Genomic DNA, 288,358 nt, shown 5'->3' on the forward strand with positions numbered 1-288,358 from the left:
CTTTTCACATGCGGTTTTTTCTTTATGTGGATATAGCACAAACAGTGGTGGATAATTCTTCGTGCAATGTAAACAGTTGAAACGGTCACACTGGCAAACTCGGATGTTGGTTTTGTTATGTCCTAAAACCTGGTTAATTCGAAGTCGTTGGGACGCAGAAATTGTACTTAGAATTACGTTATTTCTACCTGCCAATTCGTACTTCACAAATGGCACCTCTTGCCGTATCAAAATATTGTAAGATCTGTTACTGCATGCAATTAATATTGATTTAAAGTTTAAACCTATCAAATGCTACGGAAAATAATTATTTCCAAAGTGTATCCAACAAGGTGCATTTACGGTATAAATAACTTGCTGTAAAACATAACCCCATGCAACAAAAGAAAAACGTGAAATCTCATTAATACATTCCTCATTCATACGTTTTCCTGCTTAGCTTGTAAATTTCAAGTCCCGACGTCCATCGTATCAAATCTGTATTAAAAAATCCTTCGCTTAACAAGTCATGATTTTTCGCCTTTACTGCTTAGTGCAACCATATTCTCCAGACCTGAAAATGTTCTTTGTCATCCCCTTGTGTGTGGAATGAGATTTCCAACAGAGATAACAGCCCTCGCCGCGGGTCGGTCGGGGAAAGTTGCACGGCTAGGAGCGCTGAACTCAGTCTTAAGCGTTTTTTTCCCAAAGCTATCCTTTTGACATACGTGGCTCATGGATGGGAGTTATCAGAAATTATGCGTCACGGAAGTTACCGCCGCAAAATGTGTTACGGGAGTGTAACTCTTGCAGCCGTTGCTGGGTGGTCATGACAGAGACATTCCTATGATCATTTGATTTTCTCAAAAGGGAGAAGTGGCTTATATTTTGTTATGTTCTTTCGTCTGTGGAAAGGTCTTTGTTGTTGAGATTGTTGAATAACCCAGTGCGCTTCATTGTGCTTGTAGCCTATTTTTCATTCCAATCAGAAGTTAATGTATTTATTCAAAATAATTCTTTCCAACTTCAAAAACTTTCCTTTGCACACTTTTTCTTCAGTTTCTAGTTTGCTTATACACATTTTCAATTTCGTTTTGGTTGCCCACAATAGTGTTCAAAGTAGGTGCTAGTTTTAACGTTCGCACCAACTCTACGCGCTTAAGATGTCAATTCCTGTCTGCTTCTTGAAGCGTTTTTTTTACACCATAAGTGAGCAGTTTCAAGACCCTTTTTTATCCATAGCTAGGCTATCACAAGACATACAGAATATACCACGCTACTGAACTTCCCACGATTATTATGTTGGTCCGTAAGTATGCTGTCGCGCGACAAATAATCACTTCTTTTTACCACTCTACACAATAAATTGAAGGTAAACAGGCAAACAAAAATACAAACCGACAGCTGGCATGTTCATTCATCGGTGAGTATTGCCGTTATTTTGTGTTCAAGATGGCGCTTTAAAGTCGCGAATGGCGAGTATAACCTCGCGAGAAATTCATGCTTGATCAAAGTGACCAGAGAAGTGTTTAATTACCCACTGGTCAGAAACGTATGGCTTCAACTAACAATTCCTTATACAATTGTTTTAGGAAGAAAGTGATATGCTATAATATGTTCAGTAGGTGCTATAGATACTTCTATGAGCTATGGGCAAAAGAATCTTGTATCTGTTTTTTTGTAGTTTTTCACATCTTTTAATAGTCTTGGTACTTTTAACAGACTCCAGTGGTGAATTATTGATATGTTCTTGACTTTTTCACACTTTTTAGTACTCTCCTTTATCTCTTGAAACACACGATGTAAAATGTACTTGTATGTAAAGTGATACCACTCCCTGTTGGATAGTTTTAATGGCATATTCGATAGTACGTTTTCCCGGTTAACACAATTTTTTCGTAGTCCCCTGCAGAAACGTACTAACGAGGTTTCACTTCAAAGACGAAGTCTGTGCTAGCTCCTCTCTGCAAATACGTGATTCATTGCATTACTGTACTGCATTTTTAGATGCCTTGTATTTGCACGGGAAGTACCGAGCCCTTGAAAAAATCGTGGCTTATCAAACTTACCTATGACTAGGGGAGGGAGTCTTTCGCTTCCAACACAGTACAGTGACCCCATCTTCATTTGGGCCAGGCATAAATAGCAAACCTGATGCAGTTTTGTTGGCATTTACAATATTATTCGTACTGTGTAAATTGTTTATAATTATGAGCCACACTTCGTCGGCATTGCCAGTGTTCGCGGAATCTGCTTCTTCACACGCTGCCTGTTACGAGATACTGTGGCGTTCCTTAAAACTCTAAACAAAATAATTAGGATTCATTCAAACTTCCAGGTATGAAACAAACTGTCAACACACGGAAGTAAAAGTGCGGAAAGCCACCCCTGAACATCCTGGAAGATTTGTTCTATCATGACATGGAGAAATTTTAATTTAGAGTGTTTTTTTTTTCCCACGGTATCTTAAGTGACAGCCCACCGTATCCGAATGCTGACCCCTCTGAACTCTTGGTTCAGCCGGTGGAGTATTCCTTAAAGACTTTCCATGGCTGAATGTCAAGGGGTCACGTGTATGGGACTAGGTCTCGAGTTACAACACTGGATGTGATTCAGTGAGGGCCGCTCCTCTGGAGTACAGGTGCCTTGTGCAGCTGCTCCTAATCGTGCATAATGGATTCCAGTGGCATTTCCTCCATTGTGGGAACCATCACCCTGCCTGATGGGGCTCAATAGCCGTTGGCCCCTTAGGGAGTCGGGTTATTTCCCGTCATCCAACACTCAGCGTTGGCAGTTTTAAAGCTGGGTGTTAGACCAGCAAACCTTCCTTTCTCATTCCGGACTTGGGACCAGACAGTGACGGACAAATAAGATAAAATTGAATACAAAACTCAAGAAGAAACCTCCGCTTTACCCTTACACAAAACAAACCAACAGGCATATTTTCAACAGGGATGTCTGAATTGGTTTTCAGTTCAAATATGACATGTGGAAGCAGTTTTCTTCCATCTGCGGTTCATTAAGCTATAGCGGTACACACAATATACAAAAATAGGTGAGGCAGGAGCGTTTTGCTAACATTGACACAAAACCCACACCCCCAATTTGTGCCTCAAAACTTTTAAAAAATGTAAGATAAGTTACTCCGAAATCAGAGTCTGCCCTTTTATTAATGTAAGGTATAGTTTTGTATGAGGTGTTATTTTTCAACCTTCGTTAGCAGAAAGAATGAGGATTAGGTATGTTCTTTTACTTACTATAATATAGTTGATAAATGATGGATTCTTTGAAGTATTCCGTTAATCTGCATTTCTAACGAGTTACAGATAAGAGGTATAGAACTAAATGAGGCCACAACACTAGTTGCAAATCCAGGATTGTTGTGACGTTTAGTAAATTCACAGAGGCTTGCAGACTGAATGGTAAAAGGCATAAGTCAATGATTATGTATGTAGGACTTTCTACTTCAAGGAATTAATGTTGGTGTTTTTATTAGTCCATATATAAAATCACATAACCTGTAGTTCTGTAGAAGCTGCTGGAGTTTTCAAGCTTAGTTCACAGAAAGAATGAGGATTTGGGAGGATTTCTTTTACGTGTTATTGATGGTGAATTATGAAGGATTCTATTGTCAGTATATCACAAATTTCCAAATGAACCTACTGAACATGTGACAACAAATAGCAAAAATTACTCAAACATAGGCCTATTAATCACATGTTGACACAGTTCAATTTTTCTCACTGTATATGCAAAAAAAATTGCTAATCATATTTATTACAAATCACACAAGATGCAGAAGCCATCAGCAGCCATACTTTTTGAGAATTCATCCTTATTGGAGACGATGTATTGTTATTCCAATACGCTTGTGATGTTACAATATTTTCATAACCTAAAAGCTAAATTTAAGTATGGTCTAATTATGGAGACACACTGGCCCATTTTGAGTTTTGGGTAGTGCTGTAAGATTGCACATGGAAATTTCAGCCTGATTCAAACCTTGGAAGTATACTGCCACCAAGTACGATTGCAAATGATGCTCTTACCATAGGAAATTGAATGTGATCCCTAATCCTATTAATGAAGGAATATGGTAAGCTGGCTTACAACAATAGACAATGCAGAAATACTGTCTGAATAGTTCACTAAACTTAAATTGTGAGGAACTGACAGAACTCCTTAACTTAGGCACTCACTTCACCAGAAAACAACCTCTCTTCACTTTCGAAGACTTGTACAAAGCACGGGATCAGATGTAAAATTACTAAGCGCCAGACCACACCTTCAGAGATCTGGAAATATGCAGGAAGATCAGCAAGAGTCGTCCTTGTCAAGTGTGCATACGGAAACACTAGAAGACAGCCATCAGCCACCCATCACATGAAACAGCCAAAAAGGAACTACAATACCAGAGGGGTTTCAGAACTGGAGGGGCTGTCAAATGGATTACAATAGAAGAAACAGATCTGGTGATGACATTAATGGACTTCAAAAAAGTATTAATTACATACACTGGGATTATCTACTACAGGGCCTCTGAAACGCCCGAAATCTCACGCGTGCAGAGCGAGGCGCAAGAGCTCCGTGCACTGTGCATCGGTGCCGCTCGGAATGGCTCAGATCAACGCTTCGTCTCTGGGCTACTCGGCTAAACTCAGCCCGGATTTGGAGCGCTACGGCGCAAGTGGTGCAGAGGGAGACAGGCGGAGCGAGCGAGAGAGGCGTGAGGAAAGAGGGAGTAAGCGCTATTGCTCCAAATCGAGGAGTGGGGGGTCTGCACTCTGGTCAACCAAGCCAAGTCGTCTCTTGCAGCGTGTACAGTGCATGCACCCTGAGAGGCCCTGATCTACTACAAATTTTAAGACACCCTCGACTACACAAGTTAATAAATATGGTATAATTGGCCACCAACAAACCCTAAATCACAAGTGAAATTCTCAGTTTAAATATTGGCACCATTAGACACCAAATGGTAGTAATGGGCAGTCCTGGACAGGTTCTAGAGATTTCCTCGGACTAGCGCAGGCACCGTTTCAGGAGACCTTTCCCTGCAGTTTCGTGGACCTAAAGGTAGCAGCAGAATGTTGTTTGTGTATAGAGTATGCAAATAACCAACCGTGGGCTTTCGGTTCTACAGAGGTCTATTTGGACGCAATAGAGTTCTGGGATTCTATGCAGCGGTAGTTACACGAATGAGTCGGCTAAATACAGAAACGGACGGCTACTGTAGGAGCACCTACCGGGATACCAGAGCCAAGCAAGAACTAGATTGGGCAAGCGTACCTTGCTGCATATGTAACCACCATTGCACATAAGTGGAAGGTATAATCTAAAATGCCTGAATGTGCTCCAGTTCATTGGGTGGGTGTAGATCAATATCTGACCAGACAGTCAATATCATAACGCCCATGTCTTGGTGCTACCACTTTTCGATGGTAAGTTTAGTGACCGTCAAGCCTCCAGCGTTTTGAGCTACAGCCAATGACCAACGTAGAAGCCTGTCGTGTTTTCAAGGCTGCTTCACAAGCTACTACCCTGACCTCTTGTCACTGCCAATACTTAACACCTGATCGCTGGAGATGGTAACCTAAGGTTTAGGAAATTAAAGTCGGGCTTTGTGGGCTTTCCTATGGTCCCGGTTCAATTTTCATAATCGACACCCTCGTACTGTTAATTTCCCTGGCCTGGGGACTGGGTGTTTGACTTCTTCGCCATTCATTTTATACTCATTAGGTCACCACCAAGCCTACACAGCAACCATCTTGGCTGTGCTCGTCCTGTCACTTGCGGCTCGAAAAAGCTCTGTAGATGTTTTAGAGGTCCACGTTCTGATGTTCTTAAGCCAGGATATTCTTCGGCCAACACTTCTTTAGCTGGAATTGCAGGATGTTCTGAAGGAGATTGCATCTGCTGTTGTTCCGCATGATGTGTCCCTGTACTGGATCTTTCTTGCTTTCATGGTGGTCAATACTTCTTTCTCTCTTTCCATTCTTCGCAGAATCTCGACATTTGTGACATGCAATGTCCATGGAATTCTTAAAATTCTTCTATATAACATCTCGAAAGTCTCCAAGCGTTTACCCAATGATTCTGTCAGAGTCCATGTTTCAACACCATAGAAGAGAGTGGCGAACCGATAGCAGCGTAGAAGTCTGATCTTCATCGACATTTCTAACCCGTGATTTTTCAACAATTGCTCATCTTATTGAAAACAGCCCTGGCTTTTCCAATTCAGGTCTTCACCTCATTAGAAAAATCCCATTGGTCATTTATGGTGGTACCAAGATACGTGTATTTATGGACTTGTTCAATGTTGTTCTGGCCTATCTTAAGATGACATGCAAGAACCTTGTTTTTACTGATTATCATTGTTTTCGTTTTTTGAGTGTTGACATCTAGACCCTATTCAGAGCTCTTTTGTGTAAGTCGACAAGGTACTGTCCTCGCTATCAGAAAAGACGACTGTGTCGTCGGCATATCGGATGTTGATATACTTGCCGTTTAAGAGCATTCCCATCTCCACTTCATCAAGAGCTTCCTTAAAGATGTGTTCTGAATAGATGTTGAAAATCAGTGGGGATAACATACAACCCTGCTTTACACCTCGTAGAATGTCTATGTCCTCCGTATTTTTTTCTCTGTCCAACCTCACAGAAGCCGACTGGTCCCAATGTAAGTTTACTATTATACGCAGGTCCTTGTCATCCAAACCGATGCTTTTTAAGATTTCTACGATCTGGTGTTTTACTCTGTCGAAAGCCTTCTGGTAATCAATAAAACAGGCATAAATGTCACAATTCACGTCTCTGCACCTTTGAAACAACACCTGGATACAAAACAATGCTTCACAGATCTGGTATATTCTTCGGTGAATGATCCTCAGAAATATCTTTAGTAAGTGACTCACTAAGGCTGCTGGTCCTGTACTCGCCACATGTTTTAGTTCTAGGTTTTTTGGGCAATGTAATATAGTAAGTGACTCACTAAGGCTGCTGGTCCTGTACTCGCCACATGTTTTAGCTCCAGGTTTTTTGGGCAATGTAATAAATTCAGATTTAAGCCAATTCCGTGGAATGCAACCAGAGTCGTAGATGTTGAATAATTATTTATAAATTTCATTTTCCGTATTGACAGATTCAAAGTACTAGTTTAATCTATTTAAAATAAATTGTGTATTGATTGGTGGAAAAACACTTTTCCTATCTATACGATGTTGAATAATGCAGTCAACCATTTTAAATTATCTCCACAGAGAAGCTTTAGATTTTCGGAATTTACATTGTCAGGGCCAGGTGATTTACCGTCTGTCATTCCATTTATCTCAGTTTGTACTCCTTCCATCAGAATTGTAGGTCCTGTTTCAGTTTACTTCAGGAGGTTCAGGACGATTGTCATAAAATAGTTGTTCTATGTATGTTTTCCATGTGTGTTTAGCTCCTCTTGTCCAACGATTATTTTCCCTTCACTATTCACCAACCTGTTCCTTGTTCTTGATTTGTATTTCCCAGTCACCTCTCTGACTTTTTCGGTGAACATTGAAACTGTCATCCTTCAGTTGTAATACACAGATGCCATGCACCATCATCATAAAAGAAAAAATTTGAATTTTACAGTGGTTGTACCCATCGTTCACTGGTTTATTAGCTTCCTCGGGAGATAATGGTGATGTTCGACCCATGATGACACGTTCGTTCCAACCAACAAAAGAGGACATTAAACCTGAAAGATTGCATTTCATTTTAGCATATCTACCTATAGAAAGAAAGCATTATTGCTCTTATAGCAGCCCTGCAATGTTTTCCTGCAAGGATGTAGAAGTATACAGGAGTGAAATACCAGCACTCTGTTATCTAATAAAGTCAGCAGTATGAAGTGAGGAAGTATACATGAGTAACGCATGGTTGATAGCAGTGGCAATCTGATGGACCAAAGCCTAAACGCACCTATCTCCCAGGTCCCTGCACCTATCCGATTAACAGCAGTAAGCCGCTTGAGGTGAGTCGAGGGGAGAGGGGACAAGAGTGGGCTGCAATATCAGTCTCCAATGCCTTGCTCTCAGAAATGCTTGTGACGTTTTTTCTCACTGCTTAAGTTTTATAAATGGAACAATGTGTCAGATGTTTACATTATAATGTGCTTTAGACTTCCATCGTTCTCATTTGAAGTTTGAGCTTCACCGATAGCTTTTGTAGCCCTCGGTATACACTACTGCTTACTGTTAACGCATTGACTTCCGTAGGCGCCTTAAGATAAAAAACGCGCTACGGTTTGTAGTTCCTTCATAGGTGAACGTTCCGACCTTCATTAACATATGTCAAAACAGTAATTCCTGCCTTGAACCATCCAGCAAAATTTATTTTTCCCCGGCACAGTCCAAGCCCACTCTCTTGCCTCTAGTGTTGTTGTGTTAGTGCAACTAGCAAAACACAGTATAGCGAGCAGTAAGTTTATATCTGTTGAAGTGATTTATAATGATGATTATGGTGATGAACTCATCCCAGATTTAGATAGTGAAAGTGATGAGGACGAAACAACAGTGCGCGATAATATTGAAATACCGGACAGTGTTCCTCTGACACCTCTCCGAGCTATTCTCCCTTTACCCGAGTTTTTATAAATGTAGGCGTGTGTTTGTGAGCAGACAAACTTATATGCACAGCAGTTTATCAGTAGCACACAGCGTCCATTCATTAAATATTCAATCTATCAAACTTGGAAACCTGCGTCAATGATCGAAATGAAACAGTTTATCGGTTTGGTGTTAGTTAATCTATATATATAAAATAACTTGTCCTGACTGACACTGATTCATCATCGCCGAACCAAAACTACTGGATATAACGAAATGAAATTTTGGAGATATATTCAAATTAAGATGTAGGTGCTCGCTAAGAGAGGAATTTTGGCTATTCCTTCGCTAAAGGGGTGAAATTTCAAAATGAGTGTATCTATATCTTAAAACTTTAAAAGTTTACAGATGTAAAAATTGGTATTTAGAATCTTCTTTAAAAATAAGGAAATACGTATTTTTTTGTTTTCAGAAAATCCCAATAGGAGGGGTGAAAAAGGGTGAAAAAATGGTTGAATGCCTTTAATCAGGATACCGGTACTTATATCTCAGAAACTGAAAATATTACAGACCTGAAAATTGGTACTTTTGATCCCTTTTAAAAATAAAGAAACATGTATTTTTTTGTTTTTGGAAAATCCAATTAATGGGATGGTGAAAAGGGGGTGAATTTTTAAAATGAGTGCATCTATATCACAAAACATTTAAAGTTTACAGATATAAAAATTGGTATTTAGAATCTTCATTAAAAATAAAGAAACACGTATTTTTTTGTTTTCGGAAAATCCCAATAGGAGGGGTGAAAAAGGGTTTGAATGCCTTTAATGAGGATACTTATATCTCGGAAACTGAAGATATTACAGACCTGAAAATTGGTTTTTGGGATCTTAAAAAAAAGAAGCATGTATTTTTGGTTTTGGAAAATCCAATTAATGGGAACTGAAAAGGGGGGTGAATTTTTAAAATAAGTGTATCTATATATCAACTTTAAAAGTTTACAGATGTAAAAATTGGTATTTAGAATGTCCTTTAAAAATAAAGACACGCATATTTTTTGTTTTCGGAAAATCCCAATACGAAGGGTGGAAAAGGGTGAAAAAGTGGTTGAATGCCTTTAATGAGGCTACTTATATTTCAGAACCTGAAAATTGGTATTTGGAATCTACTTTAAAAATAAAGAAAGTATTTTTTCGTTTCTGGAAAATCCAAATAATGGGGGTGAATTTTTAAAATGAGTGTGTTTACACTTAAAACTTTAAACGTTTACAGATGTAAAAATGGGTATTAAGAATCTCCTTTAAAAATAAAGGAACACGTAATTTTTGTTTTCTGTAAATCCCAATGGGAGGGGTGTAAAAGGGTGAATAACGGGTTGAATGCCTTTAATGAGGATACATATATCTCAGAAACTGAAGATATTACAGAACTGAAAATTTGTATAAGGGATCTCCTTTAAAAATAAACACATATTTTTTTGTTTTTGGAAAATCTAATTAATGGTGGTTAAACAAGAGTGACAAATTGGGGTAAATTTTTTGAAAGACTATATCTACAGAATATCTGAGAAACATAAAATGTTACAGACGTAAAAAGCGGGTATTTGGAATCTCCTGTAAATGTAAAGAAACACAGGTGATTTGTTTTTGGAAACTCCACTTAAGGGGAACTCACAAGGGATGAAATTTTAAAATGAGAATTTCTACAGTATATCTCAAAAAACTTAACATGTTACTGAAGTGAAAAATATTTTTTTTATCTCTATTAAATATAAAGAAACTTGTATTTTTAGTTTTCGGAAATACCACTTGGGTTGAGGGAGGGGAGCTTAAAGTGACTGAAAATGGTGTTGAATTCTTTTAATTAGGCTACTGATATATCAAAAATGAAGATGTTAAGACGTGAAATTTGATATTTGGAATCTGCTTTAAAATTAATGAAACGCACATTCTGTGAAAATCCAATGAAGAGGGGGGGGTGAAATAATTGAAAAGTTAATTGACTTAATTGTATGAGAATACATACATCTAATAAAAACTAAAGTTGTTACAGACGTGAAAATTGGTATTTGGATCTCCTTTAAAAACAAAGGAAAACGCGTTTTGTGGGGGAAATCATCTTGGGGGGGCGGGTGTGAAAAGGAGTTGAATTTCTTTCATGATGACACATAAATCAAAAACTGAAGATGTTAGAGTCGTGATAATTGGTATTTAGAAGATCCTTTACTATTAAAGAAACAAGTATTTTTTGCCGGAAAATTCACTTAAGGGGGGGGGGGGTGTGTGTGTGAGTGTGAATGTAAGTGAAAAAAAGTGAATTATTTTTATAGGAATACTTATATTTCAAAACCGAAGGTAACACACGTGAACATTTGTATTTGGAATCTCCTCTAAACATAAAGAAACACGCCTTCTTAATTTTTTTTGGGGGTGGGGGTGTAAATCAACTTAACCGCGGTGGGGCGAAAACGGAGGTGTGACCAGTTGATTTTACTGTACCTAATGTACTTATAAGGAGCCTCCGTGGCTCAGGCAACAGCGCGCTGGCCTCTCACCACTGGGTTTCATGGTTCAAATCCCGGTCACTCAATGTGATATTTGTGCTGGACAAAGCGGAGGCGGAATAGGTTTTTCTCCGGGTAATTCTGTTTTCCCTGTCATCATTCATTCCAGCGACACTGTCCAATATTTCATTTCATTTGTCATTCATCGATCATTGCCCCAGAGGAGTGCTTCGGTAGCTGGCACAATTCCTATTGTCGCCGCTAGATGGGGCTTTATTCATTCCATTCCTGACCCTGTCGAATGACTGGAAACAGGCTGTAGATTTTCGATGCATTTATTCTGGTCATAAACCGAACATTTTTAATCTTTCCTGGGTTCGTTTTCAACAGCCATCTTTTCCTTCGGAGAAGTTCTTAGATTACAGTAGATTCTCCTGGCATATAAATAAATTTTTTTGCAACTATGGGGTCCTTAGCTGAGTCCTGTCATTGCTTCCACTTGTCAGTTTCCTCTACCCTATCCGACCTCCCTTGGTCAACTTGTTCTTTTCCAACCGTAAACCTTCCAATACGTCAACAAATGCAACTCCCACCACAATTCCTTCTCCTACGCCCTCTACTCGCCCTCCTCACGCCACGCCAGTGCCCAACACTGCCCACAGCCCCTTCTCTTTCCCCTCTACAAGCTAAGCTAGTATCCAATACCCAGCCCAGAATTCCCTCCCCTACGCCCCGTACTTCCTACTTGCCTTCGTCACGTTACACCAATGCCCATAGCCCCTTCTTCTCCACCTGCTCGCCCTCCACCACACCCGCCTCATAACACAAGAAGTAAAAACATGATGACAAATATTTTCAGTACTGCAACAAAGAGTGAAACAAGGGGGTAAGTGATATTCCTGCTTCAATGTACTCATAACAACATTTACAAACTATTACGATCATAATAATCTTTTGTTACAGTGATATGACTTGGATAATTCAGTTTTTCATAATATTCACAGCACCTTACCTCAGCAGCTATCCTTTTTCCCACATCCTTCAGCCCCGCCTTAATACCCCCTCCCCCCTCTCCTTCCTTTTCACTTGAATTTCACAACAGTTAGTCTGAAGCACACACAACAATAGGCCACACACCTCAAGCTGTATTGAGAGGTAAGTCTCATATAACCTATGCCATCTAACTAACACATTCTCTCATTCGATTCATTAATTTAATTTTATCTCATTTATTCAGGTTAACTTCATGGGCACTACAATGAATTGCAAATTTTATACCAGACACAATGTATCTGTTTGAAGCACATCTTCATGTGCCGTCCTGACAATGTCCAACAACATTTCAGCATGATTTAACAAATACCACGAGAGCATCTTATTATATTACTTTGATTGATAATGAAACAACATCTAACAGTTCTCTGTCAGCTAGTCGTTATTTACAGCGGTGTCCAGTGACTTGCATATATATATAAATATATATCCCCTGCGAACCATGTGACCTTGCCGCAGTGGGGAGGCTTGCGGGTCCCAATGAAACAGATAGCCGAGCCGCAGGTGCAACCATATCGGATGGGTATCTGTTGACCAGACTAAGAAATGGTTCATTGAAAGGGGGATAGCAGCCTATCGGAAGTTGCAAGGGCGGCAGTCTGGATGATTGACTGATATGGCCTTGTAATAATACTCAACATGGCTTAGCTGTGTTGATACTGCTACACGGCTGAAAGCAACGGGAAACTACAGCCGTAACTAACTCCCGTGGACATGCAGCTCTCTCTGTATGAATGATGTACTGATGATGGCTTCCTCCCGGGTAAAATATTCCGGAGGTAAACTAGTCCCCCATTCGGATCTCCGGGTGGGGACTACACGAGAGGGGGCAATCATCAGGAGGATGGATACTGACATTTTGCGAGTCGGAGCGTGGAATGTTGGAAGTTTGAATCATTGTGGTAGATTAGAGAATCTGAAAAGGGAGATGGATAGACTAAAGTTAGATGTAGTTGGTATAAGCGAAGTACGTTGGCAGGAAGAATAGGATTTCTGGTCAGGTGACTACCGAATTATCAACTCAAAATCAAACAGAGGAAATGCAGGAGTTGGTTTAATAATGAATAAGTAAATAGCTCAGCGGGTAAGCTACTACGACCAGCATAGTGAAAGAATTCTTGTCGTTAAGATAGACACCAAACCAATGCCCACCACAATAGTGCAGGTCTATATGCCTACTAGCTCAGCAGATGATGAGGAAATCGAAAGAATACATGAAGAGATAGAAGATTTAATACAATATGTAAAAGGTGACGAGAATCTAATTGTGTGACGGGAGACTGGAAGGCAGTGGTAGGCCAAGGAAGAGAAGGTAATACAGTAGGAGAATTTGGATTGGGACAAAGGAACAAAAGAGGAAGTCGCCTGGTTGAATTCTGCACTGATCATAATTTAGTCCTTGCCAATACTTGGTTCAAACACCACAAACGACGGCTTTATATGTGGACGAGACCTGGAGACACTGGAAGGTATCAAATAGACTTCATTATGATTAGGCAGAAATTCAGAAACCAGGTGTTGGATTGCAAAACTTTCCCAGGAGCAGACATGGACTCTGACCACAACTTGTTGGTCATGAAATGCCATCTGATGTTGAAGAAATTGAAGAATGGAAAGAATGCAAAAAAAAATGGGATCTAGACAAGTTGAAAGAAAAGAGTGTGAGGGATTGTTTCAAGGAACATGTTGCAAAAGGACTAAATGAAAAGGCTGAAGGAAGCACAATAGAGGAAGAGTGGATTGTCATGAAAAAGGAAGTCAGCAGGGCTGCTGAAGAAATGTTAGGAAGGAAGAAAAGATCAACTAAGAATCAGTGGATAACTCAGGAGATACTAGACATGATTGATGAACGACGAAAATACAAGAGTGCTAGAAATGAAGAAGGCAGAAAAGAATACAAGCGATTAAAGAATGAAGTGGACAGAAAGTGCAAGGTAGCTAAGGAAGACTGGCTGAAAGAGAAGTGCAAGGATGTCGAAGGTTGTATGGTCCTAGGAAAGATAGATGCTGCATACAGGAAAATCAAGGAAACCTTTGGAGAAAGGAAATCTAGGTGTATGAATATTAAGAGCTTACATGGAAAGCCACTTCTAGGGAAAGAAGACAAAGGAGAAAGATGGCAGGAGCATATCCAACAGTTGTATCAAGGTAACGATGTAGATAATTTGGTTCTGGAACAAGAAGAGGCTGTTGATGCTGATGAAATGGGAGACCCAATTTTGAGGTCAGAGTTTGACAGAGCTGTGAGCGACCTAAATAGGAACAAGGCACCTGGAATTGATGACATTCCCTCTGAATTACTGACTTCCTTAGGAGAAACCAGCTTGGCAAGGTTATTCCATTTAGTGTGTAAGATGTGTGAGATAGGAGAAGTCCCACCTGATTTTCGGCAGAATGTTGTTATACCTATTCCCAAGGAAGCCGGTGCTGACAGGTGTGAAAACTACTGCACCATTAGTTTAGTATCTCATGGCTGCAAAATTTTAACACATATTGTTTACAGAAGAATGGAAAAACAAGTTGAAGCTGAGTTGGGAGAAGATTAGTTTGGCTTCAGAAGAAATGTAGGAACACGTGAAGCAATCCTGGCTTTACGTCTGATCTTAGAGGATCGAATCAAGAAGGACAAGCCCACGTACATGGCATTCATAGATCTAGAAAAGGCATTTGATAATGTTGATTGGACCAAGCTATTTGAGATTCTGAAGGTGATTGGGATCATATACCGAGAACGAAGAATTATCTACGATCTGTATAAAAATCAGTCTGCAGTTATAAGAATCGAGGGCTTTGAAAAAGAAGCAGCAATCCGGAAAGGAGTGAGGCAAGGCTGCAGTTTGTCGCCCCTCCTTTTCAATGTTTACATAGAAAAGAGAAATTTGGAAAGGGAATCACAATCCAAGGAGAGGAAATCAAAACATTGAGATTTGCCGATGATATTGTTATTTTATCTGAGACTGCAGAAGATCTCGAGAAGCTGCTAAATGGTATGAAGTCTTGGGTAAGAAGTACAAGATGAAAATAAAGAAGTCCAAAACAAGAGTAATGGAGTGCAGTCGAACGAAGCCAGGTGATGCAGGAAATATTAAATTAGGAGATGAAGTCTTAAAGGAAGTAGATGAATATTGTTACTTGGGTAGTAAAAGAACTAACGATGGCAGAAGTAAGGAGGACATAAAATGCAGATTAGCACAAGCAAGGAAGAGCTTTCTTAACAAAAGAAATTTGCTCACTTCAAACATTGATATAGGAATTAGAAAGATGTTTTTGAAGACTTTCATGTGGAGCGTGGCATTGTTTGGAAGTGAAACATGGACGATAACTAGCTCAGAAAGAAAGAGAATAGAAGCTTTTGAAATGTGGTTTTACAGAAGAATGCTGAAGGTGAGATGGATAGATCGAATCACAAATGAAGAGATACTGAATCGATTTGGCTAAATTTGACGAGAAGAAGAGATAGAATGATAGGACACATCTTAAGACATCCAGGACTTGTTCAGTTGGTTTTTGAAGTAAGTGTAGGTGGTAAGAACGGTAGGGGTAGACCAAGGTATGAATATGGCAAGCAGATGTAGGATGCAGTAGTTATGCAGAAATGAAAAGGTTAGCACAGGGTAGGGTGGCATGGAGGGCTGCATCAAACCAGTCTATGGACTGATGACTCAAACAACACATCAAAGGACCCAAATGGCCGACTTACAGACTCAAACCATGCAGCAGGATCCAATCGTGCCAATCACAGTGGAAGAAATATGGAATGCATTTCAAAGATGTAAACAAGGAAAAGTGCCAGTTCCGGACAACCTCACAAATGATCTTCTAAAATAATCAGTTTCTCTAACTAGTCATATGGACAGCAATATTCAATGAATGCATCGTACAGAGGAAAATCCCTAGGAGATGGAGGGAATCTACTATCCAGGTGCTATATAAAGGAAAAGGGCCAAAGGACTCACCAGATTCTTATCGTGGGATAGTCCTCGAATGTGCTCCTTTTAAAGTATTTACCAAGTTAATATTAGATTGCATCCTACCACAAGCCATGATGTACACCAGAAGAACAATATGGATTTACTGCCGGTAGATCAACAATCCAAGCAATTGAGAGGGTACTTAGCATAATATATGGGATGCTACAAGCATAACTAGAGGCTTCGTTTATGCTATCTTCGTGGACTATACTATAGCGTTTGATTGAGTTAACAGAACAATTCTATTTAGGAAACTATCTTTTATCTTAGGACCAGAGAATCCACTTTTGCACTTATTGGAAGATATACTAAGTTCTAACTGGCTTACGGTTAGTGATAAAGTAGGCCGGTCTGGACTTATAACCCAGAAGTAATGGCGTCCTCCGAGGGAACCCTCTCAGCCCAATGCTTTTTAATCTGTTGACTCACGATGTCGTCAGTGAGGTGGCCTTGGAAGATATTGCAAAGTTCCTGTACGCTGATGAAATGATATTGCTATCAAAAAACAGAAATTCCCTGCAATAAGGACTCGATAAGCTAAACGAATGGTCTCTGAGAAATGATCTAGGGATAAATACCAGCAAAACAAAAGTTATGAAATTTAGGCGAGGAGGAAATATCTCCACAGAAGATGTCTTTGAGTGCAGCAATAACAAACTAGAGCTGGTAAACTCGTACCGTTATCTAGGCTTAACTTTGCAAGTAACTGGGAAGACGTTTACTAAACACATAGAGGAACGATGCACTGCAGCGATCAAATCCATATTTGAAATAAAGAGCATTGAGAAACTATCAGTAAGAACCGCCCTCATTCTCTTTAACATTAAGATAGCACCAATAGCCTGTTATGCTATCGGCAAAATACGGACGCACCTCACTATGGCCAACCTGAGGAGACTGGAAGCTGTGAAAGCCACCTACTTGAAAAGAGCATTACGGCTACACAGAACAGTTCGGACACGGTTAGTGTACAAACTGGTAGACACAGACTTTTTCATCAGGGAGATAATGTTAAGTAATAATCTAGAATCCACCCCAGCATATGAGGCCCACATCGAACAAAGACAGCAAAAGCTTGCAGCAATAGATCCAGACTTCTACAAAACTCCAGGAATGAACACAGATTATGGAAAGAGCCCAACTTTGAACTCCGACATGTCTTCATGCGGACTGCAGCGCATGGCTTTCACCACAGAATTTGTCACCAACGAGGTTACCATCATGCTTCAACCCATTGTTCCTGTATGCTCTGCGGCTTTTATTGTCCACAGTACCACTTGATTGATTGTAAGGAGAGGATAAATTCCCTGAATTTCTATGTAAACAATGATAACTTTCAAGGGTCTTTATAACCATTCTTTGTTAAAAGTACACAGTGTGTTCAATAAATCTGTATATATTGCTAACACCACTCAAATAGATTTGGTGATGAACTACAGGATCAACATTTACCAGTTCCCATTTACAATTGAATTAGTAATGATAAGCAGTATTTGAAACTAACAGTTCTGTGTATATTAATACATGAAAGAGTCTCGATGATGAGCATACTTAAAATGTTAGAACCTAGTTATTTTCAAATTTACTCATAATTTCATCCCATTTTTTAATGTCAATTTGTATATATTTGTTTCATTTGTTTAGTTATTCAATGTTTTACATTAAGTCTGAAGATGGCCAGCCCCGGTCGAAACTAGTCCCTAATTAATGTAATTTAGAATATTGCATATTATAGTATTGAAAGATGGACCATTACTATATTAATTTAATAATTATATTGTAATAATCGCCAACACCACCACACTAGCCTGAGAGTTGTGCTGTGCATTTACAACACATTAATTCATCAACCTTAAACCAGTGTTCTCCCCAGAAATTTTTGTCAGCCGGCTGGCAGGAATGAGTAGCCTGGCAGGGATTACTACGTAAAAAATGAATTTCAATTTAGTTCTCACAGGGCATTCATTTATCAGACAGGTTAATGCCCGGCTGGTGGCCATGATCGTTACGGCATTGAAGGCTAAATGGTCTCATGCTAAGGTTAGCCAGTTTGAGTCCCGTTGGTACAAAAATCTTCACCATCAGAATGTTAGCTGGCAGGGTAAGAGAGATGGTGGTATACAATTTCTAATCACTAGATTGCGTGCCAAAAGCCTGGATTAAATTCCAAACCTTTCCGCAGTGCTCATATGGAGTGACAGCATATGACACTGTTGATTGTGATTCGTCTGTCGGATGCAGACGTTAAGCCTTGAGCAGACCCCTTGGTGCTATTCGACAGGAGTAGGCTGTGCCGGCACCGGGTTTCACCCTCTCCCTTTCTACTATCTTGTATCACATCATTCATTTCAACTCATTAACTCCTCTGCTGAGGTTGACGTCAGGAACGGCATCCAGTCATAAAAACCCGCCACGACAGATTCATCTCAAGTCATACCCAACCCCATAGACAAACGGAACAAGGGTTGAAGAAACAAACAATATCAGACAGTTAAACATTAACAAAATTGAAGTATAGTATTTTAGTGTTATCGTGATGAATACAAGAACAAGTGTGCGGACATCTCGAGTTGGAGCACGCCCTGCCAGGCTGCGCTAGATTGGGCAAGCGCCACAGTACCGATCAGCTGGTCTTAGGAATGATGCCAGAGGAAACGTATTACTCCATAACTGGTAAGTATATACACTGTCTTTTAAACAACAGTGAGAGATTACAATTATAATACTATGGTAGGGCCTTCACCACATGTTGCAGAAAGGATAGGTTATTGGAGTGTACATATACAGATAACACATAACTCCCAGCATATTAAAACCAACACCCATGAACATTTTAAAGGTAATGCTCTACTTACAAACTCAATTTATCAGTTACTGGACTTTGGAAAGCTTCATGAAGATTTGGCGGATGTTTGAGATTGTAAATCTCACACTATTTCCTTCATACTGAAGAAAAATTGGCACTTCAGATGGTGATAAATAAGTCTTATATTCGTCATGGTAATAATTTACTGGTTTTCAGGGTCCCAATGTCCCAGATTTCATCAAAATTGAAAACATATGCCAGTTTTTGGTTCATACAATGGGACGTTATAAAATATATTTTCCTTCTTGCTAAGGTGTTTGTTATCTCTATAATAAAATGCCTGTGTATTTCTAACCGGCTTCTCCAGCAAATTAATTCTCGATTTTGATGAGTTGAGACTGGATCTAGCTCGAATTAAATTTCCATTAGCATTTTTTAGGCGCCTTTTGAGTGAAAATATTTTCAGTTCGGCATCAGTAAGTACACTAGAATGATCCTAATTTTGATCAACATTAGAGTGACCTTTTAATTCCCCATTTGCTGCTGCACTCCCATCTTCAATCTTCTTTCTTCTTTTCCCGATGGTGTCTAGGTTCCTTTTCCTGTTGGGATTTTCTCTGCACTTAATCTCATTTGAAAGGTATTTCAACAAATTAGGGAAAATGTGAGACACTGCTCCTGGGCGTAATTTCCATTTCATAGGAGAGAAATCCGTTTTTTCACCATTCACTATAAAATTATCTGATTTTACTATCAAATCATCAGAGAAATGAACATGACAAATTTTGCTATTACGTGAACCGAGTATCCTTCCGTGGCCCATTTTTCAAATTGATTTCTATCCTTCTGTGGTGAAAAGAATCGCATATGATGAGCAACTCTACAAAACACTGAACTATTAAATTAATCAAGTCACATAAGATAAACACAGTTTAGGAACTGTTCTCTGAAATGTTTCGCACAGTAATATCTCCTGAACTTTGCCGGAACTACTGGAGCACATCGTGACCACAAACTACCGTGCTATAATGGCTGAGTCCTCACACTTGATCTTATATTCGTAATGGTGTTATTTTCACGAACAAGACATGACAGAGCATTTTGAACTTCTAGTGTTCTACTGCTCCTTCATATCATATATTATTATTAATTTTTTTTTTGCTAGGGGCTTTACGTCGCACCGACACAGATAGGTCTTATGGCGACGATGGGATAGGAAAGGCCTAGGAGTTGGAAGGAAGCGGCCGTGGCCTTAATTAAGGTACAGCCCCAGCATTTGCCTGGTGTGAAAATGGGAAACCACGGAAAACCATTTTCAGGGCTGCCGATAGTGGGATTCGAACCTACTATCTCCCGGATGCAAGCTCACAGCTGCATATCATATAACACACTGTGTCATACTGGTTTGTGACGTCATGCAAAATCGAGTGCTCGGATGCGATTTCACACTATCCGGACATTGCTCACGCACGACACTTCGTGGTACTCAACCTAAACATTAAAACTCCAATGCAACTGATGCAATTATGCTGACAGTAATGAAGATTTATGTAACTAGCACACATCTGGGTTATGTTAGCCGGGATGTCTAAAAACATCAGGGCGGTGTCCTGGGTGAACACTGTTAAAATAATATTTCATGCAGAGTAGCTGGAAGACGACTGAGACATGGAACAGTGTGTTCGCAGTCCAACAGGAAATCTGACCAAGTACCCTGCTACATTTTGAACCCTCATTATTTCATCTTCTGTTGGTTAGAGATGAAACTCACTAAACGACATTTTCATGGGCCTGAGATAAATTTACTTTCTACTAACATAATTCAACCTGAAATGCAGTTGGCGATTTCTTCTAAAATGGGATGGAGCCTTCCAATGCACTTGATAACCTCATGTGACAAAAAATGTTTTTTCTCTCTGAAACCACAAAACTCATCTTCAGCCAAAAGTGCATATAGTGACTTTTACCTCTAAACCAGAGGTGTTGATGTTGAGCATTTAGTGATGGAGGCACATCATATAAGTGGGTAGGCAAGCGTTGGTGTGCTTCAACAATACCGACATGGTTATACCGAAGGCCTATGATGGTCAATTAATGTTATGCAAGTATTAAGGGGATAGTTTTTCTTTTCAGTGAACATAAATCCAGGTCATTTTGAATATAACTTGTCATAAGAAATAAGTTATTTTTGTTTTGCTTACCGAATACAATAAAGAATTCACTGGCACCTCAATACTATGATATCCTTTGCATTGAATTGCAATTTTCATTAATGTATTTTGAGAGGGGTAAGACACATCCCTAGTATAAAAATATGTGAAGCGAATAACTCTGGCTTGTTGCTTGAGGTTAAATGACCTGATAAATTAATCAAAAATCCAATTACGCTTACCATTCATAACATAATATTAGATTTATTTTATTTATTTAGCGAATGATGAATACAATATTATATACAGTATGTACAACAACCATCTCAAGTTCATAACTAAAGTTTGTCTGGTTCCATGGCTAAATGGTTAGCGTGCTGGCCTTTGGTCACGGGGGTTCTGGGTTCAATTCCCGGGAGGGTCGGGAATTTTAACCATCATTTGTTAATTTCGCTGGCACGGGGGCTGGGTGTATGTGTTATCTTCATCATCATTTCATCCTCATCACGCCGCGCAGGTCGCCTACTGGCATCAAATCAAAAGACGTGCACCTGGCGAGCCAAACACGTCTTCAGACACTCCCGGCACTAGAAGCCATACGCCATTTCATTTCAACTGAAGTTCCATATCAAATGTTGAGAGCCAGAAAAGAGCTTCGCTTGAGACACACTGTAAGTCGTCTATAGATCCTCTATAAGCATGCAAAGGACACTCAAATGCAATGTAACCCACTGTCTGCTCCTCTTCTCCGCAGTCGCATTGCGGTGATGTCTTCCATCCCCACTTGAAGAGACTGATTCCACATCTACCTTGGCCGGTCCTAGTTCGGTTTAGGGTCCTTGACTGCCGTCTGGGAAGGAAAAATCTATCTGGGCACTTGCAGGGGTTCTTAATGATGTGATTATGTGGTAACAAGGATTGCTATTGCCATTGCTCTTTCCAGGCGTCCGATACATTAAAGGACGTGTCCTGTAGATTCATTGCAGTTCGCCAAGGATATCTGGATTTCAGTCCTTTAGCTGGAGAAGCTGATATGTCAGAACGAATAGGGAGGTGAGGATTGTTTTCTCTTTTCTTCCATAATTTAAGCAGTGACTATGATCTGCTGAGGGATGGAGGTGGTATATGGATTTGAGCATTAGCACCCCAGGATGTACCCGTCAGCTTTTGAAGTATGTTGTTCCTGGTCTAGATCTTGGCTGACACATTACAGAAGTGATTCTTGCAGGTCAAGGACCTGTCCACGTTGACTTCCAGGTATTTTGGGTTGCTACAATGCTGTAGATTCTATCCTCTGAATGGTATGGTTGGTTTGTACCCAGCACTTCTATTCCACAAGTGGAAGGTAGACACAACAGTTTTCTGTGGGTTTGGTCTAAGGTTGTTCTGACGAAAGTAACTGTCTAGAATCTTTAAGTCCGATGTAAGCATCGACTCAGACTCATTAGTTAGATTATTTGAATACATACTGTATACTGTATCTACTTGTATTTACAGTGCTGATGTACTTGAATAGTAATAAAAATAATGGGGTATGGCCTCAGTAGAAGCCTGATGCGGGTCTATCAGGCGACCTGTATGTCTGTGAAAATAAGGGCCCTACCTAGGATGATTTCTGATGCTGAGTACGCCACACACACCCAGCCCCCGAGCTATTGGAATTAACCAATTAAGAATAAAATCCCCGACCCGGCTGGGAATCAAACCTGGGATCCACTGGACCAAAGGCCAGCACGCTAACCATTTAGCCATGGAGGCGGACTACTTGAATAGTAAATATGTGTCTTCAGTAGTGAAGAAACTAACTCGCTACTTATAACCAATGGACGTCTGATAAGTTTCAGATACTATTTTGAAAAACCTAATGAACAGGGGAAGTCAGATGGCAACACAGCACTGCAAAATCAAGCATTAAACTTGTTGAGGTACACTATGTGATCAAAAGTATCCGGACACCCCCAAAACATACATTTTTCATCTTAGGTGCATTGTGCTGCCACCTACTGCCAGGTACTCCATAGCAGCAACCTCAGTAGTCATTCGACATTCTGAGAGAGCAGAATGGGGCGCTCCGCGGATCTCACGGACTTTGAACGTAGTCAGGTGATTGGGTGTCACTTGTGTCAGAAATGTGTACGCGAGATTTCCACACTCTTAAACATCCCTAGGTCCACTGTTTCTGATGTGATAGTGAAGTGGAAACGTGAAGGGAGAAGTACAGGACGAAAGCGTACAGGCTGACCTCGTCTTTTGACTGACAGAGACCGCCGACAGTTGAAGGGGGTCGTCAAGTGTAATAGGCAGGCATCTATCCAGACCATCACCCAGGAATTCCAAACTGCATCAGGATCCACTGCAAGTACTATGACAGTTCGGCGGGAGGTGAGAGAACTTGGATTTCATGGTCGAGCGGCTGCCCATAAGCCACACATCACGCAGATCAATGCTAAACGATGCCTCGCTTGGTGTGAGGAGTGTAAATATTGGACGATTGAACAGGGGAAAAACATTGTGTGGAGTTACGAATCACAGTACACAATGTGGCGATCCAATGGCAGGGTGTGGGTATGGCGAATGCCCGGTGAACGTCATCTGCCAGCGTGTGTAGTAGTAAAATTCGGAGGCGGTGGTGTTATGGTGTGGTTGTGCTTTTCATGGAGGGGCTTGCACCGCTTCTTGTTTTACGTGGCACTATCACAGCACGGGCCTATATTGATGTATGAAGCACCTTCTTGCTTTCCACTGTTGAAGAGCACTTTGGGGATGGCGATTACATCTTTCAACACCATCGAGCATCTGTTCATAATGCACAGCCTGTGGCGGGGTGGTTACACAACAATAACATCCCTGTAATGGACTGGCCTGCACAGAGTCCCGACCTGAATCCTATAGAACACCTTTGGGATGTTTTGGAACGCCGACTTTGTGCCAGGCCTCACCGACCGACATCGCTACCTCTTCTCAGTGCAGCGTTCCATGAAGAATGGGCTGCCATTCCCCAAGCAACCTTCCAGCACCTGATTGAACGTATGCCTGCGAGAGTGGAAGCTGTCATCAAGGCTAAGGTTGGGCCAACACCATATTGAATTCCAGCATTACCGATGGAGGGCGCCATGAACTTGTACGTCATGTACAGCCAGATGTCCGGATACTTTTGGTCACATAGTGTATGTAAATATATTACACTTTACTTAATGAATAACAAGAATTTTACTTCTAAGTGGATATTATGCCATTCCTATCCAAGAAATTGTAAATCCTAGCTAGCAGGTTTCTACCCCGTATATTTGTTCACTGCAACACAAAATTTTTAACGTGTCAATTTTCTTTGAATGTGAAAATATAGGAAAGTAAAACCATGATTATTAATATCGAGCACACTATAAATCAAACATGAATATTTTTAAAATTATCTTTTTTCCTTGCGATTATAGTGGTTTAAGAAAACCCTACTCCAATCAACATTTCATCCAAGGTCTGAGGAGAGATTCGTTTTTTAAAATTAACAATACCACAGGAAACTACCCCACTCCTCATTTCCCTAGTACGCCTCTTCAGTGATGCCTAGGCCGTCTATGACAGCTGATGGCGGAGTTGTTGAGGATCCAACCAGCCTTAGGGCTGAGGACTGAACATACACATACACACAGCTAGTTGTATAATCCGCCCTGCCAATATTTATTATAAAAGCCCTTTATACACTTAATACTTGTAAATGTTTTGAAAGATCCACTTTCTTAATCAGCGAGCTTCACATATGAAATGAAAACCTACAACCTATTTTCCAGTCAGTGACCAGGTCAGGGATGGAATGAATAAAGCCTCCATCTTGTTGCGAGGATAGGAAGTGTGCCGGCTGCCGAAGCCTGTTGCACTCCTCTGGGGCAATGATTAATAACTGATAGATGAAATGAAATAATAGCGGACAGTGTTGCTGGATTGAAAGATGACAGGCAAAACCGGAGTACCCAGAGAAAAACCTGTCCCGCCTCCGCTTTGTCCAACACAAATATCACGTGGAGTGACCGGGATTTGAACGACCGAACCCAGCGGTGAGAGGCCGACGCACTGCCGTCTGAGTCACGAAGGCTTCATAGCGAGCTTCACATACATAAAATCAAAATTTCTCTATTTTAAGATTATCTTAATCTAACTTATGTTAACACACATAAATACTTAGAATTTGAATATAGAACACTGTTGTTGTATTAATTACACATTAAAGGGATCGGGGGGGAGGCGGCACGCACTCGGCTGCATGGACTGAAAGGTGCCATATGCTGCGCTGGAATGTATCGGTTCCCCTTTGAACAGAACAGCTCTGTGTTACCTATGAGTTGTATCACTATCGGAGGAACACCATGGTTCGCTTTACCAGTGATTATTACCATTATGAGGGGCCAGTCACCTGGAATTTGGACCCCTTTTTATAACAAGCATCATCTCAAAAAAGAAGGCATTGTGATTTGGATCTACTCATTGTTTTGGATTCATTGTCATTTTGTCATCATTATTCGTTTTGTATTTTAGTTAGTGGATACATTTTGAAGTTTTAATTATCGTTTCGTTTCGTTGCACCTCGTACAATTAGGGGCCGATGACCTACCTTTCAACAACAAATATCATCTTTTTTTTTTTTTTTTCTTTTTTTTTTTTTTACAAGCAAATGGACCACTAAGGATCACGCTTCAACTTCATTTCTTTCTCTTCGTGCGGAGTTTTCTCTGTGTCCAACACTCCTTCATGCGTTCGCTGGCCTGCTTCCGTTGTTCATCTGTCCAGGCTCTTCCAGTCTTCCTAGTTCTTCCTGCGGCTTGAACACCTCCCAAATTCTTCAGTGTGTTCCTAAACGTATTCCTTTCTAACAGCTGGTCTTGCAAGATGCTTAACCTTTCCATATCCTTCTTCGTTTCCTTAATCCATGCTGTAGTGGTCTTTTTTCTCCAGAAGTAATCAAATATCTCTTTGGTAAGTCTGTTTGCGTTCATTCTGTACAGATTAATAACTGATAGATGAAATGAAATAATAGCGGACAGTGTTGCTGGATTGAAAGATGACAGGCAAAACCGGAGTACCCAGAGAAAAACCTGTCCCGCCTCCTTCATGGTCTCTGAGATTCTTTCCACCTTCTGGTAAACTTCTTTGTTACTTCGAAGTTTCCATCCGCTTTCAGTTGGACAGCTCCCATAATTTTTCTGAGGATTCTTCTTTCCAGGACGTCTAGCTTCTCCAGCTTGTAGTTCATGGACAGGCATTCACTCGCATACAGGCATTCTGTTTTGACAACGGTGTTGTAATGTTTTAATTTGGAATTCCAAGATAAGCACTTCTTATTGTAGATGTTTTTTGTCAAGCCATATGCTCTCTCTCATATTATTATACTAATAATAAATGCCAAATTTCAGGAGTTGTGCTTTCTTTTAAACTCAGTTTGGTGTCATTCTATGAGAAAACTAGACCATCATTTAAGATTTTAGAGGCACAATTTTTTATTTCCTTAGCTTTCATCCTTTTAATTCACATACACAGTGTATTGAAAATGTAAAATCTCCTATTTTTTCTATGATATAAACACACAATTATTTTTATGTGGATTTTATGTCAATTACTGGTATATGTGGATTTAACTTTTTTCTCATTCTTTATTGTTGAAAAAGCCCGTGTTGCAACAATAGTTGATGTTTTCCATCAAGGTTTGTTCATTCAAAAACACCTAAAACTGTATTTTCATGAGGAGTAAATTTCAACATTTTCTGAAATTCCCACTTTTTGGACTGTGATTCAGTGGTGGTTCGTGTAAGAAGGGCTTTTGGGCGGCGCCCCACCGCCTTTTAAAAATAATTTTACACTGACTGACAGAGCAAATGCAACACCAAGAAGGAGTGATCAGAACTTTATGCCAATTGCAGGGTAGACTGACGTCACTGAGGTATGCTCATGATGTGAAATGCGCCGCTGTGCTGCGCACGTAGCAAACGATAAATGGGACACGGCGTTGGTGAATGACCCACTTCGTACCGTGATTTCTCAGCCGACAGTCATTGTAGAACGTGTTGTCGTGTGCCACAGGACACGTGTATAGCTAAGAATGCCAGGCCGCCATCAACGGAGGCATTTCCAGCAGACAGACGACTTTACGAGGGGTATGGTGATCGGGCTGAGAAGGGCAGGTTGGTCGCTTCGTCAAATCGCAGCCGATACCCATAGGGATGTGTCCACGGTGCAGCGCCTGTGGCGAAGATGGTTGGCGCACGGACATGTGGCATGTGCGAGGGGTCCAGGCGCAGCCCGAGTGACGTCAGCACGCGAGGATCGGCGCATCTGCCGCCAAGCGGTGGCAGCCCCGCACGCCACGTCAACCGCCATTCTTCAGCATGTGCAAGACACCCTGGCTGTTCCAATATCGACCAGAACAATTTCCCGTCGATTGGTTGAAGGAGGCCTGCACTCCCGGCGTCCGCTCAGAAGACTACCATTGACTCCACAGCATAGACGTGCACGCCTGGCATGGTGCCGGGCTAGAGCGACTTGGATGAGGGAATGGAGGAACGTCGTGTTCTCCGATGAGTCACGCTTCTGTTCTGTCAGTGATAGTCACCGCAGACGAGTGTGGCGTCGGCGTGGAGAAAGGTCAAATCCGGCAGTAACTGTGGAGCGCCCTACCGCTAGACAACGCGGCATCATGGTTTGGGGCGCTATTGCGTATGATTCCACGTCACCTCTAGTGCGTATTCAAGGCACGTTAAATACCCACCGCTACGTGCAGCATGTGCTGCGGCCGGTGGCACTCCCGTACCTTCAGGGGCTGCCCAATGCTCTGTTTCAGCAGGATAATGCCCGCCCACACACTGCTCGCATCTCCCAACAGGCTCTACGAGGTGTACAGATGCTTCCGTGGCCAGCGTACTCTCCGGATCTCTCACCAATCGAACACGTGTGGGATCTCATTGGACGCCGTTTGCAAACTCTGCCCCAGCCTCGTACGGACGACCAACTGTGGCAAATGGTTGACAGAGAATGGAGAACCATCCCTCAGGACACCATCCGCACTCTTATTGACTCTGTACCTCGACGTGTTTCTGCGTGCATCGCCGCTCGCGGTGGTCCTACATCTTACTGAGTCGATGCCGTGCGCATTGTGTAACCTGCATATCGGTTTGAAATAAACATCAATTATTCGTCCGTGCCGTCTCTGTTTTTTCCCCAACTTTCATCCCTTTCGAACCACTCCTTCTTGGTGTTGCATTTGCTCTGTCAGTCAGTGTATTTCACTCTGTAATTGATTATATAAAGAGATGGAGAAGTGTACCGAAGTTGAACTTATGTCATGTGTTATTCAGTTATACAATGTTATCTTTATTATTTTGTCTGTAAACATTTTGCTTTCCTATTTCCAAGGAAATGGCAAAAGCTTTCAGACCGTGGCTGCTGTCCAGCAAGGACGATGTTTTCTCTTTAGTCTTAAGGCACTCGGACTGTGGCAGGAGAACCCTCAGTAGGTCCCTAGAGTTAGCAAGTGTCTGTGGTGTGGAAGGAGCCTGGAAGGGCAATATGGACTTGTCAGGGGAAGGAACAGTGCAGGCGGGTGTAAGCACTGAACAGCAGAACCCTCAGTCGGTCCCTAGAGTTAGCTAGTGTGCGGGGTGCGGGAGGAGCCTGGAAGTACAATATGGACTTGTCAGGGGAAGGAACAGTGCAGGCGCATGTATGGTCTGTCCGGCAGAGCCCTCAGTTCGTTCCTAGAGTTAGCAAGTGTACGGGGTGTGGGAGGAGTCTGCAATTACAATATGGACTTGCGAGGGGCAGAAGAGTGCAGGCGCATGGATGGTCTGTCCTGCAGAGCCCTCATTTGGTTCCTCGAGGTAGCAAGTGTGCAGGGTGCGGGGGGAACCTGGAAGTATGATACGGACTTGTCAGGAGAAGGAACAGCGTGGTGGGTGTAAGTGCTGAATGGCGGAGTCCTCAGTTGGCTGTTAATTATTTAATTAATTAAATAATGTTGTAGTGCAAGGAGATTTCTATTCGGCCAGTGCTTTACGTCGCACCGACACAGATATGTTTTATGGCAACGATTGGATAGTGGCGGATTAGGAGTGGGAAGGAAGTACAGCCCCAGCATTTGCCTTGTGTAAAGAGAGAAACTAGGAAAGCTATCTTCAGGACTGCCGACAGTGGGGTTCGAACCCACTATCTCCTGAATGCAAGCTGATAGCTACGTTACCCAAACCACGCAACCACTTGCTCGGTTGGAGTGTGAGTTAGAGCACCCCCACACTAATTGTCATAACCTGGCACCCCTGCAGTGACATGTAATAACTTCTGCGTAGTAATGGAATGGCTGCTGCACAGCTTTGTCTCTCCACTCACCCTACTGCTCAGTAGTTGCACACGTTGACCGGGCATGCTGACGTGATGCACACCTGGACCTCTCTGCTATAGAGTAATAAATGTTGCAGGATTGTGAGCAACTGCAACAACAACAACCACCTCTTTGAGGTCGTGAGACAGACAGCAGACAGAGATGTAATTGTTAATAGGGTTGTTCACTTTCCTCTGAAATTTATAAATTAGGTTACTACTATGCTCGAGGATATATTTCAATTTTCCATTTGTAAGCTCATCTCCGTGTTCCATATGTGATCAGAATGCTTCTCAAGTCACTGTTAGACCGATGTCTGGCTTTTTATGTGGAAAGGGGCAGTGATATTTGTTTCCCTGTTTTCTTTCTCTCACTTAATACCTGGATTCTCCTACTAGCCCAGGGATACGAGTAGAGGATTCGATCACGGGATACCGACCGCTTTTCAATCCCGTAGTTTTTGGGATTAAGTTTTCTGGATCCTGGGATTTTCAGTATTGACATAATTTTAAAAATTTGTGAAACAGACTGCGTGAAGCTAAAGTTTCAGAGCGTTGATTCTTGTTACTTAACTTGTATAATTGTCATTAAAACTTCATAACAGTATTGAATATTTTCTGCAGTTGATAATTGTCTCGTTGCAACAGGAATCAACACAACTAGCCAGATCTCAAAAGTTTTTTATTTTATTCTTATTTTTAAACAATTTTAAAAGATGTTCACTAGATGAGTTTCGGCAATAAAATGTTAGACTGAAGAAGATTTTAAACAAAAAAGTGTTAGCTTAAGGCATAGTTTTATTGTTGTGTGACTTTTAAAATGTTATAAGATTATCAATTAGTTTTATAGGAGTAATCTTGAACCAAAAGAATTGTTTTATGATCTTATACAATCTTAGATTAATGATAGTTTGGCTGATGATGCTCACGATAAAGGAGCGAAACATGTACCATAAAAATATCATAATATATATGTAAGTTTGTAATATATTTTTATTGTATTGAAAAGGTGGCAATTGGCAAAACTAAAGGAATTGTATCACAAGTAGATCTTCAATACGGACAAGGAAAATGAAGTTTATAACCTGCAAAATAAGTGGTATGTTCCGAGCTGTCAGTGGAGAGATGGCGTGGGAGGACATCAGTAGACGAATAAGTTTGGATGGTGTCTTTAAAAGTAGGAAAGATCACAATATGAAGATAAAGTTGGAATTCAAGAGGACAAATTGGGGCAAATATTCATTTATAGGAAGGGGAGTTAGGGATTGGAATAACTTACCAAGGGAGATGTTCAATAAATTTCCAATTTCTTTGCAGTCATTTAAGAAAAGGCTAGGAAAACAACAGATAGGGAATCTGCCACCTGGGCGACTGTCCTAAATGCAGATCAGTAGTGCTTGATTGATTGATTTAGTTAGTGTCAATACAAAATTTAATATGAAATGTATTACATGCAATTATAATCATCAGGGTAATAATAATTCCTGGCCTATTTTTTTTCTTCTTCAAATAATTGGGGTCAGCATAGGAAGTGGATTCAACCTAGGTTTTACAGCAGGATGTCCTTCCTGATGCTATATTAACACAAACCCTGAGTCCCCGAACAAGAGAAATTAACCACTTAGGCCTACAGGTACAATCCTCGGCCGTGCCGAAAATCGAACCCGAGGCCCTCTGAAACGATAGCAAGTACACTGACTATTCAGGCAAGGCTTTAGACAATAATAATAATAAAGGCTGAAATAATTCATCTTCAGAAATGTATTTCACTGCCAATCGTTATAATAATAATAATAATAATAATAATAATAATAATAATAATAATAATAATAATAATAATAATAATAATAATAATAATAAAGGCTGAAATAATTTGTCTTTGAATTTAAAAAAATCCCTTTGTTATGATCACGCCGTTGACTTTAAGACATTCCTCCATCTACCTATAAGGGCACGGAGTGTCTTTGGAATACATTACTGAATATCGTGGTGGTGGTTTCATAATAATATGAAAATAAAGTTGGAATTCAAGAGGAAGAAACTGCCACCTGAATGACGCTCCTCAATGCAGATAATTGATTAATTGTCTTAAGAGGAAATACCACTGGGTAATCATCCCCTCTTAACACCAAATTTATTGAGCTTATCTCATTTATTTTTGGGGTTGCTGGAGCCACCCAGGCTCGTTTCGGTTTTGGTTGGGGTCAGAAGAGAACAAGAATTGACCAAGGGAGGCCGAATAGGAAAGATTACAGCGAGGAGACTGGCGTAACAATGCCAGACTGCTAGGGCTCCGTGGTTACCTCCACGCTTCGAAGTCGAGAGTTCTTGCGGCCATTTTAGTCGCTTCTTACAACAGGTAAGGGATGTTATGGCAGTATATTACCAACTCCACCGGCAGCGGGTTCGTGACAATCTCTTCAGGAAAGGAGAAATGGAGGGAAAGGAATGAACTATGTTAATATTTCACAGCAGGTTAGAATAATTATTCTTGAACTGGAACACCATCTAAAAAGTAGTAATGAAATAAAAATAATATGTTTGCAAGTAATATTTCTTCCTTGTTTTTTAATTAAGCATTCGCTTAACTTTTATTAATACTGAAATAAACTTTATTAATAGCGACCCTAATGATAGCGCATCCCGTGAGCTTCCATTTCGAGATGAGATGCCGTCAAAGATGCCGTGATTGGTCATCACAGAACTCCAATCTCATATCACCCACTCCAAGAGTGCTTTCACGTAGTTAGGATTCACGTAAATTTGTTCAATATCTGCAAAATCCGTTTTTTGACAAACGCATGCCTTTCAGTTATTCCACTCGAATACGCTATTTTACACATCTGAAAAAAAAAAATCTGCATTTCTGGTTTCTAAGGTTCAATTTCTTTCTTGATATTCGAGTAATATGTACTGTACATGATCGCGATCATATGTAAATTCTTTGACTAGTTCGGAGCTTTGGTACTCTTCCTCCGAAGCCTTGAAATAAATGTTTTGATTAGGAAATACGATATTTGCATTCACTTCGTTCCAGTTAGACTCGAACATTGTCAGTCGGCATTGTTTTAAAATATTTATTGTTGTTTTTAGATTACCATGGCAGAAAACAAAGTTGGAAACGGTGAGGTGCAAGGTGAAAATAAAGAAGAAAGGTAAGTCTATTTACGAGGCAATCGTCTTTGCTTGTGTATTGAATGTAGCAAGCTTGGTTGTTTGGGCGAAACTGTCACAATTAGAGCTTTTCTCTTCATACTGCGGATATCTTCGTAATTTTTTGAATTTTATCTCATTTATAAAATTAGATATTAATTTCGTTATGTACTATTCTTTCTTGATGTGCATATCATTACATATTTGTTCTGCCGCATTCGTGGATCGTTAGATGTTTACTTCTTATCGCGGGATTATTTGGATGCCGTTATGTACTTAGTAAAAACACAGCATCTTATGCAGGAATCCTATGGCTTATGGAACGAAACGGAATGTATTAGGTTCATTAACGTAAGAGTATTCTCAGGTATATTAGATTTAATATTATTTTAGTGAGTGAAAAAGTAATGGGGATATTGTGATCAAAGGCTATTGACTTTTCCTACTTAATAAATTGTTATTCTGGCCGTATTTATATTTTTTTCTTTGCGAATGAGGATCCGAATTGTTTAAATATTAGATATAATCTCGTAGGCGTATTAGCTTAAATAGTAAGCAATTGTTTGGGTGGTTTTCACGAAATAAAGGAGTGTTCTACTTAATGGTGTGGCACTAAAACTTGAACTGAGCAATAACACTGTGTAAGATAGTGACTGAAACATTTAATACATGAATTCGTAGCCTACATTACAATACAACCATAGGCAACCTCTAATACATCAGTTTTAAGAAATGCAACTTATTTACAACAAAGGAAAATCAATGCAATGTTATTTTGTATCTCTATCATGATACTATAGTGGAAGAGTACAGATTTTACAGGCAAACTGTATATGTCAATCTTGGGTGGGTGATAGTGTATAAACTTGTTCTGTTTGTGCAGGGTCCATCCACTAGATCTCGGACAGTCACTTAACCCGCGGTTACTCGCATGGTGAGCGCGGCGCTCACCTTCGTTGTATATTGCTTCTTGTGGGAATGTTACAAAACCTCCACCTTTGAAAGTCCCTGTACCTTTGTAACAGATTTTTATGAAGGGGATGTGTCAGTCATTTTCATTATCTTTGAAAATAAACACCCGCAATTCATTATTAGGCACGGCAGTGTATGTTTGGTGAGCGGTGCGCTCAGTAGCGAGGAACTGTGCTACTTATATTTCGCTTGTTGTAATAAGTCAGGGTTTGTTTTATGCTTGTGTTTAATGTGAAACGTTTATACTGTGGCTGTTGTTAGACAATATTTACAAGTTATTGTGGTATACAGTGATCAGATACTTTTGTGGTTGTGTGAAACGTAGGAGGAAAGGTTTTGAACGTCGAGACTGATGGTAATGAAACAGATGAGGTTTACGGAAGTGATCATAACTCTGCTTCAGAGTGTCTGCAAGTTCTGAGGAAGGAGAGAAACTTTAATTTCAGTATACATAGATTGTTTTACGGCCGGATGCCCTTCCTGACGCCAACCTCAGTTGCAGAGCTAATAAAAATGAAATAAATGATGGTGAATGAATTTGGCTAAATAGTTGGAAGGAATCGGCTGTAGTCTATGAATAGAAACTGCCCTGGTATCTGCCTGGAAGCGTAAACAGAAAACCATTCTCAGGACATCTAAAGGTGGGGATCGAACTCACGTGTCCCCCGAATGTAGAGCTTGCCTCCATAGCCACTCCACTCGGCCGTGTTCCTAAATAAAAAACTATCTCAAATTGACATATTAAAAGTACCTCCATCTTTATATGGACATATTATAGCCTTCAAACGTAAAGGTGAGCGCTGCGCTCACCAGCAAGTAATGGGGCACATAAAGACCTAGCGAGTAATGCTGGGTTAATAATTCCTTTATGGACCACCACTTAATACGGTTTAAGGTGTAAGCTGGATCTAAGTTGGTCTTCCACATGTGTAGGTTTATGAACTATTTGCCAGTTCTGTTTTGGTTGGTCCATAGCTCGATGCCCATGAGCTTTGAAGCCTTTCCAGGTTATTACCAAAATCTTCCCAAGACTTTATTTTGGATGCAGCAACTATTTGTTTTACTCTGTTTCTTTCATCTATGTACAATTCCCTGTCTGCATCAGCCCTTGTTTGGAGCCATTTCTGATAAGCCTTCTTTTTACGGTCGATAGATTTACTGGCACGTAAAAGAACTCATGTGGGACTAAATTCCGGCGCCTCGGCGTCTCCCAAAACCGTAAAGGAGTAGTTAGTGGGACGTAAAACAAATAACATTATTATTATTATTCTTTTTACGTTTACAAGCTGCTCTCTCTTCATTCCACCAAGATGTTCGCTTTTTCTCATCTTTACACACAGTTGTTCCTAGGCATTCATTTGCTTTTTCCACTACAGCAACCCTGTAGGCCGCCCATTCTCTTTCTATATCCTGAACCTGCTTACTGTCCACTGTTCGGAACTTCCTACTAATTATATCCACGTACTTCTGCCTAATTTCCTTGCCCTGGAGATTTTCTACCCTTATTCGTTTACAGACAGATTTCACTATCTCTATCCTAGGCCTAGAGATACTTAGTTCACTACAGATCAGATAGGGGTCTGCTTCATCGAAAAATCCCCGAAAAACCCGTACATTCCTAACAGATTTCTTGAATTCGAAGTCGGTTAAGATATAGACCCTAGCCTATTATACATCTCGTACCCCTAGCCTCCCATGTGTAGCGGTGAATAGCCTTATGCTTGAAGAATGTATTTGTAACTGCCAAACCCATACTAGCATAAAGGTCCAGCAAACTCTTCCAATTCCCATTAGCTTCCATATCTTCCCCACATTTACCAGTCGCCCTTTCGTATCCTTCAGTTCTATTTCCAACTCTCGCATTGAAATCGCCCATTAGAACTGTCCTATCCTTGCTGTTGACCCTGACTATGATGTCACTCTATGCTTCATGAAACTTGTCAATTTCATCCTCATCTGCACCCTCACATGGTGAATACACTGAGACAATTCTCGTCCTAATTCGTCCAACTGCCAAATCTACCCACATCGTTCGCTCGTTTACGTGCCTAACAGAAACTATGTGGTGTGCAATAGTATTCCTGATGAACAGTTCTACTCAGTACTCTGCCCTTCCCTTTTTAACACCCGTCAAGTACACTTTATTATCTCCTATCTCTTCCTTGTTATCTCCCCTTACCCGATCTTGTCCTTGTTGAATTATTCATTGACATGTTATTTAAAATGTGGTACATGTTTTGCCTTTGTGTTGTAGGCATCATCAGCCATAATTTGACCTTAAAATAAATTCAGGCACCTGATTGACTTATGAACTAATGCTAAAATAAGACTATATGATAAAGAACCTTGAAAGGTCTTGAGTAAGAAATTAACATGTGGTAAAAAAAACAACACGTTACATTGGTGGCTTTAAAAGGCTTGTACTATGAGTAAAGTGAATAATGCAACGGTTAATTATGAACTAGTGATTAAAGTGAATATGTAATAATGTTGTTTAGCAAGTGGTTTAAAACTGAGAAGCATTCCGATTTATCAAATCACTAGTCGTATTTTTAAAACGTGATGATAAACATTAACAATTTAAAATATCGTTGAATGATAGTCATATGACTGTAGAATGAACATTTGTTTACATAAGATAAATGTCATTAGCATATGGAAGACTATATTTCACTTTAATGATGATGTGTTAGCTGGTAGCTCCTAGTTGATATTTAAAACTGATGTTGGACTCCTTTGGACCAGCTCATTTGATGTGATATTTTGGCCTTAATACAAATTACAGGTTTTGTTGACATGCTGGTTGAAAGGGGCGATGCTAAAGTTGTGTGTGGCTAAGCATGTTGATTGTTGATTCAAAGGTGGAGTCTGTGAATTAGAACGAGAAACGTGGTGTTAACGTTAGAAAAGGGGGGCTTACACTACCATTTAAATACGTGGAGAACATGCGCACTTACCTTTTGGCTTTCAGCGAGATTAAGTTGTATTATAATCTGTGGGCAGTTGGCAACTATGGAGTTCTTAGTGCATGTGTTATAGTTGTAGGATCCCCTTGGAGGGGGTTGCACTCGCAAAGGCGTAGCTATGGGCTTACTTGTGCTTGAATGGGAGCTGTTAGTGCTGGGGGGGAAGAGAAGAGTGTATTACTGTGCGTGTTATAGTGGTGAGGTCTCGTTGGAGGGAGTTGTGCTTGCGGAGATGCTGCAGTGGGCCTATTGGTTGTGTTTGAAGGGGAGCTGCTAGCAGTTAGAGAAAAATAGGGATGTGTATTAAGTATAGGAATGGTGGGAGTGCCTACCGATTAAAGATTGAAAATTTTGAAAAATTTACTAGTGATTATTGTAAAAGTATTGCGATCTGTTCATATGATCTTTTTTATCAATGGCATCGTTTAAGTTCTTATCTTTATTGAACTTCTGGTCAAGAAATATGAATATGTTTTCATACTCTAGTCGTGAGTTTACCTTTCACGATTCTTTTTAAGATGTTATAAATCCTGTTCTCGTAATATACCAATGGATGTCTGGGAAGCGCACCTTCGTGTAATTCTTCAGGAGAGGGACACGCGGCCAATCAATTTTCATGTCGACCCAACAGTTATCCTGAATGACTCAGAGAGATTTACGCTTAAAGAAATAGAAGAAACTGTTAAAAGCCTAAAAAATGGGAAAGCATGTGGTCCAGATAACATTTATAATGAACATTTGAAAGGGATATTCCCAGTGTTGAAAGAATCCATCTGCCAGTTATTGAATGAATGTTTACAACAGGGTAGGGTACCAGACAGCTGGGCTAAGTCCACAATAAAAATGATGTACAAGGGCAAAGGTGATACAGGAGACCCTAATTCGTACAGAGGAATTGCTCTGGAATGCACTCTCTTAAAGACACTTGACTCGGTATGTAAGCGCCTCACAATATTAATAGACAAGCTCCCAGATTACCAGTTTGGCTTCAGAAGAAGATCAACCATTCAAGCAATTGATTGTCTACAACAGTATATTAATGAAGCTCTCGCAATTCCAAAGGGAAAACTTCATGCAATCTTTATTGATTATTCTATACTCCGTACGGCTATACTTCTAAATTGACGTTTTAGCAGATTTTGGCTCTGTCTGGTGGTTATGCGCTGAAGCATAGAAATCCAACCAATCCCAAGCTGCCATTCATATCGATTTGTATAGGCAGAGCACAATCTCGAAACTTTGTTGCCAACTCTAATATTTACATTCGCCACGTGGTTAACCTATCTCGCTCAGCGTGTATGGTATTCGGTACGGTTCGCGATCTTTTGCATTTTCCTTCAATATTTAGTGTGTTTTTCATATTGTTGGAGAGTTCCAGTGAGTCTGAGATCAGTAGTGTGTTCCCTTTGTAGGCCATAACCTCCTTTCTGTGCCAGCCATTAGCCGTTAGTGATGTGTTATTTCCTCATTCTCTTTTATTGTTAATAATATATTCTCTTTTAGTGCCAGATATTGTTAGAAAGTGTAGTTCTTGTGAATTTGTTTTCAATCCATATTCATTCGTTTTTCTGAGTACTGTATTACAATTTAAAAGGGCTGTTTACCGCGGTCATATTGCATCAGCTGTTCTCGCAGGCGTAGCACGCTGGCAACAGAGGGAAGGCGATGCTCATTTGTTTTGCGAAACTTCAATTTAGAAGTAAGGCCGTGCGGAGTATAAGGCTTTTGATACGATCAATAGAGTTATCGTATTAGAGAAGTTGCGAAACATCATCGGGCCTAGTTGTTATCTACTTCCATCAAGAATCTCCTTACAGATAACTGGGTAGAGATTAGTGATGGCATCACCATCCGATACTTCAAACCATTGGCGTCCTTCAAGGTGACCCACTAAGCCCATTGCTTTTCATTGCCGCCACAGCTGACATCGTACAAAGAATAGATTCAGAAAATGTCAATATTCTCATGTATGCAGATGACATGGTTCTGACGTCAACTTCTCAGTTAGATTTGCAGACTACTTTTAATAAAGTTACGAAATGGGCAGAAGAGAACTAGCTGAGGTTAAATGAAAATAAAACTGTCTCTCTGACCTTCAGAAAAGGAGGAAAATGGGGAACATTCTTAATCAATGACCAACAGCTAAAGTCAGTCACAAATTTTAAGTACCTAGGAGTCACTTTTCAAACACCGGGGAACGTGTTCTCTTTACATGTAAAAGACCGACTAAATGCTGCCATAAAATCCTTAACGACATCAGATCTTTGAGCCATCTCTCACTTTCATGTGCCATAGAGTTATTTCATCTTAAGGTTAGTCCTGTAGCCACCTATGGATTAGAAGATATATGGATATATCTTGGAAAGAGGCAACTATATAGTATAGAGAAGGTGAAAGCATTCTATTTAAAGAAAGTACTTTGCCTGTCAAAGTACACTCCTTCATGCCTCGTATACCAACTGTCGAGCGAATTATTCTTTGTGGAAGAGCTGCGTTTGAAACTACTGCTCCCGGCCACCCCAGCGTATAAGGAACTCCTACAAGAGCTTCAACAAAAGAGAGACATCATATGGCGGGACTTTTACCAGTGTGATGCGATGATCAACTGTCGTATCCCGGCCAACAGGTGAGACGCCGAGCGGTGAGTGGAATCACCTGATGGCTAACAACAGTACTAAAAACGAAAGGGATATAAGATGGTAATTTATAGGCGTTAGGTAAGTTGGTTGTTAAGAGTTGAAACTCATATGATTTCCTATATATGTGCGTGTATTGACAGATGATGTACAGAGAATATACACGTACAGTTGAAGTCGGTCACGTATTGTGACGTACTGGAACTAGCCTTCCTCAGAACGGCTACTCCAAGTAAATGCAAGTGGACTCTAAAGCATTAGAGTACCACTGAAATGCTAAGCGATGTTAAAAACAGAGTATCGTGGAGTCTCACAGAGATTCCTCAAGCTTTAAGTTGCCAACTACGATAAAACCCAGAAGAACTAGGACTTAAGTCGAGAATCAAAGTATGAATGGTGAACACCAAGTGTTAGCAACGCCGTTCAACCTGATCTACTATGAAATATTCTAAGTAGCGAGACTGCTTGGAGAATTGATCACAACTCTCTAACGTGAGCGGAAGGCAAGGCTCCCAAAGCGAAGACTAATGCAATAAGACGCTTGTTCCTTCAATTACATACGTATTTAAAGGGACTAGCAATATGATATGAGGGTCTCCCCTCCTCTCAGATAAAGCCTTACTGGCTTACTATTGGTGCTACCACCTCCCCCATGTATCTCAAATCCCACACTATGCACGTGGCAATATTTATTAACATGAACTTGACTTCTCGCCCTTAAACCTATGCTCATAAAATAACTGCCCCATTTCTAATACTTGTCATCATAATCATAAACATGACACTGCGTCCCGTTTCACTTAATTGGGTCGCCCATTAATTTTAAGTATGGTATCCTTCAAACTACCCCCATTTTCTTGCCATCTCCAGACGACAGGACGTGACTTTTTAGATTTGTCCGTATCGACTTCCTCGTGAGACCTCTTGACCTCACACAACTCTGTTTTTAACTGTCATTCTATATCACCCCCAACACATGGCTGCTCCGACAGCAAGGCCAATGGATTGAGTTACCAAAATAATCACTATGTATTACTTATGTGCTGCTACTTGATGAAGGTTCGTGTCCCTGGACATGACACAACCGCAACTGGACTCAGGAAGGCTATGAGTTGAGACACGTTGTGACCAGACTCTCAGTCCATGGGTTTCACCAACGCCTGTGTATTAAAGCGAGCTTTCATGAGCCAAGTCCGGACTGTAGGTGCAAAAGATGCGGCGAACTTTGTGAACGCTATCACGTACTTAAGTGTAAACTGAGAATAGAATCCTTAACAAAATTCTGCACAGATGACTGCTCATAAGAATTTTTTCCATGCACATTTGTGCGCAATAAAACATTTATTGATCCTGTTCTATAGTAGTGAATTTATGATAGATAGATAGATAGATAAAGCCTTTATTTTCTGTGGCGAAGTTAGGGCTCTTGGCCCTTTCTTACACTTAACCACACAAAAAGACAAAGACACCTCCGTACAGGCCATGAAGGCCCTTGGAGGATTGGAAGGTCAAGGCTTCCACCATTGTTAACCTCGGCACGTGATGGGGTAGAGTGGTTAGCTCTACGCCCGGCCGCCTTTGTCCCCAGGAATTAACCTGGTACTCATTTTTGGTGTAGGCTGAGTGAACCGCGGGGCCATATGCACCTCCGGAAGAGGAAATCTTGTTTCTTAAATTTTACGACTTCCTGATGGGGATTCGAACCCACGTCTTTCCGGGTGAACCGAGCACGCCTTTACCGCCTCAGCCAGGCAGCCCCTACTTAACCACACACATATTGTTATTATTCCATACAATGACATTGATTAACTTAAAATACCAAGAACTACAAATAACACTAATTTTTTAGACAGAAATATGAATATATACACGCAAAGAAGATAGAAAAAGTAACTGCCTGTGTCCATCATGTGATTGGCCATTGCAGAAAATTTATTGTGTTTCTGAGCATTGTAATGTTCAGCAAGCATATCATTGAAAAACTTCAGCCGGTCTGGCCAACATGTGAAGAATTACATGTAAAGAATTTAAATCTCTATATACCTGATCAAGAATAATGGTTATCTGTAGCGTTAATTGAGTTATGATTAAAAAATAAATTATGATTAGTGGGTTTTGTTGTTGTTGTATATGCTATTTTTACATCATGTTTCTGTAGGGAATTGGTAAGAGCAGTAATTCTTTAAATTTCTTAGATATTAAAATCACGCGAGTCTTACACAAATTCGACTTTGAAATATACAGAAAGCCCACATTCACCCCAACGACCATAAAAAATTAATGATTACACCATACGGTAGGTATCTCAGGGTAATTGTTAAATATTTAAAAAAAAAATTGTATATATATTTTCAACGTGGATCCAAATATAAGAGAAATACGATTACTCACGTGTCAGTTCAAAATGCATTTGATGGACATCTTCACCAATATCCAAATGTAACGATGCTTATTCAAAATGTAATTGCTTTTGTAAATCGTATAACTTTAAATAATCATCATTGAGCAGGATATTTAATTTAACTTCGCCTTGGCATGAAAATAAATAATGAATAAATTAACAAATATTTACTAATTTGCATGGGTAGGAATCATTTAAATTAATTATATGGTTTTTAAATGATAATGTCTTTCATTATAATTATAATTTATTTTCTTTATCACGATAACGAAAATCTTTGCATTTTCTTCAAGTTTTCTTAAGTTAGACATATGCAGGATAAGAACAGTTTCTCCCTATGTAGCTTTCAATGGCTACAGTTTATTTAAATTTAACTAATTATTATGTAACAGTATTGCATTAATATCAATGCTGCGTGGAAAATGAATAATCGTGTCATAAATTATTGGGGTAGCTGAATTGAATAACTATTCCAACATATAACTTCCTGAAATTCAGTTAATATCAAGTATAGGGAATACTATAGATGAAAATCCCAAGTTTATCATTGTTTATTCAACCTTTCCTTCGTATCACCGTATAATATCGCATATTCCTATTCACTTATTTCACCTGATATATCCGACGAAACACATTTAGATATTAATCTTATTTAACTCATATTAATGCACAATTCATCCCATCTTTCAACAAATTCAACCTGCGGATCAATATGTATTCTGTCAATATCAGATACGTCTTTCATATATGATTTTATATCTGTTTTTAACCTCAATTGCTTCAATTATGGCAATAAACAATATACCTCCATATAAATAAAACTCTGGCATACGTAACATTACCTACAACATCCTATTCTCAAAATATCTCCTCTTGGTTATGGCATGATTTATATTAACGGACTGTTGTTATTGAAAATTCACTATTATTTCATACAGTCACTTCCCTACTTTGATATAGCTTTAACTTTTATGAAGACCACCTAACAACCTTTATAAATATGTCACACTGTAAGATTACTCGCAAGAAAGTATCATATATTGAACATATCTAGAAGATATTATGACGCATCACATTCTAATCCAAGAATACGCAATCTACATTGCCTGAAAAAGCTACAAAAATGATTATCACATACTGTAAAACTTAATCTCATTCTGCATTTTGCTTGTCGGGATTTGGGATGGTTGGTCTCATACATCAACTGCCTCTATGGTGTACACGGATCGGTCATCTGGAATCTGCTTCTCAGCAGTCAACTTGTCTGCCGGTGAATGTCAGCTGGGTTTCTCCGGTAGTCAACCCCATCTTGCAGTTTACAGGTCCGTCATGATGTTCTCTTGAGCATTACAAGAATATAAATTCAAAGAAGAATAAATTAGTGCATGTATATTTCCAAATGCAAAGCCTTCTTATATTAGTAGTGCTGTTGAACAGACTAAAATATGTCGATTTTGGTTTTATGTAGCTTTTGTCCATATACTCTGCTATATGAATGCTTTCTTTAAGATTTGTCTGCTAATGAAATCCCTTTTGTCTTGCGAACTAGGTTTATTCAGTGCCTTCTTCTTTCTTCTCTGCAAAGTTCAATGCCGTACTTCGTATTTACGAAATTCGCTGGGTCTTAAAAGAAAGTTATACGTGTTTATACTATTAATATCTGGACTTTCTTCTTCTCGATGCCGCTTCTTTTCTTGAAGTAGTGCGTGCTGAATTGCTTGAGAGTTTGCAGATCGATTCTCTTGTTATTAATGTTGTCTTTTGACAATTTGAATGTTACATTTGTCTTGTTCACGGCCACTATGATTGCGATTTGTATCGCAAAACTTGATTTTTTCTAACATTATTGACTTCTAGTGCGTACTGATTAATTTTGTTCATGGTAATTGTGTGTATTTTAACTCCGTGTATTCACAAACTGAACAAAGGAACGGCACAGTATATAGGGCATTAAAAACCCCTATGTCATCTAATTATCTTAAAAAAAGGCAATTCATAAAAGAAATAAACAAATTCAACGGATTTAATGCGGACATGATTAATAAAATCGCCAACAAACCAAAATTGAAACTAGCTACAAATTTATCCCCATTAAAACCCAATAAACCTAAATACGCTAAATTCATGCTCACCAACCATAGCATTCATCCAATTACCAATTCCGTAAAGAAACACGATGTAAAAATAGCATATACAACAAAAAACACCAATTGTAATTTATGTTTTAATCACAGGCTAACTCAATTAGCGCTACAGATAACCATTATTCTGGATCAGGTATATTCTGATTAAAATGCTTTACATGTAATTCTTAGTATGTTGGCCAGACTGGCTGCAGTTTTTCAACCAGATATGCTGAACATTACAATGCTCAGAACCACAATAAATTCTCTGCAATGGCCAACCACATGAGGGACACAGAGCATAAATTCACTACCATAGAACAGGATTTATACATCTTACAGAGAATCGAGAAAGGTAAACTTATGACCGAGTATGAAAACATATTCATATTTCTTGACCAGCAGTTCAATAAAGATAGGAACTTCAACGATGTCATTGATAAAAAAAAAGTTCTCTATACGAACAAATCGCAATACTTTTACAAAAATCAGTTCCCCTCACTAGTAAATTTTTTGTAATTTTCGACCTTAAATCAGCAAGCACTTCCACCATTCCTATACTAAATACACTTCCTTCTTTTTTCCCTACCGCTAGCAGCTCCCCTTCAAACACAACCATAGGCCCATAGCCACACCTCCGTGAACACAACTCCCTCCAACGGGATTTCACCGCTATAACATGCGCAGTAATACACTCCTCTTTTCCCCCCGCACCGCTGGCAGCTCCCCTTCAAGCACAGCAAGCAAGCCCATAGCCACGCCTTAATAAGTGTAACCCCCTCCAACGGGATCCTACAACTATAACGCGCAGTAAGAGCTCCATAGTTGCCAACAGCCCATAGGTCATAATACAAGTTAATCTCACTGAAAGCCAAGAGGTAAGTGCGCACGTTCTCCATGTAAATTTTAATAGTAGTGTAAGCCTCCTTTTTTCTGATGTTAACACCACGCTTCTGGTTCTAATTCACAGACTTCACCTTTGAATCATTAATCAACATGCTTAGCCACACACAACTTTAGCATCGCCCCTTTCGACCAGCTTGTCAACAAAACCTGTAATTTGTATTAACGCCAAAATATCACATCAAATGAGATGGTCCAAAGGAGTCCAATATCAGTTTTAAATATCAACTAGGAGCTACCAGCTAACACATAAACCGAGCTCGATAGCTCGATAAGTTTAGTGACCGTCAAGCCTCCAGCGTTTTGAGCTACAGCCAATGACCAACGTAGAAGCCCGTCGTGTTTTCAAGGCTGCTTCACAAGCTACTACCCTGACCTCTTGTCACTGCCAATACTTAACACCTGATCGCTGGAGATGGTAGCCTAAGGTTTAGGAAATTAAAGTCGGGCTTTGTGGGCTTTCCTATGCTCCCGGTTCAATTTTCATAATCGACACCCTCGTACTGTTAATTCCCTTGGCCTGGGGACTGGGTGTTTATGACTTCTTCGCCATTCATTTTATCCTCATTAGGTCACCACCAAGCCTACACAGCAACCATCTTGGCTGTGCTCGTTCCGTCACTTGCGGCTCGAAAAAGCTCTGTAGATGTTTTAGAGGTCCACGTTCTGATGTTCTTAAGCCAGGATATTCTTCTTCGGCCAACGCTTCTTTTACCTGGAATTGCAGGATGTTCTGAAGGAGATTGCATCTGCTATTGTTCCGCATGATGTGTCCCAGCTACTGGATCTTTCTTGCTTTCATGGTGACCGAGCTCGATAGCTGTAGTCGCTTAAGTGCGGCCAGTATCCAGTATTCGGGAGATAGTAGGTTTGAACCCCACTGTCGGCAGCCCTGAAAATGGTTTTCCGTGGTTTCCCATTTTCACACCAGGCAATTGCTGGGGCTGTACCTTAATTAAGGCCACGGCCGTTTCCTTCCCACTCCTAGCCCTTTCCTGTCCCATCGTCGCCATAAGACCTATCTGTGTCGGTGCGACGTAAAGCAACTAGCTAACACACAATAATTAAAGTGAAATATATTATACCATATGCTAATGACATTTTGTTTTATGTGAACAAATGTTCATTCTTCGGTCATATGGCTATCATTCAACTATATTTTAAATTGTTAATGTTTATCATCATGTTTTAAAAATACATTTGATTTGATAATTCGGAATGTTTCTCCATTTTAAACCACTTGCTAATCAACATTACTACATATTTACTTTAATCACTAGTTCATAATCAACTGTTGCATTATTCACTTTACTCATAGTTACAAGCCTTTTAAAGCCACCAATGTAGTGGGTTTTTTTTTTTACCACATGTTAATCTCTTACTCAAGACCTTTCAAGGTTCTTCATAATATAGTCTTATTTTAGCATTAGTTCATAAGTCAATCAGGTGCCTGATTTTATTTTAAGGTCAAATTATGGCTGATGATACCTACAACATTAACACATTCAGTTCCTACTTCTGAGCCGGACACTTGAATGCCTGGACCAGCCATTTTCATGCCCGGCCCTCTTGACGTGCAACACTTAATACAATTTACAATTTCTCCTAAACTATAAATGTTAGAAAAATGATACTTTGTGCTTACCTCTAGTAAATATTTAGGGTGTGATATCTGGTGTCACAGGTTTCAAAATACGTCTAATTTTATACAGCCTATCTGTATTTTCGGCATAATGATTACTGTCACAGAGGTGCCAACTGTTGAAGTGGATTATCAGTAATCACCCTCCGCACCCCAGAGAATTTTCGAGACAAGTCCAAAGGATGCTCTTCCCTTTTCAATAATGACACCACCTTTGCCCTTCCCGACAGTAATCTGTTTTAAAGTATATCATATTACACAACATTTGCATACTACCTCTTAATTCAGAGATAAAACATCCCTTGCAACTCGTTTCGCACCCAGCAGCTGCTTTTCAAGGTAGGTTTTCTTCAAGCATCCTTCACCTTCTGATCACATTTTAGTCTCTTGAACCATAAGCGATTCCAGTGTAGATGTCCTTAATGTAGGTCTCAATTCTTTCTATCAACTGTCCGGTACACTTAATATAGAAATACATTACTTAAGGATTTATAGCAGAGAGCGTATGGGTAGCAAAAGGAAGTGACGACAGAATAAGTATCGTTGTCTCACAAGCACTGAAACGAGGAGAATTTAGCAGAAATGCTGAAGGATTTAACATTTTTCCTTTTCTTTTCTCCGTAGAAAATGATTTTCGTGTGAATGTCAGCTTTTCCGTAATAATTTCCCCTTTGACCGTAATGCCGTAATCCTGAGGTGAAATCCGTAATAGTTGGTACCTCTGCTGTCACCGAAGTGAAGAAATGAAAGAATATCAAGGAAGCGTATTCGGAACATTGCATAAAGAAGTATCCGAGTATGAAAATCAGGGTCTTCGGCCCAATACATTTTTATATCAAGATTTTGGACTAATCGGTTCCCTCGATTGCATGATCGAATTATTTGTGAAACGCCGGGGCACCGCACTTATCACTTGACTCGCGTATAGATTAGTCGGCTCACACACATACTGAAAAAATTCTTCATTCATGAAAATACTCACGTAACTCTATATATCCTGCTTATTTTGTATTTGAACGTTTATACCTGAATTCTCTGTAAATGGTGGAACGGGTGGACAATAACTAGGATGATAATGTAACAGGCACTTCACTTTCTTAGTGAGGATGCAGATTTCAATACCATAGGTTAAGATTGGTATCCGAGATGAAGTTCCTTTGGTCAACAATTCAAAAAACCAAACTGGACAAGTTGAGAATGATGTGATTAGGAAGGAAGCTGGGATTGTTACATTGGATCAGCATGTCCAGATTGGGGTGGTTTGGTCATGTAATGAGGATGGAGCCAACAAGGACAGCATATGTTAACTTGGAGCGACATGTGGCAGGGAAACGGATGGTGGGAAGACCAAGAACCCACTGGATGGACAACGTAAAGATGGACATTGCAGATCGGGGAAAAACACTGGAGGACGTCATTAACAACAGAACGTATCTCAATAAGACAGAATGGAAGAGGCTCGCCAACAGTACCCGGGAAACTGGAACTGTAAAATGATGATGATGATGAATAACGAATTATTTTATAATTTTAACCAACTGATTGATACATTAAATACAGACATTAAGATCTTGTAATTGTTACATTTTTCATTGACATGTTATTTAAAATATGGTACATTTTTCACCTTAACTCATTGCGGACCGTGGATGGCGTAAGACGTTTAAACTTGCTCCTATGCTGTGGGCCGTGGACGGCGTAAGATGTTTAATGTTCCGCGCGAAGCAATGCTGTTTATATTAGTCATCTATGCATTCTTACACCTTAGTCAGTGTTACTGGTTGTAGCAGGAAGTTGGTTGATCCTCGCGTTGAGTGGGCTCATGTTTATCTTAACTGTTTTAGCGGGAATGTCTCAGCACTTCCTCGTGCGTCAAGACGGTACTCGAGATTCCAGTGCAGTGCGTGTCGTTCTTACCGAGTGTAGTATAATGGCTTATAAAACAAAGTTTCTTACGGAAAGATTGGTATGAAGTAATTGAACATCACCAGCTTTGATTTTGTTGGTACTTTGGGATCCCAGATGAGTGGTCGTACTTGCTGGTAAAAGTGAGAGCTCTTCTGCACTAGTGTATCTCGAGATGTTCCACTATCGTGGTATGTAAACCTTTCCACACTTTCTAGTGGATGGTTTCCCATCATGATGTTTGCTGGTTGTTCTTCTCTGTTTATTTCCATCACTTCTGTTTTGAGTTCGCTTATTTCTTGATCCTGGAACTTAACCGTCCATTCATTGAGTCTCGACTGTACTTGTTCCTCAGTTTCTCCCCAGATCATATCATCAGCAAAGGCCATTGCATTTAGTTCACCAGAGGTTTTCTTGATGTTCTTTATTATGTCATCCATGATGGTGATAAACACTAATGGGGATAGTGCACTCTTTTGTTGGACTCCACTTTCGGTCTTGAACCAGGATGAATGTCCATCACCCAACCGCACACAGCTGGTACAGTTCTCATACAGCATCTGAACTTTCCTCATCAGTCCGTCTGGCACATTCCTTTTTCTTAGGCATTCCCATATCTTCTCTCTTGCAATGCTGTCATATTTGTTATTATATAAATCAATTTAGTCTTCGAAAGGCCTATTTTCATACTGTACTCATTGCATCTATTTTCAGGTTCCAAGATATTAGACTGTAGGCTTTCGGCACAATCTGCCATTAAGACCAAGTTGTCAGCATAGACCAGACTGCTAACTACATTTCTACTTAATTGAATCCCTCCCTGCCACTTCGAGGATGGTTGCCTAGTTGTACTTCCTCTTTAAACAATAATCACCACCACCAAATCCCTGCCACTTTATATCTTTCAGCAGATGATCCATGTAAACTACGAACAACAAAGCTGAAAGATTACAGCCTTGTCTAACCCCTGTAAGTACCCTGAACCAAGAACTCATTCTACCATCAGTTCTCCCTGCAGCTCAATTGTCAACATAAATGCCTTTGATTGATTTTAATAATCTGTGCTTAATCCCATAGTCCTCAGTATGGTGATCATATTTTCTTTCGGTACCCTGTCATATGCTTTCTCTAGATCTACGAAACATAAACACAACTGTCTATTCCTCTCGTAGCATTTTTCAATTACCTGGCGCATACTGAACATCTGATCCTGACAGCCCCTCTGTGGTCTGAAACCACACTGGTTTTCATCCAACTTCCTCTGAACCACTAGTCGCACCCTCCCTTCCAAGATGCCAGTTAATATTTTGCCTGGTATACTAATCAACGAGATACCTTGATAGTTGTTGCAATCCTTCCTGTTCCCTTGCTTATCTCTCTCTACAGTCGTTTCATTCATGACTCGTGACCTAAGGACTTTGTTGTTTCTTTTATAAGCTGATACCATTCTGTACGTACTTGCATTTTCCGGACAGTAACTCTCAATGGTAAGTCCATGATATCTCTTACTTGATCAACCCATCTTTTTGCGACCCGTCCCCATAGCCTTCTGCCAGAAACTTTTCCTTGCACAATTACTTTTTTCAGGTTGTCATCCTCCCTTCTCTTAATGTGACCAAAGAATTGCAGGATTCTCTGGTACACAACTTGACATAGACTTTCTTGTATTCCAATTTCCTGGATGACAGAATAATTTGTTCGCCAGGCTGTCCATGGTATTCACAGCATCCTTCTCCAACACCACATTTCAAAGCCGTTGATTCGGTTCCTGTCTTTAGCTTTTATGGTCCAAGTTTCGCATCCATACAGGTAGATTGAGATCACAAGCGAATGGACTAATCTGTTCTTCGTATTCATATATATTGCTGTATTTGGCCAGATTTTCTGTAAATTTGCCATATCTGTATGTCAGAGAATGATGTGACGTTTGATTCCTTTTTTGCAGCTACTTTTATCTTCGATTATTGAACCAAGATAACGAAACTGACAAACTTTTTGGAGATTGTTCAGGTGCTGTGGCAGCTGAATCTGTGCACTTTTGTCGACAATCATTTGTTTTGTCTTGCTCCAATTAATTTCCATGCCAAGATCGTAACTTTCCTGTTGTACACAATCCATTATCTCGACAAACTCGTGTACACTGCTTGCTACAAGTGCGGTGTCGTCTGCAAAACGGAGGTTATTTATTCTCTTCCCACCAATCAAAAATCTTCCTTCCCAACTGTCGAGGGCATGCCTCATGATATATTCACCATAGATGTTTAACAGTTGAGGTGATAAGATGCATCCCTGTCTCACACCTTCGGAGACTTTGAAACTTGATGATAGATCACTATCAACTCTGGCGAAGTTGTTATCGTATAAGCCTTTTATAAGTGAAATGAGATGAGGTCGAATTCCCATTTCCTGTAGAACACATCACAACTTTGGCCACAAATCACAATCAAATTCTTTTTGGTAGTCAGTGAAGCACAGAAACAAATGAATGTTGTATTCATGTACCTTTTCAACCAACTGACGGATATTTGGAATCTGTTCTTTAGTTCCTCTTCCCTTGACAAAGCCAGCCTGTTCTGACGGGAGCTGATATCTAATGTAAGGTTTCAAACGTTCATTTATGATATGCAGTAATATTTTACTTGCATGCGATATTAGTGAGATGGTTCGATAATTCCCGCAGTTCTTTGTTGATCCCTTCTTGTGAAGTGGAATGAAGATGGAAATGAACCTGTCTTGTGGCTGGCCATACACCGCTGTCCCATATCTTGTTACAGATGAAGTGCATTAAACGCAGTAACGGCTGGCTCTAAAGGGCAGAGGAACACGTGGCCCTAAGGAACTATTATTGATGGTTTAAAACTATGTTAATGCATTCAGTTTTAGTACTAGCCGCAGCATGCAGCTAGTTGGGAATGTTTTCATCTGATGCGTATTTCACTTCCTTTAACTTACTGGCCGGTCATGCTGATCCTCTGCCCTTCTCTGTACACACTTCGCAGGGTAAGTTTGGTTCACGCCTGCGTAGAACCTACTACTACTACTACTTAACACGCAGAGAATGGGAGATTTGGTCACTTGACGAAGCCAGCCCCTGCTAACGGAAATCCACGAAGGCTTATTGATTCAAGTCCAATATGTGTTTCAAATGCAAGTGTTGCAAATCTGTCGTCTGAGAAGCGTGCTCTGCCAGCTAATAAAATTATTCAATATCCTATCCCATAATATTTAATGTGGTGTAGTGATAATTGGATCTGTCGTATATCGTGTGTGGTACAGCAGCTCATTTAAAATGAGAAGTGGGGCATTATAAGGGTGCCAATATCAATGTAAATTCCAGCAAGGGTTGTATAGAGGACAGGAATGCTTGTGTGGCTGGGAGTCAAATACCTAACAAGTATTTCTGTTTTCCATGCATGTTATTCGAACTACTTGGGTGAAAGCTGGAGTAACAGATCTCAAACACTTGAAAGAAAAAATTAAAAACACAAAAATTCCTTACAGCATATTAATTAATGCATGGAATAAGTTTAGGAATATGGTGAATCAACTGGATTCTGCTTATCGCCAAACATAACGATCAGGTTAAGATAAACAGAGTATGCTTTTGCATACCTGCCAACTTTCCCGATTTAGGCGGGTGACTCTCGATTTTCGACAGTTTTTCCCGCTTCCCTATCATTCTATTATTTCTCTCAATTTAGCTTATTTTTTGGTGAACTTCAAACATTTGTTTTCAAATCCTGCCATTTCAGCTTTTTTACGCCAGTGGCCGGAAGTCCTTCACTCATTGGCTGCTTTCAAATGAAATATCGACGTTTATTAATGCGATAAATGTGCGCGAATGTGCGATGTTTATTGAAACCTGTATATCGCAACGCGCATATCGATTGTTAATCTCTCGTTCTCGCGTGCTATGTTCGTGTTCGTTCACGTCAGTCTAGTCGATTCCATCCTTTTGGTCGATTCTAGAGACTAGTTGCTAGATATTGAGTCTTTCTTAGTAATTTAGTGACAGAGTTTTGTCTGTACATTGCTCAGAATTTCAAAAGAATGATATTTCCGTACCGGTCATGACCATAGTAACAAGGGGAAATGAACGTTTTAATATTCCATAATTTCTGTGTGTATGTATGTATGTATGTATGTATGCACGCTCATCACGAGAAAACGGCTGAAGAGAATTTAGAGAAAATCGGTATATAATGTTGGGGAATAAGTCACTACAATCTAGGCCATAATTTTATTCACGCTGAGTGAAATGATAGTTTAGGGGAAGACCTAGAATTTAATTCTACCGGGCAAGTTGGCTGTGCAGTTAGGAGCGCGCAGCTGTGAGCTTGCATCTGGGAGATAGTGGGTTCGAACCCCACTGTCGGCAGCTCTGAAGATGGTTTTCCGTGGTTTTCCATTTTCACACCAGGCAAATGCTGGGGCTGTACCTTAAGGCCACGGCCGCTTCCTTCCCACTCCTAGCCCTTTCCTATCCCATCGTCGCCATAAGACCTATCAATATAAATGGTCCGTTATTGGACATTATAAATTTTCCAGCTAACTCATTCCTGGTTGCCAGCGTTTCGCCCCCGTGTGCTAGGCTGGGCTCATCAGTTGGTACCTAGCACACCTACCAAGACGATGGCTACTGCATACCGCGGAGGCCACGGCGTAGGCTAATTGTAGCCACCGGCAGTGCCAATGCACTATGAGAGACTTTGTCTGATTATCAAAATTTGATGCCTGCTTGGCCTTCAGATGATATAGATGTTGATTCCCATAGGGAATCTAAAATATTTGTTCCGCATGAGTAAATTTATAATACCAATATAAATGGTCCTTTATTGGACATTATAAATTTTCCAGCTAACTCATTCCTGGTTGCCAGCGTTTCGCCCCCGTGTGCTAGGCTGGGCTCATCAGTTGCTACCTAGCACACCTACCAAGACGCTGTCTAGTGCATACCGTGGAGGCCACTGCGTAGGCTAATTGTAGCCACCGGCAGTGCCAATGCACTATGAGAGATTTTGTCTCATCAAAAATCTGTGTCAGTGCGACGTAAAGCAACTAGCAAAAAAATAAAAATAAATTCTCAAATATTTGTTATTATTGGCCCTGTCGATAAATACTACATAACTAAAGTTATATATTATTAAATTTCCTATCATTTTTGTCCTACACATTTTTACCGTACCGGCTATGGTAACAGATATATTCATGAATTAAGATTTTTTTGCTAAGTCCATATCAGCGCCGAGGTACCTGAAAATGGGTGAACAGAATTTCATGTAAAGTCGGGGAATAAGGAACTACAGTCTACGCTATAAATAACTTTATTCACTCTGTTCGAAATGGTAGTTTAGGGGAAGGTGCCAAAAATTAAATTTTTAATTACCTGTCTTACTGGTCATATTGAAAAGTACTACATAACAAAAGTTATAGAGAATACAATTTCCGGTTATTTATATCTTGTTCAGTTTTGTAAGAGACAATTATCATGATTGATCCGTATTGAAACTGACTTAAGCAAATTATCACAAAAATAATTTATTCTATTATCACCACCTATACGTGCTACATGGATGAAATCTACATAATACTATATACACTGGTCAGGGACTTGTTTTGTCCCTTGTTAAGGGCATCATCAGCCTGTAGGTAACTTTAAGGTCAAATATCTGAAACATTATCTATTCATACATGGATTACAATGAAAAATATGTTGCACAATAATACATGTATGAATAGATAATGTTTAACATTTGACCTTAAGGTTACCTACAGGCTGATGATGCCTTTAACAAAGGGCAAAACATGTCTCTGAGAGGTGTGTATATTATTATGTAGATTTCATCCACCTAGCATGTGGCTTGTAATGAATAGGTGGTGATCATCGAAAAAAATATTTTTGTTATTATTTGCTTATTCAGTTTTATTGTACCGACTTTAATGATATTGGTGGGAATGGTGATTAAGAACGAGAAAAAAGTCATGAAGGCACGATCGCTTGAATAATAACACTAGAGGGAGACATGAAAGAAAGGATGACTCGCTTTACATTAGGTGTTCTAATATAACAGATTCGGAAGAAATCTAAATATGAAGGCCTCCAATATAGAAAGCTCATAAAATTGATCAACAATAACATTACATTGACCCTTGTTTGTTGTGATGTTCTTTGTACTCTGCTGCCATTTATCTCCGATAGATGGGATTACTATTGCATATCGAGTATAATAGCTTGCCTGAATATTAGCAGAAAGTAGCTGGGGGTTGCGGAGTTAGATCTCTCTCTTCTTTAGTGTGCCATTCCTCTGGTTCATAAATTTTCTGATACTACTGGTACGTAACACACTGGATCATCATAGTATTCCAGCTATTCGATCCCTAATCTGAGGTAGTGATTTGAATGAGCGGTGTGCACACTTAAACGGAATAATTACACAGAAGTGATCGTGGCTGTCTGCAGCCTGGTCATTCTAGCTCTGAAACTTTAAACTGTTAGATCGACACCGTAGTACTTCTCGCTAAAAGTGAGAAAATGTGCCGTTTTCATTTTATCAAATATTTCATATGACAGCATTGCTTTTAATCGTGAGATTCATACTGGCATTGTAATGATCTATTTTGACTTCAGTTGGGAAAACTATAAGGACAGTCTCTCTGAGAATTCCGTAGCGAAGCACGGGTACGTCAGCTAATTGTTTGATCCAAATAGCATTTCGCTTCGCTTAATCGCGCGGGCGCTTGATGCAATATGCTGTATTAATCTATGCATTTGCTAAGTAATGGCATCTAAGTGCATGACTGATTCACACATGTGGAGCATTAGTTCATACTATTTTCGGCAGGCTCATCGGAGACCGATCATCTCACTTGCATACTTTCTGTGAGGGAATAGAGATGTAAGTAAGTAATTTGTCTTTATTCGTGGCGAAGTTAGGGTTCAAGGCCCTCTCTTACACTTGACCACAATATTTAAAATAATTAACATACATATAATATTTAAATACAACAAATCTTTTTAAAATAATATAGTACTAATAGAAAATGTGGAGATTATAATAAAAAAATTACAGAATATACAACATGACAATCTAAATGTACATGATTATAAATATAAAACTAACACTAGTGATAATAAGAGATTCTAATTTTTATGAAAATATGCTCATTCACGCACTCATTCACACTACACACATCGAAAAGTCAGCTAGAAGTATTCAGAAAGTGATTTTGGCAATCCATCTTATATCTCCTACGAGAACGCAAATCCCTAATGGTAGCAGGTAGGGTATTCCACAGCCTCGCGGCAGTGACTACAAAGGAGCGGTTGTAGGTCCTGGAGTGACAAAGAGATATTGTTAAACAGGAGCGAGATCGTGTATCGTGATTATGATAGGAGGAGAGGTAATTAAATTTTGATGAGAGATAATTCGGTACACCTGTGTTTAGAACTCCATGCAGAAGGGACACCATGTGGAGACTGTGACATTCATGAACACGAAGCCATGACAACTTTAACGTGAAATGTGAGAACCATATCGCAACTTAAATATGAATCGAATACAGGTGTTTAAACTCCGTTCAAGCATCTTATTATTGTCTTGAGATATGTCCGTAAGTACAGTGTCGCAGTAGTCTAGAATTGGTAAGATTAGGGATTTTACCAGTTGTCTTTTAAGATGTTTTGGAAATATAGTAGAGTAGCGTTTGAGAGGAAAAAGGGATTTCTGCACTTTACGGCATGTATTTGTCACTTGTTCAGTCCAATTTAGTGTCTCAGTCATTATAACGCCTAAGTTTCTTACTGATGTACAATAGGGCATGACAATATTATTTAAAATAATTGGGGGTACATGTCTACTTTTTAACAAGTTAAGGTTTCTTTTGGTATCAAATATAATAGCCCGAGTTCTGTTGGGATTTATTAACAAGCTGTTATTTTTTGCATAGTCATTCAGTCGTCGTAAGTCAGAATTTACTCTCAATGGCTACATCTATGTCTTGTGGATATGAGTGATAAGAAATTTGAAGATCATCTACGTAGATATGGTACTTGCTATATTTCAATGTGTCCCCTATGTCGCTCACACTAACAACAAATAAAAGTGGGCCCAATACTGACCCCTGCGGGACACCTATTGGCTTGTTGTGCCATCCAGAGTACATTGTTCCCACTGAGACTCGTTGCCGACGGTCAGTGAGGTAGGAGCTAAAGAATTTAAGAGATGTCATATTAAAATTGAGACTACGGAGTTTCAGCAGTAGTAACCCAGGGCCTTGTAGCTTTGTATAGCAACAGTCAGGCTTTGAGGCAATAAGTGTTATATCATAGTACTGTATTGCGCAAGACATGTAGAATAAGCAGTTTTGACCAGTTGTATCTCCTGATTTTTCCTGATTTTCTTATCAAAATCTCCTGATTTTTGGTTTTGTAAAGTTGGCAGATATGCATTTGTTTACTTATGTGTATTGAGTAAGAACGCAAATTTGTAAAAAAGCAATGCCCTTCTCCCTCAGCAGCTGCTACTGATTAAACATACTCCTCCCATTTCATTAACATTTCTCCAGTGATGCCATCACTTCCTGATGCTTTATGATTCTTCAGGTGTTTAATTGCATCTTCTACTTCTCTCCTCAGTATTGAAGGCTCTGGTTCGGAGTTAGATTGATTTGGAATGTACTATTGCAAACATTCCTGGTAATCATATCTGCATATAGATTTTCACATTATCTTTTCCACCTTTCAATGGCCAGTTGTTTCTCTCTAATGCGGGTGCTATCTTCATCTTCCAGAACCCATGAACGGGGCTTGAAGTCGCTTATAGATGCAATTACTGCCTTTGTCCAATCCGAAGGTACCTTACCAACACTCCATGCTAATCTTATTACTCTGTGAAGCCATTTCATCCCTGTCTTCCCACTATATTTCACAATTTCAGGTCTAATTTCATCTATTCCTGTTGCTTTATGACAATGGAGTTTATTTACCATCCCTTCCACTTCCTCAAGCGTAATTTCACCAACGTCACTTTCCTCCTCCCATGAACTCGGTTGTTTGCGACACCACCATAAAGATTTCTTTTCACGTTGAAAAGATTTTCAAAATATTCCCTCCACCTGTCCACTGATTCCCTGGGATCTCTTAGGAGTTCACCTGAATTACCCAAAACACTGTTCATTTCCTTTTTCTCTCCCTTCCTAGGATTCTCTATTACCGCCCAGAAAGGTTTCCCTGCTGCTTGACCTAGCCTTTCCAGGTTATTACTAAAATCTTCCCATGACTTCTTTTTGGTTTCAGCAACTATTTGTTTCGTTCTGTTTCTTTCGTCTATGTACAATTCCCTGTCTGCATCAGCCCTTGTTTGGAGCCATTTCCAATAAATCATCTTTTTTTGTTTACAAGCTGCTCTCTCTTCATTCCACCAAGATGTTCGCTTTTTCCTATCTTTACACACAGTTGTTCCTAGGCATTCCCTTGCTTTTTTCACTAGAGCATCCCTGTATGCCACCCATTCTCTTTCTATATCCTGAACCTTCATACTGTCCCCTCTTCGGAATTTCTCACTAATCATATCCATGTACTTTTGTCCAATTTCCTCGTGCTGGAGATTTTCTACCCTTATTTGTTTGCAGACAGATTTCACTATCTCTATCCTAGGCTTAGAGATACTTAGTTCACTACAGATCAAATAGTTGTCTCTCTCATTGAAAAATCCATGAAAAACCCGTACATTCCTAACAGATTTCCTGAATTCGAAGTTGGTTAAGATACATCCTACTACGGATCTGGTACTCCTACCCTCCCATGTGTAGAGGTGAATAGCCTTATGCTTGAAGAATGTATTTGTAACTGCTAAACCCATACTAGCACAGAAGTACAGGAAATGCTTCCCATTTCTCCCCACATTTACCAATCACCCCTTCATATCCTTGTTCTATTTCCAACTCTCGCATTGAAATCGCCCATTAGAACTATCCTATCCTTGCTGTTCACCCAGAGTGTGATGTCACGCAATGCTTCATAAAACTTGTCAACTCATTCTCATCTGCACCCTCACATGGTGAATACACTGAGACAATTGTCCTAATTCCTCCAACTGACAAATCTACCCATATCATTCGCTCATTTACGTGCCTAACAGAAACTGTTGCGTGCGATAGTATTCCTGATGAACAGTTCTACTCAATACTCTGCCCTTCCCTTTTTAACACCCGTCAAGTACGCTTTTTAATCTCCTACCTCTTCCTCGTTATCTCCCCTAACCCGAATATCACTTACTCCTAGCACATCCAGATGCACCCTCTTTGCTAACTCAGCCATTTCTACTTTCCTTCTCCCATAAGCCCCATTAATATTGATAGTACCGGGCGAGTTGGCCGTGCGCTTAGAGCGCGCGGCTTTGAGCTTGCATCCGGGAGATAGTAGGTTCGAATCCCACTATCGGCAGCCCTGAAAAGGTTTTCCGTGGTTTCCCATTTTCACACCAGGCAAATGCTGGGGCTGTACCTTAATTAAGGCCACGGCCGCTTCCTTCCAACTCCTAGGCCTTTCCTATCCCATCGTCGCCATAAGACCTATCTGTGTCGGTGCGAAGTAAAGCCCCTAGCAGAGGAATATTGATAGCTCCCTATTGAATTCCATTTTGTTCGCAAAGTTGTTTCCAAGGAGTCCCTCGCCTGTCAAATGGGGGTGGGACTCCGTTACTCCCGTACCTCTGAGGCTTACTTGAAATGTTCTGAGCCCTGAAAATTCGTGAAGCAGGATGCTACCCTAATTACACACAGTCCGAGTTAGGATCTCACCTCTAATGGGGGGCCATGACTCAGAATATGTCCAAGATGCCCGCTCCCATTCCATAGCAGCTGGTATCCCGACTCTCAGGACAACTTACTAGGCCACTCAGCCGTTGTCCGTGGTTCATGAACTAGGACATGACTACAGTAACCCACACCATTAACCATCTCAGACTATGATTTCCTGCCTTTCAAGACTGCCAATGGTAGGGTTATTCTCCCCCTATTATTTTAATGCTATGGGTTTCCAGTACGCTTTAATTGTACTTAATATTTCAGTATTGTTTTCATGTTTTGTAATTTGTTACCAACAGTTGTTGGACAGAAATATTGAAGTTAAATTTAGCAAGTAGTTCACACCGAACTGCATTTATTGCACTTGTTTCCTTGTGCTGCTTATCCGGTAACTGTGACTTTGGAAACATAATTGTACAGTATGTTCCTTTAAAATGGAGATAAAACCGGACTGGAATTCCACGTTCTCTTCGGGCATGTTGAGCATTTAAAGATAAAAATTTCATTGTTCCGTATTGAAAGTATTAACGTTAAAATTGAACAATTGAAAAAGAGGTTCAACCTATTCAATACATAAGAGAAAGAAATGTAATAGTAATTAGAATTGGGACCGGTTTCGACCATAGTCCAGGTCATCGTCAGCCGATCAAAATATAAAAAACATGAAAAACAATGCATATGAAAAAGAAAAAGATAAAGTGAACTCTGGATCGGTATAAGAGGCAATATAAAATGATGATGGGGGTAGAAACTGTGAGTCACTTAAAAGAAAACAGTGCGTAATTTTATGAATGGTGGTACGGCACACGCAATGATAGGTAAAGTCTCACAATGTTTATGAAAAGCGGAGAACGGTCAAATGGGTTAGTTTTTACACACCGTCAGGCACAAAGTCATAACACTATCGAACAATATATGAAGATTTATCAATATGTTGAAGTCGAAGACGAATAGATTTATAGAAGCAAACTGCCAGTTCCTGGTGATCAGCATGGCACACTCAGTCATGCGTTGTAGTCTTGAACACCAAAGTAGAATGGAGAATATCCTGAAGATCCAGTATTTGCCTCGGTTGCGGGAAATTAAGTATGTATAGATACATACAACGCAATTCGGTATAATTCAATGAGTAATTGTGTTACTGCTGAATTCTTGGAAAACAGTTGACTTGAAAAAACAATTGTAAAGAGCGCAAATATCAGAAAAACAAATGAAAACATATATGCACAGTGCACTATTTTTAAAATGAAAAAATTCAGGTCATGATTGAAGTAGTCAAAGTCGGCGCAAGACAAGAGTTCTCCTCATTCAAATTTTAACTCTTATCTTGCGCCGACTTTGACTAAAAGCACTAAAGAGAACTGAAACGCACATATTGATTTAGATCCTACAGTCCTATGCGTGTTTTGACAGCTCGCAACATGGTAGTTGTAGTTGGCATTTACTTTGGCAACCAGTACACACCTCCTGTTTAAGCCAATCCCAGGTACTCATGCCCTCTCCCTTTCTTTAACCTCCCTGTCATAAAGCTCCCTGAGGCGGTCAGTCAGAGTTCCATGTTGCCAATTCATGGGCCTTGGTTAACTGGCTGCTTTTGAGTGATAACATCATTATATGTTTTATATGTTGCTGAAATCAGCAAGTTTTGTGTTTAATAAGGGTATCGTTATCATTTAGTATAGTGCAATATTTAACTTAATCCTTACTTATTGATCTACAACAGGCTCCAAACAGTTCAAAGCGGTGCTAAACAATGAGCGCAACCAAGAATTCATTTGCTCAATTAAGAGGGAAGCATAAAGGGGGCAGGGCATTGTTATTTGTGGTCAAGCTCACTATATGGTGTGTGCTTTACAGAAATACAAGGGTTGGAGTAAAAGTCATGGCAACTATTTTTTTTTTTCTTGAAGATACCAGTCCGGTTGGAAAATGTGACATATACAAACGAAAGGACAAGGTGTTATCTACATGTGTGGACAATGAACAACACTGAAATATCGTAACACACTAATTTATTACGGTAGTATACAGGGCAATATGGCCTTCCCGGTGCAAAAGAATGACAACACAGTAGACATAAAGTTGACATGACAAACCTGGGCCTAAAGACCCTCAAAGTAGTCTCCTGCTACTGACACCACACACTGCCAATGATGTGGGAGGCGCTTGAATACCATCTGCCTCAGCATTTGCGCACCATGTGTGAATCGTGTCACCTGTTGGCACACAGCATTAGCAATGTCCGCTCTTGTTGCAAACCGCCTACCACGTGGTGGTTCGTTACTCTTTCAAATGAGATCAAAGTCACAGGGCAAAATGTCAGGTTAGTACGATGGGTGCTCCAATTCTCCCCATCCCCACCATCGCAGTGGCTGCCCTACACACTCTGCTTTATGTGGTTTTGCATTGTCGTGCAGGATTATTGCACCGTCCGCAAGATCCGGACGTTTCTTTCGAATGCCACTTTGAACCTGTCGCACCAGGACGTCCCTGTAGTACTGTGCGGTCACTGTTCTGCCATGTGGAACAAAGTGGCAAATAATGACACCCCTGACGTCATATGCGACAATCACCATCAATTTGACTGGGGAAGGATTCTGACGGACCTTCTGCCTCCTTGGTGATCCGGCATGTCGCCACTCCGCGGTCTGACGTTTCAGTTCTGGTACATATACCCTGGCCCAAAATTCACCGATGGCGATTATTCATGACAAGAATTGATCGCCGTCCTGTTGCCAGCGTGCAAGGTGGTCGGAGCATATTGCATAGCGCACCCACCTTCGAACTTGCGCCAGTGCATGCGGTACCCACCGCGATGCGATTTTGCTCAGTTGCAGCTCATTGCGTAATATCCTGTGGACGTTGTGTTCCTCGATGCCACTTGCCCTCTCTAACTCCAGTACCGTCCATCGTCTGTCTTCGTCCAGGAGCTGCTCGATGATGGCACGTGCCACGTCGGTCCCCACCCTGACAGGTCGTCCCGACCATTGCTCATCACTGGTTGACACACGTCCTTGCTGAAACTTTCCTACCCACCGTGCTATTGTACGGTTTGGTAGGGCATTATTCCCAAGGGCTTCCACTAATTCACTCTGACATTCCATCGCATTCCTCCCTCGGAGAACGGCTATTTTGATGTAAGCGCGCTGCTCAACACGGGTTACTTCCATCTCGCACGACTGATTTCACAGCCCTTGCTGCGCTACTACCAGCTATCACAGAGCCATGTCGTGATCTGCACACACACTATGCCTGCAGAACTTCCACACGACACATATACATTTGTGATCCGTTCACATATCTAAAAGGAAAAAAATAGTTGCCGTGACTTTTGCCCCAATTCTCGTATTTTGAGGCTGAAAGGGAAAAATAGAGGCCTACTGATAGATGTGTGTTAAGTTGTAGAACAAACAGCAGCTGCTTTAAAGATAGTCAAGCTATCATAATTAGAATAGGGGGTTTGACTGGTGGGGGGGGGGGGGGTGAGGGAAAAAAAAGGTGTCATGAGTAGTGATGGGACATTCGATTCATTTGATTCTGTTCACGTTACTGAATTGATACAGTGATCCGATTCGCGGCACGTTAGTCACCGCTCCTACTGCATCTGTGTAAGACAGCAGCAACATCATTCAGTGCTCGCAGCTGCCATCTGGTCTTCATACTATGAACTCCCTTAGAAAAAAAAATGCTAGTCACTCTAATACATCGAAGGTTTCTGGCGACGCAGGATGGGAAAGGTCTAGGATTAGGAAGGTAGCAGCCATGGCCTTAATTAAGGTACAGTCCCAGCATTTCCTGGTGTGAAAATGGGGAAATTACGGAAAACCATCTTTTTTTTTTTTTGTATTGGCTTTACGTCGCACCGACGCAGATATGTCTTATGGCGGCGATGGGATAGGAAAGAGCTAGGACTGGGAAGGAAGCGGCCGTGGCCTTAATTAAGGTATGGCCCCAGCATTTGCCTGGTGTGAAAATGGGAAACCACGGAAAACCATCTTCAGGGCTGCCGACAGTGTGGTTCGAACCTACTATCTCCCGAATACTGGATACTGGCCGCACTTAAGCGACTGCAGCTATCGAGCTCGGTAAACCATCTTAACGGCTGCCGACGGTGGGATTCAAACCCACCATCCCCAGAATGCAAGCGCATGGCTACGCGATACTAACCGCACGTCCAACTTGCTCAGTCATTTTTGAAAATATGTATTTTTCTATCAGCTGAGGATTTTTTAAAATCGTCATAGTTTTTATAGGCTACCCGAGATGTACAGTAGGTCACTGGTTTTCTGATTCAACATACTGTTGGTTAATTTGTTGCGTCAGTCGGCTCACTTACTGTCCACATATGATTGAAGTCTTGTGCAACGATGTGAGATATGAACTGAGAGAATACTGAGCCATTCTTCCCAATATAAAACAGGTACTTTTGAGTGGTCATGAGCATGACTCATAGTCGTAGGGCAGGCTAGAGTTGAGTTTAATTGTCAAATGTCAACTAAGTTATAATACTAAGATTCATTAAACTAATGAATAGTATAACCTAATAGCCTACCTACTTACTAGCTACTTCAGAATTATGTTTTGACTACCTTTTTAACACTGCAAAGAAATCCATCTGTTATTTATACCTCCCTGTAAGAAGAGGACAGTGATTGCAAGTGGGTATTATTTTCAAATAAGCTGAGCTCGAGAGTCCATTATAGCATAGGATTCTTTCAGTGTACCATGGCTACTGTATGTCTCGCTTCAGCGGAAGCTCAGCTCTCTGCCAGTGTCCAGTGTGGTGATAAGGAGCCATGTGTCTTGTGTCTTCTGGGCCGTGCTCATTCACGATTCTTTTGGTGTGCTATGGCTCACTGTATGTCTCGCTGCAGCGGAAGCTCGGCACTCCGCCAGTGTCCAGTGTTGCAAGTGACTAATCTCATGTTTTATTCCGTATTGAAATGTGTTATTTGTAATAACAAAGTTTTTATTCTAATCCACCTGTTCAATACATTATAATGTTGTCACATATAAAATATCTTCATTAATTGACAAGTTATTTGTGGGACATGTTTCGCTCCCTTACAGAGCATCATCAGCCAGGTCTGAATCTCGAAGAATGGTTATGTTCATAAACAATGACTCCAGAACTATTGAAATGTTTTTTCACAAACTTAAATCTACTCTATTAGAATATCATAAAATACATAAACTTTGATCATGCTTTAATAACATGGGCTTAGGAGATATACATTAAAATTGTGGTAGAATGAGTAGTTCTGAAATACTTAAAACAAGTTACATGTCTATAACATATTAGAAAGACTTGAAATTCAATTTTAAGAACTAAATTTGAAAATTTCTTTGCAATGAGGTCTGGTGACAGTTTTATATCCCTTAATGATAAGAGTCTATAAAGATTCAAATATCTCGTCGATTTGATAATTGTACTTGTAACAGGACGGTGGCGCCAATGCTACCTCTAGTGTATTATTTACTAACTCTATGCCAGTTACTGAAAACTAAGTCGTATGATAGAGTAATGTTGCCTGCCTTACTGCATGGCAGTTCAAAGCCATCAATACAAGTATGTCCCAGCTGTAGAATGTACAATGTTCACATGTGTTTGACTTTGAGCAGTTCATTCTTTAGCAAAGGTATAAGTCTATTTCTTCCTTTTTCTTTTCAGAAAACTGTTCGTTGGTGGTTTAAGCTGGGACACCACTGAACGTAAGTATACCTTAATGTTTTATTACAGAGCTAGCAGTATTGCACTGCTGCACAGGTTACTCTTAACCAGCAACCCAGTGAATAATATATCTTCCTGTTTCCTTTTGTTGCTGGCACCCGACCCTGTCTGAGGACAAGATGCAACTTTGTTTTTCCCCTCCATTCATTACACCTTTCATTATAACTATATATATTATTCAACTTTTAAACCTTAGTATTTTTCTTTTTTCATGTCTTTTGCTTCCAAGTACGTTAGTTTACTAATATGTCCAACACTTCGTTACATAAGATGAGCCACATTTTGGCTTATTTCCTTTCTTTCTTTCATTCAATATTTTACATCCCTTAAATTTCATTAATATTTCCTACATTTTTCTAATTTTTTTCCCCCTTTTATATCAACATTAGATGAGAATTCATTCCACCATTTTAATACAAAGAATGTAAAATTTTTAACTTAATATCTTCAAGTGCCTTTTCACTTTCATTCTTTAAAGTCATTAATCTCCATAGATACCTTCAAAATTTTTTACATTGTTTTCTTTATACACAACTATATAGAATTTCCTTTCCACTGAAATAATATATTTGTTCAACTCACATTTTACTAAGGCAATACTTTGCATACATGCTGAATTCTACATCTCATCGAGATAATGAATGATTTTAAAGTGTATCTGCGCTTCGCAGTGATAAGAAGAATATCATAAGACTTCTTCTCCTCTACCACAACAGCACTATGCATATATGCCCATTTCCACATCTCATCAAGACTGTGAATTTTATCTACGTTCTTGAATACTATGAAGAATATTTTAAGACTTCTTCTCGTATATTCCTACAGCTAAGTGAACTATTATTATTATTAGCGTATGGTAACATACACAAAACAATACAAAGATTAAATATACAGCACAAAATATTATATACATAATTACAAGATATACACATAACATTGAAAACAATCATGCAAGCAAAAGGGTTCAAAGAGTTAGATCTAAGTTCTCTAGCCATTGTATGGCCTCAGAAGAAGCCACCACAAAGTCCTGGCTGGATCCAGCGAATGCCCTTCCAATGCATTTGGTGACAATATGGTTGATAGTCTGCTTAACTGCACCACAACCGGGCGAGTTGGCCGTGCGCGTAGAGGCGCGCAGCTGTGAGCTTACATCCGGGAGGTAGTAGGTTCGAATCCCACTATCGGCAGCCCTGAAGATGGTTTTCCGTGGTTTCCCATTTTCACACCGCAAATGCTGGGGCTGTACCTTAATTAAGGCCACGGCCGCTTCCTTCCAACTCCTAGGCCTTTCCTATCCCATTGTCGCCATAAGACCTATCTGTGTCGGTGCGACGTAAAGCCCCTAGCAAAAAAAAAAAAAAAACTGCACCACAGTCGCAGGCTGGAGATGATCTCATTCCCCATTTAAACAACATTGATCCACATCTCCCGTGGTTAGTATGTACTCTGTTGAGGGCTACCCATGTCTTGCGAGGCAAATCAAAGCCAGCTGGAAGATTCTTATAATTGAACAGTGTCTGCCATTGAATCGGAGCTACACTGTTCCACTCTTGTTGCCAATCAGTTTTTGGATTGAAATCCCTCCTAACAAGTTCCTCTGCTGTTCGAATAGGAGGAGATTTTGATTTTAGGCGGCTGAATCTGACGTTAACATCTTCATGGATAGGGAGATCAGGATTGGTTAATATCTTGTATTCTCTAACCAAGTTATTCAATCTTCTAATTCTAGGAGGTTCTATGTGACTGTGCACTGGCAACCAGAAAAGAGAGATTTTACTGTGCCACTTATGACGCGCATTGTTTCATTCAGGACCGTGTCCACCTTTTTAGCATGAGAGCTGTTGATCCAAACTGAAGAACAGTACTCAGCTGTGGAAAGCACCAGCACCATAGCTGAAGTACGCAAAGTAGATGCAGAAGCTCCCCATGTGGAGCCAGCAAGTTTGTGGATGATGATGTTGCGTGATCTTAATTTGGCTGCTAGGTTGTTTAGATGTTTCCTGTATGATAGTGTTCGGTCGAGAGCAACTCCAAGATATTTGGGAGCTAAGTGAACTAATTTCTTACAACAAATGTGTTTTTGGGAAATTCTATAAACAGTTTTTCATAGTGTCAAACTTAAAGGTTTTAAAACCATCTTTAAATCAACTCTGTTTCAAATACTTTGTTCTACATGCGATATGGCTGAAGATGGCCTTTAAATAGGTCGAAACTAGTCCCATTAAATGTTTATTTAATAAACACTAATTTGTATCAAAAAGGTGAAATACCTCGCTTATTATTTTATTTAGTTTAAGATGCAACTTGCTACATATTTCTTATTGCTTGCAATAGTGGGTGCCATTTTTAGTAGGTTAATAGGCCTAATTTCTTTTAAATATTGTTTAAAACATTTTAAGTTAAAGCCTACTAACATAAATTACTGGATAGGTCCTTATATAACCAAGGGTCCAGTACGGAGCAAGCCGTGTCCTTTGTGTTAACAAATATGGATCGTAATTGATTTAATTGGTTGCAATGCACAGTTTTGCAAGTTGTGGTTAAGAAATTTTAACTTTTTTTTTTTTTTTCTATGAGCATTAGCTTGATTTGTCACATTTTAGAAAGGTTAAGTGTAAGGTATGTAATGCGCAAATAATTTGTCAATATTGGAAAATATATAAATGAGAAGTTCTTCAGTCTTTTGAAACAAATTCAGGATAAAATACATTTAGAAAATTGCTGAAAAAATGGTATCTGTTATTAAATGTCTTATTTTTAGAGTAAAGGCTTCCCCTATTTTAAAATGTTTAAAAAGTACTGGAAAATGTAGGGGAAGAAATATTGCAGGCCCCATGTTTTCTGAAGGATGTTAGAGTTCACGATGAGTATATGTGGATTATCACTCAGTTTTTATTTGATAAAGTGAATAAATTGGTGTTTTGAAAGTGTTTGTGGCTTGTGCTGTCTCTTTTGTACTGTGACAGTTGTGTATCACATGGTCAGTAAGAAACAATCACTTGTACTCCTTGAGCAACTGGTCTCCAGGCCAGTGGTTCCCAATCTCAGTTCACGCCGCTCTTGCTAAATATGGATATTCTTGTCCCAGATGAAAGCATGCCCAATAATTACGGCTTCTTGTTCTTCGTGAGTTAAATAAGCCTAGCATCAAATAAATGCATTATTGATCTAAATCAACTAACCATAATTTGTGCCACAGTTGAACCTGTTTATTTCAGCCCATTTCCTCAAAATCTTGGAATCAAACTGACCACTGCCATTCTCATTTTCGTCTCCACATTCAGTTTTCACTTGATGTTTACTCTTTAGACTATGAACGCCAAAACACAGCTTGGCACAGATAAGGCATCATAATTGGAATTGAAATTTGCTGATCTTTATTTGCATAGGAATCTTAATCTGTTATTGTTATAGAATCAAAGTTCAAATAATTCTCATCATATGTAGTCTGTTGTTCTAGTTGATGGATTCTTCTTACCTAGTGTTTGAAGATTTCCCATTAAATGGGACAGGTAAGAGAGCGGGGATTTTCTATTGCCCCTGGCAGACTGCTAGAGGGAGGGCGAAAATAAACCGCCATGAGGGGATAGAGAATGATAGATCCTTGAAGTAGTTCAAAGAGCAGTTAATTCGCAATATACCTCCGAAAGTCTTTTATTATGATGGGCAGTGCGAGTTCACTCTACGAACTAGACAAAAGCACCCACATCATCAAATAGCTGTAAAACACAAATGTGAGAGTGGCTGCAGGGAAAAAAATCAGTTTGATGAGAGCAAGGTTAAGCTTAAATTATTAATCTCATGCAACAGCTGTATAATCACAATTCGGAGTGTACGAAATAGATAAAATTGCAGAAGAAATCGGGACATAGGACAATTTATCTTTGTGCCATTGTGAATTAAACCCTATCGAGCATATATGGGCACAAGTAAGAGGCATTTTATTGAAAAAGAATACAAATTTTACCATGGGGCAAGTTACAAATATTTCAAGATGCAGTACATTGAATTACTGAGCAAGGGAGAAAAACAGGTTTTCTACTGAGGAGACTGCCCAACCCACCAAATCACTGATCACCTCATCATAAACTTAGCTTCTGATTCTGATCAGGATACTGCGAGTAAAGATGATAAGTGATGCACACCTGTCCAATTTGTTGTAGCAGTGTGAATAAGGTAATGTAAATCTGTTCATCTACTAGCTGCCATTTGACAGATTCAGCTTGTTAGATTTTGCACTTTTTTTACATTGCTTTGAAAAAAATGCTATTCGTGTTCCTCTGTGAGGAGGCTGTGGCACCCTCTGGGAATGAATTCCTGCTCTAGGATTTAAGACAACGCTTCTTGGAGATACATTTGTAAATATTCCATTAAATAGCCTCATATTAAGTTAATTTCATTGTTTGAATGATACTTTGCATTTTTCGTAGATGTGGGAAGTCTCTTATTCAGGATGCTCTGAGTGTAGTCATGTAGCAACTGATCTCATCATATATTTTTATAATTAGTGCCAGGTCCGCTGCAGATAAGAATCTGATATTGGTAGCTAAATCACGCTAAAGACAGGAGACGAAACACTGTAGGTGCTAATATTCTTCTTCGAGGTATTTTGATTGCACTTCAATAAATTTTGAAGTATTATATACTGTATGTACATTGAAAGATTTAATACTGTATTTGTAATTGTTTATGTCCGGCTCATGGCTAGCTGGTTAGCGTGCTGGCTCTTGTTCCAGAGGGCCCCAGGTTCGATTCCTGGCTGGGTTGGGGATTTTAACCTTTATTGGTCAATTCCGATGGCTCGGGGTCTTGGTGTGTGTGACGTCTTCAGCATTGGGATTCATTATAGGTAGGGGGGACCCATCCTCATAGATGCGCAGGTCGCCTAAAGACCTGCACCAGGCCTCGTAGGAGGCCACACGCCATTATTATTTGTAATTTTTTATGATCAGTTCTTTCAGTTTAGTTACTGATGTAAGATAGTTCTGTATTTATTATATTTCATTGTCTGTCGTAATTTTCTTTAGTCACATCCATGCTCTGCACAGTAGAAACTAAGGGAAGGATTGAACAAGAAGAGGAAATTGATATGCGGCCTGTTGAAAGTTTTGAGGCTTGTGTTATATGGTGCAGAGACATGGAAAGAGGATGAAGGAAGTGTTAGAGATGTGGCTATGGGGAAGTATGGAGGGAATTAAATGAGGAGACAGGGTAAGAAATGAAAAGGTCTTGCAGAGAGTGGAAGAATGACCTATTTTACAAAATATTATAAAAAGGAATGGGATTGTGCATTGCTTTAGATATATATTTTTTAAACTCTTTGGGCAGGGAATTTTTGCGGTTGTCTGGAACCTATGGATTGAAGATTTTTGTTTTTGCGTAAAATTTTGAAAGCTCTCCAGTTTATGTAGAATAAAATATTTTATAGATTTCACTTGTTTTATACTTAATCATTTAGATTGATGTTTTCACAGCCTGTATAAATATACTTTATAACTTATTGGTTTTTGCTGCATGAAAGAGATAAAACTTAGTGAAATTTTAAGTTTCACAAAGACTTTGCTGTGCATCCTCAGAAGATAAATTTGCCTTTCTTCGAGCAAGGTCTTCGTTAAACATAAGTTTAATGTGTGAGTAAATTAATTTTATTCTGTTACACACACACACACACACACAAAAAGAACCCTTCCCTACTCTATATTAAGATGGCTGTTATCTGAAGGAAACCAGCCAAGATAATAAAAGCTCTATTATCGTTGCATCTAGAAAAAACGTTATGCGATCTACCAAGCGCCAGAGAATGTTTTCCGCAGTGCCTTTGTGCTGCTGCGTGAGGTAGCATCTGCAGTTTAGTTGGCAAAAGGGTGTCAGATGTCACGCTCATGCACTGACGGGTCAAGGTCAGCGGGATAGCAGTGCAAGGGAGGCCACACGTGTGTGCTATGGGCTGTCGAAATCGTCAGTGTGTATTGCAGTAAGCGAGCATTCAGATAGATTATTGGAATAGTGCAACAGGATAAAGGCGGTAATGTTTACTACTGAAGAGAGAGGTTTTTTGCTGAAATACTTTTTTGCAAAGGCGATCGGTTTACAGAAAATGTAAAACTAAAATTTCACGTGCAGTTTCCTAATTCAAAGTGTCCAAACCGGGATACCGTTCGGGATTTGATAAGTCATTTTCGTGTGACTGGATCGGTTCACGATGTACCGGCAACGGGCAGACCTATGCTTTTTAACAGATGAAAAACTTGTCGAAATTTCTAATATAATGCTGCAAGTCCAAGTAATCAACATGCAGATTAGCCCAAGAAACAGGAATCTCTAAGTGGACAGCGCATAAAGCTGTAAGAGACCAGCTTTGGTTGTTGCCTTATAAAGTTACAGTTGTTCATGAATTCAAGAAACTGATTACGTAAAAGGAGTGCTGTACTTTGAAAGGTTCCAAAGATTCATAAATCGACATGGACTTGATGTTTTAATTCAAACTTTTTTTTTCAGATGAAGCATGGTTTCACTTATCCGGCTATGTAAATTCCCAAAACTCGTTTCAGTGAAAGTCTTCAACATGCGTAGACGTGTTGAAGTCTGTCTTCAAACACAAGGACAGCACTTCCAGCATCTCTTATGAATTGCTGTGTTGAGTACAAAGTTTACTGTTTGTTGTTTGTTTTGTTTTGATACAAGCGGCAACAGCCGTACTGCCAACTAAACTGTTGAAGCTACCGCGCGCGGCATCACGTAGTTCAGCTCAGAACTCTGACCAGAAAGGTTCTGTCATTTAAGGTTCAGTATTGCATGAAATGTATCAACAAATTTTTGTTCTAAGCGATACATGTGCTGTGAATCAGTATTTCTCTGACATTGTCACATAGCGGAATTTTTATGCACAAAGACAACGTACCCAGCCCTCTCTTCAGCCTCGTGCATGTCTGATGTCAGAACAAAGTTAAGTGAAACTTCGACAAATGTTAGAACAAGCTTGAATGAAGTTCTGATATGTAGCCAGGAGATGTCAGCACAGTTGGCTGTCAAGCTGTATTGTTGTATTGTCGCTGCTTCAGTTAAAGTTGAGAATGTAAATGTACGCCACTACTAGAGCAGATCAGGTCATCAGCTAGCGTTATGTGTCTCCTTACTACTCAAAAGATTCAAGGGTTAGTATTGATGGAATGGTACGTGGTAAAATAGGAAGGGGAAGGAAGACGTATCAAATGTTGGACAGTATTAAGGACAAGAAGTACTCAGAATACTGCATGAATGGTCAAGATTGGAAGAGGATATCTCCTGAGAAGATTGCCTTTAGGCAGAAATATCTGGGTGATAAGTTGCATTCTGTTTTTTTCCTCAAGTTATCTGTTGTGACTTATCTTTTCTACTGCTCAAAGATTTGCATTATGTTATCCAACTGTGATTTATCCTCTTTCAATAAACTTTATTGATTCTTTTTTTATATAATTGTATTTGGTTGTTACATTTAGGATAGAAAGCTAGAGATGAAGTACATAACTACCTGATAAGTTTTCAATCAACAGTGATAGGTCTTCATTTGAGGGAATAGCATTAAACTATGAACTTGGGATAGTTCGTTACTGAATTCAAGAAACTGTACACAGAATGCTTCTGAGTTGATATAGATGCACAGCTTGGTTACTTCAGGCATATCAGCATGGTCCTTGAGCAGCTGAAATACGTCAATGTAATTGCTGTTTCTTACAGTGTCATATCAAAGCCTCTTTTTTTTTAATATACACTGAAGTGGCATGCTTTCATTTGCACCACAATCCTGGTTACAGATGTTACCGCATCTGTATTTAGAAAAGTAAGCCTGTGGGTTTTTTTACTTTTTTTATAATAAATTATTATTACTATTATTATTGCTTTGCTGGTACGAATCAACTTCAGAATGAAATTGCACTCTAGTTCCTCACGTGAACTTCTATGAATCTTTCCTGGAAAGGTAGTCATTATTACCTTGTTCGCTGTATTGAACATTGACTCAAGAGTTAAAAAGAATATTACGCAGAGCATGCATTTTACCTTCCATTCTCTCCCTGTACCTCTCAACACTCGGCTAGTCAAGATCATAATAAAGCAATCGCTTCTGAGCACAAATTTAGCTCCTCTAACTTTCTCAAAACTATCATAATCCAACAGTGGTTGTGCTTCTGGTTCTATCTCTGGAAGACAAATGTCTCCAGTTAGTGTAGAAGGAAAACTTTATTTCATAGATTTATACACTTAAAATTATTTCCATGTCAATCCGTATGCCACTTAACTGGATTCAACGAGAGGTAGGAGTGAAATACCTAACAACGAAAAGCAGCACTGGATATGGGAACTGTTTCTAGATTGCTACTTTCTTCATTGACCACTGCATCGCAAGGACGGCTAAATTCGTAAAGTAATAAATATTAAAACATGTAAAATTTCTTTAGAGCAGTTTTTTCGATCTTGGTGTTTTACAGTAGTATGGATATGGTAATGTGTATCTGGTGTCTCTTTAATGTGATGCGTGTGGAATAACAGATATTCATGCACATCATCTCAAACCTAATCAGTAACGTTTGTTACATAGCTTCTTTCAACTATTTCTGCTATATTGGGTTTTGGAAAGTAATATCTTAAATATTGTTAGAAGTTTATGGATGCATTAAAATACATACGTATGGACATTCATGTTGCATTTTCTGCTTTTTACAACAGTGGTATTTTTTGTTACTCTAAATTTAGAATTAACTTTGTAAACAACATTTATCTAGTTGACTAGTTCTTTGATGACAGAGGGTTCTTAAATTAACATCCTCTCCAGTTTTCATTGGGGAGGATTTTCTTCTTAGCCTCCCTTTTGTCTTCGTATCCATCTTTAAAGTATGTAGCTTAAATGTAAAGTTTCTATTTGCACAGCCTATTTATGTTAGTTTTATGATTTCAGAGTCTTTGAAAGAGTACTTCCAAAAATTTGGGGACATTGAGAATATTAATATCAAGACGGATCCTTTCACTGGCAAATCTCGAGGATTTGCTTTCTTATCTTTCACTACAGTTGAGGCTGTTAACAAGGTAATTTCAATTCTTTTTTCATTTTTGAATTAAATTAGAGCTTAAATTTAATGATCTTATTTCTTTGTAACAGAATTTAAATTTTTTCAAATTTAATGGTAAAATTTCGGTGTGCATTTTTTCCAGGGTTTCAACAAGGAAAACCTTTTTTCCTAAATTTAATGTGTTTATTTTAAATGTTTAAAGGGCAAAGTGGATCTGGAATTTAAATGCTATAATTAATTGTAACATGATGTCCAGTTTGTGGTATTCTCGCGGCATAAAAGCAATATATTTTCTTTATTTGATCTCTTCTTTTTTGTGGAGATTTTCCTTTAATTGTGGGTCTTTTCCTATATATATTTTTTTGTATCGTCGCAGCCTTTTAAAGTACTCGGGTTTTTCTGTACTACATAATGTGAGGTATTCTTTCCGTACATACCGTCCCCTGAATGAACCAAACTCCTGTTGTCCTATGAAAGTGGTCTAAACATTGTATTTTGGTAATATTCATAGATGGTGGTGTTTATAATGGAAAGAACTTCTGGATTGGATCCTGGTAAGTAAAAATCTGGTGTGGAGTGAAGTTTCAGGTATTACAACATTTTCCAGCAGTGGGTTTTGCCATCCTAAGGAAATTTGCTCCGTGATATAAAATTACTGCTGTGCTTTGCTAGTTTGCTGTGGCACTGTACATGGATGAGGGAAGGCAGTGATAACTTTCTAGGGAAGGAATTATGCAAAATGTGGCAGGCACAAACTTATCTGGTACCTAAACTTGAGATTTTTAAGGTGGTTTTTTTTTTTTCCTGTGGGCAAGGACCCGTAAATTGGTCATTGGTTAAATACATACTTTTATGCTACTCAGGGTTTGTCGAAGATTACTGTCATCATAGGCATTGGTTTGCTGACTAGTATAATATCTTCAGAGTGCATCAAGGTCCCTGATTATGGGTTCTTGGATGGCTTAGAACCACAAGCTCTGCTGTAATGGCCAAAGTTCCTTGTAAAACGTGGTGGTCATTTATTCTGTGACACTTGTTTTCGATAATCTCTTCTATTTGCTTTCGTTGCTTTTACTCTAAATGTAGTGTAGTCCCTTTTTTTTGGCTGATCAGATGCTCCCAGTTGCCAGTATCATATTACACTTGTGTGCTTAAATTGAGGATAATTGGAGTTTTTGGCCCTGGATGGGGTATGGCCTAGAGCACCCCAGGCTTGCTCAATGTGGTTTAGGCTGCTCCATTCACTGGATGTCTCCTACACGGTAGCAGCTCAGTGTGGCCGTACATTATCATCCATCAGTAAGAACGTGGGACCCACTGCAACCCTGAAAAGGCGGACGTAGTTCCTGTGTCGAAGATATGCAGGGATGTACAGTTCATGAACCAATGATAATGCTGGCCCACCACCTCTATACAGGCCCCTTTTGAGGATTACACGATGAGAATCACTGTTGAGACTCCCCTTGGACTTGTCAGTGAAGAAAACCTCTACACCAGGCGTTATGGGCTCCTCTGTAGGCATTGGTTTGTGGAATGCAAATTCCAGGTCTCTAGGCAAAATAAGCCACGGTGTGTGTGGAAAACTCTGTTCCAGTGGCCCCCCTGCAATACTGTGTGTCTTTGGGCACTTACGGTGAGCTACCTGTCATCTTGTGTTGTACACTGTGGACTGTGCTGTAGTGTCGGGACACATTTCTTGTCTGGTGGAATTTCTATAATCGTGGGTTGAAACTTTGACACATGGAACTCATTGTGATGTACCCCGCTCCGTTTGGCAACCTCTAGTCACCCTATTATTCTGCCCCATATTACATAGTCTGTAGTGATCGTTGAGCCATTTCCAACACACGATTACCACTAGCACATCCGAAACAAACTGCATCGTCTCAGCACACTCGCAGCTGCTAGTAATTAGCCTCCTTGCAGCGCCACAGCGCACGTGACCAAAGTCTTAGTTATTGCAGGTTGTTTGATGTGGTACCCAGACGTGATTTCAAAACACATCATGCATACCAAAGTTTTATTTTTGCATCGTTCAAACCAAACCCCATGGCAACTACAGCCCATGAAGGACCTTGGCCTACGAAGCGACCGCTGCTCAGCCTGAAGGCCTGCAGTTTACAAGGTGTCGTGTGGTCAGCACACAAATCCTCTCGGCCGTTATTCTTGGCTTTCAATACCAGGGCCACTATCTCCCCGTCAAATAGCTCCTCAGTTCTAATCACTTAGGCTGAGTGGACCTCGAACCAGCCCTCAGGTCCAGGTAAAAATCCCTGACTAGGCAGGGAATCAAACCCGGGGCCTCCAGGTAAGAGGCAAGCACACTACCCCTACACCATGGGGCCGGCTTTGCATGGTTCAACATTATCATTAATGAGCACGAGTTGAGTTTGGACCCTAGAAACTGTTGAATAAAATGCTTTGTAATCGGTGGGGAAAAACTTGCAAGACTGTAGGGGAAAAAAGAGTCAAGAATGTATGCAGCGGTAAGTGAAGTTGTTTAATAAGCGCAAATAAGTTATTTTAAATTTATCATAAGGTTACATAGGCCTAAAAATGGTGTGTCCAAGAATTCAAGGAAGCTTGCTTTCTGCCCAGAGACTATCCCTCTGTGCTAGGACAGTATAGAGAAATATTATAAAAAATTTCCAATTATTTTTGCTTAATTACTGTAAATAAGAATATACAGCCCCTTCTCCATGTCATGGGAGATGGACAAGGACATAAAGTGAAGGTCGTACAGGAACGCTGAAAAGTGACGGCTAATGGAGCTCTTAAGAAGCTATCTTAGGTGTATTTGGCTATTGGTGCCTGAAGTGTGCTTTCAAGACAAAATACAAGCCTCGGATCTAAGAACTCAAGGTGACGACAACAGCTAGGTGTGTACGAAGGCTTACCAGTTGCAAAGTCTGAATCAAGACTTAGTTGCTAGATTGGAACAACACTGATGAATAAAACTGAAAGTAGAGTTGTTCTGATGAAAATTTTTCATCATGGGGATGAGTGAAAGAAAATGGAAGGCAATAGGAATAAGACATAAACTTTACTGGTCTTTAAGTAACTGGGAGTCAAGAAATGGAGTGAGGTTTATACTCGATAAAGATATAGATGTTTGTAGCTAGACTGAATTTGTCAGTGGTAGATTAACTAAACTGTCAGTAAATTGGAACTTAGTGAAATGTACTCTATGCTCCACAATCAGGTAGTTCAAATGAAGAAAATGAAGCCTTCCTGGTTAACTTGATGGACTGTGAAAATTTGGTAGAAATGAGGGATTTTAATGCTCAGGTTGAATTACACAGACTGGGCTAATAATGTTCCCTGGGTCCTTATGAAGTGGGGAATAGGACAGCAGATCTTTGTATGAGTAACACTTGATTCACAGGATATAGGTGATCAATGGTGTACTCTCAGACAGATGTAAGTGATGTCAAAGTTATCCCTGGTGAAAATCTGGATGGAGACCACAAGCTATTAATTGCAGATATCACAAGGGAACACCAAAAATAACTTGGAGACATTTTGAACCTAGAGTGAAAGATGATGTAACGAAAAGATTACCTGAGATTTGCTAATTAGGAGTGGAACAGCCTGAGGAGAGAATATGTGAAGAACAGAGAGAGCTAAGGAAGTAGCATAGTGGAATGCTAGAAGCAGTTAAAAAAGTTAAACAGTTCAAAAGAATAGTTGATGGTGCAAAACGGAAATGCAATAATCTTGCAAACAGAGTAGAACACAAACACAAGAAGTTCCTTATACTGTTAAGAACAACAGAACTATCTACACAGTGGAGCTACCAAATAAGAGAGGTAACTGCGAGGGTGAATCAAATATATACAGGAATTATTTTTAAAAATTTATTCTATCAACCAAAAAAAAATTAAGAGATCACTTTTGTACATAGTGTCCTGCCTTCGGTACACATTTTCTCCATCGGATTGGTAAGTTTTTGATGCCGTCCTGATAGAAGAGGGACATGTGCGGAGCCAGTTGTGCACCAACTCTTCTACACTTGCATCTTCATCAAACCGCTGTCCTCCTAGGTCTTGTTTGAGTGGTCCAAACAAATGGTAGTTTGCAGGGCGATAAATCTGCACTGTACGGAGGGTGTTCCAGAGGTGTCCAGTGAATTTCCTCTAGTTTTTCACGTGTTAAAGCAGCAGTATGCGGTATTACATTGTCATGGAGAAGAATGATGTTTCGGATTGGTTGCCGGCATCGCTTGTTGCGATACGCAGCATTTGCTTCATCTAAAAGGCGACAGTAAGAGGCTGCATTATTTGTCCTTTGTTCATGAAGAAAATCCACGATTAAAATGCCCACAGAGTTCTAGGAAACTGTTGCAAGCACTTTTCCAGCAGATGGGTGCGTTTTCCTTGACCAGACCTGCTTTAACATATGAGTAACACCTGTTTTGTCTTCACCGCCACTCCATGCTTGCTTGCTTGCTTTGACTCTGGGCTGTAATGATGGACCCAAGTTTCATCACAAGTCACGCGACGACGCAAGAAATCCTGTCCTTCCCCGTAGTGACGCAGGGGTCTCTGACAAACTTCCTTGGTAAGTTTTTTGTTCCAGGTTAAGAAGAGGAACTCACCTGGCAGACAATTTGCTGAAATAAGGTTCATATTGGATGATTGTTTGAACACTTCCGTAAATTATTACTGCGGCTAAAACAATCTGCAAAGTTTTTATTCGCCGATCTTCACCAATAATGTCACGAATGGCAACAATGTTGTCTGCAGTGATGCTTGTCCGCGGTCTCCTTACATGAGGTTCATTTTCCACAGCTTTTCTTCCTGCCAGAAATTCTTAAGCCCACTCATACACTCGATTCTGTGAAAGTGTTTTTCCCCAAACTGTGCACGGAGCCATCTCAAAATTTCGGAAGGTTTGGTGCCCTCTTTTGCGAGAAATTTTATAATAATGCGTTGTGCAACACACGTGTGCACCTCTTGCTTATTCATGGCATACTGAAGCAGCCCAGCTCTCCACCGTCGTTTGAGCTTGCAAACCCTTTCTGCAGACACCCTCACCAACATCCTGGCAAAGCCCCGCCTCAGAATTATTACGAACAGCAGCGATACATTCAAATTCCCGCTTTTGATACGCCCTCGTACAAATGAAATATTTACACTATTGCACTCAGCCTATATGCAGGTGTTTGCTCGTAGCAGCTCAGGCTAATTTTTGTGATTTTGGATCTAAATTACAAAAAATCAACACGTAAACAGATTAACACATATTAAAATAAAATACACTAATACATGAAACTACCAGCATTTCAGAAATAAATATACCTTGGACGTATTATTATTAACTTTACTGGCCACATTGGACCAGTTAAGTCTTCCATGTACACTTTGTCTTTGAAGGTTGTACTGTTTGATTCTTCTTACCTGCCCAGTACTTCTTCATTCATTCTGATCGCAATGTTCTTAATTTGTCTGAAATCTCTACAGGCCTTCTGTGCATCATTTCAGTTGAAACTTTGTGATTCTTAAGAAGGGTGGTAATTTTATTCTTGTTCTCTGCATTTGTAATTTTGAATCAAACTGTTTTGAGATCCTCTTGATCCAATGCCCTCCTGTCTTCTCCAGATTTCTCATCACTAGTTGTCGTAAAATCCTGTTTTCTGGTAATCGTAAGGTGTGAAAGAAATAAGAGATTCTTGTCTTCTTCATCGTGCTGGTAATTGGGTCAATCTCTCGATAGACAGTTTTATTGGGGAGGATTCTCCAGACTCCTTCAACCTGGTACTTCTTATTAACGCAAGTTCTAATAATTTTTCTTTCAGTTTTGAGGAGCTGATCAGTTCTTTTTACATTTTTAATTTGGAACAAGGTTTTGCAAGCGTAAGTGGCTTCAGGCAAAGTTACAGTTTTGTAGTTTTGGATCTTAGTGTCCATTGACAAGCATTTCTTGCTATAAGTTGACCAAGTTAGAAATTGTGCTTTTTTTAAATTTTGTTGGTTCTATTTATCCACGTTGCTTTCTCGCTTAAGTTGTGAGTAATGACTTCTTCTAGGTATTTAAATTGTAGGACTATGTTAATTTTTTATCATTTATGTTAATTTTTAATCATTTATGATGACTTTGTTTATGTCAAGGGGTTTCACTGGCATGATCTCAGTTTTTTTAAAAGGATATTTGTGATCCTGTTTTTAGTGCAATTTTCTGGTAACTGGTGATCTGAGCACAGACGTCTTCCATGTCAAAGGCTAAAAGAGCTAAATCATCTGCAAACCCTAGGCAGTTTGTCCTTATTGAGGGTTTTGCTCCAATCATTAATTATAGGTGGGTTTTCTTCTTGCCAAATTTTCATGATGTAATCTAGAGCCACATTGAAGAGCAGTGGGGATAATAAGTCACCTTGTCTGAGGCCTGTATTTATTGTTAAAGCATTTGACAATTCTTCCCTGAACTTTACCTTTGAATAAAATAATAATAATAATAATAATAATAATAATAATAATCGTATGGCCTCAGTTACCGTGTGCAGACATTGCAATTTGACGCCATCTGGCTGTCTGCTCGTCAATTTCGATGTTCCGTTTTACTCTAGGCCCACTAGATGGCAGACCAAGTAAGACGAAACTCTCTTGGGCGTCTATGGCTGAGATTTAATGAATTTTGTCGGTTAAACACCAAATGTGTCACCAGAGATCTTTTACATGCCGACATCATACGACATGGAGCGTCGAATTGACTATTTTCCGCCCTTCAAAAATCCGACCACCTCTGCTGGGTTTGAACCCGCTATCTTGGGATCAGGAGGCCGACGCTCTACTACTGAATAATGGATGGAATACACCTTTGGTCCAATATTCTGGGATTTTCCCTGTGATCCACATTTTGACTAGATGCTGATGTAAATTTATGATTGCTGGTTTCCCTGCGTTTTTTCAAATTTCTGCAAAGACTAGGTCTTGACCACATGCCTTATAATTTTTTAGTTCCTTAATTGCGAATTCTGCCTCATTGATAGTTCAAGGATCTATTAGATCTGGAGTGGTTAAAACGGGTGTGTCGGTATTTACTTCCGTTTCCAGTGGGTACCCACAATTTAAAAGTTTGTTGAATGTATCTGTGAGGATCTCTGCATTTTCTTCATTACTATGGGCTAACCTTTCTGAATTATCTCTCAGCACTAATATTGGGTGCTCATATTTTTAAGGGTATTTGCCAAAGGTTTTATGATAATCTCATGATTGTTTTTTGTTAAAACTCTCTTCTATCCTTTGTAAGGTATTCTAATATGTTTGGTTTGTCTGATGATTTTATGGGTTGACTTTCTTTGTTTTATTAGTTCTAAATTTGATTTGTCTGACTTTTGGGCTAGATGATTTATCCAAGCTTGGTGTCTTCTCTCAATTGCCTGGTCACATTCTTCATTCCACCATTCATGTTTTTTCTTAGGATTTGTTGGAGCGAACTCTTCTGCTATCGATTTTAGTTTGGTGGTCAGTTCTTCTAATGTATTAGTGTTGACAGATCCTTCTCCTGTTTTCCTATAGTACTCCCTATTATTTATTAAGGTGGTAGGGTTGAACTTCTTTCTATTTTTATTTGCAGGTCTTTTCTTAATCCTTGAAGTTAATTTTCTTTTGACCTTAACAACATAGTGATCTGACCCCGAGTCTGCCCTCACGCCCCCTTAGGACCTTGACATTGTAGATTTCACGATGGTGAAATTTATCCGTGAAAATGTGGTCCAGGTGCCATTCACCTTTTTTGGAATCAGGATGTTTCCAAGTTTTTAATTTGTGAGGTTTCCTTTTAAAGTATGATTATTTTGAGATAACATTGTGGTTTCTGCATAATTCAACCAATCTTTGACCATTTTTATTCATAAGTAATAATAATAATAATAACTTAAATGTTTCCACCTTTTCAATACAATATATTCACAAAATTACAAAATTATACGGTACTAGTTTCGACCCATCTAGGGGTCATCATCAGCCGTATTGGAGCAAAGATCATTTGTGGCGAAATCCTAAGACAATATTATTTTAAAGAATAACAAGTGAAATGAGATGTTATGGTAATAGTTAATAATACAAGGAATATACATAATAAGAGGTTTTTAACAAAGAATAAAGTATAAATGGGGTGTTGTAAAAATTATAATCATGGAAATCAGTAAGTTCTTGTATTGAAATGAAATATGGCTTAGGAAGAGGGCTTAAGGTGGGGCTGAAGGGTGCGGGAAAAAGTGTAATTGTCTTGGAAAAGTACCTTTGATTAAATTTAGGATTGAGTTTAGGTTGGCTGCATTATTGTTTCTGAGGAAAGTGATAAATAGATCGAAGAGTATGTTGGGTTTCTCTGAGATTTCATTGAGATTGTGACTGGCATTAAAGTATTGGTCTAGGTGTATGTAGTAATTTTCCATTATGTTCAGTAAAGGGCCCTTGTTTGCTAATACGAGGATGTCCATGTCTTGTTCAATATTGGTGAAATTATGGTTATAATCTTGCATGTGTTGGCCGATGGCTGAAAACTTGTTGTATTTTATTGCGTTAGTGTGCTCGTGGTATCTGATAATGAAGTTTCTCCCGGTTTGCCCGATGTAGGGTTTTTTACAGGTGGTACATTTGATCCTATAAACTCCTGATTTTAAAAAACTGCTGGTCTTGTTGATGTGAATATATTGTATTGAAAAGGTGGAAACATTTAAGTTATTATTATTATTACTTATATATTGTTCAATACGGACCAAAAGCATGAAATTCATAACCATCAACATTTTTATTCATCCTCTTATGTGATGGCTGTTTTCCAATGATATCTCGGTACCTTCTTTTTATCCCAGTTGTGCGTTGAAATCGCCAAGGAGAATTTTAACGTGTGATAGAGTAATGTTGATTAAGGTGACACTGTAGATAAAAATCCGTGGTGTAGTGGTAGCGTGCCTCTCTCTTACCCGGAGGCGCCGGGTTCGATTCGCGGCGAGGTCAGGGATTTTTACCTGGACCTGAGGGCTGGTTCGAGGTCTACTCAGCCTACGTGATTAGAATTGAGGAGCTATCTGACGGTGAGATAGCGGCCCCGGTCTAGAAAGCCAAGAATAACGGCCGAGAGGATTCGTCGTGTTGACCACAGGACCCCTCGTAACCTGCAGGTCTACGGGCTGAGCAGCGGTCGCTTGGTAGGCCAAGGCCCTTCAAGAGCTGTAGTGCCATGGGGTTTGGTTTGGTTTGGTTTGGTAGATAAAAATGTATTTTTACCTAATGCATGGATTTTCACGAAACTTTGTGGGAATGTCTACCTACATAAAAGTAGAGATATCGTGAACATTTCTTTCATATACAATTAATAGTTTTTCCAAAATAATTTGTTTTGAAATTTTTAATTCCATTTTTTCATAAAATTTAATTAACATGTTAATGTAAATTCATAAGTAGGTAGATAATACTGATTTTAAAGCACTGTGTGCTTAACAAATGTTAACTAACAATTGTTATTAATTTAACACTTCGTTTAAAAGTACCCTGTTTCACGAACATATTTCCAACATTTGTTACGAAACAATTGTTAAAGACAAATTAACACATTTCCGTAAGATTTCTGAACGCGTTTGGCAGTGCGCGTCTTTTGTTTCTTGACATATAGCGCTCCTAGTGGAGTGTTGAAATAGTATTTTGTCACACAGACACATGGTTGACATTATTATAGGTTATGGTTAGCGGAGACCGCTAAGAAGTAAACATGTCGAGTAAGAGGCAACATCAGCGTTATTATGATAAATGCGAGACAAATGTTATAGTTTTAATTTCAAATTATGCGAGTGTGCTTAAAATATGAAATAACGGACTGTTATATCACAACATTCTATATAGCCTATTCTTGTAGGAGTGGAATCTAAGGTTCCTACATCACCGGGAAAATGTGATAATTGATACGTTTTGAATGATTTTCGGGCATTCTTTTATTGCGGGGAAAATAATGTTGTGCCTTGTTAATGCTGCAATGGCAGCAAGAATTCTTTGTAGAATTCTACACATTCTTTTCTTGCCCTCCTGAACATAGTCGCCTACTATTAGGCCTTTTTTCTTTTGAAATAAATACTATTTGTTCGGGATGTCGACCTATGAAGATCTTTTGCCCCTACAATTAGGCCTACATGGAAAGTGTCTCGAGGTCAGATGTCATTACAAACCTCCGCTTCGGACGAAGTGGAGGTGATATAACACTAAAGGTGAACAAATTTTACTTATACATGTCAGGTCCGCAACCTAATAACTTCTGAAAAATTGATGAAACCCCGATTCCAATGCAAGGCGTATATATTTAGGATTTGTGGCATAGTGGTCATCGTACTTGTCCGCGAGCATCGTAGACGTGAGTTCGAGTCTCGTTTCAGGGAACGTTGTTTAAAAATTGGAACAAAAATATTACGCAAATTGCAATACCGGTACACTTTGTTTTCTACCTGAAATTAATATAGGTCTAAACGTTCTCACAGTTACTGCTGGATCTCTTCTTAATCTGTTTATCCTCCAGGGTCGGTTTTTCCCTCGGACTCAGCGAGGGATCCCACCTCTACCGCCTCGAGGGCAGTGTCCTGGAGCTTCAGACTTTGGGTCGGGCGATACAATTAGGGAGAATGATCAGTACCCCCCAGGCGGCCTCACCTGCTATGCTGAACAGGGGCCTTGTGGAGGGATGGAAAGAAGATTGGATGGGACAGGGAAGGAAGCGGCCATGGCCATAAGTTAGGTACCATCCCGGCATTTGCCTGGAGGAGAAGTGGGAACCCACGGAAAACCACTTCGAGGATGGCTGAGGTGGGAATCGAACCCTCCTTTACTCAGTTGACCTCCCGAAGCTGAGTGGACCCCGTTCCAGCCCTCATACCACTTTTCAAATTTCGTGGCAGAGCCAGGAATCGAACCCGGACCTCCGGGGGGTGGCAGCTAATCACGCTAACCACTACACCACAGAGGCGGACTATATTAATTAGAGGTAGGAAATAAAGTTCCACTGCAATTTGATCATTACTTTTATTCGCATTTTTACCTTCACATTCCCTGAAATAATTAATTATATTTGTATTTAAAAAAAAGTGATCTAACGCGGGACTCGAACTTTCGTCGTCGTGGTTCGTAGACAAGTACGATGACCACTCGGCCACTGCTACACTTGACTAGTGTGCAACTTTTCAAGTATATACGCGGTGCTTTACAATCGGGAAGTCGTAATTTTTCGGAAATGATTAGGTTACGGACCTAACAAGTACAAGTTAAATGTGTTCGCATTTTAGTGTTCTATCCCCTCCACGTGGTCCGAAGTGGATCCTGCCTCATGACATTTGTCCTCATTTATTTCGAAAACGAAACTGTACGGTATTGACCCAAACCCTTCTACACGAGTTACCATTGAGTATCCCCCAGCAGGTACATTAAGCTAGTTGAAATCGATTGGACGCGGGGTCTAACCCATCCTTGTAAAGTCTATAAGCAACTGCTGCACTGGATAGATTGGTAAGTTGCAATCTGTTGGAAACTCTGACCTATATCGTCTAGTAGGTACCTTGTTCATTATGGCTTCGGTAATTAGAAATCTTTCTTCTGACAACTCTAAAAGGTCGTTATTTCTTAGTATGGGTCGTCCTTTGCCGTCTTCAGTTTATAAATAGTCCTCATACAGCAGTAAAGCTTCAAACTTACGTCTTCTACATGTCTCCATTTTGAAATTTTAGCAACTGTTAAGAGGTTTAACACAGGGGTGCTGCTAGGTTAATTTAACACAAGATTTAACAATTGTTAGAGTTAACAATTCTTGATGAGACGACCATTTTGTTAAATTGTGTGTTGAGTCTCCTTAACAGCAGTGTTAACGCTTAACATTCGTTGAAGAAACCGGGCCTGTATCTATTTTTTTTACATAATTTTTATAAGGAGATATATTGCACTAAAGTTTGTGTAATTTTTACGTTCTAAAATCTTGGACTTAAAAATCCCTACTACTTGAAAAATTCTGCTATCAAAATTTCCATATGCAGGTTTCATAATATAGCTGTGATACATATACCATACAAATTTTATTACATTTGGCAGAATATTATGGGAGAAAAATGGGACTTAAATATAAAATTACAGTTGGCAAACAAAGCATTATTACAGTGATAAATTGTTTGAATTCAGCAGAATAACTTCGTTACCAGAAAAAAGAAACTTAATCCTTTCCATTTCAGTCATAAAAAAATATTTCACCAAAATGACCAAAATATCGATTTCTATCTCCGGAGTGTTGCCTTAAAGTTTGATCCATGAGATCCCAGAATTTTTGTGCTTCTTCTTTATCCTTTAGGGTGTTATTTTTCTGATTTGTGGGAGCATGTACATTGATAATTGTGTAGATTTTATTTGCAGATTTCAGAGTTACTGTTGCAAGTCTGGGGAATTGAGATTTAAATTCCATGGCTGATTCTATGATTTTGAGATTTATTAGAAATCCATTACCAAACTGCAGACAGTTTTTCATCACTCGTCTTCCAGGGATTCTTTTATACAGTCAGTACCCTTGTGATTCTATTGGGTCTTGATCACTATTCCTTATTTCTTGAAGGGGCCATGATTAGAATTTTATGTTTGTCCATGATGTCAGTGATAATCTTTAATTTTCCAATTTGGCACAGAGAGTTAACATTGTGTTTTGAGAAGAAAGAAGATTTGTTTAGTTTTAATTCTTTGAAGTCATTGTATAGATGCTGGCTGTTGAGTTTTCGGGTGCTCCGATGAATCATAATCTTCCGAATGACGGCCCACCACATCCGAATGCTGCTTTTTCTGCAATATATGATTGTAGTGGGTAGAATTCCTTTTCAAAAGACTTTTCATGGTCGACTGTCTAAGGAGTCGCCTTGAGATAATAATAAATTCTCGAGTTACAATTCTAAATTTTATTTAAAAAGGTGAAGATGAGAGATGAAGGATGATATCATGAAATTGTGAAGAAGGCTTTCTGTCTTATTTCATCCTAGTTGTTCAGGACTGGGAGTGGGCATTTCCTCCATACCCCGCAAACATTATGATTTTCCTGCCAATACTCGGGTAGCTGATTGCAGTGGTTTCCCACTGGGCGATCGGGTCGCCACATCTCTACACCTACTTGGATGTATTATCATTGGTAAAGACAAAAATAATTATTAAATTTTGAAAATAAATTTAAAAAAATCAATAATGGTTTTCAATGACAGAAAGATCTGGCATTATTGTGTCTTTCTTCCTTACTCTTAGGGCTGAAAGAAAGAACATTTAATTGTGAATAATTTGATAATATGATTTTTTGTGCTGCAGTTCACTCATGAAGTATGGCAAGAAGTTGTTCACTCTACACATAACTGCATTGATGTCAGGTCCCCGCGGTCTGTTGCACGGTGAGCAGCTGTGACTGTGCGAAAATCTTCAGGGGTAAAATCATCACTTCCCACATAATGGGAATCACTTTCGGCAACAAAAAAAAAAAAAAGGTTACTATTACTGTGTAAATAATCTGAAAATTCAAGTATATCTGACTCATTTGGCCTTGAATATGGCCTATATTACGAGAAAAAGATAACGCAGGCACGTACAACAACAGGGTAATTAGAAGGTGTAAAATTATAGTTTGCGAAGAACAGTGAACACATGATATACAAAAAAAAAACTCTAAACTAAACTGATAGCAAGATTAAATTGTTGTATTCATATGGCAACCATAACATAAACATTCATGGTCAACAGATTTCATTTGTCGAAAATAAAAAATATTTTGTAGGGCTGGTGGATATATCTGTAGAGTAAAACCCAAATTGAATGCTTAAGTTACTGACACGATAAACTGTTACCATTTAACGGTCAGAAATTACCAAAATCCCTAAATAGGAGAGAGCCGATGTATTATCAGCGTCGTGAGCGTTCTTGCTATAACCTTTTGCGCCGATCTAAGTGCAAGAGGGTTTAAGGATTACATACATGTTTCTATCACTTACTGAACTATGACGCACATGCTGACTCTCCAAATCCTATAAACAATATTGCTGGAAGTTTGACTTGGCTGCAAGTGGAGACTGCAACATGTAAAATGAAAAAAGGTGCTGGACTAGATGCATTATATGTGGACTTGGTGGAAGCACTTGGAGAACCTAGAATACAGTGGTTGTATAGACTACTAAATACAATTTGGAAAGAATCTGTGACTGGAGGCAAGGTGTGATCATTCCACTATTTAAGAAAGTTGACCGAAAGGTATTACTCTTCTATCTCGTAGATTAAAAAATATTGAGAGTCCCTCCTGGAGTGAAAAATCAGAAAATTTATTGAACCTAAATTTGAGGAAGAGCCACATTGATTTGAACCAGACATATTTACCCTCGTGTTTAAATTTTTTTTTTTTTTTTAAGTTAAGCACCCAAAGAAGTGGTTGAATGTGAATGAACCTACATATGCTAAAAGACCATGGGCCTTTATTGAACTGATTACAGTAAGGGATGAAAGACACGAGGCCGTTGGCAGTTACAGGTGGAATGTTGGTGCCAGGTCAGTAGGGTGTTGCAATCCCCCTCCCCCCCTCTCCTCCGGCCACAATGCATGCCCTTATGCAGTTCGGAATGGTGTCAATGATCTAGGCAGTCCGTAGACACACGTGCTATGTGTGGACATGCATTATCTTGTTGGAACATTCTCCCAGGGTGCTGTGCCATAAGCGATAAGACGTGCGGACGCAGAATGTCCGTGACGTATCATTGTGGCTTCAAAGTCTGCCGAAGCACTATTAGAGATGAACACATGTCCTATAGCTCCCCATACCATGATGCCAAGGATTACGCCTGTGTGTCTTTCCACAATATTGGGGGGATCTGCCCTCGACACCACAAAACCCACACACAATGATCTTCGGAGGTTATGGAGAAGTGGGATTAATCACTGAACATGATGCGACACCAGTCGTCCTCTGTCCATGCCTCCCAGGCAAAGCATCACTTCAAATGCAGGCGTTTGTATTCTGGTGTCAATGTCAACCGACGCGCATGGCTTTAGGAGGCCAATCCAGCGTTCGGAAGTCTAGACACTGTGCGGGAACTCGCAGGATGTTCGTGGATGGCAGGTGCCAAAGTTATGGGATCCCGCAATGCTCGGCACACCATACGACGGTCCTCCCTTTGGGTGGTGTTTCTTGGTCGAACCAAACCTACACTATGTGATTGGGTGCCCTCATGTACCCATTGAGTCCAACATTTGGCCACTGTGACATCTGAATGGCCCAGATGCCTGGGAATTGCACAATACTACCAACCAGCCTCGTGCAGTCCCATAATGCGGCCTCTATTAAATGCTGTCAGTTAGTGGATAGGCTGTCTAACATGTCTTGAGAGGCATTATGGGTGCTTCGTACTGTACGTAGTCTCACAGCATTTGACTGGTGACAACTTATCAACAACAGGACGGTGCCATCACGAATGCAGTCTGGTGGGCGTTCTACACATTACAGATCCTTGTAAATCTTACTCGCACATCAATGGTATTATACATGTATACCGAAATGGGATATTGCACCACTCCTGGGTGCTTAACTTTTTGTCAGACATTGCAGACACACACAGCACAGTGTAATAAGAGTGAAATATAACTTTACAATACTGAATACAGAAAGGGTCACAATGACAGATTTACATCTATTATATAATTAATTCATTTTACTGTGGCTAGGAAGAGCTCGGTTGGATCCCCTGAGAAGGCTGTTAGTGGACCATCTTGGATAATGTGCTGAATAGTTTGTCTTTCAGCACGACAATTACATCCAGGAGAAGGAAATTTCTTCAGTTTGTAAAGGGAATGTGCATATCAGCCACAGTTTGTTCTGACTCTGTTTAGAGTAGACCATATCTTTCTGGGGAGCTCAAAACCTGGTGGCTTAGTTGTGAGGCATGACATGGTTTTGTTTTGGTGGAGCAAAGATTGTCCATAATTGTTTCCAGTGATTAGTTATGTAAGAATTAATTTTCAACAAGTTTCCTTGCAGTATTCAGGGGAGGATGGCAAGAGTGAAGCATGTTCCTATTAATATCATGGAGATCATGATGCACAGGGAGAGAAGGATTATTGCATATAGTACGGTACACTTTCATAAGGCAGTTTTCTTGCCTCGCAGATGGAGGTTGTATATGGCCTAATTAAGAGATATAAACTTCATGTTGAATGGTCCGTATTGAACTGTGATTACTAGGGCGCAGATTTTTAGGTTTTAACTTATTTTTTTTCCTCACTATATAATTCACAAATTTTTATATATTTGTTCGTTTCACACTTCCTGGAGCAGAATATGTGAATTTCATTGCACCTAAAAAAACCTAAATGAGGGGTTGACACCTAAAATAGCCTAAATAGCCTTTTCACCTTCTTCAAATAAAGAATGTTATTTTCCCTGCATTGTAAAATTATTTCCACCGCAATTACAAGCAGTAAGACGGAGGTAATTCATGTTACTACCGTTAAATGCAGCACATCCCATGCATCCCACTACATATGTGACATCTGGTGGCTCCTTGATGCATCTGATGGGTCAGGAGGAATGTAAACAGTTTCGCCTCCAGTCGTCCGTAGAGAATACGGCCGGCAGAGTGTGTGATGACTGGTTCCTGCAATATTTTCTAACTCTATTTGTTGTATAGCGAAACAATGCCTAAATCGCACTTATTGAGAAAATGGATTGCTACAGATGGACACTTCACTACAGACGGTCGAGTAGTCTTCTGTCAGGCATGCTCCGAAGAAGTAAGTTTCCCGTAACTGATCTAAAACCTGCATTGCAATACCCTATCTCTCTTACTGAATAGTACTTAGGATTTGGATTCTTCATTTCAGGTTAAATGTGGGCAGAAATCCCATCTTGAGCAGCATAAATCTGCAGCTGCTCACATGGCTAGCATAGAGAGGAGAAATAAGTCCAGCAACAACAGTAAGCAAACGTTTATTTCTTCCACAGTTGGCAAGCCTGAAGATAACTTTAACTTTCGTCTATGTCAGGCGTTAGTGTCTGCAAACGTCCCATGGAACGTGCTACAGTAAGTAACCTGACCATGAAAACATTCTTAGGAGACATCAGTGGCCGCAGTATACCTAATGAATCCACTTTATTTGTATCATGTTTACCAGAAGACATTAGATGAAATAAGAGAAGATATAGGCGATCACTATATTTGGTGTTCTGTCGATGAAACATCTGACAGTTGTGGTCGCTTCATTGTGAATGTGGTAGTAGGTAAGCTGGATCAAAATGAACCAGGTAACGCTCATCTAATTCTTTGTAAAGAAATGGAACAAACTAACAACAGCACAATAGCCTGCTCTGTGAGGGATGCTTTACGCATATTGTGGCCAGCAGAGAATCAAGATAGTAAGTTCCTTTTGTTAGTGACAGACAGTGCTGCCTACACATTGAAGGCAGGGCAGGTTCTACAGTCCTTCTACCCGAGCATGCTACACATTACTTCCTTGGCCCACGGCCTGCACCGCCTTGCGGAGGAGATTAGAAGCAACTTCAGTGACGTCAACAGCGTGGTTTCTTCAGTCAAGAAAGTTTTCCTCAAAGCCCCAACACGTATACAGTTGTTCAAAGAGAAACTACCAACAACACCTGAGCCAATACTTACCCGCTTGGGAACTTGGCTGTCTGCTGCTATTTACTATGCTGAGCACCTAGAAGAAATTAAAAATGTCGTCAATGACTGATGAAACAGAAGCTTCCTGCATCGCAAAGACCAAGAAATCGCTTGAGTGCCCGACCCTTGTCGCTTCCCTAGCATATATTAAGACACGTTTTTGTTTTATACCAGAAGCTATTCTCCAGTTGGAAGGTGCAACCTTGCCACTCAAAGATTCCCTGGATATCATTGGCAATGTTTCCAGAAGAGAAATAAATACCTGGGCCATTGGGAGTGGCATGTTCTTCGAAGCTGCAGAAGATTCTTCAATGCAATCCTGGTTTTGAAGATATGAAAGTCATCAATTCAATATTACAGGGTGAAAAGTATTCAGGAAAGTTACCCCTACAACCTAATGCATTAGCATCTATGTACTACGCTCCAATGACGTCTTGTTCCGTTAAAAGAACTTTTTCGTCATATAAGAATGTGTTACGTGACAACAGGAAATCATTTACGCCAGATAATGTGGGTTATGTACGTCGTTATTTACTGCAAGCCAAAAAAATAACTTACAAAGGACACAGTACAGTGTATTCTCTGCGTATTTTTATGAATATGACAATGTAAACTTTTGTAACATAAGTACTAAATAAATTTTACAGAACTACGAAAACCAAAAAATATTGCTGCCTGGAGGCAGAAACCTAAAATAACCTATTTTAAAAATTCAAAAAACCTAAAGTGAAGGTTTATGCCACCTAAAAATCTGGGCCCTAGTGATTACATATAAAATTAAAAGTTTAGTTTAACATTTCCACATTTTCAGTACAAAATTTTTGTAATGCGAGTTACATTGCAAATGAAATATTTATTTGGTACTAGTTTTCGACCTAAGGTTACAGCCAACAACATGAAATGCACTACATATTAAATAGTTTATAAACAATGTACATATATCGCAGAAACATTGTGGCTTGACGTTATAAAGTTAAAAAGTGAAGACGAAACAGTCACAATGGAGATTAAGTTTTAAATTATGTATAAGTTGCATTAAAGCAAGAGACTTAGCTGCCATTGAAGGATGATTCAATTTAATCAATCTGGATGCCGAAGATTTTACAGAACTACGAAAACCAAAAAATGTTGCTGCCTGGAGGCAAAAACCTAAAATAACCTATTTTAAGAATTCAAAAAACCTAAAGTGAAGGTTTATGCCATCTAAAAATCCGTGCCCTGGTGATTACATATAAAATTAAGAGTTTAGTTTAACAGTTCCACCTTTTCAGTACAAAATTTTTGTAATGCGGGTTACATTGCAAATTAAATATTTATTTGGTACTAGTTTTTGACCTAAGGTCAATGTCATCATCAGCCAACAAGACGAATTGCACATCATATTAAATAGTTTATAAACAAGGTACATATATCACAGAAACATTGTAGCTTGACGTTATAGAGTTAAAAGTTGAAGATGAAACAGTCACATTGGAGATAAAGTTTTAAATTATGTATAAGTTGCATTAAAGTAAGAGACTTAGCTGCCGTTGAAGGAGGATTCAATTTATCAATCTGGATGCCGAAGATTCGTGAAAATTCGTGTATCCTTCGCTACAAAGTTCTGACAGCTGTAAGTCATCATATGCATTGATCAAATTGAATCATCCTTCAGCGGCAGCTGAGTGTCTTGCTTTAATGCAATTTATGCATAATTTAAAACTTTATCTCCATTGTGACTGTTTCATCTTCAACTTTTAACTTTGTAACGTCAAGCCACAATGTTTCTGTGATATACGTACATTGTTTATGGACTATTTAATATGTTGTGCAATTCGTGTTGTTGGCTGATGAATACCTTGACGTTAGGTCGAAACTAGTACCAAATAAATGTTTCATGTGTAATATAACTCGCTTTACAAAAAAATTGTATTGAAAAGGTGGAACTGTTAAACTAAACTTTTAATTTTATATAAGGCTTAATCTCGGCAAACGGAATGTTGGAGTGAATCGGATTGCCCCAGATTTGCACAATATTTAGCCAGTGGCTAGACCAGTCCAAGGACAGAAATCATAGGTGTAGAAGCTTATGAATCCCATGTCATACCATGCTAAGATGTGGTTCTGGTTGTAAGCTTGGTGGCTGTTTCAGCAAGGTGTTCTTTGAAGCTTAGAGTCCTGTATAAAGTAACTACCAGATGCTTGGAATATCTATAATGTAAAAGTAGTCTGTTTTCAAAGTAGGTATGCAATTCTCTGTTGGCATTTCTGTTGCTAAGATGGGGAGAGGATACTTCTATCTTGGCAGTTATATAGAATTAAATTTCCAATCAATTATGTCTTATACATTTTTACCGTACCAGCTCTGATAACACAGATATTAATGAATTTGTAGTTTTGTTGCTAAGTCCATATCAACGCCGAGCCACAAGAAAATGGGTTAACGGAATTTAATGAAAACCGCTATGTAGAGTCAGGGAATAAGGAACTACAGTCTAGGCTGTAAATAATTTTATTCGCCCGAGATGAAATGGTAGTTTAGGGGAAGGCGCCTAAAATTTAATTTTTAAATACGGCCGAAAAGAATTTAATGAAAATTGGTATATAAAGTCGGGGGATGAGCCGCTACAATCTAGGCTATAAATAATTTTATTCACGATGAGTGAAATGGTAGTTAAGGGGAAGGCCTTAAATTTAATTATCGAATATTTATATTATTAGCGGTCCTATCGATAAATACTATATATATAGAATTAAATTTCCAATCAATTATGTCTTATACAGTTTTACCTACCGGCTCTGATAACACAGATGTTAATGAATTTGTAGTTTTGTTGCTAAGTCCATATCAATGCCGAGCAACAAGAAAATGGGTTAATGGAATTTAATGAAAACCGGTATGTAGAGTTGGGGAATAAGGAACTACAGTCTAGGCTGTAAATAATTTTATTGGCCCGGGATGAAGTGATAGGGAAAGGCGCCTAAAATTAAATTTTTAAATACCGGTACCTATGTTATTGGTGCTATTGAAAAGTACTACATAACAAAAGTTATAGACAATACAATTTCCGATCATTTATGTTTCATTCAGTTTTACTGTACCGACTATGATAGAGTGGTATTTCAGAAGGCCTACATCGAAAGCGCATAACACTGATCAACAATAACTTTACATTGACCATTGTTTGTTGTGATGTTCTTCGTTTCTTATGGTGCTGCTCAACTCCGATAGATGGGATTACTAATAATAATAATAATAGTAATAATAATAATGTTATTTCTTTTACGTCCCACTAACTACTTTTTAAGGTCTTCTGAGACGCCGAGATGCCGGAATTTAGTCCCGCATGAGTTCTTTTACGTGCCAGTAAATCTACCGACACGGGGCTGTCGTATTTGAGCACCTTCAAATACCACCGGACTGAGCCAGGATCGAACCTGCCAAGTTGGGGTTAGAAGGCCAGCGCCTTAACCGTCTGGGCCACTCAGCCCGGCGGGATGGGATTACTACTGCGTACCGAGTATAACAGCCCGACTGAACATTGGCAGGAAATAGCTGGGGAGTTGGAAAACTTTCTTCTTTAGCATGCCATTCTTCTGGTTCATGTAGCCTCCGTCGCTCAGACGGCAGCGCATTGGCCTCTCACCGCTGGTTACCGTGGTTCAAATCCCGGTCACTCCATGTGAGATTTGTGCGGGACAGGTTTTTCTGCGGGTACTCCTGTTTTCAGTCTTCTTTCATTCCAGCAACACTGTCCATTCTCATTTCATAACATCTATCAGTCGTTAATATATCAATGGGAGTGGCGACTCTATCGTACTAACAGCGTATATATATGCTTCATTCATTACATCCCTGACCCGGTCAATGACTGGAAAACAGGTTGTAGTTTTTCATTTTCCTCTGGTTCGTACATTTTTTGATACTGCAGGTACGTAACACACTGGTTCATCATAGTATTCCAGCTATTCGATCCCTACTCTGACGCGCTGTTTTGAATGAGCTGTATGCACACTTACGGCAGAGGCTCACTTAGTAGTAGTAGTAGTAGTAGTAGTAGTAGTAGTAGTAGTAGTAGTAGTAGTAGTAGTAGTAGTAGTAGTAGTAGTAGGACATAGTCTAGAATTACAATTTAAGCCTATTTCAAATTATAGCACAACATTTCACTAAATAACTCAAAAGTCAACCCTGAAAAGAGCCGTTTCTTAAGAAAAGCTTCTTCCTCTTCACTTTTATTAAATTCTACATTCATTTAATTCCAAATGAGCAGTGAAGAGGGGGCTTCTCCTCTGGCTTGGAGGAAAAAATTGCCTCCAAGTCAGGTTTTTTCGTTGCCAGTGTAGTGAATTGAGATTTTCTGACTCATCGGGTACTCCCCGGAAACAGATTAGTAAAAGGGCATAGTTTTTGCCCTGGGACTCTCCGCTATTCGCCTTCCCCCACCCCGCACCGTTGAAAAAAGACGAAGAGTGTTCACGGATCAGAGCTGTCTGCGACTTGGTCATTCCAGCTCTGGAATTCCTGCATAGTACTGTTCGTTAAAAGTGAGAAAGTGTGTGGCCTTTCATTTGATGGGGTATTTCATATGAAAGCATTGCTTTTAATCACGCCATTTCTACTGATGTCATTGCAATGACCTATGTTCATTTCAGTTGGAAAAACCACTAAGACAGTCTTTCTGAGGATGTAAAATGGTTGGTGGAGAGTGCGTGTCAGCCATTATAATAAAAGCTCCCCAACCTGGTGGTGACTGATGGTAGGCAAGCGGGCCTATCATTACAACGAAAATTCCCTAACACAGTCTTCATATGAGAAAAGGTGTTTGGTGACTTCCCCGTCGCGTTTCTAGGGTAACGTTAAGAGCTATGCAATTTACTACAATCTTGCTCGCAATGTGTACACTAACTAGCCTAGAATTCTGTATACAATGTAGAATTCCGTTGCGAAGCACGGGTACATCAGCTAGTCTGCTATATATAGATTTTTTTTTGCTAGGGGCTTTACATCGCACCGACACAGATAGGTCTTATGGCGACGATATATATAGATTAAACAGGATGGAAGCTAGAACAGAACCTTGTGGAAGACCATTATTAAACTTCCTCTATAAGCTCATCCTGTTATTCATTAGACCATTGAAGGTTCTATTGTTGGGCATGTTGTTGATTAGATTCCCAATTCTTAAGCAAGGACTAATCCATAGTAGTTTAAGCATCAATCTTGTATCCACACAGTATCATGCGCTGTTGTTAAATCAATGCCTTTCGATGTTCCTGGAAATTAGCATCGATGAATGTTGTAAGAGAAAGGACCTCATCTGTAAAGCTGATGTGGACGATAGCCTGCTTGTTCTGCAGGTAAGTTTCAGAAAATTGTATGCCTAATTTGGTTGTAAATCAGCCTTTCTGGAAGCTTGTAGATCATACTAAACAAAGCATTGGGTCTATAGGTTAGAGTTTTCCTGCTGGGGTTGATTGGTTAAAGGATTGCAATAATTTTTCTTCTTTTTAGCCCATGTGCTATATTGAGAAAGTCTGTACAAAACTCAGCCAGCCATTCTCTTATGTATTTTGCACAGTTGAGAAGGAATTTGGAATGAGTACCACCAAAACCTGGCACTTTTCCTGCTTTCATAAGGCTATTGTTACTTCTGGAATGAAAGGGTTGCAATATTCAGAATTCGAGGAGCTTAGTGATTTGAACATTTCTAGTTCCTTTTTAACCATCATTGTATGTTGATTATTTTGTAGGGCTCTTGAATTTATTAGATGCAGTTTGAATGGGTGTGACAGCTTCAGTTGTTCGATGGGGCGGCTTACCATCACCGAGCTTCCTTAAGACAGACCCTGCCTTTCTGCTTGATGTACGGAAGTCTATGATCTTCTTACAAGGGAGGTGTCTGAACTGGGAATAGCAAATTGTGCTGAAAATTTGCACACACCTTGGGTGGTGCCAACTAGACAGAAGCGTGAAAAAAAGAAAATTCCGAAATAAACTCCTATCCTCACTGGCAGTATCACATTTTTGAACTATGCACGCTGGTCAAGTGTGTAGTCTGCCTTACGCCTGGTTGGCAGCTCGCGAGAAACTTTCAATCAACTGTCCTTCTGTACTCGTGCTCACAAATTATGCTGTGGCATGGAACATTTTATGTCACATCTTTAAAATATATTGCAGGTATTGTTTTGTATTTGAATCATGTAATGTAAAGTTTCTGAAATAAATACCATTTAATGCAGACGAAACAGAACCGATAGTCACTCAAGTGACCAAGCTACTCCACATACTTTTACGACAGTGATGCACGTTGTAATAAAGCTGGAAATGGAAACTATTTTTAGACCACCCATATTGTAGGAAAGATGGACAAGTGCAAGTAGAACTTGATTATTTTAACCTTGTTGGTTAATCCTGTCCGTATTGTCTTCTGTTCAGTTTCTATAAAACATTTTCTGCCTTGTCAATACTTTAAGAGATAAGAATTTCATAGTGTTCTCTATTGAAGTGAGTTCACTATTTCGCTACTCTTCCCTTCATTTTATTCATTATTTTTCTACTTCAACTTTTTCTTTCCTTATTACCTTCCTCTTTTTTTTTTTTTTTTCACTCTCCTATTTGAATTACATTCTCTAACACAAATGTTTTAAACCACTCTAACTTTCAAATTTATACTTCACGCTATTCTAAGATCGACCTCAACTTTTACCTCCAAGATATATCACGCTATCTCATTGCGCTCCTCATCTGTTCCAATATTGCGCTTGTTTAGTACTTTTTTTCATCACAGTTGTTTTTTCTATGTCATACATTTCAATAACTTCATTAATCTAACATACGAATTTCTTTAACTAGTTTTATCTCTTTAGACAAATAATATACAACTATATTGTACTATTTCACTCATATCAGCATTTAAAGCTTGATACTTTATTTTTTTAAAAAAAATTTCATCGGATTTCCACTAACTTCTGGAAGCAGAGTGCTGATCGACACATACGTCTTGCTACTCTTCAAGAACTTGCTCCGTACTACGTTTACGTGTTTGATCTACAATTTCTTTATGATTTTTGGAATTATCGACGCGCAGTGCTGATCCCTAAATTTAAAGAGTGCTTTATGAACTGCAACTGAACTCTTCAAGAACTTGCTCTATACTACATTTAAATTCTTATTTGATTCTAGACTTCTTCATGCACAGTGCTCTCTAACACACATCTTACTAAAGCATTTGATCAACGACTCCTTCATGATTTTTAGAACTATCGACACGCAATGCTGATCTTTAAGATTATACTGTGTATCTTGAACTGAAACTGTAAAATACGTATTTAATTTTAGGTATCTTCTTAGCATTGAAAACTCAACAAACAGGGCTCCATAGTTTGTTATAGTGCTTCGTTAATGGCATCTGACGGTTTCATCTTAACTTCACATTTTTTACCTGTGCTTCTTATTTGTGATTGACTAAACAACGCACAGTGCTTCCTAAAGATTTTAGTGCTTTACTAATAGCAACTAACAGAATTATTTTAACTTTGCATTTTATTTATCTGTGCATTGTTTTACACTTTTGATCAGCTGATGACGACCAAGAATACTGGTCGAAACCGGTACCAATTTTAATTAATTAGGAATATCAACTTACATTCCTTATTTTAATAGTAATGAAGGTTGAACCATTTCATATCTTCTTTTAACTTAATAGTATTGTCAATACTTTACATATTTTATTATACTTAATTACCGTACATGTTTTGAGAGCTAACTCCTTTCTTCCTCAGCGGTGCCAAAACATCAAAACTAGTTAGCCAATGTAGTGAAGTTACACAATGGGTTAACCAATGCTGGTGATTCATATAATTTTTCTTGATCCTCATGCGTGTTTTATTTGTTGTTATTCAAAAAGTTCATAATTAGGAATTTAGGCGTCTGATATCCAGTCACATTTGAGGAAATGGTCACATAATGACACAGTGTGATAAAAGTTCTAAAATTTTGATAGGAACGTGGTCTGAAAAATGTTTTGTTTCTGAGTTTTATCCTTTATGAGCAATCAAGTCAGATTGCTTTCGTGGTTAGTTTTGCTTGTGACTGTGTCTTCAACTGTCATAACAGTAAGATCTAGGACTCTGAAAACCCTCTTGCAAGAAGACAGGTCAGGAATCAAGAGGGTCATCAACATCTGACAGGAGCCAGATGTCTGGTTTCTCTGACAGGAATTTTTTTCAATGGTTAATGTGCTTCTGGATGATGTCTGTCGAATGTGGTTCTGGAATGAAGGCACTGCAGCTTGCACTGTGAGTATTTGCCATCATTTGAAAAACATTCTCTGCAAAGATGGATTGGTCTGGGGATCTGCTGAATTTTTTATATTGAAATATTTGAAGTTCATAATTTGTGCAACTCTTGCACGCACTGTTGATGTTCTGAGAGAGCACATCCGAAATGGATTTTAACAAATACGAAGCACACTTGGCATTTCCAATGGAGTGCAGCTGGCCCAGTCAAGGCCAAAACACACCTTTCTGCTGGAAAGGTGCTTGCAACTGTTTTTAGGGATTATGCGGGCGTTTTGCTTGTGGTGGTGATTACTGTTTTAAGAGGAAGTACAACTAGGCAACCATCCTCAATATAACACTAATCAGAGAGAAAAACTGAAGGGATCCGACACTTAAAAAATGAAGATATCAGCCAAAGAAAGACAAGGGCCATGAAGGGCGTTCAAAATGTAGAATGGAAGAAACCAGAGAGAACGGCAAACTATGAATAAAAGTGATGAAATTTGAACTGTTTGTGTTTCGTAGAGCTGCGTTATTTTAGGGACCATAAAACATTGAGCTGGCCGCATGGTCTAGGAGTGGCAAGTCTGCCCTAGAGGCTCTGGGTTCGATTTCTGGCTAAGTCAGGAATTTTCTTTGTTTTGTGTTCATTTCTACAAAAATAATATTCACCCAAATAAACTTATAAAAAATTAAATTATTCTGGATGGATTGATTGATTGATTGATTGATTGATTGATTGATTGATTGATTGATTGGTTGATTCATTCATTCATTCATTGTGTTTGGCCTTTGAAGAGACCAAGTGCAGGTCTTTCTGTTTGGTACCCATTGGCGACCTGCGCATCTAGGTGTGTGATGAGGATGATAATGAGGCAGGGAGAGGGATAAACGTGGTGTTAGCACTTAGCTTGTTCCTGTCGGATAACAGCATTATTATTTAAAATTTTATAAAAAGAAAATGGGATATTTCTTAACTTATGTATTGCTGGTAAGTGATGTGCTGTTATGTAACTTGTTGCATATTTTTAGGAAAAATTTACAAAATTTGCTAAAAATGGACAGTCCACAGGGTAAAACGGGTACCAGAGGGTCATCATGATCATAAGCAGCGTGTGGCTTGGTGCTTTATGCCATAACTGATGTTATTAGTAAAGAATTCTTTGAAAACACACCACGTAGTGTAGGTGGTCTATGCTGCACGGATCATGCTTCAGCAAATTAGGCTCATAGGATCGGGGCAGTTTTTTATACAAATCTTGAATGAACTTGGTGCTGCTTTTGGTGGTGACTAGACAGGACTCCTACTTGTTGACCCAAGCTATTGTCAAGTTTGCATGTGTTCATCAAACATTTATCTGCTGGTGCAAGGGTTAAGTGGATAGTGCCTTTGTGTATTTGAACAGAATGGTTGAACAGGGACATTTTGACATTAATTTAATTTTATGGACAATAAGTAGTGATCTGATACCCAAACCTCTTGTTGCACCATGATAGCAGGAAATGCATGGGAATGGATAACGACATGATTAGAAGATGGTCAACAGTAAACTGTTGAGCACAAACTGGCAACTCAACTGCAGTACAAGTTATGTTCACGACCCGAGACAGATCTGCCTGCGCCAGGTAACTGTCCCTCATTGACTGTGGGTGCTGGGTAGTCACTTGCTTTATAATTTTTCAGATCTGAAGGCCAAATATGCGACATCAGTTGGCTTGCAGATGCCATGCACCGTCCAATGCCGCCTTGAAACAGGTATTTTAATGAAACTGTCAAATTTTATAAATTTTGTGGAACTGATGTCCTTGACTTTTAAACAGTTCCTTCTGGTTGTAAAATTGGTTTTCATACTGTTCTTAAGCAATGACACACTGCTTATTTTTAAGGGTTGGGCTAGCTTTCATTCATTGGATGTGGCATGCCTTTTCTGTGTAAAGAGAAATGAGTCTTTCTTTGCTAAACCAGAATGTGCTGTTACATATTGCACGCCTGCTAATACATAAAACACTGTTGTAACAAACAGTGTTTTACTGGGTGTGCTATATATCTGCAAAGCCTGATAAAATAAAAGCAGCAAACAACTCTAAAGCCATTATTTTACACTAGTTACCAAGACTGGTTGCATAAGATTTGATGTTACTAGCATGCTTGTACCTCAGTCACTTTCATATCGTTGAAGCCAAAGATGAGGCTGAAAAGACGGATAAAAGTATTATTATTCTTTTATTCCATACTATAGTGCATTACAAATACTAGTTCACCAGAACTTTATCTCGGCTTCTGTAACAGAGTGTCTTGGAATAAATTATTTCTTTAGTGAAGTTGGTGTAGATGATCAGATTGCATATCTCCTTTAAGACCTTGATAAAGGAGAAGCTAGAGTTGTCTTTTAATCCAATAATGTGAGATTGAAATACTTGGTGAAGTAACTTGGAAATGGCCCCTAGCAGAGAGGTTGGAAGCAGGTAACACGTAAAAGGAACTGATAGATGTTTCTTCTTCTTAAATTTCATATGTGACTCTCCACAAAACCATACCGTAAGTCGCACAACAAATTTTTATGCATTTTATAAATTTGACCATATGAATGGTCTTTATTGGTCCATTTTGACTACTTACATCGATAAACGTGCTGCACTGAATAAACAGGAGATAAGGAATCTGCCTTGTGAATACTAATAAAAAAACAATTTAACATAAGTTAATTACTCGTACATGTTTCAAGGACATATTCTCTTCTTCAGCGATAGTATTTTGCAATTTAAAAATCAAGTCTTACATGTTTTAAAAAAATCAAGTAACCTTGTCTAAATGCAGAACACCACCTCGCTTTTTACGTGTCCACAAACTTTCAATTTTCATCCCTACTGTAGCAAACAACCAACCTTTGGGTAACATTCTTTTCCAGAGTGAGGGGTAATTCTTCTTCCTGGCCTTTTCCCTATTTCCCGATGTCAGCATTTTGTTTGGATTTAACTTAATTTTAAGGGAAGATGCCTTTCTGGGTGTCAGCCCTATGTGCTAGTTGCTTTACATTGCACCGACACAGGTAGGTCTTATGGCGACGATGAAACAGGAAAGGCTTAGGAATCGGAAGGAAACGGCCGTGGCCTTAATTAAGGTACAGCCCCAGCATTTACCTGATGGGAAAACCATCTTCAGGGCTGCCGACGGTGAGGTTCGAACCCACTATCTGCTGGATGCGAGCTCACAGCTGCGCACTCCTATCCGCACAGCTAACTCGCCTGGTAGCCCTATGGGGAGAGATGTATTCACTATTACATGTTCCTGTGGTGGTTTGTAGTGTGATGTGGTATATATAAACGAAGATGTATAAAAACCCTGGAAAGTCCAATGGGTGACTACTACTGTGGTATTTTTGATTTTTCAGTCCTTATTGTGTAAGAAACTTACAAATCTGAGACTAGAGACATCGATCGATCGGAGCTCTGCGAGATCGGCTGGGTCTTTGGATTGTTTTGGTTGTGCATAGTTCGGTCAGTAGTTATTGGAATACAGAAGAGTTAAGTTCAGAATATCATTATCAAATAAATTCTGTTACTTTCATCAAGTTTTTTTGACATGTTACAAGATAAACGCAGCTTTAAAATAATGTATTGTTTGTCAGGCTGTTTCTGATAAGAGAACACTAGCATTATTTTGGAAAATTTATAGAAATTTGGAGAAAGGTGTTGTGAATGTGCTGTGTGCTTGTGCAATCCACCTCCTTGAGATATAACAATAACACCGGCCTGCGAAGATTTTCCGGCAAAAGTAATTGTATGTGATATACGTTATATTTAGTGTTCTTATGTAAAAAATAATACCAGTTGTTTCATATGATGTACAGATTTGTCACAAGTCCATCTCATTTTTATGTTAATGGAGCTTCGTTGTTGTAAATGAGGTTTGTATTGGTTGTATGGAATGCACGTATGGACATGTCTGAGAGAAAATATTGGATGTGCCCTGTTTTAGAAGGGAGTAGGTAAAATCATACAGGATCACAGGAAGAATAGTTGCAGTTCACAGATGCGCAATGTCAGACAAGGTCAAAATGCCAAGATCGTGTTTCTCCGTAGTTGAGAGGAGAATCTGAGAACGTGTGTCACGCCTTTGTCTACAAGTTACAACGTGCAGTTGAAGTAATTGAGTGAATAAGTGAGTTAGTTTGTGTTAAAATGGCAAGTGGCAGTGATGTTCAGAGGTAAAAATGTGAGAACAATTCCAACTCTTTCTGTTGTATAGGCCAAAGCGACATATTATGCCATTTATAAAAGGCTTGTACTTGGCATATTTTTAACATGAAGTTAGGTGATTTTGCACCCCATATTGTGTGTAAAACGTGTGTAGAAAACCTGCTGCAATGGTACAATGGGTTGTTGCCGTGAATGCAATTCGGAATCCCAATGGCTTGGCGGGAACAAAGAAATAATTTGACAAGTGTTATTTTTGTGTATGTAAAGTGTCCGGGTGTATTCCTGCCTTCTATCAGCCATAACACCCTTACCATATAGACCCCATATTCCTGTCCCAAAACCACCAGTACAGTTATCAGAGAGTGTCTTCATCATCTTCAAGTGCGGAGGATGGTGATGATGAAACCTTTTTACCAGATGTTGAGAATAAAACTCCATGTCTTTATAATCAGTGTGACTAAATGATTTGGTGCGTGACCTAGGCCTCACTAAAGAAGTGGGTGAGTGGCTCAGACGGTTGAGGCACTGGCCTTCTGACCCCAACTTGGCAGGTTCGATCCTGGCTCAGTTCAGTGGTCTTTGAAGGGGCTCAGATACGTCAGCCTCATGTCAGGAGATTTACTGGCATGTAAAAGAACTCCTGCGGGACAAAATTCTGGCAGCTCGGAGTCTCCAAAATCCATAACAGTAGTTAGTAGGACGTAAAGCAAACAACATTATTAGAAAAGAGTGAACTTTCAGGATCAAGATTAAAAGAGAGAAATTTTTTACTTCCTGGGACAAATTCATATTGTTAGAGAAATTGGGAGGATGAATTCCGGCAGGTTCACAAAGACGAACTTGTGTTTTGCTGTGATATCCCTGGCTTGATTAGTTGTCTTGGAACTATTTACCAAGCAAAGGACCGGCATCTGTTTATTGATACCAGTAAAAGAAATCTCAAAAGTGTTCTTCTGCACAGTGGAAATAAACTTGCTTCATTGCCAGTCGCCTATTCAACATCTTTTCTTGAAAATTATCACAATTTATCTATGATATTGCAGAAACTGAACTACAATGAACACAGGTGGTTACTGTGCTGTGATTTAAAAGTGTGCAGTATCGTATTAGGATCCAGATTCAGATCACGGAAGCAGAGAGAAAGAGGAGGAGTGAGAGAATGAAGAGGTATTGAGAAGAAAGAAGGCGTGCCGAACAAGTCGCTCATGATCCTCAGGGGGCGTAACGAACTGAACAGAATAGATATTTACAATAAGATACAAAAGTTGAAAACTAGGAAAGCGGCTGGAATTGATAAGATATCTCGGGATATACTAAAGACAATGGGTTGGAATATAGTACCATATCTGAAGTACTTATTTGATTATTATTTGGTTGAAGGAGCTATACCAAATAGATGAAGAGTTGCTGTAGTAGCCCCTGTGTATAAAGCAAAGGCTGATAGACATAAAGCTGAAAATTACAGGCCAGTAAGTTTGACATGCGTTACATGTAAGCTTTGGGAAGGCATTCTTTCTGATTATATTGAACATGTTTGTGAAATAAATAACTGGTTGATAGAAGGCAGTTCGGTTTTAGGAAATATTCTACTGAAGCGCAACTTGTAGGATTCCAGCAAGATATAGCAGATATCTTGGATTCAGGAGGTCAAATGGACTGTATTGCGATTGACCTGACTAAACCTTTTCATAGGGTGGATCAAGGGAGACTACTGGCAAAAATGAGTGTAGTTGGACTAGACAAAAGAGTGACTGAATGGGTTGCTATATTTCTAGAAAATAGATCCCAGCGAATTAGAGTAGGCGAAGCTTTATCTGACGCTGTAATAATTAAGAGGGGAATTCCTCAAGGCAGTATTATTGTACCTTTGTTTTCTTATATATATAAATGATATTAGTAAAGGAGTGGAATCAGAGGTAAGGCATTTTGTGAATGATGTTATTCTGTACGGAGTAATAAATAAGTTACAAGATTGTGAACAACTGCAAAATGACCTCGATAATGTTGTGAGATGTACAGTAGGCAATGGTATGATGATAAACGGGGTTAAAAGTCAGGTTGTGAGTTTCAAAAATAGGAAAAGTTCTCTCACTTTTAATTACTGCGTTGATGGGATGGAAGTTTCTTTTTTGGGGATCATTGTAAGTATCTGGGTGTTAATATAAGGAAAGATTTTCATTGGGGTAATCACATAAATGGGATTGTTAAATAAAGTATACAGATCTCTGCACATGGTTATGAGGGTGTTTAGGAGTTGTAGTCTCTTCCGAGGAACATTGTGGTCAAAAAGTTTGAGGAGTCCTGTGATGGTCCATTATTTTCATGTGACCATACCATTGCAATCTCTTCACTTCTGGAGTCTCCAGCAAGCTTCTTTCCAAGCCAAGCTGTTGCCGGATATCCACATTCCATCTGTTGCTAATCTCTTCATGTATGGTATTGTCTGATGACAGAACACTACCTAAATACTGGAAATTGTCTACGGTATCCATCTCCTAATCTCCAATTCTTAGATGAACAGTTGGAGAGTTTCTACTCTTCACCAAGCCAGCTGTCTTCGTTTTGCTGATTTTGAGACCTAAGGTTGTAAAAGCTTCGTGCGAGAGATCTAGTCTAGTTTGTACTTCTGGTTCTGTCTCACCCCATACCATTACATCATCGGCAAAAACAAGGGCATTAGTTGTTGAATCCTTTCTTTTAAACGCTTTTAAAACTTCATCCATTATGATTATGAAGAGAAGTGGTGAAAGGCAACTTCATTGCTGGACTCCACTCTTCGTTTCGAACCAACCTGACCTTCCATCCTCTACCTGGACAAAACACTTGGTTTCATCATATAATCGTTGTACTCGTGCTATGATGTCGTTGGGCACTTTCTTATGTCTCAAACATTCCCATATACGCCTGCGTGGTAAGGGTCATATGCTTTCTCGATGTCCAGAAAAACAGTTATAAGTGTTTTACCTTTCTCCCAATACTTCTCATAGAGCATTCTGGTGGCAAAAATGAGTCTATAGTTGATCTATAACGTCTAAATCAATGTTGTTCCTCCTCAAGTGTAGGTTGAACATATTTTCTAATCCTTCTCTCAAGGATGGATTCGTAGATTTTGAGGCCATGTGACAGCAGAGTTATACCTCTGTAGTTGGCACATTTCTTTCTATCGCCTTTTTTCAACAGTGGGATGATGACTCCTTGCTTCCAGTCATTGGGTATTACATTCTGTTTCCAGATTCTATTTAGTACCCTTTACATCCACTGTTGTCCAACCTCTCCTAGTGCTTTGATCATCTCAACACTTAACTCTTTCGCTGCGCTATTTTTCAACAGAACACTTGCCGAAAAATGTAATTTTTTCCGTATGTTCCAAATGAAATAAAACTTTATTTTTTTAAAGGTTAGTGAAATTCAACACCATTGCACCATTTTTGACTCAACTTTGGTAAACTAGCAGTGACATTTGACCTTGAAACACACATTACCGTGATACATCTCCGAACATGGAACTGGACACATTGCAGGCTATCCCGGGCAATTCTTACCAAAAAAAAAAAATACTGTCTGTTTTCTCTTGTACAGTCTCTTTCCTTTCTTTGAACATTTTGCTGGTAATATGGAACAAATAACACAATTAGGTTTGTGACTCTTGTCCTGCTGCTTCCCAAGAAAGTGCCTCTCCGCCATGCGCGCTTGAGGTATGTAATCAGAATGTCTTCCTCGTTTCGCCGGCGGACAGCGCTGATACTGTCGTAGAAATCCCTTTATGACAGAATTTCTGAAGTCAGGAGCACTAATGACCCTTTTTTGAAGCTTATTGTACAATATTCTTCCATTCATTAGTGCAGTTTCAATGTCATCACTAATATCCCGCTAGTCCGATACAAAATGAAGACCAGCGGGCGAGTTGGCCGTGCGCGTAGAGGCGCGCGGCTGTGAGCTTGCATCCGGGGTATAGTAGGTTCGAATCCCACTATCGGCAGCCCTGAAGATGGTTTTCCGTGGTTTCCCATTTTCACACCAGGCAAATACTGGGGCTGTACCTTAATTAAGGCCACGGCCGCTTCCTTTCAACTCCTAGGCCTTTCCTATCCCATTGTCGCCATAAGACCTATCTGTGTCAGTGCGACGTAAAGCCCCTAGCAAAAAAAAAATGAAGATCTTCCTCGTTGGCACTTTCTACCGAACAATCACTATGCACACCATCACTTGTTTCATTGTCCAAATTATTGAACAGTCTGAATTAGAATCGGCCACTAAAAGACTGAAGATGTCTTCCCTGTCATTACTAATGTTGTTCCGCGCGCTCATAGCTGCTGAGTGCAGCCTGCTGCTATTGGCCAGACAGCTGACAGGAATGTTGGTGGGCGGGCGGGTGAAAGATAACAAATAAACATAGGTCCAGTATTGGTGGCAACATTTTCAAACAATGCTTAGTACATAGTCAATACATTATTATAGATGTTTGTATTATTAAATGCGCCTTTATTAAAGAAGCGCGCGGAAACTATAGCAGGAACGTACCAAGTCGACAAAAGTCGATTAGCGCAGCAAATGCTGTAGGGAAGTAGGTCGACAAAAGTCGACCTCCGCAGCGAAAGAGTTAATTCATCTGATCCAGTTGATGTGTTGTTTTTCAACTTAGATATCGCTGTCTCTACTTCCAACCATGTCAGACTAGTGGTATTTGTGCTGCGAAAATCATAAGGTTCGTGGTCTAATGGAGTGACATTTTCATAACAGTTAAGCAAAGTTTCCAAGTGCCTTTTGAACTTCTGTAATATTTTGTTCTTATCCCTAGTCACCCCGCCATTAGGAAGTTCTACGGATTGGATAGATTCATTTTGAGTTCTTCTATTCTTAACAATACTGTATAACAGTTTATTTTCATCCTGCATTATTTTTGTAGCCAGATCTTTCTTGCATTGCTGCTTTTCAGCTACAACCAACTGTTTGACCTGTAATTTTTTCTTTCTCTAAAGTGACAGCTTCTCCTCTATTCCCTGTTGATCTCCCAGTGTTCTGGCTTGATATAAGGATCTTTTTGCACGGTTTCTGTCATTGATATCCTTTTTAATATCATCATTCCACCAGGCAGTTTCTTTAGGTTTCCTGATTTGACTCATCCACATACTTTTTCTGCTGTACCAACCACAACCTTCTTTAGAGTACCCCATTCTTCATCTACCAATTTCAATTCTTCTCTCGCTACAACCTGCAGACAGTGTATGAAAGTATAATATATACCTAGTGGGGCTGATGATATTGACATTAGGACCCTTAAAACAATTATTCTTAACATGTATCTGAATGTACCACCAGTGCTTATTAAGCCATTTGATTAGTCCCTTCAGCATTGCCAAGTGTCCCATCCTGCATCTGCTCTTGCTTATTCTTTTATTGTACTGAACTGCATTTTTTCTTTTATCCCACATTATTACTAGTTTGAGTATTCAACAACACTGTTCAGTATTTCTTACTTGATTATAACTCCTTAAATAATATTTTTGAGACACACTAACTACAAGAGCTAAAACCTAAACATTCATCATGTGATCAAGAGTCCACGTAAGAGCTACAGTCCCCATTTCTCTAAGGCATTTATCAGCAAAGATATAAAAACATAAGGTGAAAGCAGTAGTCACTGAAATGTGTGCATTCAGGATTCTGGATAAACCTTGTCTTTTGCTCTCTTCGGAGTAGGCGGGTTACAGTTAAAAATGTATGACGCTTGTGTAAGGTTGACAACACTTGAAAGGTTGATCTTCCTATATCATTCCAATGTTCAGAAAGTTGTTAGACCTTTCTGTTAACAGTCAGATATTTTTCAGGTCTTGGCAGCTGGCAATCATGTTATCAACGGCAAGAAGGTGGATCCCAAGAAGGTCAAGCAGAGGATTGGCAAGATCTTTGTGGGTGGTCTTACACCTGAGATCTCCAATGACGACATTAAGAGTTACTTCGCAAAGTTTGGAAATGTAAGTCGAGTGATTTTATTATAATTTTACCGTGTTTGCATGGAACAGAGAGGTGAAAGAAGGTGCTGGCTTGAATGGGTCTCTCTACAACAGTTTAAGATAAATTTAAAACTTAAAAAATATAGGTTATATTTCTTTTCAGCTAATAAATATTAACAAAACAATTTGCTTGGCGATAGAACAACATTTCAGGTACAGAGGTAGTTTGGTACAAGGTAGGGAAAAAAAAAAGAAACCGAAAAAACAAGAAATGGTAAGGGTACAATTTGAGCCTCAAGCTCCCAATTTTCAAAAGTCCCAACATCACTACTGTTGTGTTTAGTTAGATAGGCAAGGAGACGAACCTCCCAATTTCTTTTACAGGATACTTAAATCACAATTTTCAAGAGCACCTTTTGCTCCAAAGGTTAAAAGTTATGGCCTTCCAAAGGCACTCTTCAATATTCACAAAAATATGTTTTACATTACAAGAAAGTCTCAATGCTCTATAATTCTACCAATGAGACCGCGCTCCAAATCCCTTATAGCCTACTCAAGGCAACCTTTAACTTTTACATTTGGGATTAGAGCGTCTTTGCCCAATAAAATTTACACTTTCAGGCCTCTCTAGGCATGACCTACAATTTACAAGACCGTATCAGTTGTCTTTTAAGTTTACATGGAAGAAATAATACAGGGGTATCGAGTACCCATTCTACCGGGCCTTTGTGAAAAGCAACAGGTTCAATTACTGGCCCAAAAATCGAAAATGTATGGAGGCGGAAACTTGCGCTCCTTGAAAACAAAGATTAAAACCCTACTTGGGCTTGTGGCCCGACAATACAGAGGCTAATCCTAAACTGCTGAGGTGACTAGATGGTCAAGATAAGTTACAATTTACAATAGTGAAAACAGTTACAAAATCGTAGTCGCCTCCAAATTAAATTGATGGGAGTTGGAGAGGGTAACACTCTCTATCCCCGGATTTCAGTTAGTATTCTTGACTTACTTGAAATTTTACATGAGAAAAAGCAAAGTTTACCTTTTAGGAAATTTACGGTTACATTATTAAAGATAGGGAACTTTCCCCTCGAGTTAGCTTTCAGAGACACCTGCAGAGTTAGAAAAAGTGGTGGCCATTTCCTCCCTTAACACACACGCTCAGTAACAAGATGATCAATAAGACAAGTTAGCTCGAAAAGGTGTCAGCTTTTATACCCAAGAGGAAGGTTCGAGAAGGCTCTGGAGTAAGTCCAGACACACCCTTTACTTTTTATTGGACAATCGAAAAGTTACAAGAAGTATGTGATTGACTGAAAATTAAATACACAAAATTTCTGATTGGCCAGACTCCATAGCTGGCAGGATGAGTTAGAGGTGTTGCGAACTTTGAAATATCAAAAACAAGGAATACTCGATTCAGTTCAGAAAACCTATAATTACAAAATTTCTTTAAATGTTTAGTAATTCCACTGTACGGTGGTGGTGGTGGTGGTGGTGGTGATTATTGTTTTAAGAGGAAGTACAACTAGGCAACCATCCTCTATATAACACTAATCAGAGGGAAAAATGGAAGGGGTCCGACACTTCGAAAAATGAAGATATCGGCCAAAGGAAGACAAGGGCCACGAAGGGCATGAAAATGAAAGACTCCCTAGCCCTCGCAGACCTAATAGCGTCGGGGTCGGAAAAGAACAAGAGTTGACCAAGAGAGGTCGGATAGGATAGATGAAAGTGAGGAATCTGGCACAAGTGGAAGCAATGCCAGGACTCAGCTGAGGGCCCCGTGGTCGCTAACCCACGCTCCAAAGTTCAGAGCCCCTGAGGCCCCTTTTAGTCGCCTCTTACGACAGGCAGGGGATACCGTGGGTGTTATTCTAACGCCCCCACCCTCAGGGGGAGTTCCATTGTACACCAGAGTGCATGACATCAGTTTGTTAAAGGATGCATCTATGGAGAAAAGTCCGAATTTCTTGAAATAGTTGTTGCAAACTTTATATGTTAGCGTTCTTCAAGGTGCTTCATTTAAATGCGCGGGGTTGAGGTGTACCTCCCGGTACAATGATAATAATACTAAGTGAAATGCGCACAAATGTGCAAAAAGATTAACAGTTACTTGTCTTTACTGTACTCGTTGATTGATGTTGTTCTATTAAATATGTGGTAGCGATCATACACTTCCTCACATAGAGAGCACATACTCATTGTTCACCTCATGGAATCGCTTAGTCGCACATAGCTTATGATGGAAGCCATGGACTGATACAGTATCATTAGCAAAACTTTTCCTTCCGCCAACAAATCAGTAATGTACTTTCTGATTTGCATGTATATTGCATTGCATAGCTTAGAAAGTTACTTTTACTGTTTTTGCTTAGACAGAAGAAAAACAATTATTTATTTAAAAATAATCCTTGAGGGTAAAAATCTTTTATTCTCAACAGATTGTGGACATGGAGATGCCTTTTGACAAGGTGAAGAATCAGAGGAAGGGGTTTTGTTTCATCAGCTTTGAGTCTGAGAAGGTTGCTAATGAGCTACTCAAGACACCAAAGCAGAATATTAATGGGAAACAGGTGAGTTGTATATTATTTAACAGTTTGTATATTACCTGGTAACAAGAATACTTAGTCACCAGTTTAATCAGTGGTAATTTAAGTAATGTAAGGTACTAATTTTAAAGTCCATATTAACCCATTTGCATCCTCTTTAAATACCGTAGCAGTCCACTGAGAAAACCCATTTAAATCCCACACTACGACAGTCGTCTTCACAGTAGCTTTTTCAATAAGTTATCACTAACCCCGCTGTATTCACTAAATGTATGTACAACAGGGATATTGTCACTTTTTGTCCAGTTCCAGTCGTTCAAGTTTGTCTGCACCGAGGTACGAACTTGTTTCTTAAGACTTGGCCCACCGTCGTCATTTGTATCACTTTCCGTGTCATCAGCCCTATTACATGCATCACTCGAGCTAAGACCTTGAGGGTCTATTTCGTTGTCACAAACATCACTACATGTTATGATTCTCATATTTTGGTCCGTATTGAAATGTACAATAAAGTCAAATAAATATGAAAGTTTATTTGTTCCACCTTTTCAATACATAAAAAGAATTTAAAAAAGAATTAAAACTGTAGGGACATGTTTCGCTCTTTAATTAAGAGCATCATCAGCCTATATCTCAAACTGAAAGTTAAATAATCAGGTACCTGATTGTAATTAAATTAAATATAAATGTGAAGATGATGTTACAAATGGTGAGCGAAATGGTTGACAATAGTTTAAAGATTAAAATATGGATAGTTGTAAAATTTATACACCCTCCTGAAAGTCCTTGTTTAAATATAGCAAATAGGTGTCCTGTGGAGGTTGAGGGCATAATAGAAAACCAATAGATCCTAAACAGATTGATTAACACATTAATGAATAAAATGTAGCTGACAATTCCAAATGGTGCATTAATACATTGCTCACTTCAAGTGAGGTCTACGGTAAATTGCTAAGTTGAAACAAGAAGAGTAGTAGAGAAAATTTATCAGTGTTAAATATTTCGAACGTTGGGAATAAATCAGAGTGGAGTTCAGATCCAATTCTTAAAATTTATAGCATGGAGACGCTTCTGTGGTCCATTTTAAGTGAGGTTTCTAATATTATGTGAAGAAATAAAATTGTAGTCCTCCAGAAGTCTGAAAGAAGAAGGGTGCTTGATGGTAAGTGGCTTGTCAAATGGTAGTTGGAAGGAGTAATTTGTGTAGAATTTCTCTTTCAATTCTCCACTCTGTTATACACAACGCTGGTGACTACACTGAAGGACAGTAAAGGTTGCTAACATGCAACTCTTTTGTATCTGTTGTAAATAAATAGTTGCCACTATTTAAGTTCCAACCTTCGTAATTTCTAACTAAATATTTGCCTGGGAGATATTAAAAGTGATTTTATTCCAGCCTTTACATTCATTACAGCTTTATGAAGTAATTGTTCAGCTGGGTGTAGAAATTTAACACATTTTTCTTTACCACAATATTCTCAAAAAGGGAATAACTACCCAGCCGACACACAAATTCCTTATTCATTTAACCTCAACTTTCAGGTTTTTTTACAAATTCTCGTCCTTCTCCTTGTAACATTGGCCCACTCACTCAGTTTCTTTGCTCAAACACATTTGAACCACTCATATACCACAGTGTCCCTGTTATTCATGTTTACTGGGCGATTGAAATGCTACGGTATTTCTGTTTCATCCTTCAGTACATAAGTCTCTTCCTTGTCACATAACTGAACTAGCTGACCTCGACCTTACGACGACAATCTGAGTTGTGAATAAAATTATGCAGGCTGTTAATTTGTGAGTAAACAGTCTCTTGCAGTCCCGGGCAAGGAATTCTCAGAATGTACACTAATTAGAAGACAAGACAACTGTAACGAACGGTCTGGAAAGCCCTGTACAGAACTATTAACTTAGGCTACTACAGCATTCCTATGTACGTTTCTTTGTTTTCCGTGGGACACAAAATAGTACAAACATTCAAAAGGAATTTCCGTATGTTTGCAGAATGATATTAAGAGAAAGGATGACAGAGCCCCGTGTAAAGGAACGTGTAAAGTGTCCGCTTCAAGACAAGTAGACAAGACTAATGGCAATGTCCGCTGGCCGGAATTTGAGGTATCCGCTTCAATGAGGCTTGTTTTACACGTATCTTATGTGAAATAAAATCCGTTCTGTGAAAAAATGCCCGTATAAGGAGGTGTCCGCTAAATAAAGATATCCATTAGAGCAGATTGGACTGTATTAGTAATTACTTTGAATCTAATTTGGATCATGATGCAGAAGATTCCACGTAAAATTGGAAGTTTCACGACTATGATCATAATATAAACAGTAGCCAAAAGCAAACGACTCTCCAAGTGTACTACTAAAAGTACAATTCATGTAAGTACATAATAATGACATTTAAAATTAAAAGTGCAATAGTTCCACCTTTTCAATACAAATTCAAGTAAAGTGGGTTACTTTACAGAAGAAACATTTATTAGGTACTAGTTTCGACCCATTATCAGGGTCATCATCAGTCAAAAGTGTGAATTGTACAATGTATCAAATAGTCCATAGAAATTGTAAAAATATTGCAAAAACGTAGTGGATTTGACACTATAAAGATGAAGAAGAAATAGTTACAATTGTGATAAAAGTTTCAGATAATGCATAAAATGCGTAAATTAATGCACTTAGCTGTCGTTGAAGGAAGAACTCAAGACGATCAATTTTGATGACAAAGAATCTTGAGATTTGTAATTCTTGTGTTATGAAGTTCTGACACCTTGTGCTGCAATGTGTTGGACGTATTGCTTAACTTATGGAAGCCGAAGGATCTTTAGAGTTGTGTATCACTCGTTATGAAGTTCTAACAGCTGTATGTCATCAAAGGTAGTAGTGGTGTTAAGAAAACACATAGTGAACACTGTAGAAAGTTGGTTCATAGATGTCATTCAGAGAGATTGAAGTCCTTTAAAAACTGAAGGTAAAAATTGTGGTTGAAAGTCAAAATATTTCTGTGATGTAGGTGGAGAATATTTGCAGTTCAATTCAGAAATAAGTGAAATAAATAATATTGTTAGTTATAAAAGCCAAATGAGTGAAGGGGGTAATGAAAAAAGTGGAAAAAACGAACAGAAAAAGTAATAAAAGTATGTAATACGTGACACACCTTGTGCTGCGATGTGTTGGACGTGTTGCATAACTTATGTGATGGGAAGTATAAGTAAGGTAGATAAAGAAGAGTAGGAAAAAAATGGGTAGCACAAATCGGAGAGAAACGGGGAAGGGAGGGGAAGAGAGGAGGAACTAAATTAATTTGAGAGTGTGCGTATGAGAGGCAGGCTTGTTTGCGTCATTCTTATGAACATAAGACATGTTTAATTGAAGTGCTTGGAATTTAGATAAATTCAAATTGAATGGTGTTATGGAAAACTCTGTTTCTGAAATTGAGAACGAGGCTGTGACCAAAAAAAGAAGGGGGGGGTTGTTTCCTGTGTACCAACGTCAACCTGCAGCAACTCGGATGTAAGCCCGTCGTCAAAACAATGAACGGTGGGAAAGCAAATTACTGGTTATAAACAAGGATACCCATGTCAATTGATTGCTTAGGATATTCTCTACATTTTAGCATGTTATAGTAGGTTCCTCAATGTTTGTCAAGTTTCAAAATATTAACCTGACTGGCATTGTTTGTAAAACTTATCTTAAATGTTTTTTATAAATTAAAGTGCCATTATTATTATTATCATAATCATCATCATTAGTGATTTAAGCCCACTAGGGCGAGCTTATGACTAGTTCTTTTTGGATGCTTGCTTTTGTTCCCAATACCTCCTGAGCCCTGCTATTAGTTTTTCCTTTCTTTCCTGTGAAAGAGGTTTGCGAGATTTTAAAAACTTTGGTAGAGGAGACCACGTACAGTATAATCCCGAATACCACCCGCCACCGAATAAGACCTGCACGCTAAATACGCAAAATACGCAGAAAAAAATCAAATAACTTACATACCTATTTAATTTTCTTAAAATATACCACATATATGAATTCAAACAGCTTACTGTTAATAAATCATCACAAAAATCGTAAATAAAATCGGTCCAATACTCAGATCATTCACAATTGTCGTCATCTGAAGTTTCACCATAGGAACTTTCGTCGCTGGCATCTTTCCACAAATAGTCGTCCTCACTACCGTCCACTGAATTTGAAATTCCACATTTTTTAAAGCGTATGGACACTAGATCGTTGGGAATGTGTGCCCACGTGGTCTTGATCCAGCTGCATATTAGTCCCACTTCAGGCCTCTTTGTTCATCCGGTTGGTGTTAACGCGTTATCACTATCAGACATCCATTCGGTATACAACTGTTTCATTGCAGTTTTGAAAGGCCGGTTCACGCACACGTACAACAGCTATGCAATAGAAGTGAATCCTCCGGGAATTACTGCAAGATCGGTTTTTCCTTTCCTCATATCTTTTACGACGTCAGTTGTATGTCCTCTGCAACACTCTATCACAAGCATGTTTCGTGTTTGTAACAAAGCTCCCGGGCGTCGTTGCCAAATGCACTTCACCCAGTCCTCAATTAACGCACTGTCCATCCAGCCGGACTTATGTGTTCTGACAATAACACCAGACGGCAAGTTTCCTTTTGGAAGTGTTTTCCTTTTCAGAACCATGTATGGAGGGAGCTTGGTTCCATCCCGCTAATACGCACAACATTACCGTGCATCGTTGCTTTTCGTTACCACCTGTATTCACTGTATTTTCCAACGGCATTTCAAAGTAGACAGGTGTCTGGTCAGTATTCCCAATTTGCGACAGAAAAAAGAACTTTGCTTCCTCAAATGAATAATGTGACGCTGAAAGGATGTTAATTTTTCTTCGTACGCCCCCAGGGAGATGTTGTGAAATAGTCGTACGTCTCCAAATGCACAATCCCTTTCTCCGTTTTTCTATCACAAATTCGTGGAGTTGTTCTTCAGTTTCTGGAAACACTCCACTCCGCCCGTGGAATGCTCTACGATCGCCGTTACTTTTTAGAAGTTTTCCCTTCTTCCGTCAATCATGAATACAGGATCCATCAATATCATACTTTCTGTCATTGGCACGATTTCCATATATTTCAGCTTCGCTTACATCTTAGTTGTTAGGGTAGTTAGTTTCTCACGCAGAGAAAATAACCGCAGGCGCCGTTTTGAATCCATCGCTTACTGTCGAGACAGCACTTTCACGGCACAGATACGGAACTCGAATGTGAGCGTAACCAGTCATCTGAAGTCGTCCTCACTACCGTCCACTGAATTTAAAATTCCACATTTCTTAAAGCTTGTGGACACTAGATCGTTCGGAATGCGCGCCCATCCGTAACCAGGAGTCTCGACTCTCGCAAAGTACGATATCCCACGAGATCAGCTATTCATGCACCCAGCATGCCAGCAACACTTGTGAAACAAATGATGATCGAGCATCCACAGCAGCGGCTTTCATATTTACCCATATTCTTTGATTTACCGTATTTCATTACCTTACATTTCGCATTTACATGCCACTGTAACCGTATTGAAAAAAAATCTATCTTATTTTCTAGAACGCAACTAAAACACAGTAAGACCTGAATGCCTGTTTACATGTGATATACTGAGTAACTGTATTCAAATCTATTTCAATACTCCGTGTAAACGTAGTAATATTTACGAGAATGAATGGCTTGAATATGACCCGCACCCAAGATTTAGAACCAATATTTTGAGAAAAAAGTGCGGATGGTATTCGGGATTATACGGTATTTACCAATTTACAAAATTTAGGGCGGTTTGAGGCGTCAGTATCAGAAATCCCAGCAGAAGCTAAGTTCATTCTTCTTCGTTGAGGTACATGCTTCCAGTCTTGTAGCTTTTGATGAGTGAGAAGATCTTCGTAAGTCTGCTGTTGTCCATTCTCAGAAGGTACCCGTACAATTTCAGCCGCCTACATTGCGTGCTAGTGTAGGCTGTTTCTAACCGTTGATACAGTTCAGAGTTCGCTTTCAGTCGGTGTATTCCACCTGGGAGCACTCTTGGCCCATGAATTTCTGGAGGATACGTCTTTCTATTTTTTTCCAGGTGCCTTTCCTGTTCATCAGTAAGGTCTCCGCAGCATATAAGAACTTGAATCTGACAATAGTTTTGTAATGGCATATTTTGGTAAAATAGCATGTTTGTAAAATAGCATAAATTATTTCAAACGTTCAAAGTCAAGATCCTAATCAACCTAGAGTAACCATGTGGCTGTAAAAGAGCGAAACATGTACCATGTATATCAATTTAGTAAGGATGTAATCCTAACTGAGCTAATTATGCATTGAATTGGTGGATTGTAATAAACCATTGTATTTTGACATCATAATTGATCTTCAATACGGGTTCTAAGATGAGAATAGTTACTTGTAATGTACTTGGTTTTGTAGTCCAGTCTTCATCGCTGACTCGTGTAGAGATTGATCAGCCACTGCAGCATCTTTAGAGTTGTGATTAGGATCGCAATGTCATCGGTGAAGGCCAGGCTCCTGACCTTGATCTTCGGTGTCCTGGGTCCAATCATACTCTTATGATAATTAAAATTAATTTTTGTGTAGAAAAAATTTGATCTTTTTAATTATTTCAAATTTTTTTTTACAATCATTGAAAAAAATCAAAAATCATCAAAAATCCTGCAATTTTTCGAGGGCCAGTGTCAGTAATGTGTTTTCATTCCTGTCGCACTCTTTCAGTTTCCTGTTTCTACTCCGTTGTACCAGCACACAGTGTGTAGTGGATAAGCATGTGTGGGCTTGTGGTAACCTTTTAGTGGAATGTATTGTAATGTTCCACATTATCAACAGAATCTTATATAAACTTCACTTAGTGCCTTTCTTGTTTTTGGCATTTAACACATAATTACAGTGCCTTCTTGAATTCCTGAATACAACATTTTCATTAGTGGTGGCTATGGAGTAGGAAGAAAAAGTGAGCAGATATGAATAGAGAAAGTGTAAATCAACCTGGATAAGAAAGAAATGGGGGAAGAATGACTTTTACAGGCAAAGATTATGAGAGTGGTACTCACAATCCTTTGTGTCATCTCGTGGAAGATTGACGACCATTTTCTATTTCATGTATCAGAGTTGCAGTGTCATGGATGTAAAACCGCTGTCAAGACGTTCCGTGCCCGGGATAATCTTCTTCGCTTACATTCACCCTTTCTTCTGTCTAGCCCTCCATGATCAGGTTGTATTTGACATTTTGGAAGATGTAACCGAATGGATTCTGGCACAACAGAGTACCCCCTCGTTGGTGACTTGTTCTACACATAGGATCTTAAACTTCCCATGATACAGCCACATTTTAAACAGCTGCAGTACGTCTTTAGGGCCATCCTTTTGACACTGTAAAGACTGTTAGGACAAGTTTCAATTTTGAAGTATGCCATGCTACATTTGATGTTAAGTAAGAAATACTCGGAACGATATGTAGGAATGATGTTACTCATTGTGAAGACTGTCCCTAATGTTCCTCTATGTGTATTTCAGGTGGATGTGAAGAGAGTCATTGTAAAGCCTGAGATGATGATGAGTGGCGGCATGGTGGGTGTGCGAGGTGGTCGAGGTGGATCTCGCGGCAGAGGGAGAGGTGGGAGAGGAGCAGGTGAGATCTGGTGTTTCTTTGTTCACTTACACAGAGTTGAATTATTAAATTGTTATGTTCTAAACCACTCTCTCTTTGTGTAGGTGCTCCTATGGCTTACGACTACACTGGATATGACCAGACTGCATACGGCTATGAAGCTGATCGTAAGTAATGCAGAAAGGGAAGACTTTCACGGGCCATTTTTTGATAGTTTGTGCTTTCTGAATGTTTTTGAAAATAATGTTCTCACTTTTTTTTTGGCTCCTGAAGGAATGCACTGGTAATGCTTTTCTCCAAGTATTTGAGTTTTTTTCTTCTTTTTTGTGCTGTATGTGCATTCTAGTGCTACAGCATGTTCTGCTACTGTGCTGGCCAAACCCCCCCCACCAGTGGTACTCAAACTGGTTAATCACAATGTTGGACCATATATGGACTTCTCACCTTAATGATCATGGCCACCCATTCTCAGCTCAAAATGAAAAACACTATACTGGCCGGGAATTAAACCGGGGGCATCCAGGTAAGAGGCAGGCACGCTATCCCAACGCCTGGTACAATGAGGAGAGAGCACATTTGTGTAAGGATGGTTGTGTATGAGTTTGTACTTAACCTCTCCAGCTGTCATTGCATTTATCCATCCTTCCTTTATGTTCCTGTTCTCTTTCAGAGTTTTCTATATTTCATTTAGAACTTTATATACTGTGTACCGTATTTACTTATGGAATTAACTCACTTTTTCAAACTAAAAACTTGGACAAAAATCTGGCTGCGTAAATTATTAAAGTAATTCTGACATACAAAACAGTAATTTCAAATGACTTTGTCTCTATGCTGTAAAAGGTCAAATGAAGTAATGTCTTTTCCTTGCTAACTTTATATTTTGCAAAAAAAAAAAAAAAAAAGTCTGAATTTCCTTAAGACTGTGTTCTGAAAACTAATTGTAATTGAGTAAAATATTTCCCAAGTAACTGTAATTCAGTCCAGCTCTTCCCATCACTGGAAACGACATAACCATTGTTACATAGTAGTTTCACATATTCCAGAAGTTGTTGTTCTCCTGCAGAAACTTGTCCGTTCTCGGGGCACGAATTGCTTTGATATTTATTGGTAACTTGAAGTGCATTTTTCTATTTCCGCCAGTACCGCTCATTGCACTTGGATGCTGAAAACTTATGGCTTGCTGTGCTATTCTTGTCAGTTACTGCATCACAAGTTTATTTGTTCATAATTGACTGCAAAGATCATTACTGTTACAGTTTAGCGCCAACTCGTGCAGTGAACTACTTGAGCTTTTCAACTTGGATATACCAGATTTCAAAAAGGGAAGGCTGTTACATGCTACCTCCATTTCGAAAGTATTGCAATTGCTTGGTAAATGCTCAAGGAACTGGTGTTTCAAACATGCAGAAAATATTTTTTCTCCACTTTGAACTAAAAACACACAGTGTGTAAATTGTACATTGGCGAGAATTACTTGATTAAATACGGTACTCGGTACCCATCAAGACCAAATGATAGCTGCAGCATAAAGTAGACAATAGACTAGTTTTATGGAACAGGTGTGTTTATACTGTATTTGTCCTCTGTTTTGTTTCAGCATATAGTGGGTACGATTACTATGGTTATGACTATTCGGGATATGACTACAGTAGCTACCCTCCTCCACCACCACCTCCTCCTCCAGCAAAGTATGGTAAGTTTACTTCACTGAAGATCAATTTCTAATTATTCTGTCAAAGTTAGATTCCTGATTATTCTCATTCTGTTTAAAAAAATGTACATTTTCAGTGTTATATTTTTATGTTATAAGTAATTGATGTACCATATTTACTCAAATAATCCATGCATGCTTTTTCTAAAAAACGTTATATTAAGAATTGGGATGTTTGGATTATTCGGGACAAGGTTGGCAACAACTGATTTCTCAGCAACGATCAAGTAGCATCTGGCTTCATTCTTGCTGTATGATCACACAACCAAGCTCTTTTTATTGGTTTGCTGTTTACAAGTAAATATTTGTGTAACAAAAAGAAGTATGTTAGCTCTGGGTCATTATTGCTCATGTACAGTGAAAGAAAAAATAATTGAAGCCAAAAAACAAGGTAAGAGAGTTGCAGGTAGGAAATACGATATTAGTGATAGCTGCATACGGGACTACTGAAGTAAAAAACTCTTTCATTGGAAACGGCCAATAGTTGCAGAGCTTTTCGCGATCAAGTAGGGAAGTATCCGGAAATGGAACAAAAGTTGTGCAGGTATATCGAGGAGGAATGACAGTTTTGGTTGTGCGTTTTCCACAGTAGTATGTTAAGTATCAGCTAGAGTGAAGGAGACGTAAATTAAGGACTTGCAAGCTTAAGTCGACGTTGATCAACTTAACACTTTGAAAGAAATTCTCTTTTGGTAAGAAGAAAGAGCATCTGTCAATGGCTGCCTGATTCATATTAATAGCATACCTGCCAAGTATTCCGGTTTTTCTGTAAAATGTACGGATTTTGAATATCTGCGCTTGGTTTTACTTTCTGTGTTCAAATCGGATTTGTTAGACTTTCGATATTAGCTGGTAACAAGTGATGCAGTGTTTGAAATTCGACCGGTAAATGTATCGTTAATCACATTATCGATTATCACCGTGCTTTTCTCACCTGTTTGACCACAACTGCTACTTTATTCACTGCGATGTTCCCAAACAAATAGCAGGCTGTGATTTTGAAGAAATGAAATCCGTGAAAAGTAGCAGGCTGTGAATTTATATATAACAACTTTCGTAACTGCGTCATGCTTTGTAGCAGCTGTGAAAGGCTTTGTTTATGTGCATGTGTGAGTAACATTGGCGGTAGTTCTGAAACTTGTGGAATTGTGTGACATCTTTTTTGCTAGTTGCTTTACGTCCCACCAACACAGATAGATCTTCCGAATGGAAATTCTAAGTTCCCATGGAGGGAATTAGATATTTTTCCACCAATAGAGCAGATCAAAAATTAGATGTATGGCTTTTCAGGCGTTTGCTCTATTAAGCAGCATTTCGTCTTAGGTCTGACACTAGAATCTTCAGAGTGGGATGAATAGAGCAAACGCCTGAAAAGCCATACATCTAATTTTTGATCTGACAGATAGATCTTACAGCGACGATGGGACAGTAAAGGCCTGGTAATGGGAAGGAAGCGGCCGTGGCGTTAATTAAGGTACAGCCACAGCATTTGCCTGGTGTGAAAATGGGAAACCACGGAAAACTATCTTTAGGGCTGCCGACAGCAGGGTTCGAACCCACTATCTCCCGGATGCAAGCTTACAGCTGCACGCTTCTAACCGCACGGCCAACTCGCCTGGTACAAATTTATTGACGATTTATTGTTTTTAGTGGTGTTAATGAATTCAACTAAGAAACGACATCAGTCTTTTAGGGAGGCATATTCTGCTTAATTTCCTTGTTTTATACAATCACGGAAAGTGTTCCCAGTGTTCAGTGGAAACAGGTGAGCACTCATCAAGATGTAACTTTGTGTAAATATTTAATTTCAAGGGTGATCATAACATATATTTGACTTGTAATAGTATTGTTTATGATCTACTCCCTTGCCATCCTTTTTCATTATGTCTCAAGACTTTCTGATGCATGTGCGTTTTGTTAAAAAAAAAAAAAAATCTGCTTTAGGATCTTCCGGATTTCTCTTTTTGAAAGTTGGCAGGTATGTAATAGAAAATCCTAAAATTCCGTTGATACATTCATCAATTTGTGGCTGCAGCACAATTGTAAACTTTGGGAAATTGGCAATACAGATAAACTCCCTCTTTATTTCGAAATGCCTTTGGACACAACGGTCATCAATAAAGGAGAGAAGTACCTCTCTGTATGGATGGACTTTTGTGAGAAGGTACACTGCACTGCCAAGTTGTGTCATAGCTGACGGGAGATAAATACCGCCACATGTAATTTTAATGTTCAAATCAGTGTGCCTGACATAAGGAATGACCCAAGGAAAGTGTTGGACGGACACAACCTTTGCTCTCGGTTGGGAAAAATGTGTATAGACTTCGCAGCTGTTTCTCCATCTACATGTCTATGGAAACTACATTTGTTGGTAACACTTGGTTTTGAGTTTTCAAAAAATTTGTTACATTAAATACAGTCGACTATAGTTCAGTTTGTGTGAGTTTCGACTTGATATTTGAGCGCTGCCTTTTGGTGGAGGCTTCTTCTGCATGTGTGGAGTGTGTCCTTAAAATTTGGCTGTACTTATTATTACACTGTGTATGTCATTACTTTTACATTCCAGTTGAACTCTGGGTGTGTTTTTACTATACCAGATACTAGTTGAAGGTGAACATTTTGTGACCATTAGTTGTTTTGAAAGATATTAGTAATGCGCTAATTATTACGGGAGACTTTGCATAGTATTTAGAAAAATTTGTAAGTCTATTATGAAGAAAGAAACCATTGAATCTGACTTTAATCTATTCCATTGAACAATAGAAGTAAAGTAAAGCTTTGGCAAATATAAAAAACAACTGTTTGAGAAACTGTAAAACCTTCACAGCATGTTGGAGTCCTCATCGTAATTCCTCTTATCCAAGTGCAGCCACGTTTTACAAATATGAGGTCACTTCACTTATTTTATCATTCCTCATACATCAGTGTTCCCATAATGTTCTTAAACATGGTTTTTTTCTAGGCTTTTCCCGTGTGCATTTCCATCCCTTGTTTTCTTTTGCTCCCTTTTTTTAAACTGACCTGTTGTTTTATTTATGCTAATGTGAGTGTTTTCTTGTTTGTATATATAACTTGATCTTTTCCATTACCCACTTTGGTGTTCCATTGTCTTCATTCTTTGATTTTAGTCTTACCATCCTGCCTGATGTTGTATTGGTGCATTTGGTGGTCCCCGTTCCTTTACGTACACATGTTTTAATGTACATTCTTACTTTAAAACTTCAGTTTTTAGAAAATAGTGCACCATATAGTTGATAGTATATTGCAGGTGTCTTGATGACCCCATTTTTCAGGTGGCTATGGCGGAGGCAAGCAGAGAGGAGGCATGCGCCAACTTCAGCGGGTGCAGCCATATTAGTTTAGGCTCTTGTCTGGGTGAGTTACATTCTCCTCATTCATTTTGACGGTTCATGGATGCAACTAAAGGTAATGACAGAGTTGGTTGGATGAAGTGAAAATCCTTTGGTTATTTTTGATTTATAGTTTTTGATTTTGAAAAAAAAAAAAAAAAAAAATTGCTCCTATGTCAACTATGCCGACAAGGCATTCTGCTCCCATGTAATGTGCCTTTTTACTCTCAGCACACTGACAGGTGCACATGTGTGTTGTCCTTAATTTTCGTGCAAAATCCTTTGAGTAAAGATATTTTATCATTTTGTTATTTAGGAAAGCGCTCCTGTTTCAAATGCCATGGTGGGCATGTTTATTACGGATCTAAACATTGCTTTGTGTAGTACTGTTGTTGGGTTTGGTTCTTTCTTGTGGACTGTGAATGAGTATGACTTTGGATAAATCTGGTCTAATTATGGTAATTTATTATTCTATGGAGTGTTTTGTGAATTAGAGGGTAAATATGATCAAATGCTATAATGGGAACTTTGAGAGATACTTGGGTTTCCTTCCATGCAGAGAAGACTTAGAACTTTAAATCTGAACCCATCAGCTTGTTTTGCCAATGAAAGGTACTTTTATAGCAATGGTGAGCGTGATGAGTCCACAAACTGACTGCAAAAATTCATCTCAAGACCTTATAACAATGTTCGTAATGTCGACGAATGTGGCAGTGACGAAGATGCAGGTAATGGTGGTAATTCGTTGAGTTTTCCTGGGAAAGTACTAGACATAGATGAGGTTTAAGTACGACACATGTGACATTCAAGAAGTACCACACATTGACAAAAGTAATAAGTGGTAATTTTTGTCTCAATAAATCGGTGGAACACGTAAGAACTACAAATTGAAATTGCGGTGGATATGGTTAAATGATGTATCTCCCCTTCTGGTCATTTTATTTTAATGATTCATTTTGATTCAACCTGTGTACTATACTGCTAATAATAAGAGTTGGCATCTGACATTTCTTAGAGGGAGGTCCGTTTACTGCCTGGCGAGGCGGGATAAAGGGAGTGGCTGTGTGGTTGCCATGGAAACGAGGGTGGGGCGACTGCGGTTGCCATGGAGATAAAACTTCAGGGCAGCTCGTCTTGCTGGGAGTTGCCAAACCTGTCACTGTCAGTGATAAGAACCTGATTGTTTGTATAAAAGTGATCGCAAATGGGACGACACCACCTGGCTAGGTAGATTACAACAGATCACAGCGGTCAGAATGAAGGAGGGAACAAGTGAGCCGGAAGCGAGGGGTAAGAGCATGTAGAAAGGAATGCTGGAATGTGGCAACATCGTGAAATGGCACGTGGAGTGCTCCTCCCTCCAATCTTATCTGTCAGACGCCAATTTTAGTTAAGTCTAGTATAGATCCTACTTGTCCTTAATGTATTTAGTACAATAGAAACTCATAATCCGGATTAATCGGGGTATAAGTTGACCGGTGGGAAGTCCAGATTAACTAACCCACAAGATGAATAGAAACTGCCTTAAAACTCCATTTAGAGCAATAAAACACTTCTATTACTGTACTTTTAAAGGGAATAGGTAAAAAAAAAAAACGTTATTCCTTATGTTGTGGCATCTTGGGAATCTGAAAATGTATTTGTAACTTTACCAGTATTTCCTTAGCAGCTTGAATTTCAATTCCTCTGGCTGCCAGTCTGTTCAACATGGTTGTGTAAATCACTTATATGCAAGAGTTATCTCGGGGTTTTCTCTGTGGACTTCCTCATTTGCTTCTCTTCACGTTTTTATACATATATGTATATTAGCGTAAATGTAAACAGCCCACTTTCATTCGGATATTATGCACGGACCCTTTTCAAGTCCATCTATTATTGCTAATTTTTTGTGAACAGAAAAACTCCTAGTGTTTCTGATTCTATCCAGAAAAGGGCTTACTGAATGATATAATGGTAACTCCTTTGTTTTGGAAAGAGTATGATCTGCAAATAACGCACTGATGCTTTTATGGGCCCTGGTGCAAATATTTTTATATATGTTGTCTGGTGTTATTTAATAAGCCCCAGTTGAAAAGTTTTTGTATTTGTTCTAGAGTCTTTTTTCGTGCCTTTTAAAACTCACATCTTTAGAAACGGTAGCTAGCCTGTACATACACGACTTAAAATGCATTGTTTCATTCCAGGCTTGTGTCAATGTCAAATGTTATGTACACAGGTTATGTGAACCTCTTAGACCGATGGTGATGGTTCGGTCAGCACTGTGCCATGTGGTGACGAATGAACGTACAATTTCCACTTCTATTATAATGTCTAAATTTCAAAAAGTCATTGTTTAAGTAGCCTTTCTCGTGGACAGCCGAGAGTTCTCTGCGAAACGTAAGGAATTCCACTTATTATCTTGACACGGCGTAAGCCGAAAAGCCTATACAGTACCATGTCTAAGTACGGGCTGTGTAAGCATCAATGGCAGCAAGAACTGGTAGTATTTATATATCCCTGTTGGATAGTTCCAATTTCTGTATTCAGTAGTATGTTTTCTCGCTTGACACGTTCTCCTTCCTTGTCCCCTGCAGAAACATTTTAATGACGTTTTACTGAATAGCCTGTGAAATCAATCGTCTACTTGGCATCGTATTTTGAGGTGGACATTCATCTAGCAATTGTTTACTTCAGCCTTTATTTCTGAGTCAGCTCTTGCTATCGGCCACGTTATTTATTCATTTATTAGGGAAACATGTTCTCTTCCCTTTTCAAATTGTTTATAGAATACCAGTGGACGAGTATTACTAATCGACTCGGACATGTCCTTAGAATTAGTGTTGACGAGAGAGCTCGCTAGTACACATAGCGCTAAAACTATACCGAAGATGATTGATTACATTCAGTATAATCACTAGAGCGCATAAATATCGATAACGGAAAAAGTAATGCATGCTTAAATCACTCATAATAATGGATGCATCAGTGATAAGCTTCTCGCTGTAACCGATGGATAATACAGAGTTCAATATAGGAATTTTCAAGGGATAGAAAAAAGGTGTTGTTACAACAGAGTTCTCACTATCTGCCATACTCACTATAGCAGACTTCTACTGTATGTTCACAGTTGTCATGGTTATTCTGAATAAGATTACTGTTCTCGTCCTGGAAGCATAACGAAGGGGCTTGTTCGCTGTAAGTCCAGATTTGGAAGTATTGTAAAAATCACAAGTGTTGTTCCTCCTTAATGTTTCTTTAGTGGTGTCAAGCTGAGCTGTTTCATATTGCTTCATGGATCATTTCAGCTGTCTGGTTACGTTGGATGAGGAATTCTTAAATTTTTCCTGTCACATTCCAGCGATTTCAGACTTGAGGCCGATTTATGAGAACTTCATCACAGTGTTTAGTCTACCATTGATTTTGTTTTTTATCCTCGCTAAATTCATCGTTAGATAGCAGCATCCTGAACCTTCTTGGAAATGTCTTCCTACTTGCATAATTCTTTCCGATAACCATGAATGGCATTTTGATTGAGTTTGTTAATTAAAATCTATGGATCTTCTGCATTTGGGATCACAATCTAACTTTAGTTAATTAATGGTCCAAATCAATATTAGCACCTGTAAGTCATAATTTTTAACATTTATTTGCTTGTAGGTGTTGAAGAAGTGTTCCCCATTGCATTTGGTTCAGGAGTGAACTCGCCATTCACGTATGGTGTATCTAAACTTTTGCTTCTTACCAAACTGGGCATGGAAGTAGTCTGAAACAATGATTGTAGTCGTGATTTCAGACAGGACATTGTCATGTTGAGTCCTGAAAGTCTTAACTTTCTCAGGATTGCTGGAGTTTCTTGATTGATTGGAACATGAGCATTAGCCTTGTTAGTGCACTTGTTAGGAAGAGTTAATGGATGTGGAGGAATGGCTTTATAAAGTCCACAACAACATCCACAGTGGGATGCATGAACTAAGGCTGTGCCTACTGTAGAATAATTAAATTAGCAGATGTGATCTCAGCCATGGGTTTGAACATCTTGTATATTGCAATTGTTTTCATGACCCTATTGACAAAACCATTGGGCTGGGGACAAACAAAAATGTCAGCAATAAGACTCCATGACAGTTTCCAAATTGATGGTTCTCTTACTTTTACCGGATATGCCTGTACATGGACACTATACTCTCGAAGTTGATACACAACTTTGCCGGCCAAATGGAGCACAGCAAATCATTTACACAGTTACTGTTTTAATTCTTCCATATAAGTAAGAATATTTGTGTGGGTGGAATGGTGAGTCCCTTAAGATACTTACGGTATCGCCGCACATAATTTTTATGTTCTTTTTCTCGTTCCTTAGTATGCCCACGAGGTATGGAAGTGCCACCCATAGTTTATGATCCTCTGCTGATAAGTATAAAGTGTCAGGGAGGGTTTCAGTTAGGTTGGCCTATGCTGATGACAGACTGCAATCTTATCACATGTAATCTAATATATTGGAACTTGGAAACGCTGATTTTCATGTTATACCCACTGCACCTACTTTCAAGTGAAGAGAATTCAAGTTTAGGTTGGCAATTCAAAACTGGAACAAGTGTATTATTTCAAGTATGCAGGATGTGTGTTTTCCCAGGTTGGTAATATAGTGAGATTAAATCAAGGTGCAGGAAAGTTAATGCAGTGAGCTCGCAGTATTCTATAAAAGCTTGTAGATGGAACTATCTTTACATGGGTCTGTTTTCAGACCAACTTTGCTTTACAGGAGTGAAAGCTGGGTGGACTCAGGATATTTTATTCATAAGCTAGAAGTAACAGACATGAAAGTAGGGAGGGTGTGTACAATGGCAGGAGGTTACTTGGAATGAGTTGATAAAGGCTAAGTTAGGAATGAACTCTATGGATGAAGCTAGAGGGATCATGTGCGGCAAGTGGAGGAGGATAGGTTACCTAGGAGAGTAAGAGAAGTAGAGGGAGGCCAAGACAACAGTGGTTAGATGATTTAAAGGTAATAGGTCACATACACGATTATGGAGGCTTGCAGACTGAACTGTGAACGGCATAACAGTGTCTTAAATCTAATTGTGATTATTGGTTTAAAATAAATTTCACCTATTAATTTGCATTTTCATGAAATACATATACTGTACATTAGAGGATATACTTCAGTGTTTTTATTAAACTACTAAAAAAAAGCAATGTAATAAATATAAGTTGAGTTATCTTGATTTTAGTATTTTTAATAGGAGTGTGAACTTTACGTTCTAAACGTAAACATTTACTGTCTATATTGTTGAGTTTGGAATTTATTGTATTGAGTTTATTTGGATTGCTATACGAGGTTTTGTTTGTACATGAATTCTAATTAATGACCACACAACAACATATCGAACCAAGAAATGACAATCTGCTCTTATATTTTAGAACGTGGAAAATGTGTACAACTTCAAATTGGAGTGATCCCAGCAATGTGCAAGCCACTTGTGCACCTTAACTAAAACCATCTGATTGAAATCTTGACCAGTCCTGGGTAACAGTAATTGTGAAGTTTGCAAGTAATGTCTTACTCTTTCTTTCAGCAGCGGAGTGTTGCCCTATGAATTCTTCTCCATCTTCATTCCATTTTTAACCAAGAGCAAGTTTAGAGATTTCCACTCCACGAAGAACTCTTAGGAAATAGTGTCTGTGCAAGTGGAGTGCTCAAGTTTTAAAAACATTTCTGTGTTCTCCTTTTTTTGTTTTCTTTTTCCATAAATGTGTGTGTGTGTTGATACAGTGAAACCCTCATATTTAGTGGTTTACTGGGCATAGTAGGCCGCAAGCAGCTGTAGTAAGACGCACTCTGTCTTAGTTAGGTGTGTTATTTATTGAACCTAGGAAGTTTGCGACGATTGTAAATGCTGTAACTAGCAAAAATAAAGAAGATCCGATATTTTCTGTTCTTAACAAAAAAAAAAAAAAGTTTAGTCCTGGTATCTGAAGACCACAAAGTGGCTGTTTTGTGCAGATTGAAAATATTTTAATAAACAAGATTTTTAAAAATTGCTATGTAGAATATTTGTCAAATTAAGATTGTGCACTGGGTAGAAAGTGGCAAATTTAATATAGGTTGAAAAGACTGCATGCTTTGTTGCATATACTCTCTTCAGTTCTTCCACTCTTGCTGCTTTCTGTCTAGCTCTCATTTTATCTTGGACCCACTCTCACGTAGTGCAGTTGGTGGTAAGATTATTTGTTCAGGGAACCAAAAATACAATCTTATCTTTGAAAGAATAAGTAGGAAAAGACACTTAAATAACTCAGCAGGAGAAGTTTGTAGATTTGTTCACCAGGAGTGGTACAGTGAAATAAAACTGTACAGTACAACCTCGGTAGTCCAGACATGACAAATCCAAACTTTTGGATAATTTGTGCAAAATTTTGTGATGGAAAAAATTTAAAATCCCACCAAAAAATTCTTATTCAAGGTAGAATTTAGTGGAATAGAAACCAAATAGAGTGCATTGCTTATTAAATGTTTATATACTATTGCTCTAATATAAGTCAAGCTATATAATAGAAATACAAATATTGCAGATGTTTCTATACTGAATTTACAAAACACATTTGTTGCATAAAAAAGTTAGTACTATATTTTTTTATATCCTGTTTAACAATACTGTATTTTCATTTTAATTCAGGCAACTTTCAGGTTTGTGGAGATGCAGTAACTTTTGATTAACTTTTAATTAACCCACAGTAATCCTTTTGGCATAAGAAACTAAAGTTAATTGATTGTGCCCATTGCAGTGACAGCAGTGACCACTGTTCACTTAATCGTAATGGCATCACTTCCATTCAGACACACTACCCCCGCTGTTACTCTACGTTACCAGTTACCCAATGGCAGCTGATACTTTAACTGTATGTACAGTATTACACGCTGTTTTCCCAGATAATTCAAACAGACCACAGTTCCAATTCAGATTGCCGGGGTTCTGTTGTATTTTATATTCTAAGTGCAAATTATCTTAAATAGGTCTGTAATTCACTTGTTTAATAGCCCTAAATTGTATTTACTCTGATTCTACTCTTCTAGTCAAACAAATACTCTTGCATGGAAATTATGCCCACTTTCATTTGTGACGTGTTTTTTCAGTAAACCATTGAAAGATCGAAAAGAACATTTAATTCTAACTGAGAGTGGGTCTTATATCTGTAGACAAGTGATTTTGTTGTGAATCAATTTGGGACATAGTAGGATGGTCTTCCTATGACTTAAACATGTGTTCTTTGTTTAATGTTCTTGTCATTGGAGCACTTTGTGTGTGTTCTTTCACATAGATATATCACACTTCCAATTTATGAACTTATAAATGTTTTATATTTCAGCATCCATGAAGTTTTCTGTACTGGTATTTTTTTAAACCAAATATTGAACAGGATCAAACTTTCACAAAGGAAATTATGCCCTTTCAAAATAATGAATCCAAATGCCTCTTTCAGTTGCCTTATGGAGTAACATATACAAAGAATTTCTCTAGTTACAGCATGGCTTGACAATAGTTAGTTAGGAAAAATCAGCTCTGAAGGAAGCTCCTTTTGTCTTTGAAATTCCCTGAGTTAGAACAGAAGTTGAAGTTCACTCTTGTTCTTGAAGTAACTTTGGTGCTATTGAGCAATAAAACCAATTCGACGGGAAAATGTTCATGTTGAAGAAATAACTAGCCATTTCCCCTAGAAAGGGACCTTATATGTTGACGGATCAAACCAATGAATCTTCAGGAAGAGTAAGTAATTGTCAGTAGTTACACAGTATGAAGTAGTGTTTCAAGTATTGATGGAACTCTCATTAGAAGTATTTTAAGTGTGTTGTAATGTAGCAAGAGTACTTATGACGAGGTGAAGCATTTTGTCGTACCTGGGACATCATGACTTGCTCTTCATTGCTTTCCATCATAACCAGTTGTAATATTGTACTCAGATGTTTGCATAAAAATGTTCTTGTCAGTATTAACTATTACTATAGTATTAATCAATCTCACTGTCCATCCTTCATTCCAACTTGCATATATGATACACTGACCATCATCAGCATATTGTTTTATTTAAGTCTGTTTTGAAAAGTTTCCTTATGAAATTGCCGTGTTTCTGACTGTCACTTTGGTTGCTGTATTCAGACTCCATTAGGATATGTGAGGAATATATATGCGATTGATCTGGGCAACCTAATTTTAGGAGTGGAAATCTTTAAAAAAAAGTATTTTTTTTATTTGTACTTTTTTTTTTTTTTTGGGACAGTTGTATCAGCAAGTGGGTTCCTACATTGTCAGTTTGTGGAGGTTCATGGGAGTGCTGTTAGCACAATTTTTTAATCTAATGATGAAAATTATCACCTTCTCTTTGTAATCATCTGGAAGTTGTTGAGCAATGGTAGTTTTCCTCAGGAAGCTTAACCCATTGTGATTAAAGAATTTTGTTAGCCAGCCCCAGCTAGCTATGCCTAATTCCCTGGTTTATAGCTAAAGCTTTAGCTGGCACATATCACTTGTAATTGGGTATCTGTATTGCCTCTCTTCATTCCCATAATCACTCTAGTTTTGCTCTTCTGCCAGTTGCGAAAATAACTTTAGCTGCTAATATTCTTTCCTCCCTCTGCGCAATATCCAGAATTCTCTGCATCTTCAAGAATGTTGAGCTTTTCTTTAGCCGAGAAGTAGCGTTAATGAGAAATTGTAGCACTTCCGGCCACATATGACATGTGACTCAAACCTCTTGCAATGTTGAAGTATAACAGGATTTAGGGGTTATGAGGATGGTAACAACTTTATCCTGAATAATGGGCACACCTGCATTTTTCATTGAATAAAGATGAATGCATATATCTTTATTATGAATGGTAAGGGAAATAAATTTACTGAAGAAGGGTGGGAAATACTGTTGTTTACGAAATTGTTATGTCTTGTTTACTTATTGTTATAGTGTTAAATGATGAATCGTGTGTACTGAAAATGGATTCAAGCTCTTTAATGAAAGTGACAGTACAGAAGTCTTGAAGACAATTGTTGTGCAATATCTTTGAATTTCTTCCCTCTATCTGAACATCTTGTGAAGCCAACTGTGTACAGAACTGTGCTATGCTGATCTATTTTGAGTGTTCAGTGCACCATATAGTTTGCTGTACAAATGAGAAAAATAGTTGAAATAGATTTTTCTCCACAATTTCCTTTCTCACTGTGAATCCTGGTGTTGTAACCCTTGTTGTTTATTTAATCATTGTAGTTGATATAAGGGTTTCACTGTATTTAGCTATGATAATATTTCATTTTCATCTGACATGGACATTTTCATGACATCAGCTAGAACAAATAAGTTTTAATACAGTTTTTACATTTACCCACTAAGATTTTGAAAGGGCATTCCATGTTTTATATGCATCATGTGTTCACATCTTGGTCCAATAAAGAATCTTTGTGTACATATTGTTGTCTTCTCATTCCTCCATTCTTCTGGTTTCATCCTCCCCCCCCCTATGCTGTTGTGATTTGAGTATATTTCAGTGTTCATAAAATAATGTTTTTGGTGTTGTTGAGCATTGATATAAAAAATACTGATAGCAATTCTTGGAAACCCTCGCGAGTCAAAGTGACGCACCCATTTCTCTTCCGAAGCACAGGACTCCAGCCGTTACACTTTCGGTTAGTCTGTGGATGGTCTGGTCCATCAGCGGCGATGCTGGGGTAGGCCAGAAGACGTCAGGAGCCTTGCGGGGCTTGGGCAGGTAGACACCTTCCCAGGTGATCCTGGTGGCTTAGTTTCCGCAGTCTGTGTCGCAGTAAGGTACATGATGTAGCTAGGATGCTACAGAGGCTTGATAGTCTGGACTGCATTGTTGTTGTGTTTTGAGCCTATGTATACTAACCACCCCTTTCCCCTGACAAACAACCATGAATTTTGGTCATGAATCAACAATATGTCCCTTTTCAGATGAGCAGAAAACTGAAAATATATTTACAGTGCAGTATTGTACATTCCTGTCCACCCCTCATCAACTATTCTTGGAATGTCTTATTCTCATTATTACTGGAGAGCAGTGAGTGTATGTTATGAAAAATTGATGTATTTCTGTGATAAAGAACAATCTCAGGGTGATGCAGCAAACAAGTTTGTGTTGAAAAATTGCAAATCGTAGCCATTATTGAAAGGAAAAGGAAGAAAATACTAATAAAGACATAAAGGACGGTGGTAGCCCCGCGCTAAAGTATAACATGTAAATGAACTAGCGTAACAGGAAGCTCTAATGGCTCTTTGCTTCTTGAAGGCCATTGACTGAAACGCCAATGGCCATGTTTGGATAAGGTACTTATAGTTCATTCCATGTTAAGAAAACAGTATTGCTCTTATGACAACGGTGTTGTCATATCGAACGGCTCTGCTCAACACCATCATGGGAAAATGGTAGTGATGGGCAACGCTCTCGCTCGAGAATCTCGAGACCGATCCTGCTGTAGTGCAAGCTGTGCGACGTACCGGTAACTACGACTGTAAACTTGATAATATATCATTGGCAGTTATTGCGCAAAATAACGTTCTCATATGGAAATGTGTGAGCCAATACATTTTGTCAAAAGTCTGGAAAAGTACTGAATGTTCAACTATGATCCCCTTAATACCATTAACGAAAGTGAAAACAGACTGTTCACGACTTACTTGGTGTGGACATCTTGGCTGAATAATCCTGCATAATTTTGGAATAACTGTAGATAGGGTACACCTATTTGTATACTAGAGGCGTGCATTATTCGAACTTGAGACGGGGAAGATGTGCTTTGCTATATATGCAACCCTTATTACACATGAGTGGAGTGTGTAATCTAAAATGCCTGACTTTGCTCCAATTCTTTCGGCCGAGGTGATAGTCAACGCTCTCGAGACCGATCCCTGTGTGCTGCGAGCTGTAGGATGTAAACCAACCTGGATGCCTCGCAATCGTTGACAACAGGGTAGCTTCCTGTGATACAGGCCGGACCGGAGGTGTTCTGTGACTATTCCTCTTCATTCAAGTGTCAGATCATCCCAGAATTATTTCTGCCGACAAATTTTACTTCTTTTGAATAACACAGTGGCTGTGCTGAGTGGCATCTCTTCAAAACAACCAGCATCCACGACTTACGTTGCATTTCGGGCATCGTCTTCAAGTTGTCACGTACAAGTAGACACAATTACACATTGCACTGTCATATACTGAAGCACCTAATAATTATTATTATTAACAAATACATCGCAAATGAGAAATATTCTGGTGAAAATAATCACTTACAGTAGTGTAATAATAACCAGCATACTGATGTGGATAAGTTTTCCTTCGTAAACCGGACCATAAGGGATTGGAATAAATTACCTGCAGCAGTCTGATAGATTATCTTCCGGTATCAAATCGTTTAAGATAATGATTAGTGCTAGTGCAAAGTGAAAAGTAAATGCTGTAAACGACGGACACTGAATTTGTGATTTTCTGCTGGATAAAAATGTTAAACTAGTAGTATTTCTTTTAATATTTTCTCTCAATGGAATTTCTTGTGTACTCTTGTTATTGTAGTTGTTGGGTAGTTATGTTTTAACTTTAATATCACTTGTAGTGTTAAGCTAGTATTAAGTTCAGTCTATATTATTGTAAGCCATAGTGTTAAGTAATGGAAATACTTAAGTTGTGTGTGAATTTGTGTATAATGATCCTGATTTAGAATGTTAAATTAGTAGTACTTTTTGTAATATTTTCTTTCCGTGGAATTGCTTGTTGCTGTTGTTGTAGCTGTTGTTGGGTAATTATGCTAACTTTACATAACATTGTAAGGAATTATTTCCTTCGTCACCAAAATATTGGTAATACAAGTGGTGGTCAGAATGATATTGAATGTGGGGTCTGATAACGATGTACATCTACCTGTCGAAAGAATTGGAGCAAAGTCAAGCATTTTAGACTACACATTCCACTCATGCGTAATGGCAGTTGCATATGCAGCAGGGTGCATCTTGCTTCGTCTCGAGTTCGAATAATGCATGCCTCTAGTATCCAGGTAGGTGTACCTATAGTAACCGTCAGTTTCTGTACTTAGCCTATTCATTCGTGTACTTACAATACCACTGCATACAGTGCCAGAATGCGTATGCTTTATAATTGTTATACTGCGTCAAAATAGATCTTGCTAGAAATAGTAGAAATGAACGCCCTAGTTGCTTGTTGACATGTATTTACGGAATGGAGAAGGTGCGTGGTTTGCTATTCGCATACTTGGTGAAAACAACATTCATCTCCGTCTACCTGTAGGCCTTACATGTTATAAACCTCATTTTCGGTCCGTATTGAAAATTTCAGTTCAACAATGATAAAGGTGTTTTAATTTATTCCACCTATTCAATACTTATATTTTCACGTATAGTTGTTACATAATTAAATTCTTAGTTACATGGGACATGTTTCACCCTCAATTAAGGGCATCTTCAGCCTAAATACAATAATCAAAAATACAACTAAATTAAAAGTGGAAGTTAATACAATCATCAAAAATACAACTAAAATAAAAAGTGGAAGTTAAAAGTTTTAACCTTTATCATTGTTGTACCTGTAGGCCTACGACACGCTGCTCACCACACAATGCGGGGACAATGCTCTCGAGATCTCTCGAAATTTCTTGCGAGAAATAGTGCCTGCGCTAGTCTCGAGAAATCCCAAGAAATGTGGAGACCTCGTCTCAGACTGCCCATCACTAGAAAACGGTGGCACATAAATTTGTGAAATTCAGTATTTAAGTTCAAGATAAAAAGTGATGGAAACTGTTGTATACAAGGAGCACGATATACAAAGCACAACATAAAAGTTTATTAGTTTGTAAATATTCACACAGTATGTACAAAAATGAACGAAATTTGACTTGTTACTTGAAGTGCTGTACACGTTAAATAACAACTTAGATTAGTTGACTGATGGTCAGAGATATATACAATTGTACAAGTTTATATTTATATGTACACTGAGATCTATCTTGATGAGATAGGATGTATGAAGGACTGAATGTTCGTGATAGCTGATGACTATCTGTAGTTTGGAGAATTATAAAGGGAACTTGCAGTAAAGTTCGTGGTAGTAGAATGCTAGGTAGAAGCTTGAGAACTTGAAGGGAACTCGGAGCAAAGTTCATGAGTAGCAGAATGCTAGGCAGGACGTATGTTGGTGATACGGGAGGCAGGATAACTAGAGGCGAAGATGTCCTGAGGTGAGACATCCTGATCAAAATTGGTCCACCTGTTCAGTACACGTTTTTAAGAGGGTACCTCAGTGTCTGACATACAGTGTAGTTTGATCGCTGGATTACTGCTGCATAGGTGCAGATTGAGTATAACTGGCTGCCTGAATATTGGCGGGAATTAGCTGGGAAGTTGGAGACCTCTCTTCTTTAGCATGCCATTCCTCTGATTCATATATTTTCTGATACTACTGGTACGTAACACAATGGATCATCATAGTACTCCAGCTATTCAATCCCTACTCTGAGACAGTGATTGGAAGGAGCATTGTGCACACTTAAATGGAATAATTACACAGGAGTGTTTGCGGTCTGGTCATTCTAGCTCTGGAACTTTGAACTGTTAGATTGACACCGCAGTTAAAAGTGAGAAAATGTGCTGTTTTTAATTTTATCGAATATTGCATAAGACAGCATTGCTTTTAAATACGACATTCATACTGACGTCATTGTAATGACCTATGTTGACTGTTGACTTCAGTTGGGAAAACTATAAGGACAGTCTTTCTGAGACTAATTATTTGATACAAATAGCATTGCGCTTCGCACAATCACACGGGCGCTTGATGCAACATATTAATCTATGCGGCATGACTGATTCACATATGTGGAGCATTAATTCATACTATTTTGGGAAGACTTAAGAGACCGATCATCTCATTCACATGCTTCCTGTGAGGAATAGAGATGTGTAATTTTTAGCCTTGTAGCCTCGTATAGAAACAGTCGGGCTTTCAGACAATAAGTGTTATACATATATCATAGTACTGTATTGCGCAAGACATGTAGAATAAACAGTTTTGACCAATTGTATCTCCTGATTTCTCTTGACTTTTCCTGATTTTCATATCATAATCTCCTGATTTTTTGTTTTGTGAAGTTGGCAGGTATGTAGTTCTTTTTCCGTAAGAAACTTTGTTTTATAAGTCATTATACTACACTCGGTTAGAATGACACGCACTGCATTGGAATCTCATGTACAGACTTGACGCGCGAGGAAGTGCTGAGATCTTCCTGCTAAAACAACTGAGATAAACATGAGCCCACTCAACGCGAGGGTCAACCAACTTCCTGCTACAACCAGTAATGCTGATTAAGGTATAAGAATGCATAGATGACGAATATAAACAGCATTGCTTCGCGCGGAACATTAAACGTCTTACGCCGTCCATGGCCTGCAGCATAAGAGCAAGCTTAAATGTCTTATGCCGTCCACGGTCTGCAATGAGTTAATGTTATAATTTTATGTGACGTTCAGTGGTCCAGGTTCCTTTCGATGGTTCAGTGTGTTCTCAGACATTTTCATATGCTATATTACGATTGTAGATTATCATGAATAAATCCAGCAAGAAACTACTTCCAGACATTTAAAGAATCATATTCTGTTGATTTTACATGCATACTAAAATGAAGGGAGAAAAATTTGCCTTTTCCTTGGTATGTGGGTGTGATATTAATATTGCACATGGTGGACGCAACGATTTAAGTGATAATGAGTTAGTTATTGGCATTCAGACTTCCAACATAGTGAATGATCTCCAGGATACAGATAAATCCCTTTTCTTTTCATCAGCGAGAAACTACTTTTGTACTGCCTGTGACTACATCAACAAGTTTCCACTCAAAGATAATGTGTTAAAGCATGCTCAAGTTGCTAGGTTAGACAAAATTTAAGATGCACAGTTTTCTTCCATTACTTTTTTTCTTGGAAAGGTTTCCTATCATGTTATGCAAGGAAGAGAATAAAACTACAGATGAGGTGCCAATTGCGTTCAGGTTGATGACACTTTGGTTGCAAATCGCGATGCTGCAAGCGATTCCAGTTGGGCACAAATATCAAGAATTCGTGGAGCCGATGGACTTCTTAAGTATAACCAAATTTCTAGAGTAATGCTGTCTATTCTCACCATACTCCATAGCAATGCAGAACGTGAACCTGATTTCAGCCTTGTGAAGAAAAATAGAACAGAGTTCAGATCATCCATGTCCAATAAATCTCTGGAGTATTTCTATTTTGAGTAATAATAATGTTATTTGTTTTACGCCCCACCAACTACTTGTACAGTTTTCGGAGACGCCGAGGTGCCGGAATTTAGTCCCACCGGAGTTCTTTTACGTGCCAGCAATTCTATCGACACGAGGCTGACATATTTGAGCACCTTCAAATACCACCGGACTGAGACAGGATCAAACCTGCCAAGTTGGGGTCAGAAGACCAGCGCTTCAACCGTCTGAGCCACTCAGTTTCTATTTTGAAGACCAGGAGTTCTGGTCCCTGTTATGACAAAACATTTTCTCAAGATTTTTTTGCAAGAAGCTAAAAAGGCCACAACTATGACTTTCAAGTCGTACTAGCGTGTGATTTGCAGTGTGTATTACATTCTTTCTTGCCTGTGTTACGTTGAACGAGTTTTATTGTGTAAAGCCTTTTTCAATTATTGCATATGTGCTTAATTTATCAAGGAAGTCCTGTTATGTATGCCCCAAACTAATATTCAGCACGTCTGCTGCTGTTTAACATGGATTTCTTGATATTTTCATCTACAAATCATTTTGCCTACGATGTAAGTAGATATGATTGCCCTGAAGTATCCTGTTTAAAGCATGAAATTATTCTATTTTGTAGCCCAGAAGTATTATTATTTTCGTCAAGCCGGGGTACTGATATAGATGTTGATTCCCATAGGGAACTTAAAATATTTGTCCTGAATGAGTAAATATATAATACCAATATAATGGTCCATTATTGGACATCATAAATTTTCCAACTAACTCATTCTCATAGTGCATTGGCACTGCTGGTGGCTTCAGGTAGCCTATGCAGTGGCCTCCACGGTATGCACTAGCCTTGCGTCTTGGGAGGTATGCTAAGACCCACCTGACGAGCCCAACTTAGCACACGAGGACGAAATGCAGGCAACCAAGAATGAGTTAGTTGGAAAATTTATAATGTCCAATAACGGACCATTATATTGGTATTATAAGCTGGGATACGTCGAAAATTGTTAGATTTTTTGTCGCGCGTGAGTTTTACTGATGCCCTTTTCAAAAGTTGGCAGGTATGAAATAACGTTAGTTAGTAAAATGAATAACAGTGCCAAACCATTCAGCGTTATACAGGGAAGTTTCTGTTTTTAGTGCTTATATAGAGCATATTTGGTTGCACATATGAAGTGTGTTTGGCGCGTTTCATTCTCCTGGTGAAGGTTACTGAGAAGGTAGCATCATTAGGTATCTTGTACGCAGACACATTTGGGAGACATTGCCAGAAATTCGAGTTTTCAGAATGTAGACACAGTTCAGCCCTGATAGTTCAAGATTGCGTGCAATTCAAGCTGGTCTTACAAAAAATTAAACTTCTACAGAACAGAATAAAACTCAGTTTATATGTTTCTCGCAAGTATGTTTCTTATTGTCGATGTACATACATAAAGAACCCAGCCCCCATACCACTACTACAGATTGACAGATACCTTTAGGCTGGTTTTTTGGAGAGTCCACATGCTGTTTCTTTATTCGTCTCTTCACTGGCTGTAATCAGAGTTTTTTCGTAAATTTTGGTCAAATTTATCAGCAATTCAAAACGTCGAATTCATCATCATCATCATCATCATCATCCCACTCCAGTCGCCCAGGTGTGGTTAACAAGTCTCCTTAATTCCTTTCTGTCCTTCCACTTTTCCTGCTCCATTACTTCCGCCACATCCAATCCAGCTTCTCTAATGTCCTTCCAAATCTGATCCATCCATCTTCTTCTCGGTCTTCCAACTGGGCTCTTTCCCTTAACTTCTCTTTCCGATCATGTTGAATTACCAGGGTTATATTATACTACATATATAATTTGAACATGTGCAAAATTTCCAAGGAACTCTTTTTGTTATTCACAAGCAGGAAGGTTCAGGTATGTTAGAAAAAATATTTATTTCAGGAAGTCCGTTATGATAGAAAGGCAATGCCTGCAATATTGTATGTTGTGAATAAATTACTATTTGAAGTCCCTGATAGAGACTGTGAATGCGTGTTCATTGATTTTCATATTTGAAAGGAGGCAGTTTCCATTACGATTTGCTTTTACAATTATCATTAACTAAGGACAGGATCAGTGTGTTGGTAAAATAAGTATTATATCTCAATGTGTTTTCAGCCACAACTAGTTGTGTGTGGCATTCAGGAGAGTTAATGCTGCGAGTGATGTGAAAATTTTAAATTATAACTAAAACCATATCAAGATCACTCAGAGATGTACAGTGAGTTTGTCTTGTTGGTTGGCCGGCAGGCGTGCCCAGGATCTCTGCCTCCCATTGACTCGCTACTCCCCGCTCTGTGGGATAGCAACAAGGACAGACAGCACTTCACTCACTTTATCTGTGCATGACACGAGATAATTAAAGTTAAGAAAATAAGCTTGTACATTATGCCAGGAGATGCTGGAAATATTGTCCTCCTGCATCCACACATTTCTGGCATCATCTTAGGAAACTCCAATTCACACACATAAGTTTGTCTTCCGTAATTGAGGCTATTCCTCTCCCAAATATGTTCTTTCAGTTCGTCCAACATGTGAGAGTTTCTTGCATACACTTTATTTTTTACCCATAAATAAGTCACAAACAGTTAAATCTGGGGACCGTGGTGGCCATAAGTCCGTACTTATAACACTGTCTTAAAAAATTTCCTCGCTTAAGTTTAATGTATATGGACAAGAAAGATATTCCACCTATCAATACTATTTATTATGAAGCAGACTTACATCAGTACCGGTTTCGACTGTATACAGTCTATAGGTGGAATATTTTTCTTGAACAGATCAGATGCAAGGCTTTTCAGGCATTTGCTCTATTAACCAGCTGGGGTGTATATACACTCATCAGAGTAGGTAGGGTCTGACACATCCCACTCTGATGAGTCTAGTGTCAGACCTAAGACGAAATGCTGGTTAATAGAGCAAACGCCTGAAAAGCCTTACATCTGATCTGTTTTTGACATGCTCTATTAGTGAAAAATATCTAATTCCCTCCATGGGAACTTAGAATTGTCCATATACATGTATCCAATCAATACGGAAATGAAAATAACGATAAGTTTAATGTGTCATTAGCTGTATGTGCGGTGGCAGAGTCTTGCTAAAAATATTCGTTTCGACAGTCTGTCAAAAAATGGTTTGAGTATATTATCCCTGTATCTTTGTGTATTAATTGTAGTGATGGGCTACGCTCTCGCTTGAGACTCTCGAGACTGACGTCGCAGATCTCGAGACCGATCCGCCTGAAGTGCAAGCTGTGCGACCTACTAGTAACTACGACTGTAAACTTGATAGTATATCATTGGCAGTTATTGCGTGAAATAACGTTCTCATATGAAAACGTGTGAGCCAATACATTTTGTCAAAAGCCCGGAAAAGTACTGCATGTTGACCTATGAGCTCCTTAATACCATTAACGAAAGTGAAGACAGAATGCCAGTATCTTAAACTGTTCACGAGTTATGTCAGGTGGACTTCTTAGCTGAATAACCCGTATAATTTGTTAATAACTGTTATTAGGATGTAAACCTACCTGGATGCCTCACAATCGTTGTCGGCAGAGTAGCTTCTTGTGATGCAGACCGGGCCGGCGGTGTTCTGTGACGATTCCTCTTCATTTATATTATGCGTTTGTACGTGCCGGATCATCCCAGAAGTATTTCTGCCGACGTATTTTACTTCTTTTGAATAAGCAACACAGCGGGCTGTGCTATGTGACATCTCTTCAAAATAACAGACATCCACGACTTACGTTGAGTTTCGGACATCGTCTTCAAGTTTTCGCCAACAACTAGACACAATTTCACATTGCACCGCCATATATTGAAGTACCTAATTATGGCGCGAATACTCTATAATATAGTAAGGAATTATTTCCTTCGTCACCAAAATATCGGTAAACAAGCAGTGTTCATATGTTATTGAATGTGGGGTCTGATAACTATGTACACCTGACGAATGAATTGGAGCAAACTGAAGCATTTTAGATTACACGTTCCACTCATGCGTAATGGTGGTTGCATATGTAGCAAGGCGCATCTTGCCTCGTCTCGAGTTCGACTAATGCTCGCCTCTAGTATCCAGGTACCCTACGTGTACCTACAGCAGCCGTCAAGTTCTGTACTTAAACCACTCATTCATGTACCTATCAGTGCACACAATGCCAGAATTCGTATCCTTTATAATTATGTAATACTGCATCAAAATTGACCTGGGTAGAAATGAACGCTCTAATCGCTTGACACGTATGTACAAAATTGAGAAGGCCCGTGGTTGGCTATTCGCATACTCGGCACAAACAACATTCACCTCCGACTATCTGTAGACCTACGACCCGCTGCACAATGCGGGGACAACGCTCTCGAGATCTCTCGAAATTTCTCGCGAGAAATAGTGTCTCGAGAAATCTCGAGACCTCGTCTCAGACTGCCCATCACTAATTAATTGTGCCCTGAAAAAAGATAGGTCCTATACTTCTGTATCCATTCACTGTGCACCATACTCCGATCCATTCGTCATTTAGAGGAATTTCGTATTTGCGATGGGATTTTTCTGTACTCCAATATCTGTTATACGGCGCCGAAACATACCCGTGTAAATGAAATCGTGCTTCATCAGAGAAAAATATTAAGCGTGGATCAATTATTTCATCATGAACGTTTTGCAACATTCAGTTACAAAAACGTACCCGCTTATCATGATCATGTGGATGCAGTCCATGTACTACAGTTACTTTGTATGGTTGCAATTTTATTTTCGCAGCCGACCATGCTGAGCTCTTCAAAACCCGGCTTCTTGTCCAAGTTGTCTTAGGGATTTTGTAGGCATATGTTCTAATCTTACTGCAATTTTATTTACTTTTTTCTCAATAAGAGCGTATTTTTTAAAAACTTTGCTTCTTAATGAGTCAAGAATCAGTTCCTCTCAGTTTGGTTCAGAGTTTCTGCGTGGTCTCTCTGTGGAGGGTGAATACCTGGAAATTGTTTTACAAATTGCCTTACAATTTCCCTGCAAGACTCTGTTTTCACATAATTATCGTACATAAATACCCTTTCCTCTACCGTGTACACATGTGGAGGCATTATGAGAATTATACCCCGAAATAACACTTCACAACTATACAGATTAACACTAAGCACAGACCTGACCTGCGAAGTGTTGTCGCTGTGAAGCGATGAGTCAACGGGAGGCAGATAAACTGGGCGCGCCTGCCATCCGATTAGACAAACCCGCTGTATAATTCCACCTTTTGAAGACAAACTGAGGGTATAGGAAAGGTGGAATTATATGTCTGAAAGAGTGATCATTCAACGTCAATACGGCTCCAATATGAAATTCGTCATGTGCAAAGAAACTATACTAAGGTTAGTTTCCCGAAACTCAAGGGTATTTTGAAATACTGAAACTGTACCTTATTTCAGTTACAAGCATGGAAAAAGGCATAAAGTAAGTTCTCTATTACATTTCTCACATTTCCTTGATCATAGTTTTCATTTTTAGTCTTTGTATGGAGCTATTGGTGTGACAGGCACTAATTTTCTCACTAGCCCTATTAGCTGCCACTGTTGGGAGATGAAAGAGGGTAGTTCAAGAAAATTCAAACTGGAGATTGTTTAATGGCTTAAATGTAACAACTCAAACAGAAAAGTCACTAAAATTTCTGTATACTTGTTTAGGAACTATACGTTAGGCAAAATAACTGTTTACAGTTTAGCATTCTGTAGTATTTTGTTATTTGCCTGTTGTTTCTTACACAGACACTGTGCTTCATCTGTCTGTTAACCAAATTCGGATGGGCCGAGAAGGAACAGAGACCATTCGAAGAATCATCTCAATAGGTTCTTGATTTACCAGCTCCATCTTAAAATTCTTCACCATCTGAAAGAAATAATAATGAAAGTAAATACTTGCTGCTCTACATATTAAAATAGACCCAGATGAAATGTTTTAAGTTTCTTAATGTTATGTAGCTGAAGGTCAAATCGGACCAAAATGTTTTAGTTAATCGATTTCTTGAAAGATATTGCAAAGGTGGATCTTACTAAGAGAATTTCTTCATAGAAATTATATTACAATTTAATTGGAAGTCAATACAGAACACAAATATGCGATTTATCACATGTAACTCACTTTGTGTCAGCAAATGTACTTAAGCTTATTTGTGAGAAATGCCCCTTGAAAATGTGGGTTTCTCATTCAGGGGTGGTCCTAGAAATTAACTGCTATTGTTTTTCTTTTATATAGCCTAAAACATTCATTGCGACGTCGCTTTTAACAACGCATTGGATACACCTGTGAAATCCAACACTCCCATCTAAACCCTACACAAACACTGTATTTTAAAAATAGCTATTACAACATATCGTATAAAATGGCATATTTTTGTTGCATCATTGGAGAAATGTGTCTACTATAACGTCGAATATTGATTTTTGTTTGTTACATGTTTGGGGATTGCTGACAGCAATGCAAAGCTTATTTTCAAACTCTTGTTTTCAGTAGATTGTAGATTTCAGATCAATAGACATGCAAGCATTGCTCTGAAGATGTTGCAAAGGAAAGGTAAAGTGTTTGATATTGAAGAAAAGTCACAAGTAATGTGGGGAAACAAAAGTCAGCGTCGGGAAGGAATTGGGTGTATCACGCTTTCTACAAGGAATATTGTCTCTTATTAGCCAATACATCGTTGCTGCTCATTTCCTCACTTATTTTTACTGTACGTACCAAGTAAACATTAGCCTCCTCAGTCTCGAGGAAAAATTAAGTTCCCAAAAATTTGAGGATTTTGGATATTTTCACCGCAATTCCCACTAGATTCAGGATATATAGTCGATTTTATGTTTCCTCCAGGAGAAGTTGCCAAAAAGTAATGTACAAGTATGCTATAGGCAACATCAGGATTCAATGATATACAGTTCATTACTAATATTGACTAATTTTTCAAAGCTGTGTTGTATTCCATTTATTTTACATGTTGCATACAAATTGAATTCAAAACACTTTCAGGAAATCCACATATATTTAAATACATCATATTACTATTTCATACAAAGTAATGAAACTGCAGAATGCTGATTGTGCAAAAAGTACTTTCATTGCATTAAAGCAGAACGTTCGAAAGAAAAAGAAGCTGGATATTTTTAATTTCAGTTAATTTTTTTTAGTATCCGTTGTATCAATTTCTGATACAACTTTATAGTTCATGATATAAATTGAAACATTCTCTTCCTTCTAAACAACAGATTCAGATTGCATGCAGAACATTTAATTTTAGTTGAATTTGCAGTGCAGCCAGCCAGGCGGCAGCGGTTTTTGCTCGCAGGCATAGGAATCTGGCAAGTGGAACTTCATGGTTGGTGGTACATCCTGAGCTTCAAATTCCGATGAACTTGGTTTAGTTCTTTCAAGAATAAAATTGGTTTAGTTCTCCTTTCAAGTACATGCCCCCAAAAAGGAATGATTTATTCATCTACAGAGATTTTTTCACTGCGGGTGTTTGACAGGCAAAGCTGTGAGGACACACTTGAGTGTAGGTCTGACCTTTCAGAATTTGTCGTTCTCCTTCTCCTCAATTACTGTGTTATCAACTAATTTCAAATTAGGTATGTCTTATTAGGAAGTAATGATCTCTCGTCATGTGGTCTGCTATTCTTGGAGCTCTAGTTTTGGATGCCCAGTACATGCATCTCAAATAGGACATGTGGCTGTAATTCCCAAAAACTGTCTCATCTCTGTTTCAGTTAGAACCTTTCCAGTATCTTTCAAATATTGGATATTAGTGGATATTGTTAGATCTGTTATGACATCTGCAGGTATGTATTTGCTGAAATAATCCTGGGGTGATAGTTCAGTTGCTTTTACCTGGTTTGCTGAGGTAGAAGCTGGTAGCAGTGGCTCAAATCCGTCAAAAGGTACTCGATTCCAAAATACTTTCCGCGTAGGGAGAACACATACTGATGGGAGCTTCCGGGACAGTTCCTAGTTTAGGCCACGGTCGCCAAATCCCTCACCTGGGCCGATGACCTTCGATGTTAGGCCCCTTAAAACAACAAGCATCAATCCCTCACCTTCTCTGTGTGTCTCCTTCACCATAACAAATCTCCCAGCCTGAGAGACGCCGTTAATGTCTAAGAGGCCCGCCTCCCCCTTCAGGAGAGGAATTAAAACATTTTAGAAAACAAATGGGAGCTTCATGCGGTCAGTCTCCTTCTTCAGCCTTGGTTTCTGAAGAATATTGCTGATTACATTTGAGCAGGACGTAGTTTTTATGCTCCTCATTATAACATCGGAAGCTGAGTCTGATAAGAGCTGTCAGTGTGCATCTTCACCATCAAGGCAATCTTCAACAAACTCTGAAAAGTTAGGTGAACCTGTAAAAACACACTTTAATTTAGTTCTAGGCTAGGAACCTGAGTTTTAACTTAAAATGTTGCAACAAATACTAGAGTACCTGTAAACCAGACTAATAATAGCCATCAGTATCATTTTAATATTTGTGTCCTTACAGCCCGTTCAGTGAGCGTACACTTCTTCTTTTTACTGAATTCTTACCGTTGGCACACGCACCAGCAAAGTTAATTTTCTTTGTAATTATTTTTGGATTAACATTTATAATGTATCAGCCTTTTTATGCAACTGTTGTTGGAATCCCTAAAATAGTGCAACAGTTGAGGGAAAGTTTTGTGTATGGTTAGTTCTTCCTTTGGTTCACTTGCTTCCCAACGCCTTCCATGACTCTGTGTTTTAAGTGTACAAATACATTATTTATGTGATTAAGTAACAATAACAATATTGCCACAAAACTGTGTTTTTTAAAATCAAATTCATGGACTATTTAAAAGAACATACGTATTGCTTTAGAACCCAATGTCGCCTAGAGGATACATAAATTTGGACTCCATATTATTTACATCAATACTTCAGTATAGCTAATCTTATTGTGCATCCCCGAATCACTAGAGTTTACATTTCTTAAAAACAACACTTTCACATTTCATAATAGGAAAATATGAGATGGAAACCTAACTTACCTGGAGCAGTACGCGTGTGTATCCTACTCTTCAGATCCACCATTTTGTGTCACATGTAAGCTGCTATGTGGTAGTTCCCTCCAATTTCTTAAATCTAGTATGAAGAGCCATCTTTTAGCCAACACACAGACTTCTTCCAAATGAAGTAGAACCAATACCATTTAAGTGGCGAGAATTTGAATCTATAAAGTTTTGTTTGTCCTATAGGAGATGCTAGGACTGAGGAGGTTAGAAGAAAAATTCCCTTCAGTACCACTCCATAAATACAGTAGTTATTTCACTTATGTTTTTTGGAGTTTTAAATTTATTCAGTTAATTAACCATGTAAGTGTGCAGCCTAAAACTTACAGGTGTGTCTTAAAACAGGTTTGTGCGACTATCGTGGTGGTCCCTTCAGAGTCGTTATAACCTGTTTCGATTGTATTCATTTGCTAGCAAAAAATAAGAAAATACTACTTACACTACGGTTGCTAGCAGTAAGACTAACGTCAAAGCAAATCAGCATGTATACTATTTCTACAGGCACCTTGTGCTGATGGGAAAAATGCACCGCTGTGCTGTAAGTGGCGAACATTGTAAGTTAACATTAAGGAGTGAGGGTAATTGTTTCCACTTATTCAATACTACAGTAGTGTGACGTCATTAATATTTATTAGATTTCAGCATAGGGACCGGTTTCGGCATTTGTGTTTGCCATCATCAGCCAAAGGAAAATTGTTAAAAGGCTTTATACAAATCTATATTAATCATCATCATCATTTCCCTTTATCCAGCTGTAGCCGGCTAGGGGCAAATATGGTTCCTCTCCACTTTCTTCGGTCTTTCCGCCACTCCTCCTCCAACACTGTGTCACAGTCCAGGTTTCTTTCTATAATGCTGCGTTGAATGGTATCCTTCCATCTCTAATTTTAAAATATATGTATATACAAATTGAACCATACTCTTAAACATTTTGTATATTAAGTGTACACCATAAAACTTTTTAATGAAATTATTAGCATATTTCTTATGCAATATATTATAATTTCTTAACTCTGTACATTATTATTACTGAATGGCAAGGAAATTATATACATAATATACAATATATACACAATAACAAAAACATTGATTCAATTCAGGCATTAGTGTTATATCTGAATGTCCAACTTTTGAATCCACTGTAGTGCTTCCGCTGTTGGAGATAGGAAGTCTTCCAAACTATGTACAGTAGAGTCTCGCTTATCCGACATTCAGTGTTATCCGACACTGTTAGACTTAATTTCAACTTTTGGTGGAGACTAAATTCAGGCACACCCGCTGTGGAGGGTGCGACCATGGGACAAGCACTGGCCTGAATGCTGGTGGTAGGACTGGGTTTTTCTCAAGGACAGGTGCAGTGAGTCTTCAGTCATTATAGTATTGGTTGGGTGCGGATGTTATAGTTTTCATATCCTCTGTGAGTATGGCGAGTAAATGGAAGAAAGTGACTGTTTCTATGGAACACAAATTGAGTGCATTAAAGAGACTGGACAAAGGGGAAATTCTTCAAAATGTGGCTTCAGATTATGGTGTTGGACGTGTTACAGTGGGAGACTGGAAAAAACAGAGGAAAGAAATTGAAAAGTTGTGCTCTACCAGAGCAGAGAAAAACAATGAAAAAATGTCAGTATAAAAAAGTAAGTGAAGCACTATTTCTCTGGTATCTCAACACCGGGAAAAGGGCCTGCCAATATCTGGCACCATTCTGCAGGAAAAGGCTGTGTATTTCCAGAAGGAGTTTAATGAAGGGGACCCTAATTTTCCTGCCAGTGCTGGGTGGCGTGATCGGTGGCAAAAACGGTACGGTATTAGGTAGCTTAACATCTGTGGAGAAAAGTTTCTTTTCGTAAGACATCTGGAATGTTTTCATTTAATACTGCATGTACTGTACAATTGAATTGGTAAGTCAATAAATAGAGCACCGTAAAACATGTCATTGTTTTAGCCTTCCTGTTTGTTTCAGTTCATTTTCAAAGTTATTCTGTATTATCTGACATTTTCGGTGATCCGACGTACTCCAGGTCCCGTTTACGTCGGATAATCGAGACTACTGTACAATCTTTTGGATATAAATAGTTAAAACATTGTCAAGTCCTTGTAGTTGTTGCAAAATGCTGATTAAGCATCTAGTTCAGTTGAAATCAATCTCTTAAAAAGTTTTTTACAGCTGCTTAGACCTTAAGGGCATACAGTTTTTCTTGGCCAATTATACATTCTAGTTACTAACATACATTAAAATAAATTTGCCTACTGTCATATTTGAAACATTAAACATATTTGTACTTGGTATGGAGATTCATTGCAGTACAAGTCTTTGGTAAAATCTATCTCTTAAAAATTACAGCTGCTTTTGTCATTAAAGGTATTCAGTGTTTCTTGGGCAATTATACAATTTAGTTATTAACATGCATTCAAATAAATTTGGCTGATGTTATTTTGAAACATTAAACATTTTTATGTTTGGTATGGAGGTCCATTGTAGTAAAGGTCTTTAGTGAAAAACGGTTCCTCAAAAAATGAATGTTAGCGAACTATAAAAAGGGTTCACTGTCTTGGTAGAATGTGAAGTTAAATGATGGTCCTTTGTAAATACAATGCCGCTGAATAATATTAATGTGCGTAATAGTGTATGTTTTAATTGTAGTGTAAGTTAATGCGTTTCACTGCGTACTGCCATGGCCGACTAAATAATAACAGTGGGATTTCAGAGTTTTATGCAAGAACAACTGGCCACATTATTCCAAACTTGCAGAAAGTGGTCATGTAATACATTTACTAGAAAACAGTTCGCAAGAAACAGCAGCAGAGCAATAACTGCAAATGTGATCAGAAAGAAACTTTGGTTCCCTAGATTTCCTACTATTTCACAGTAAGAGGCAACGTAGTAATTTATATGATAGTAGTGGTGATAACGAGATTAGTGAGGCGATTAATAGTAAATGTAAATTTAATCGTAAACAGAACTATGTTTTCTGAGGAAGGCCTCGGTAACTATCATTATTTCATGAAGGTGAATAATTCTTTCCACAAAATGTAACCATATTTCAGCTGTTGTTTATGCATTTTTGCTCAGAACATGTCGCCTCGCATACTGATCGACCGTGTGAATGGTCTCGACCTCGCATCTCAAACGTACGGAAAGAGAACTAAAACAAGGAGAAGAGAGTAGAGGAACTTTTTCTGATGAAAAGGCTCAGGCTTGATGTTGAACCTATTGAAATTCCTGATATTGAAACCGCATGTACACTATTAAAAATTATGCATGAGAAGAAAAGTTCAGAATCACTTAAAGTTGCCAGTAAGTGATTATTGTGTGTCTGTATTTATAATATGATCAAGTCCACCTCTGTAATATAACGATTGGCCCTACTAGCTGCCTTCTTTGGGGCTGGGGCTTGAATCCTGACACTGCCAGAAACTGGTATGTGGTTAAAATGGTGCATGCAGCTCATTTCCATTAGGGGTGTGCTTGAAAAGAAATGCACCACCTTGGGACGAGGACGTGAATTTACGGATGTAAAATACGGTATTTATTTGAGCTACTGATATTGTGCAATGGATGCCTATTTGTGTAATTATATTTGTCTACTGCCTTTCCAAATTCATTTCGTTAGGTTGTAAGGGAATACTATACAATTTCCCACTTTGGTCTGTAGTACAGTATGGTTTATTATTATCATTATTATTATACTTGCTATAATTAAGGCTATGGCAATACGATGTGTATCTATTATGATGTGTGTGCTCTAAAAAAGGTGGCCTACTGCAGCTTGCTTCGCAAATATAACCAAACCAAACCCCATGGCACTACAGCCCTAGGGCCTTGGCCTACCAAGCAACTGCTGCTCAGCCCAAAGGCCTGCAGATTACGAAGTGTCATGTGGTCAGCACGATGAATCCTCTCGGCCGTTATTCTTGGCTTTCTAGTCCGGGGCCGCTATCAAATAGCTCCTCAATTCTAATCACGTAGGGTGTAATAATTTGTTTCTAATTGTTAACCTATTTGTAAACTGGTTAAAATACATGTTATAAATAGTTATTTTGTATTAAAATGTATAAATTCCGAATTACTTCTTGCGATTTACTGCTATGATCCACCATATTTTCAAATGCATTTTGTGAGGCCGTGAAGAAAACTTTTGCATTAGAGTATCTATTATTGCAGCCAACAACAAGCATATAGTTCTGCCCAAACATTATGAATTAAAAAATAATCATCTGAAGACAGCATTGTAAAATTCTTCTTCTTCTACTTAGCATTGTAAAATTATTATTATTCTACTTATTCTCCTCCTTAATTTATTTATAGGGTTCCACTTTTGCGTTATACCCAGCTGCTAGTCGTTTTATCGAGTAAAGCCAAAACTGTGAAGGATGATATATTAATTGTAAAGTGGGGGGAGATAATAAATTAGCTGAAAAAACACGTAGGTATCATATACTGTGTCCAAAACAAAACATAGGATAGAGAATGTACAGGGACACAAAGTTCTACTCTTCACGCCAGTGTGATCCATCACGGCGGCTATCTACATCACAAACATGACCGGATCAACACACAGGCAATGTGGTCTGAGATTCTAATAATAGCTTTAGACAAAAACATAGAAAGGGATTCAGCGATAGAGGGCCACTGTAAAATGATTGAATATATGTATGTAAACATCACGCATATTCCAGCTGTTGATGAAGGTGCCCCTTAGTAGTTCTTGTAATTTCCACCCGTAGCAGCACATTTCTATACGCACGGAGTAGTAGTAACAGAAAGGAACAAACAAGTGTTAAGTTGGCACACATGTTAGAATAAAGTCAAGGACAAGTTACGAGAGCAGCAGATAAAGCAGATGACAATCTCCACATCTTCTATCCCAGTTCTACATCCATTTATTCTCAGTCCGTTTCTGCTTCCCAGCTTCCTGATGAGGTGCCATCTTGATGCAGTAAGTGCAGGTTAGGAAGGAAGCTGGATAAAAACAGAAAAGGAAGGGAGAGATAAGATAAAGATGAATACAGATAGCCTAGGAACACAGGAGAAAAGGACCCAGGGGGTCAAAATAAATAATTCTTATAGTTTTTTTTTTACCACCTATATTCTTAAGTCTTCCTTTTCCCGGTCCGGCTCCATGGTTAGCATGCTGGCCTTTGGTCATAGGGATCTAGGGTTTGATTCCTGGCAGGGTCGGGAATTTTAACCGTAATTGGTTAATTCTGCTCGCATGGGGACTGGGTGTATGTATCATCTTCATCCTCATCATGACGCAGGGTCGAAAGACCTGCACATCGTTATTTATGAGTTTCATGTCCGTATTGACTGAATACACATATATGGATAAGAAAGAAATTCCACCTGTCAATACTGTTTATTGTAAATGTAGACTTACATCAGTGTCATCATCAGCTGACAAATCATAATATTACGTCTATTAGGCAATGGTTTGTGTTACTTATCTAAAAAGATGTCGTCATCAATTAGCACATCCGGATGTCTAATGGGGATATGAGTTGGATGTTATCGTCATTTCGTTTGTGATTCCGTGAGATTAAAATCGTTTCTGAGATTAAAATATGGTAGTAAAACACTTAACCTAAGCTTTAAAACTAATTGTACGTGCACATTAAACACATTAAAAACACTGAAAACATGTATATAAAACACATCGTGAAAAGTCTTGTGCGCCTATATTTATGTTGGTTGATTTTGAGCTCATAACAGTGGTGTAGGTTCTTGAGAATGTTCTATTTGACTAAGATGTCTTCATGTATGCTTGTAATAAAAACCCAAGTCATTAAATGGTCCAATATTGTCTCTATCCACAATGGTTGCGCGACCGTTTCCAGAGCTCAATGGATTGATGGACGTGGCCCACATGAATGGGTGGCTTACAGTCCAGATCTTACACCCTGCAACTTTTTTATTTCGGGGATGGGCAAAGGAAGAGGTGTACTGTCAGAAACCAAGAACCTTGGATGAATTGGAAGCAACAATCACTGCTGTGTTTATGAATGTTCCACACGACATGTTGAAAGGGGCATTTGCAGATGTCCTGCCAATATGTTGGCTTACATGGAAATTTAGCTGATGTCAAACAAAACAGCAAGATTTGATGTGTGTAATGGGTGAGTAAGTTTCAATGTAGTGACTTATTTAATAATATAATGAGCAGTAATTTTCAAATAGGAAGCATTGTATCAAACACCCTGTGTACAGTCGAACCTCGATTCTCCGTTTTTGGAGGGACTACAAAAAAAAAAAGTACAACATGGGAAAACGGAAAATCCGGGAATGAATGAAAACCATCAACAATTTGGCTAAACATCACAAAAATGAATATGTATACAGGTAGTTATAATCTTATTAACACTCCTAAAACAAACAAAACTACAGCCTCCAATGGGCCTTTGCCTGCCAAGCGACCGCTGCTCACCCCGAAGGCCTGCAGATTACAAGGCGACACATGGTCAGTGTGACGAATCCTCTCGGTCGTTATTCCTGGCGCTCTAGACTGGGGTTACCATCTCCACCTCAATTAAATATAATAATAATTAAATATAATCACGTAGACTGAGTGGACCCAGAACCAGCTCTTATCATCGTCATCATTTCGAATTATCCAGCTGTAGCCGGGTAGGGGCAAATATGGTTCCTCTCCACTTTCTTCGGTCTTTCCACCATTACTCCTCCAACACTGTGTCCCAGTCCAGGTTTCTTTCTATAATACGTTGGATTGTGTCCTTCCATCTCAGTCGTCATCGTCTGCGGCCTCTCCTTCCCTGCATTTGCATTTCCATAACCTTTTCTGGCATTCTTTGATCATTCATTCGCTTTATGTGCCCAAACCATCTTAATCGGCTCTTCTCTATTCTATCATTCATTTTTCCCACTCCAATTTCTTCCTGGATTTTCTCATTCCTTATTTTGTCTCTTCTACTCTTCTGTATCATAGTCCTCAAGAAGTTCATTTTGCCTGCCTGTATTTGACTCTTCATTCTTCTTTTTGTCATTGTCCAAGTTTCTGCTCCTTAAGTTGTTATGGGTACGTAATACATCTTGTACATAGTTTCCTTTGCTTCCATTGGCACATCTTTGTCCCATAACATGTTTCTTACACTATGATAGAAACAGCTTCCAGCTTGAATCCTCTTACTAATCTCAGCATCCAGTCGAGCGTTCTCCTTTAATTCATTCCCCAGGTATTTGAACGTCTCCACTACTACCAGGGGCTTGTCTGCAAGTCATAACAAGAATTTTACTCTTTTCAATCCACATTCCTCGATCTTCCCATTGACCATATCCAACTGTTCTTGAACCTTCCTGTCGTCTTCTCCCCAAATCACAATATCATCTGCAAATAACATGTTCATTTCTCTTCCTCCATATGCTGCTTTTGCTGTTCTCATGATGTCATCCATTACTATTGTACACAGGATTGGTCATAGAACACTTCCCTGCCTCAGCCCACTAGTGATTTTGAAACAACTTGTCCTGCCAACTTGTGTTTGCACGCAACTACAACATTCCTTGTACATTGTCATGATCATTTTTATTAATTCCTGTCCAATTCCTTCTTGCACCAAACTGTCCCAAACTGTAGTCCTGGGGACACTGTCATATGCCTTTTCAATGTCAATGAATGTTAACACCATATCATTCCCATACTCCCATCGCTTTTCCCTTAGTTGTCTTATAATGAAAATGGGCTCTACTGTTGACCTTCCACTTACCAAACTGATTTTCCAAGTATGGCTGCATCTTTTTCTATCATCTCCACTAAAACTTCATCTATTCCAGCAGTTTTCCATTCTTCATCTTTCTTACTGCCATTTCAATTTCATTCATTGTAATTTCTTTATCCATTTCTTCATCAACTAATTGCCTTTTCTGGTGGTCCGTTGAATGACTCATTATTTCTCATGTTCAGCAACTTCTGAAAATACTCATCTATTTCTTATTTCTTTTGGCTTTGTTAATATTATGCTGCCTTCATCCTTCACAAATCTGGTTTTACTTGATCTCTCTTTTTGTTTCTTAAAATGCCATACAGTAATTTCTTGCTGCCCTGCATATCATCTCTCAATTTGTGTGCGAATAAGGCCCAGCTTTTCCTCTTTCCTTCCTCCACTTCTTTCGTGGCCAAATTCTTTGCCTCCACATTTTTCTTTTACTTTCTTCAGTCTTATATGTTTTCCATGCTTTACATGCCATTTTCTTTTCCTTCACTTTAATCTTTACCGTATCATTCCACCAGTGTGTCTCTCTGTCTCTCACATTTTCTGATGTTCTGCCACATACCTTTTCTGCACATCCAACCAGTGCTTCCTTAAAAATCTTTTCCATTCATCTTCAACATTCCCCATCTCTGTCCTGGGCACCAAGGATATTATTTCCTTGTGAAATTCTTATTGAATGCTTTTCTCCTTCAACTTCTATACTTTCTTTTCTCTCTTCTTAATGGCATTTTTTCAATCTTTCCCACCTTCAGTTTTCCTATCACAACTCTATGATCTCCACCAAATGCTTCTTCAGGCATGATTGTAACATTTAAAAGGTTCTTCTGGTGTTCATTCTCTATGATTATGTAATCAGTCATGGTCTTTGTTCTTCTGTCTCCCCAGCCATACCTTGTAATCTTCTGACTGTTCTCCCTAAACCATGTGTTTCCAACTATAATTTGGTTCCTCATGCAAAAATCCACCAACAACTCACCTTCCGGATTTACATTCCCATATCGAAAGGGCCCTACAGCATCTTCCTTTCCTTCACTTTCCATTCCAACTTGTGCATTTAGATCTTCCATCAATAGTATTTCATTATTTTCTATCTGCCTCTCCACTTACTCTAAAAAGTATGATAGCCACTCCATTTTTTGCTTCAGGTCCTCCGCTCTAATACAGCCTGTATCCTTCTTTCAGAGGAATCTCTCCCGTACCCCTCTTCTTGGTCTCACACAGTCCAAGTATGGCTGTATCTTTTTCTTTCATGAAGTCAACCAGTTCTTCTGTCTTTCCTGTCAGTGTCAGGACATTTACTGTCGCAATCTTGATGTTTGGTGCTGGTTGCCCACTTCTCACAGTTTCCCCAGCTGTTAGCAGGGGACGCCCTAACCTTTTCTGAGGCAACATATCCGCTTTATCCATATAGGCTATTGTTACGATGGGTTCGCTACACCCAAAGGCATTTTATACCTACTGCCAGGTTCAAAATTAGGCCGCCCCTAACATGGAGATAAACGCCATTCATAGCTGCTCCTCTGGAGTACAGACGCTACGGGTTTGCCCCTTCTGCCATCTCCACGATACCGAAGTTCATCATCTCCGCCGCAGACGCCGTTGGGGAAACTTCTTTCAGTTCAGCAACTTTGATCAGCCAAACTATTCGGAAAATTTCCTAATCTCTAATCTAATCAAATAAAGCACATTAGATACAAATCCGCCCAACTTGATGGCGAAATCCCTTTTTTCCCTAATTTTCCATTGTAATTTGGTCATCGGTATACTGTTCATAGTCCGTTTCTGGAAATCTTGTGTCGCATAAGTTGGCCCCACATCGACTTTTAAAGGTTATTTTGAACTCAAGAATATGGTTTCGAATGTAAGTATCTATTCTCAAAATTTCTCGAATGCATTATATTCAATTCCTCTCGCCACTAATCACAATCAAATTGGAAAAAGAAAAAATATCATCGAAACTTCAGAAATTACGGTTATTCATGACCTTGAGCTCAGCTGGACAGCGCGCTCGCTGCACAAGTCAGTACGACTGGAAGATGATACAAAATTTTTTAATGCAACGTGCACAAAAAACGACTGCCATCTTTATGGCATTTTAACAAAAACTTAAAATTCCCAGTCTTATATTACGACCAAAACAGTAACGGGCAATCCCAAGACCTCCCATGGCTTTGTGTATGTAAGGTGCATCTGTTCTGGTCTCTGTAACATAATCGCATACGATAATACTGTATTTACGCAAATAATCCCTGCTGCCGAACAATTCAGCATCCTTATTTTAGGAAGGCTCATTTTGAAAAAAAAAATGAACTGAACTACAATTCCTTACATTGAAAGAGCAACATAGGCATAAACAAACTTTCATATCACTCCGCGAGGCCCATGTGGTCTTTACGCAAATATGAATGTGTAGATTTACGGATATAGAGTCTTTGTCTGAACATATTTGAGAATACATTATCACTGCTATAAAATATATTTGCCATGAAAATTATGAAGTAGGCTTAGGTATTTCATTAATCTGAACTTGCAGTAGTCTCGATTCCCTGTAGATCGAAAGATTCGCTTTCTCTTGCATCACATGTATCCTCTCCTGAATTACTGACAAATTCGTTATACACCATGTCTAAAACACTTTTCACACGCTGTCTATTCTTTATGCAGATATTAACACGACCGGTGGTGGATCATTCTTTTTCGTGCAATGTAAACAGTTGAAACAGACACATGGCGACCTCGAAAGTTAGCTTTGCGATATGGTAAAACCTCCAACTTGTATACACGGACAGGATAACAAGAGTCTGGAAGAACACACGTGTCTCTGACAGAACTATATTGATTGGATAACTCGCTGACAAACATAACCTCGCTCAAGAAAAGAGAAAAAATAAATAAATTCAAAGACGAGAAGTCTATGCTGGCCCCCCTGTGCAAGTACTTTATTCATTGAATTACTGTACTGTATGCATTTTTAGATGCCTTGTATTTGCACGAAAAGTACCCGATGCCCTTAAACCATTGTGGCTTATCGAACTTTCCTATGACGATGGGGGAGACCATCATCCGTCAAAATCATTAAAGTTAAGGCAAGACATGAATTATAATATATGTAACTTTTTTAGATTACAATAATTAGTACTGAATAGGTGGAAACCTTTTAGCTTTTTGTTTTACATTATTTTGTTCTTCAATATGGAATCATATGAAATATATTACCTATGAGTCGCTGAAGGACGTTTATCTCTTTTCGTTGCTGAATATTGTTCATTTCTATTAATAAAATTATAAATATGGCATAACTGAATACACTTCTCACCTGTGCAAGCGTAAGCATTATCTGCGTCTCTGCTATCTTACGACCGATGCAGGATCTTGCGCCCATGGCGAAAGGCATGGATGCGTAAGGACTTTTCACTGCCGTGTACACCCCACTGTCGTTGCGTAGCCATCTCTGTGGCCAGAAGAGTGTTGGCTCAGGGAAATAGTCTGCATCCCTCCCACTTGTATACAAGGACAGGATAACAAGAGTCTGGAACAACACACGTGACTCTGACAGAACTATATTCATTAGTGGTATGAAACTGATGATGATGTAATTTGGACTAACAAGGGAACTTTGGCGAATGATCAAGTAACAAGTTCAGTGGTAATAACTGTTATCCCATAAAATCAAAGGTAGTGTTTGTTATAATTAACTCCTGAAAAATAACTCTGTTGCCGATAGCAATTAGCTGCTGATGACATACGTGCTGCAGAAATGCACTAATAGTTTTCTTCTAAAGATACATAAAACACTTCATACAAAAATGAGATTCTAACGATAAGAACAGTGTTGTGTTGAATCGACTAATCCAATACAACAGAAGCTTAGTTTTAAGACCTTCACTGAAGATTCTTGATGAGTTACTGAAGGTAAAAGGTTTCCACCTATTCAATCTATATATTTTTTAAAAAATTACGAAAACTAAAGTCAGTCAGTCCAGCCACTCTATTCGGTCGATTTCCTTCTTCTTTTTTTTTTTTTTTTTTTTTACTTGAAAGTATTCATGCACAGATTTGTCATCAGGTACTATAAATTACTTACCTTCCTCAAATTATTTGATTTTTTCAATTTTTTGTCTCGTTGAAGCAATCATATCTTTGGTTCTAATTGAGGTACGGAGTTCGTTTTGGCCTAAGAACACTCGGTGATCACGCTCTTTCATTTCAGCTCTTAACTATTCAAATTGGTTGATTCTGAGGAAAGTTACGAGTGCACATTCAATTTGACATCTCATTTCGTCAACATTTTTTCTCATTGAAGCAATAATCATATCTTTCATTCTAATTGAGGTATGCAGTTCGTTTTGGTCTAAAAACACTCAGTGGATCAAACGCTTTCTTTTGAGGTAATAACGATTTAAATTTGTAGATTCTGAGAAAAGTTACGAGTACATTTGTCTCCATGACGAAGATCTTTGAAGGACTTTTTAACAGTTAGGCGCATAGTGTTGTTATTAAATGTTTAACATTTAATAATTGAACTTCAGTACGGTCAATATGAAAATAATCACTTGTAATAGAGTAACATAGTGTTGTTCCAAGGAACGCTTTGTGTGATGTATTTTCAAGTTTTTTTGACATAATAATACATTCTATTACCACAGCAGATCGTGTGCTTTATTTCGTTAACATCCGTGAGGATAGTAACGAACAACACCATACTTGGTACATTGCGGGTGGAGCTAGCGGGAAACTGCTAGTAAAGTTACATATATTCGATAAATTAGTTTTGGTCTTGCTAGAGACAGTCATCCATCAAAATCATTAAGACATGAATTATATGTAACAATTAGTATTGAATAAGTGGAAACCTTTTAGTTTTTTGTTTTGTTTTACATTATTTTGCTCTTCAATATGGAATGATATGAAATCTATTACCTACAAGTCGCTGAAGGACGTTTATCTCTGTTCGTTGCTGAATATTGTTCATTTGTAATAACAGAGCCTGTAAGTGACATGTGTAAGAATATTCTCTGATTCCCAAGCAACCAGTAGCAATGAAATTGATAGGGAGGTGCTTAATCCTGAGTTAAATAGAAAATTTAATAAAATCATTATAGTAAATTTAAAATATTACAAATTGTTAGGTACAGCCTTCAAGAACAAAGCAAAATATAATTTTTTTTAAATTAAAAATTATTTTAACTACTTCTGTTTACTTTTGGCGATAAGTTTAGTGACACTGTCGTTCTAGGAGTTGGCAACACTAAATACGAACACATTTTATTTATTTATTGTATGACTTTTAATGCCGGGAGTGATCCGGAGGCTGACTGATCCTCTAAAGAGGGGTGCTGTGATGATTAAATGAAAAGAGAATTTAGTACATTTTTTTGTAATGAATATTATTGAATCATACCCCAGTATCCACAGGATATCCAGCAATGTGAGCATCTTGGGGTAGGAACCTGGTGAGAAAGGGAGCCACGGGGTAGAGCCGTAGAGCTTCTCTCAGGACTCCTCTCAGCAGTGGTAGCTGTATTGTTTCTTCTGGACTGTTAGTTTCCTTCACTTCTTTCAGGAGCTCCTCCTGCGCCTTGGGGTTACGAGCCAACAGGTACATAGCCCACTCCGTCGAGTAGGCTGTCTGTCGCAAGAGAATGCACCAATTAGCTTCTTTTAACAAGAACAGTTATTGTCGCTATAATCATTGCACTGCTTGCATTCAGTTATATGGCATAAAAAATAATCAGAGAAATAAAATAAGAGAAGAGGGTACCAGAGTACTGGATGGAAAGTATCATTATCCACCTGTATAAAAAAAGGAAACAGGAAGCAATGTGGAAATTATAGGGGCATCACTACTTCCACATTCACTTAAACTTCTGGAGAAGATAAATAATTTAAAGAAGAATCAGGAATATAGTAGAACTATTACTGGAGGAGGAGCAACACTGGTTCAGGAAGAGCTGAAGGTCTTCTTCTTGAGGCGCCTTCTCCTAGCGGAGGTTGGCGGTCCACATAGCCAGCTCTGGACGTGATGTTGCAGCATGGAAAGCATCTTCTGAAGTGCAGTTGTGCCATCTTCGGATGTCCTTCAGCCATGAATTCTTCCTCCTGCCAACAGACCTTTCCCCCTGTATTTTACCTTCAATGATGAGTTGTAATAGCTGGTACTTCTCGCCTCTCATAATGTGCCCTAGATATTGGGTTTTTCTTTTTTTAACAGTAAGTAATAGTTCTTTTTGTTTCTTCATGCGATGAAGGACTTCGTCATTTGAAATTTTCAGCACCCACGGTATTCGGAGTAGGCGGCGATATAGATACATTTCAAAAGCATCGATTCTTTTTTCTAGATTTTGGTCAAGGGTCCAGCTTTCACATCCAAAGAGAAAAATGGAGAATACATAGCACCGAATCATTCGCATTCTTAATTGCACACTTAGGTCCGATTTTGTAAATAGCTGTTTCATGCTAAAAAATTGCCTCCTGGCCTGTTCTATTCTAGATTTTATCTCCCTCTTGGAATCACATTCCTCATCTAGCACAGTACCCAAGTATTTGAAGGAGGATACTTGTTCAGTCTTACTGCCGTTTATTGACAGGGTTGCTGGAATTTTTCTTTTAGAGAAGACTACAACTTTGGTCTTGGAAGCGTTGACAAACAGGCGAAACTCTTCACTGCGCTGGACTAATTTGTCTATCATGCGTTGGAGCACACGTAATTCATTTGCTATGACAACAGTATCATCTGCGTACCTGATATTGTTAATTGCCTGTCCATTTATAACTATCCCGCTGTTTTCCTCCAATAATACCTCCTTAAATATTGCCTCAGAATAAATGTTGAATAAGAGAGGTGACAGCACACAACCCTGACGAACACCTTTTCTGATTGTAGCTGAAGGACTACAGACCTGATATTTGCCATCAGAATGCTATAGGAGAAGCACTGGGAATACGATAAGAAGTTACCGATAGTTTTTATGGACATTGAGAAGGCCTACAACAGTGTGCCTAGGGAGATAACCTGGGAATGCCTAGAAGGTATAGGTGTGCCAAACTTTCTGATCAATAAAGTAAAGATGCTCTAACAAAAATGCTTTAGCTGTGTCCAAGTAGGGGATGGAATATCAAATTGGTTTGAAACCAAAAGAGGGGTCCAGTAAGGAAGTGCCTTGTCACCACTCCTGTTCATTTTCATGTATCATATCATAAAATCTATCAAAGAACATTGCAAAGAGCCTAACACTCATATATTTGCAGATTATGTTCTGATCTGAGGAGAAAATGAAGCAGAAGTACACCAGAAACTAAATCTTTGGAATGGCAACTTTAAAGAATTTGGACTAAACATCAGTAAAACAAAAACTATTGAAATGACAATCAACAGGAAAGGCACTGTTTCAAACATTTTCTTGGAGGGAAGTCTGTTACAATAAGTTTCTAAATTCAAATAACTTGGAAATAACACAGTATACCAAGAAATATAGAACTTCAAAAGCTTCTCAATTTTTTTTCAAGTGAGAAATCTAGTCTGGGATGATAAAATACCCCAGAAAACAAAATTGACATGTTTCATACCAACTCACCTATGGACATGAAACATGTGCCCTACATAACAATCCATCAGAACAATGAACCAAAAGACCAGGAAGGATGAAGCAAACAGGAAGGTGGCTGGCCGGTTACCGAGCTTTTAGACGCAGGCTACAATGGTTTGGACAGAACAGAGAAGTGGAAGGGGAGAGGCGAAGGTATCGATGGATAGACACAGTGAAATCAGAGGTCAGCAAGAGGAATATGAAGTGGGAAGACATAGAGGAACAGAAACTATATTCTGACAGGAGGAACACCACACCTGGAAACTGGAGCTGGAAATGGTGATGATGAAAAAATAACAACAATCGGTCAATAGTAGAAAGTCCTATGTAGAAGAAGGATGGGGTTTTATTTTTCTCTTAACTGGTTCATTGTATCAAATCTGCCCAGATATTCATTAAATGGAAGCCAAGAAAAGCTATTTCCATGTAAATTGGCTCCATGGGTGGTCGATAATAGCCTGGTAGCATACAGTACCACAGTCTGCTACGAGAGCAAATTTTCCGAGGTTTGGTAATAACTTGCATAATTATTGGATGTGACCCTGTGTGGTCTTTTATCTGGATGAAAAATAACCTGAAAAAGTATTTAGAGAACAATATAGGTACATAAAATTTAAGAAAGGAACATACAGTATATGAAGACTAATACAGTGGAACTTTGGATTGCGAGCATAATTCGTTCCGGCAACATGCTTGTAATTCAAAGCGCTCGTATATCAAAGCAAGTTTCCTACAAGATACAAATGAAACGCGGATGATTCGTCCACAACACAAAAATATTTATTCGCATTCCATTTCTGAAACAAAATACTGTATAACTTAAAACAAATTAAACTGCATTTTACCTTACAATAGAAACATTGTTGGTGTGAGGGGGACGAGATATTGCATGAGAGGAGTTACTGTGTAGCACGAATTTCACTAACGGAATCAATGCTGTCTGTTGGTTCACTGGAATTGTTTCCTTTTCGTGCAACTTTAACGAGGAACCTGTCCAATGAGTGTTGGTTTTGCCTCTTTGAGGATTTCATGAAAATGTGACATCGCATTGTCATTGAAGTTATTCATCACTCGTACTGCTACAGCCTTATTCGGGTGGTGTTTTTCTACAAAATTTTGCACCGTTTCCCACATTTTATACTTCTCCCGAATATCAGTTGAAGTGAGAGATTCCATTGACTTTTCTTCCTCCTCTTCCCCGCGCGAGATCTCCTCCATAACCTCCTCCTGTTGTTCGTGATGCATGTCCATCAGTTCGTTGGTGGACAGTTCCTGGCTGTGTTCTTCCACCAGCTCTCGAATGTCCACGTCATTCACCTCCAACCCCCATAGTCTTCCCTAAGGACACAATTTCATCGACAATTGGCGGCTCATTTTCACCAACAATCCCCTCAAAGTCACGTCCAAGAACACAGTCAGGCCACAGCTTTCCACAAGCGGAAGTGAGAGTTCTCCTGGTGACTCCATCCCAAGCTTTATTGATGATCTTCAGGTAGCTCACGATGGGGAAATGATTTCTCCTCGTCCTCAAGGCCTCAATGTCTGGAAGATGAGCAGGGGCATTGTCCATAACCAGCAAGACTTTGAGCGGCAGATTCTTTTCTGAAAGATACTTCTTCACTACAGGGCCAAAGACCTCGTTCATCCATTCAACAAAGGCACAGGAGAAGGGAAAACCTAGGCACACGTGACACTCGTATTGCGGAACCTCACTTGCTTATCAAGTTACAATTTATTGAAAATGTTTGCTCGTCTTGCAAAACACTCCTAGACCAAGTTACTCGCATTCCGAGGTTTCACTGTATTGTAGTTAATGATAGGAAATCTAATAAAGGTGTCATTATCAATCCAAGAGTCAGATGTGAGCGAGATGAAAAGCAGTCCAAAGAGGTTGGTACAGAAAAGAAAAAGCACTATGAGCCTTGCTTTCGTGACTTGGAACACAAGTATAAAATTAATAATTAATAACGGGGAAGTTATTGGTGTGTTGTTTTGTGTGCTCTATTATCAGTTTTGCTGAACTATCTCATGTGTTCAGCAACTTTTTTAACAGTATCAAATATTGTGCTCAGAACATTCCAACATAATCTTTCAACATTTTAATGGAACATTTGACCATACCTTCTTGATTAAGTTTTTATTTTTATTTTTACAATTTTGCTTTACGTAGCACCGACACAGATAGGTCTTATGGCGACAGTGGGATAGGAAAAAGCCTAAGAGTGGGAAGGAAGCAGCTGTGGCCTTAATTAAGATACAGCCCCAGCATTTGCCTGGTGTGAAAATGGGAAACCACGGAAAACCATCTTCAGGGCTGCCGACAGTGGGATTCAAACCCACTATTAACCGGATGCAAGGTCACGCTGCGCGCCTCTAACCGCACGGCCAACTCGCCAGTGAAACAAACACTTGTTTTGCTGTAGCAATTTTTCTTTTGACTTCTGTCAGGCACTGATTATCATTGGTAATAACACTACCCAGATAACAAAATTCTTTAACTTGATCTATTTTTGCACAGCCTAATTTAATGTTTGTTTTCAATTCAGTCTTCTTTTGAACGACCATCATTTTTGTTATTGTGTTTATTTTTAGTCTGAACTTCTCTAACGTGTTGTTTAGTATACCGAGCATCCTAGTCATTTTGTGCTCTGAATCAGCTATCAATGCAATATCATCTGCAAAGCGAGTACTGTGAATTTGTTTACCATTAAAATTTATCCCTTTTGGTTTTTTCTTTTATTCTAATAGTGAAATCTATGAAGATAGATGGGTAGTAAAATAACTAAAGATGGTAGAAGTAAGAAGTACAGGAACAACTTGATGCACTGAACAAGAAAATTGGAAAGTATGGTATGAAAATCACCATGGTGATATCAAGAGGAGAAAGACATTGTGAAAATTGGTGGTCAATGCCTTGAATTGTAGACAGTTTCAAATAGCTAAGTGGTGAGTTAATGCTAAATACAAGGCTGGACATGGAGATAAGAAACCTTGTCTGCAGTAAGGAAGTGTATGCACCCACATTGACAAGTAGGGAAGAGAGCAGAATTCAAGCCAACAAGTGTGATAATAAAGACAGAGTGAGAAACAATGTTAGAAAGGAGGTCGGAATGGTAAACCTAAGTGAGAGAATTGATAGGAGTAAACTAAGATGGTTTGGACATGTCAACACGATGGAGAAGGAAAGAATTCCAAAATAGATGATGGAGATGAAGTTTGAGGGAAAGAGAGTGAGAGGGAGACCTAGAACAAGATTGATTGATTTGATAAAGGAGAGTGGAAGCAGAAGAAACCTGGACAAAATGATGGAGAAGTGCCCGACAGGAGCTGATAAAGGGAAAGAAGAATGACTGACAGCAAGAAAGACTGTTTCAAAATCAATATCATCAATGATCTGGTTAGGAACTATCAGAGTTCAGTAGTGCACTATGTGGAGCGGCCAGGTGAGGGAGTCTAGTCAAGGAACAGTCGCCCTGTGCTGGCTGTCTGGACTTGCGAGATGAAGTGAAAATAACTTGGGTTGTCAATCAGGATTACCAGAGATAAGGCACAGTAACTGTGCAATCATGTGACGTCAGAGGCCACTGCTACGACTAAACATCAGTTTAGATTTTGGTGAGGTGGGACACATCAGCGCTCACAGCCGGCTCCGTGCAATAGCTTCTCCGCGTGTTCCGTTCCCCCTGTCCTCCACCACACACGGATGTCTATAGTTGTCTTATGCTGGAAGGTGAGTTTATTGTCGGATGTAATTTGGAAATATTTTTCTAACAAAGATTATTTCATTAACGAATGAATAAACAATCATGGTTGTAACAACATACTACTTGTTTGTTTGTCCAACCCTTGTCCCGTTTCTCTACGGGGTCGGGTATGAAACGCGACGATTCTCTTGTGGCGGGTTTTTACGACCGGATGCCCTTCCTGACATCAACCTCATCAGGAGTTAATGAGATGAAATGAATCACGTGATATATGATAGTAGGAAGGGAGAGGGTGAAACCTGGTGCCGGCACATAGCCTACTCCTGTCGAATAGCACCAAGGGGTCTGCTCAAAGCTTAACGTCCCCATCCGACGGACGAATCACCATCAACAGCGTCATATGCCCTCACTCCAAACGAGCAGTGCGGAGAGCTTTGGAATTCAATCCAGGCTTTTTGCACACAATCTAGTGATTAGAAACTGTGTACCACCACCTCCTCCATCCTGGCAGCCAACATTCTGATGGCGAATTTTTTCGACCAACGGGACTCAAACTGGGTAACCTCATTATCAGACTGTTTAGACTTCAGCGCCTTAACGATCATGACCACCGGGCGGGCTACTTCTTAATAAATGCAAATTAATACTAAATAAAATGTCAGACATAACCATTACATTCAGACTGGCCAAGAGCTGACCTTATTCTAACACAGTCTTGCATTAGTTTATTGTTCATAGCGTGATAGAAAAAAATCTAGCACAAAATATGAATAGCCACACATGAGAGGGAAAAATGTGTGCAAGTTGAAACTTCAAACGTAATAAGTGTTTTGAAGCTTACAGATAAACTTAGAAACAGTAAGTTTGCTCCCATACTTTCAACATTAATACCCTCTCACTTAATTTTACTGAGAAAGCACTTAGACACTCTCATTGCTTCTGAAATTATCGCTAGAGATTATTGTAGTGGGTTCTTTTTCCATGAAATTCGCCAGTTTATAAATTATCTCCCTTACTTGTACACGCAGCTTCTTTATTTTTGCTTTTGACTTCATGGGTGGCATTGTCTTAAATATAACTAATATCCCAGTCACTAAATCTATTCACTGAACCTACACTTAATGATCATGCTTTTCACACTATCATTTATTGTACCATAATTAGAGAAGAACTTCATAATTTGTCCAGGTTTCCTATAAATAGGTGTATTTAAAACATTGTTATGTAAATACTCCCTGATTTTCTTTTGGTTAGAAATGAACCATTTATTACCGGTGAAGCAGCATGTACAAATTTTACTTCATCGTCTCCCTGGGAAACAAGTCACTACAGCAAAGCTACAATTACCAGGCACGGTGAAGTCAACAAGCGCTGGCTCATTCTGGGATCAAGTTCTGCTGTGAGATGAGAACTATGACCGAGTGATCACTCAGAGATGTACTGAAGTAGCAGGGGTGCTTGGCTAATTCCGCCCTTGCGCAAAATATCTCTGTCTCTTAATTCCGACTAGTATGAGGACAGAGACAGCAATTGTGTGTATACTTACTGGGGGTTATCCTAGAATTAAAACAGACAGTTTATTCATAACAGTAATAATATACTCGCCATATATTTACACAATTGTGTTCAACACCTGTAGTATGAGCATGCACAAGGACTCACAGTGTCTCCGGCGGCCAGGATCAGGTCTGCCACGATGCGGATGACATCTGGGAGTTCAATACCTTCCTGCAGCATGCGACCCAAAAGTCCTTCACCATGCTCGCACAGTGGCACCACTTGCCTCACTAACCTGTTGGCTGTAAGAACGAGACTGCAATGAAATCTCTCATAAAAACTTGTCAAAGAATTGTGCTCATTTTATTACGAAATGAGAAAAATGCGGGGCTATTTTTTACTGTAAGCATTAAAACCACAAGATATAACAATAAATATAATGATAGTACGTCCACATTTACACTGGATTATTGTGAGTGAATGTAGCCCTGCCATTCACACTTTGTAGATTCATAGTAGAGGACAAGCAAAGAAGGTGGGCTAGTAAAAAGCAAAATAAAAAGGACTGTGAAAGGAAGGGGTTATCTAAGAGGAAAGACACATGAATGATTACTTTCCTCAGTAAAATTGTATTTAGGAGATAGATAGATAAAGCATTAACTGTCCGCAGTGAAGTTAGTACTCTTGGCCCTCTCTTAAACTTAACCACATTCATAGGTAATAAATTTCATATTAATCCGTATTGATGAGCAATATAGTGTAAAACAAAAGCTAAAGGTTTCCACCTATTCAATACTATTTATTGTAACCTTAAAAAAAGTTTCATATATTTGATGAAACTAGTTTCGACGAGACTCGTAGGTTGAAAATACGTTGATAATGTTCTCATTGAAATTTGGTATATTTCTCATCAAAGTAATTTCCACTGACAGCATTGCCAGAGCTGTCAGTCTTTCTTCACCCAGACTGCTGCAGAGGTACATTTTTATCCTCTTCATGGCTGAGAAACACCTTTCTGGTTAACTTGTATATAATGAATGTGAATGACATTGGGTAAGGGGGTGAGAGGAATTGGTTGTGGCTTATGAATAGAACTGTCCTGGGCATTTGCATGGAAAAGTACAGTAAAGCAACAATGCCATTAACACGTTACGTTGTACACTTGATTTACTGGTTTCTATTGTGTACTTCCATTGTCAGTTGAACACAACACTGACACAGAGATTACTATCTCAACTCATGCTCACATCAGTACCTAAGAAACTGCTCGTTGAGTGATGAAATTGTGCCCATTTTTCGTGTCCGCAGAGTGCACAAACTTATTACATTACCTTCTTGCTGTGACTTCGGAAACCATTCATCGCTTCTCACCCTTCTCACAGCGAGAAATATTTCAAATGCTTGACGGGAAGATTTTCTTTAGTTGCCGAACAAACTATAATGAGCCACAGTGTTGCCAACTCACAAACACAAAAAGTAGCTAAATTGTCTTAAAAATATAGCTAAGAGTTGATAAAATTCCAGACTGAAATAGCCTAAAAAAGGCTAGATGAATTCACCCAATTATTGAAAAATATGGCCTCCTCATCCTCCTGCTCTTCATCTCCAACAGCACTACAAGAGAGTAGAGTATACTGCTGTGGTGTGTATTATGGCAGCAGCTATTGGTTCTTCTGGGGCCAAAACATGCGAGCAGAATGGCATCTGATGTTTGTGTCATCATTCTCTTTCTTCATTTTACATTATTAATGTAACCAGAGACACGTTCTGCATCAGCATTTGAATGTCGTAGCCTTAATAAAGGAAATGCCAAGAATACAAGTTTCTTTTAGATATTTTCTTCATTATCATCTACCTCAACCCAAGAGTCTATTGTATCGCAATTTGGTATAAGTAATGTTTTTCCACTGGGTTACCAGTAAGTATACTTCATCAGACACAACAGCAAGGTCACATGCAATATCATCAGTTGAAAGTTTCAGTACTTTCAGGGTTTCCACTACAACAACAAAATCCTTGTCATTTGCGTAGTATTTATATCGTGTCGAAGGCGTGACAGCAGTTCATTGGTGAATTTTTACAGTAAAATTTGTTCATCTTTGGCATATGTTAAACTATGTGAGTTACGATACTGTGCCTGGTCACTTGTGAGTACAACACAATGTTCTGACACAAACATTCCTATTTTACCTCTTGCCTCACGTACGCCTAATGAGCTTGTAATGTGGAAGTTTGTTGTCTGCTTTCAAAGAGTATCGCGTTGTGCATGCGATCTTTGATTTTATTTCACACTTTCAGGATAAAAAATATCTATGAGTTGTTAAAATGGAAGAAAGCCAAAATTTCTTACGTAACGGAAATTTGTACCTAACACTTTAGCTAAGTCCTAAATGCAAAATTTTGTAGTAACTGCTTTTTCAAAATAGCTGGAACTAGCTATAAAATGTCTGAATTGGGCTCTGCTCAGCGCAAAGGCCATCAGATTACGATCAGCACAACGAATCCCCTCAGCCATTGTTCTTGGCTTTCTAGACTGGGAGATTGAGTAAGAACCTTGACAGCAAATGAGTGCAAAACCTTGGTTGCCATACCTCCATCTAGAGCCTGATCCACAGTCTGCACGAAGTTGGTCCACACAGACAGGTGGAGTTTAGCTGCCAGTCTAGCAGGTATGAGGGACAGCTTGGCGCTCTCTTCAAACACTCTGTGCACCACCAAGGAGAGCTGGTGAACTGCAGGCTCCAACTGGTGACGCTGCACCTCGTACTGGGCACCCAGAAGGACAGCCAGAAGCACTAGACACATGAGAACATCATCAGTGTTGCAGGACATCTTGGTGTAAATTTAGTGGAACCTGTAAACTGTCCCTTTATGAAAGGTAAGATTGTCCAAGTCAACAAAATTCAAACAGCAATTCTGCCTTAAGGATATGTTAGACCTGAGGTGGTCAATCTGCAGCACACGAACACTTCCTAAGACATACACATAGTCCTTGGCATATACGCGTAGTCATTAAGGGAACAACATAACTCTTTCCCCCCCTATTAATACTTAAAGTAGTGATTTATAGTTATTTTTTAACAGCTGAGAGTTCAATTTAGTGTCGCTAACCATACAGTTAAGAGACCCTACTTGCCGACACGATGTCTTACAGTTACCGTTCATCTTGCATGTCTGCATTATGCAGTCATAATTTTTCACAACCTACGAGATTACACGTCTTGCCACTGCCTTGTTGTGAAAATCACTGGTTAGATTTGCGAGTATAAGTACGGTAAAGCATATTTTGTTTTTCTGTAGGATTATAAATCTGTTTGAGTAATATCAGGTAAGTAGAATTGTGGTATGTTCAAATAACATAGTTGATGTGAAATGATGAACGCAACATTTTATTGTCTTATTTCGTCCAATTCTTCCCTTACTGCTTATTGAAGTGAGACAAAAACATTTAGTAAGTTCTGGAACATCACTCCAGAGATTTGTTTTCGTTAAATAAATTGCATCGTTCAAGACGTACCCCTCCTTTCAAGAATACGGTTGTATTAAAATAAAGACAGAAATGCATAACATTAAATTGAATGAGAGTGAGAAAGTGTAGTTCTCTCCTGAGCTTCAAAATAGACTTGATAATGAATATCTTGATTTATTTCATCATAACTTTCATGATTTATTGTGATAAGGGAACCTCCGTTATTGATGCTTACTTTGAGCTTAGTTTGTTGAAGGTAAAGTAAATAGGCAGCGCCGTATCTCGTAGCATTGGTACTAGTCAAGGTAACTAGAATGGTACTAGTGAAGCGGCCGCCGCCATCTTACGTCACTGTAAACATTCATGTTACTATGTTACGTGCAGTTTTGTTTTATATCGTTTTTATGTACATATTACATTAATTCTTCGGAAAACTGAGTGCGCAGAATACCCGTCTTGTGTTTGGGTGTGGTTTTTCCTATTCATGAAGAAAAAATAAGAAAGGAATATGAATTTCAATACACCGGTAAGTCGCGTACTTGTGCTCATGTTAGAGAAGCCTTTCTCGTGAACAGTCGACATTTTCTTCTGAAGGCGCAGACCAAAGTTCTCTGGTAAACGTAAAGAATTTCACCTTATTTTTTTGACACGGCATAAGCCTATATCATGCCTCATGTAGGCCTACACTTGTTGCCTGCTTATTTACTATTAAAGATACCTAATTCACTTCCCTCCAGTGTATATTGTGGGCGTTAGCCCCCTTGTGATGGAGTGCGGCATACTTACAGTAACCACAGAACGTATTCGTACACCAACATTTTAATGTATACCTTGTATATTAAGCACCAAGAAGTAATATAAATACATCCAGTGAGACATATGCATAAATAAAAGACACCTAGCTGTACATTTGCTATGAGCTTTACAGCGCTCAACATAATAAAGAAATAAACTCGTCTTTTAACACAACTAAAAGTATTCGTACACTAACATATAATTCGAACACTTGCCGAAGTCTTTGTTTAAACACAGTCTTAATACATTGTATGCATGCCTTTAGCTTTGATGACCTGTTCCAAACGTCTGGGCATTGAGTTAACTAATCCTTCGGTGTACTCTTCGGATATGTTGGACCATGCATTTGAGAGTATCTCTTTAAGATGTTCTTTACAAGTAGGATGGCATTTTTGCACTTTTTTTCCTAAATGATCCCACAGGCTCTCTATGGGATTGTGATCTGGATTCTGCGGTGGAGTGAGAAGTCTTCTTGGGGTATTCTACAACAGTAATTCACGGGTTTTCATGGCACAATGCTTTTTTTTTGCTAAGGGCTTTACGTCGCGCCGACAGAGATAGGTCTTATGGCGACGATGGGATAGGAAAGGCCTAGGAGTTGGAAGGAAGCGGACGTGGCCTTAATTAAGGTACAGCCCCAGCATTTGCCTGGTGTGAAAATGGGGAACCACGGAAAACCATTTTCAGGGCTGCCGATAGTGGGATTCGAACCTACTATCTCCCGGATGCAAGCTCACAGCCGCGCGCCTCTACGCGCACGGCCAACTCGCCCGGTAGGCACAATGCTTAGAATCATTGTCCTGTTGGAAATTGAAGACTGCTTCCAGATGAAGCTTGTGTGTACTGCTGCTTAAATTATGGCGCAACACATCTATGTACTTCCTGGCATCCATAATATCATCAATACGTGGCAGGTTTCATACTCCATTCGCAGCCATGCAGCCCCAAACCATCACACTCGCTCCTTCGTGTTTTATCGTGGGGATTACATGTTGAGGTTCAAGTTCGGTGTTTGGCTTCCGCCATATCTTGCTGGTCCTACCAGTTCCAAGCTGTGTAAACTTCGCTTCATCAGAAAAAATAATGGTGTTCAAAAGGCCTTTGTCTTTTCACAACACTCTTTCGCGAACTGTAGGGGCTTCTGCATATTTATTTCACTGGCTTCTTTCGTGGACATCTACTACGCAGGTACGCACTGTGCAATACATTCCTTATAGTTTGCACACTCACCGTTTTGTTGGACCTTGAAGCTAGTTCCGTAGCAATGGATGCAGCACTCCGGAGCGATTCTTTTCGTGCCGAATGCATAATAATGCGTCGCTCCCGTACTGTCAGCACTTTTGGACGACCAGATCTGGGTGTGTTTTCGGTTTGTCCGCTGTGCTTGTATTTATTAACTATTGAACTCACCGTAGTATAGCTGATGTCCAGCTGTTTTCCAATTTGATGACTATTTTTACCTTCTTTATACAGCAACACTATATTCTCTCGTCGACTCACTGAAAGTTCTCTCTTCTTTCGCCCCTTACTAAATAACCCTGTGGCAACGACAGCACAGTGATGGCTGAAGAGGTAACAACCCCTCCTGCAGCACAGCGGCGTAAACCTGTGCGACAACTGGTTTAACTAATCGCAAAGACAGTACTTCCGCATTGGCGTACGATCTGCCGTCTATATACAGTATCGTGCCGATCATGTTACATTTTAAACGATCTGTATGTTCAGCGTGCATATCTGATGTCTGTCGTTATGCCGTTTATAAATCTAACTTCAGCTCGTATGCCGTAATGATGTCCCATCACATTCCATAGGTGTACGAATATTTTCTGTGGCCACTGTACATGCATACATACATCATCATTATAGACCGTTATGCCTTTCACCGTTCAGTCTGCAAGCCTCTGTGAATTTACTAAATGTTGCCATAATCCTCTATTTGCAGCTAGTGCTGTGGCCTCATTTAGTTCTGTACCTCTTATCTTTAAATAATTAGAAAGCGAGTCTTACCATAGTCGTCTTGGTCTCCCTCTACTTCTCTTACCCTCCGTAACATAATCCATTATTCTCCTAGGTAACCTATCTTCCATTCGCCTCACATGACCCCAACACTGAAGCCAGTTTATGCGTACAGCTTCATCCATCGAGTTCATTCCTAACTTAGCCTTTATCTCCTCATCCCAAGTAACCTCCTGTCATTGTTCCCACCTGTTTGTACCAGCAATCATTGTTGCTACTTTCATGTCTAACTTATGAATAAGATATCCTGAGTCCACCCAGCTTTCGCTCCCGTAAAGCAAAGTTGATCTGAAAACAGACCGATGTAAAGATATATTTGGTCTGGGAGCTGACTTCCTTCTTACAGAATACTATTGATCGTAACTGCGAGCTCACTGCATTAGCTTTACTGCATCTCGATTCAATCTCATTTACTATATTACCATCCTGGGAGAACACACAACCTAAGTTCTTGAAATTATCGACCTGTTCTAGCTTTGTATCACCAACCTGATCCCCCTGTGGGTGGGGGTGGTAAAATAACACCCACGGTATCCCCTGCCTGTCATAAGAGGTGACTAAAGGGGGCCATGGGGCTCTGAACTTTGGAGCGTGGGTTGGTGACCACGGGACCCTTAGCTGAGTCCTGGCATTGCTTCCACTTACTTGTGTCAGGCTCCTCACTTTCATCTATCCTATTCGACCTCTCTTGGTTAACTCTTGTTCTTTTCCGACCCCGACGGTATTACGTATGGAGGTCTAGGGAGTCTTTCATTTTCACGCCCTTCGTGGCCCTTGTCTTCCTTTGGCCGATATCTTCATTTTTCGAAGTGTCGGACCCCTCCCATTTTTTCTCTTTGATTAGTGTTATATAGAGGATGGTTGCCTAGTTGTACTTCCTCTTAAAACAATAATCACCACCTCTTTCATTTTCACGCCCTTCGTAGCCCTTGTCTTCCTTTGGCCGATACCTTCATTTTTCGAAGTGTCGCACCCCTTCCATATTTTCTCTCTGATGAGTGTTATATAGAGGATGGTTGCCTAGTTGTACTTCCTCTTAAAACAATAATCACCACCACCACCTCACCAATCTGACATTCAGTTCTTTTCAGTATTTTTTTTTTTTGCTAGTTGTTTTACGTCGCACCGACACAGATAGGTCTTACGGCGACGATGGGACAGGAAAGGGCTAGGAGTGGGAATGAAGCGGCCGTGGCCTTAATTAAGGTACAGCCCCAGCATTTGCCTGGTGTGAAAATGAGAAACCACGGAAAACCTCTTTTCAATTTCTTACCTACTGACATCAATTTAGTCTTCGAAAGGTTAATTTTCATACCATACCCATTGCACCTATTTTCAAGTTCCAAGATATTAGACGGCAGGCTTTCGGCACAATCTGCCATTAAGACCAAGTCGTCAGCATAGGCCAGACTGCTTACTATATTTCCACCTAACTGAATCCCTCCATGCCATTCTATACCTTTCAGCAGATGATCCATGTAAACTACAAACGACAAAGGTGAAAGCTAACAGCCTTGTCTAACCCCTGTAAGTACCCTGAACCAAGAACTCATTCGATCACCAACTCTCACTGAAGCCCAAATGTCAACATAAATGCCTGTGATTGATTTTAATAATCTACCCTTGATGGTATGGTGAACATCTTGGCCCTCGGTACCCTGTCCTATTCTGTCTCTAGATCTATGAAACACAAAAACCTATTCCTCTCGTAGCATTTTTCAATTAACCTGGCGCATACCGAAAATCTTATTATGACAGCCCCGTCTGTGGTCTGAAACCACAGTGGTTTTCATCCAACTTCCTGATCGCACCCTCTCTTCCAAGATGCCAGTGAATACTTCACTTGGTATACTAGTCAATGAAATACCTCGATAGTTGCTGCAATCCTTCCCGTTCCCTGTTCTACTGTTCGGAACTTCTCACTAATTATATCCACGTACTTCTGCCTAATTTCCTCGTCCTGGAGATTTTCTACCCTTATTCATTTGCAGACAGGTTTCACTTTCTCTCCCCTAGGCCTAGAGATACTTAGTTCACTACAGATCAAGTAGTGGTCTGCTTCATCGAAAAATCCCCGAAAAACCTGTACATAATATACTTACAATATTGTGTACATTCCTAACAGATTTCCTGAATTCGAAGTCGGTTAAGATATAGTCTGTTATGGATCTGGTACCCCTAGCCTCCCATGTGTAGCGGTGTGGGCATGAAGAATGTATTCGTAACTGATAAACCCATACTAGCGCAGAAGTCCAGCAAACGCCATTCCCATTAGCTTCCATATCTTCCCCACATTCACCAATCACCCTTTCGCATTCTTCAGTTCTATTTCCAACTCTCGCACTGAAATTGCTCATTAGCGCTATTCTATCCTTGCTGTTGACTCTGACCACGATGTCACTCAATGCTTCATAAAACTTGTCAATTTCATCCTCATCTGCACCCTCACATGGTGAATACCCTGAGACAATTCTCGTCCTAATTCCTCCAACTGCCAAATCTACCCACATCTTCGCACATTTACGTGCCTACCAAAATCTGTGTTGCGTGCAATAGTATTCCTGATGAACAGCCCTACCCCAGATTCTGCCCTTCCCTTTTTAACACTCGTCAAGTACACTTTATAATCTCTCTCTTCCTAGTTATCTCTCCTTACCCCGAATACTACTTATTGCTAGGACATCCAGATGCATCCTCTTTGCTGAGTCAGCCAGTTTTACTTTCTTTCTTCCATATGCCCCATTAATATTGATGGCTCCCCATCTAATTCCATGTCCGACTCAATGGCTGAACGGTTAGTGTACTGGCCTTCGGTTCAGAGGGTTCCGGGTTCGATTCCCGGCCGGGTCGGGGATTTTAACCTTAATTGGTTAATTCCAATGGCACGGGGGCTGGGTGTATGTGTTGTCTTCATCATCATTTCATCCTCATCACGACGCGCAGGTCGCCTACGGGTGTCAAATAGAAAGACCTGCACCTGGCGAACCGAACCCGTCCTGCGATATCCCCGCACTAAAAGCCATACGACATTTCATTTTTTCATCTAATTCCATTTCGTTCGCCAAGTTGTTTCCAAGGAGTCCCTCGCCTGTCAAATGGGAGTGGGACTCCATTACTCCCATAGGTCAGAGGCTTGCTTAAAATGTTCTGAGCTCGGTAAATTCATGAAGCAGGATGCTACTCTACTTAAACATAGTTGAAGTGAGGATGTCTCTTCTAACGGGTTATGGACCACCGGTGGATTGTACAGCCCTAGCCGCCTGAGCACAAGAAGGGCCATGACTCAGAATATGTCCGAGATGCCCACTCCCACTCCGTAGCAACTGGTATCCCGACTCTCAGGACCACTTACTAGGCCACTTAGCCGTTGCCCATGGTTCACGAACTAGGACTTGACTACAGTAACCCACACCATGAACCACGCCTAATAATAGTAGTAATAATAATAATAATAATAATGTTACTACAACATTTGGTTACAAGTTAAGTTTTAGTTCTGCTGGTGTTAGTAATTGAATAACAGCGGTCTCGGTCTCTTCTGATCTTAACATATACATGTTATAAGGATGTCAAAATTACTGTTAACATTAGAGTGGAAGGATTGGTAAGGTCGCATCAATTGAAATGGGGTGCTAGCTATATTATCACCAAATATTATTGAATATGAGCCTCCGTGGCTCAGACGGCAGCGCGTCGGCCTCTCACCGCTGGATACCGTGGTTCAAATCCCGGTCACTCCATGTGAGATTTGTGCTGGACAAAGTGGAGGTGGGACAGGTTTTGCTCTGGGTACTCCGGCTCTCTTTGTCATCTTTCATTCCAGCAACGCTCTCCTTTCTCATTTCATAGCATTTAGTAGTCATTCACAAATCACTGGGAGTGGCGACCCCATTGTACTAACAGCCTATATATGGCTCCCACGGGGATACCCGTGGACCAGCAGAGGTGAAAGAAGGTGCCGGGGGGGAATGGGTCTAACTACTAAATCAAAGTTAATTTAAAACTTTAACAAAGGTTATATTTTTTGAATTTCAACAATCAACAACAAAATTTTAACAACTTTTCACTTAGTGAGATAACAATGATATATCAGGTACCATGACCAGATTTAGACCAAGCAAGAAAACCCAAACTTTAGTGACTGATTAGTAACCAGGGCTTCCAGCCCCTCGCTTTACATTACCTGAGCTCTCAGCTCAACTTTATAAAAGATTACAATTTTACACAAAGGGCAGAAATTCCGTAATACCTGGAGCCCTTGCTCCCAAAATTGCAATATCAGGCCTCCCAGAGGCAATTTTACAACACTTGAAAAAGAGCTCACACGCTCTCAGTTCTCAAGCCTATTCCAGGCAACACAATATGAAAATCTAATAATCACTGGCCTTACAAGGCACTATTTACAAATAGCCATCTTATTACACAGGGGTATCTAGTACACAACCTACGGGGCCTTAGTGAAAAAGAAGAGGTTTAATAAACGCCCAGAGTACAACAGAAATGGAGTCAAAGACTGAGCTCCCCCCCCCAAAAAAAATAAAAAAACCTATAGGGCACTTGGCCAACAAAACAGGGGATCCCAAACCATTGAGGTAGCGCGCATGGAGATAACTTCAGTACATTGCAGAAACAAATGCGGTACCTCAAACCAAGACGAAGGGGAACTCGAGAGGGTATATCACACTCTATCCCCGGATTACAGTTAAAGATTTATTAAATTTTACATGAGCCGAACGGAGAATTACATTTTAAGGAAGTTGGTTACAAAGTTAAAGTTTCGAACCTTTCCCTCGGGTTAAACTGCGGAGCTAACAAAAGTGAAGATGTTAAGTGGCCATACCTTGTCGGAGTACTGCTGCCTGATGAAAAGAGGCGCCTCCCGCCTCCTGCTTGGCACACACACACACTTAGATGTTGATCTAATGGCCAAGAGACGTGAAAATCCGTAGTTTATAAACCCTCGAGGAAAGTTCGAGACCTTTCATGAATAATCAAGCCACACCTTCTCAATTTTATTGGACGATTCAAAATTTACACTCAAAGTCGAAGAAGAAATCCAGGATTGGTTGGAAATTAATTACAAAAATTCGGGATTGGCTGGATTCAAAGCTGGCGGAAAGAAAAGATAAATGTTGCCAACCCAAAAATAAATGAACATCAATTAGTAAAAAAACCGTATGAATACAAAAATTCTTCAAAAAAGTTCTTTCACTTCGCACCAGGGTGCATGATCATAGTTTTATAACAGTGACATCTATGAGATAATGTCCAAACTTCTTGATGAACGGAAAACAAAAGTTGAAATTCACACAGTACTGGAAATTTCACAATAACAAAATTACGGTAGTTACATCTTCTGAGAAAAGGTTTAAATAGGTCTAGTTTCAAGTTCAATGTTTCTCCTTTAGAGGAGTTCTTTTAGGCGCAAGATTTAAACGTGCGGCGTAGAGGTGTACCTCCCGGTACAGGTTCAATCATTACATCCCTGACCCGCTCAAAGACTGGAAAACAGGCTGTAGGTTTTCATTTTCATGATTGAATATATCTCAGGATTTGTGGTAAAGATGTAACCCAATTCTCTACAATGTGATACCAGTAAGAAAGCTGTTGTACAAAAACAAAATCCCTAGCCGGGCTTAGTGGCCTTCTGACCCTATCCTGACTCAGTCCCGTGGTATTCAAATATGCCAGCCTCGTGTCGATACATTTACTGACACGTAAAACTCCTGTGGGACAAAATTCAGGCACCTCAACGTCTGCGAAAATCGTGAAAGTAGTTAGTGAGACATAAAATATAGAATATTAAACACTATTATTAGAAAATTCTTATCCATTCATTTCTTTCCGGAATAGAGGTAATCTGTAGGTTCCTACGACAGATGTTCATGTGTGCACACTTACTGAGATGTTAAGAATACATGTAATGGTTTAAGCTCAGTCATGAAAGGGAGCACACCAAATGTAGTCACAGTTCGCTTGTATGTAACTTTCTTTTTTCAAGTTTAAACCCACATACTTTAGGCTTAAACTGAAAGGACACGCCTCCTTAATGTAATTTCAACACTGTACCTGAAAATACGTGGGAGAGCCCACCTGGTGGCCATAATCGTTAAGGCGTCTGACACTGTGGTTAGCCGGTTCGAGTCCTGTTGATCGAAAAAACATTTCACCATCAGAATATTGGCCGGCAGGGTAGGAGAGATGGTGGTATACAATTTCTAATCACTAAATTGCGTGACACAAGCCTGGATTAAATTCCAAACCTCTCCGCAGTGCTCATATGGAGTGAGGGCATATGACGCTGTTGATGGTGATTTGTCCGTCAGTTGGAGACGTTAAGCCGGGCAGATCCATTTGTGCTATTCAATACGAGTAGGCTATGTGCCGGCACCGGGTTTCAACCTCTCCCTTGCTAGTATCACATATCACGTGATTCATTTCATCTCATTAACTCCTCTGATGAGGTTTACGTCAGGAAGGGCATCCGGTCATAATAACTCGCTACGGCAGATTCATCTCACCTCATACCCGAGACCGTAGAGAAACGGGACACGGATTGGACAAACGAACAAACCTAAAAATACGTGTGAATCATGCTGTAAGAGAGTTGAATGGAATTGACCAAAGATCGGTTTAAAAGAGGTGATTATTTGGTAAATTGATATACCAGTCTTTCTTCTTTTAACAGTAAAATAAAGGACCTAATAGGTATAATTAATCAATGTCATTGTTATTTCGATGTGCTTTTAATTATTTTACTTATCTCCTGCCCATATTACCGTTTCGGCTGCTAATTTAGGCTACATTAATGCATCGGGGTAGTGTAGTGACGTAAGATGGCGGCTGTCGAACGCTTTAGGGTTCAGAATCCTGCTGCTCATTGCCGGTCTGTGGTTATGTCTCGTGATTTTAATATGTAACCAGTCAAGTGATGAGCCATTTTAAAAAAGAGTTTAGGGCGGCGATATTTGCTTTTTAGTGACTAGCTACAGTTGCTACACATGAGCACCAACTCGACGTACCGTACCGGTGACATACAAAATGTTCAGGTCTCCTGATAAGCACACATCTGCAAATAAGCAATTAAGCTTGGAAACGCATCATGACGCACTGAAAACCAGCACTTTTTTGCGTAAGTTTGAGAAGAGAAATCAGTAGGTACGTGGCAGAAAAAAGCCTCGATCAGTAGTTCATCAAGATTATTTTGAAGAACAAGTGGTAATCTGAGATTAATAGAATTTCGAAGATGGCGCTCACTTTGAACTGATCGCAAACGGACATGCATTTTACACGGAGTTTTATCGCAAGCAACTGAAGAGAGTTTATGAAGTCTTAAGACGAACCTATCCTGCTTTAACAGTAGAAAGCGCTGATATAGTGCAACAAGACAATACACATTTAACAATATTAATTCCAAAGAAAATGCTGGAATTTTACGCAAAAGAACTGGTACCTCATCCAGCCCACAGCTCAGATGTGCCTTGTTATATGAAGTTAATTCCATAGCATGGCTTCATCTCGTGAAGGAGACTGTTGTGATTATCTTGTAGATGTCCAGAATACCTGTGGAGATTCTTTTCTCCCAAAATACAAGGGTTGGTATCGCGAACAAATTCGGATACGGTATCGGCAGACTTTTAGGAAGATGGTCGGATTCTCTAGAGGACTCTGTAACATTGATGCGAGGAGATAAGAAGTCGGACACTGATCCATCGAAGTAGCTTTGAACAGTTCTTAGAGGAAAAACATTTCGGCATAACTTATTTTTCGACATTATCAAGCATTTGTTATACTATGTAGCCTCCGTGGCTCAGGTGGCAGCGCGCCGTCCTCTCACCGCTGTGTTCCGTAGTTCAAATCGCGGTCACTCATGTGAGATTTGTGCTGGACAAGGCGGAGGCGTGAGAGGTTTGCGGGTACTCCTGTTGTTCCTGTCATCTTTCATTCCAGCAACGGTCTCCAATATCATTTCATTTGCCAGTTAATAATCATTGCCCCAGAGAAGTGCGTCAGACTTCGTCAGCCGGCACAGTTCCTATCCTCGCCGCTAGATGGGGGTTTGATTCTACTCCTGAACCGGTCGAACAGGCTGTGGATTTTCATTTGTTATACATACAGGATACAGTCCTCACACGTAGAAGACATGGTCCCTTTATTTCCATGTTAGAACTCATTTTCTACAACACTACAGCACTGATACCAGGGATACAGCAAGGCCTCGCCAGTTCAAGTATTTTAATTGTGGACCGAGGAGATGTTCTTAGCTACAGGAAGAAAGCGCACAGTGAGAAGACCTAGTGGTTATCGAGCCGCAGTTAGGTAGACCCGCCCGCGTACATGTGGGGGAGTAGCGGCTTACGTTACAGATGAAAGTATTAGAAACGCCCCTCGTCCAGGAGCAGCAATAAAATGGGAATGAAAATGATAAATGTTACCATCCAGAGACCAGCGGTATAGTTGTCCCTCTAGGTTGTGCAACTCCCGCCCACTGCACGTCTTCCACCTAGTGACGAGGTCAGTGGCTACTTTGTGACAGGCCGGTGTTATGGACTGCATGGCATCGTTCTTCAGCAGCAGTTTGTTCATGACGCGGCGTACAGACAACCACTCCTCGCCATCCCTAGAACAACAAAGACAGAGAGTTCTAGAACATTCGAGTTTTTAACTTGTAGGACGGTGGTCCAATATTTAAGGTAGAAACCACAACGATGAACACGCAGAAGAACTCATCCCTTAATTAAATGTTCAACGGATTTGAAGGTAGAATATACTTCTTCCGAGGACCTACTTGGTCGAAAGCGATAGCTATGTGGGAAACGATAAGGAAAGGAACGTGATTGTAGCGGGTGATCTCAATTTACCCAATGTCAACTGGGAAGGTAATGCGAACCACAGGAAGCATGACCAACAAATGGCAAGTAAGTTAATATGGGAAAGGCATCTGATTCAGAAAGTGATGGAACCTACTAGAGGGAAGAATATTCTGGATGTGGTGCTGGTAAAGCCAGATGAGCTCTATAGAGAAGCCGAAGTAATAGATGGTATTAGTGATCACGAAGCTGTGTGTGTGGTAGTTAAAAATAAATGTAAAAGAAAGGAAGATATTAAAAAGGGACTATTAGGCAGTACCATATGGCTGATAAAACAGGCATGAGGGAGTTTTTAAAAAGTAACTATGATCGGTGGAAAACGGTAAATAAAAATGTAAACAGACTCTGGGACGGGTTTAAAGCAATTGTTGAGGAATGTGAAAAAAAGTAAGGTGGTAAGGAATGGTAAAGACCCACCGTATTATAACAGAAGTAAAGCGACTAAGAAGGAGGTGCAGGTTGGAAAGAAGTATAGTTGTAAATTGCTGCGGAAGTAAAGAGAAATTAAAGGAACTTAGGAAATTGTATCTTGCAAAGAAGTCAGCTAAGGATAACACGATGTCAAGCATAATTGGTTGTCATACAAATTTTAGTGAAAAATGGAAGAGTATGTATATGTACTTTAAGGCGGAAACAGGTTCGAAGAAGGATATTCCAGGAATCATTAATGAACAAGGGGAGTGTGTATGCGAGGATCTCCAAAAGGCAGAAGTATTCAGTCAGCAATATTTAAAGATTGTTGGTTACAAGGATAATGTCCAGAGAGAGGAAGTGACTAATGCTAAATAAGTATTAAAATTTACCTATGACAACAATGATATTTACAGTAAGCTACAAAAGTTGAAAACTAGAAAAGCAGCTGGAATTGATTAGGTTTCGGGGGAGGTACTAAAGACAATGGGTTGGGATATAGTACCATATCTGAAGGATTTATTTGATTATTGTTTGCAGGAAGGAGCTATACCAAATGAATGGAGAGTTGCTATAGTAGCCCCTGTGTATAAAAGAAAGGGTGATAGGCATAAGGCTGAAAATTACAGAGCAGTCAGTTTGACATGCATTGCATATAAGTATTCTTTCTGGTTATATTAGACATGTTTGCGAAATTAATAACTGGTTTGATACAAGGCAGTTTGGGTTTAGGAAATGTTATTCCACTGAAGCTCAGCTTGTAGGATTTCAGCAAGATATAGCAGATATCCTGGATTCAGGAGGTCAAATGGACTGTATCGCGATTGATCTATCTAAGGCATTTGATAGGGTAGATCATGGAAGATTACTGGCAAAAATGACTGCAATTGGACTTGACAAAAGAATGACTGAATGGATGGCTATGTTTCTAGAAAATAGAACTCAGCGAATTAGAGTAGGCGAAGTTTTATCTGTCCCTGTAATAATTAAAAGAGGAATTCCTCAAGGCAGTGTTATTGGACCTTTATGTTTTCTTATATATACCAATGATGTGTGTGAAGAAGTGGAATCAGAGATAAGGCTTTTTGCAGATGTTATTCTGTACAGAGTAATAAATAAGTTACAAGGTTGTGAGTAACTGCAAAATGACCTTGATAATATTGTGAGATTGACAGTAGGCAATGGTATGGTGATAAACGGGGTTAAAAGTCAGGTTGTGAGTTTCGTAAATAGGAAAAGTCCTCTCAGTTTTAATTACTGCGTTGAAGGGGTGAAAGTTTCTTTTGGGGATCATTGTGAGTACCTAGGTGTTAATATAAGGAAAGATCTTCATTGGGGTAATCACATAATAATATGGTTGTGAATAAAGGGTACAGATCTCTGCACATGGTTATGAGGGTATTTAGGGGTTGTAGTAAGGATGTACAGGAGAGGGCATGCAAGTCTTTGGTAAGGCTCCAACTTGAGTATGGTTCCAGTGTACGGGACCCTCACCAGGATTACCTGATTAAAGAACAGGAAAAAATCCAAAGAAAAGCAGCTCGATTTGTTCTGGGTGATATCCGACAAAAGGGTAGCGTTATAAGAATGTTGCAAAGTTTGGGCTGGAAAGACTTGGGAGAAAGGAGACGAGCTGCTCGACTAAGTGGTATGTTCCGAGTTGTCCGCGGAGAAATGGCGTGAAATGACATTGGTAGACGAATCAGTTTGAGTGGCGTCTTTAAAAGTAGGAAAGATCACAATATGAAGATAAAGTTGGAATTTAAGAAGACAAATTGGGGCAAATATTCGTTTATTGGAAGGGGAGTTAGGGATTGGAATAACTGACCAAGGGAGATGTTCAATAAATTTCCAATTTCTTTGCAATCATTTAAGAAAAGGCTAGGAGAACAACAGATAGGGAATCTGCCACCTAGGCGACTGCCGTAAATGCAGATCAGTAGTGATTGATTGATTGATTGATTGATTGATTGATTGAATCTAGTCTAATTGCACTCATTCTTGCCAGTAGTCTTCCATGATCAACCCTATCGAATGCTTTAGAGAGATGAGATTGACACACGAAGAGCGTTATCTACAGTCGTATAACGCATGCGTGTACCTTGCCGTGCTCACGCGGGCGCACAGCATTGTGGACAGGCAGCCGATGAGCGTACAGTGTGCTATTCAACGTCACTGCGGCGAAAGAAAGAGGACAGAAATCCATGCCACTTTTAATTTACGTTGTTAGAAATAAATTCTTTACGTTCATTGTGGTTGATGTATTTTTACTGGATTGCAATAAAGAGCTAGGCCTACAACTTCAAATATTTTTGTATTGTACATAATGAATGATAATATTGACTATTATATTTTAAGAGGTGCTTTAGAAACGTTTCTAATATATTATAAAGTGGATAAGCTGTGGCTTGTGCTTGCTTATCAGATAAACTCGCCAACAATCGAACCATGCTTACCGGGAATAACATCAGTTAGGTTATTATTTGAATGTGGATAGATTTACATTGTTGTTGGATAGTATATATCTATGTCCTCACTCGTGATGAAACTTCCTCACCATCGGACACCTGGTACGTTTTAAATGCTATTTTCAGGAATTCAGTGGACAGAGAAAGTCACATAACACTACAACACTGTGCAAATTCAAGCCGTAAACTTGTTGAATTATGTAAATATATTACGCTTTGTTGAATGGATAACAAGATGTTACTTTTTAAATAGAAATACTGTCATTGCCATCCAAGGAATCGTAGCTTGCTCGGTTAAACCGTGTTTGTAAATTATAACGTGCCCATTTTCTCTGAGTGTATAAATATAAGAAAATAACACTGTTTATATCGAGCGCAATATAAATCATTTCTTGAAAAGGTCCGTTTTCTTGCGATTGTTGTACCCATCAGCACTTCGCTGAGTAGTGGAGGAGAGCTTCGTTGTCACAATCGAACGTCACTGTGACGTATGTTGCTACGTAAGCTGCCCGGCCGCACCTCTGATATAGGGATTATGTTTTCAAATTCTTAAATTGTATTAAGGGGTTCATGAAATACTACGCAATCACCTACGTAATTGCCGTGAAACCGGCAGCAACTTTTTTTAAATTTCATCCAACAGAACAACTAAAAATTCAGAGGTGTTTATTTTGTAAATCCGACGACTAGTTTTGGATGTATGAAAGGGTTTCATACGTGCAGGCATTACTCACGCCTTGTCGATAAACATACGAGTTTTGACAGACTGTGCGCGATGTTAAGTCGTTGAAAAGGTGGAGAATGAAACAAGGCTCCCTAAAACAGCTCGCATACGGCCACAGTACTGTACATCCAGCCTTTAAGGAGGACCAGAGAGCCTAATATTTGCATCCATTGTTTTCCAATGACCATGTCATTCATTGGATTTTGGAGTTGTTTATTTCGCCGAGGACAATAAAGCACTGTGTTTGTCGGCGCCCGCCCGAGATAAGGGCGAGGCGTGAGTCACGCAGCATCGCTTTCTGTCTACTGAACCAAAACTTTTCCTCGGATTTGCCGCTTGATTATTAGTTGTTCTATTTGCTGACAGTAGTATAGTCCTACCATGACGAATATAAGACCAAGTGTAATTACTCAGCCATTGTAGCATGGTAGTTTGTGGTCCCGCCACTGCAAGCACTGTAAGAGGTTATATCCGACACGTGCTCCAGTTGTGCCGGCAAGCCGGGTAGAGAAAAGTGCCGGAGAAGTTACTGTGCGAGCTATTTCAGTGAAAAAGTTTAATTTTCTTTGCTTTCAGTTCAAAATCTCAGTTTATTGCGTGTTGTGTACTGAGGCTTGATTAATGTTATAGGATAGAAATCAATTTGAAAAATGGGCCAGAGCTATTCCACGGAAGGATACTGAGTTAAGGCATAACATCAGACTTTGTGATTTTCATTTCTTTGATGATTTCATAGTAAAATGAGATAATTTAATAGTAAATCGTGAATTTACAATCTCGAACATCCGCCAAAACTTCACGCAAGCTTTAGAAAGTCCAGTTACCTTTAAATAGTTAATGGTTATTTCTTTTAATATTCATCTGTATATGTGCACTCCAGTAAACTGTGCTTTCCACAACTTGTGATGAAGGCTATAGGTTTATTTCCATGTTCCTTATGATTTTTTTTTCATTTTACCCTGTCGTGGTATTTTAATTGTAATCTCACATTGTGTTTTAAAAGACAGTGTATATACTTATCAGTTACGGAGTAATACATTTCCTCTGGCATCATTCCTAAGACCAGCTGATCGATGCTGTGGAGCTTGCCCACTATAACGCTCCCTGGCGGAGCGCGCTTGAACTCGAGGAGTCCTCACACTTGTTCTTATATTCGTCATGGTCCTACTTTAAAAAAGAACTCGCTACGGTAATTACCTACGTGATTGAGACGAATTCTGAGCCCCTTAATACAATTAAATAATTTTAAAAGAGAATCTATATTTTTAACGGATCGGAGATGGACAACGTAGTTGAATAACCCCGTATAAGTCACTCACTCGTTCCCCCTGTGAGTGGGGGTGGTAGAATCATACCCACGGTATCCCCTGCCTGTCGTAAGAGGCGACTAAAAGGGAGCGTGGGTTGTTCATGGTGCCCGACGGTATTAGAGCACACAAAGAATAGGAAGGCATTCATTTTGACGCCCTCCGTGGCCCTTGTCTTTCTTTGGCCGATGTCTTCATTTTTCAAAGTGTCTTTTCTTTTCTCTCTGATTAGTGTTATATACAGGGTGATTGCCTACTTCTACTTCCTCTTAAAGCAATAATCACCACCACCACCACCCACTCGTCAACAAATTCACACATTTCTGGAGGGTTGAAATTTGGCAGAAGTGTCGCTTAAGCTGTTTGTTCCGAGATTGTGTAATTAAGGGGGTGAAATAGAGTGAGCTCCACTAATTACAATATTTAATTCTCACACTTACCACGAAGCTAGAAAGCGGCTTTTTTTTTTTTTTTTTGCTAGTTGCTTTACGTCGCACCGACACTGATAGGTCTTATGGCGACGATGGTATAGGAAAGGCCTAGGAATTGGAAGGAAGCGGCCGTGGCCTTAATTAAGGTACAGCTCCAGCATTTGCCTGGTGTGAAAATGGGAAATCACGGAAAACCATCTTCAGGGCTGCCGACAGTGGGGCTCGAACCCACGATCTCCCGGATGCAAGCTCACAGCCGCGCGCCTCTACGCGCACGGCCACCTCGCCCGGTAAGCGACAATTTGGCAGAGATGTTTTAATTAGGGAAAGTGAAGATGTTTCATTCCGATGCTTCGTGATTAAAGGGCTGAAATGTGGGTAACTACCCTAATTACAATATCATCCATTCTCAGACTCCCCACAAAGGTAAGGCGAACTGCTCGACTAAGTGGTATGTTGGGAGTTGTCAGACGCATAAGCTTCAGTGGATGAAGATAAATTTGGAATTGAAGCCGACAAAAAACAATTGATAAGAAATCTGCCAGCTAAAAGCAGATCAGTGATGAATGCTATGCTGCAGCTGAACCTCATCCAGCCCACATGTTGTTTGATGTTCCTTCATGAAAGTGAAAGTAGTGCGGCCGGCGAGACAGCCATTTGTCTGCCGCGCGAATGAGGGTAGCTATTCTGCCCGATATTCCACTGAATAATCCTCTTCTTTATGATGACGTCTGCTGTCAATGTCAATTCATCCTTCCTTTTTGTTTACTCCTCCATCACTGCACTATGCTCACCCGGTTTCCTTTCCATTCTTCCTTGCAATTATTCTTTTTTTAAATCTATTGTTCTGTAGCTTCCTCTTCTCTTATTTTATTTATTTCTAAACTTTTGTTGACCTCTTATATCTAGCTTCTTCTTGTCTTTTTCTTCCAAAGGTCTATCTTCAGGGTGACCAGATGTTACGCTTTTCGTAGGATACTTGTTTTTTAACCCCTATCCTGCAACACGCGTTAAGTACCGAATATCTTTAAAATATTTTAATATATCCTGCTAAAAGTCCTGAGAAATACACTTTTAACTTCTGTCTTGTATTTCAGAGGGCATAATGTCAAAACCCTGAATTATGAACTACAGTAATTTTTTTCTATTCTGTACGGTGAAGGTGGATATGAAATCTTTCCTGTTCTTGTTTCCGTGGAAAGCACCCGTTTGCAAGCCACACGGTGTAATCTGACAGCGATCGTGGCTAGCTTAAAATGTGAATTCTCAATTCTGATAAACGGTTTGATCACAAAGAGTGCTGCCCTGAATTCTGTTACTTCCTTCGTGGATAACGACAGTTGTTGCTAGTAATACGTTTGGTTCGCTCACTGCCAAAAAATAATCACGGTGGTTTGTGTTCTGAGTTGGGAAATGCACTAGAAATATACGTACGGTAGACCAAGAAGAGTATTTATGAACCACAGCTATTTTCTTGTGTGTAGTAGTCAATCAGGTTTTATGATCTTTTACTGGGAGGTAACTGACGAAAACGAGGGCTTTTGGACCAGACGAATGAGTGGTTGAACGCGTGGCCACATTGCTAGGGAAAACCCCCCCTCAGAATTATAGTAGGTGAAGTGTAATGATTGAGAGGGAGGGGGTCCCGCAAGTCACTATTATTGACCTTTGTTTTCTTACATATAAATGACAAGCTTGTACAGGTTCACAGAGACACGAAAGCGTTCTTTTTAAGAGTAACAGTTGAGGGAGGAGGAGGAAAATTAAACCACTGAACTCATCTAACAAAATTTATACTTCATCCCTTCTCAACTGTACCCATTCCAGAAACTAGGGGTCATGTGACGCGACAAAATGTGTGACCAATAAACAACCGTGTCTTATTAGCAGCCATGACCGGGAAAGACGTGTCAGCTGCACTACTTGTTCCAACAAATCGAAGAACTTCCGATAGCACTTAATAGGTAAAATGCAGTTTTGCATACGGCTTAGTCCAAACCTTCCGCTCTTGTTTCTTCTTCTTCTTTACCCGATGTTAACCTGACTGAACGCAGGCTCGAGATCAATTATATAATTCTCTAGTGGAGCAGCTTTATACAGATTATCACTCATGGAGGAGCTACTTACCCACTTCTGAAAATTTTTATTTCTCTACCGATTTTCTATTTTGTCAATACTCCTTTTAAATCTTATAGTTAGGCCCTTAAACTGTTTCTAAGCCCTCACACCTGGTCCTGGCATTTTCGCGTGATTTCGATGTTGTCCTCTTATAAGATTTATTTCACAAAATGCCCAAATTAGCAATATTAAAATCTGAATCTGTATTGAAAATCCCAGTAAAAACGTCCAAAGTAAATATGGTTAAAAATGACCAAATTAGGAACAGAAAGAGGCCGAAATGTCACTAGTGGATTTTTCGAATGATGTGTGGCTTATGTAATACTTCAAAGTTGCGGTGGTAGAGGTGGTGATTGTTGTTTTACGAGGAAGTGACAACTTGGCAATCATCCTCTACAGAACACTAATCAGGGAGAAAAAAATGGAAGGGATCCGACACTTCGAAAAATGAAGGTATCGGCCACAGAAAGACAAGGGCCACGAAGAGTGCGAAAATGAAAGACTCCCTAGGCCTCGAGTGCTCTAATACCGTCAAGGTCGGAAAAGAACAAGAGCTGACCAAAGGAGGTCGGACAGGATAGATGAACGTGAGGAGCCTGGCACAAGTAAGTGAAAGCAATGCCAGAACTCAGCTAAGGACCCCGTGGCCGGCAATCCACGCTCCTAAGTCGAGAGCTCCTGGAGCCCCTTTTAGTCACCTCTTACGGCCCCACCCTCTCGAAATGGCCAGATCTAGCCATTAATTTGGCAACCCTGGTGAGATAGTAAGCCGTTCTTTGAAGATGGCCATAAAACTTCAGTCATATTTTTCTAATATTGTCTGATAATTTCTCAGTGTGCTTTTCATCCACAATTTTGCTAGGGATTTTCCTTTCTTGTTTTTCTTAAGTTTTACTTAATGGTTTTTGTCCACTGATCAACGTTTCTGATGCGTATGTAATGCTTCAGGCTTAATTACAGTGTTATACGGTTTTAATTTAGCGTTCCGAGGTTTTGTTGTACCTGTTCCATGTGTTTCTGTAGTTGTTGGGTGGATTGAGTAGGTCAACAGTTTCTGTTGTCGGTCCCATACCCGAATAAAGGAGGAGGGCAAAGGAGGAGCTAAAAATATCTTAAGACAAGCTCTACAGCTAAATACCTTAGTTGTACTATTGAGACAGATTAAAATCGACCTCTCCCATATCTTCAACTTACTGGTATTATTAATTTATGTACTGTAATTTCTAAAACAAATATGCTGAAAGATGGTCTACCCCTGTGGATGGCGGCAGTAGAATACACCCAGGGTATCCCCTGCCTGTCGTAAGATGCGTCTGAAAGGAAAGGACGAAGGAATGTAAGGTGGTGGTGGTGGTGGTGGTGGTGGTGATTATTGTTTTAAGGGGAAGTAAAACTGGGTAACCCTCCTCTAACACTAATCAGAGGGAAAAAATGGAAGGAAGATATGACGATATCAACGAAGGACATGAAAATGAAGGCCTCTAGTGCTCTAATACAGGATAGATGAAGAGAGAACAGGGAGCAATGGCAGGATTGCCTCCTCTTTATCCGGGTATGGGACCGACAAGCAGGGGAAAGTGACAAGTGGAAGCACAGGGGGTTTGTAACATCCACTATGAGGATGTATCGGTGTTCCGCATCTGCTCAAGGCTTAACGTCTCACGAACACTGCGGTCGACAGGCGGACGCTAAACGAAACCAACCACAGTTTATTGACTTCCTGTGTATTTCATCCACTGTGATGTTTTTAATTTGTGTAACTTACGGATTGTTCACTTCATTGTCACTCTTTATAAATGGGGCTGGCAGAAGTCTCCTGGGTGTGATTGTGGAGCTACCTCACAGACCATCCACCATGTAATTGTCGTCGAGTGTCCACAGAGAGCATTTCAAGGTCCTTTGGAGGACATTCATAACGCAACTGAGGAGGCCTTAAAATGGATCAAAGGGCTTGATTTGGAACTATAGGCTTCTGTTTGTATATATTGTGTATATATTGCATACTTATTTATATAATCTTTCTGTGTACATCATACGATAAATAATAAATAATAACTTCATTGTCCTCCTTTTTATTATTTTCACGTATTCTGACATATTCATTGAGAATGGGGGAAGGGCGCGCTGTCGCTGGTGGTATTGTCTGCCATTCTGTTCCACCAGTGATACGCGAGCAAACAGGCGAAAAATCATCAAAGAGCACATTCGTTACCCCAGCTGCAAAAAGGTTTTTTTTTTTTTTTTAATGTAAGCAATCGTAGCCCCCACTACACTCTGTAAAGTCAACATTACCATTTTATAACGCTGCGTTTTTCGCGGAAAGGTCTACCTGAGAAAGGCCTTAAAGAATATTTTCAACCACACACTCGCACGTATTTCCAAATTGATATTCACGGCAGTGACGACACCATCATAACTTAATCTATAGCCGATTTTAAACAATGTGCTTACAGTTTCGTGATAGTACAGTCGTGGTTTTGAGAGAAAAATACACTGGGACTATTTGTTTTTAAGTTAAAAAGGCCTAACCTAATCTGAATCAGCAACATTTAACTGGCATTTTACCGTCGCCGAAGTTTTATAGTTTCTCTCGCTTACTGAGTGTACGCACATTAGCGACAAACGAGGGCGTATAACACACGTTATATTCATCGCGAAACCTTCACCTATAATACAAGAGGAACACTACAAAAATTCACCATGTACCACCATCACAGACAGAAACCAAACCAAACCTCATGGCACTGCAGCCCTTGAAGGGCCTTGGCCTACCAAGCGACCGCTGCTCAGCCCGGAGGTCTGCAGATTACGAGGTGTCGTGTGGTCAGCACTACGAATCTTCTTGGCCGGCTACCATCACAGGCAACCAAGTACAAAATTCTTTTATTTCGCCCTTAGTTCTGTGTTCATGCTGGGCAACCTAAATATTTTTTTTGTGGCTACCGGAAAACATATTCTACACGTGCCATCAATAAAGTGTTCGAAAAAAAACTTTGCACATTCCGAAATCCAAAAATAAAATATATTCTTCTTTATTGAAATTGATTTCATGAACTGCCTCTATTTTTATTAGCAAGACGATGTGCAAGTAGCTACACTGTTAACATGTTGATTTTTCTTGTAGCGTGTGGCGCTGAACACTGAGTGTCAAGTATTAAAACTAACATGCCTTACCTAAGCTAGCTGGCTTCTCGACGTAAATTGCTGTCGGGATGGGCCCACAGCCCCGCCCCGCTCCCAGGACAAGGAAGCTTCAAGTGCATGCGTCAACCAAGCGACTTAAATTTCGCTGGGGTAGCTCTCTTTCGCGCCGGCAAGGAAACCCAGCTCGCCGGAGAAACTGAATTGCAGTAGTGTGAGCAGATTGTCGAGACAGCTGTACTTGGCTTGGTTTAGATGTTCGCAGTTTTTTAAACACTATAAAAGCGTCACGCATTTTGTCGAGTACGTTATACCCAACCATACCTAACCATGCGAAAACACAGTATCAGAGCTGTTAAAAGAACGTGTCTTTCTTATATCTACCACAACATCGAAGACGGAAAACTGCTCGCACTAACAAAAACGATGAACTCTGTGGTACGCGTGCCGGAAGCGCCGATTAGGGGTTGGGGGTGTAGGGGTGGAGGGAAGTCGCACCCCTCCTCCTCCAAATTATGGAGAAAACATTGCATTTTTATTCCATTTTAGCCGAATGAAACTAGGAAATAGCAATTTGTACAAACCGTGTTGTCTTATTAGCTAATTCTTTCCTTTATTTTCTTTAATTATTAACACAATTATTAGCGGAAATAAGCACAAAATGTGGCGGCTAATCGGTTTGTATGTAGTGGACATAGGAAGGGTAGCAAGGTCACGGGCACTGAGGTGCTGTGTCTGGCAGTCTCTTTAGTGTGTAGTCAAATACTGAATGATCTCGTCGTACTTGTAATGCATGTCTTATTGGTTAAAAACCTGTTATAACCGCACTTAAGTGTCCCTCTTTCGAAATTCACTCAGAGAGCGTAGCTATCTCAAAGCCGGGTACCCTCCCCAATCGCCGCTACTGAGCTGCTCCAAGTCTTCCATTGGCTGTCTTACTGTAACCGGTAGAGATAGAGAAAGGCTGATGGAGGACGCTGCTCCAGGAAGTCGGGTCATACCGTTACTCCATTCTGCTCAATGAAGTGAAGCTTACCTTCAGTATGACGTCAGCTCGGTAACAGCTGGGGAGTCTCACGCTGGGTGATTGGCAGGGCAGGTCGGAAGTCAGTGGCAATAAAACCAGGCTATCGCGTTCCCTGTCTGCTTTCGGATGCAATTCGTGAAATACAAAAACAAACCACTACGGCTTATACACCAGCCAGCCAAGGCGACTGCTACCGGTACGCAGCGAGATGGCCAACAGAGCGTAGCGTAGTCGAGAGACCAGTCTTAACCGAAAGTGGGGTCGCAGCGTTTCGGAAGTTGCCAGGGCGGTAGTCTAGATGATTTACTGATGGGGGCTTGTAATAATACTCAACATGGCTTAGCTATGTTAATACCGCTACACGGCTGAAAGCAACGGGAAACTACAGCGCAACTGACTCCCGAGGACATGCATGAATGATGTCCTGCCCGGTAAAATATTCCGGAGGTAAAATAGCTCCCCATTCGGATCTTCGGGTGAGGACTACACGAGAGAGGGCAATCATCAGGAAGATGGATAATGATATTCTGCGGGTTGGAGCGTGGAATGTAGAAGTTTGAATCGTTATGGTATGTTAGGGAATCTGAAAAGGGAAATGGACAGACTAAAATTAAACGTAGTTGGTATAAGTGAAGTACGTTGGCAGGAGGAGTAGGATTTTTCGGTCAGGCAACTACAGAATTATCAACACAATATCAAACATGGGAGATGCAGGAGTTGGTTTAATAAGGAGTATGGATAGGGCGGAGGGTAAGCTATTACGACCAGCATAGTGAAAGGTTTTATTGTTGTCAAGATAGACACCAAGCCAATATCCACCACAATAGTGCAGTTCTATATGCCTACTAGTTCACCAAATGGTGAAGAAATAGAAAGGATTTGTGAAGAGCTGGAATATCTAATACAATATGTAAAAGGCCAAGGAAGAGAAGGTAGTGCGGTAGGAGAATTCGGACAGCAACGAAGGAATGAAAGAAGTAGTTGGCTAGTTAAACTCTGCAGAGATCATAATTTAGTCATTGCTAATATTTGGTTCAAACACCACAAACGACGGCTGCATACGTGGACAAGATCTGCAGACATTAAATATACTTAATTGTTATTAGGCAGAGATTCAGAAACCAGGTGTTGGATTGCAAGGCATTCCCAGGAGCAGACGTGGACTCTGACCACAACTTGGTGGTCATGAAATGTCATCTGAAGTTGAAAGAAAGAGGGAATGAAAGGTTGTTTCAAGGATCATGTTGCACAAGGACTGAAGGAAAGAATAAGTGAAGAGTGGACAATCGTGAAGAAGGGCTGCTGAAGAAAGGTGGATCAGTGGATAACTTGGGAGATATCAGACCTGATTGAGGAAAGGCGGAAATACAAGAATGAAGAGAGCAGAAAATTATACAGGCGATAAAGAATGAAGTAGATAGAAAGTGCAGGTCAGCTGAAAGAGAAGTGAAAGGATGCTGGAGGTTGTATGGTGGTAGATGCTGCATACAGGAAAATCGAGGATACCTTTGGAGAAAAGAAAACTAGGTGTATGAATATTAAGAGTTCAGATGGAAAACCACTTCTAGGGAAAGAAGAGAAGGCAGGAACATATTAAACAATTGTATCAAGGGAAAGAAATAGGTGATAGGGTTCTGGGACGAGAAGAGGCTGTTGATACTGATGAAATGGGAGACCCAATTTTGAGATCAGAATTCAACAGAATTTGAGAGACCTTTGATAAGTAAATTCAGCAAAGAATCGCAAGTAAACAAGTTTAAATACCTAGGAGAAGTCATGCAACCTTCTGTGTTAAATCTTGAGGGAAATAAAGAGAGAATCTCTAAACTACGAGCAATCACCTGGGATTCATATTTAAAACAAATATGTATATATAGGAAAGCAAAATTAAGGCATTATAAGGCAGTAACCAAACTCGAAGCATTATACGCATTGGAAACCTTAATCATGGGTGATAGGCTACATCATTAATCGAAGACATAGAAGAGCAACGAAGGAAAATTCTACGGTCCAGTTTGAAGACATGGAATCTAGGAAATCTCAGGAAATATACTGTCATACCGAAAAAAATCTCGCACGCCTTGAGAAAAAGGCGAGTGAAATTCAATGGACATATTCTTAGAATGAGCGAGGATAGAATAACTAAAAAGTAATTTCCAGCCTTTTTGCGCTTTTCATCCCTCTTCACCCTTTATGGCGATGGAGGCTGTACTTGGAATTAAATGCCATGCGGAGTCACAATTCATCTCAGCAACCTTGAAAACTATGGATTACTTTTTCTTTCATGCCCCATTCCCAATCGTAGGGGTACTAGGGGTGTCTTACCCCCAAAGAATTTCGCCATACAGCCTTCTGTCTCCGTGCGACGTACAGTAAAATTGAAATAAATAAATAAATAAATAAATAAATAAATAAATAAATAAATAAATAAATAAATAAATTTAAAAAAGTTTGAGAGCTAAGATGGAACATGCACACACATCTACATAGATAATTCGGTCTTTTTTGATATTGTTTTCACCCCTTCTCACCCCCAATCGCGATGGTGGCTGAACTTGGACTAAAATGTCATCCGGAATATCACTATTCATCTCAGTGACCCAGAAAACACTAATATAGACAGTTTCCCTCCCCACTCCACCCGTCTTATTCCCGGAGCATTAAGTCATATGTGTACCATGTTTGGTTGAAAGAGCAGCTTTGCTGGTAGTCTTTGTCATGTTTAACTTCGCCGATATCTTTTTGTGTTCCGTAACTCTTCGCAATCCGTTGAGTACAGAATGTACTGTATTGCGGGCTAGGGCAAGCTGTTATTGGCGCGGTCATTTAGTGATTTGGTTTTAGGATTACTCAAAGTTGACTCAAATTAAGATACCTATCAATGCCTAATGGTTCACCGGCAGGTAATAAAACAAAAATGAAGCCAATCGGCTCAGTAGAAGGAACGAACGGATTTGACAAAGCTGCTTTGATTAAACTCTTTTAATATTAATAATAACAATAACAACATATTGCTCTACTTCTTCGGCTTTTGTGTTTCGCTTTCATGTTCTATTTTTAATTTCTGTTCGTTCGTGAATATAAAGAAACAATTTTCGACATGACATTCCTTGCTCCCACAGTCTTCAGAGACAGCTCCCTCTGCTTGAGTCTCTCTAGGCTTGTACGACGCGTTTGACGGTGACCTCTTCGATCAGTGATCCCCATTATTATTCACGATACATTATGTATGAGCTACCTTCTTAATGTATCATAATACATAGGCAAATTAGCAAGCATGTGCTGCCTGCAGATGATTCGTAAACTGCTCAAAGACTTTAATTTAATTTCTAAATCATTTTCCACCGCATATGTACATCGCTAATGCTCAAACAATGTAGCACACGCCGTTGTGACGCGTCCTGTGCTGCACTAGCTCTTCACAGTCTTTTGTCTGTACTATGGTCAGAATTACTTGATTAAGGGTAGATTGCTAAAAGCAATCAAAGGTATTTACGTTGACAATTGCGCTGCAGTGAGAATTGATGCTAGAATGAGCTTTTGATTCAAGGTACTCAGTTAGGTCCATGCCGACACTCTGTGTTGAAAATCTGTTGAAAATAGGTACAATGAGTATGATAAGAAAATTATCCTTTCCAGGACTAAAGTGATGTGAGCAGGGAAGCAACCAGAAGTGCTTTCCGTTGTGCCCTAAGAATTTTCCAAGCTTTTCCTGCATTGCGCCCCATATGCCACAGATTTCACACATACCTTCAAAGACATGGCTTTTACATAGTTGGCACCAAATTTAAATTACCTGAAGTTGGCTTTTGAAATGTTTAACTAACCATGGTTAAGTATCCTCTTACTCAGTGAAATCGCGGACTGTGAAGTAATCCCGTCAGTAAATAGTAATTGTTGTTCGGATTGATAAATGGCAGGATTAAGTGCGATATATACATTGGCGCTTAAAGTAAAGCAAGATCCTGGTCCATCTTGTTTAACACTTGTATAGTTATAATGGAATAACCCTGTATAAGAAAGCCTCCGTGGCTCAGACGGCAGCGCGTCGGCCTCTCACCGCTGGATACCGTGGTTCAAATCCCGGTCACTCCATGTGAGATTTGTGTTGGACAAAGCGAAGGCGGGACAGGTTTTTCTCCGGGTACTCCGGTTTTCCCTGTCATCTTTCATTCCAGCAACACTCTCCATACTCATTTCATAGCATCTATCACTCATTAATATAAATCACTTTGGGAGTAGCGACCCCATCGTAATAACAGCCTATATTTGATTCATTCATTACATCCCTGACCCAGTCAAAGACTGGAAAGAGGTAATGACAGTTCGAGCATACTTCTTTGTAAATAGATATGTCATTTTAAACTTTCGTCAAGTAGGAGAAATGGGTCACTCCGTCTCTTCTATGTTACAATATCATGGAGATTATGTCCGACTCGTTGGCTAACGGTCAGAGTACTGGCCTTCGGTTTAGAGGGTCCCGGGTTCGATTCCCGGCCGGGTCGGGGATTTTAACCTTAATTAGTTAATTCCAATGGCACGGGGGTTGGGTGTATGCGTTGTCTTCATCCTCATCACGACGCGCAGGTCGCCTACGGGTGTCAAATAGAAAGACCTGCACCTGGCGAGTCGAACCCGTCCTGGGATACCCCGGCACTAAAAGCCATACGACATTTCATGGAGATTATCAACGTTATTTTCCATGCTTTCAGTGTGTGCTTAATGGATAAGTCGGATATTTTATCAAGATTATATTAGTTCAGACAGTAAATACCACTAAAATATACTGATAGTGGTCACTCGCTGCTGTACAACGCTTATACAAGGGTCCTGGTCTGTGTAAGCAATTCAGTGAATAACTACAACAGATGCATACGCAGGAGGCTTACACGGTTTATTAGTAAGACTGCTAGTGTCTTGGTTGGCATGGTTTCAATGGAATGTATTCCAGATAGGCGATGTCAAAGTCACGTTAGCTAAATATGGCATCATTGCAACAGTCTGCCTGTTGAACTTGAAAAGCTTTATACCATCTCTTCGTTATCAGCAAATTGTTGTTCAGGGACAAGGAAACTTCCTTCAGAATGGTGTAGTATAATACTACGGTACACATTTACTTCACTGATCGCATTCAGTGTAATTCCCGTAGCCTATCTAATTAGAGAGCAGACATACAGTCCAAACTTTGAAATAGACAAACATGTTATTTCCTCGTCATGAAAAGTCGCTGCAGTTGTGCTGACCTCTTATATATCGAGCTTGGCCCTGATTGTCAACATAGACTCCTTCCATTGTGTATCCTACTCTTGATCTGATAGTCCCTCAATACGTCAACATAAGCTCACCAGCGTACAGCGGGTGGCGTAACGAACGAGTCCCGTGCTCAAACGCACGCGCACTGCCTCTACTTGAGCATAAAGCAGTAGCGATCATACGTAAGGATGTGACAATCGTGTTTGGCCGTGCCCATGGCCATACGGTGCATGTTTAGCAGTGGTGTACTACATGTGGCCACGAAACACGTCAGAAAGATCCTGACTCAGAGGGAGTGGAGTCGCGTTTCACGGCTTGTGAATCAAAATTGCCTTGAAACCCGACAGATTTGCTGCAGCCAGTAAATGAAGGCCCATCCCAACTTGTCAGGGAGAGAACATTTGGAGTCAGTCACATCTTCATTGGGCTAGAGATCATCGAACGTGGACACTATTTGACTGGCGGAACGTAATGACGCACGTCGTCGAGTGCTCCGAAGGCCAAATGCTGGATGTGTGCAAGGTCAGGTTCAAGGCGGAGGTGGGGCTGTAATATTTGTGCTTTTTGTATCATGGATTGGGCCCGCTCACTGAGGTGACCACTAACATGAACCAGCATTCTGGATGATCAGGTGTTGCCTTTCAGTCAACATCTGCATGATGAGTATGCCAATAATACCGTGATTTTTCAAGATGACAACAGAAAAGTTCATCGGGCTGGACGCATATGTGACTGGTTTTATGAACACTCCCCCTCCCTACTACATCTCGTTTGGCCTGCAAAATCACCTGACTTGAACCGCATTGAAAATCTGTGGGACAAGTTGCAACAGCGGGTAAAACGCCGCAATGCTCGAGTGGCTTCCTTGTGGACTCACTTCCAGGCGGTTATCCGGAGTTACACGGTATTAAGTGATGTTGCAGTGGGTTCAATTTAACGGTGAATTAGCATTGAACCAACATTCCTTAAGGCTAACAATTTGTTAGGTGAACTACCCAGCGTCAAGCACTTAAATTCTCCTTTTTAGTTCATTAGATGCAGAACTTCTGTATCTTGAATATTTGGAATACATAAGCCTTTCCAGGAACAGGAGAGATGGTTTCAATGACTTGACAACCATACATCCTTTCAACACAGTTCCCAGTTCTGATGTGAGCTCTGCTGGACTTAATGGTTATCCTTTTGAGAATATTGAGAATATTATCACGCTATAGAACACGTTCTAGTTTCAAATTGTGCTCTAACCTGGCAGCTATTGAAAATAGGTAGTGCTGCCATGCACAGAACCACGCTAACGTGCAATAACATTTCTAATACGTATTTTTCAAAGACTGTGTATATTTCATCAACTTTCCCACTCATTTATGCTGGTATGTTCCTCCTCCTGCGCGGTATCTCTCCATCCTGTCATCGGTATTTTTCCTTTGCGTTCCTTTTCATGCTTTCATTTTAGTTAACCTCGGCATGCACTTTAAATTCATTACGAATTTTTTTGCCAAGACTCACTTTTGGCTTTCAGCACGGATCCATTTGGCTTGCTTACTTTCTGGAAAAGATGCGTTTGGAAATAATTTCGAAAAGAGAAATTTGTACCAGACCTTCTCACACTCTCGGATTGTTCCATATTGCACTCGTCTATTTAGCAAGAGCGAATTCACGGTCGTTGTGTTGACTTCGCGCTGTATTTAAACAAAAGCGCATCGGGGGCGCGCTCAAACAGCAAATGTTTTTTTTCTTTTCTATTTGCTTTATGTTGCACGGACACAGATAGGCTTTATGGCGACGATGGGACATGAAAGGCCTAGGAATGGGAAGGAAGCGGTCGTGGCCTTAATTAACGGAAAACCACGGAAATCCATCTTCAGGGCTGCCGACAGTGGGATTCGAACCCACTATCTCCCGGATGCAAGCTCACAGCTGCGCGTCCCTAACCGCGCCCGGTGCACATGGTTCTGCCACTGCCTTTTCGATTCGCACTGATCGTGACTCGTAAGTCACGTGCTGGCTAACATTTCCCAAGAAGCGCTTGAATAAACCTGTTGTTTAATTTTTAACACGGTGGTAACACTTAACCGTAGGCCACATACTGAAATCTGGTCCTGACAGAGCTCTGTTGAGTCAGCGCTGCTTATCTCGGTGTGTCACAACACGTTCCACTGGACTCGAACTCTCTAGTCGCGTATTGCTCTGATTGTTGCTTTTCTCCATTCAAAATCACGACATTACTTATATCATAATTTTCCATTAATATTTCACTATATTTATGTTAACCGTGATTTACATCACTATTCTCACAGCAAGGTATGACCTAAACCATTTTCCCTGTCGGTGGGGGCGGTAGAATAACACCCACGGTATCCCCTTCCTGTCGTAAGAGGCCACTAAAAGGGGCCCCAGAGGCTCTTAACTTGGGAGCGTCGGTTGGCGACCAAAGGTCCCTTAACTGAGTCCTGGCATTACTTCCACTTATTTGTGCCAGGCTCCTCACTTTCACTTACCCTATCCGACCTCCCTTGGTTGTTCTTTTCCGACTCGAGGTCTAGGGAGTCTCATTTTCACGCCATTCATGGCCCTTGTCTTTCTTTTGCCGATACCTTCATTTTTCGAAGTGTGAGATTCTCTCTGATTAGTGTTGCCTACTTGTACTTCCTCACCACTACCTGACCTAAATCAACTGAAACAGAAATAACCTGAATTTGTCACTCTTCTCTGGGACTCACGTCATTTCTCCGCTCTGCTCGTGGTGATAACTGTTCTAAGAGGGAAGTGCAACTAGGTGGTAGTGATGATGACGATAATCAGAGAGAGTTTTCGGTGCGTTTAAGGTCGCGCAACTGAGAGCTTGCATTCGAGAGATAGTGGGTTCGAACCCCATTGTCGGCAGTCCTAAAGATGGTTTTCTGTCTTCGCCATTTTCACAGACCCCAAGAGCTTTTGACTTGGGAACGTGGGTTGGCGAGCACGGGGCCCTTAGCTGAATCCTGGCATTGCTTCCACTTACTTGTGCCCGGCTCCTCACTTTCATCTATCCTATCCCACCTCTCTTGGTCAACTGTCGTTCTTTCCACCCGGACGGTATTATGTATCGAGGCCTAGGGAGTCTTTCATCACCCTTGTCTTTCTTTGGCCGATATCTTCATTTTTAAAAATGTGGGTTTCTTCCATTTTTTTGTCTCTAATTAGTGTTACAGAACGATGATTACCTAGTTGTACTTCCTCTTGAAACAATAATCACCACCACCACCATTCCCATTTTCACACCAGGCAAATGCTGATGCTGTACCTTAATTAAGGCTACGGTCGCTTCCTTCCCACTCCTGTCCCATCGTCGCCAGAAGACCTGTCTGTAAAGCAACTTGTAATAACTTGGCCCTTAGACGCTGATCACATCTCAGGTGCTGTTATCACAAATACACATCATCCAGAGGGAACGCTTGGCTTTCACTACCACTAAACGTACTGAAGGGAAACGCAATTCTTTCAAACCGTCAGGAACAATGGAAAATACTTTGTTGTTGCGAGAGATTTGAGGAGTCATTTCCAGGTATCGGGATGAGCCTTAGTGGAGAAGAAGTATACTGTACTTTATTGAGATGTTCGTTGCAAAATTTCAGTTGCGTATGTCGGATGGAACAACAATTTGATCACAAAGTCTCAATGGAGTAGCGTGACTTGTCAAAAGTACTTACGTGCCAGTATCTTCATTGGGGTAAATGGGACTGTAAACAAAGGTTCCATATATCTTAATACGTAGACTTTCATGACATAAGAACACTTAGGTCGCGTAATGTTAATCTGCTGACGCGTTTCGATCCGATAATAATAATTTCGTGTGGCTATTTCTAGCCGAGTATGTATGTTCAGTCCGTCAGCGATGCCGCTGGTGGGATCCTCAACAGCTCCACCATCAGCTGTCATAGATGGCCTAGGCATCACTGAAGAGGCGTACTAGGGAAATGAGGAGTGATGATGTTTCCCGTTGCTTTCCTCACCGAGCCATATTACATATCAGTCTGCCAAGCCCACTGAAATGCATGCACCAATTGACCCTATGAGCAACACTTTCACACCATTCATAGCAGGGACTCGCTGCGTAAGGATTGGCATTACTAGCATCCCTCATACCTCAGTCACTTCCATATTGTCAAAGCCAAGGATAAGACAGAGACAGATCTATGAAAGTAACAAAATTGCTCCAGCCTATACCAGAAGACATAGTGCATTGTAAACACTAGGTCCTGCCAGCAAAGGCATTCTAGCCGAGTGCAGCCCTTATAAGGCAGACCCTTCGAGGATGGTGGGCGGCATCTGCCTTGTGTAGGTAACTACGTGTTATTGTGGTGGAGGATAGTGTTATGTGTGGTGTGTGAGTTGCAGGGATGTTGGTGACAGCACAAACACCCAGCCCCCGGGCCATTGGATTAACCAATGAAGGTTAAAATCCCCGACCCGGCCTGGAATCGAACTTGTGACCCTCTGGACCAAAGGCCAGCACGCTAACCATTTAGCCGGACAGAGACCCTTTTGAGTAGATCATGACTACCCTCAATATCTTTCTCCGTAACTCTGGGGGCCCTGGAATGAACTACATTTCTAACAGGGTCTGCTTACTATGGAGTTATTTGTCACTGCTCTCAGGACGATCCTGGTCACAGGATGGAAACGCGTCAGCATTACGCGGCCTCGTATCCCCAAATCAAGTATTGTAGTTGCTACAGATTTCTTCTCGTAGTTATGGCGGAGGATATGTAGGGACGGGCCTCTAGTGTACGGGACTAGGATTACTTGATACGAGAACAGGAAAGGATCCAAACGAAAGTAACTCGATTTCCGACAAACGAGAAGTGTTACGAGAATATTGCAAACTCTCAGCTGGGAAGACTTCGGATAAGGAGACGAGCTGCTCAATTAAGCTGTTAGTGGAGAGATGGCGTGGATTGACATTAGTACGAGAATAAGTTTGGGCGGAGCTTGTAAAAGTAGGGAAGATCATAAACGTTGGAATTCAAGAGAAAATACTAGTTTATAGGAAGAGGAATTAGGGAGATGTTGGACACATGTTTTGACCTGGGAAACCAACGATGGCGAATCTGCCGTGAGGGCGACAGCAGACCAGTTGCGATTGACTGACTGATTTATTAAAATGCGCATTTAACTAGAGTTTCATGTCGTGGAGATCTGAACTGATGCAATGTCTGTATTGCCTAATATAATATTACCTACCTCATTGATTGGTCTCTTCATGCCTAATAACTTAATTCGGATTTCTGCTGTTACCAAATTACGCGTTGGTGAAAGTGGCACATTAATTATGGTGTAATGTGGCGTAACACCGAATGTTGTTATTTATCGACGTGGTTATGGGTTGCTTGTCCACACTTATTGGAACACCAAAAACATCTTTCTTTGTTTGTTTGTTGTATTCAGTCGTAAGACTACCGCGTAAGTAAGGAGAATTGGCACGGCCAGCGCTATGAGGAGGAACAGTCCCCGAACCCAAGGAATTAACCGAATGGCCGTCGGGAACCGGTTAGCCAAGGAGTCTGATGGTAATAATAATAATAATAATAATAATAATAATAATAATAATAATAATAATAATAATAATAATAATAATAATAATAATATCGTTTGAAAAACAGAAGTAATGACCGACATCAAAGACTCTCCAAGGAAACTTCTAACGAAATACGGGGACATCAGGCGAGTGGAAAAATGTAAGTAGTTGGATGAAAATCATCATGAAAGATGGACTGGACAAGGAAGGGCATAGGGCACGAATACGCAAACTTGAAACAGCCTACCAAATGTCACGCACGATCTACAACAACAATGCCTTTCCCAAAATACTAAGATACGTCAGTATGAAATGGTTCTGAAGCCAGTAGTTATGTTTATAGCCGAGACCCTATCCCTAAATGGCAATAAAGGACTCCTCGAAGCGCAGAATAATTAGGGGGAATTATGCGATCCAATTGCAAGAATGGTATCCACCAAAAAAATCCAAGAAGGAGGTCTATAACAAAATAGAGATAATTACAGACACGATCCGGAAAAGATGGGCACGATTTTACAGTCACCTCAAACGAATGGACGGAAAAAGGTTGACCAAACAGACCTTTCACCTATTTGATCCGAAACAAAAAACCACGAGTCCTTGGCTTAGAAGCACGAAAGAAGACCTTCAAGTGCTACAGACCAAACCGGAAGACGCCTTTGACAAAGGTCTTTCCCGAAAGAAGATAGTGACAAACGGGCAAAATCGAGACGAACAACCGAAAAGAAGACACGGTGTCCCTTGGACAGAGGAACGCAAGCAGGCCCACTCAGAAAGAATGAGGGGATTCTGGGCTCAAAAGAAAGCAAAGGTCACTGCCAAATGTAACAAGACTTAACGTGGTCCTCGATGGCCCCACGTTATTATTAATAATAATAATAAAATCATGTTCCTTTTTAACGTCCATGCAATTACTATAGATTTTAAGAGACGTGGAAGTGTCGCGATTTAGTTCCACAGGAGTTGTTTAACCTGATAGAAGCAAGTGAGACGCTCGGTTGGTACGGACATGAGCTATATTGGGAACAGAGGCACGTCGGTTGGTCGAGCAGCTCTTCTCCTTACTCCCAAGTCTTCCCAGACCAATGTTCGCGACATTTTGCTAACACTACTCGGAAATCAGCCAGAACAAATCGCGCTGCTTTGCTTTGGATCTTTTCCCGTTATCGTATCAAATGAAGGCGCCATACACTGGAACCGTACTCTCCTTTAAAACCTTACTATACCACCATAACCATGTGAAGAGATGTGCAACCCCAGTGAAGATCATTTCTTATATCGTATTAACACCTAAGTAGTTCCGATTCGACTAATTTTCGGCCCCTTTGTGTCATAATATAGTACGGTTACAGTAGTTACAATCATCCGCATGAGGTGTCGTACGATGTCGGCGCGCATGGTGACTCTGCCACAGAGATATGCGGTTTACGTACGCCTAGAGTAAAAGGGAACGTGGAAATTGACGCGCAAGCAGTCATTGTTGCACATGCGATATTTATCTGATGGCGTGTATACGTTACTGTCATAGTCTAATATAACAGTATCATTTCCGCACAGTACGGAATGAATTCAATTATGCCACTGTATGTAATAAAAATAATTATGTTTTTCGTATCTCCGGCAGAGTCTCCACTGACATGAATATGATTATGACCGAGCTTAGCTGCAGTCGCTTAAGTGCGGTCAGCCTCCAGTATTCGGGAGAACTCCACTGTTGGCAGCCTTGAAGATGGTTTTTCGTACTTTCCCATTTTCACACCAGGCAAACACTGGGGCTGTACCCCCTTTCTTCCCACTCCAAGCCCTTTCCTGTCCCCAAGACCTATCTGTGACGTAAAGCAACTTGTAAACAAAGCAATCTCCACAAATACCTGCTCCTGCCAACATGACAATAGAGATAATTCCTACCTAGTGTTATGTGAGACGAACACGAGGAGCTGACATTCTCCACACGAACAAGCAGCTACTATTCACAACATCCACAGCTGTGGGCGTCACGACCAGTTGGACGGGTCAACGACCATTCATCAAATGTTTAGGAGCAGGCCATGATCATTACCCGACGGAGGAACGTTAGGTAGAACTCCAATGCTATAGGGATACTCTTAGTTTACATTTTCAAAGGAAGCCACTATTCTGTTTCGTTCTATGCCAATTTCTCTTTCAATTAAGCGACACTCTTCTTCTTCTTCTTCTTCTTCTTCTTCTTCTTCTTCTTCTTCTTCTTCTTCTTCTGGGCCGATGACCTTCGATGTTAGGCCCCTTAAAACAACAAGCATCATCATCATCATCTTATTTCGTTTTGACCGACTAAGGGCCACGTGAATTTTAATTCAGCTTCATCTGTTTCTGGGCTTTAATCCTCTTCCAGTTCCCCTTCATTCTTTCACTGTGGAATCCCCTCCTTTGTTCTTTCCATTGGCTAAATGGTTAGCGTGCTGGCCTTTGGTCGCCGGAGTCCTGGGTTCGATTCCCGGCAGGGAATTTTAACCATCATTGGTTAATTTCCCTGGCACGAGGCCTGGGTGTATGTGTTTTCTTCATGGCGCGCAAGTCGCCTACGGGAGTCAAATCAAAAGACCTGCACCTGGCGAGCCGAACCCGTCCTAGGATCTTCCGGCATTAAAATCCATACGACCGAGCTCGATAGCTGCAGTCGCGTAAGTGCGGCCAGTATCCAGTATTCGGGAGATAGTAGGTTCGAACCCCACTTAATTAAGGTTACGGCCGCTTCCTTCCCACTCCTAGCCCTTCCCTGTCCCATCGGCACCATAAGACCTATCTGTGTCGGTGCGACGTAAAGCAACTAGAAAAAAAATCTTACATCTTACATCCCCGTTCCTTGTACTCCCATTTGTTCCTCATTCACCACAGTTTCTGATTGGTCAGTCTTCGCGGGTTCATTCTGTAGAACAAGGCTCTCCTGTTCGGGATGGTATCTTCCATCTTGAGATACTAGATACTAACATGTTCCAGGAACCCTTTATTTATTTTGTTTATTTCAAGTGTTCACTTTGCTTGTACGAATAGGAATGATACAAAATTATGGGCGTGCTTTTGTTTATTAGAAGCTGTATGTTTGGTTAACATGATTGCAGACAGATACAGTAGATATACGTTTTCTGAAGGCTTTGTTGAATGTATGTTGAGTGGATAAAATCCTTTTCAGTTTATTATTTCCTTGCAGTGCGTTGAAGTACTAAAGCAAACAGCCCGTACGAATAGAATAGGTACATACTGTAGGAAAGAGCTAGGTCTGGAAAGGAAGTGAGCGTGACCGCAATTCTAGCACAAGCCCCTGCATTTTCTTGATGTGAAAATGGCTAAACTAGGAAGACCATTTTCAGGGCTGCCAACAGAGCGGTTCGGACACTATCTCCCTAAATGCAGGCTGAAAGCTATGAGACCGAAACCTCATAGTCAAATTGCTCCGTTCAAATGAATTAATTTCTATATTTGAGTGTTTTGATGGCTGCACCCCTTTTACAAGCCTTAAATTAAATATTAAAAATCACTATTAGAAAGCTTATATCTTTTAGATGATTATAATTATGATCTGAGGAGCAGCTGGTTAAAAAAAGATATAAGAAGTCGAAAAAATTGGGCGTGTGGAGCCTGTAAGGTGTATACATTGCCTGAACTGTTCGTCCTATTAAAATATCACCTTACCAAGTGTATTTAGAATTAAGTCTCTATATATTATGTTCCTCATTCAAACAATGTTGCAGGAGAAAGGTGTTTTTGTGTTAACTGCTTAGTTGTATCAAGAGATAAACGTACTTGTAAGAATTAGAACAATAGAACAGACGGTAAAGAAAATCCAAGAGGAATTTCGAAAAGGAACCACAATGCAAAGAGAGGAAAGCAAAATTCGGAGATTGCCGATGATATTATTTTAGCTCAGTGTGCACAAGATCTGGAGAAATTGCTGAATGTCTTGGAAGATGAAAAAGCAATGGAGTGCAGTCGAACGAAGATTAGGAAAGGAAGTAGCTGAATGGCAGTAAAATAACTAACAATAGCAGAAGCAAGGGAGGCCTTTCTTAAGAAAATAAATTTGTTAACTTGGAACGTTGATATAGGAATCAAAAAATGTTTCTGTATATATAAGCTTTCTAATAGTGTATGGAAGTGAAACATGAGCAATTACTAACTCAGAAAGAAAGAGAAATGTGGTGTTACAGGAGAATGCTGACGGTGAGATGGGGAGACCGAATCACCAATCAAGAGATTGAGAGGAGAACGATTAGGCGACATTTGACGAGAAGAAGAGTTAGGACAATCCTTACGACATGTTCAGGTATGAGCAGATGCAGTCGCGGTAAAGAAGTGGACCAGTTGTAGGCGCGAACATCCCGACACGTACAACAGCGTACAACCTATAGCGACCAAGTTTACTGGGTGACTGACGGGTGATAAGAGATAAATAGGAAACTGATATCCAAAAACTAAGTCCGAATTTTCGCTATTGCGAATGACCGGCGAATTTTGTAGTTTAGCAACTTACTAGGAACAGAAGAACTTCATACTTATGACGTCACACGTATTTTACAAAACTCAGTAGTAGGCTATATATTTATGTACTTCATACACAGGGTTGCCAACATGCATTTATTAAATTGATTTAAAGACGATGAAAACAGGTGGCGATACTTGTCACTTTTTCAAATGTTTAAGTTTTGACAGTTCAAACAGGTGGTTAGTAGATATGCGGTGTTAATTGAATCGTTGTGGAATTGTCGTCTAAATACGCGCTGTTAAAGTGCATGTGAAGAGTTTTCCACTGGGGGCGAAATATGAAAGTATTCAAATGGCCAGCGTATTGTGAGCATTGCATTACAGTCATTTAGCAACCTCGGGTTGTTTCTGACAGTGTGGCGTACGAAAATCGGCTCCAAGTTTTCAAGAGTTAACAATTGTACTGTTCTGAATATGTGTTTGCACGACTTTCTGGTTACGATATTATTTTAGAGAATTGTTTATGCGACTGATAAATGCCTTTATCGTGTTTCACATTCAGTACCCACTTTGCTCTTTATGTGTGACGTCATAGAACAATAGAGCTGCCTTTCTTTCATGTAGCCATGTGTGATGTGTAACCTCATAAACATTCTCTTAGCTTCACTTCAGAAATCCCCCTATTGGTGGGGGCGGTGGAATAACAGCTGCCTGTCGTAAGAGGCGACTAAAAGGGGCGCAGGAGCCCTTAACTTGAGAGCGTGGCTTGGCGACCACAGGGCCCTTAGCTGAGTGCCAGGCTCCTCACTTTCACGTGTCCTACCCGACCTCCCTTGGTCAACTCGTGTTCTTTTCCGATCCCGAGGGAATTAAAGCACTCGAAGCCCAGGGAGTATTTCATTTTCACGCTCTTCGTGACCCCAGACTTCCTTTTTCGAAGTGTCGGATCCCTTCCATTTTTCACTCTGAGGATTGTTGCCTAGTTGTACTTCCTCTTAAAACAATAATCACCACCATATTCCATAGACATTCAGGAAATTCATGATTTTCGTATTTCAGTTTTTTGCACATAGTAAAATTTGCCCAATATTGTTTAAAAGAATGTAGTATCCGATTTGGTGATGGTCCGCTTCTTTATCGAACCCCAAAGTAAATTCTGGCATTCCTGGAATCACGAAAGATGTGGCAACATAGTTGTTACTGCTCACTGAGGCAGATGTGACAACAGGGCTGGATTTCTCACTTTCAGAAATTCGTAGCTTGGAGACAATAAGAAACGTTTTCAGGTAGCCGATGGTTAGGCAGGCAGGGGGGAACAATGCCCTTCCTTCCTTTTTGTGGCCAAGGTTTCGGCCAGTTTATGGAACAACCGAGTGGCAGTACCGTACTAAATACTCCCCGTGTGCCCGGCTAACTGTGTGTTTCGTGCTGCTCAAGGCCTATCATACACTCTGGCTATTCATTTTCGGGAAAATTAATATCAATTCTATGAATTTTAGGTGCACATTACTAGCTTCACATAATTTTGCATTCCCCATCGTTTCTTTATTACGCATTTTTTGACTCTCTTTATTTCGTCCTGCAGAGACTTACAGCCATTGTAAACTTTGAATCATCCATTCCGCTGTGTTTGGGGGCCGTAGAATAACACCCGCCTGTGGTAAGAGGCGACTAAAAGGGGCCCCAGGGGCTCTTAACTTAGGAGCGCGGGTTGGCCATTAACGGGGCCTTTAGCTGAGTCCTGACATTGCTTCCACTTACTTGTGCCAGGCTCCTCACTTTCATCTATCCTATCCGACCTTCCTTAATCAACTCTTGTTCTTTTCCGACCGTGGACGGTATTAGGTTTGAGAATACTAAGGACTTTTTAATTTTCACGCCCTTCGTGGCCCTCGTCTTCCTTTAGCCGACACCTTCATTTTTCGAAGTATTGGATCCCTTCCGTTTTTCCTCTCTGATTATATTGTTATATAGAGGATTGTTGCCCAGCTAAAACAATCACCACCACCACCGTCGTTGGTGGACTTGGCAATGCCGATCAGGGTTGGTGTTTCCCTTCGGACTCAGCGCCTGAAGGGGAGCAGAACCAGTACCTCACCTAGGCGGCTTTATGTGCTAGGCTCCTCACTTTTATCTATTCTATCCGACCTCGTGTGGTCAACACTTGTTCTTTACTGTCCCCGACGCTATTAAGCAGACCCTACACGGTCAATAAAACTGTCAGCACCGAAAAATACTGACAGTAATACTGATCGCGTGTGGACTGGAATGATGGAATTAAGGCCAGTACTGAGCGTCAGTACTGTAGAGTGGTGGGGATACTGACCGTGTGAGTGCGCTTGTCATTATCAACGGAGCAGCGGTGGACGACAAATGCGTTTCTCAGCAAGGCCAAGTAGAGGTGCTTGTGGAACCGTCAAGTAGGCCTATTGCAAAAGTTTATCGAGCTATATGAAACGCTGTCAGAATAAACGTAACACAATACTTTACATGTTTCCACAACTGCTGTACTGATGGAAACGGGTGACATTATAGAGGAAAACTTTAAATCTTCAACATTTATACCAGTTGCAAGATACCTCACTGTCACCGATAAACAGTACCGCATGTTTGTATTTTGCCTTATTACAAAACGCTCTACCATTCGTAGTAATTTCGCAAAAGTACCCTCACGCATTCGGAGATAGTTCTGATAATCTTCTGCTTCGGTATATTGTGTTTCCCTCAACACCTCATATGAGAATACTCTTCTCTTTTCCTAAGCCAATCTTTAAACCATCGTTTACGTTTAAACTGCGTTTCGTGCAGTACTAATATGATAGCTACAAAATGCCCGTCTTTTACGATCCATTTTGATAGAATAACACAATTGCCTGTTATAAATCTCATTCCGTAGTGATGGTCATTGACTTTATTTGTAAAGTGAGAATACCGCAATGGTAAGCTAGTGCACTGGTACTGACCAAAATATTGACAGTAATAATGATCGTGTAATGTCGCTACAATATTGATGCGTACTGTCACTATTATTGACTCAGTATTACTGATCAGTATTACTGACCGTGTAGGGTCTGCTTTAGGTTTCCGAGGGCTAGGGAGTTTTTCATTTTCACGTCCTCCGTGGCTCTTGTCTTCCTTTAACCGATACCTTCATTCTTCGAAGTGTCGGATTCCTTCCATTTTTCTCTCTGATTAGTGTCATATAGAGGATGATTGGCTAGTTGTACTTCCTCTTAAAACAATAATCATCACCACCATTCACTTGCTATGGAAGGGACAGGCAACGAAGGAAGCAGTCGTGGCCTTAAGTTAGGTGCCATCGTGGCATTTGCCTGGAGTAGAAGTGGGTAACCACGGAAACATCTTCGAGGGCGGTCCTCCGGGGGTGCCAGCTAATCACACTAACCACTACACGCAGAGCGGACAATGAACACTTATTAATAATAATACAGCATTTAGAAAGAAATAAAATACCAGAAGAGGAAACTGTAGAAAGAGAGATTTTTAAAAAGAAAGTTTTTTAGGAATGAGTGTATTCTAAGGAAGAATTGGTCTGAGAGAAGAATAAAGCAATGAAAGGAATAGAGTAAACAACAAGGAAGGATAAAGTGGTCCATAGCAGGCCTCGTCGTAAAGAAGTTTTTACGTCCCACTAACTACTTTTGTGAGACACCGACGTGCCGGAATTTAGTCCAGCAGGAGTTCTTTTTACGTAGGAGTAGGTGTACCGACACGAGGATGATGTATTTGAGCACCTTCAAATACCACCGGACTGAGCCAGGGCCAGCGCTTATAAAAACTTACAGCTCGTGCTTTAACATGTATGAGATAAATAAAACGTAACTTGGGTTTCAAACAATGCGTGCCATGCACAGTTTTAAATAGAACAATACGTTATCTCTGTATGGTAAAACGCATCAAATATAAACGATTATACAAAGTTTCAGTGTGCAATTTTTCGACACAGGTAATATTAAAGGACACATTTGACATTTTGTGCTCTGATTCGTTAAATATTTTCAGGCTACTGCATACTGATCAGGCAATACTGTGTATAGCCTATTGTACAATCCACAACAAAATATCTTTGAGGCTTAAATGTACAGACAGAATTTTAATTTTATTCATGCAGATGCTTCTCAAGCATTAAGCGATTGATGTACTTACATGAAGAAGAGTCCTCTTTTGCAGCCGAACATCTGATTGTAGAGCACCCAGGGTTCTGGCAGGACGTGTGTAGGGTATTTCCCTTCCAAAGAAAAAAGTCTTCGCATCTCGTCGGCATTAGCTACGAACACGGCGTCCACCGTACCAATTGTATCCCTGAAGACCGGGCCGAGCTGTTTGTGTCTCATGTCAATGTACTCGTGCACTTTGGGGGCGGATCCCGCCGCTATTAAGGCCAACGTGGTCCCCACGAGGGGTAGCCCCCTAGGGGACGGCATCTTGATGTTGACGGCACGCCTCCACATGACGGACTGGTCGCACTCGCTCGTGTTCCTGTGGCTGGCGCAGCTAGCACTCCTGTCCACTACTACGTGTACTACACCACACAGCACTTCATTCAAGCTACAGGCTTACACAATCACTCGCATGGACACTGTTTTCTGAGGCAATGCCTTTGATTTCCTACTAGTCGAAGAATTGTATCCAGCTTTTAACATGTCATCCTCCTGTGGGTGGGGGCGATAGAAAAACACCCACGGTATCCCCTCCCTGTCGTAAGAGGCCCCAGAGTGTGGGCTGGCTGGCATTGCTTACATTTACTTGTGCCAGACTCCTCACTTTCATTTGTCCTCAACTCTTGTTCTTTTCCGACCCCGAGTCCTTCATTTTCACCCTCTCCGCTGCCCTTGTCTTTCGGATCCCTTCCATTTTCCCCCTCTGTAGAGGATGATTGTACTTCCTGTAGCACGAACATTAGCGTCATCTTCTCATTGCGCGCTTTCTTCCTGTGCTGGTGGTGATTATTGTTTTAGCTAGGCAACCAACCTCTATATAACTGTAATCAGAGAGAAAAATGGAAGGGATCCGACACTTCGAGAAATGAAGGTATTGGTCAAAGAAAGAGAAGGGTCTCGATTGCTGTAATACCGTAGGGGTCGGAAAAGAACAAGAGTTGACCAGGTGAAGTCGGATAGGAGGAGCCTGACACAAGTAATTGGAAACAATGCACAACTCAGCTGAGGGCCCCGTGATCACCAACCCAAGTTGAAAGCCCCTGGGCTCTTTTTAGTCGCCTGTTACGACAGGCAGTGGATACCGTGGGTGTTATTCTACCGCCCCCACCCACAGCGGGACGAGGAGCTTGAGAAAATCTCGTCCGTTCTATTCCTCAGTCCAGAATTAAAACCCTTGAAGTTTTCTGAAAACGTAGCCCAGGTTCTTGGAATAACAGAAAGGCACGCTACCTACTCACCACAGGGCTGCCTACTAATAATAATAATAATAATAATAATAATAATAATAATAATAATAATAATAATAATAATAAAACGAACTTTCACACTTCAGCAATGAAACCCTTTATAGTAAATCAGAAAGGATTTCTGACACAATAAGGAAAAGGAGAATTGACTTCTATGGACACATCCTAAGAATGGGCCCGAAAAGGATAACTAAAAGAATCTTCGACTATTTCCGTAATAAGAAAACCAAGTCGAACTGGTTTAAGGAAACTGAGAAGGACCTGCGAGAATTCCAAATTACAGAAGAGATGCTTGTAGATGAATCTGCGAAGAAAATAACCAAAGATAAAATAAAAAGGTTTCAGGAGAGGGTGAAGCCCAAACGACTATACAGAATTTGTGAAGAAGAGAAGAAGGGAAGTTCTGAAAGGAGGACAGGAAAACACGACTCGCTAACCATTGATAGATCTATCGTACCCCAAAGAGGATGGGACGGACAAGAAGAAGAAGAAGAAGAAGAAGAAGAAGAAGAAGAAGAAATAATTGCATATCTCACTAACTACTTTTGACGGTTTTCGGAGACGCCGAGGTGCTGGAATTTTGTCCCGCAGCGCTTCTTTTACGTGCCAGTGAATCTACCGACACGAGGCTGATAGCACCTTCAAATACCACCGGACTAAGCCAGGATCGTCCCTGCCAAGTTGGGGTCAGAAGGCCGGCGCCTCAATATTCTGAGACACTGAGCCTACAATAATAATAATAATAATAATAATAATAATAATAATAATAATAATAATAATAATAATAATAATAATAATAATAATAATAATAATAATATATCATAGTCCTTTTGTGAATAATCAGCGCAGTAGCCGGTCGGGACGGAGATTTTAACTGCGTTTGATTGATTCCTTTTTTCGAGGAATGGGATTTGCGTTCTTCTTAGTACGCGCTTATTTATTTTACACGTAAGAAATCACAGTAACAACTCTTGACGTCACGGGCGCTATCTGGACGTAAAACTAGGCCACGTTCACACGTATTGTTTTAAGAGGAAGTACAACTAGGCAACCATCCTCTATATAACACTAATCAGAGAGAAAACATATAAGGGGTCCGACACTTCGAAAAATGAAGGTATCGGCCAAAGAAAGGCAAGGGCCACGAAGGGCGTGAAAATGAAAGACTCCCTAGCCCTCGCAAACCTAATAGCGTCGGGGTCGGAAAAGAACAAGAGTTGACCAAGGGAGGTCGGATAGGATAGATGAAAGTAAGGAGCCTGGCACAAGTAAGTGGAAGCAATGCCAGGACTCAGCTAAGGGCCCCGTGGTCGCCAACCCAAGCTCCAAAGTTCAGAGCCCCTGGGGCCCCTTTTAGTCGCCTCTTACGACGGGCAGGGGATACCATGGGTGTTATTCTACCGCCCCCACCCACAGGGGGTCGTACGACGTAAAGCCACTAGCAAAAAAAAAAAAAATAACAACACCGAAAATCGAGTTCCATTTACCCCAGAAAGTCCTTGTAAACCACGTTTGTGTATTGCCTTTAAGGGCTAAGAGGACCATACGACACAGAACTGTACTCGTGAGAAACAGTCTTCTCCCAAGCCTAAAAAAAAAAAAAAACAGGTTTCTTTAATTTTGAAGTAGATTCCAAATACCGATTTTCACGTCTGTAACATCTCAGTTTTTTAGATATAAGTATCCTCGTAAAAATATTTAACTTCTTCACTTCTTTCCACCGCCGTGCTGGGTGGCTCAGACGGTCGAGGTGCTGGCCTTCTGACCCCAACTTGGCAGGTTCGATCCTGGTTCAGTCCGGTGGTACTTGAAGGTGCTCAAATACGCCAGCCCCAAGTCGGTAGATTTACTAGCATGTTAAAGAACTCCTGCGGGGCTAAATTCCGTCACCTCTGCGTCTCTAAAAACCATAAAAGTAGTTAGTGGGACGTAAAGTCAATAACATTGTACCGGGAGGTACACCTCAACGCCGCGCATTCAAAATTAGCGCCTAAATGAACTCTTCTATTGGTCAGACAGTGAAACTGATAACACAACAAGTTGGAACCTTAATCAGAAGATGTCACCACTTAAAAATTAAGTAATTGTTTTGTTGTGAAGTTGCCTAAACTGACTGAATTTCTCCTTGTTTTGTTCGGATATACATCAAGAAGTTTGAATAGTTTTCTACAGATCACACCACTAAAAATTATGATCATGCACTCTAGTGCAAAGTGAAAGAACTTATAATTTAAAGAAGTTTTGTATTTCTAGGGTGTCCCTAACTGATCTCTGTTCATTTATTTTTGGGTTGGCACATCTTCCTTTTCTTTCCGCCAGTTTTGAAACTAGCCAATAAGGAATTTTTGTAATAAATTTTCAATCAATCCCGCATTTCTTGTTCACTTTGTGTTAGCCAATAAAAATTTAAGAGGGTGTGTCCTGATTAGTCTTGAATGATCTCGAACCTTCCCTGAGGGTATATATATATATAAACTGCGGTTTTTCATGTTTCCTGGCCAATTGATCGTCGTCTATCTGAGTGTGTGTGTTTAAGCAGGAGACGGGCGGCCTCTTTCGTCGGCAGCCAGAACATCTACAAGGTAATGGCCACATAATTCCATCTTTCTTGCTGTAGCCGCAAATTATTCCGAGGGGAAGGTCCGAATCTTTACTATGTAACCTTTTCTAAAATTTAACTTTTCTTTCCGCTAATGTAAAAACTTCATAAAATCTTTAACTGTAAACCGGGGATAGAGAGCGAGTTACCCTCTAGAGCTCCCCTTCATCTTTGGTTTGAGGTGACTTCGATTTGCAACGGTTTTCTTCCTGTAATGTGTTAAAGCGATTTCTATGCGAGCCACCTCAGTAGTGTGGGAATAGCTCCTGCTTCATCGGCCGAGAGCCTTATAGGTTAATATTTCATTATCTGGAGCGCAGTATTCGCCTCCATTCAGTTTGTGTTTCGGGCTGTTTACTTAACCTTTTCTTTTTCACAAAGTCCCTATAGGTTGGGTACTAGATACCCCTGTTTCAAATTATAGTTGGGTCATGGAAGGCCGAAAAGTGTAAAATTTTGATGATTGCCTTGAGTGGGCCGTAAGAAGCTGAGAGCCTGTTTGCTCTTTTTCAAAATTCTGTAATTTTAAAGGGTGCCTCTGGAAGGCTTGACATTGTAATTGAGGGGGCAAGTGCTCTTGAATTAAGGGGATTTCTGCCCTTGGATAAATGATTCCTTAGTTTGAATTAAAGTTTTGGTAAACTGAATCCGGTATCTCTGACATTGTAAAATAGGGGCTTGAAGCCCAAAATTGTTAAAGTTCTGAATCTTGGAGTTTCCTAGTCTTGTTTCAAGATTACTTTGTACCTGATATATTGTTATGTTCATTCAGTGAAAAATATTGTTAAGTTTGTTTTTGAAGTTTTAACTCAACTTTGATATTGTAGATAGACCCATTCACCCCGGCACCTTCTTTAACCTCTTTCTGCTCCACGGGTAACCCCGTAACAAACATTATTATTACCTTCTTTCCACCCCCCCCCCCTCTTAAGTGGACTTTCCGAAAACAAAAAGTACGTTTTTCTTTATTTTTAAAGGAGATTCCAAATACGAGTTTTCACGTCTGTAACATCTTCAGTTTTCGAGATTTATAAGTATCTTCATACAAAGAATTCAACTCCTTTTTTGCCCCACCCCGCCCCCCACCGTTAAGTTGATTTCCCCCCCCCAAAAAATGTGCGTGTTTCTTTAATTTTAAAGAAGATTCAGATTACCAATTTTCACGTCTGCAACATGTGAAGTTTCTGAGATATACTGTAGATATAATATTTTTTGAAATTCACCCTCTTTGTCACATCTGTTCACTCCCATTAATTGGATTTTCCGAAAACAAAAAGGACGTGTTTATTTATTTATAAAGGTGATTCTAAATACAAATTTTCATGTCTGTGACATTTTCAGTTTTTCAGATATAAGTATCCTCATTAAAGGTATTCAACCCATTTTAGCATTTTTCACCCCTCTCCCCAAAGAGGATTTTCCGAAAACAAGTAATGCGTGTTTCTTTATTTTTAAAGCGGATTCCAAATACCAATTTTCACGTCTGTAAACTGTTAAGTTTTTGAGATACAGATACACTCATTTTTAAAATTCACCCCGTTAGCGGCGGATTATCCAAAAATCCTTCCTTTGTGAGCACCTACATTCTAATATAAATGTAGCACCAAAATTCCATTTCTTTATGTCGGGTAGTTTTGGCTCGGTGATGAATCTGTTAGCCAGTCGGTCAGTCAGTCAGTCAGTCAGTCAATCAGGACATGTCATTTTATACACAGTTCAAGAAAATTAGGGGAACGTGTTTTGTAACGTCTCGTATATGAACGTTAATTTGGTAGATGGGGTTCCAATGGTCGTACAGCAAACCTTGAGACCTTAGCTACTCAGGGTATGTCAAATCGAAGTTATACTCCATCTGTAGGTGCAGCCATGCATTTAACCGCCAGGTGACCCCTCAAAACAAAGTGAATAGCGGAGTCTGTGAGTCGTTGTGAGTTACACAGACTACTGCGGCCATTTGAACACGTTGTACGTAAATCAGCACATCCCATGAGACATCTTAAGGATGTTCAAGTCGCAAGGGCCGTCATTTTCATCCAGGGAGGATGGACTTCTCGTCGTGTTGCTGTGGATCTCAATGTCTCTCCGTCAGTTATTCACCGCTTGTGGAATCGCTATAATGAGACAGGCCAGCTCACAAGGAGGGTTGGACAAGGTCGTGGACGCATGACAACCCCACAGGATGACCGATATCTGACCATCTGTGCGATGTGCAGTAACTGTCATAGAACTGCAAGAGGGTCACTGGAGTCACGGTGTCTGACCAGACAGTAAGGAACAGGTTAAGAGAAGTGTCCTTACGACCCAGACGTCCTGTTCGAGTGCTCCGTTTAACGCAGCAACATCGCGCAGCTCGCCTTCTGTTAGCCCCTACCCACGTCAACTGACAACTTCGCCAGTGGAGACCTGTGTGTTCACATAAGAGTCCAGATTTCCCTGACACAGCGTGATGGACGTCAACGTGTATGGAGACGTTGTGGTGAGCAGTACATGCCAAATGTTGACCAGGAAGGCGACCGATTCGGACAAGGTTCTGTGATGATGTGGGCTCGCCGTACGGATCTTGTCGTCAGTGGTAATCCTACCGCTGCGAGGTACATCGAGCAGATACTGGTACAGCATGTGTTGGTTGCTGCATACGGTGTTGGCCCTAAATTCGTATTCATTCGTATTGATATTCGTATTCGTATTCATGCACGACAATGCCAGGGCTCATGTAGCACGCATCACCAGAGCTGTATTGCGAGAACTGGACATTCAAGAGATGGAATGGCGAGCAGTGAGTCCCGAACTTAATCCCATCGAGGATGTGTGGGATAGGCTTGACAGAAGTGTTCCACCACAGAGTCTCCAAGACCTCGAACAGGCTCTCAGTGAAGAATGGGACCTGATACCGTCGACTTACACGGAGCATACCACGTAGGTGCCAAGCTGTGATCAATGCTCGTGGAGGACATACACCATACTGAAGCTCTTCAGCTGTGATAAAAATCCACCCTGGAGGACTGTTATCACTTTGTTTTCGCACCTATTTGGACATTTCCGTTTGTGTTCTGAAATGAACGCCAATCTATCGATGTTCTTTTGTATACTTCAACGGTAAAGAATAAGGTTGAGTTGGTAGTATACCGGGGTGTGAGGTAGGTATTGTTTTTTGGAGCATGGCATACGTTCAAAAACATGTTCCCCTAATTTTTTTGAACTGTGTGTATATAGATTATTGCCGGGCTGAATGGCTCAGACGGTTGAGGCGCTGGCTTTCGACCGCAATTTGGCATTTTCGATCCTTCCTCAGTCCGATGGTATTTGAAGGTCAGCCTCGTGTCTAGAGACGGTCGATAAATCACACCGATATATCATATACGCCGTGAAGGACGTATCTGTGACAAAATATCGTTTAAGTTGTGTACTTGGATCACGTTCACAGGGGTATGTTATCTGCTGTAACTCAAGGTCTATACCACTTACCTACGGCGATATTAAAGGCGTTTGCCATAGTGTATTTATGAGCACAGTAGAGAGACCCACTATGTCATACGAACAGGTCAGTCCTCGGCTGGCAAATGAAGCATGTTTGAATATATAATACTTTTTCGAGAAGCACTTGTCCCATTTTCAAAATAATGTTTGTAGATTTAAGGCTATGTGTACAAACTAGTGTGGTACCGTTTAAAAAAACCGAAGTTAGTATCATGATCCCAGAAAATATTAACGTCATGACACATATTGGCCCTTTGGTAACATTACTGAAAGTCAATATCTTTAACCGATCACGATTTGCTGAATAACCTTACAAATGGGAGGAATATTTGTATTAAATTCATAAATGTATTATTTTTAATCATTTTATTTTTAAAGCTACATTAAATACTGTAAACAGTTGGTATCCCGGAGACACGACAGGACACGACACGACGTTCCGTTTGTTAAAGTATTGCGCATCATGTCAACAACTTTTTCCCAATGCATTATTACAACTTCAAAATATAAATTGAATATTATTTTTCCCACTTCTAATGTCCTGAATCTTCCGAAAAATACTACCCGACATTCTCAAGTAGAAGTGTTTCCATACTGGCCGCTCGTGACGATAATCAAATGCTCGTGCTTGCTGAGCCTCAATCAGATATAAGTCAGATATTCTTGTGTCACAGATATTCTGAAATATCATTTAAGCCCATCTCTACGCATGTCGGTAGATTTACTGGCAAGTAAAATAACTCATCCGGGACAAAATTCTGGCACCTCGGCGTCCGAAAATCGTATAAGTAGTTAGTGGGATGTAAAAATATTATTATTATTATTATTATTATTATTATTATTATTATTATTATTATTATTATTATTATTATTATTATTATTATTATTATTATTATTGATTCGTTATGCCCAAGTATGGAGCGCGTTTGAAGTTATTAGCACTTCTCTTCCCAACATCTGCTCATCCTCTCGCTGTGTTCCTTGTTCAGTCCATCCTGTGTTTAGCCGGTTGGGTTTTACAGAAAATTTGTGTTTGTGAATTAAAGTTCTGAATTTTATTCTATCTTGAATGCTTCCTTCATTTAGGTCTTCACTGATTTGTTTTATTTCACAAAGACAAACGCGGGATGTGAGTTATTAAACCTGATACCTATTCACTACGTATTTTTTCTTTGCGATTTGCTTTACGTCGCACCGACACTGAAAGGTCTTATGGCGACGATGGGATAGGAAAGGGCTAGGAATGGGACGAAATTGACTGTAGACTTCATTAAAGTACAGCCCCAGCATTTGCTTGGTCTGAAAATGGGAAAGCACGGAAAAGTACCTTCAGTGCTGGCGCCAGTGAGGTTCGAATTATTCACTACTTATCTCAAGTGTAACATTTCTTCTTCTTCTGTTTGGGGTACGATAGATCAATTAATTGTTAGTGAGTCGTGTTTTCCTCTCCTCCCAGTACTTTTTTTACCCTTTCTGATCTTGCCTTCCTCTCTTCTTCACAAATTCTGTATAGTCGTTTGGGCTTCACCTTATCCTGAAACCTCTTTATTTTATCTTCGGTTATTTTCTTCGCACACCCATCTACAAGCATCTCTTCTGTAATTTGGAACGCTCGTAGGTCCTTTTCAGTTCCCTTAAACCACCTCGGCTCGGTTTTCTTCTTATTATTTTATTATTTTTTTTTTTTACAAGCGAATGGACCACTAAGGATCACGCTACAACTTCATTTCTTTCTCTTCGTGCGGAGTTTTCTCTGTGTCCAATACTCCTTCATACATTCGCTGGCCTGCTTCCGTTGTTCATCTGTCCATGCTCTTCCGGTCTTCTTAGTTCTTCCTGCAGCTTGAAGACCTTCCAGATTCTTCAGTGTGTTCCTAAACGTATTCCTTTCTAACAGCTGGTCTTCCGAGATGCTTAACCTTTCCATATCCTTCTTCGTTTACTTAATCCATGCTGTAGTGGTCTTTTTTCTCCAGAAGTAATCAAATATATGTTTGTTAAGTCTGTTTGCGTTCATTCTGTACAGATGTTCAAGAAACGCCAGCCTCCTTTTCTTCATGGTCTCTGAGATTCTTTCCACCTTCTGGTAAACTTCTTTGTTGGTCCGAAGTTTCCATCCGCTTCCAGTTTGGACAGCTCCCATCATTTTTCTGAGGATTCTTCTTTCCAGGACCTCTAGCTTCTCCAGCGTGTAGTTCATGGACAGGCATTAACTGGCATACAGGCATACAAGCATTCTGTTTTGACCACGGTGCTGTAATGTTTTAATTTGAAATTTCAGGGTAAGCACTTCTTATTGTAGATGTTTTTTGTCAAGCCGTAAGCTCTCTCCATTTTTGAAATCCGGTCTTCCATTGCAGCTTTTTCTGGTCCATTCTCCAGTATGGTCTCACTAAGGTACTTGGACTTCTTGACCCTTTCTATCCGTCCTATCTCGGTTTCCAGGAATTTTGGTCCCTCTTTGATGTTCGTCATTAATTCGGTCTTTTCTGTTGAGGTCCTCAGTCCTATTTGGCTGGCGATTCTTTCCAAGAGATTAATCTGGGTGGTTGCGACCTCTGGACTTTCTGATAGTATAGCGAAGTCGTCAGCAAAAGCCAAGCAGTTGACTTTAATCTCTCCTGATTTTCTCCCTAGACAGATCGGGATCATCCCTTGATGTTCAAGTTCTGAGTTCCATATTCTCACTATCTTTTCTGGGAAACAGTTGAATAGGAGTGGGGATAGTCTATCTCCTTGCCTTACGCCTGTCTTGATTTCAAATGATTGTGAGAGATGCCCGAAGAATTTTACCTTGGAGGTTGTGCCTGTTACGGTCTCTTTGATTATATTTGCCAGTTTGGTTTGGACTCCAAATTCCCAAATGATCTTATCCAAAGTCTCTCTGTCCACCGAATCGAAGGCTTTTTTTGAAGTCTATAAACTACACCACAAATTTCTTTAGCACTCAACATTCTGTGGCGGAGTATTGACTTCAGGTTGAATATTTGTTCGATGCAGGAGCGTCCTTTCCTAAACCCTGCTTGGTATTCCCCTAGTTGTTGGTCCAGATTCGCCTCTATTCTATTAACAAGCAGTTTTGAGAGGATTTTATAGGCGATCGGGAGGAGGGACACACTCCTATAGTTGTTTACATCACCGGGCGAGTTGGCCGTGCGGTTAGGAGCGCGAGCTGTGAGCTCGCATCCGGGAGATAGTGGGTTCGAACCCCACTGTCGGCAGCCCTGAAGATGGTTTTCCGTAGTTTCCAATTTTCACACCAGGCAAATGCTGTGGCTGTACCTTAATTAAGGCCACAGGCGCTTCCTTCCTATTCCTAGGCCTTTCCTGTCCCATCGTCGCCATAAGACCTACCTGTGTTGGTGCGACGTAAAGCAAATAGCAAAAAAAAAAAAGTTGTTGACATCCTGCTTGTCCCCTTTCTTATGCAGCAGATGGATAAGTGCTGTTTTCCATTCTTGTGGGATTGTCTGCTTCTCTCAGATTTCCTTGATGATTTGCTGAAGATCATCTAAGATTTCCGGTTCTGTCCATTATTTTTATTATTATTATTATTATTATTATTATTATTATTATTATTATTATTATTATTATTATACATTTTTGTTATATGTCCCATTGACTAATTTCGCCGTTTTCGGAGCCGCTGACTTGCCGAAATTTTGTCTCGCAGGAGTTCTCTTACCTGTTGGTAGATCTAGCGACACGAGACTATCATATTTAAGCAACTTTAAACCTCACCGGACTGAGCTGGGTTCGAACCGCCAACTTGAGCTGAGAAAGGTCTTTGGTAAATTGTTTAACCCACGTCGTGATGCTCATGCATTTATTAGTGTGATCGCAGATCGTCTTAGCGAATCAGTTGTTACACAGCGCGGCCAATCAATCAATCAATCAATCAATCAATCAATCAATCAATCAATCAATCAATCAATCAATCAATCAATCAATCAATCAATCAATCAATCAATCAATCAATCAATCAATCAATCAATCAATCAATCAATCAATCAATCAATCAATCAATCAATCAATCAATCAATCAATCAATCAATCGATCGATACATTTCCTCCGTAATTAAAGGTACGCTAATTGTTACATATCACCTGGCAACCGGCTCTTGTAAAGATATCGACATTAATCTGTAAGGAAAAGCACAAGACAATGTGTAAATGTGAAGGGTAAGAGAACATAACTCTCATGTGCTTATTTTCTGTCGAATACTGATAGAATTGTAAGGTGTACCTTTTGTATTTGCGGACATAAAATGAAGCGAAATAAACTGCTCCTTTTGTGTAAGATTACTAGATGTCGCCACCTTTCCCCTTCTATTTCATACTTCACCCCCCCCCCCGCCCCCCCCTCCGAACTTTTACCTGCGTTTTTAAAAGATTAGACAGAATCTTTTTTTTTTCTCTGCTTCAACAGATTTTCTTAGGTGAAAATGTTGATAAAATCAAATGCTTCATTTGTGCCCTAGACTCATTGGACGCGGGCCCAACAATTATTCAACAACAAAGACTGGAACTGTTTGCAGTGCATGGCTACAATTATTTACCTCATGCGACTCAGAGTTTGAAACAAGTTGATGAGTGTTAGGGAAAACCTTGACGGATTTGCTAAAGACAAATTCCAGTTAAATTTGAAGAACAATGTAGATTTGGAAACTTGAGCAGCTTTGACTGAACTCCCTTTACGAGTCCTGACAAGATATGCTTCATTGGTGTCTATAGATGTCGACCGGAGTAAGAATCTACCGGGCTCAAAAATCTTCAAATGTTGTGTGCAATCCAATACAACAAGTATACTATTCGAATCCCGTAAATGGGATAAGGAAAATTCACGTGATTGCCTTAACGTGATTTCATCAAGACCTTTTTTGCACCATTTTCTATGTATTTTGAAAACCCTTTTTCCCGCCTTTTCTAACCGCACTCTCCACCTTAAAATACGCTCCCTACTTATGAATATTTTTCTCACATGTACACTGTTCAAGAAATGTGGGTAATTGTAAGATTGGACCATGAGTCCTAACTTCGCCATAACGAATAAAGGCAATAATAATAATAATAATAATAATAATAATAATAATAATAATAATAATAATAATAATAATAATAATAATAATAAAACATACTGATCTCCACTACTTCCATCATTGTTGCAGTAGTCACCTAACTTGTCGGTTATGTTTCAGATGTAGGCGTAAAAGACCCGACTCGGAAAGTAAGGTCCTCCGTACCATTCGTACCCTGGACTATGGGCTAGTCGTTACTTTCATTGTCTTGGGGCTGACAGTAGGAATGGTATCTTACGCGGGCTACCTGGAAGTGGCATCGCAGAGCTTGTGGCACAAAGACGGCGTGTTTAAGAATGTTACGGCGTTGCCCGAGGAAAGTCCAAAGAACCTTCACCCTCTGTCTATGGCTGTGGGATTCTTCGGCTTGCAATCACTGGGTGAGTGAGAGACAACACATTTGTAACAGTTCGTGGCAGTTCGTGGACAAGGTAGGCAAGTAAGAATAAACGAACTTACGTGTGTCCTCTCAGCCCGTACTGGGAGTTTACTTTAAGACTTCGGAGTGGAGTGCCGAGGCGTAGCGTTGGCTACTGAGTGAAGCAGTGTATCGATTCATTCAACTGTCCGAGTGAATCGAATCCCAGCAACGGCGAGTCCACGGCACACTGTTCAGGTGACTCGCAGTAGACAGTGCTGAGTGGCGCAATCAATCAATACTGATCTGCATTTAGGGCAGTCGCCCAGGTGACAGATTCCCTATCTCTTGTTTTCCTTAGCCTTTTCTTAAATGATCGCAAAGAAATTGGAAATTTATTGAATATCTCCTTTGATAAGTTATTCCAATACCTAACTCCCCTTCCTATAAACGAATATTTACCCAATTTGTCCTTTTGAATTCAGCTTTATTTTCACATTGTGATCTTTCCTACTTTTAAAGACATCACTCAAACATATTCGTCTACTGATCTCCTCCCATGCCATCTCTCCACTGAGAGCTCGGAACATACCACTTAGTCGAGCAGCTCGTATCCTTTCTTCCAAGTCTTCCCAGCCCAAACTTTGCAACATTTTTGTAACGCTACTCTTTTGTCGGAAATCACCCAGAACAAATCGAGCTGCTTTTCTTCGGATTTTTCCCAGTTCTTGAATCAGGTAATCCTGGTGAGGGTCCCATACACTGGAACCATACTCTAGTTGGGGTCTTACCAGAGACTTATATGCCCTCTCCTTTACATCCTTACTACAACCCCTAAATACCCTCATAACCATGTGCAGAGATCTGTACCCTTTATTTACAATCCCATATATGTATGTGATTATCCTAATGAAGATCTTTCCTTATATTAACACCTAGATACTTACAATGATCCCCAAAAGGAACTTTCACCCCATCAACGCAGTAATTAAAACTGAGAGGACTTTTCCTATTTGTGAAACTCACAACCTGACTTTTAACCCCGTTTATCATCATACCATTGCCTGTTGTCCATCTCACAACATTATCGAGATCATTTTGCAGTTGCTCACAATCTTGTAACTAATTTATTACTCTGTACAGAATAACATTATTATCTCTGATTCCAGTTCTTTACACATATCATTGATATATATAAGAAAATATAAAGGTCCAATAATACTGCCTCGAGGAATTCTCCTCTTAATTATTACAGGGTCAGATAAAGCCTCGCCCACTGTAATTCTCTGTGTTCTATTTTCTAGAAACTTAGCCACCCATTCAGTCACTCTTTTTTTTCTAGTCCAATAGCCTGTAGTCTCCCATGATCTACCCTATCAAATGCCTTAAATAGGTCAATCACAATGCGATCCTTTGACCTCCTGAATCCAGGATTAGTGAGACACAACACACACACACGGTTCATTATCGGAACAGGAGCCGAACTTGTGCTGGGAACGAGGCATAGTGAACCACGGCTCGTACGCTATAATAATAATAGTGTTAAAAAGTAGACAAAACATAATTCCAAATGAATCTTACCATTATAATTTAGTTGAACTCGCTAGAGTCTGAGTCATGCAGGGTGTCTCAAACATTTAGAAAATGGTCGGAAATGCCTTATGGAGATACGCAGCGTACACCGCATAACAGCAACGTAGCTCACAGTAAGACGACCGCCACTCTCAATGCATGCCGCACTTTCTCAAAGATAGCTGGTGTCTGTTGTGCCAGGAGTTAGGCAGTTTGGACCCTAGCAAGCAGGTCTTCATCCGTTTCTACGGGGATCCAGAGGTGTGAGATCCGGCGATCGCGCTGGCCATGGAGCAGAATCTCCCCTTCCTATCTAACGATGAGGCTAGGTACTCTTGAGGTGCTCGCGGACATTAACATCGAAGTGTGCTGGTGCACAGTCGTGTCGAAACCACATAATTTTACGGACAACAAGGTGTACAGTCTCAGGAACTGCGGTACTTCATCTCGCACAAACACCAGGTAACGTGAACCAAACAGGGAGGCAGCAAATACGGTCCCAGTCGGTGATGGACAATACTCGCCCATACGTTGACGGAGACTTGTTGCTGGTTGAGTGGGGATTGTCCTCACTTCAGATATGGCTGTTGATAACACCATCACGGGTGGATCCGTGAACAATACAACCTGTACAACGTTCTTCACTACAGCTCAAAGTGCGTTGCTCCCAGGTCTCGTTCTTTATGATAGCGGTGTCATACCTGTTCCGCCAGTACTCTCCACACTGTGTCCTTCGAAGCGTGCGTTTCGCGGGCACGTTGACGGCCACCACGATCCAACACAAGTGTGGTGTTCGGACATGTCTTTGACAGGCTCTCATAAGTTGGTATAGGCGGAGACAAACTTCTTCCAATTAGGATGACTCCTGTTGGGAGAGCGTTCTCCGTATATTCACCCTGCCGCACCGTACATTAAACGCATGCCTGTCAACTCTTGGCACGAGAAACGTCCCATCTTTGACTGCGCGCCATGCACTGTGCACAGTAACACACCTCACCATGGACACAACCCAAGCTGTCTGACTCAGTCGAGAACTGGCACCAGGGATAGTCGGGTGCGTGCGATGCAAGTGGTCGTCACATGACACACGTGCTGTTTGGTGGTCAGGGGTGTACAACAGACACCCAGGATCATTGCGGGAGTGTGATAGAACTCCTTGCGCCGTTGCAATACACGCATTGAGACTGACGGTCGTCACTTTGGACAATTACTATGAGCTACGTTGTTGTTATGCGGTGTATGTCCACAACACAACAATAGATATGCATTTCTGACCATTGGTTGCCTGTCCGTTGTGGACCCACTATCACGTCTTTCAATTTGACCGAAAATGGTCCAGACATCCCGCTCAGTATTCTCTCAGCATTGCACAATACTCTGGTGTACGTATACAGGGAGTAAGTGAATACAGTGACATTTTCCAAGTTCTTTGAAATTATTTAAGAAAAGATTAGGGAAACATCTGCCACATGGGCGATCATTGATGGTTGTGTGTACAGATAGGTTTTCATCTAATTCCATATATATATATATATATATATATATATATATTTATTTGACTTGTGACTGTGGGAGAAAGGCTTTGTAACATAAACACTTGATGTGAAGATGTAGCTGCAGGAGCAAGCAGAATCTGGAAAGCGGTTCGTAGAATGAAGACCAGTTGGCAGCAGCGAGCATTGAAGGCTGTTGCTGCTGTCAGTACACAGACGTAATAGCAACGGTGACGGTAATCTGCTGTATTAATTCAGTAACGTGAACAGAATCAAATGAGTCCATTCAGTAAAGTGAATCGAATATCCCGCTACTAGCGCAGAGAAGCGGTCACGTCGAGCGCTGTGCTCGCAATAGCGAGGGCATGATCTCGCCTATAGAAATTGAACTCGCCTGCTCAGGATAAACAAATAAACTGGATGAGTTCGGTGAGATCGTGCATTACGTGCTGTCGAATATAAAATGCCAGTTTACTTGGAGTCTTGCAGTATATCTTCTAACCTCTCCTGTGAGAGCCCTTCTCATTCGCTGTTTTTTCTTGTTAGTACTACGCCACTTGTGAACGAGTTGTTGCACGAAACGTTTTGATGATACTATAGAACTGGGAAACTGCCTACGGAATTTTTGAAAGCACCTTTCAATCGATTTCTTCTTCTTGTGCAAATAACACGCTGTAGAGGTGTTAACCATCGCGATACAACACACATTAAAAGTCCAATACTTACTTGCGAACAGGTGTAAAGACTAGCTTGTCATAAGCCATATGGCGCTGGCTTGGGGACTCCCGCGGCCTGTAAGCAGAAGTGCGAAATCATAAATAATACTCCCGATACGAATAAAAATTAATTACATAGTTCTTCACAAAATGTGTCACGAGTAAGCATGAAATAATAACAAATTTATATTCGCGGTAACTATAGTCTACACGAACAAATCACACATAGTGACAAAAAGGAAGTACAAACTACGCTTCAATAATATTTATGATATATACAGCAGATGCACACAAAGCAGCAGAGACAGAGAGAGAGAGAGATCCATTTAGGAGAGCTGTTCTAATTCTAGAGAGATCTCAATGGTTCAGACTATTGATTAGTCCGCAAGGACAATAACAAAATACATTTAATTAACTTTTATTGGAATTTTTAAATGTTACAATATTTATTAATTTTTGGGCAGCTATTCCCGGATGGATTCTATTCATTCAAATAACGTTTAAGGGGGGATGTCAACAATAATTCAGTGTTTGTTTAAAAAATCACTGTGGGCTTGTTTTTCAAGATATAATTTTCATATTTTGCACATGTAATAAAATGGTATTAGTGAGTCTAAATGCTTTATTACAGTTAGAAATATTATACAGCGTGGTCAAAAAGTTATATCATTTTTAGAAAATCCATTGTAACAAAAGTGCACCTTTCTCCCAAGACCAATGGACATATCACTATGAAATTTGTTGTGCATAATTTACAAACATATGTTAGTCTTGGGAACTAGAATTTTGTATTTGAGTGAAATAATTGGGTAGAAATTAAATTTTTAATTTCCAAACTTTTTTCAACCCCATTTTTCAGTTCATTATAACCCCATAATTTGGTTTCTAATAACTGTAGTCTCTTTATTCTAGTTCTTAAGGGATTTTGTGTTGCTATAAGCAAGTACTGAAAATTACATTACTCTGGCTCTAATAGCTGCTGAGAAAAGGTACAAAATAATTTGAAAAATGTGATTGTGAGAAATGAAGGTTTAACATTTTTTCTTTGCATTCAGTATGAAAATACTCGTTTTTTAAAGCCAGAGAATTAATGTCCTCCATAAGAATAGTGTTCTTCATCGTCCTCTTGCCTTCTCTTCTCTTATCTTCTGTGTTGTCTTGCAGTTTGCTGTAATTTTGATAGACTGGCTTCAGCATTTGCAACCCTCTTCTGATCTATTTCATTCAATATCCGGATAGTATGTACTCCTGGTTCCATTCCTACTTGCCTTAGAACTTCAATTCTGCCTTTATTTCCCTCATTAAACCACAACAGGGCATCATAAACAGCAATAGATAACATTTTCAGTCCACAGAATGTAGTTTTTGGACACCGAGCCCACACTAGGTTGTCAAAACTGTCATTATTATTTTGTGTCTTCCCATGAATACACTTTTTTAGTAATTCTGGGTCAGCCAGAACTCTGAATGTTGGCTTTATTTCATTCATAACGCCTCAGGGAGTGAAGGGTTTTTGTAAGTAGTTCTATAAATATTGTACTTACACCTGTCATCCTTGGGGCATCCAAAAGCAACAGAGTAGGTTGAAACTTGGTGCGACACATTCGCGCACCCACATAAACATTAATTTTTTCAGCCACTTCTAGAAAAGATATTACCATGAAAATTTCACAAGATGAAAACAACATCCCAAATATTCAAAAAACACAATTTTCAAAAAATCGAAATTTTCAACCATTCTCATTGACATTCCCCCTTAAGTTATCTAGATGATTTTGTTATATTTGGAGTGAATCTCTCAAAATCGCAGTTGACGTTTCTTGTAGAATATTAGTTGAGAATCGAAACCTTCTGAAAATATTCACAGGGAAATTTATGATTGTTCACCGCGTGCCAAGAACAACTTCCCCGTTATTTGTATCCCAAGCCGCGAAAAGCAGGCCTGATAGTGCGTTTTCTTTTCTGTAGCAACCTATGTGGATCTCTTTTCATCTCGCTGACATCTGACTGTTGGATCGATTGTCCGCTCTTTTAATGGAACGTACAAGTCACTTCTTCATGAACTTAGTTTTCTGCGATCTACTTTTTGCGGATGATCTGTCCTACAGGTCTTTCGTAGTCGACTGCACAAGTTTCCCCAAGCTGGCTTATTCGTGCAGGCCGTGTTCGTTTCCTTCTAGTCCCCATTGTCACACTACTTCAAGGATTGATATCGTTAAGCGCAAATCTTGCAGCCTTTCGTTGTACCATCTCAAGTTCCTTAATGAGTCCTCTTTGGTGAAAAATGAAAATGAAAACCTACAACCTGTTTTCCAGTCTTTGACCGGGTCTGGAATGTAATGAATGAATCATATATAGGCCACTCCCAAACTGATGTATATTAATGACTGATAGATGCTATGAAATGATAATGGAGAGTGTTGTTAGAATGAAATATGACAGGGAAATTCGGAGTACCCGGAGAAAACCCTGTCCCGCCTCCGCTTTGTCCAACACAAATCTCACCTGGAGTGACCGGGATTTGAACCACGGTATCGAGTGGTGAGAGGCCGACGCGCTGCCGTCTGAGCCATAGAGGCTTCCTCTTTGGTATCGATCCATATAGCTGCTCCATATTCCAGGACTGGTGTAATTAGTCCTGCGCCTTCGCCTGGGAACTGCTGCCCTTCAGCACCCTCATCACGAAGTGTACGCACTTCAACACTTTCTACGTTGGGGCTTCCATTTTAGATCTGTCTTTACGTGGATTCCTAGGTACTTGCATGAGATAGAGCAGGGCCTCTCAAGGTGCATGCACCGTGCAGTGCACGGGCGCAAGGTGCAGGAGACGACTTCACTAGGTTGACCAGAGTGCAACCCCCACTCCACTTCCCCTACACCTGTCTTCGCCTTCTCCACCTTCCCCGCTTATCCTTCCCTCACTGTGCGGTGAGCGGTGACAATGTTACCGTAGTTAAAACACTATTCTTTCAATTTAGTTTGAGCAGACAATTTATATTCTCTAGTTCTTCTTTTCGTTTATCTTTGCAATGATACCAGTTATGCCTGGAACAAGGGACCGGCTGACATCAATTTGAGAGCCTTCTTTAAATTACATTCAGAAATAGGCCTACTCGCACGCAATCTAGTTTTCGTACAAGTCAAAGCAGGAAAATATTCTTTTCACATATGCATGTGGAACCAAAGATAGAAATAATCTTACCTGTTTCTCGATGCAGCTTAGGAAAATCTTCCTCCCACAAATTCTTGTGGAATTGGAGCAAAGCATTTATATTGGAAAATATATATTTTTGATTAACTTATCACATAATTATTGTCCCACGGATTAAACATTTGGCTTCATCGTCACGACTGACAAAGAAATACGAAAGTTCCCAGTTCGATTGAAATGGACTTTCGGAAGTCTTTGCTTTCTTCGAAAGAGGTTGCTCCATTTATGTTGTTGTTGTCTTGCGCTTATCTATTTCACTGATAAACAAGCCGTCTATCACCGAACGCTTCGTCGCTCTCAGCGCACTGCACCATCCGAGTCAAGCCGCGTTGAGGCGAGTCGGAACGATGCACAGTGCACAGAGTCTCTGCGCCTCGATTTGCACGCGTGAGATTTTGAGCGTTTGAGGGGCCCTGAGATAGAGCGTCCGATCCAAGACAATATTGAAAGTCCTCTTGCCTATGTTTCTTTCCCGTTCTAATGAGACTGCATTTTCGAGAATTATGTGGTCCCAATCGTAGAGAAAGGGATTGAGGCTGCGGCCTTGTCATGTGAACCAACGACGATTCAGTATTGAAAACGTCCATCCACGCCGACCACGCGGGACCTTACGCAAGATATGCGTGCTGTGGTCCTCAACCTTCCGGACGTCCTAGACAGGGCCAAACGGCGGACTCCAGTTGATGGCAGAACACTAGCAGAGAGAGACTTATGGTGATTTGATTTTTCCAAAGGGATATTCTTAGCCTTTGATCACTTGTATCTTGTTGCGCCGGGTATGCTGGTGACGATACTACACACCATACTAACAGTCTGTGGTTTGATACTGGGCTGTGCTGGACTGACATACGATCATCCTTTGATAACGTCTTATGATGTTGGCAGGTATCTTGCTGTACCGGGTATGCTGCTGCTACTGCCGTCAGGTGGTGACGATACTGCACACCATACTAACAGTCTCGGGTTTGATACTGGGCTGTGCTGGACTGACATACAATCATCCTTTGATAACGTCTTATGATGTTGGCAGGTATCTTGCTGTACCGGGTATGCTGCTGCTACTGCCGTCAGGTGGTGACGATACTGCACACCATACTAACAGTCTCGGGTTTGATACTGGGCTGTGCAGGACTGACATACAATCATCCTTTCTTGTTGGCGCAGAGCCATTTCAAATCGTTCCACTCAAGGCTGGGCATTGTTACCATAGTGGTGGCTACCTTGCAGGTGAGCATTGCTGAGGAATCTCATTTCCTAACTCTAGCATAGACCAGTGGCGGCTCACGTAACAGAAAAAGGTGAAGTGTCGATAGCCATTACGAAATATCAATAGTCATTTTTAAGTAATCGAATTTCTTGTAGATTAGGTCTATGCTCCTATCTTTCAGAGCAGCAAATTTATCTGACGAATTCTAAGAAATTAGACTTTCATGTAGATAGAACTTACTTTAAAAATATAATTTCTAAGACTTTCTGCTTCCACACATTTTTCTCTGTGTAACGCTGACTGATGCATTTGGAGTAGGGCGTGTAGGGTGTGAAATTACTGACTACATCTGCAACTTGGTAATAAAGTGTCAGTTATGAAAGGAGTTCACCAAAACTGCATTTTTCTTTAACCAGAAAATATATTTTGAGATGCTCTTTACGGAAGGACTGGGGGAGTTGCTGTTAACGGAATCGTGATGACTTACATCAGACGATACTGTCCTACTGGCAACCAATCTCCAGGAGATGGCTTGAGGCACAAGTGGATGCTTGTAAGGAGGTAGTCTCAAAGCACGAAACGACCGAACCGCGAGAGTGGCAACATTTGCATACATGGAATGTCACTTTAATGATGACTGGGATCTTGTTCATGAGATCCGATGGGGAATTCAGTAGACAAGAACTTTTTTTCATGAACTTAGAAAACTTTTGACAAGCCGTGACCTTTCCATTGAAATGAAATAGCGTATGGCTTTTAGTGCCGAGAGTGTCCGAGGCACCAGATACAGGTCTTCTGATTTGACTCCCGTAAGCGACTTACGCGTCGTGGCAGCGGAATGAACCAGTTATGGTTAAAATTTCTGACCCAGCCGGGAATCGAACCCGGGACGCCTATGCACGCTAACCATTTAGGCGTGGAGCCGGACACCTTTTCATTAGACTACTCAACGCCATATACAGCAAGTGTTCCGGCTCCGAGATTGTTCAGTGTAAGTTCCCAGGTCTTTATGAGCAGACGAGAAGCGAACTCCTCTGAATTTTACCTTGGAGTAGGTGTGTCATTAGGGTGCGACTCCTCGTTCTTGTAACACCGTTGAGCATCTTTCCCTGTGAGACCCCCATAACATCGGAGATACAAGTTACAGTTTATAATCGGCTTCACTTTTACCTTTCACGAGAGAAAGTACATGGCTTAAATCTTTTAATTACTTGCCAGTGAAAATGATATAATCAGCGTTGTTAACAGATATTCAAAATAAAGCGTATTCTTTATCGTAAAACCCAAATACAGTAAAATTCACTAGAATGCGTGCAATGCTATCAAGTGGGAATACTTAACTGAAACGTATTACTACAAGCAACATATACACTTTGAGCTTTCTTCACGTACGACTGCCTGTACTTTTCTTTCCTTCTGAGTGTTTTAACAGAATATTTGGGTGTCAATATTTTTGGAATCAGAAGTTAACAGCATCTTTACTTATTTAACATTCAATATAAACAATAAATTGGAGCACTGAACTGTCACGCAATAAGTTTGACGCTGTGTGGCTGCAGTAATCCACGTGTCAGGCTCTTCATTGGTTAATCTGAAACCAGCTCAAAGCTTGGGAGGTAATGAGGTATGTTGAAAAATAATTTTACACACAAAATCTGAACTTTTCCAATACTAAAATAATGTTCATTTAAACTTTTCGCGTACATTCGAAGTGTGCACTGTCCATGGAGGACCGCAAATGTGCGCTGGGTATAATATACAAGTGATTCTTATCACGAAGAGGAAGAAGAAGAAGAAGAAGACAATAAGACGCTTTTTTAACTTTTCATCAATTCATTATATGTGTTTTAATTAATGTGTGTCTTCTCATTTTTATGTATTATCAGGCTGAAGATGTCTCATATTACGAGACGAAACATGTCATTAAAAACGAGTGGCTTTGCCGGGCTGAGTGGCTCAGACGGTTGAGCCACTCGCCGTCTGACCCCAACTTGGCTCAGTCCGGTGGTATTTGAAGGTGCTCACATGCGTCAGACTGGTGTCGGTACATTTACTGACACGTAAAAGAACTCCTGTGGGACTAAATTCCGGCAACTCAGCGTCTCCGAAAACTGTAAAAATAGTTAGTGGGACATAAAGCCATTATTATTATTATTATTATTATTATTATTATTATTATTATTATTATTATGTCCGGCTCCGTGGCTAAATGGTTAGCGTGCTGCCTTTTGGTCCAGAGGGTCCCGGTTCAGTTCCCGGCGGTGTCGGGAATTTTAACCTTCATTGGTTAATTGCGCTAGCTCCGGGGCTCGGTGTGTATGGTCTTCATCATTAGAATTCTTCGTAGGTATGGTCCCAGACTCGCAGGTCGCTATACGGCGTGAACTCGAAAGACCTGCACCACGCACACGCCATTTCATTCTATTATTATTATTATTATTAAACAAGTGTCATTCTTTTTTTTATATTTGCTTTACGTCGTACCGACACACATAGCTCTTATGGTGACCATGGGACAGGAAAGACCTAGGAATGGGAAAGACGCGACCGTGGCCTTAATTAAGGTACAGCCCCAACATTTGCCTGGTATGAAAATGGGAAACAACGGAAAACCATCTTCAGGGCTGGCGACACTGGGGTTCGAACCCACTATATCCGGGATGCGAGCTCACAGCCGCGCGCCCATAACCGCACGACCATCTCGCCCGGTAGTGTCATTCTTTGACAACGTAATATTGAAATGTTCTCGATTTTAATGAGAAGTAAGAATGTACCTTGTTCGGAACTGGTTCTGCTGTAATACAACAGGCCAACAAAAATAAAACTTCTTAATAATTATTTTTAATGTTAATGTGTGATTCGGGCCCATGACCTTCCATGTTAGGCCCCTTAAAACAACAAGCATCATCAATGTGTGATTCTTACCGTTTTGTTATTACTGATTAGAATTGTTATCTATCATCAACGGTTTGATCACAATGTGACTTCGTTGTGAACCAGGAAATTAGCAGGACATACGAATGAAAACTTACTTAATGTTACAATATGAACAAACCTTTAAATAAGTCTAAACATGAAAATATCTCTGTAGACGTATGTGTCCATTTTTTTGAACTTCCTTTCCTTCTTCTTCTTAAAGCTTTTCCCCCTGAACTTGTGAGTAAAGTGAGTATCAGTAGTCTCCCATCATACTGGTATTCCAGTGTGTCGCTTGCTGAACTTGTCAGTCAAGTGACCTGCAGTAGTCTCCCATCATACTGGTGTTCCAGCGTGTCACTTGCTGAACTTGTCAGTCAAGTGACCTGCAGTAGTCTCCCATCATACTGGTGTTCCAGCGTGTCACTTGCTGAACTTGTAAATGCAGTGACCTACAGTAGTCTCCCATCATACTGGTGTTCCAGCGTGTCACTTGCTGAACTTGTAAACGCAGTGACCAATAGTAGTTTCCCATCATACTGGTATTCCAGCGTGTCACTTGCTGAACTTGTAAATGCAGTGACCTACAGTAGTTTCCCATCATACTGGTATTCCAGCGTGCCGCTTGCTGAACTTGTAAATGCAGTGACCTACAGTAGTTTCCCATCATACTGGTGTTCCAGTGTGTCGCTTGCTGAACTTGTCAGTCAAGTGACCTGCAGTAGTCTCCCATCATACTGGTGTTCCAGCGTGTCACTTGCTGAACTTGTAAACGCAGTGACCAATAGTAGTTTCCCATCATACTGGTATTCCAGCGTGTCACTTGCTGAACTTGTAAATGCAGTGACCTACAGTAGTTTCCCATCATACTGGTGTTCCAGCGTGCCGCTTGCTGAACTTGTAAATGCAGTGACCAACAGTAGTTTCCCATCATACTGGTATTCCAGCGTGCCGCTTGCTGAACTTGTAAACGCAGTGACCTACAGTAGTTTCCCATCATACTGGTATTCCAGCGTGCCGCTTGCTGAACTTGTAAACGCAGTGACCAATAGTAGTTTCCCATCATACTGGTATTCCAGCGTGCCGCTTGCTGAACTTGTAAACGCAGTGACCTACAGTAGTTTCCCATCATACTGGTATTCCAGCGTGCCGCTTGCTGAACTTGTAAATGCAGTGACCTACAGTAGTTTCCCATCATACTGGTATTCCAGCGTGCCGCTTGCTGAACTTGTAAATGCAGTGACCTACAGTAGTTTCCCATCATACTGGTGTTCCAGCGTGCCGCTTGCTGAACTTGTAAATGCAGTGACCTACAGTAGTTTCCCATCATACTGGTATTCCAGCGGTCATCACGCACCTTGCTCCTTACTTACGTCCCCCAGATTGTCTGGAAAATAATTAAGGTGACTGTTTTTCAGGCTCATCAAACATCCTAAACTTTTGAGCATGTCCAGCATTTTGCCTACAATAAAAATATAATGTGGGTCATTTTTGATGCGCAAGAACTTGCTATCAACCTGCTTGAATTATATCTGAGCCTCCCTCTTATTCACCTTTGATTGTAAATTGGAATGTAACATGAGGTCCAAGAAACACGCTTCATACGTGAAACATCGCCCGTGTAGAGGTGGGAGCAGATCCACCAGGCTTTATATACTACACTGCCATAGTGTAGGCTGCAGATTCCTGTGAATTACGTATACATTTATGACCTAATAAACATAAAAGTATGACGTATAAGTTTCAGAAATGAATACATCTCCATTAGACACAGAAACACAGGCTGCAATTAATGCAGAGTTGAAATAGTTTGAATTCTTCTTTAATCTAAATACTCTATATAAAGCAGAATGTCTGAATCAAATCGTGTATACTTACCCCTCTCCATTCCTTTGGCTCATTAACACGGGCTGACATAGAATTTATCGTACAAGGACGAGACAGAGCTCATTAACGCGAAGAAGGAAACTACGGGCCCCTGTTTTAAGAGGGTAAAACCAAACTACCGGGGCCTAGGAGTCGGATGAAGAAATGACCGGGCGTAACCATGGCAACGTCAGCTCAAGAATTCTAGGGGAGTTTGATGTAGGGACGTGCGTAAATGTTGGCTAGGCCAAGGAGAGACATAAACCACTGTGGGGACGGGGTGGCGTGAAAAGTATTGGAATATAGTGTCTAATCCATAGGTTCCGGGGTCGCTGACACTCTGCATCTCGTCCCATCAACATGGGAGTGAGAAGGCGTTAGAAAGTACAAAATGGAGCAGATTGCGGGTGAAGCATAAAGGTAATAGAAGACGACCAATATTAAAGTAGAATCCATAGTTTTTGTGGTCTCTGCAATGAATAGTGTCGTTTAAGTACAACTTCATTCGCATCGACAGAAAGGGTGAAAAAGAAAATATCCATAATAACCGATATTACAGCATAGCTCTCAACATACGGGGGCAGGACTCCGATATCTTCGTGACACTCTGGATGCCGGTTAAGTCATAGCCGGGATGACAAAGAATGTCCAAAATGGCCGAGATTACGGATGTATGTGTTATATTCCAGCATAGCTGTCAACTATACTTGGTGAGCACATGACTTACTGTACTATCTGGAAAAAATGTACCGGGTGAGTTGGCCGTGCGGTTAGGAGCGCGCAGCTGTGAGCTTGCATCCGCGAGATAGTGGTTTCGAACCCCACTGTCGGCAGCCCTGAAGATGGTTTTCTGTGGTTTCCCATTTTCACACCAGGCAAATGCTGGGGCTGTACCTTAATTAAGGCCACGGCCGCTTCCTTCCCATTCCATACCTTTCCTCTCCCATCGTCGCCATAAGACCTATGTGTGTCGTGCGACGTAAAGCAAATAGCAATATATATGTCGGGGTAAGACACCCTTAGGATGCCTAGCGGAAGGGATCACATTAAAAATAATCGAAAACGACGAATATTACTGTCGAATCCGTAGTTTCCAGGGTAAGTGCCCGGGCAGTGCTGGGTAATGATAATGCTGAATAGTTCAAGGATGAACTCTGTGGACACTACAACTACTTTCACTGATGTTTTAACTGTGGTATGTGAATGACGTCTCCATTAACATGATTGTAGCAATTGTTGAATGACAATCCTCTCCTGTTGTCGCTGAGTATCGCCTTATAGCGAGAAAAACGTCTTTCGACATCACACGATGTAGTTCTTTTCCGACCCCGACGCTATTAGGTTTGCGAGGGCTAGGGAGTCTTTCATTTTCACGCCCTTCGTGGCCTTTGTCTTTCTTTGAGCGATATCTTCATTTTGTGAAGTGTCGGATTCCTTCCATTTTCCTCTCTGATTACTGTTGTATAGAGGATGGTTGCTCACGCAATATCACTCCATCCGAACTCACGAACAAAACTTGTCACTAACTGAGAATTTCGGTTTAGGCAACTGAATGACTGAAGCTCCCTCGGCAAGCTTTCGTGTAAACAACAGCTCGATTTCCAGCAAGCAATAGGTGTTACCTGCTAGAAACACTACTTTTCAATGTTTCTTTAGTAGAAGTATATTCCATTGTATCCTGAAAAATAATTTCTAGAGCTATCTCTGGTGTTTATAAAACGAAATTCCAATGAAAATACCAAAACATGTAGTTGTAATGTGATTTTGTTCAAAAGATGCCACAAGACTAAAAGAGGTCTAAATATACATTTGTATGCCCAATAAAACTTTTTAAACATTTTGATTATCTTGCTTGCAAACGTGTTAAAAACCCAAGACTACATGATACAATGTTAAGGAAAAAGTGTGACGTGTTATAGAAATCCAGCCCCTACAGAAGTGTATAAAATACCTTCGAATTTGCTACAAATTTAAATTACTTAAATATTTAGTTTTGAAATGTGTGGTAGATGATGCGGCTTTTCTTATTGTTATATTCGGATTCAGCACACTAAAAACCATAAGAATATGGTAAATTCATTAAAACAGTTTTTTTTGCCGGTGGCCTGTGTTATCCTCCTCCACCTCGTCCTCTTCCTCCTCCTGATCATCATCATCATCATCATCATCATCATCATCATCATCATCATCATCATCATCATCATCATCATCATCATCATCATCATCATCATTTTTGTCCGTTTCTCTTCCGCGTGATGCATTTGAATGAAAGGATTGCAGTTTTGTTTCAAGACGTAAATAACGAGGGCTGTAGTAGTCCAGACACTCGCAGGTGGCGCTCAAGTGGAGAGCGTCCATTTCACCGCTCTAAAGCATGTTTTCCAAAGGCGATTAGTGTTCGTCGATTAAAATCGAGGTTGCCCGTGGCAAAAGTGCATCAGGATGCTATCGGAGATTATGTGAAGCCTGTGGCCAGAATGGATTACCGTATAGGATGGTTGCACGATGGGTCCAGGTCGGAATGAGACCGCGTATTTGCACCGCACACGTCGGCCGTCCACAAGATTGATAACGTCCGGGAATTATCCGTAGAGGTTGGTACATATTGACGAAATGTCGCGTTCCGTTGGGTTCCAGAAATGGCACAGATACGGGAACGAAGGAGACGCATTTCGAACCTACAAGTGTGCCCCAAGTTCCCAGTCGGATGAAGCTTATGCTGTGCGCTGTCGTGTTGCATGACAACGCAAACAGTAGTAAGTTCCAGACATGAGTCCGGACCTGCTTCCCCTCCCAGACCACCCATTTCCTGACGTACTCCGCGCAGTAAGGCCTTGCCAAAGGTCCCGACATTTGGCAGTATGTAATAGGGCGACTTATGTACTTGTACACTACTTTATTTTCAACCCTCGTACATTACAGTTTGTAAAACGTAACGATTACAAGTAAAAATTGCCAAGAATAATTCGATCACTGGTCAGCTTTGGAGATAAGATATATCTGTGTTACAGGCCATAGTCGGGGCTATCCTGTACGTAGCAATGAAGATGATGAACCCAGTGACCAGCGCTTTACGGCGAACACTCTACACCCCTTACCACAACATCGCGGGGGTGTCCATCTTCTTGTGTTCCGCGCTATGCTGCGTCTCTGGAATGGAGATCAGCACACACTTCAGCTATCCCCTGTAAGACTCTCTGTAGTTATACGTACATTTCTCCGCTAGATATGTTTACAAGACGAGGGTTATTTGATTGTTTCCCTCTTGCGACATGCAGGGGGAGGGGGTTTCAGACAATGAGTGCAAAAGGAACTTGCGGATGAAGCCGCAAAGGAAGCGGTATTTTTACCTCCTAGACATGTGAATGTACCTCAGCTATCTCGAACCATCTTGACGTCCTGCGAGTTAGAGTGGCTAGCTATTCAAACTCCCAACAAGCTGAGAACTGCTCCGTGTGGCGGTCCTTTTTCCGCCGTTCACGGAGAGTGGCCGTAGTTTCATGCAGCTATACGCCGAGGATAGGTCTTGGGCGATCTACGGACCCTTATCTTGTAAAGAGAGAAGACCCGCTGTGGGCAGTGGCGGTAAAATAACACCCACGGTATCCCCTGCCTGACGCAAGAGGCGACTAAAAGAAGCCCCAGGGGCTCTTAACTTGGGAGCGTGAGTTGGCGACCACGCGGCCCACAGCTGAGTCCTGGAATTGCTTCAACTTACTTGTGTTGGGCCCTTCACTTTCATCTATCCTATCCGACCTCCCTTGGTCAACTCTTGTTCTTTTCCGACCACGACGGTATTAGAGCACTCGAGGTCTAGAACGTCTTTCATTTTCATGCCCTTCGTGGCCTTTGTCTTTCTTTGGCCGATACCTTTATTTTTCGAAGTATCGGATCCCTTCCATTTTTTCTCTCTCATTAGTGTTAGTGAAGGATGGTTGCGTATTTGTGCGTCCTCTTAATACAATCACCATCACCACCACCACCACCATTGATCAATAGGACTAACCGTTTAGGCACTGTGTTACATTTTAAGGGATTCAAGAGTATGCTTTCTCTAACTTATTTCACATTTTATTTTGCTACACGGTCCAAGGGTGCTAGTAAGTACCCTGTATGTTAACCGAATTTGAGCTCCATCAGTGAAGTAGTCCTTACGTGAAAAATCTCAAAGTGCCTAACGTACCAACTTTGAGGTTTAGTATTGCTGTCATGTTTCCCTTAAATCAGCGTTCTCCCGGAAATCCTCTGATATTCCGGGATGATACATAGCCTATGTTATTCGGAATGATATTATCTTTCAAATTTTGAAAGAGATTTCAAAATCGGTCTAGGAATTTTGAGCTTACCCGTTATATACACACAAACTCACAGTCTATTTTTACATATATACTGTAGATAAACGGGACTGTATTACTTATTAAGCGATAACCTGCCACAATTTACTAGAGGTTGTGGACCAGGGATATTTGTAAAATACGATGTCAGTAACTTAGTTTTTGCGGCGCATGTAAATCAGGCAAGTCTTCAGGTATCTTTGATCGAAGATAGCCTCCGGCGTGAACTTCGAAGTATTGAACAAAGAGGACTAGGACTCGTGGAAAATCCGGGTAAGTCTTATAAAAAATGTTGCGTGGGGCTTCGCCAGCGGGACCAAAAGTCTGAAGCGACGGCGGACAATGCCACAATCATACAGCTATGGTGGAAGGCGATTTCAAAGTAATCTAAATCTCGCGATGTCTCCGCCCAAAATTAAACAGATAAAAAAGATGTGAAAACCCGCGCGCAAGGTTGGAGGAGATTTGCCGATATAAACGACCAGCGCGAAAGGCGGCATTTTTACATCAATTAGTTTCGTCTAAAATGTAGGAAGGGGATGATGCAAGGAAGCACACTCGTTTTTTCCGACGTGGTAGTTATGTTGACGGAGTTGGAGGTCGTTATATTGCAACGGAGCCTGCTGCCATGTTTTGAGAAGTTTCTCTGTGCTATATCTTAATCACCTCACCCACCACCTCAGGGACCCGTGGTCCCCAGTAGCTCGTTTAATTTTCTGTAGTCCACAACTCGCCTGTACCGCTACCCGCATTACAGCCAAAGCAGCCTGACCGCACGTGGCGAAGTTCAAACCCAATGACGTTGCACCTGAGTCGGTTAGTTCGTTAACGTGTTGGCAGTAATATTATAGAATAAACCGATTTTCGATAGTCAAGCCCTAAGCCACGTGCTGTGTTGTCAAGCCTACTGCTCTGATGGAGATGATAGCCTAAAGTTTAGGAAATTAAAGTCCGGCTTTGTGGCGAAATTGATAGAATGCTTGCTTTTGCTACGATGGGCCAGTTAAATTCTCAGATCAACCCCCTCGTACTGGCTTGGGGACTGGGTGTTTATCACGTTTTCGCCATTAGGTCGCCACCAAGCCTATACAGATGCTACGCACCATTATTATTATTTTTATTAAATTAAAATTTAGAATTTTTCAGTATTACCAGCAGTCGTAACCATCGTTCACTGGTTTATTACCTTCCTCGGGAGATCAGTGGTGGTATCCGACCAGTGGTCACAGGTTCGATTCCAACCAACCAAAGAGAACACTAAACCTGGATTGCATTTCATTTCACCAGATGTACCTATAAAAAGAAAACTATATTACTCCTATAACAGTGTCTTTATACAAGGATGTAGGAGATGAGGAGCGCGTGGCGATCTGACGGACGCAGTGCCTTGCACACGAGCGACGTTTTATCCCATTGCGTTGAAGTTTTGTAAATGGAACAACGTGTCACATGCTTACCTTATAATGTGCTTTAGATGTCCATCGTTCTCATTCGAGGTTTGGGCTTCACCGACAGCCTTGGTACGCCAGTGGTAACTCGTTATTGCCAGCATCTTGACATGACCTTCATACTAGTTCTTTGCTAGTAATATGCGTGTCCAGCAGTGGGCCCGGAAGAAATTGCTGTAATGATCAGAGAGGGTAAACATTTCCAACCCTTTCATGTAATCATGATGATGCCTGGGGATTTTTGTGATTTCACCATGGAAAGCACGAAATATATATTTAAATACAACACTTTAAGATTAGACCTTTCAACAGCCGAATATTACCTAGATAATTATTTCTGTCTGTTCGCAGTGAATCTACCCTCTATTACTTAACTCTCAGTCCGCGAGCGAAGACGCTGTTCCACTCACACATGATCTATCTGAACTACGTGCGCCTGCTCTTCATTCTGCTGTCTCTCTTGATCTTCTACAGTCTTTTGAAGGAAGATTTCAGATCTCGAGGACGAATACTGATGGCGAGAGATGAAGAATACCGATAATTTTGTATTTAAGACTCTCTCACTTCTTACTTCAAATAAACTGCCTTCTTCTGGCTGTGTATATAATATGCAGCACAGGATTTTTATGCAGTAACAGGCTAGAGTGAAATCTATTTAAAATAGTTCGATTTGGGTCCACCTTCTCAATACACTTTGTTATAATAGAACATTATTTATTCATTATACACTGACTGACAGTGACAATGCAACACCAAGGAGGAGTGGTTCGAAAAGGATGAAAATTGGGAAAAAAACAGAGACGGCACGGACGAATAATTGATGTTTATTTCAAACCGATATGCAGGTTACACAATGCGCACGGCATCGACTCAGTAGGATGTAGGACCACCGCGAGCGGCGATGCACGCAGAAACACGTCGAGGTACAGAGTCAATAAGAGTGCGGATGGTGTCCTGAGGGATGGTTCTCCATTCTCTGTCAACCATTTGCTACAGTTGGTCGTCCGTACGAGGCTGGGGCAGAGTTTGCAAACGGCGTCCAATGAGATCCCACACGTGTTCGATTGGTGAGAGATCCGGAGAGTACGCCGGCCACGGAAGCATCTGTACACCTCGTAGAGCCTGTTGGGAGATGCGAGCAGTGTGTGGGCGGGCATGATCCTGCTGAAACAGAGCATTGGGCAGCCCCTGAAGGTACGGGAGTGCCACCGGCCGCAGCACATGCTGCACGTAGCGGTGGGCATTTAACGTGCCTTGAATACGCACTAGAGGTGACGTGGAATCATACGCAATAGCGCCCCAAACCATGATGCCGCCTTGTCTAGCGGTAGGGCGCTCCACAGTTACTGCCGGATTTGACCTTTCTCCACGCCGACGCCACACTCGTCTGCGGTGACTATCACTGACAGAACAGAAGCGTGACTCATCGGAGAACACGACGTTCCGCCATTCCCTCATCCAAGTCGCTCTAGCCCGGCACCATGCCAGGCGTGAACGTCTATGCTGTGGAGTCAATGGTAGTCTTCTGAGTGGACGCCGGGAGTGCAGGCCTCCTTCAACCAATCGACGGGAAATTGTTCTGGTCGATATTGGAACAGCCAGGGTGTCTTGCACATGCTGAAGAATGGCGGTTGACGTGGCGTGCGGGGCTGCCACCGCTTGGCGGCGGATGCGCTGATCCTCGCGTGCTGACGTCACTCGGGCTGCGCCTGGACCCCTCGCACGTGCCACATGTCCCTGCGCCAACCATCTTCGCCACAGGCGCTGCACCGTGGACACATCCCTATGGGTATCGGCTGCGATTTGACGAAGCGACCAACCTGCCCTTCTCAGCCCGATCACCATACTCCTCGTAAAGTCGTCTGTCTGCTGGAAATGCCTCCGTTGACGGCGGCCTGGCATTCTTAGCTATACACATGTCCTGTGGCACACGACAACACGTTCTACAATGACTGTCGGCTGAGAAATCACGGTACGAAGTGGGCCATTCTCCAACGCCGTGTCCCATTTATCGTTCGCTACGTGCGCAGCACAGCGGCGCATTTCACATCATGAGCATACCTCAGTGACGTCAGTCTACCCTGCAATTGGCATAAAGTTCTGACCACTCCTTCTTGGTGTTGCATTTGCTCTGTCAGTCAGTGTACATGTTTCAGGAACGATGGGATCTGAGAATGATGGAAATTTTAGTTATTTAGATCTGAAAAAATTACTAGAAATTCTGGCCATTTCGATTTTCAAATTTTCAGAAAGACTACTCAAACATATACTATTACAGAAACGACTCCAATCATTCAGGTCAACATAAAAGGACAACATTCTACAGCATAATTAATAGAGCTATCAACATACCCATGTCTAAGAAGAATTATAATAGACAGATAAAATATAATTCACCAAATTGTTCGTAACAACGGATAATCCAGAAAATTTATTAATAGAACGATGAATCAAATGAAAAATGAACCAGAAAGAACTTTACTTAAGACTCGAAATAAGAAAAAGAAATTTGCATTTGTAACTTTTCGAAATAAGCATTTTTATCAAATGGCTAAAATTTTTAGAGAAAGGAACATCAGTGTCGCATACAAAACTGATAATAATACTAATAAGATACTTTTCAATTCAGATAAGATTGAGAATAAAAGTATATTTAATAAGTCAGGAATTTACAAGTCGACATGTAGGACACGTTAATGCAGTCAAACATAAAAGATATTCGGCAATGGGAGAGCATATGATTGAAAGAATCATACATTACAGACATTTCTAATGACATGGAATTAATATATTCGGCCAAAAAGGAAAAATTAATGAATGTTTTATAATGTTCAGAAATGTAACTAGCTCAAAAAATAACTTTGAATCATGTTTGATTGAAATAAGTACAGATGAGAACACCCATAGTATAAACTAGCGTTTAATCCTTTAAGGAAGAAAAAGAAAACTTGAAGATCTTGAATTTATTTAGGTATTCTCATTCAACATCATCAAAATATTAAAATTTTATGTAATGGTAATTCTCATAATATTTCACTAATATTTATTAATTGATATGGCGAATTACGATGTATTACTTCCTTAAATTTTGAGCTAAACAAAATATAGTGTTATAGGCCTACAGTTTTTTATTCTTTGATTTGACTTCACTCATGCAGGGAATGCACAATGTTCCTGGAACATGTATGAACGAATACATAATTTTATATTATAATAGATTGTATTGACAAGGTGGTCCGAAAACGAACGATCTTATGGTTAAGTTTATCAACAGGTTAGAAGTGTCCTCCAGGCCGCTCTTCCGTAACGTAGTGAGAGAAAGATTCTAAAGGTTCTGATGGGCTGTACCCCTAATGTTTATGCAAACCTCATAGCATAACCGTTGTACTGTATACTCGCCTCAGTAAGTTTGCATTCTCACCTGTTACTGAGTAACAACCCCGGTTCTAATAATGTGACATCGTTAGCTGATCTCGATTTAGTTTCGTAGACCACCAAGGTACGAGTAGCGGTAGAAGTTTGATGATATGTAAATTATGAACAAAATACCCTATGATTAAGGCATTGATGGCCCAAAATTCCTATAAAAATGATCCTAATGCACGACAAAATGATCTGAAATGTTTTTGTAATCTAAATTTACTTCGTGAAAGTAGATATCTTCAACTTTTTTCTGCAGATCACTGGTTTCCAATAGTGATGGGCACTCTGAGACGGCGTCTCGGGACTAGCGCAAGCACTCTTTCTGGCGAGAGATATCGAGAGCATTGTGTGTCGTAGGCCGACGGGTAGCGGGAGCTGAATGTTTTGTGCCTAGTATGCGAATAGCCAACCACTGGCCTTCTCAATTCCGTAGAAATATGTCAACAAGCGACTAGGGCGTTGATGTCTTTCATTTCTACCGAGATCTATGTTGACTCGCATTCTGTAGCGGCAAGAACACGATTCAGTAGGCTAAGTACAGAAACTGACGGCTACTGTGGGCACCCCTACGTCGATAATAGAGACGTGCGTTATTCGAACTGGAGACGGACCAAGATGCGCCTTGCTGCATATGCAACCAGCATTACGCATGAGTGAAACGTGTAATCTAAAATGCCTGAGTTTGCTCCAGTTCTTTCGATAGGTAGGTGTACGTCGTTATCAGACCTCACATTCGAGATCAACTGCTTGTGTTTACCGATATTTTGGTGACGAAGGAAATGAAAAACCTACAACCTGTTTTCCAGTCATTGACCGGGTCAGGGATGTAATGAATGAATCATATATAGGCTATTATTACGATGGGGTCGCCATTCCCAAAGTGATGTATATTAATGACTGATAGATGGTATGAAATGAGAATGGAGTGTGTTGCTGGAATGAAAGATGACAGGGAAAACCGGAGTACCCGGAGAAAAACCTGTCCCGCCTCCGCTTTGTCCAGCACAAATCACACATGGAGTGACCGGGATTTGAACCACGGTATCCAGCGGTGAGAGGCCGACGCGCTGCCGTCTGAGCCACGGAGGCTCACTGACGAAGGAAATATTCCTTAAAATGTTATAGAGTATTCGCGTCATAATTAGGAATCCGGTATTTGACGGTGCAATGTGTCTAATTATAGGCGACAACTTAAGACGATGTCCGAAATGCAGAGATGCCACCTGCCACAGACTGCTGTGTTGTTTATTCAAAACAAGTAAAATCGTCACAGAGAACACCTCCGGCTAGGTCGGCACACAAGAAGCTACCTGTCGACAACAATTGCGAGGTATTCGGGTAGGTTGGCGCCCAAAACGGGGCACCATTTTTACTTAATGTGTTTACTACTGCCAGAAACAGCATTATATTGCTTAGTTTTACTGTCCTTATGCTTCTTTTCATGACGGCAAAGCTACCTCCTCGGATCAGACATAAGATGTTAGACGTTAGAAGTCTAGACGCAAGATCCCCTATCGAAAGGTTGCGAGCTCTTTTATCATTTCACCTGGTCTCCTGGCTACTCCTACCAACTATCTCCCGCTCTACACATTCAACTGTCCGCCAACTAATAGTCTCTCTTAGTGTAAGGGCACACAGGAAGCGGCGCGGCGCGGGGCGGTCCGGGCCGGGCTGGGGCGACATGAACAAGTACGTACTAAGCTATGGGACTGCACAAACAAATAGCGATTTGAAGCGAGCCGGAGCGGGGCGACGCGGCGCGGGCTAACTTGGAACAGTCGAGTTTGTTTTCTTGAGGCGGGTAGACGCGGGCTGCACGTTGTACCATGGACGGCGAACTGCTTATTAACGAGGTATTTGGCAATCGAGGCACAAGCATTATCGTAACAGAGGTGTGATTGAGAAGCTGTGGGATGAAATAGGAAGAGCAATGAATACAACAAGTAAGTACCTAGCTATATTTCGTAAAACAACACAGAATATGTGGTTATATATGCTGATGTTAGACTTTTTTAAGGAAATTCTTTTCAATTCAAGTCAGTTCAGTTCAGTTCTATTTTGACTATTATAGTTTATGAAATTATAAAGTTAACCACACTTTTAGACACTATAGTCTCCTTTCAAAAGTCTTTGTGTTTTTAAATAGTTGGCAAATTTATCTCTGATCTCTTGTGCTCGAGATGTGTATCTATTATTTCTCCTATGTTTGTGTAGAGTTGTGGCTGGAATTGCATTAAAACGCACTTCTCTGAATACGGGGTCATTTTCACCATCTTTGTCCCTCACAACATTGTGGAGAACACAAGCACACTTTATTGTTGTTATAGCGTGGGGTACTGTCGTTTCAATGTCTTTCTGAAAAATGCGCCATTTTGAGTAGAGTATGCCGAAAGCACATTCAATACACCTCCGAGCTCGTGACAATCGATAATTAAAGGTTGTTTTTGCAGGAGTCAGATCTTTCCGCGCATATGGCTTCAGCAGGTACGTTTTCAGTGGATATGCTTCATCTGCAATGAGAACGTTTGGTAATATTTCGGAAGAAGTAGGAAGTTCGCAGTCTGGGGGCATGTTGAAAGCGTTGTTTTCGAGGCTTGCGTATAGTGAAGAAGCAGCAAACGTACCGCCGTCATTTTGGCTACCTTTCGCACCTACATCAATGGCTAAGAATTTGTATTCCGGATCAGACACACCTTGCAGGACTACTGAGATAAACTTTTTGTAGTTATAGAATTTCGATCCAGGATGTGGAGGACATTTTATTCTGCAGTGCTTTCCATCAAGTGCTCCTACACAATTTGGGAAGTTCCAAAGTCCCAAAACCCCGCTCTTGATTGCTTCAGTTTTTCAGTAATGGGCACGGGCATATGATCTTCCACTAGATTTTTCCACAGTAATTTGCACGTCTCTATCACAATAGACTTCACGGTTGAATATCCCATTCGGAAGGAATAAGCCAGCGTTTTAAACGAAGCACCTGTGGCTAAATACCTAAAACAAAAGCAAATTAATATATTAGCAGCAATAGTTGTAATTTGTTATCAAAATATATGTAAAAATCATTTGGTAAATTTTATAGTAACAGGGTGGCAGCAATTGCCGATTCCCTTAAAAATAAAATAAGTTATGACATTAAATAAAACAATAAGAGATAAGGACACCAACGCTGCCAGTTCTAAAGATAAATTTATACATCTCTACTACATAGTATAAAAATGGGGGTAGTGTCTGTTACTCTTTAACTGAAACCCAGCTTGACCTACTATTTTGGGTCTCTTCCCTTAACATATTACACGCTACTTTCCAAATGCATCCCCCGCCACGCTCATACCAAGCTACCCCATTAGCTCAGAAAACGAGTTTGTTGCAGAAATGTTTTTACTTTTTTCAGAGGATGAAGCTCGGAGTAAATGGAAGAACATGAGAGATCGTTACAGAAAGGAACTGAAAAAGACGATGCAATACAAATCTGGTGATGCTGGCGGTAAAACGCAACTTTCAACCTGGCCATTTTTGAGTTGCTCTACTTTTTGAAAGATGAGATGAATCCAAGTACAACTTCTGGAAACCTGAACCCGTCCCCTACGATTTCATCGCCGTCTGCCAACGACATGAACTTCGATGAACTTGATGCTAGCGGCGATGGCACGCAGTCACAAAAACAGGACGGTTTGGAGGAGGTAGAAGGCGAGTGTTCGACTGTTTCATCACGTTCAGAAACTCCTTCAAGTATGTCCCACCCTAGCTCAAGTTTCGGTTCTCAAAATCCCCGTAAGAGAAAAGTAAATGTGCAAGATGTCGTGGCAAAGAAAATGTTACTGGTAGAAGAGCAAAAGGTCGAACTCCTTAGAAAAGGTAGTGAACAGTGTGAAGATTATCACTTTTTAATGAGCTTGCCTCATTTTAAAGATATGTCAGCTTTAGAAAAGTTAACAATGAGAAATAAAATTACGCAGCTTTTCATTGATGCGAAAATGACTAAATCAGCTCATGGTGGTGGTGCTTCTGAAACATTTCACTACATCGACGAAGGACGCATACCTTCTAACTATGAGACTTCACAACAGCAGTGGTAAAATATAAAGTAAAATATCTACATGAAAACAGTTTGTGTTGTTTTACACAGTCATTCCAAAATGTATTTTTTTTTGGAGAGGATCTTTAATTCTGATTTCATTTGTTTTATAAAATGACGTAGCTTCAATACATTAAGTATACTTTAAGAAGGATGTACTCTAACCTTTATTTACCACCTCTACCGGCTCATTTATTTTCAAATGCAAAAGTAATGTTAATATAATCCATATGAAACTTACTTACCTCAGACAAACAACTAGTCTCTCCTCTGGACCGATAGGTTTTCTCCAGTTGGTTGTTTGTTTTTCCAGATCGTCTTTAACTTTACTAAGAATATAATCAAATGTTGAAATTGACATTCTTGTGTAACGTACAAAGTGTTCCTCGTGCCTCCTTAAAACTGGAAATAAGTGATGATACTCTCCATAAATAGCTCTCCTCAAACACACTTCATTCACCCGTTTCAAAATTGTCAATTTTAAAAAGTTATTTTCACAGAGGATACTTATACGTGCAGCTTTGGACAGCGCCATGTTGTCGACTACCGCCTGTACGTTATCGCGTCCTGTGTGTGCAATACCCGCGCAGACGACGCGCCGCCCCTGGCCGGCACGCCCCGCGCCGCGCCGCGCCGCTTCCTGTGTGCCCTTACACTAACTTACCTCTCACGTGGCGACGCTTCGCTTCACCACGCTTCCCACACTTCAGGTTAATAATAGATGTCTTACACTACACTTCTGACTACATTACTGATTGACATTTTACGTACTACAGCAAAGCTCACGTCTTTACCCTTAATTTTACTAAACATATATATTCAGTCCTAATTTTATATGCTACATAATTAATGCAAATGAAATGGAGTGAGTGATAAATAATTAATAGTGAATACAAATAATTATATTTAATAAAATAGTTCTCCACGAATTTGGCCTAGACAACAAGATCATTCAAAATACACTCAGTGGTAGGTCTTCCAAGTGAAATTCAGATCTGAGATTTCTGAAGCCTTTCAAATGCAAACAGGAGTTCGGCGGATAGATGGATTATCACCACTGCTTTTCGGCTGTGCTCCGGGAATGGATACATGTTTTGCAATCTAAATAATTCCTACTGGAGTTCAAATAGGCCGAATTCGTAATGGTATCAATATTGACTGCCTCGCTCTCCTTACTTTCTCTCCTTAAGAAGCTACTCAACAAATTAATTACCTGCATGGATGCCTCAACATCTCATATACCAGAAACATGCCCCATCTTGAAAGTGAAAAGATTCAAGTACTATGGTGAATGGGTTGAATCCGATAGTTATGGGAAGTTTGCCGTCTTAAAACGTGTCAACAAGTTTGAAACACCCTTCCGACTCACTCAGAACTTATACAACAAAACGTTGTATCTCTCGAAATGCAAAAATTCGACATTGTCAAACTGTAATTAGACCTGAAGCATTAGAATATTAAATATTTCGAACGCACAGTCTGCTTCAAGAACTGGCAAATAAAGAAAGGGAAACTGTCCGAAAACTTATTGGTCCCAGTCTCAAAGAGGGTGTTTACAGACTGCGTAGCAACTTAGAAATGTACACCCTCACCGAAAAGATATCAGGCGTAATCCGGAAAAGAAGGATAACCTTTTTACACTCACCTCTTCAGATTACCAGCTGAAAGAATCTGTAAACGTTTCTTATCCTACTTAACAAGTCTCGAAAATATTCCTCTTCGTTGGTGGAGATCGATAAAGATGTTTTGAATTATGGAATCTCAGAAACAGACATTCAGCTCCGAGCACCTCTGAAACAAGTAGTAGTTCCAGCTCGACTGAAGCATGTCCATTCTGATGAATGGAAGAAAGCACACTTAGTGGGCCTGGCCGATACCTTTATTTTACCAAGTGTCGGGTCCCTTCCATATTTTCCCCTCTGAATAGTGTTATATGTACACTGACTGAGCAAATGTCATGGGAAAGCGGAGCACTGATGCGCAGGTGTGTTGTCTGGGCCCCACACGACCCCTGTGCCAGCGGCAGTTGTATAGGAGACCTTGTGAGCAGTGGCTGTGCTTGTGACAGGTGTAACATAGAACGTCGTCGTGAGCTGACACAGTTCGAACAGGGTATGGTGATCGGTGCCCGACGGATGGGAAGTGCGATTTCGGAAGTGGTGCGGGAATTCGGCTTCACACGATCAGCTGTGTCTAAGGTGTATCGTGAATGGTTGAATGCGGGTGTCACCGTCCACAACAGACGAACGACCGGCCGTCCAGCCACCCTCGATGACCGTGACCGGCGACATCTGAGACGGATTGTCAATAGTGACAGACGGGCAACCGTGCAACAAATCACGGCTCAATTCAACACAGGCCGTGCTAGACACGTCTTCCAGTGGACAATCCGTAGGAACATGGGTTCTGTGGGGTATGGGAGCCGGCGCCGCACACGGGTGCCACTGTTAACCCAACGTTATCGGGCACAACGACGCGCATTTGTCACCAGGCACCAGGGATGGACACTGTAACGTGATATGATCGCACGAATCACGATTTCAACTGCACCATGCCGATGGGAGGCACCGTGTATGGCGCAGACCACATGAAGCGATGGATCCCGCCTGCCTCGAAGGTGTGGTCCAGGGTGCTGGTGTCTCTGTTATGGTCTGGGGTGCATTTTACTGATATGGAATGGGCCCCCTAGTTCTTCTGGAAGAGACTTTGAATGGTACGCGGTATGTTGACCTGCTCGGAGACCATCTCCACCCATTTTTTGGCCTTCCAGCGCCCAGACGGTTCTGCGGTGTTTCAAGATGATAACGCGCCGCCACATCGCTCCCACGTCACCCGGGAATGGTTCCAAGAACATACAGCGGAGGTCCAACGACTGCTATGGCCACCGAGGAGCCCCGATATGAAACATATCGAGCATATCTGGGATGTCCTGGAACGCAGGCTCCGTGCCACGAACAGACCAGCTTTGGCGGCCGCTCTGCAAACGATTTGGTGTCAGCTGCGTCCAGAGGATTACCAGGGACTTGTCGACTCACTTCCACGGCGTCTCACTGCAGTTCGCAGGGCCAGAGGAGGCCCAACACGCTATTAAGTGACTATCGCATGACATTTGCTAAGTCAGTGTACTTCCTGCACTTCCTCTTCCTCTTAGAATAGTAATCACCACCACCATCACCGCAAGAAGACAAACAGTGGAGACCTCGCGGTCTTTGGCGGCTCTAACATTGAAAAATAATAATAATAATAATAATAATAATAATAATAATAATAATAATAATAATAATTGTACCGGGCGGTACACCTCTACACCGTTTATTTAAAAGTTGCGCCAGTTGAAACTCCTCTTCTGGAGGAAGGTTGAACTTTATCTATTCTATTAATTCTCTACTTTCTCAGAAGATGTCACCACGTGGAAAATTTTGAGTTTTTGAACTGTGTCACTTTTGATGTGTTTTTGTTTCGCTTGAAGTAAGAAGTGTGAACTTTCTCTTCTAGAGGACACTACTGAAGAATTACAATAGTGCAACCTAGTGCGAAATCAAAGAACTATTTTGTTGGAGAAATTTTTATTTCAAGAGTTTGTTCTTTGTTAAATTTCTTTCTGTCATGGTTTAAGTTGGCTGTATACCCCTCCTTTTCCCCTTATTTTGGATCTAGCCAATCCCGAATTTCTTTAATTAATTTCTGTCCAATTGGATGTATCTTCCCCCAACTTGAATATCTTTCTGTAGCCTACCCAATAAAAGGTTTGAGGGAGGGTGTTTTCTTTCCCCTAACGCCTAGAATCTTCCGCGAGAGGATATAAACTGCTGATTTTAGGGTCTCTGTGCCACTTCTGTTCCATCTTTCAGTGTATGAAGTACATAGCAGGAGGCGGGAAGCGCCTCTTTCTTCTTCAGCCGTTCAACACCAGGTAATGGCCTATTAATAACTTCTTTTCTTGCTAGGTCGGCAGTTTAACACTCGCGGCGGGTTCGAAGCATTTCCATCATGTAACCTTTTCCTAAGATGTAATTACTCTTTTCATCTTTTTCTTGTAAAGCTACATATTGGGATAGAGAGTGCTAACCCTCTCGAGCTCCCACTCACATTTGTTTTGAGGTGAACTTATTTTCTCAAACTATTCTTCGTTTATGTAATGTAAAGTGTTCTTCTCTAAGTCACCTCTGTAGTATGGGATTAGCCCTTGCGTTAGCGGCCCAGAGCCAGATTAGGTTTTAAAAAAAACAAAGTGTATTAGGAGTGCAAGATCGCCTCCTCTCAAATTGTTATTTTAGAGGTCATGTAATCAACCTTCTTTTCATGTAATAGACCTCTGTAGGTTGGGTATTTTACCCCTGTGAATACGTCCTTAGAGGACAGCTTGAAGGTAGAGTTTGGTGTGGCCTTTGAGAGGCTTAAATTTTAAGAGCGGATCGCTCTTTTGAAAATGGAGTGTCATATGCCTCGTGGAGGCTTTTCTGTGTAATTCGGAGCCAGGGGCTCCTAGGGATGAATGGGGTTTTCTGCCCCTCTGTTAAAACTTGTGTTTGTGGTAAAACTGAGCTGATCGCTGAAGTTAGGGCGTGAAGCCCAAAACCTGTAAATATTGTATCTCCCCTTGTTTTGCTACATTGTACCTGCCATGTCTGTTATTGCTTTGTTTTTGAAAAGAAAATATAACCTAGTTAAATTTTAAATTAATTTTACATTAACCTTGATTCCGTAGTTTGAAACCCATTCACGCCCGCACCTTCTTACGCCTCTACTTACCGCTAAAACACGGTAACAAGTGGTAGCAGAGCGTGGTTGAATGGGTCTCAATTTAGCCCCTTTTGACGGCTAACAATTCGAACTCTAACAATTGTCTCAGTTGCTGGAATTTTTTGAGTTTTCAAAATTGTTCTGTCATCATGCCCGGCCCTCGCGATGTTCTCCTCCTTAACTATTTGCGCAAAGAGGAGTTGATATACGAGTTAACTATCAGAAATGTGCAATCTGGAGGCACGGTTGCAATCGACACCAACAAGCTTAGAGAGTCCCTTGATTTGCCCATTTCCATCCTCAATTTGGGAGAGAAAGAAATTGATGATTCTCTTTCCACGATCGTCGAGAATATTACTGGGCTAGCATCTGTAGTCAGCTTTTTTGATGAAAACGATCCGTCTCCTAATCAAATTAAGCGTGTGCAAGGCAGGCTGTATCACTTTGCAAATAGAGTTAATGATCTGTTGTCTCTAAAGGTGAATGACGTTCAGAGGAAGGACGCTAATACGCTCCTTGAAACTATTTCTGAATTGTCTAATAAGGTCACTCAATTGCTAACCGGCGAAGTTCCTCCCAAAACTGATCAACCCGCCACAGTGAACGTAGGTAGTGATGAAGAGCCTCCTCAGGGAGAAGTCAATAGGATAACCGTTGCGGCTCAAACTATCTCTGCCCCATCGAACAACGAATCTGAAAGCCGTGCGTCATTGGGTAACATCCGCTCTGAATTAACTTCTTTGCCATTGAAACCTTTAACGACTATGTCACCTGGGTTCAGTAGCTTGCCTCATCCATTGGCAATGTTGCTTAGAGGTATCTCTAAGTTTTCCGTCAACACCACCAGTGATGTAATTTCATTTTTAAGATTTCTAGTGGAATTTCAGGATCATGCTCTGGTTTTTTCTCTTTCGCCATGTCAAATTTTGCAAATTATCTATCCGTATGCTATTGGTATTCTCTCTGATAAAATCGTAAGAGCCATTGCCGAGCAATCATCTATTGAGGATTTCCATGCCCATTTGCTAGCTAACTTCATCCCGGCTAGAGCCAGGTCCTCCCTGATTCAGAAGTACTATTACCGTGTACAGCGCTTGGATGAAAACTTGGCTGATTTCATTCAAGATATCAAATTCTACACTAGGGTGTTTGCTCTGCACTTTCCTGAAGATCAGATTGTGCAGGCTATTGTAGAAGGTATTTCGCCATCCTACAGGTCATATTTGTGTTTCGCGGCGTGTCCGCAAACCTTCTCTGAACTTGAAGCATTGGCCGTCTCAGCGGAAGGAGTTAGATACGCTGATTCTTTGCGTGTCGCGAAAGAACCCCCGCCTTCCTTTAGTAATACTCGGCCTCCACCTCGCCGACCAGTCAATCCCCGTAAATGTTATGCTTGCGGGTCGCCTGACCATCTGCGCAACAAGTGTCCACTGATCAAGCCAAGTGGGACTAGGAATGGAGCTGGTTCATCACAAGGCTGCTTTAAATGTGGGGCTTTCTCACATATCGCCAAGAATTGCCCAAACTCAAATAGCACCCCCTCCTGCTCAACTTCTGGTGCAAATTCCAGCTATTCCAATAATAAAAAGTGACTAGTGGCGTCGGCTGAGCCGACTAATCCATCTTCCCGAGACTTAGCCCCTAGTAAACAGGTTGTAAATGCAGAGAACGACCAGCCTTCAAATTCATCTTTTGAATGCCCTAAAGAGTGTCTTAGGATTGCGGCGGATACCCCCGCACCTGTTCCTTTTCTTAGGATTGAGTTGAATAACGAGCCTATAACAGTTCTCTTAGATTCAGGCAGCGTTTGTTCCATTATTTCGGCTGATTGGTATTCTAAATTGAAATCTGTTTGTAAACTCCCTGACTATGACTCATCTCCTGTTAAATATGTTTCGGCTAATTCATCTCCATTAGAAATTCTAGGTTCCTTACATGTCAAAATTCGGGTTTTTAAATTTACATGGAAGATCAAATTGTTTGTGGCCAAGCGTTTGTCTTGCCCCATCATATTGGGAGCGGACTTCATTTCTCACACTGGTCTTGTGCTCGATCTCCAGAGTAGGTCGTGCACATTCAAATTTGCGTCCAATTGTAGAATTCCCTTGTTAAAGTGTAATTCTGTATCATGTTCATCTATTTCGCCTACCCAGGATGAGATGTTGTTAGACCTTAGACATCTACCTGAGGAGCAGGCTGATAGTGTTCGGAAACTGTGTCAGTCGTTTCCCGAGGTGTTCTCTGATACTCTTGGTGTTACTGACCTTATTGAATACAAAATTGAGGTCACGGATTCAATTCCTGTCCGTTTTCCACCGTATAGGCTATCTCCACCTAAAATGAAGGCTCTGAAAGAAATCATCGATCAGATGTTGAAGGATGGTATTATTAGGCCCTCTAAGTCAGCGTATTCTTCGCCTATTTTTCTAGTCCCGAAACCCCAAGGAGGCTTCAGGCCTGTCATTGATTACAGGGCTCTCAATCGGAAGGTGGTGTTGCAATCTGTGCCCCTTCCCGACCTTCATTCTTGCTTTTCATGGTTTCGTAAGGCCAAGTTCTTCACCATCTTGGACTTGAATCAGGCCTATAATCAAATTCCCCTTGCCGAAGAGTCTAAACATCTTACAGCGTTTGCCACGGACTGGAATTTATATGAATACAACCGCGTGCCTTTCGGGCTCCCCACGGGGGCAGCTGTGCTCACTAGGCTACTAGATAGGGTCTTTTCCGACATCAAATTTGAGTACTTATATCACTACTTAGATGATGTCGTCGTATTTTCAGAGACTTTTGAAGAACATCTAGATCATCTGCGAGAAGTTCTCGATCGCCTTCGTAAGGCGGGGTTAACTGTTAAGTTGTCCAAGGTTGCCTTTGCTAAGCCCTCTATGTCATTCCTAGGGCATATTGTGTCACCTGATGGTGTAGCAGTCGATCATTCTAGAACACAGGCCATCCGTGATTTTAAACCTCCCAAGGACATTAAAGGTATCGCCAGGTTCATTGGCATGGTGAATTTCTTCAGGAAGTTCATTCCTAACTTCGCTAATAGAGCGGCGCCCTTAAACCTTCTTCGTAGGAAAGGCATCAAATTCGAGTGGGGACCTTCTCAACAAGCCGCTTTCGAAGACCTTAAATTAGCTCTCTGTAATGCCCCTGTACTTGCTATGCCGGATTTCTCGAAGAAATTCATCGTCCAAACCGACGCGTCGTCGTCGGCGGTAGCTGCAGTCCTTCTTCAAGAGACTGAACTAGGGAGGCGACCCATCGCCTATGCGTCTAGGACATTGTCAGCTCAAGAAGCAAAGTACTCTATATATGAGCTTGAAGGTTTGGCAGTCTTATTCGCCTTAGAAAAGTTCCGTCTCTATCTGGAACACGTCAAATTCGATCTGGAGACAGATAATCAAGCCTTAAGCTGGGTCTTAGGTAGGCCGCGTCGTACTGGTCGTATAGCCCGCTGGGCTATTCGTATTTCCGCCTTCCAGTTTGATGTTAGACATATCAGAGGTACCGAAAATGTTGTTGCTGATGGACTCAGCCGTATGTTTCATAACGACGTCGAGACCCACGAACCGGTCGACAGTTCATCACCTCCCGAGTCCATACTATCTGGTGTTAATGCCATCTTAACAGATGCTCCCATGCTTTTTAGGGATATTGAGAAATACCAACGTGAAGATCCGACGCTGGCTCCGATAATGGAAACCCTTTCTTCTGGGGAACATGTTGTCCCTTATGTTCTGAGGAATGGTGTTCTATGTTGCCCATCGAGGCATGATAGGATGATGAAAGTTGTCGTTCCAGCTGTTCTTGTACCTATGATCTTCAAGTATTATCATGAGACCCCATTGGGGGGGCACCTGGGTATCTTTAAAACTCGTGAAAAGATTCGTGAAATGTTCATATGGAAAGGTATGGACGGTGAAATTCGGGAACTTGTAAAAGCTTGTAAATCTTGTTTGATCAGTAAACCCACCATGTCCACTAAAGTAGGCCTTTTGTCTTCTCATCAAGCGTCGCGCCCCATGGAACGCCTGTATATCGATTATGTGGGACCCTTCCCCCAGTCAAAGGGTAATGCCAACAAGTTCATCTTTGTGTGTGTAGATGGCTTTACTAGATTTTCTTGGTTATTTCCGACTAAGCTGGCTACCGCTCAGTCCACCATTACTTGCCTAAATTCTATTTTTGCTTCTTTTGGTCCGTGCCAATACATTGTATCTGATAATGCTAAGGCTTTTACATCTAATTTATTTCGTAAATTCTGTTTTGACTTGTCCATCTCTCATGTAACTACTTCCGCTTATTACCCTCAACCATCTCTGGCTGAACGGGTTAACCGTAATCTCAGGTCCGCACTTATTGCCTATCATCATGAAGATCATTCTAGGTGGGACACGTCCCTGCATTGGTTAGCTTTTGCTTTGAATTCGGCGGTCCATGAATCACACAAATTTACTCCAGCTTCTTTAATGTTCAAGTTTGTTCCCAACTCGCCGCTCTCTAACCTCTGGTCTCTGAATGACATTCTACCCGAGATAATAGATCCGGACAACATTAAAGATCTTTGGAAGAAGGCTAAAGCCAATCTTAAAGTGTCTCATGAAAAGGTTAGGGAAAGGTATGATCGTGGACGGAGACCCACCACCTTGAAGGTAGGTGACCAGGTTATGGTCAAAAATTTTGTTCCCGCGGGCAAGCTTGCCCCCAGATTTCATGGGCCTTGTATCATTCTCGATTTTCTTACGCCGGTTACCTTATTGCTAAGTAATCCAGCCACCGAGAGGATATTTAGAGTTCACCTGTCCCAGGTGAAACCGGTGTAATTTCTGTGTTAACTTGCTTCATATTATTTTGAAAGGATATGAAGGTTATATTTTTTTTTTGAGTTTCACTTTAAGGCATTCTGCCCCTTCTGTAATATTTTGGTTTTAGATGTAAGCCTTGTGTAAAACCTGCCCCGACCCGTTAAACTGCCATCCTGTTCTTGCCACGGCCATTACCACGCTCCCGTCTCCTGCTCCACCTTACACTGTGGCTTCATAATAGTAAATGCCATGGATATCTACACGCCGCTGGCCCCTCAACCTCTCCACAAGCCTGTACCCTCAAAGAAAATGATTGTCCAACACAATTCTGCCGCCTAGCTTTAATGTTTCAGCGCCCCCGCAGCCGCGCAGCGCCGTGCAGCGACTGGGGAGGGGGATGGGCCCCCTCCTCTCCAGCGAGGACGACATGTGCACGGCGAGCCGGAGCTCACCTCCCGGCCAAGGCTGATGTGCGGCGCACGACCTGCTACATGCCCGCAGCCTGTATCTGTTCACCGCGGGCGCGGCGTACTTCAACACCTCTGGAGCAGAGGGGAGCCCTCATAGTGCGGGCGAGCGGTATCTCAGGGTACTTGAGGGGTCCGAGCGGCCTCCGTTGGACGCAAGCTGCAACGGCCGGTCCGGCCATTCGACTCAATCTACATCAACTACATGGACAGTCACCATAAGCAATAACTACACTTGGGAATTCAACTACAATATTTGGTGGACATTGCAAAATTTTTCTTCACCTTTAAGTATTAAAAGTTTATCTTCAGAAATTCAAATTCTACAAACATAAAGACTTTCATTCACCTGCAACAACAACATTTTGAAACTGAATTAAGAAATCTTGTAAATGCTTCTGCTATCTATCTTCGTATCAACATCATTACTTGGACTTTGTTTCAAACTGATTTCATGTGTCACCCCTGGAGGAACTTTTGGGGGGGGGAGGTCTGTACCGGGCGGTACACCTCTACACCGTTTATTTAAAAGTTGCGCCAGTTGAAACTCCTCTTCTGGAGGAAGGTTGAACTTTATCTATTCTATTAATTCTCTACTTTCTCAGAAGATGTCACCACGTGGAAAATTTTGAGTTTTTGAACTGTGTCACTTTTGATGTGTTTTTGTTTCGCTTGAAGTAAGAAGTGTGAACTTTCTCTTCTAGAGGACACTACTGAAGAATTACAATAGTGCAACCTAGTGCGAAATCAAAGAACTATTTTGTTGGAGAAATTTTTATTTCAAGAGTTTGTTCTTTGTTAAATTTCTTTCTGTCATGGTTTAAGTTGGCTGTATACCCCTCCTTTTCCCCTTATTTTGGATCTAGCCAATCCCGAATTTCTTTAATTAATTTCTGTCCAATTGGATGTATCTTCCCCCAACTTGAATATCTTTCTGTAGCCTACCCAATAAAAGGTTTGAGGGAGGGTGTTTTCTTTCCCCTAACGCCTAGAATCTTCCGCGAGAGGATATAAACTGCTGATTTTAGGGTCTCTGTGCCACTTCTGTTCCATCTTTCAGTGTATTAAGTACATAGCAGGAGGCGGGAAGCGCCTCTTTCTTCTTCAGCCGTTCAACACCAGGTAATGGCCTATTAATAACTTCTTTTCTTGCTAGGTCGGCAGTTTAACACTCGCGGCGGGTTCGAAGCATTTCCATCATGTAACCTTTTCCTAAGATGTAATTACTCTTTTCATCTTTTTCTTGTAAAGCTACATATTGGGATAGAGAGTGCTAACCCTCTCGAGCTCCCACTCACATTTGTTTTGAGGTGAACTTATTTTCTCAAACTATTCTTCGTTTATGTAATGTAAAGTGTTCTTCTCTAAGTCACCTCTGTAGTATGGGATTAGCCCTTGCGTTAGCGGCCCAGAGCCAGATTAGGTTTAAAAAAAAACAAAGTGTATTAGGAGTGCAAGATCGCCTCCTCTCAAATTGTTATTTTAGAGGTCATGTAATCAACCTTCTTTTCATGTAATAGACCTCTGTAGGTTGGGTATTTTACCCCTGTGAATACGTCCTTAGAGGACAGCTTGAAGGTAGAGTTTGGTGTGGCCTTTGAGAGGCTTAAATTTTAAGAGCGGATCGCTCTTTTGAAAATGGAGTGTCATATGCCTCGTGGAGGCTTTTCTGTGTAATTCGGAGCCAGGGGCTCCTAGGGATGAATGGGGTTTTCTGCCCCTCTGTTAAAACTTGTGTTTGTGGTAAAACTGAGCTGATCGCTGAAGTTAGGGCGTGAAGCCCAAAACCTGTAAATATTGTATCTCCCCTTGTTTTGCTACATTGTACCTGCCATGTCTGTTATTGCTTTGTTTTTGAAAAGAAAATATAACCTAGTTAAATTTTAAATTAATTTTACATTAACCTTGATTCCGTAGTTTGAAACCCATTCACGCCCGCACCTTCTTACGCCTCTACCTACCGCTAAAACACGGTAACAATAATGATAATAATAATAATAACTTCCTCTTAAAACAACAATCAACACCAGGTGGCCTATGTATGCAATGTGCAGTATGGATATCTCATGCCATGGCCAATAATTCAGGGAAATATGTTGAAAATGTTACAATCTGGCTTATTTCTACATAAATTCCAGGCTGATGTAAAATCATATAACTTAATTTATCCGTCAAGAGGAGAAAGAAAAGGATCCACTCGAGGGAAGGGGAGAGAGAACAAAACAGTAGCCAGTAGCGATATGAGGCCAGGGTTCTTACGTTGTGAAATTAAGTTTGTTGGAGTGGCGAGCAATTCAGGATAAGTAACTTCAAAAATGAATAAACGAGTGCTAATTGTTAAGTGTTTATTAGTTCCGATACACGACATGACAAAAGTGTAGCGTCTGATTTTGTTGCTTGATGGAGTATTTTTTGTACAACTTCGTTCTTTAATACAAGAGATAAATAATGCACATTGAATTCAATAGGAAACATGATTAACACATCTGGATTTTATCTAGAAATTTTCCCTCAAATTTAAACTTTTAATGAGTTTTCAAGCAAACAATGTTATAGAGTATCTACAAACAGTACTTAAAAATAAAACCTTTGGTTTGTTCAATATTCTGCATGTAACAAAGAAGGATGATTTGAAAGTAAGCCATTACAAACTTTGTTGAATGATTTTGTGTTCCATTATGAGTTTAGTAAGGAATTGCTCATAACGACTACAACCTATTAACGACAAGGCGTAATGAACATTAAACTTCGAACCCTGAGTTATATTGGAAGAACTTATAACTGTATTATGTACTAATATTTTCAAAAGGTCCTGAATGTGCTTTTCTGGAAAGGCACCGGCAGATGAGTTACTTATTGCCACATTTTATACCCGAATGTCATATATTACTCGAGGTCTTACATACAGTACCTGTTGGAAGGAACTATTCTTAACATTTTATAGGTGCGTTATTTTTGCAATGATATGCATATTTTCAATTTGTGTAGATATATTTCAAGTGGAAAGTTCATTGTAATTCAAAACCTTCATTTTCAATTTTGAACGATCAAAATACTTAGTATTTCATGATGTTAGTGTATTTCCGATAGAAACTGATTGTATAAGGCACTAACGGGTTCAACGTCTGATTTAGAAGGACGAGTTCAAATTTTGTCCATACGAAGGAAAAGTGTAAAGGAAGTTTTGAACTGCTCAAACAAGGCTTGATTGGTGAGATGACGTGAAGGGCACTGAAAGGGTGATGAACGAGTGAAATTGTAACCTTCATTTACTCTTTACCTCAGCACAAGTAAAGAGGCTTATCACTTTAACTCAGCCATTCTTTTACTTTGAATACAAGATATGCTCAGACATTTAATCCAAGGAAAGAATTTTAGTTAACCCTTTTGAACCTGAAATTTTCGACATATACAAAAATAATTTTGAAAACAAAGTGTGTTCTGCTCAAGGAACACAAGACTAACACCTTCTTTAAGGGGAGTGGTAAACGAATTAAAAATGACTTTTTCGAAATGTTATCTGATAAAATTATTTGGACTTTCCTGAATAAAATGGAATATAATTTATTATGATACGCTACCCGCAAACATTTAAATATATTTTAGAGTATTAATGCACAAGTGAGATATATTAGAACTTGGAGTTGCCTATTTCTGTAACCGTTTGATATAGAAGGCTGTAGCTTTCACTAATCTGTTCCAGAACTATGTGTTTTCGGGACTGTCATAACAAACACTCACATCATGCTGCCTATGGACCATGTCTCATGTCTCGTGAAGTATACAAGCTAAGGAGATCATGTTTTTTCTAATTTGAAGCAATTTTAATGACCTGTTTTGCTAAAATATCGAACGTTTATAAATCATTTATTAATGTACATCTGTTAACTCAATCCACTTGATTCTAGTCCAGTACCTAGGGGTAGGTTGTGATTATCAGTGCTAAAATTTCAAAACATTAACCTTAATAGTTCCTGCGATATTGGAACATCTTTTCTGACAAATTAACATTTTCAAGACAGGGCTTTCCGACTGCCCTTAAATATTATTTCATACAATATTTAGTGTTTACAATAGTCATACACAATAAAATGTCTCATTGACAATTCTGTAAACTATTTATGACTGCTTTAAATGCAAAACGTAAATCATATCCAATATTGGTACATAGCATATACACTATGCCATTAAACAAAATAGTTTGTAATTGGAAAGAGCAGGAACACATCAAGTGTACGTTCGGAAATAATTGTAAGCCATTTGTTCTTCTTCTTCTTACACTGAGTCCTATATGTTACCGAGAGCAGAAGCAGAGGCGTATATGCAAGTGTTTGTAAGTAGAAATCGAGTATCTACTAGAGGCCATGTTCAGGATAATACAGTTGTGGTGTTTTTGCTCATTCCATGGAGAACAAATCAGGTGTTCAACACTTATCTTTTGTGTGCATCCGTATATCGATAGTATTTACATAAGTTATGAACGTATTGATGCACTTAAATAATTTCAACATATAGTAGGTTCGTCTTTTGCCGGTCTTGTACAAACATTTGTGTGATACTTCCAGCAAGGTCCCACGTTTAGGTTGCCATATCCTGACAAATAACACCCTTACTTTTCACAGCAGACTGGAGAAATGAAAACTTTCACATAAATTATCTTGAAATTAATTATTATTACATATTATCCACTAGATTGCCATTTTCGAACAGTAACAGTCCAAGTGAACCTTCAAGAACAGGGCAGTCGCTTGTTATCGGTGAGCGGGTGTTGCATCATTTCGAAGTATTAAAGGGCACATTTTAGTGGTTTTCAGTGCAATACAAAGAGGTAAATAGACATTAAACATTTAAATACGCAGACATAGCCAAATTTTCATTGTTGTGTACAACAACCTCACGACCCAAAAGTGAACTTAAGTGAATACGTGCAAACGAAAATGTACTTGCTTTTTATATCTTATTTACACGTTTACAAGTAATCGTGCACAAACCGATATATTAAACACTCAAAACTCAAAAATTTTACTGACCGAAATAATTTAAAAAGTATTTATTTTGATATAAATAATTTTTCTGATAATGTATTACTTTCGGAATGAAAACCATAATATTTGAAATAATTACTGATTCGGGCATTTAAGGGTTAAATAGTTTGTGTTACATTTTTAAAAAGAAAAGCATAGGCATTTTGCGCAACACCCAGTTTTGACATATAACATGATTCGAATGCAGATTTATTCTAATAAGGAACAATGTAAATAATTATGATACTAACTGATTCGTTCGATTACAGATTAATGGTCAATGAAGACTATTATAATTTAAACAGGAAAACGTATTCTAATAAAAATTATAAAGAGCAACTTGTAAAGGAAAATTAGACACACGTTTACCTCGCGGGAAGTGCGTGATAAAATAGAGATTTTAAATTACGAACAAGAAACGTGCTTCAAGGACATGAAACATGTGGAGACAGATGAATGCTGTACATTCTGATGTTTTCGAAATCTCTGTGCGTTTCTATAGCAATTGTAAATGAAAACTGGGAAAGTTTAGTAACATCTGAATCGTCTATCGAACTATCACAATAAGAATAACATTTTTTGTGCATGCATGCAAATATTTTATGGTTTGATTTTAAGAGAGAAGAATGGACGAGTGTAAGCGTAGGACGTAGTGGACGCCATGAACCCAGGGGCTGTTTGTTAGACATCAATAAATAGTAGTTTTCCAAGTGCGGTGAGTGCTGGACGCAGATTTCGTGCCGGAACATTCTTCCTCTGTAGCAAGAGACAAGAAAAAAGTGATTACATTTTCGTTTGGGAAAATCAAATAATCATAAATATGCCTTTCACTAACATGTGTGAGGTGATGTCACCTAGCAACCGTGCAGGCTGAGGCTAGGCAACATGGCCTCACACATTTTGTTATTCTGTATACAATTTTTTCGGATGATCGGCAGCTCGAGACATAAGTATGTCATTATTAGCGCGATTGTTTTAAGTGCCGATAATAAGTAGAGGGCTCCTGTCGTACTCACGTTGTTTTGGCTGCCCTTTTATGAACGTTTGATAAGAAGCGGGTTGGTATGCTGACGTCATCATGCCGCGTGTTTGGCAAAAATCTATCCATGTATTCGTCCTGCAGTTCTTGATGTAACGCTTGGTATTGTGCCGCAGAAGGCAATCGCAGTTTCTCTTGTGAGATCGTAGGTTAGTCTCGAGAGTTTTTTGCGAGCCAGGGAACTCTCTCTCTCTGGTGTAGCTAGGTTATCCTGCGGTAAGTGTTCTCAGATAATGTCTAAGAGTATGTCATGATGTTTGTACGTAGACTTAGCAGCACGAACGCTCTGCCATCTGCTGTATATGTTCGGAAGCTGGGAAAGGTTAGAGATTAAAATAGTATTCTTATGTGATGAGAGGAAGTGGCTTGAAAAGTAGCGATCAGACACGCAATGACATTACTAACATATATCACAAGTGCTAGTCGCTTAGCAACCTGCTAAGTACAGAATGTCTGCACTTGTTGGAGTGATCATTTAATGATTTGATTTTATGATTACTCAAAGCTGGCTATGTCTCATGATTAACCGGAAGGCAATTCCGGAGATTAATACTACTACTACTACTAATAATAATAATAATAATTAATAATAATAATAATAATAATAATAATAATAATAATAATAATAATAATAATAATAATAATAATAATAATAATAAGTGCTTTTGTGGTGGTACACAAGGGTACTCAGTAACTTTTTCTCGAAGGAAACAAAGTAAAATGAATTGGATATTATTCGGAATATTCCTACTACATTTTCTTGGCATTAAAGAAACCAAACCCCATGGTGCAGGATTCCCGAAAGGGCTTAATTATGGTAGAGCCCGAGCATTTGCGAGGTGTGAAAATGGGAAACCACGGAAAACCATCTTCAGGGCTGCTGACAGTGGGATTCGAACCCACTATCTCCCGGATGCAACGTCCCCCTGTGGGCGGGGGACGCAGACGAATAATACACCCACTGTATCCCCTGCCTGTCGTAGAAGGCGACTAAAAGGGTTATGTGGCCATGCTTTTTGAGGGTTAGGCTAGGAGTTGGGCCTCTTACGTGCGCGATTACGCCCGGAAGCCCGCGCAGTAATCCGCCTGACAACACAGGCGAATGGCAGAATAACTTATATTAATTGTTTTTTATTTTTTCTCTCTATTTAGTGCTCTGTACACGCTATTGCGGATGATAGGAGGAAAGGATTCCTAGTGCTCATTGCCTCAGTCATCCCATACTAGGCATCGTCCAACATCGGACCGCGGGCAATGCCGGCTATTACCAGGTGGGTATTGGCTTGGCTGCTTGGCTCGGCTACAGAGACCCCTGATTGGGGTGGGTGGCATTCGGGGAGGATGATTTCTGGCATGGCTTCCACACGTACTCGATCTGCGCAAGGTGGTCTCCCACTGAAGTCTTTAACTTGTGATTTCCTGCCTCCCCCTGGGAACAAGCGCAGCGCGAAGAAATGGTTTCCAGATTCTCTAGGTTTCTGGTTGCTACCAGAACTGATGGGAGTGACTTTTGTTTAGCAGGCATATAGAAGGTGTCTACCGTGAACTGGAAGATCTGAAGAAAACGCGCAACGGTAATTTGTTGCTAAAGACGCGCACTGCCGTGCAAGCTGATCTCTTGTTCAAGTGCGATATTCCCGTCAAAGTGGAAGAGCACAAGACACTCACGACATGAAGCACCGTGGCGTGACGCATTACGACGAGCACGTTGCCACGGGTGCGTTCATTGTCTCCTTCATGTTACCAGAAGAAGTCAATCGCTGCAATGTGAGGCCACATGGTATCTCGTTGCTCGAATCAGTATGTATGTAGTACTTGTGGCCGAGGAGCTCACGACGCGGAGGAGTGCTCAACTCCTTACAGGGACACCGACTGCCCTGGTCTTCAGTCTCCCCGAGGTCGGTACTGTTCCGTATATCTCGCTGAGAAGAAGATCCATGAGATCAAGACCCTGGATGGTATTTCCTACCAGGAAGCGCGCCGTAAGTTCAATGCTATGAATGCACCCGTCGAGACGTTAGACTACACAAAGTAGCACAGAGTCTTCCAGGTTCATCGTTTATGTAGTCTAAACCTGTTGCGATCGCTGCGCCCAAGGCGGCTGTTTCTCCTGTGAGCAAAGCCGCAAAGAGTAAAAGCTGGAAGCGGGGGGGGGGGCACGCCACCTTCGACCACACAGAAGTCTGTGCGGGCTGGAACTTGTAAGCCGCCGCGGCAGCGGCGAGTGGTGGTGGTGGTGGGGGGGGGGGGGGGGGGTGGAGGTCAAGTCTCCCCTTCCCCGTCAGAGGTCGGCGAAAGCCGTGTCCAAGTAGGCATCGTCGACCAGGGCTGGGAAATTATCTCCCACGAATGAAGGCGGAGAAGAGGAGCGACCCTCCTGCACTTCTCATGCCCTTCATCTGGAAGATGTAGATGTAGATATTGGTAGTGTTTAGGTTTAAGAATATCTACATCTACTCTCTATTTTAGCCCACACTAGGGCACTGTTACAGTGGAATTGTAACGGTTATGACCGCCATCAGCTCATTAGTGAGTACGCGGCGAGTATAGTCTGTATTCAGGAGACAAACTTCAGACTATACTCGACAGAACGATATTCTGCTCACCGGGCGTCCGGTGGCGTGGGTATTTTTCTTCGTTCTGATACCTTTAGCGAAGAGGTTCCTCTAAGGACGCCACTGGAAGCAGTTGCGGTGCGAGTACCGCTGCCTGTTATAGCAACAGTGTGTAACGTTTATTTTCCACCTGGCAGCCTCTTAACATAAATGAAATCACTGACCTCCCTTCCTCTTATTGGGCGCTTTTAACGCCCATCACCCCATATGGGGCTCTGAGACGCCTTGCCCCAGGGGAAGAGAGCTGGAAACATTCGTAACAGAGCTGGACTTAGGTATTTTGAATACAGGGGAACCAACTCACTTTAGTGTACGTTACGGCACATATTCTCGCGCAGACTTAAGTCTGTGCAGCCGAACGTTGGCTCCACTGTGTCATTGGAATACACACGGTGACCTCTGTGACAGTGACAATTTTCCCACTATGCTTACTTTGTTGAAACAAAAATCCGTCGAGGCTCCTTATCAATGGATTTTTAAACATGCTGATTGGCCAAAGTTCACATCACTAGCTGTCTTTAATGACGATACCAGGCGGACCGTAAAACGTCGAAATAACTTACATAACACAAGTTATTCTTGCTGCTGCTGAGAAGTCCATTCTCTGCTTTTCAGGGACTCCTCGCCGAAAACTCGTTCCTTGGTGGAACGAAGAAATTGCAGCAGCTGTCAAAGAAAGCCGTCGTGCTCATAAACGCTATCGTAGGCCAAGTTGGTAACATTAAAGGCGCGAGTTCTTATTCGTCGAAGTAAGAAAGCTTCGTGAGAGAGATGTGTGTCGTCTATGACGTCGCATACTCCATCATCTCAAGTATGGACTCAACTTCGACGTCCTTAGGGTATCCAAGGATCATCTTCTGTACCGGGAATTTCCATTGCAGGCACTGAACCACTCTCGATTGCGGATGTGTCTGGCTCCCGGAATTACCTTTGTGATTTCCTCGTTTTGAAGCGGAAGGCAGAACGTCATCACCTTAGTTTTGCCACTCAAGCTTCAGAGGACTATAACGTGCCCTTTACGGAGTGGGAACTCCGCAGCGCCTTGGCGCTTTGCCAGGACACGTCTCCTGGGCCAGACAATGTCCATAACCAGATGTTGAAACACCTTAGTATTATATCTCCTACGAGTGTTCAACCGATAAAGGGCGCGTTTCCGTCTCAGTGGCGATAGGACATTGTCATTCTTGTCCTCAAGCCTGACAAAAGTCCTAAGTATGGAGGAAGCTATAGACCTATTCTATGTACTAACTGTTTGTGTAAGCTATTTGAGAGGATGGTAAATCGCCGACTTTTGTCCGAGAACCGATGTGGTTTTCGAGCCGCTCGTTCGACCACTGACCACCTGGTACGCCTGGAGAGTTGTATCCAGGATGCAAACAGCATTTGGGGCTGTTTTGTTCGATTTAGAGAAGGCCTATGGCACCACATGGCGATATGGTATCCTTTCAGCGCTGCATCAGTGGAGATTCCGAGGTGACTTGCCGGTATTTATTGCGAATTTTTGGTACTTCCGTTTATTCTGTGTCCGAGTACGGAGGGCATATTCGCATTACCAGGTACAAAAAAATGGAGTGCCACAGGAATCGTTTCTTAGTGTCACTCTGTTGGCGATTTCCATGAACGGTGCTGGTTCAGCAGTAACGCCGTCGCTGCTCTGCGTTGTAGCTCGCATACAGAGCGACAATTACAGCAAGCTATTAGGAGAGTAGAACAGTGGACCTCTGTTGTACCCTTTGGCGGCAACGCACTCTTCACTCACATCCTGCATATCGCTCTTCCCATAGTTGACACTTACCGATTTCTTGGGCTCCTTTTAGACAGCAAATTATCGTGGAAGCCATATGTGTGGCAGTTAAAAGGGCAATGCACCAAGAAGCTGAATATCTTGAAGTTTCTTAGCAGCACTAATTGGAGAGCTGATCGCACGGTCCTCCTACGATTTTATAGGGCGCATATTTTATCCAGGTTAGACTACGGCAGCGCAGCATATGTCTCAGCAAGGCAAAGCGTCCTTGCGAAACTGAACAGCGGGATTAGGCTGGCGACGGGAGCTTTTCGAACAGGCCCCATTACTAGCCTGCTCGCTGAATCTGAGGCGCCAGCAAATGCTTCTGACGTATGCTGCAAATTTGCGACAGATGCCACTTCACCCAAGCTATCCTTCCGTATTCAACAATGGAAGCCGTCGTCTGTACGCTGCTTGTCTTCGAGCAACGCGAGCGGGTGGAATACGCTTGGATAGCAGTACCTTGGGTTCCTTGCCTTGTCAGACAACCAAGTGGGTCTGCACACTGGCGCGGAGGCTCTATTGGTCGATATCCAAGTTCATTCGTCGTTTACACGGATGGTTGTCGACAGTCATGTGTTTCTTTTTGCTCTCCCGGAAACCACAGCAGAGCTCTGTGCTATCTGTGAAGTTCTGCGGTACGCCGACACTTTCTTGAGCTCGCTACAGCCTGTTTCTCTCGGCACCCTCTGGTGCAGTCCCCCTGTGGGTGGGGGCGGTATCCCCTGCCTGTCGTAAGAGGCGACTAAAAGAGGCCCCGGGGGGTCTGAACTTTGGAGCGTGGGTTGGCGACCACGGGGCCCTTAGCTGAGTCCTGGCAGTGCTTCCACTTACTTGTGCCAGGCTCCTCACTTTCATATGTCCTATCCGACCTTTCTTGGCCAACTCTTGTTCTTTTCCGACCCCAACCGTATTACGTATGGAGGCCTAGGGAGTCTTTCACTTTAACGCTCTTCGTGGCCCTTGTATTCCTTTGGCTGATACCTTCATTTTTCGAAGTGTCGGACCCCTTTCATTTTTCTCTCTGATTAGTGTTATATAGAGGATGATTTCCCGGTTGTACTTCCTCTTAAAACAATAATCACTACCACCACCACCTCTGAGGCAGCGGATCCAGGACCTGCTGGCCGGGTATTCGGATGCCGGCACTAGAATCACGTTTATATAGCTCCCAAGCGACATGGGTGTAGAGGGAAACGAGTTAGCAGATCAGGCTGCCAAGGAGGTTCCAGCAAGTGATATTCGCTCTCAGCTGAGACATTCGGTTATGGAATGGCAGGCCACTCTACTTCCAAATAAGCTCAGAGGAATAAAAGGTACAATGAAGGTACAGAAGAGCCCGTCACAGAGCTGTTTTTCGAAGAAAGCTAGTGACAAACAACGGAGACAGAGGAACGCAAGCAGGCCCACTCAGAATAATGCGGGAATTCTGGGCTCAAAAGAAAGCAAAGTTCACTGCCAAATGTAACAAGACTTAACGTGGTCCTCCACGGCCTCAGCGAATAAATAATAATAATAATAATAATAATAATAATAATAATAATAATAATAATAATAATAATAATAATAATAATCATAACACTTTGGGTGAAGAAAATTGGGAAGTTCTGATACATTTCCGCAAGATGTTCTCGGTCTCCCAGAATGCGACGACCAAGATAACCTAACACGTCTTCTAGTTCCTGGCGTAGTTACTTTGTTAGCTATCCCTGCTATTATGCTAGTAAGTTGGAGAGAATTGGGAGGTCTGGCTGTGCCTGTTTTTGCTCCGCGACCCGGGACGTGCCGTTGGGGAACAGTAAGTAAACAGAGAAATAACTGGTAGGTTACAAAATCACCTGGAACAGTTACAAGTTGCTTTACGTCGCACCGACACAGATAGTTCTTATAGGGAAGGGCTAGGAATGGGAAGGAAGCGCCTGTGGCCTTAATTAAGGTACAGCCCCAGCATTTGCCTGGTGTGAAAATGGGAAACCATCGAAAACTATCTTTAGGATTGCCCGGCGTTCGAACTCGCTATCTCCCGAATGCACGCTCACCGCACGGCCAACTCGTCCGGTGGTGCTCGAATTTTCTGTGCACCTTACTTTTAACGATATGGTAGGGGATCTGCCGGGTGAGTTGGCACCCAGTGTGGGTTGTGTGGCTGTAAAAATGGTTTTCCATTTTCGTACCGGTAAATGCCTCGACTAGATCATAAGCTCTACCTTCCTAATCCTAGCCTTGTGTTGCAGTCTTTGTGAAACAAAACATCTACTTACCCTTCTTCAGCCTCAGCTGCCTAGGTCTGAAAAGAGAAACGGGAACATATTAATATTTTTATTCCTTCAAAACAATTGCATGTATAAACGAATGGTCGATTAATTTCCCAATCATGCAAGTTATTATTTTTATCGCTTGGAGGAATCATTCACACTTCGGAAAACTGTGAGTTTAAGCGGAATTAAAATTGACTACAGTAGGTAAGATACGATTATTTGTTTATGAAAAGATGATTTGGTGAACATTTCACACTATACAGGATGATACCAAACGTGTGTGATGTAGTCAGAGGTGGGGGTAGGACACGCCGAAACAACGTAAGCAGTCCTAAGTATCCGCTAGAATGTGGTGAGACTTAGTCAAACATGCCCTTACGGACTTTGCTGTACTTCGTGTGGAACATGTGTTGGGACGTGTTACAAGGTGATGCATTTAGGCGCACTTCTTGTATTAGAATGCAGTATCCCTGTGGTACACCAGCTACTGGACATGAGATGTGCCAATAACTTTGTAGCCAGTAAACCATCAACCGTGGGATATATTTTCGTAGGGACTTGTGTTGTTTTGGGGTGAACTATCCACCACCGGATTACCTCACAGATATTCGCGAATATCCTGTATTGATAGTAGATGATTCGGTAAATACAGGGAGAGCAAAATAAAACTAGACCGAAAAATATTTACAATAGCAGTGACGCGGGATTGACCTTTGTTAATGAACACCATAGAAGATGCTGGAAATGGCGTCACGTGATTCCAAAGTCCTGACTTCACTTGCATAACTCAACACGCTTACACGCAGACTTGTGACAGCTAGCAATTCCTATGATGGACAGTTCGGGCGCCTGACTTCACCACAATTACAACTAACTTATTGCATTAAACTCTCTCACATGTACTAAACAATTGTAGCATACTGATATGTTGATAATATTCCGATATGTGAGCATCATTTACGCACCACAATCAACCCAGAAATGTTCAGATTATTTGAACTTTCTCAGTTTTTTTTGCCCAATAAATAGTTCACACAGTAGCAGTATGATCAATGAAGTTTTGACTAGTTTAAGGTTATTTATATCATTTTCATCATGAACAATTCCTGGAATGTGATCACTAGACCATGCATTTTAGGCGGTAATGGGTTAGAATGCAAATTACTCTGGATTTCAGGAACTATTGTCCAATCCGCTCTTCCGTAATGTAACGAGAGTAACAAATAATATTCTGGGGATCTGATGTGCGCGAACCCCTTATGTTTATGCAAAGCTCATAGCATAACCATTGTGCAGGTAGGTATACATGTATACATGTTTACTCCTTTCAGAAAATTAGCGATCTCACCTTTTACTGGCTAAAATTGCGGTCTCTATTATTTATTTGTATTGGAAGAATTATTATTTGTGCCTAGAACTTCTCGGGAACAAGAGAGTCTCGTTTCAACACATTTACAGTTCATAAGCTTTGCTGAGTTATTGTGAGTGTGGATTATTGCTTTAAGGCGAAGTATAACTCGATAATCATCCCGCGATCTTTTTGTATCAACTTGCTAATGTGTCAGCGCAAAGTCTGGCAGTGATTTCAACTACTTAGGTCTGTTTAATCGCTGAATTCTTTCTAGCTTAACCTCCCTTCTTGGTCTCATTCGACTTAGGTTTTTCAAGGCTTCGATATCCTTTTATTCCCCCCACATAAATAAATAAATAAATAAATAAATAAATAAATAAATAAATAAATAAATAAATAAATAAATAAATAAATAAATAAATAAATAAATAAATAAATAAATAAATAAATAAATAAATAAATAAATAAATAAATAAATAAATAAATAAATAAATAAATAAATAAATAAATAAATAAATAAATAAATAAATAAATAAATAAATAAATAAATAAATATTATTCGTCTACTTTCTCCCAAGTGTTCCCAGCCCAAACTTTGCAACATTATCGTCACACTATTCTTTCGTTGGAAATCACCCAGAAAATATCGAGCTGCTTTCCCTTGGATTTTTCCACCTTTCGAATCGAATAATTCTGGTGTGGGTCCAATATATTGGGGTCTTATCAGACACTTATATGCCCTCGCCTTTACATCATTACTACAACCGGTAAATACCCTCATACCCATACGAAGAAATATGTAGTAGTAGTAGTAGTAGTAGTAGTAATAGTATTTGTTCATTCATCATTCATCAGCCTCTTTATGTGATTACCCCAATGAAGATCAGAATGATCCCGATAAGGAACTTTATCAACACAATCGTTAAAAGAGAGAGGACTTTTTCTCTTGATAAAACTTGCAACCTCACTTTTCACATGTCCCTTAGCAACCGCTGACAATCCTGCAAGTGTCTCTGTAATACGTCCTGTGATTGTTGGCCTGTTACTTCAACCCTTAAATCAATAATCACCTCTTGTTTTGTACTACATGACTTTTCTGTCAACAGCAACGGAAGAAAAGAAAAAAAGTATTGAGACTCACACATTCGGGGATAACTTCACAAGTATCGATACTTTCTGTCGACCACATGTAAGGATATGGTCTGTACTTACCCCAGCCACTACCCGGAATGCCAACTCCTGAAACAGAGGAGGAGATTTTGAAGTACTTTGTGAAAAATTAATTTTCTTGTTTCTAAGGAGGATCTAATTAATAATAATAATAATAATAACAACATACATCTTCATTATAGACGTTATGCCTTTCGGCGTTCAGTCTGCAAACCTCTGTGAATTTACTAAACGCCGCCACAATCCTCTGTTTGAAACTAGTGCCGTGGCCTCGTTTACTTCTATATCTCTTATCTTTAGATCGTTAGAAGCTAAGTCTAACCATCGACGTCTCGGTCTCCCTCTACTTCTCTTACCCTCCATATAACAGAGTCCATTATTCTCCTAGGTAACCTATCCTCCTCCATTCACCTCAGGTGACCGCACCTCCGAACCTGGTTTATGCCTACAACGTCATCTATTGAGTCCATTCCTAAATTAGCCTTTATCCCCTCATTCCGATTACCCTATTTCCATAGTTCTCACCTGTTTGTAACACCAATTCCTCACGTTACTTTCATGTCTGTTACTTCTAGCTTATGAATAAGATATTCCGAGTCCACCCACCTTTCACTCGCGTACAGAAAAGTTGGTCTGCAAAAATAGTTTTGTCCGGGAGCCCACTTCCTTCTTACAGAATACTGTTAATCGCAACGTGCAGCTTGATTCAATCTCACTTACTATATTACCACAAAACCTAAATACTTGAAATTGTCTGCCTGTTCACCAATCTGACATCCAGTTTTGTTGAATTTCTTACCTACTGACATCAATTTAGTCTTCGAAAGGCTAATTTTCATACCATACTCATTGAAACTATTTTCAAGTTCCAAGACATTAGACTACAGGCTTTCGGCACAGTCTGCCATTAAGACCAAGTCGTCAGCATAGGCCAGACTGCTTACTACACTTCCACCTAACTGAATCTCTCCCTGCCACTTTATACTTTCAGCAGATGATCCATGTAAACTACGAACAGCAAAGGTGAAATATTACAGCCTTGTCTAACCCCTGTAAGTACCCTGAACCAAGAACTCATTCTACCATTAATTCTCACTGCAGCCCAATTGTCAACATAAAGTCCTTTGATAGATTTTAATAATCCACCCTTAATTCCATAGTCCCCAAGTATGGCGAACATCTTTTCCCTCGGTACCCTGCGATATGCTTTCTTTAGATCTACGAAACATAAACACAATTGTCTGTTCCTCTGGTAGCATTTTTCAGTTACCTGACGCGTACTGAAAATCTGATCCTGACAGCCGCTGTGTGATCTGAGGCCACACTGGTTTTTATTGAACTTACTCTCAACCACTGATCGCACCCTTCCTTCCAAGACGCCAGTGAATACTTTGCCTGGTATGCTAATCAATGAGATACCTCGATAGTTGTTGCAATCCTTCCTGTTCCCTTGCTTATAGATAGGTGCAGTTTCTGCTTTTGTCCAATATGAAGGTACCTTACCAACACTCTATGCCAATCTCATTAGTCTATGAAGCCATTTCATCCCTGTCTTCCTACTATACTGCACCATTAGGGGTCTAGTTTAATCTATTCCTGCTGCTTTATGACCATGGAGTTTGTTTACCATCCCTTGCATTTCATCAAGCGCAATTTCATCAACATCATTGTCCTCCTCCGAATGAGCTCGTTTGTTCGCGACACAATGAGCTGATGTTCAAAATATTCCTTCTACCAGAGCAGTGATATCCTGGGATCTGTTATGAGTTCACCTGAATTACCCAAAACACCATTCATTTCATTTTCCCCTCCAAGATTCTTTATTTCTGTCCAGAAAGGTTTCCCTGCGCCTTTCCGGGTTAGTGATAAAATCTTCCTAACGACAAGTTTTTAGATTCAAAAACTATTTGACGCGAGGGCTTGATTTGATTATCTTTGCTACTGATCTCTTTCTGTCATTAGATAATGTAGATATTTGAATTGTATTCTTCCGCATCCTGCCGAGTAATGAGTAGTTTAAAATAATACTTACGAAATTCAGGTGCTTCGCCGGGGTCTGGAGCTGAAACAGAACGTCACACAGTTAGATGGTTCTACTGTTAGATCATCATTTGGTAAACTTTAGGATGGTTGAGAAAGGATAAATATTTATGAATCATGTCAGAACCCACCGCTAATGTGGGGAGATGTCTGGTTTATTGCTGTGGACCAATTCATAACAATTTAAGTACACTTCTTTATATAAGAATTCCATAAGAAGTTCTGACGACAGGAAAAATAATGTTATCGAATTAGTTACATTCTGTAAGTAGAAATAATTCCTTATATATATATGCCGTTTTTGAGTTAGAGTTCTCGAACATGAGGACGTTAGAATAGAGTGGCGAAGTTAGGCCCTCTCTTACACTTACAACATTAATACTATAAAACTGATTAAAACTTACAATACTAAGAACTACAAAATAACATAAATGTTTTAAGCAAAACTAGAATTATACATATCAGGTGGACCTTCAGCCCCGTACTTTCTACTTGTAACTGTCCCGCACGCACTCATGATGAACGGGATGCCTGTTCGGTTGTTTGCAAAGGAGCGCTACAGGGCGATATTTGGATGCGAAAGAATGTAGCAGTCATTTTACCACGCATTATTTGTAAATGCGCAAAAGATGCAGAAATTAAAGTTTAATAACTCATTGACTTACACACGTACACACATTGCACTCTACCAAAGATTTGTTTGTATGTGGTATATGCCTTGAGTGACTAATTACCTCTTAATTGCAACTCTGTTAGGTGAAATGTGTGTGTAGAAGGCAGGCAGCTATTTGTAAACTCCTCGTCGAACCGTCTGCATTCCCACCGGATTCTCGATAGATTAAAATTAAGTGTGTGTTGCTGAACACACCAGCCATTGTAGTAGCAAATACCAGCCTACTACGCGTTCAAACGGAGGTTACTAACGCAAGAGGGCGCAGCGAGCGGCCGTCCGCTGACTTACACTGTGAAAATCAGCTATTAGGCATCCCTTTCAGCATTCGTGCATGCGGGCAACCTGGTATATACTTGCTACGGAAAAATATTTACTTCATTGCAGTAACTTAAAGAAACACAAAATAAGTAAACAATTATAATAATAAATTGAACGATTTTTTGCTGTACTAGATAAAAATTAACGACTGTAATTTGTACTATGTTTACTTAATACTGATATTTTCAATGGAAGTTGTTAAAAATAAGATCGAGAGAGTGCGTCAGGTGGGGGAAGTAAAACGTTTAGCTGCCTTTGCGGATCAACTGTCGGCCTTCGGATCCCAAGAAACCAGCCAGAGGTAATTGTATGTTTGAAGTGCGTACGATGATCTCTACTGCCACATTTGGTGTTTACCAGACAAATAACTCAGAGGTGCGGTTTACTGTGCCATCGAGTAGGGAACGTCGAAATTGACGAGCAGAAAGCCACATGGCGTCAAAATAAAAAGTCTGCACACAGTAGCTGAGGTCATACGATCATCAACTAAGGGGCACGTTTGAACTTATTAGCACTTTTTTGTTTCCTTTTCTTTTCGTCTCTTCTCTTCATCCTCTCCATGTGTTTCTTTTAACGTTGTTCACTCCATCCTGTATTTAGTCGGTCGACCTTTACAGAACATTATTGTTTGTAAATTAAGCTTTTGAATTTTATTCTGTCTTGAGTGGTTCATTTCATTTAGGTTTTCACTGATTTCATTTAGCCAGTTATTCTGATTTTTAATTGATACGGTAAGGCTGAGATTAGCATTTTCTTTGTGAGCCTGTGATTATTATTAATTTACAGTCCTACATGTTTGCAAAATACGAAGTTATAGATTTCAAGGCATTTACTATTACCCCAGAACTAATCTTAGTCTTTCTCTAACGGTTCATTTTCACATACAACCACTCGTTGGAAGCACTTAACGAGAAACTGTTGGTAAGAGGTTTTAAATATACTTGATGTCTTATGGAATAGCATTCCACTTCCCAGAGGTGGTGACAGTCAATGATCGATCATATGTGCTTGTCTTATGGAGAGCTCTTTCTAGAAGAGACACTGTTATGGAGATCTAAAGAGCCAAGCTGATGAGAGATAATCAGGAATGTCTCCGAAAGCACCTGGTACACAAGAGTAGTTGAGTGTACTTACGTCTGTCGTGTAGTTCTAGTTGTTTGTAGTAGGCATTAATTCGAACGTCACAGCGTAAATCATTAGCATATCTAAAGCGCGCCCTTGGGAGTGCTTAACTCATCTGTTATCGTTTTTTTTTCTTTTTTTACAATTTGCTTAACGTCGTACCGCCACAGATAGGCCTCATGAGGACAATATGACAGAAGAGGCCTAGGAGTGGGCTTTATCAAGGTACAACCCCAGTATTTTCCTGGTGTTTAAATGGGAAACCACGGAAAACCATGTTCACGGCTAAATATATTTCTAAACCATTTTAAAGGGCGCAGGCCACGAAACATTTAAAGATATTTAGAATTTGCGCTGACCAATTTAGAGTTTCGGTTATAATAACTTAAAGCATAGCAAGGTACTCACATTAGCCTATATCTTTATTATTTAAAGTTACGTGAGGAATGCAATTATGTTTTAAAATATCCAGATTTTTGATGTAGTAATGATAATTACCGGTATGTGCATTTTATGGGGATTAAATTTAAGGTTGTTTATAATTGCACAGCCATTCGTTACCTCAAGGTCAGCATTTACATTGCACATTGTTTGTAAATCATCAGTATAAAGGTGATATTCGCAGTGTTTAGTGGATCTGATAATATCATTTGCATATAGAGTGAACAGGAGAGGACCCAGGACCGACCCTTGTGGGACAGCATTTTTTTGTTTGCCACGATTATTTACTATTATTTACATTAACACACTGCCGACAGTTTGTGAGTTGAGCATGAACAATGTCCAACGGTTTCTGGCTAAAATTTACAGACTGTAATTTTGAAAGAAGGAACCTTGGATCTATAGTATCAAATGTGCTACTGAAATCTAAAAACAAGTATTGTCACTTGTCTGTTGTCCATTGCATATCTAATGTCATCTGTCACTTTCAGCAGAGCTGTCGTGCTGCTACATTTTTTAATGCCAGACTGAGTAAAATGCATTTAAGTACGTAAGGATTTGCTTGTGTACTTAGGATGGGCGTGGTAGGATAGAAACTGGTCGGTAATCTGGTGCATCCTTTTTTCGGGATCAGAATAATGACGTGGTCCTTCCTTGCCATAGGGGAAATTCCTTGGGTCAAATAGTAGATAAATATTTGCTTTAAGATCGGCAGAGTGGCGCCAGTGATATTTTTTATGGAGAGACAGAGGTATGCCGCCTTTGATCTCAGGTAATATTCGACTCCTTTGACGTCAGTTATACCAACCTCTTTAAAACACGTGCAGTGTTTATCTTGAATAACTGACGTACGGTATTATTATTATTATTATTATTATTATTATTATTATTATTATTATTATTATTATTATTATTATTATTATTATTATTATTATTATTATTATTATTTGCTTCGTAAGATATAAATTTAAACCATCAAGGCACATATTCGGGCCCTGTTTTAATAACTTTAGATCTGTACCCAATTACGAGGCTGATGCTGATAAATTGGGAGATGCAATTCGACAGAGAGAGCTGAATAGAAACAAGGCGCTTGGAATTGATGAAATTCCACGACAAACTTTTAGAATGACTGAGGCATAGCGAGGTTATTCTATTTAGTGCGTAAGATGTAGATTGCGGTCATTGTGAAAATTGCAGGTGCTGGAACATTACTTTAGTGTCTCATGCTTGCAAAATTTTGACACGTACGGAAAATGGAAAGACAATTGGAATCTGAGTTGGGAGATAAGTTTGACTTCAGAAGAAATGTAGGAGCAGGTAAAGCAATCCTGACTTTACGTCTGATTTGGAGAATCGAATTAAAAACGATAAGCCTACATGCATGGTATTCGCAGATCTAGAAAAGGTATTCGATAATTTTGATTGCAAAAAACTATTTCAGATTCTAAGGATGATCGGGATTAGATAACGAAAAAGAAGGATTACCTAGAATCTGTGCAAAAATCAGTATCCATTGATAAGAATTGAAGGCTTTGTGAAAGAAACAGCGATCCAGAAAATATGGAGGCATTGCTTCAGTTTGTCCAGTGTTCACGCAGAACAGGCGGTAAAGGAAATCAAAGAGTAATCATAATCCAAGGAGAGGAAATATAAACTGCGAGATCTGCTGATGATATTGTTATTTTATGTACGGAAGATGTGGAGAAATGGCTGAATGGTATGGGAGAAGGAGTACGAGATGAAAATACAAACGTAATGGAGTAGACTAGAACTAAATCAGATGAATATTGTTAGGTGGCAGAAGTAAGGTGGGCATAGAATGCAGAATAGCACAAGTAAGGAAGGTATTACTTAAGAGAAGAAATTTGCTCACTTCCAACAGTGACAGAGGAATTAGAAGATCCTTTTGAAGACTTTCCTCTGGAGCGTGGCATTGCATGGAAGTGAAACATGGACAATGATTAACTCAGAAAGGAAGCGAATAGAAGCTTTTGAAATGTGGTGTTACACAAGAATGCTGAAGGTGAGATTGGTGGATCGAATTACGAATGAAGAGATACTGATTCGAATTGGTGATAGGAGATGAATTTGGCGAAATTTGACCAGAAGAAGAGATAGGGAACATTTTAAGACATCCAGGACTAGTTCAGTTATTTTCCGAGGAAAATGTAGGTGGTAAGAAGGGTAGGGGTAGATATCGCAAACTGGCCCAGGGTAGGGTGACATGTATGAAAGTAATGTCTCCTAGTTTCAGGTGTGAAGGAGCAGCCTAACACTAAGGTCATCAGCGTTCCGAGTGTTCTAGTACTACGCCTTTCTTTGCGGTGCAAGCGGAAGTTTGAGTGTTGGACTAGTTTAAATACTCACCGGGGTAGCTGGAGCCCTTAGGGGGTGGTGACGGCTTGGCAGCTTCTGTAAGAGAAATCAAGATTCAATCAAATGATACTGGTTCAGACTCTGTCTCGAGTGACATAGCTTACCGATCTTACCTTTGAGTATACCGTCACTCGAGAAAAAAACACCGCGGCTCAATATAGCCAAGTACGTACGTAGAAATGATTTGAGATATTTCATTATGAGAGAAGAGTTGCAAATCATGTTTATAGTTTTCTAGTTATTAAAGCATAACCGGATGTAAGTTGCACTGCTAGATTAGAATGGAACAAGGCGCGAGTGTCCGCTACCCGGACAACGGGTCTGCTGCGATCTGAACTCCTAAAATGTATGCAACTCCCCGACACTTGCACCTTGTTCAAATACGTTCGTATTCGGGTGTAAAAATCCTTTCCTTAGATATAAGTCACGTTTGGCGAGTTTGGTGTAAAAGGGCTCCAAAGCCGGGTCACATTGTACAAACCCTTTCCCTACACTCCTCGAAATGCTGGAGAAAGGGGAGCGTAGGGGAATCAAGGGATGCACGACTTTACGGTAACCTCGAACCAAACAGATCTTTCACTTGTTTGATTGAAAACGTAAAACCACGAGTCCTTGGTTTAGAAACACTTTGAAGTGCTATGTATCAAACCGGAAGAGCCCTTTGACAGGAAGATAGTGACGAACGGGAGAAAACGAGAGGAACAACCGAAAAGAAGACACGGTGTCCCTTGGACAGAGGAACGCAAGCAGGTCCACACAGAAAGACCGAGGGAAGTCTGGGCTCAAAAGAAAGCAAAGTTTACTGCCGAATGTAACAAGACTTAACGTGGTCCTCGATGGGCACAGCCCAATAATAATAATAATAATAATAATAATAATAATAATAATAATAATAATAATAATAATAATAATAATAATAATAATGAAATTCGAAGCGTGTTTTTAAGTATGGCCGCTGCATGCGTGCGCAGTACGTACATCCATAGGCCATTATGCAAGCTTTCGCGCGTATTGAAAATGCCTATGAGCCCGCCGAGTGTGAAGTAC

General features: G+C 40.3%; 2 protein-coding genes across 4 annotated transcripts; one reads left to right on the forward strand and one right to left on the reverse strand.

Annotated features, from left to right (window-relative positions):
• Positions 1–32,351: 32,351 nt before the first annotated feature.
• LOC136882351 (RNA-binding protein squid) lies at positions 32,352–134,416 on the forward strand. 3 transcript variants are annotated; one of them, XR_011018790.1, is made up of 10 exons: positions 32,352–32,544; positions 64,568–64,608; positions 73,560–73,687; positions 109,609–109,755; positions 112,179–112,310; positions 119,824–119,938; positions 120,022–120,084; positions 121,518–121,613; positions 124,925–125,057; positions 130,540–134,416. XR_011018790.1 is itself a non-coding variant. In XM_067154953.2 (10 exons), the coding sequence occupies exons 1-9, from the start codon at positions 32,489–32,491 to the stop codon at positions 124,987–124,989; spliced, it is 843 nt and encodes a 280-aa protein (XP_067011054.1). In that variant the 5' UTR covers positions 32,352–32,488; the 3' UTR covers positions 124,990–125,006; positions 130,537–134,416. The 3 variants fall into 3 exon arrangements, 2 of the variants coding, with proteins under 2 accessions (XP_067011054.1, XP_067011056.1); XM_067154953.2 differs by having other exon boundaries at positions 124,925–125,006; positions 130,537–134,416; XM_067154955.2 differs by having other exon boundaries at positions 124,925–125,006.
• Positions 134,417–145,759: 11,343 nt separating this feature from the next.
• Positions 145,760–216,447, reverse strand: sad (Cytochrome P450 family protein sad). The gene is made up of 7 exons (XM_067155105.2): positions 216,041–216,447; positions 184,544–184,728; positions 172,420–172,623; positions 169,994–170,130; positions 162,443–162,670; positions 160,358–160,570; positions 145,760–146,140 (listed from the first exon to the last, which is right to left on the reverse strand). Exons 1-7 carry the CDS (start codon positions 216,343–216,345, stop codon positions 146,030–146,032), a joined length of 1,383 nt encoding a protein of 460 aa, XP_067011206.2. The 5' UTR covers positions 216,346–216,447; the 3' UTR covers positions 145,760–146,029.
• Positions 216,448–288,358: the final 71,911 nt, after the last annotated feature.

The sequence above is a fragment of the Anabrus simplex genome, chromosome 10, assembly GCF_040414725.1.
Source record: "Anabrus simplex isolate iqAnaSimp1 chromosome 10, ASM4041472v1, whole genome shotgun sequence".
Lineage (NCBI taxonomy): Eukaryota > Metazoa > Arthropoda > Insecta > Orthoptera > Tettigoniidae > Anabrus > Anabrus simplex.

Excerpts from the sequence above, each read along its gene's own strand:
- LOC136882351 (XM_067154953.2), top strand. The coding sequence starts at position 32,489 with ATGGCAGAAAACAAAGTTGGAAACGGTGAGGTGCAAGGTGAAAATAAA. Across the intron at positions 73,688-109,608 it reads CAGTTGAGGCTGTTAACAAG|GTCTTGGCAGCTGGCAATCA; the intron begins GTAATTTCAATT and ends GATATTTTTCAG. Across the intron at positions 121,614-124,924 it reads TCCTCCTCCAGCAAAGTATG|GTGGCTATGGCGGAGGCAAG; the intron begins GTAAGTTTACTT and ends CCCATTTTTCAG.
- sad (XM_067155105.2), bottom strand. The coding sequence starts at position 216,345 with ATGTGGAGGCGTGCCGTCAACATCAAGATGCCGTCCCCTAGGGGGCTA. Across the intron at positions 184,729-216,040 it reads AAAAGAGGACTCTTCTTCAT|GGATGGCGAGGAGTGGTTGT; the intron begins GTAAGTACATCA and ends TTGTTGTTCTAG. Across the intron at positions 160,571-162,442 it reads GATATCCTGTGGATACTGGG|ACTCTTGTTATCCTGTCCTT; the intron begins GTATGATTCAAT and ends GTGTTGTTCCAG.